The sequence below is a fragment of the Bos javanicus genome, chromosome 4, assembly GCF_032452875.1.
Source record: "Bos javanicus breed banteng chromosome 4, ARS-OSU_banteng_1.0, whole genome shotgun sequence".
NCBI classification, from domain to species: domain Eukaryota; kingdom Metazoa; phylum Chordata; class Mammalia; order Artiodactyla; family Bovidae; genus Bos; species Bos javanicus.
Window position 1 is genome coordinate 70,183,542 of NC_083871.1, and position 288,358 is coordinate 70,471,899.

At 41.3% G+C, this 288,358-nt stretch overlaps 5 protein-coding genes and 3 long non-coding RNA genes across 24 annotated transcripts; 4 read left to right on the forward strand and 4 right to left on the reverse strand.

Annotated features, from left to right (window-relative positions):
• Positions 1 to 18,443: 18,443 nt before the first annotated feature.
• Positions 18,444 to 39,575, reverse strand: LOC133246231 (uncharacterized). Its single transcript, XR_009735959.1, has 4 exons — positions 38,125 to 39,575; positions 29,951 to 30,094; positions 27,987 to 28,065; positions 18,444 to 22,587 (listed from the first exon to the last, which is right to left on the reverse strand). It is a non-coding gene; the product is annotated as an uncharacterized LOC133246231 (long non-coding RNA).
• A 29,199-nt stretch (positions 39,576 to 68,774) lies between these two features.
• Positions 68,775 to 136,636, reverse strand: SNX10 (sorting nexin 10). 6 transcript variants are annotated; one of them, XM_061414308.1, is made up of 8 exons: positions 136,546 to 136,634; positions 130,248 to 130,399; positions 98,765 to 98,811; positions 83,332 to 83,418; positions 79,807 to 79,907; positions 79,147 to 79,245; positions 71,070 to 71,279; positions 68,775 to 70,616 (listed from the first exon to the last, which is right to left on the reverse strand). In XM_061414308.1, exons 3-8 carry the CDS (start codon positions 98,786 to 98,788, stop codon positions 70,535 to 70,537), a joined length of 603 nt encoding a protein of 200 aa, XP_061270292.1. In that variant the 5' UTR covers positions 98,789 to 98,811; positions 130,248 to 130,399; positions 136,546 to 136,634; the 3' UTR covers positions 68,775 to 70,534. The 6 variants fall into 6 exon arrangements, with proteins under 6 accessions (XP_061270292.1, XP_061270291.1, XP_061270287.1 ...); XM_061414307.1 differs by having other exon boundaries at positions 136,500 to 136,586; XM_061414303.1 differs by lacking the exon at positions 130,248 to 130,399 and having other exon boundaries at positions 136,546 to 136,636.
• On the forward strand, positions 119,597 to 120,455 carry LOC133246232 (small ribosomal subunit protein eS6-like). Its single transcript, XM_061414302.1, has one exon. The coding sequence runs from the start codon at positions 119,641 to 119,643 to the stop codon at positions 120,388 to 120,390; it is 750 nt and encodes a 249-aa protein (XP_061270286.1). The 5' UTR covers positions 119,597 to 119,640; the 3' UTR covers positions 120,391 to 120,455.
• LOC133246234 (uncharacterized) lies at positions 135,170 to 148,728 on the forward strand. The gene is made up of 3 exons (XR_009735960.1): positions 135,170 to 135,362; positions 136,356 to 143,900; positions 144,368 to 148,728. It is a non-coding gene; the product is annotated as an uncharacterized LOC133246234 (long non-coding RNA).
• Positions 148,729 to 149,647: 919 nt separating this feature from the next.
• Positions 149,648 to 159,728, forward strand: LOC133246235 (uncharacterized). Its single transcript, XR_009735961.1, has 3 exons — positions 149,648 to 154,185; positions 157,376 to 157,494; positions 158,923 to 159,728. It is a non-coding gene; the product is annotated as an uncharacterized LOC133246235 (long non-coding RNA).
• A 45,328-nt stretch (positions 159,729 to 205,056) lies between these two features.
• CBX3 (chromobox 3) lies at positions 205,057 to 216,223 on the reverse strand. Of its 2 annotated transcripts, none has more exons than XM_061414314.1 (6): positions 216,038 to 216,223; positions 214,832 to 214,883; positions 211,878 to 212,020; positions 209,101 to 209,263; positions 206,949 to 207,043; positions 205,057 to 206,356 (listed from the first exon to the last, which is right to left on the reverse strand). In XM_061414314.1, the coding sequence occupies exons 2-6, from the start codon at positions 214,853 to 214,855 to the stop codon at positions 206,230 to 206,232; spliced, it is 552 nt and encodes a 183-aa protein (XP_061270298.1). In that variant the 5' UTR covers positions 214,856 to 214,883; positions 216,038 to 216,223; the 3' UTR covers positions 205,057 to 206,229. The 2 variants fall into 2 exon arrangements, with proteins under 2 accessions (XP_061270298.1, XP_061270299.1); XM_061414315.1 differs by lacking the exon at positions 216,038 to 216,223 and adding an exon at positions 215,372 to 216,021.
• Positions 216,224 to 217,045: 822 nt separating this feature from the next.
• On the forward strand, positions 217,046 to 226,883 carry HNRNPA2B1 (heterogeneous nuclear ribonucleoprotein A2/B1). Of its 11 annotated transcripts, none has more exons than XR_009735964.1 (13): positions 217,046 to 217,329; positions 220,050 to 220,085; positions 220,183 to 220,293; positions 220,455 to 220,601; positions 220,818 to 221,028; positions 221,167 to 221,268; positions 221,344 to 221,424; positions 221,911 to 221,973; positions 223,113 to 223,232; positions 223,476 to 223,598; positions 224,195 to 224,277; positions 225,122 to 225,787; positions 226,333 to 226,883. XR_009735964.1 is itself a non-coding variant. In XM_061414312.1 (12 exons), exons 1-11 carry the CDS (start codon positions 217,324 to 217,326, stop codon positions 224,254 to 224,256), a joined length of 1,062 nt encoding a protein of 353 aa, XP_061270296.1. In that variant the 5' UTR covers positions 217,047 to 217,323; the 3' UTR covers positions 224,257 to 224,277; positions 226,333 to 226,883. The 11 variants fall into 11 exon arrangements, 2 of the variants coding, with proteins under 2 accessions (XP_061270296.1, XP_061270297.1); XR_009735963.1 differs by having other exon boundaries at positions 217,047 to 217,329; positions 225,652 to 225,787; XR_009735962.1 differs by having other exon boundaries at positions 217,060 to 217,329; positions 224,435 to 225,787.
• Positions 226,884 to 229,832: 2,949 nt separating this feature from the next.
• NFE2L3 (NFE2 like bZIP transcription factor 3) lies at positions 229,833 to 264,909 on the reverse strand. Its single transcript, XM_061414310.1, has 4 exons — positions 264,319 to 264,909; positions 242,814 to 242,981; positions 232,683 to 232,766; positions 229,833 to 232,052 (listed from the first exon to the last, which is right to left on the reverse strand). Exons 1-4 carry the CDS (start codon positions 264,907 to 264,909, stop codon positions 230,808 to 230,810), a joined length of 2,088 nt encoding a protein of 695 aa, XP_061270294.1. The 3' UTR covers positions 229,833 to 230,807.
• Positions 264,910 to 288,358: the final 23,449 nt, after the last annotated feature.

Below are 288,358 nucleotides of genomic sequence, written 5' to 3' on the forward strand. Positions count from 1 at the left end.
TCTAAAATTGAGAGGGGTTCGAAGCTGTCAATATGAGACACTGTTTATCTACTGACTAAACCCTGTGATAATCAGCACAAAGGAAGTTGCTTTATGCCGAGAAAAATGGAGAAAATCAAAGCAGCATGCTCTGGTCTGTTTCATTCCTGGTTCCCTTATAATAATTTGCCTGAAACATAGCCAAGACAGAGCTAACCCCTGGACATACACAGAAAATAGCAAATGACTATTATGTATCTGACATTTGAAATAACATGTTTCTGGAGGGTTGGCATTACAAGACTCATTTCACTTCAAAATGTTATTCCTAATGTAATTTTTTAAAATTCATAAGAGGCACTTGCTAGAATTCAGTGTAGCACTAAAGTCACTCAAAAGACAGAGGTCAAATTCATTTCATTTCTTTTATGTTTTCTTCTCTCTGCTAGATGAAATAAATGATTAAGCCTAGAACACTTGGCAGTTCAGCGAATGTGCTCCATGGCACCATTACAAGATCGATTTTCTCAATACAGGAGTCTTTCTAGGGTGCACATTGCTTAGCTGACATCTGTCGCCGTTGTCATGGCAGCGCTCTCTCCAGCATAGTGAGAGGTCAGGCCTGACAGGAAAGGCCTCGCCAGCTCTACCCCAGTCACTTCAAGGTTAACAGCCAATGGACCAAAGAAATAGGCAATTATAGTACAGTCAATTCCGGTTAAGGAAATATCTGAGAAGTAAATATGGCTGATAAGTGAATGGAAATGAAACAGCCAATGCTATTGATGCAATCCCATAATATCAATATCATTTTGTGGTGCAGTTTGGTTGTTTCTTGTAAAATTTCCATGATCAAACAAATCTAGCATGAGAAAGGATAAGCAAAACTTCATCATGCTGCCATTAATCTCTGTACTTGAAGAACAGAATTCCCACAAATGGAGAGATGAAGAGCAGAAGAGCAAAGGTTCTTCCAGGAAAGAGTGCAAAGAAGATTCCCAGGGTCTCCATCCCCTGTTGGTTTAGTCCCTAATTTTTCCAGCTGCGTGTGTGCCTAAAAAAGATTCTCAGCATCTTGAAGGAAATTGCATAAAATAATGTTAATACTTCTCATTGCAACCTCATGAAGTTATCAGGATAAAAATTCTTCCTACAGTTTCAACAACCCTGAAAAATATCAAGCTTTCCAAATTACCTACATGTTGGAATTAATAATTTCCCATAATATACATTTCTACTAAAGCATAACTTTTGATAGACATTCTTTGAATAGAATTAGAAAAATGACAGTGGAACTAAACTGTAAAGATTTTCAATTACAAGTTGCATACCCCAGGAATTCAGTTACTGACAACCGCTGCAGGTTGCAGTATTTGAAATTCATTACAATACATGCAGTCATATTACCCACTCCTGATTAAATCCTGCAGTTAGTATGAAGAGATCTTTAGATTTCATCAGACACTTGAAAGAATGACAATGACTCTTCTTCAGCTGTGAGATTTTGTTACAAGAATGGAAAATTAAGTGTAAAAAATAAACGTATGTCACCATGGTAACTTGTCTCAGATTTTTGTCAAAACGTTCTTGTCTCTGGTCAGTGTAGACCATAGTGACTGCTGAGGTCTTTGGTCCATCCTTGGCCACATAAGAGGTGGAAGCTCACCAAGCAGTGGTCAAGTTGCACTTGTCAATTTGCTACCCAGAGTTTCCACTAATAAACCGAAGCCATCCATGTCTTTCACCACCTTCATGGGTGGAAGCTGGCTTAGCACCTAAACTGGCGAGCTGACAATATTCCCTTCAGCCTCACCATCTCTTAAAAACCAAAGACTTCATTTGAAAATCCAGCATTATTTTAGAAAGGTTCTGTGTGGATGAAAGTGTAACCCACTCCAATTAGCTTAAGCACAGAGGATTTTATTGTAAAGACACAACAATCTTGAAAAGGGTTAACAGCATAAACAGGAAACACACTACCTGCAAGCCAAGTAAAATAAAAACTGGAATTGGAAAACCAGAATCCAGGTTTATTCTCTCTACATACATTTCATCTCTACCATGTTTTTCTTCTTCTTTTTTTTTTTCCTTGTTTCTTTTTTTTTTTCAATTTATTTATTTTAACTGGTGGCTAATTACTTTACAATATTGTATTGGTTTTGCGATACATCAACATGAATCCGCCACAGGTGTACATGTGTTCCCCATCCTGAACCCCCCTCCCACCTCCCTCCCTGTACCATCGCTCTGGGTCATCCCAGTGCACCAGCCCCAAGCTTCCTGTATCCTGCATCAAACCTGGACTGGTGATTTATTTCTTATATGATATTACACATGTTTCAATGTCATTCTCCCAAATCACCCCACCCTCTCCCTCTCCCACAAAGTCCAAAAGACTGTTCTATACATTTGTGTCTTTTTTGCTGTCTTGCATACAGGGTTATCGTTAGCATCTTTCTAAATTCCATATATATGCATTAGTATAGAAGTAAGCCAGAAAGAAAAACACCAATACAGTATACTAACGCATATATATGGAATTTAGAAAGATGGTAACAATAACTATGTTTTTCTTCTTTATCTCTCTCTTTTGGCAAGCTTCCCCTGCTTTCAACGTCACTTAACCTGGCACAACCTTTCAGTCTGGCGCCATCCTCATCTTACTAATTCAGCTTCTCAATGTCTGAATTTCAAATCCACATAAGACAGAGCCTGATGAGCTCGGCCCAGACAATAGATTGGCTCTCCCACAGTCAGGTGCCCAGGTGGATTTAACCAGCCAGAGTGGGCATAAGAGCAGGCATGGTTATGCAATTTAAGTATGACAGACCAAGTCCACCACTTCAGTAAGGCAACACACTCAAAACGTGTCTTCTGTGTCTTCTACACTGATCAGAGATGACACATAAATTGAAAATCCTCCACATGCCCAAAAATTTCACCAGTGAGCAAGGCTTCTAAAAAATAATAATAAAATAAATCTTAAAAAGGATGCTGAGATGGTTATTGAACAATACAACCACGAACTTGTATTAGTTTCAATATTATCAGAGTCATCCCCATCAACGTATAAAAAACAACCTTGCCTAGCCACAGAAAAAGTACACACTCTTAAGCCTTGACCTTTACAACAGGCTTGAGCCAGCACTGTGCCCTAGAGAGTGGCCTGCATTTGCCCTGCATTTCGGTCAACATGAACCGTTCTGCTCCCTGTTCAAGCTCCACCTTCTCCCTTTCTCTGTGTCTCCTTCCAGTGCTTCCAGTCCATATTCACCCTGGACCACACTATAATTAAGCATAACTAACGCACAGTAGCTCTCAAAGAATAACCAGCAAGTAATGAATGGCCTCTGGAAGTAGGGTATTTGCTCAAGCAGATAGTTTAAATGGATACTTGATGTCATTTGTTAAGAGAAAGCATACGGAGCCTGTCCTTGAGGGCCAACTCAGATGCCAATGCCTCATAAAACCTTCCCTTGACTACACAGATGAAAAATCAATAATCTCGCCTCAGAGGAAGCATTTATTGTCTCTATCACTGTTTTCCAAATGTAAGAACTTGTGGATCCTTGAAACTGTAAGCGCACAGACCTCAGTCTGAGAAATAGTCCACTTGCAGTTAAACCCTGTCACCTAACAAGCCCCTTGAGCCACAGTCATAAAAGCAGGACCTGAAATTAATATATGGCATGCCTAAGTTATTAGACTGACCCTCCAATGATCCAGAATATTCTTTTACCAATGTTTAGATAATCACTAAAATAAAAACACAAATCATCATCATCACTAAATTTCAATTTTAAATATCTAATTGTTCTATGCAGGGCCTGTGCAGTCTGACATACCCAGAAGGCTAGAATTCCAAATCACTGGTCCCACATGGAATTAACCAGATACCACCTCTGCCATTTTCAATGTGGCTATGTAACTCTAGCTATTGAAAATAAACACCCTCTGTAGTTTGGTAAATTACATCTTCAAGTTACACTTGGTCAAAGCCATAAATTCAAGGCTTGTTTTGGGCGGTGATAGATTTCTAACTTATTCACCTATAAACCTAGTCAAAACACTGATCCTGGCTTTTAACAGACCCCATGATTCTAGACACACCATCTGAGCAGGAACACCTATCATTCGCTAAACAAGAGCACAGAGAACTGCTTTATATGCTCACAAGTTATGAAAATACAGTATTGACTCCATCTGAGGATTTTTCTGCTTATTTACCATCTCTGGTCAAAACTGAGGATTTCTGTATTAGACATAAAGATGACTTCTTTTATCTTTTGTCCTATTCTTTGAGTGTTTTTTTTTTTTTTTCCAAATTTGGGCTGTGGCTATTTTTCAGTGCTTTATTCAATATATAAGATACCAAGAATTGTGCTGGGCATCTGAGAATACAAATATCTCACAGCCTAATGCAGGAGACAGATATGTAAATAAACAGTGCAATGGAATAATTTCTGCAAACAAGATATATATTAAAGGCTATGAAAAAGAAGAAAATTGTTAACACTCCGGCATTTCAGGAGAGTATCAAAAAAAAGAATCTTTCCAGTCACATATTGTTATTAGTTATAGATAGGTGCATAACAAAGACCCCAAAACATAGCAGCTTAAAACAGATTTCTTTTCATCCAGTTTCTGTGCAATTTGAGTTAGTTCACGGTTTCTCATGAGGTTGCAATCAGGATCACTCACGTGGCTATTGGGAGGCAACCTCACTTAGTTCTCTCAGTGGGCTTCTCCATGTGCGGCTGCTTGAGTGTGCTCATGAAATCTCCGGTGAATTTCCCAAGAATGAGTGAGCTGAGAAAAGATGGAGACAGAAAGACAGGTCCTAATCTTGGGTATCATCACTTTCTACATATTCTCTTCCTTAAACATTATCAAGTACAGTTCACACCTAAAGGGATAGCGACCAGACCCCATCTTTGGAACAGAAAACTATCAAAGAACTCATGGATATATTTTTCAATCACCATGAGTACTGAGGAATGAATAGGAGCTCTCTACAGAGAAGCTTAGAAAAAAGAGAGAAAGAAAGAGAATCTAGAGCAGTCTAGGTGGAGGAAACAGCATGGACAGGTGTGAAAAACCTTGAGTTCCCAGAAAAGTAAAGCATTCACTGGAGATGTTCAAACTTATCTGAGCCTTTTAATTAGATAAAATCTTACAAAGAAGCCCAGTATGCAAATCAAATAAAATGAGCTCTACCACAGCTGAAGCTAGGTAAAGGAGGGAGAGGGGGAACTCCCTCACCCAGGCAGCCTTTATGAAAACTCTTGGAGGCCCTAGAATATCAGAGTTGTTTGAAAACCACTGCTATATACAGTGGCTGTTATTGGTTATCTGTAGAAGCAAGGCATCGGAGAAGGCAATGGCACCCCACTCCAGTACTTTTGCCTAGAAAATCCCATGGACAGAGGAGCCTGGTAGGCTGAAGTCCATGGGGTCGCTAGAGTCGGACACGACTAAGCGACTTCACTTTCACTTTTCACTTTCATGCATTGGAGATGGAAATGACAACCCACTCCGGTGTTCTTGCCTGGAGAATCCCAGGGATGGGGAAGCCTGGTGGGCTGCCGTCTATGAGGTTGCACAGAGTCGGACACGACTGAAGTGACTTAGCAGCAGTAGCAGAAGCAAGGCATGCCCTCGGTTAATCTTTGTCTCATCAGGTAAGAAATTGTGCTCTTGTTCTGTCACTGGGCTACAACTAAATAAAAACAGATAAAATTATCATTTAAAGGAGAACAATGATCTTACTGCAATGCAGAAAAACCCCAATTTTCCTAATGAGTTATATTTCAAGAATTCACTTGTAAGATGGCTTTAAAAAAAAAACAAAAAACAAAAAAAAACCTCTGTATAAGTTGCTGCTGCTGCTGCTGCTAAGTCGCTTCAGTCGTGTCCGACTTAGCGACCCCATGGACTGCAGCCTACCAGGCTCCTCCATCCAGGGGGTTTTCCAGGCAAGAGTACTGGAGTGGGGTGCCATTGCCTTCTCTGTCCATATAAGTTAGCTACTGCCAAAAACATGTTGTGTAACAAACCATCTCAGAACTCACTGACCTAAAAAAAATTATCATTTATTCTCACATATCTACAGGCCAGCTGGAGGTCAGCTAAATTACATTGATTATGCTTCAAGTTGCAGGTCAGCTAAAGGGGTAAGCAGTTATCTACAGAAAGTTCATCTCACAGAGACCAGAAGTGCAGAAAGGCACAAGGAGGTAAGCAGGAAAAGACAAAGCCTCTTAAGTCCTAGGGTTAGATCTGGCATACTTCTGCCTACATGGCTGGAGAAAACAAGTTTTATAGGTAAGCCCAAAGTCAAGGAGTAGGAAAGTCCACTCTGCCTACAAGAGGCTAAAACAAGAGGGTGAAGCACTAGAGCCAGTCATTCAATCCACTACATTCTGAACACATTTTCCCATAAAAACAAAACTTTAGTTGTAGCCTAACATCTTAGCTCACCAAAACTGATTTAATGCCAAGAGGAATAACAACAGTAGCTAGAAGCAAGTATGTACAAGATGCAGGCACACTTTTTAAGTAAACTGAGTGTGTCTTTCCAGCTCACCTTCTTCACCCACTTTCGACAATGTACATGCTCTGCATCTTCATGGTTGCCTAAACCCCTCACCTCTGTGCCTCACTCATGCCTTGTTTCCCTGCTCCCAATCATGTCGGTCCCCAGATTTAGAACTTGGAACACCTGCATGTAGAACCTCTCAGCTGGCTGCCAAAAGGAAGACCATCTGATCAATTCAATTCGCATTCACATACGAATAGCCCACCGCTTCTTCACACTCAAGACATCTGCTTTATTAAGGGGTTTGTCCCATAGCCTAGTGATCCTCCCACCAGTGAGATTCAAGATAGTAAACTGAGAAGAGTCAGAAAGCCTGGAATATTTTCAGAGAAGGGGAATGTGTCCTAGAGATGCCTGCCAGTTACTCTCATTATGTGAAGAAAGTGTCATTCATACACGAGGAGCCTGCTGTATTCATTTTATTACTCTCAGTTCCAATATTTTCTTTTCCTCTCTATGCTGCTACAGGGAATTGAACTCACCAAGAGAAGATAAATGTCAGTGTTGTGATTTACATCTCATTACAGGACTAGTGTTGTTTCCCATTTTGAAATTTACTCTATAGGCCAAATCTTTGAAGACATTCTTTTTTTTTTTCCTTTTGACATTAAAATGACATATTTCAAAATTTCCTTTCACCATTAAAATGACATATTTCAATGTGAAATATACCTACTCTAACTTAGGAAGAGCTTAATGATTTGGACCTTGCATTGGGTTTTCACGTGAACATCCCTATTTTAAACAAATAAACAAAAGAAGAAATTACTGTCTTGAGAACATTGCAATTAATCATCTTTGAAAAATGTGTTTACTATTAAAGACATCATAAAGAAAGATACCATGGATTACATTTTAGAAACACCACTTTTCTACCCTGTACAAATGTCTGTGTACAGACAATGGGCAGTAGAAAGTTGAGGATTAAAGATACCATGTAAAAGACTAACCTGAATAATTTGGACCAAAAAATATAGCTTATTGATTTTGAGGTATGAATTTATGTATGGTTCTTCATTTCTGCTGATGTTTTCATAACAAAAATTAGCAATGCCTCGTGACAGTATGATTATGTCATATTTTAGCCATTTTGATCAGTCTTTGAAATAGTCAATATCCCCCACCATTGCTTTGCCACACAAATTATGGTACCCAGCATTAAGGTCCCTGAGGGTGGGCCGGGAGGAACAGTTATTTCTCTTCTTGTCTAGTCAAATGCCAATAACCACAGAATCAACTTCAAGGAGGCTGTGTTAGGTCAAGATTTGGGGTGTTTTAGCTTAAGAACTCCTTCTCACATTTTTTATTACATATTTGGCCAGAAATCATACAAATTCCATGCTACCCAAGTGGGGGGAAATGCTTTTCTCTTGCTTCTTAACTGTGAAAGGGGGTGTGTGATAGTATGGTTGGAAAGGTAAGTCCCACACTTTACCAATGGCAGGGTAGCCAACCAATCATGAGCTTGCCCTTCTTATTGTCTCATTTAGCATGAACTCACAGGTTAACCGGAGAAGGCAATGGCACCCCACTCCAGTACTCTTGCTTGGAAAATCCCATGGATGGAGGAGCCTGGTAGGCTGCAGTCCATGGGGTCGCTAAGAGTCAGACACGACTGAGCGACTTCACTTTCACTTTTCACTTTCATGCATTGGAGAAGGAAATGGCAACCCACTCCAGTGTTCTTGCCTGGAGAATCCCAGGGACGAGGGAGCCTGGTGGGCTGCCATCTGTGGGGTCGCACAGAGTCAGACACGACTGATGTGACTTAGCAGCAGCACAGGTTAACAGTTGAAATGAGGCATGGGGTTCAGAGCAACATCTCAAATTCCAGGTCCCACATTTACCAACCATAATGATGTGGGCAAGTTACTCACCTCTCTCTGCCTCAGATTCTTTACCTACAGGTGAGGATAACCATATATACCTCTCAGAGTAATCATAAAGATGGAACGAGTCCATGTGTTTGAAGTGTTCAGAACAGTGCCTGGCACATAATAAGCACTATATTTGGGTTTGTTGTCCTCGTCATGTCATCATCATCGCCATCATCTGTGGATTCCTTTTAGCTATGCAGTCTCCCTTTCTCTTAACTCCAGATACTTGAGAGTAGCTAAATCAGCTCATAGCTGATTCGAATTCTTGGATTCCTTCTTAAACATTATTTTTGGGAGTATAGCTTGGACAACCACCAAGATCTTGACATGATCTAATACAGCTGAAGATGCTCATTCTCTATGAGCCAGCAAAGCTACTCTCAGGCATATACAATGAGGAAATTCTTAGATCTGTGCACCAAGAGACTAGATTGGATTAGAATATTCACAGCCACATGGTTTGTAATAACAAAAAAAAAAGGAGACATTCAGATGGCCATCAACAAGAGGATGGATAAATAAGCCTAGAGTATTCCTATAACAGAATAACAAACAGTTGTGAGTATGAATAAATTATGCTACATGTATTAACTTGAACAAATCTCACAAATATAATATTGAGTGAAAAAAGTTAGTCATAGAAGAATATATCTGTATGATTCCATTTACAGAGGGTTCAAACATTGGAAAATTTGTCTTTAAAGAGCAGCAGAATGATATGCATGAAATCATGATAGTGGTTTACCTTTGATAGCAAAAGGGTTGCTCTTGGAGTCTCCATGGTAGTAATAATGTATTTTAATTTGGGTAAAAGGTATGTAGACATTTTATTGCAAAGTTTTATAACTCACATAGGTTATAAAATTTGTAAGTATTTTAACATTTTATTCAAAAGCTCTTCCACGAAGAAAAAATAAAACCACCACCTTGCTAGTGCCCCGCCCTGTTTCCCTCCTGTGGGGCTCCACACACACTTGTGTGCGTGTGCTAAGTTGCTCCAGTCATGTCTGACTCTTTGTGACCCTATGGACTGCAACCCCCCAGGCTCCTCTGTTGATGGGATTTTCTAGGCAAGAATACTGTAATCCATTGCCATTTCCTTCTCCAGGAGATCTTCCCAATCCAGGGATCGAACCAGAGTCTCTTACATCCCTTGCGTTGGCAGGCAGGTCCTTTACCACTAGTGCCACCTGGGAAGCCCCACAGACTCACGGCAGCACAAATTTAAGCCAGCCCCAGTTTCTCCTCTTCAGTGCACTGGGGAACTCTGCTGCAGGTATTTTTCTGTTGTTGTTCAATCTCTAAGTCAAGTCCAATTCCTTGTGCAACCCCAAGAACTGTAGCATGCCAGGCTTCCCTGTCCTTGACTATCTCCCTGAGTTTGCTCAAGCTCATGTCCATTGAGTCAGTGATGCCATCCAACCATCTCATCCTCTGTCACCTGCTTCTATTCTTGCCCACAATCTTTCAGAGAACCAGGGTAGGGATGTGCAGTAGGGTCTGGTTAGGAAGGTACTCTGCCTCTATTGACATTTTTATTTTCTTAATAGAAGAATGCAATATTATCCCAAAATGACATGGACACCTCATCTTACAAACACTGCTCTGCCCATCGCCTCACAGGCAGAGTTGGGTTTGCTTTCCCTGTTTGGTAAAGAGGAAATGGAGGCACAAACCACCACACTCCTACCACCTAACTGTGCCAGTCACTCTGCTTCCTTTAGGGGGCTTCTGTTCTGTTGATCCCCAAAGGTGCCTTCAGACACTACCTCTATAAACCATCTGCAAGTTCTTTTGGAGGTAGGAGAGTTGTAAATCTTAAATTTAAAAAACAATGAGGGGAACGGCACCTTTGGGATTAAAGCCCAACTCTCCTGATTACAAGTTCCATAACTGAACGTCTTCTAAGTGGGATTTAAATCCATCTGCGGTGTTTGCTAGGCACCACGTGCAAGCTCAGAGCTGGGGAGAGAGGAGGGAACGCTGGAAGCTGGGGCCAGTGGCACACCTGCAGTAAGGGCACAAGTCACGGATGAGAGCCACCAACCCCCACCATAAGCCCCTCCCCGAAGCCACCCAGGGCTCCTCTTTGCATCACGTATTTGTTTCTAAGACTCGGGGATGGGAGACGAAAGAAAGGAAGGAAAGGAAGCAATTTTTCTTCTTAATAGGTTTGCTCTTCTTGCTCTGGGTGGAATCAATGCAAGTGGGGTTGAACACACTCCCTAACTTTCCCTCCCCTCAACTGCTTCCTTCCATTGTAAATAATTCAGACAGAATAAAATAATCATGTGCTGGTAATTACCACCACCCCCTACCCCTAAAGAGTGATGACTGCAGTGTGGTCTTCCTGGATGTTATGGTGCCCGGGCTGCTAGCAAGTTAAAGCTGGGATGTGTGTGGCATCTGAAGTTGAGGGCAGGAGGGCTGTTGGTTGTTCTCCCCGAGCAGAAGGACAATGAAATGATGCCGCTGTGCTTCCGGGGAAATGGTTGGCATTCTGCTAAGGGGCCTGGAAGCAGCACAATGTAAACCAGCTGCTCTAAAGCAAATTCTCCTTGTTTTTCACCCTAATTTCTAGCTTCATGCATCAGAATAAAGCTTCTATGAGAGGCTCCAAGGCACCCCTACCCTCATCAAGAAAACGTATGCCTTTTCTCCCAGCTTCACCGCTTCACAGAATTTTTATTTAGTGGGCTTATTTCTTCATGCCAACACCTTGCCACCTGTGTGGGCCTCATTAGCAGGAACCTTTAGGAGAGGAGTAAGCAGTTGTTCTGCTTCAGAATATCAGTAAAGTTCAGGCAGCAATGGCACTAGTTACAATAAAAGAGTGAGCATGTCTCGACCCCGTAGAACAAAGTGGTGGCAACTCACCAAAAAGGGAGGGAGGGGGTCTCCCAAGAAAACTGTGTGTGTGAGCAGTAGTGGGTAAGGGCTGTGTGGTGGAAAGGATGTCATTTGGATAACAGTCATTTACAGGGACTCTCTGCTTAATAATAGTTCCTTCAAAAAAGACGCTCTGCAGACTCATCACCTTCACGGAGAATTAAAGAAGCTGTAAACAATAACTTTAAAAACAGCATAGATGGGGCTGTTATGATCTCAGCTTGTTACTGACACTCAGCGTGCACGCATGCAAAGTTGCCTCAGTCGTGTCCGACTCTTTTGCGACTCTAAGGACTATAGCTTACCAGGTTCCTCTTCCACGGGATTTCCCAGGCAAGAATACTGGAGTGAGTTGACATGCCCTCCTTCAGGGGATCCTCCCGACCCAGGGTTCTAGCTCACATCTCTCAAGTCTCCTGCATAGGCAGGCAGGTTATTTACCACTAGCACCACCTGGTAAGCCCAATAGTCTTTAAATAAAAAGTTGGACTAAAGAGACTAAATGCATAAACAGGTAGATCAAACCCTGGCTCTTCCTTCTTGCTCTTACCCAGTCCTCTGAGCTGGTGGGGCAGCCTCAAGCAGTGGAGGGAAGTAGCCTTCAAAGCTCGAGGATTCCCCAGGCTGCCTGATACGACGGGAGTAGAAGCTGACCCCTTCTCTCTGGCTGTTTCTCAGGCCAAGGGTGACAGAGGCCACGCGGCTCTCAATCTGACCTGTCCTATGCTGTAGTTACTAGGCACATATGGCTATGCACACATTAATTAATTTTAAATAAGATTTAAAATTCAGTTCCTCATCTCAAGAACACAGCGGCCACACATGGCCAGTGGCCACCCTAGTGGTCAGAGCAGACACAGAACACTTCCATCATCTTAGAGAGTTGTACTGGACAAAGCTGCTTTAATACCGGCACACTGTAGAAGAAATGCAGGTGTGCTGACCACTGGGGGGAAGTCTTTCACAAGAGAAGGAACAGGATTCCCAGGGTGATATCATTTCCACATTTGGTGCAACTACTGAAATCAGGAAGTATCCACGGGAAACTGCGCAACACCCAGTGTCTTTAAAATCCTATTTCTACATTAGTGAGTCTTAAGATATGATTACAGGACCTTTTCAAGTACTTAATAAGTATAACCCTCAATTTGGTTAATTTTCCTCTTCCATTGGATGTTCTTACTTACTAGCATAGGGAAGTTTTTGGACAGAGGAAAAAGCATAATCTGGGTGAAATTATTTTCCATATTGTAAGAGAAGAGTAGTGACTGCAACGATAATATGAATTTTTGCATTAAAATATTACAAAATACATGAGGTGGAATAAATTCCAAGATATTAGCATTTGGAGTCGCAAAGAGCTGGACACAACTCAACAACTGCACAACAGCCCACAACCCCCCTGTTCTACCTGAGAGAGAACCAGGGTCAACCCTCAGGTGCTTTGTCTCCCAGCTTCAATCAGGAATCAGGCACTGTGCCTGGCTCTGGAGGGTAAAAATGACCCAGAGAGCAGATGCCAACCTCACTATCAACCCAGGGAATGGGAAGTACAACAATAGGCTGCCCTAGAAAGGCGTCCAGCAGGGAAGGGGCATGAGCCTGGATGAAGTCTTAACACCATGTGCAAAACTCATTTTTAAATGCCATATTTAAATAACACAAATATTATGGGGCTAGAAGATTTCAGTATGTTTTACTCTAAAAACAGCCCAGACTGTGGAATATTGGTGTACTGCACTTAGCATTACCATCACTGGGGGGAAAGTGGCATTCACATTTCTTGTTCCTATACTTTGAATAAGATCAGAAATTTCAAGAGATTTCTTCTGACATCTAGAGCATCACACATTTGTTTCAAATATTATTCATCTTTTTTAAGGAACTCTGATATTTGACTTGACGTGTGTTCCTCTTGATCTTCCACCTCAGTATCCAGACATTTACTCAATCACTTATTTATTCATCTATTATTTTTTCCTTTGTTCATTTACACAAATGTTTTCCTTTCAACAAAAACATAGCAAGCATCTGCTGTATGTAAGGCACTAAGTACAGAGCTGTGGTGGATTCAAAGATGCATCAAAAGCCTCTCCAACTAGCAGGCTAGGAAAGACTAGACCTTCTGTTCATCTGGTCATCTTCCCAAGCCCTGTTTACAGGGAGAATCGCCATGTGCTGAGATCTATGTTAGGATCTGATCAACTTTCTTGTAAGATTTTGCAATCATAAAGGAGAAACAAACAATTAATCTTATAAAGGCGGTGCATGACTACACAATGATTGCTAAGGGAAGTATAGGCAAAGAAAGTGCTTGGGGGTTTAGAAACAGGGGTGCCCACTTCCCACCAGGAGAACAGTGTCACTTCCTGAAAGAGGTGCCTTTTGAACTGGATCTTAGAGCTGGAGGCGCACAGGCTTAAAAGGCAGGTCACGGGGGTTAACGGGGAACCTAAATGTTGACTGGTCTAGAAACTTACTACCCGAATACCATCCCAACTAACAGTGGAATGCAGACTCCAGCACCTGCCTTTATTAATGAAGGGCAGTCACTTTATCCATACTTGTAAATACCTAAGAACTTCTGTCTATTACATCTACTCCGTGATTGGTGCTCCACGTCCCAGGAAATAATTATATCATCAGTTATAATGCCAGGCAGCCACCAACACCAGAATTCACTTACATTCCAACTTGGTTCTTCTCCTTTCCTTAAATGTTTACCTGATAGTTCAATTCATCTTCAGAGTGATAGATCTTTTACAAAAGCCCCAGGAAGTGAAGGAAAGGATTCGTTCTCAACAGGTAGAAATTTGTAATGCAGGTGGTAAGAAGAACCCTGGACTTGAAGCCAGAAGACAACTTATGCCTGCTCTGTCATTTAGCAGCTGGTGACGCTGGGCAAAGCATACACATGCTCTAACCCTCGCTTTCTTATCCTTCCATAAAATGGAAGAAGACAAATCATGTGTGCCTTCACTCATCTATAAAATACTGGGGAAATAGCAGCTATTACTACATTTAGATAAGAGTTTGGAACAGTTACTGTTAATTCATCATCTGCCAAAAATAAATCTAGAATAACTTTTTCTTTGTGAATAATGCATTTTTCCTCAACAAAATACTAATTTTCTTTCTAATTTAAAGCTACTCATTCTTAAAAAAAAAAAAAATTTTATAATCCACATTGATGTGAGTTCTTCCTGCTCTTTTTTATTTTCTTTCTAAGCTTTTGTTTGTTGTTTAATTTAGGAAAAGCACAAAAGACTTATTTTCTGATTTAAATTTTGAAACTTATCTTTTTATTTCCTACTGTGTGCTTAAATTCATATTTCTTGTCAGGGAGGATATACACGCAGTACCAGGCATGGGCTCAGACCTCAAAGATATTACAATCTGACTAGTTACTTAAGGTCCTTATGATTGATTAGATTTTTCATCAGAAATATGCACTTTATCCCCCCAACCTCCATGGGAAGAGTGTGCTTCCCTACCCCTCAACTTTGGGTGGGCCAAGTAAACATCTTTATCCAAAAGGAGACACAGGCTGGAGCTTAAAATGTGCTTGTGCGGTGGGGCTTGCCTCCTTGTACTCCTGCCATCATCTGGAGAAAACACTGTCCCAGTTAGCCCCTTGGTCCAAGTCAGGCCAGACCCAGATTCGCAGGACGAAGCAGAGCCAATCCAGTCAGCCTGCAGATCCAGGAGAATAAGTGACATAATATAATTCACACAAACTGGTAACCCAAGGCACACAAATTGCAGAATCCAGCATTCCACACACTGGGATTGTCCCTGCCTCCCTTGGTAACTGTACCTGTTGATAACACCATAATCTTACTGTATTATTCATGAGAAGAAGTGTAAAGAAGGGCCCTACCTGAAGAATGTTGTTTTACTTTTCTGTCATTGAAAGCAATGATTTACTCCAGCTTTGGCCAAAATAAAGCACAACTATGAACAAAAGCTAAAACTGGCCCAGACTACAAGTTGTGCTCTGCAGTGGAAGTTTCTGGAACTCAAGCAATTATTTTTCCTTTCAGTGCATCCTTCCTTTTCTTTAAATATAATTTGTTACTTTGGAATAACTTTAGACTTACAAAAAGCTGCAAAAATAGTATAAATGATTCCTATAATCCCTTCTCACAGCTTCCTCTAATGCTATCATTTATTTGGATTTCACCAGTTTTTCTCCTAATGGCCTTTCTCTGTTCCAGAATCCAACAAAGACTCCCACAATCCTTTGTCTCCTTAGTCCCTTCAAATTCATGATAGTTCTTTAGTCTTCCTTGGCATTCATGTCCTTGACACTCTTAAAGATTACTGGGCAGTTATTTTTCAGAATGGGTTTGTTTGTCTGATGTTTTTTCATCACTGGAGTGAGGTTATGCATTTTTAGTAAGAATACGGTGATGGTGTTTCATTCTCAGTGTAGCATGGGGGGCCGGGCAGGGGAGGAACTGTCTTATTACTAGTGATAGTAACCTTAACCTTGATCACTTGGTTAAGAGTGTATCTGATGGGTTTCACCACTGTAAAGTTACTATTTCTCCTTTACAGTTAATAAATATATACAAAGCTACTTTGAAGTTGTACAAATATCTGTTTCTCTTCAAACCTTCAGTGCTGATTTCAGCGTCCATTGGTAGATCTTGTTGCAACAACTGCTGTGGCACGTGCTGAACAGCAGATCACACCTGGAATTAGAGGGAAGCAGCTAATGAACCACCCCTTCACTTTCAAATCTCTATTTAACCAGTAATGAGATTTGAACTAAGTGTGCAAAGGGGTAAAAAAGGTCCAGTTCCTGAAACGAAGGTGCCTCCGGCATAATTTCTGGGCTGCTTTGCAGAGTCAACTAAACAGCAGCTGACAGATCTTGCTTAGAAGGCAAAGAGAACAACTGGGACTGCACCCAAGTCCCATGCTAACCAAGGGGAACAAAGCCATGACACAGACGAGAAAACTGCAGTACTATGTTCAACACAACCAGGGGCTCAACTTGTTCAGCTGGCTACCTTGTTTTCCATTTGTAATTATAGTCACAAAGAGACAGCCTCCTCGCGTGCGACCCTACAGCAGAGCCCCAGACAACATCCTCATTTTCAATAACTCTTCCCCTTTATCTCACTCTGCCTGATGCCTAATAAGCTGATTGCTATTTACTTTGGACCAACAGCTAATCTGTTAATGATTGATTTTAAATTTTTACGGTCATTTGTCTCTGGCAGGACCTGAGACTGCAAAAGGCAGTCCTTTCCTACCTGATGAATTGGCTTTTTCTTTAAGGAAAAAAAAAGAAAGAAAAAAGAGGAAAAAGATTTAAGTCAAAAGTCTTCATAGTTGCGTTCTGCTGACAAACAACTGACATTCAGTGAGAAATTTCAATGCAAAAAAAGAAAAGAAAAGAAAAGAAATGTTAACTCTTCCTCTAAAATTCATCTGCTTTTGAAATAGTCAGCAAATAATAAAAGTGGACATTTTGCTAATGGTGGCATGGGGTAAAGACCCTCTTCCATACGAAGTAAATTGTAATTGTACCATAAATTTGCAGAGCCTGAGATTCTTAATTAACCAAATTGATGCTCATTGTCCAACTGGGATGGGATATCTAAACTAATGTCTTTACTGTCCTTTAAAACGATCTAAATTGCATACCATAGGATATGCATATTTTTTGCAGAAAAGTAAATTTTACTTTCAGTGGAAAAAAGAAAAGTCTATTGAATAGACAATGGTTAAACTTGTATCACACAGCAGTGCTCTGCAATTTAATCACTGCTTCTAAAAATGAAACCATAGATAACTACAGTGTTCTAAAAAGTAGAGGGAACACCAGGCATGAAAACACTGAGTGCATTTATAAACATCGCTTCTTCCACAAAGTCAAGCTTGCCTCAGAGATGCCATCTCTAATTTTGTAAATGAACACAACCCCATGGCTAGTATTCCCATCAAATATTTATTAAAACGCACCCCAAGACCTCTCATCTCAAAATGGAATTAAACTCATCCAAGTGTCTCTGAAAGATGTGAGTGATTTCAAATGTGAACCAGCATTTCCAAGAAGTGAAAAGGAAGGACACTGGTTCGAAATGATGTTTGGGTACCTGTAAGTGGTAGCACGTCTTCCTGGAGGGCCAGTGTTATAAATTAGCAGATTCGACATTTTGCAGAGCCTCTAAACGGAAAGGCTCAACTGTGTGAAGGATAAAAGCCCTGATCTTATTAATATTTTAGATCCTGCAAGACAGTGAGGCTCCATCTGCTGTCAGCACTACGTGAGAAAGAACGGAGGCAGAAGGGGGACAGAAACCGCGGCCTCCCAAATGGTCTACTGACCTTCCTGAGAGGCAGATATCATGTGACAGCGATTGCCTATCTCAGCAGACATGCTGGAAAACAGGAGAAAGTGTTAAATATAACCAGGTGGACAGTGATGAATTGACATACTGAAAAAATCGAACGCTTCAGTAATCAGCCTAAGGATCTGATATCAACAACATTTTTCAGTTTTGTCCAAATTCATTGAAAGGTGTACTTTAGCAAGTTCACTTCTCATTGGTAAGACCTTTCATCTTTATGCTGCTTTTCTGATTGGATTCTGTGTCATCATCAGTTTGGGTGGCTCTGCACACAGGAAGCAGACAGACTGTTCACTTGTGAGAGAAGGAGGCCTGGGATAAGCACAGATATAAATGGGTTTTACTCCAACATTAATTAAAGAACTATTAAATATCTATCACAGTGGTTATTTAGAAAGAATTATTAGAGCCATGGTATATGAAAATGCATCAGGTACTGTGTTCTAACAGCACAGTAGACCTGAAACATTAACATATTGCCTTCTATTTTGCAGTAGGAAGCTTCTATAATTCTAATTATAGAACTCTAATTAATGTCTACATGGCTTCAGATAACTCCATTAAATCATTGGAATATTTATATTATCCAAAGACAATCTCTATCCATTAGAATAAACAAATCCTTTAAAATAACTTTTAAAAATGCTACTGATAAGCTTTTCTTTTTATGAGACACATAAGTCATATCATTTACTTTAAGGTTTATTCATCTCTGTAGCAGTATTCCAAAAAATTCTTTACCTCTAAAACACTTTTTATCCCTGGTACAGATGGATGTAACAAGACTGTCAGCTGAGGTCCTTCCCTCCTTTGAGTGTGAGTGATAGTTGCTCAGTCATGCCTGACTCTTTGCAACCCCATGGACTATAGCCTGCCAGGCTCCTCTGTTTATGGAATTCTCCAGGCAAGATTACTGGAGTGGGTTGCCATTTCCTTCTCCAGGGGATCTTCCCGACCCAGGGATCCTGCATTGCAGGAGAGTCTTTACCATCTGAGCCACCAGGGAAGCCTACTATTAATCTCCTTTGAGACTGAAATAAAAACTTACTCAAGTCTCCAACCCTAATCTTGTGGCAAGTTCAATATTCTTCCCTAGATTTCTGAGAATTCCCAAGAGTTTGTGTTCTCATAGTCACTTCTCTCTCCCCAGTGACTTCTTTGGGGTGAGTTCTTGATCTCACTGTCTCTCATCTTTTATAGCTGCCCATACCAACCAAGATTTTGAAGGTAGTCCCTTTTACTTAATTTGGGCCAAAACACCACTCCAGTAAAGTATCTATGTGGAGGAGACTTTGTTTCCTTAAAAGTCTCTCATCAGGTCCCATCATTTGCCGCCACCTCGCGTTCTGCCTTACTTCATCTGTCTCTTCTCTTCTTTCTCCTTTGCTTGCCCCCATTCCCAAATTCCTGTAAACTTATTCCACAGAGCAATTTGCTATCTCTTAGCCTAGCTCCAGACTGTTCAGACTATCTCCTGGGGACCTTATCTTCATAGCCAAATACTTCTATTAAGGTGGCAGACAGTCTCCTCCCTAAAAGGAATTCCTGGCTGGCTCTTAAAATAACAGCATTTTCCTCCAAGCTGCTCATATATTACAAGAGATATGTGACTCATTCCTGCAAACATTCAGGAAAAGAAACACAAAGGACAACTAACTTTGTGATAAGCGCCATAGGAAAGCATCTACAACAGAAGGCCTACAGCAGACAGCAAGATAAGATCAGAACCTGGAGGCAGCTATAACTTGGGAGGCAGGATTCTGAGGCCATCCTGGTTTCAAATTCACCCTGGAAAGGACCAATAAAAGGGTTGATTCATAGATAGCCAGAGGGTGAGGGCCGTGTTGAGCTGGAAATGAGCTTCTAGCCCAATGTCTTCCTAAGACTCTGAGCTCCTGGCTTTTCCCAGATATTTCAGTGTTGGAACACCACAAATAGTGTTGTATGTGACTAACTTCCTATTGCAGACTAAGCCCGAACTTAAGATGAGACAATTCCCTGCTGCATGGATGGGTAGAAAGAATTCCAGGAACTGACCAGAAGTCAAATTCTTTCCCTTTACCAGCTTGAATACACAAGATAAAGCATCTTTCCACTACCTGTAAGTGTCAAGCCGATCAGAACTATATGGAGATCATTCAACCTGTGACTCACACACCCACATTAGATCAACAGCCTTAACAGGGTGTTGAAATACCAGATCCAAGAACTCAAATTGAGAGGATGACTTGATTCATTAGCAAATTCAGACACATCCTAACCCCTTTAAGACAATTTAAGCAGAGGAATTTTACCTTAAAATGTTCAAACAGGTTTCTATTCAATGCATTTTTTACTTGCTCTCATAACAAAGAAATTATGACTTCTAAACAGATAATAAAAGTAAGTCAACTAGGTTCAAACCTAAACAAAATTTTCATTAGTTCAGTGCTGTAAGTGTATATTCAATGTCTACTGTGTTTAACTCAGTAGACTTGCCTCAGTGGGAGGCAAGTGTGAATGCCCATCAGTATACACTGGCATAAAATCATTGCAGATTGCTTGTAGGTGGTGGGGAGGGAATTGAGTAATTTTATCAAAATTTGTTTCAACTCATAGAAACATTTACCCATATTATAATATGCTGGACAAAATTTGCCCATGCACTGAGAAGTTGCATCTCAAGGTCCGTGAAAGAAAATGTCTTGTAATTCATCCAACATTGTCCTTTACATCGTAATAATATTATTCACCCCATGCTTATTGAATTAATATATTTGATATGTGAAAATAAATAGCAAGGGCTTCCCAGGTAGCTCAGTGGTAAAGAATCTGTCTGCCTATGCAGGAGACGCAGGAGACATGGATTCAATCCCTGAGTTGGGAAGCAAGCCTGCAGAAGGAAACAGCAACCCACTCCAGTATTCATGTCTGAAAAAAACCCCACAGACAGAGGAGCCTGTTGGGTTACAATTCACTGGATCTCAAAGAGTCAGACACGACTGAGCAACTGAGCACACACACAATAAATTCCAAACATTTTCATTCCTACTGAAAGCCAGGCACCATTATAAAGCTTTATATATGCTAACTCAAATCTACATTACAACAACATTATAGGATAAGGACTATCATTTTTCCCTCTTTACAACAGGGGAAACTGAGGCATGGAGAGACAGTATAATCATCCAAAATCCCACAGATAACAAGTCACCAAACTAGGATTTGAACACAGGCAATCTGGCTGCCCAGGCTTTCTACACTTGACTTGTAGCCCTCTCCAGCTTCCACCGAATGTGGGTCCATAACTGATCCTCAGCAACTCCACAGTAGCAGCACCAGAAGCAAGAGCTGACTTCTTGTGATCTGATTACCAGTAAATACTTGAGGGCGGAGGACCCAAGAAAACCCCAATAATCCAACCTAACTGCAGGGATGGCAATAGCCGAATTAAGGGAATTTGCATTACAGAATATTTTAGAATGTATTGGTTTGATTAATTCCAAATGCATATAGTGCTCTTAACCACAAGCCATTAAATGATTCACGTCTAGGTTCCAGTTCAGTTGCTCAGTCCTGTCCGACTCTTCGCAACCCCAAGGACTGCAGCACGCCAGGCCTCGCTGTCCATCACCAACTCATGAAGTTTACCCAAACTCACATCCATTGAGTTGGTGATGCCATCCAACCATCTCATCCTCTGTCGTCCCCTTCTCCTTCTGCCTTCAATCTTTCCCAGCATCAGGGTCTCTTCAAATGAGTCAGCTCTTCAAATCAGGTAGCCAAAGTATTGGAGTTTCAGCTTTAGCATCAGTCCTACCAATGAACACTCAGAACTGGTCTCCTTTAGGATGGACTGGTTGGATCTCCTTGCAGTCCAAGGGACTCTCAAGAGGCTTCTCCAACACCACAGTTCAAAAGCATCAATTCTTCGGCTCTAGAGCTTTCTTCAGAGTCCAACTCTCACATCCATACATGACCACTGGAAAAACCATAGCCTTGACTAGATGGACCTTCATTGGCAAAGTAATATCTCTGCTTTTTAATATGCTGTCTAGTTTGGTCATAACTTTCCTTCCAAGGAGGAAGCATCTTTTAATTTCATGGCTGTGGTCACCATCTGCAGGGATTTTGGAGCCCCCCCAAAAAATAAAGTCTGACACTGTTTCCACTGCTTCCCCATCTATTTCCCATGAAGTGATGGAACCAGATGCCATGATCTTCGTTTTCTGAATGTTCAGTTTTAAGCCAACTTTTTCACTCTCCTCTTTTACTTTCATCAAGAGGCTCTTCAGTTCTTCTTCACTTTCTGCCATAAGGGTGGTGTCATCTGCATATCTGAGGTTACTGATATTCCTCCCAGCAATCTTGATTCCAGCTTGTGCTTCCTCCAGCCCAACGTTTCTCATGGTGTACTCTGCATATTAGTTAAATAAGCAGGGTGACAATATACAGCCTTGACGAACTCCTTTCCCCATCTGGAACCAGTCTGTTGTTCCATGTCCAGTTCTAACGGTTGCTTCCTGACCTGCATACAGGTTTCTCAAGAGGCAGGTCAGGTGGTCTGGTATTCCCATCTCTTTCAGAATTTTCCACAGTTTATTGTGATCCACACAGTCAAAGGCTTTGGCATAGCCAATAAAGCAGAAATAGATGTTTTTCTGGAACACTCTTGCTTTTTCCATGATCCAGCGAATGTTGGCAATTTGATCTCTGGTTCCTCTGCCTTTTCTAAAACCAGCTTGAACATCTGGAAGGCCACGGTTCACATATTGCTGAAGCCTGGCTTGGAGAATTTTGAGCATTACTTTGCTAGAGTGTGAGATGAGTACAATTGTGCGGTAGTTTGAGCATTCTTTAGCATTGCCATTCTTTGGGATTGGAATGTTCCAAGGACCTGCTTAAATAAGCAAATAAATACTATTTGTATATGAGGTTTTATATGCCAAAGTACTAAAAATAATTTTTTAAGATTTTTTTTCTTTTGATGTGGACCATTTTTAAAGTCTTTATTGAATTTGTTACAATATTGCTTTTATTGCTTATGTTCTGGTTTTTTGGCTGTGAGGCATGTGGGATCTTAGCTTTCCAACTAGGTATCAAAACTTTGTATTGGAAGGCAAAGTCTTAACCATTAGACCCCCAAGGAAGTCCCCTAAAAATAATTTGTTAACACATTCCAAGGAGTATATTACTTGGACTATTTGATTTCTTTGTGAACCATTTCTCCCATGAAAATACCAGAGTAAATACTAGCCTTAGCTAGTGCACACTTTGAATTAATGGAGGATGCATTAGTGAGGACATACTGCCACAGTTACAGCAGGTCTGTATGTCTAACATAGTCTGTGAGACATTGCAACACTGTGAAATGTATCTTGCTCTACTTCATCTTACATTGAGCACCCCCTTTGTCACAGCCACTTGGCAATCCTGAATATATCTGTATTTGAATCAGGCAGCTGGGTGGGCTACACTCCTCCAACTCTCAACATGCAATTCTCTCTTCAATTCTTAGTGCCAACCCTTAATTTGCATATGACATTAAACACTTAGTTGGTCATGCACTTGTTTGATTAATTTTTGCTTAATCATTCTTTTTTTCCTAAGACTCCAAGGAGGAGGTAAATCCAACACAGCTGACTGCCCGCTGTTCTTCCTTTTTTGGGAAAGGCAAGAATCTGTTCAGTTACCTACCCCTCCCACATACTCTGTTGTTGTTGTTGTTGTTGTTCAGTGGCTTCAGTCGTATCCGACTCTTTGCAACCCCACGGATGGTAGCCTGCCAGGCTCCTCTGTCCATGCGGTGTTCCACGCATGAATACTGAGTGGGTTGCCACTTCCTTCTCCAGGGGATCTTCCCTGACCAGGCAGCGAACTCCTGCATTGGCAGGTGAGTTCTTTCACTGAGCCACCAGGGAAGCCCCGAGATAACTCAGGACAAATCCTAACTGAGCCCTGTGTGCTAGTGTGTGTCAGTGAGCAAATGTCAGCTGAAGGGTTTTCAGCAAAAGTCAGCTGGAGGGTTTCTGAGTTTCTGAATGCAAACTTATACAAGGATCAGAGAGGCTCTCCCCATTTCTATTGGATGTTACTTTGTCTAGATGTAATGTCTGGCACCATGGCAGCCATTTATGACCATGAGATAAGCTAGGGTGAAAATGATAGAGCAGAAGAATGAGAAGGACCTGGGCCAGGCACGTGTTAGTGAGCAATTAAATTAACCAGCCACAGAACTTCTCTCCTTATAAACCTCTAGTTGTAGGAAATAACAGATATCCTCACCAGTTTAGTGAACACTTTCTGTTGCCCAGAGCTGAAAGCATCCTAAAAGAGATAGCAGGAAATGTGACTGTATAATTCACTTTAATTAATTTGTTCAACACATATTAATTGAACATTCACTATCCCTAGGCATTGTTCTAGAACTTGGGCATGAGCAATAAATAAAACAGATAAATCCCTGCCCTTATGAACACACATTCTAATGAGGAATTCACTTTGTGAAATGCCTTATATGCTCATCACAGCCCAAAGTGAGAAGAGAAAAGGTATCCAATCCTGGAAGGATGAGAGGAAAGTTGCATTTATTGTGCATCAGGACACTTAATCAAAGGCTATTCCATTCAGTCACTATGGCTGCATGGTAAGCTTGGTGCTATGGCCCCATTTTACAGAAGAAGGTGTTGGGGCTCAGAGATCATATGTGGAAGAGCCAGGATAAGAATCCAGATCTTCAACACCAACTCTGACACTTTTTCAGCCCTCCTGCTACATCAAGGCTGAAGGATGTCCAGTGGTTCAAGAACTAGAGATCAACCAGATCCTGGTGTCCAAACAGATGGACACATCATGGAGACATATCTCTACCTGGTACCAACACAGGGCTATTGTGTGCCCCGTAAGGACTGTAAACAGGACAAGGCAGTAAAATTCAGAACAATCCCAAACATGGATGTCTGGCAACTGTGAGATAAACATTCAGAGTTTTTGATGAGTTGGTGACAGTGCAGGAAGGAATAGAGACGAGCTCTCTGAAGGGTCTGTGATTTCCTGGCCTGTCAGCTCTGATCCAGACTGCCCTGCAAGGGATGTGGCACCACCCTCTGTAGATGATAAACACAAAGAGCTCGGTGATCACAGATAAGCTGACAAAAAGAGGGCAGTCAGAGGATGGGTGCTGTTTCACTTGACAGCTGCCTGTTTTGCTATAATTATGCATAAAGGAATCCTTCCATAAATTTCTGTCCGGGATGCTATTTAATGACAAAATGATGGAGGCTTTCATTTATTGAGCATCTGATACATGCCAGGCAGTGTGCTAAGTCCTTTCTCTGTAGGATCATATTATGAAGTTAATTCTACCAATAATTTTGTTTTTACAGATGAGGAAACCAGGGCACAAAGCATTTTCATCATTTATCAAACATCTCAGAAAATAAGGGGCAGAGATGAGATGTGAACCCAGTCTGTCTTTTAACTACTGGTCCATACTCCCTGTGTTGAGGATTTATAGAACTTCAAGGCCCTGTGTGCTTACATCCTCCACTCCGACTTAGGATAGCTTACCCAAAGTGAAAGACTAGGTTGCTTGATTACTTTGTTTTGTCCAATCTACCATGGGCTGATAGAGAGTTCTACCATGTCTATATAGAACAGTTCCACCACATATGACTTATAACCCAACCTGCTCTATGTCCTATAAGACCATCCTCTGACTACTTGGATGGTGTGGCAATGTCAAATCACTATGAAGGTTTTCATTCTGAACATTTCCTGTCAGTCTCCATACTGTCTCATTGTGGACCAGCAGCAAATAGTTCAAGACAGGCACTGGTCCACAGACCATGCTTTGCCCAGCACTGACCCAGGACACTTAACAGGCAGCCCCTAATCCTGAAAAGGCAAGAGGGTCAGTTGACAACGATGAGTGTTTATATGTACAGGAACATCTTAGAGAAGGAAAGTCCAACATTTAAAGATCCAAATGAAAAAGGGGGGGAAAGAAGCAAAGACATTTATAAAAAGGTAGTTCACAGACCTAAAAGCATCCTTCATTATTATAAACTGCTAAGATGTATTTTGGAGAAGGCGATGGCACCCCACTCCAGTACTCTTGCCTGGAAAATCCCATGGATGGAGGAGCCTGGTGGGCTGCAGTCCATGGGGTCGCTAAGAGTCGGACACGACTGAGCAACTTCACTTTCACTTTTTCCTTTCATGCATTGGAGAAGGAAATGGCAACCCACTCCAGTGTTCTTGCCTGGAGAATCCCAGGGACGGGAGAGCCTGGTGGGCTGCCGTCTATGGGGTCGCACAGAGTCGGACACGACTGAAGCGACACAGCAGCAGCAGCAGCAACATGTATTTGTTGAACAGTAGAACAGAAAAATAATTCTGATAAAGCCATTCATTGGAAAAGCACACAGTCATTGGAGGGGTAGATCTAATATTAAATAGAAAACAAGATTAACATTCAAAATTACCTACCTAATGTGATCCCATCTCCAACACATTCAAATCTGCTATCAAGAAAGGAGTGTGTAAAATATCCTGTCCTTAATTGTAATTTGGTAAATATTTTAGCTACTGACAAGTATCACTTTTTTCATTAGCATACATATTCATATCTCCTAATTTTAAGAAAGTTGTTATAGGGGAGTTCCCTGGTCACCTAGTGGTTAAAATTCTGGGCTTTCACTGCCGTAGCCCGGGGAACTGGTAGGGGAACTGAGATCGCACAGCAACAAGGCAGGGCCAAGAAAACAAAACAGAAAGCTGTTACAAATTCATACTCAACTAAGGTATAAATGACTGATAACTCCTAATATTTCCCAGGGAGCATTTGCCTTTTAATGGGAGATTGATTCACAAAGAGTCAGACACGACTGAGCGACTGATCTGATCTCATAGTTAGCTGAAACGAATTAATGCAGTAGGTAAGTTGCAATCAGGTAACAGATGAGGTTGGCTGGAACCCCTGATATCACATGGCCCATGCCTCACAAGCTTGTCCCAGCTCTTCTTCCAAATGAAAAGAATAAGGGCGCTGGCTGACACCAACAAACCATGAGGCCAAAAATACAGTTGGCTGCCTGGTTCACTCACTTAGGAGGCACATATGTGGAGGCTTTTGAATTATTTAGGATTTAAAACTCACCTACTTCCGGAAAGAACTTGAAAACACTGATGAAAGTTAAAAACAGATTACAAACAGTTTACGATATCCAAAAGACAGATAGAAAGATATTAGTAGAGTGGAGCAACAAATTCATTTACATTTTCCTCCCAGGACACAGCATTATTTTTTTACTCAACAAAAATTTGCTGATTGTATCTTCCATAGCACCTTCCCCAGCAGGTGTTCCAAATGAACAGATTTAATCAAAGCACATCAACTTCAAGGCTTAGCTATTTCTTCCTAAGGAAACATGTCTAAATCGATATATAAATTAAGAGTATTTGTTAAATTTCAAGCAAACAGCATATTCTGTTCACTGTTTTATTTTCCCACTAAACCATCGAGAGCATCTCAGGCCTGAAGCACAATTATGCACATCATGTGTTATCACTTTATAATGGATTTAGAACCCAACAGACTCTCTTTTCCCTCACCTCACCACCAGATGATATCCACATAGGTCGAATCTGGTGTCAAGCAAATTAAAAGTGTTATTTTATTATCCAAAGTAATTGTTTAAGTATTAAAAGGCCATTATGCTGAATTGGCTATGTTGGTGATTATGCCATTAAGAATGTGGGGCTAACTATCGGTTGAGCTGAATGCCCATGTTCGTGAAAGCTTTCTTTAGGCTCTCCTATATGTGGCAAATCATTCTTAACTGGGTACTCCAAATGGTCTTTGTACCTCAGATGTATTTTTCTAAGCCATTAACACATTGAAGCCCATCCCCAAACTCCCCAAGCAACCATTAATTAACAGTGTAAGACGAAAGAGCCAGGCCTCCCATTGTGATGTAGCTGGAACTAAACCTTTCAGCAGTGATGGTGTTCAGAACCAGTCACTGGATGAGGTCTCTTATTCACAGCAAATATTTCTATCATGAGAAGAAGGAGACTGGGGAGGAAGGCTATTAAAACAGTGCTTTTATTCAGAGCACTTTTTAAACATCTGGGGGGGGGTACAAATATGTTTTTGAAAGATTCAAGGAATCTCAACCTTGTGAGGAATTTCGAAATGAACTCCTTAGCCTGACCCTCAAACAGCTCCCATATCTGAGGACCCAGTAGGTGCTAAGCCCTACATTAGGTGTTTCAAGTATTATCACTGATGCTTACCAATTCCTGCAAGGTTTCTGTTTTATAGATGAGGAAAAGAAGCTCAGAGAAGAGACTCTTTCCAAAGTGTCATGGCAATCTAGAAGATAAAACAAAGATCCATACAGGTCAGTCTCCAAAACATAGGCTTCTATTGCACACTGACCCCCTAAAACAGCAATCTAGCTCCAAGCTTATATCCTATGCCAGGGGGTAGCTTGTTCAAGCAAATATCTAAGAACCATATGGTTAATCATAAAACCAACAAAACCCTGTAAAGTATCCAGAAATAAACTTTACAGGAAACAGGCAAAATCTGTTTGAGATACACACACACACACATACACACAGAGGGACATGCAAACAAAGGCTTGAACAATTGGGAAATCATGTCTCATTCATTCTCTTCTAAGACTCAGAATTGTGAAGAAGCCAATTCTCCCCCCACCCCCAATTAATTTATAAATTAAATGTGATTTTAATGAAAATCCCAACAGGATCTTTCTTGAAACTTTGAAAAATAATTGTAAAGTTCATCTGGAAGAATAAACATTCAAGAATAGCCAGGGAAATTCTAGAAATGAATATTGAGACATTAAAAAGTATGGTCCTGGCACAAAGATGCAGAGTGATCAAACGAAATGACCATGATAGAGCCCAGAAAGTATATGGGCATTTAGTACATAATAAAAGTGGCATTTTCTATCAGTGGTAATAAAATCAATTATTCAAGAATAATCTCAAAAAACTAGCTAGCCATTTGGAAAAAATAAAAAACAGAGCTGGATCCTAGCCTCTTTATACTGAGTTGAATTCCAGAGGGATCAACAATTTAAATGTAAAAATTAATACTATAAAGCCATAGAGGGAAAAAGAAGATTCTTATTATCTGGGGAAAATGGCAGTCTTTCTTATCATGAGTCAGAGGCCAGAAATGAAAAGGAGAAAACCTGATAAATTTTATTTTGTAAAAAAAAAATGTAAAATCTCTATAATTTACAAAAAGGCAAATAACAAAACTATTTGCAACAAATACAGTTTTTAGAGTTAATATCACTTATCTAAAAAGTATATAAAATACTCTTTTCTGGAACTTCCCTGTGGTCCAGTGGTTAAGACACTGTGCTTTCAATGCAGGTTTGATCCCTGGTTGGGGAATTAAAATCCCACATACTGAGCTGTGCAGCAATAAAAAATGTCTTTAATTTAAAAATAAATACTAATTTCCTTATATTTTCCACATTGCTTGATATTTTTACAATTAGCATACACCATTTTTCTTTTTTTTTTTTTACTTTTAATTTTATTTTATTTAACTTTACAATATTGTATTGGTTTTGCCATATATCAAAATGAATCTGCCACAGGTATACATGTGTTCCCCATCCTGAACCCACCTCCCTCCTCCCTCCCCATACCATCCCTCTGGGTCGTCCCAGTGCACCAGCCCCAAGCGTCCAGTATCGTGCATCGAAGAAAATAATAAAGGTATTTTTATTTTTAAAAGAAGTATTTGCTTAACCATGCCTATTTCCTCCAGCATATAGCTTCCAATATTTAAAGGAACCAAAAACTTGAGTAACCAGTGAACTTTAGATCATACCATTGCAACCCTAACCACAGAGGGTCTCAAAGCTGAATGCCCTGAAGAATCACTCGGGATAGTTTTATTACTGATATCAGGGTTAGAGGACTTTGCTTTTAAAGTTTAACAAGAATTTTGATGTGTCACATCTGCTAACCTCACTATGAAAACTACAGCAGCATATACAATCACAGAACATTTTATCCTGCAAAAAAGTACACTGAGACTATCTCCACATTACCAGGAGATGCAGAAATATCTAGTGCTTCTTCAAGCAGCTACATTGCCCACTGAAGAACTGCTTTCTGTCTTGTAGCTTTGGTGGCCTCTTAAGACCTGACATTAGAATCTTGGTGCCAGAAGAAATTTACTATCTAGGTTTATCCTCAAGATGGCTTACATTTTAGGCCAGGAAAAAATTCTCTGCAGCTCTGTGATGTGAAGTAATGGGAGGTCTGTCTTCCCCAGTTAAATGACTCCTACAGGAATTCAATCTTCTGCACGCAATCTGAATTTCATTTGCTGGAGATGTCACATATGTTTCCTTAAAAACAAACAAACAAACAAACACTTCTGCTTCTTTATCGGAACTTTCCTGCTTCATCCTGATGATCTGATTTTTTCATAAACTTGGAAATGAACTTTCTAAGTCTCTATTGGCTCCTGTTTTCCTCTCCGGTTTTCACTTCAATATCAGGATCTTCACAGGCTTTAAGTATTGAGACACTAGTACAGTTCACCAGGTATGTGTGATATATTCAAAGCTATCTTGTTTGACTGAGGCTTCCCAGGTTGTGCTAGTGGTAAAGAACTCGCCTGCTAATGTAAGAGGCAGAAGAGATGCAAGCTGGGTCCCTGGGTTGAGAAAATCCCCTGGTGGAGAAAAGGGCACCCCGGTTCTATATTCTTGCCTGGAAAATCCCATGGACAGAGGAGCCTGGCGGGTTACAGTTCATGGGGTTGCAAAGAGTCAGACACAACCGAAAGTCATGCACCTTGTTAGATTAGAAACTTAACACTTTAAGTCAATTGATAGCATGTCTAGACTTAAATGAAATCTACTTTGTGAGATCTTCCTATAATTGGGTTTTTCAAAAGGACTTGAAGGCCTTAGAAATTGATCGTTTTTTCCTAATTGTCTTTTCTCTTCTTTCAACTTTTAGGGACAGTAGTTAGGTCCTATAACCCACATGTTTAAATTAAGCTTGCAGTCATTTCTCTCCTCATACACAGGTATTATGGTACTAGATAAAAACAATTGTTAACTCTTTATTGTTTATCCAACAGTTCATTCCTCTGTTCTTCAATCATTATTTGATTGATTCTTACTGAGTACCAAGATAAAATTTGATTACTTTGCTAGATCACAAGCATATAAGAATTTTGGAAACTAATTCTGAGTTATATAATTTTTTTCATCCCCATGCTTCCCCCAAAAGGACCCAAACTCCATAATCACAACGTAGCTTCAGGAAAATCAACTCTACAACTCCTATGAAGGAAGTCTCAATAATCTTGGTAAATGGCCATGAAAAATTTTGGAGTAATGTCTACCAATGGGGCACTAACAACTAGCATTATTTTCCTCTGGTGCTCATGGCCCCTAGATGGGTGCTTTCTGATCTCCTAGTCTTCACTGGTGTAGAAATACTCAGGCGTCCTGCCACCCGCTGATACATACGACACTGCTCTACCAGCTGCTCTACATCATACTGGTTGAGGGACACACTCACAATGACCATTCTTCCAAAATAAAATTTACTCTCCTTCAATCTGGGAGTGGATCACTTGAAGACTTTTTAAGTTAATTAATTAGCTTGTTTGCCTGTGTTTGGGTCCTAGTTGCAGCTCGCAGGATCTTCACTGTGTCATGCAGGAACTCTAGCTGCATCACATGGACTCTCTAGTTGTGATGTGCCAACATGGTAATTCCATGGAATGTGGGATCTTAGTTCCCCTACCAGGGATTGAAGCCACGTCCCCTACACAATAAGGCAGATTCTTAACCACTGGACCGCCAGAGAAGTCCCTGAGAGTGGACTGATAAAAGACTGCTGTCTGAACAAGAACTGCTTGTCTCCAAAGTTCTGATACGCCAAAGCCTTTGACTGTGTGGATCACAACAAAAACTGTGGAAAATTCTTAAAGAGATGGGAATACTAGACCACCTCACCTGCCTCTTGAGAAATCTGTATGCAGGTCAAGAAGCAACAGTTAGAACTGGACATGGAACAACAGACTGGTTCTAAATCGGGAGAGAAGTATGTCAAGCCTGTATATTGTCACCCTGCTTATTTAACTTCTATGTAGAGTACATCATGAGAAACACTGGGCTGGAGGAAGCACAAGCGGGAATCAAGATTGCTGGGAGAAATATCAATAACCTCAGATATGCAGATGACACCACTCTTATGGCAGAAAGCGAAGAGGAACTAAAAAGCCTCTTGATGAAAGTGAAAGAGGAGAGTGAAAAAGTTGGCTTAAAGTTCAACATTCAGAAAACGAAGATCATGGCATCTGGTCCCATCACTTCATGGGAAATAGATGGGGAAACAGTGGAAACAGTGGCTGACTTTATTTTTGGGGGGGCTCCAAAATCACTACAGATGGTGACTGCAGCCATGAAATTAAAAGATGCTTTCTCCTTGGAAGGAAAGTTATGACCAACCTAGACAGCATATTAAAAAGCAGAGACATTACCTTACCAACAAAGGTCCATCTAGTCAAAGCTATGGTTTTTCCAGTAGTCATGTATGGATGTGAGAGTTGGACTATAAAGAAAGCTCTAGCGCCAAAGAATTGATGCTTTTGAACTGTGGTGTTGGAAACGACTCTTGAGAGTCCCTTGGACAGCAAGGAGATCCAACCAGTCCATCCTAAAGGAGATCAGTCCTGAATATTAATTGGAAGGACTAATGTTGAAGCTGAAACTCCAATACTTTGGCCACCTGATTTGAAGAGCTGACTCATTTGAAAAGACCCTGATGCTGGGAAAAATTGAAGGCAGGAGAAGACGGGGATGACAGAGGATGAGATGGTTGGATGGCATCACCGATCTCCATCAATGGACATGAGTTTCAGTAAACTCCAGGAGTTGGTGATGGACAGGGAGACCTGGTATGCTGCAGTCCATGGGGTCACAAAGAGTTGGACATGACTGAGTGACTGAACTGAACTGAACTGAAAGTCCGGATAATGATTTGGGATTGGCACCTGCTCACCCAGGCAGTAATAAAATCTCTCTTCATCTCTCAACAACCTTGTGCTGCTGCTTGATTTCTGAGAAAATTGAAAATTTTCTCTCAGTGTCCAGACTTTGCTCCAGGCCCCCTCCCAAAATAATATCAAGCTGGGATCTGTCAGGGGTCTTCTTTGGAAGTCATTACCATGGATTTCACATACAAGATGATCTCATAGGAAGCTATTTTGGAAATCCCCAGTATCAACGTGTGGGGTAGATGGCTTAATTCTGTGAGGTTTCAGCAAATCCCCTCGGATCTCCCATTTGCATTAGTGTAATTCAAGACTCTGAGCTGTGACCAATAGGAATGGCAAAGCATCCTTCTTCAATAATTCAATAATTTCACCAACTTCCCATATCTTAGATGACTCATTAGTCATAAGAGTTGTTATCATGACATGTGTTTTGTTTGGTCCCAAGCAGTCTGCTTGTGTTTATTTTGCTTCTAGATAGCCTCCAATACAACTTGGAAAACCCTGAGCCTAAAAATTGGGGGAATTACATAAAGTTCATCAGGAAGTCATCACAGACTTTAAGCAAGTCTCTCATGCTTTGGGACAAGATGGGCTGGGTAATAATTCTCAAGTTGTCAGCTTGAAGGAAGGTCTCTAATCAATAGGCCACAGGGTTCTCTCTGTCCTTAGACATGGTCTCAATCAAAACGCTTCCCTCTGCCCCAGACAAGGCCATGGATGGCATGCTTATCAAACCCAGTGAAATTCATTCAGCATATGTATCCCAAGAAACAGGACACTTGACATCCAACTCTGCAATATTTCTCAGGAAAACCACTCAAGTTGTGTCTATTCAACTTTCAGTGAAGATAGGGTTTAGTTGCTTATGAAGAGCAAATTATCAAAAGATTTACACTTTTGTAAATCTTTTTTTTGTTGCCTGGCATTGTTTTGGTTTTTTTTCTTCATTCTCATTAGCATCGCTTTGTTGGAATGGGGGTAAAACATGTATGCAGACTTTGGAATTATGGTAAGTGTCCATGGTAGTTAGTTCCAGCAGATTATAGCCAGCATTTACTACCATCTTAAAGGAATACCCCAAGATATCACACAGTGCTCCTTGACACACAAAACAGAAAATAAAAGTCCTTGCAGGCAAGTTCAAGTCCTATAGCTCAAAGGCCATTGAATTTCAGAGGTGATAAAAATATTAGAAATTATCTAGGCTGTATGTTCCATCTTACAAATGAGGCACTTAAAAGCTCCAGGATTCTCAGAACTTTCAAATACCCCACAACAATCAGAGAGACAGCCTGAAAGAGAAGCCCACTCCTTCCTTATATGTCACTCCCTTAATGTTCCAGCATGGGAACTCAGTGCCTCCTTTTAAGTAGGTGGTGCCTCCCCTTCAAGTCCCCATCCTTCCAACACATTCCCCGTGAGCCCGTCACACCAGCATTCCTCCAAAATTCCATCCCTTTATTGTGACTTCCTCTGTCTGGAAGTCCTTCTTTGTCAGGTTGGAAACCATTCCCAAACCATCTTCCAGCTCAAATATCAGACTTCAGGGAAACTATTTACTCCATCACAGTTAGTTGCTTATGTTCACTTTGCCCATATTATGGAATTTTCAGACTGGTTTCCATCCCCCTGTCTCTCCCACTGTGAGCTGAGGAACAATGACTGTCAGCCATCTTGAAAATCCAGCTTCAGGCAGAGCCAGGTATATGGTGAAAAATAACTGGACATATTAAAACAATCAAATCAACAATGACAATTAAAAGAAAAAACGTTAGGTCAAGCCCCATTCCATAATTCCATTCAAGCCACAGAGATGAAAAAGACAAAGGTTTTCCTCTCAAAGGGCTTACAATCCAATGGAGAATTCATTTATAACTTAACAAATATCTGCTGAATGATGAATTAATGTGATCTAATTCCAATTCTCCCGTGTTGACAAGCTATTACCAAAATTCAACCGATCTCAGGGTGTTTTGTGGAGCCATCGTTTTTTATCTTGATTAACGAGACTTCCTACTTTGTAGTCTAACTTCCTTCATTTCATTGCATTTATCACAGCCTCCAGTGCTGGACTCTTACCATAAAGCTGTGCAGAGAACATAGTGGAAAAATTCACCCACACACAAGTGTCCCCATGAAAAAGCTATACATTGGCCTGGAGTGGGGAAATAGGCACACACATATTGCTAGTTGGAGTATAAAGCAGGACAATCAATCTGGTTATCAACTTGGTGATATGCATCAACATTTTAAATGTACACCTCTTAGTCCCAGCATTTCCACTGTTGAAAATTTACCCTGTGAACAGATTTGCACAAATCTGCAAATATATATTCACTGTAGTAGGATGGTTGAAATAGCATAAATTTTAAAATTAAATCCATATCCTGGATCCATATCCATGTAATCATTACAAAGGATGCAACAGATCTAAATGCCCTGAGGAGAGATGTTCAATATATTATTAGTTTAAAATACAGGGCATTGGAGAGTAAGGTTTGGTGTTATCCCACTTGTGTAAACAAAGAATTGATACACGTGTTTTTATATGTATAAAAATTACTAAAATATACAAAAAATAGTAACATTGTAATGGTTGATGGTAGAAAAGAAAGGAATAGGAGAGTTACTTATTTCATACACTTCTGTAATGTTTGAATTATTTTCCTATTGAATATATTCTATGATGTCTAAAAGTGTCTTCCACCTTCTTATCATCTCCTTGTTTCATCAATTTCAGTTTAACCAACTTGGTTTTCTCAAGACTAAGGTTATAGATTCTGTACTAACTCTCTCAAACTCATACGCATTTCCCAAACTTATTCTCTCCAAACCACTTTTTCTGTTGTAAATATGACCTTCCCAAGGTTTTTAGCTTATGATTAACCAGATGAAGCCATCAGTACATAGACCTCCAATCTAGGTTTTGAATTACAAAAGGTACTTTGGCGGGGAAAAAATGCTAACTCAATTGCATCAGTTAAAACATCAGCGTTAGCAACACCACGGTGTCATGATGCAGGAGGTCAAAGATCCATGGGCTCAGGGAGTCACAGCAGGGCTTAACTGGGGCAGTTCTGGTTCTGCCATTAGAACCACGAGCACTCCAATCTCAATGAAAGTGCATAAGACACCACAATTATCTCCGGATCATCGACTCGGTAGACCCAAACAGCTCCAGTCTATTGTGTCAACGTGTATTCTGGGAGTCTTTAATGCACGGATCATTGGCAAGCTGCGCCATAAAAGCCCTGTAAGAGTTGTGGCCGTGTGTGCAGTCAATGCACACTCAGGGACTCCCCCAGGTCCGCATCATTGGCAGCACATCGTGTCAATGCATACTTCAGGAGCCCTGTGCATGCTAAGGAACCATGTACACCAAAAATACTTCTGAAATAGTTGTTACAGGACATACACAGCATTCACTCCTCTAAACGGCATGTCAGCAAGTTTAGTGTGCAACAAATAACTCCTAAAAGGCACTAAACACTCCTAGAGGCCCAACTTCACACACAGATGGTTAGTCCAGGGGACTGTGGCATGACTGTGGTGGGAGCATGGGTCTCTCCTTACAGTGAACAAAGGGATAGGAACAGCCAGTTTATGCAATCGAAGCCACTGCTTCTACTCAGTGCTGTCAAGGTTTTCAGTATAACACTGACTACTTCCTAATTATCTGCCTGGGTATTTGATGCTTAAGAACTAAGAACATTCTCTCTCTCCCTTGTCTTGTTCCAAAGCACCTGCAGTGTAAGGTGAGAGGGTTAGAGGAAAGCACCTTGGGTCTTAAGCCTCTAGACTAGTACCTGCCCAATAGAAATATAACGTGATCCACATGTGTCATTTTAAATGTTCTTTGTGGTCACATTTTTAAAAGGTAAAAAGAAACAGCCTTAATAGATTTTAACAATATATCTTATTTCACCCAATATATCCAAAACATTATCATTTCAATGTCCCATCAATATTTTAAATGATTGAGACAGTTTATTTTATTTTATTTATTTTTTGGCTTCACAATCTAGTCTGTATTTCACACTTACAGCACATCTTCATTTGGACCAGCCACACTTCAAGTGCTCAACAGCCCCACGTGTCCAGCGGCTGCCCCAGGGACCGCACAGCTACACAGGCCTAGGAAAAAATACCCATCCCAAGAGTTTAAATGTTCACTGCGCCCCGTCGACTACCTGTCTCAAAGCAGGGGTCTGTCTAGCCTGCGCCTCCTCTCCTGGCAGCGCTGAACCTGCCGAGCCGCCTTTTCTCAGCCGCTTCTACTGGTGAATCTGTCTGAGGCTTTGAAATCCTAAAAAGGACCACAAATAAGCTTTCAGAAACGGGACAGAGCGACTTTAGGCCAAAGTGATACTGTCAAGGTCCGGTCCTCTTTCTTAGAGGTGGAGATGAAGAGAGCGAGGGGCTGCTGGGTGCGCGGAAGGGGAGCGGGGACAGCGCCCAATGCGAGGATGGCAGCCTCCCTGCTATACTACACCGCCCCCAACACTTGCGGATCAGCAGGGCTTGTGGGTCACGGGGAGTCGGCCCCAGCGGCGTGGTTGGGGTCTGAGGCTGAGTCGGACACAAAAGGCAAAGATGCGAGGAGAGGGAGACAGAGACAAAGATGCGGGGTAGGGAAGAGAGGAGAAGAGCCAGGGCGCTGGTACGGGTGCGGGCGGCAGACAAAGCCGGCGGCTATCAGGGGACAGTGAGCGCCGCGCTCATCCGGGGACTCGCGGGACGTGGGAGGCGGGGGGCAGCCGGCGCCCGGCGCCCGGCAGGCCTATTTGAATATCAGGCTCTGCCACACTCTGGGCGCCGCTGACAACTTCATTACCTCCGCGGATAAAAATGACTGCGGGCGAATGCAAATGGCGCGCCCGTCTCGCTGCCTGCCTCCGCTCGGCCGCCGGCTGCGGGCGGGGCCCAGCGCCCCGCGCCCGACCCACCTCCCCCCCTGCCCCAGGCCCCGCGCGGCGCCGCCCCCTCCCCACGCCGGAGCCACCTCCCCCCTCTGCCCCCGGCCCCGCGCAGCTCTGCCGGAACCCCGCCGGCCCGTGGGTCTAGGAACGGAACGCGGTGGCGGGGGCCGGGAATTGCTAATCTACTTTGATTTGCTCGTGAATGTTAAGAAAATGCCCTGCTTCTTAACTGTCGTTGAATTAACGTGTGAAAATGCCAGAAAAAAAGACTACCCTGTGCATGGGATTCCTAAGCTTGAACCCTGGTAAGAGGAGGCTGGACCTCATTGGTTTCCAACCACCACGCCCGAGGTGAGTAAGTTGGACGAAAGCATCCCCAGCGCCCATCTTTGCCCACTTAGCAAGCAGGAGAGAGGGTTTGCGACGCCCTATTCCCAACCTTTCGGGTCCTCCTGCCACCAAGGCGTTGCTCAGTCACCGTGCAGATCCCCCTCCCAAATTCCTGGCCCAGCTGAGCAGTCCACATGCGAATGGACGCAAGTCTTGCGCAGAAGGGAAAGCAGTGTTTCCAGAGCCTCTCTCTTTCCTTTGCATAGAGAAGGAGGGGAGGGCTCACTCCCTGGCAAGAAGTCACCTCCTGCCTTGGACAGCTGCGGTTATTGCGTGTGGACTCCTTGCGAACTTCCTGAGGTCGTTTTTATTAATAACACCAGTAACAGCAATAACAATAATAGTAAACATCTACTGGAGGCTTATTATGCACAAAACATTATGCCGACTGCTTTACCGAGATTATTTTATTTTTGCCACAACAACCCTATTGCTCTCCTGGAAACCAGGGCTTAGCCAAGCCTTGCAAGGAGCCCAGGGTAAGCCAGCTAGGAAGCGGTGGATCATGGGTGAGAAAGAAAGCCTCCCTCCCTCCAGAGCCTGTGCTCTCAACCATTCTGCAGTTTTCTCGGCCTCTCTTTCAGCTCAAGTTGCTATACCATGCCCCCTTCCTTCTTCCCTATCTCCCCCAGCCCCCGAGGCCATTCCTCCCTTGTGGCTCAAGGGTAAACGCTAAACAGTATAAATCAATCAGATCAGTCCCTTCTTTTGTCCAGGGCTTGGCTCAGAAAAAAGCACATGACCCGTCCTGGCCTACGCGGAAGTTGGGGGAACGTCTGCGGGGTAGGGGCGGGTCTGAGAAATGCTTCCCTGCGGGATATCTGAGCGCTGTGTATAGTTTCAGGGTGTCTACCACCTGGTGGCGCTAGTGGCAAAGAACCAGCCTGCCAATGTAAGAGACAGAAGAGATGCGGGTTGGATCCCTAGGTTGGGAAGATTCCCTGGAGGAGGACATGGCAACCCACTCCAGTATTCTTGCCTGGAGAATCCCATGAACAGAGGAGCCTGGCTGGGGGTTGGGGGGGGCGGTGCGGGGGGCGGGGGGAGACAGCCCATAGGGTCGCACAGAGTCGGACACGACTGAAGAGATTTAGCACGCACGCACCACCTGGTAACCAGCAACAGAGCTACGCTCAACAGAGACAGATTTGCAAGATTTAGCGCAATTAATGCCAGGGCTGAAGTTTAGGAAAGTGGCGTCCTAGTCCTTTCTCTATCAACAGTGAAATCATGCTGCTGCTGCTAAATCGCTTCAGTCTTGTCCGACTCTGTGCGACCCCACAGACGGCAGCCCACCAGGCTCCCCTGTCCCTGGGATTGTCCAGGCAAGAACACTGGAGTGGGTTGCCATTTCCTTCTCCAATGCATGAAAGTGAAAAGTGAGAGTGAAGTTGCTCAGTTGTGTCCGACTCTTCGAGACCCCGTGGACTGCAGCCTACCAGGCTCCTCTGCCCATGGGATTTTCCAGGCAAGAGTACTGGAGTGGGTTGCCATTGCCTTCTGCTTCATGTTTATTCAGGATTTTATTTAAGGTTAATTCCTTTTTGGAACAAGAGATAATATAAAGAAGTTAACAAATGAAAATTCGAGAAATTTGGCTGTGTCTATTCCCCACTCTGTTTCTGTTTCTTTATCTGTAAAATGACGCAAGAACTTCTGCTCCTGGGCTCTTCAAATGGAACCTCACAATCCCAACTTCTCCTCCTGGGCACGCACATCCAACCTCATTCAGTCTCAAGGCTCTCAACAGCTTTTCCCCAGCTCCCTTTTCTATCAGGACTTCTCTTTGCCTACAAAGGCAAGTCATCCCTTCCCTCCCAGGGTATCAGACCCTCCATCTAACTGTGCTGCAAGCACACATCCAGGTGTCTGAGCTTGACTGCCTTTAAAATGTTGTTTTCTAGCCTTCAAGTCGGAGAAGGCGATGGCATCCCACTCCAGTACTCTTGCCTGGAAAATCCCATGGACCAAGGAGCCTGAAAGGCTGCAGTCCATGGGGTCGCAAAGAGTCGGACTCGACTGAGTGATTTCACTTTCACTTATCACTTTCGTGCATTGGAGAAGGAAATGGCAACCCACTCCAGTGTTCTTGCCTGGAGAATCCCAGGGACAGGGGAGCCTGATGAGCTGCTGTCTATGGGGTTGCACAGAGTCTGACACAACTGAAGCGACTTAGCAGCAGCAGCAGCAGCAGCCTTCAAGTAGTCTCTCTGGGGCACTTGCATCTGGTTTTAAGCATTTTGGAAAACAATGGCTACTTAACCAGTCACTTGCTTGGTTCCCTTGGCAATTGCTTTAAAATACAGAATCAAATTAGAGTGGAAATTTTCTTTGATTGTTTCATTAAAGTCATGCACACTTTCTATTAAAATATGTAAAATATAGTATAGTATACTATATATATGCTATAATATATACTGTAAACTTTAATAATTCATCCAGAATCAATAAGTGGTGACCAGCTCAAATACCCTCTAATGTTTCCCACCACCAAGTAAAGGAAGCCCAAACTCCTTAACAAGACATTCAAGACAATTCACAGTCCACACCTAACCAGCTCCAGCCTTATCTATCTACCATTCAGTTCAGTTCAGTTGCTCAGTCATGTCCAACTGTTTGTGACCCCATGAATCGCAACAGCTGAAGCCTGGCTTGGAGAATTTTGAGCATTACTAGTGTGTGAGATGAGTGCAATTGTGTGGTAGTTTGAGAGTTCTTTGGCATTGCCTTTCTTTGGGATTGGAATGAAAACTGACCTTTTCCAGTCCTGTGGCCACTGCTGAGATACCCCTAAGTCATTCTAGTGCATTTCTTCTCCCACGACATAGTACTTCAGTAGGTTGGGTGCCCACATTCTCTAGAATGCCCTTGAACCTCATCTCCAACTTTTCCAAGTCCAGATTAAATACCACTTTTTTGCAAGAAGCCTTTCCCTTTCCTCACATTTAACGACACAAAATACTCAGTTGTCTAGTATTTGTTTTCAGTAAATTTAACATGTTTTGTGTTTATTGATACCCAGTATTCTAGAAATAATTCCCATGTCCAAGTAGCAAAGGACATAAACATTATTATGCAAACAAGTGGGTTGTAAATATTATAGCAGACTGTATAATAAAGCTCATTCCCAGTTTAAGGATGAGCTGTTCTCATAAAGGGATTAAAGCTTCTTTCACCTTGTTTGTGTTAGAAAAACTTTGATGCAGGTAATAAAAAACCTGTCTCTACTAGCTTAAACAGCAAACAAAATGTAGTATTTCCTGTAGGAAGGCTCAAGATAGCAGGTGCTGAGGTTAATTAATTCATGTTTAATATTGTCAAGGACCCAGATTGTTCTCATCTTTCCACCACTCCATCTTCAGCTTACTGACATTGTCCTTAGGTAGTTCTTCTCAGGGTTCCAAAATGGCTGCCATAGTTCCAGGCATCACTTGAAGATATGTAAAGTCCAGCCTCCAAAATGAGACTCAATTCAGTTCAGTTCAGTCGCTCAGTCGTGTCCGACTCTTTGCGACCCCATGAATCGCAGCACCCCAGGCCTCCCTGTCCATCACCAACTCCCGGAGTCCATCGAGTTGGTGATGCCATCCAGCCATCTCATCTTCTGTTGTCCCCTTCTCCTCCTGCCCCCAATCTCTCCCAGCATCAGAGTCTTTTCCAATGAGTCAGCTCTTCACATGAGGTGGCCAAAGTACTAGAGTTTCAGCTTTAGCATTATTCCTTCCAAAGAACACCCAGGGCTAATCTCCTTCAGAATGGACTGGTTGGATCTCCTTGCAGTAGTCTTCCTTTAAATTTCTTCTTACGAATGAGTCAGTTATACCAGCAGACCCCTCAGAAGATCTTTCTTCCTATTTATTTGGCCAGAACAGGACCACATGCCTCTCTGCACAATTTCACTAGCAAAGGAGATGAGATAATCATCACTGATAACAAATCAGGATTTACCTTTGAGTTATATTGGTGAGGAGGGAGTACGGGAAAGGCAAGAATTAAGACAGGCAATATCAAAACAAAAGCTGAATTTTAGTCAGTATCTCAGTCATCTATTCCTGCATACAAACTATCACAAAGCTTACTGGCTTTTAAAAAAAAAGTCTATTTTCCTGAAGAATCTGGGCTGGGGAGAAAGGAGTGATTCCCAGGGAAGAAGGGAAGATTATTAGGTAGGTATTTAAAAGTATTTCTCTGCAATTTATTATGGTATATGATTTGAAAATCAAATATCCTCATATTTAAATTATTCTTGTGAATATGTATGTGTGTCTATGCTCAATTGTGCCTGACTCTTTGCAACCCCATGAACTGTAGTGCACCAGGCTCCTCTGTCCACAAGATTTCCCAGGCAAGAGTACTGGAGTGAGTTGCCATTTCCTTCTCCAGGGATCTTCCCGACCCAGGGATTTAACTCACATCTCCTGCATCTTCCTGCAGATTCTTTACCACTGAGCCACCTGGGAAGCCCCCAAATTATTCTTATATTGGTCCTTTCCACAAAATATGGTATACATTTTGTATATTTGGAAAATATACACACAAAAATTGTGTATATTGATTTAGTCAATAGTAAGTTGGCTAAACTCAACCGGCAATTTTCTTAGAGGGTGGTAAAATCATTTTTACTCTTTTCCTTTGTTTTTTCCCTAAAAACTAGCTACATAATGGACTCCACATCTTAAGTTTTCCTTTCAATAATAATGCTTAAATGAAGGAAGTAATTTTTGCCCCAAAATCTTTAGCTTGCAGATATCTAAGAATTAAGATCAGGAGGATAGCAAGTAATTTTTTTGATTTAGCAAATAATTTGTTAATGCAATTACTAACCATGGGAATATTACCCTTTTGAAAATCAGTAAATCACAGAAGCTTTTGAAGACATAATAATTAAGTAATCATTCCCCTCTTTTACAGGGCTGGTAGGAAAATTGCAACATACAGTCTTTGTTTTGTAATGTCATGTTATCGTAAATGGACCTTCTAGTTCTCTTGTAACTTTATATACCTGAGGCAGAAAAAAAAAAAAGTTCTTAAGTGGTTACTATAGTTAGATTCATATCATTTACTAAAATAATATATGGTATTCCTTTTGTGACTATATCTTCCATCTTCTTATAAATGTATAACTGCCGCTATAACAATACCCAGTCAGATGATGAATGTTCATATATTAATGCTACCTCGCTCCCTTTTTTTTTGCCCAAGAAACTCATGGCAGCACTGGAACAAAATTGAATGTATTTCAACATCATCTTTGTGAATCATAGACCATTAAAGCCGAAATCAGCCCCAGAATCAGCTCTCTCATTTGATAAGTGAAGAAAGAACTTAAAGAATTTTCTGGAAGTTTCCAGGCTAATTAGTGGTAGTGTGAGATCTCATTATGTTGTTTTCTGGTTGACTGGTCTTTACACCGCATAATACTATTAATGATTAACATTAGTTAGTTAGTTAGTGTTAGTCGCTCAGTCGTGCCGACTCTTTGCGACCCCATGGACTGCAGCCCATCAGGCTCCTCTGTCCATGAGATTTTCCAAGCAAGGATACTGGAGTGGGTTGCCATTTCCTTCTCCAGGGGATCTTCCCAACCCAGGGTCTCCTGCACTGCAGGCAGATTCTTTACTGACTGAGCTACAAGGGAAGCCCCCTTAACATTAAGGACAGAGCTAAGTTTAACCAGGTTATCAAGTCAGATTCTTTAATGTGGAGTTGGTGGTGCCCACTCAGTCATGTTCCTGCAGGGGGCAGGGTTTCCATTCTATCCTCAGGGGCAGAGAGCTTATCCTGTAACCTCCAGCCCATCATACCCAGAGAGCCCACCTAGCACTATGTATACCGTCAAGCCCCACTCACAGATACCTAAGATCTCCTCAGACCCCTGTTTTGTTACATGTCCTAGCAGCCCAGGAAAAACCAGGGTACGAGGAACGTGCTTGATAAGGTGCTTCTCTCTTCCATGCTTGTTTTTTAGTTAGTGAGGAGAAGGGGGAAAGGAAGAATGCAATTGATAGTGTATTTCTTGCCATCTCCTCGCCATCACACTGAATTTAGAGCCAAATTTTAAGATTAGAATCTGACAGCTCAATCATATAAGTAGGTTTTTTGTTCTCAAATGCTAGTTGAATTTTCCCCCTTAAATAATTATCTGGATTTAGAAATCCCAGGGTCTGTATTTTTTCAATATGAAATTATTCCATTTGCTTCATTTATTTAAATCCACAACTCATCTGTTCAATTCATACACTTAAAAACAGGAGGAAGGAAAATGTACTCTAACTCTCTAATGTTTTTTTAACTAAAGCACAACTAAGAAAATGAAGCCTCTTCATTCCCCTCTTCCTCCACCTTCTCTTCCTCCTCTTCTTCCTCTTTGACCAACAACTGCTATAATCCACACTAATGAGGTAGACTGTGCTAAGAATTTTCTTCACTTAACATTTCTCATTATTAATAAATTTTACACTGACAACTATAAAGTGAACACTTAGGATTTATGCACCTAACCTAATTACATATGCTGCATGTATGCATTTCATTATTTACTTGACAGATTCATTCCTTGATATCATAAATAATTAAACAAGAATCAAATATTAACAATCAGATACATATTAATTCTCCTCAGATCTGTAGAAACAAACTATATTTTTATCTTCAGTTCAACAAGCACTGATTAAAATGTCTTCATTAGGCAAATTTCATAAGCAAAGTTCTTGGTCTACATTTCTAACCTTCTCTAAAAATTAAACCTGGGCCAAATTATTCCAGAATTACTTCATGGAAAAAATAAATACAGCAGTATTTCTAACAAGTCATTGTATTCATAATCTTTCTCAAGCACTGTTGCATCTTATATGTGGAACATTAATCTTTGTGTTTGTTGGGAATTTTCAAATATAGTTTTTATTATAAACTAGGAACCAGCACCATCTTGGTTCTTAGTAGCATATTACCAGAGCTGCTTGTCTTATGAGTTGATGGGTTTAACCAAACAATAATTATATAACTTGTTTAAAGAATAATTTCTAGGCATTGTGGATAATGGTAAGAACTACATTTATTGGGGCTGAAATTTTACCCTGAGATTAAAATGTGTGGCTGTTACTTTTTCTGCTTTTAATGAGCTAGGTTTAAAATTTTTTATTCGTGTATATCAACATCTTCATTGATCAATCTTTTCTCACATATTATCAAATTTGCTTTGGTAGAGCATACCATACAATTTCATCATTTAAAAAATGTTAAAGATTCATGGATAGCCACATTATTCATAATAGAAGATTAATGCCAGGCTGACAGGTTTTTGTAAAGATTTAACTCTTTTTTTCTAAGTGCATATACCATATCTATGTGAAACGTACCTCTGATGTTGCATATTGATTACTCTCTTCTCTTCTCTTCTAAAGCTAAAGAGAGAATATTATGGAATGATTGTCAGGGTTAGTGTGTCTCTGACCTACACATGTACTATTAATAATTTATGAGCTGACTTGAAATACAGCATCAAGAAACCAACTGAGGACCACTGCCACTGCCTGGAATGACATATACTGGGGGTTGACAGCATGTGCACCCAGATTTTGAGGTCCTGTTGTTAAAATATGTAGAGAGACACAAACGTTCTAAGTGCCAGAGCTAACTGAATGGAAAGAAGCCACGCTTCTTTGTTACAAATCTCTAGTAGCTATATTTATGTCTTTTCATCCTATCCTTTCCATGCCATGAAATTTTCTTATTAAATTATTTAATCAGCTTGCCAAGTGAACTCATGGTGTCTATAAACATTAGAGAGTCTCCACTCAAGAAATATGGAGGTATAGTAAGCAGAAGCTCGGGTCTTCTTATTTCCCACATTCCTTCACACTCAGAGGTTGTCTGAGTGGATCCTTCCAGACTGTGTTCTGTGCTCACACAAAGATGGTGGGGGTGGGGAGAGAGAGTCCCCCCTACCCTCAAAAATGGTATCACACTCTACACACTGTGCTGCAATTTGTTTTTTTCACACAACATATCGAATACATTTCCCAGATCAGCACATATGTTTGTAGTTCTTTTTTTTTTTCCACTTTTTTTCTCATTTGTTTTTTAATTGGAGGAAAATTGCTTTACAATGTTGTATTGGTTTCTGCTGAACAATAATGCAAATCAGCTATAATTATACATATATCCCCTCCCTCTTGAGCCTCCCTGCCCTCCCCAGATCCCACTCCTCTTGGTCATCACAGAGCACCAGCCTGGGCTCCCTGTGTTATATAGCAACATCTCACCAGCTGTAGTTCATTTTTTAAACAACAACATAGTGTTCCATTTTATAGAATACCATGGCTCATTTATCCATCCCCTTATTAATAGATTGTTAAGCTTCAGATTTTTCACAATTGAAAAACAATGCCACATACACTGAACATATATACTATGTACTTGCTTAACTATTTCGCTAAGACAGAGTTCCAGAAGTGAAATTGTTAGGTCAGTAACTAATCTTTTAAATCTCCTTAACCCATCAATTAGGTAAGAATCAATAAGTATTACTATTTAGGATTTAAATATTATAACATTTCATTAATAGATTCGCTTATAATATGTAAGTGTATTTTTTTTAAAAACATACTTTTACAACTTTAAGAGTATGGAGTAATTTTGGGAAAAGATTATGTTTTAGCTACATTAATTTCATATGTGAGTAGCTTTCTGCAAAAGCAGAGTAAAGTCAATATTGTTTCCAATGTTTTAGCAATATGTCATCAAGTCACATGTCTGTATATATTATTTTTAACATCAATGTCCAAAGCAGCCAGTCTTCATTTAAGCAATGCTACCCATAACTAAGGATGTTTATGGAGATTGACAACTGTTAAACCACTGAATGCTTCTCAAAATGTATTCAAAAAATTATATGTGTGAAAACATTTCATCTACGAAATCTAATTAAAAGCAAGGTTATATTTATTTGAAACCATAAACTTATAAAATTTCCTGCTTTTCACCTAAACTGTTTGAAGCCTTCTACAAACAGTGTGATGGTTACCTAGTGTGTCAGGTTCTATTATGTGAACTAGAATATGTTTTCAGAGAAGAAGCTTGCATCCGATGACAGACACTTCCTATCTGCTAGGATTCATATATAAAAATTGGAACATTGATCATTTCATGTAGAGATTTTCCATAGCAAGAAGATAAAGGGAAATCTTGTTATGCTAACTGATTTACTAGTCAAAAGTAGCCAGGACATTGAAACCTAGAAACTAGTTAATGGTTTGTAACAAGTCAGAAATAAAGATGTTCAACCAAGAAAATGACATTAAGCAGCACTGGCTACAAGAGAAAAGAGCAGCCTGTCAGAATCACACGAGGACTGTGGTGACAGGTAGACAATAAAACGGGATGACACTGGGTCCTCTCCCCAGGGGTGTTTTCAACAGCTTTCTCTTGGGAGTTTCCATGCACTTCCTTTGTAGGAAACCTTCCCTTTAAAAATGGCAGCAGACCCCTTGGAGGTCTTATTAAAATTCTCCTTCCGTGTTATGAAGTGTGTTGTTTAAGGCAGATGGCAGTGCCCGAACAGTTCATTCTTCATTGTATAAAGGAAAGTGAGGACAACAGTCATACCAAGAAGGTAGCTTGTGGCTGACATATCCCAGTAATATTGCACGGTGGCCATCGTCAGAGAGGAGATGAATCAAAGGGGAAAATCAGTCCGCAATCCCACCTAAGATGGCAGAAAGCATGAATCTAAACAAAAGCAATATGGTACGTAATGAATATTTCATATTCAGATTGATACCCATTATATCTGCAAACAAATTTCATATACCAGTTAAACCTCCATAGCACCACTAGGATAAACAGTGTTTTTGTTTTAAGAGAAATTTCCTTTCACTCATTCTCCACTAGAAAACTGCAGCTAAAACAGTGTAACTCTTCCCACCTCATTACGGACTACAAAGGCTATGCCACGCAAGAACTGAAAGAAAGCCAAGAGCCTAACTATTGCCCCATGACTTCTTTAATACAAGTAATTTCAAGGAATCAATCTACTTTATCTGAAATAATGCTATCACTTTTTTACTTAACCCTGTTCTAATGTAAAGTTAAATAATTTCCTGTATGTCTAAAATAGTGTAATACCACTAAACTATTTCCAATAGAGTAATAGCTTTGAGAAAACTCTTCTAAACCATTTCTCTCTTTTTTTATTCTATCCCAACATATTTTAAGTTATATGACAAAATAAACATTTCATAACCTTTTTCAGCTGAATTTTTTTTCTACTAATGTCATTTCAACCAGTGGGAGATCTATATTTTCCATGCTGCAGTTCAACATCTAAAATTATTTCTAATATAGATTAGCTGTCCCTTCGTGAACCATGAAAGACAAAATCTAAGCCTCTTTAAGCCCGTCTTGTTTGACAGCATGCACGTATTTACACGAAATATAAAGCAAATATTTGTTCTTTTCATACAAGCTGTCAGCACAAACTTGCATTGTTTAGAAACCTGTTTAGACAAACAGAATTGGCATTTACCACATAACATATGGTAAAAGGTCAACAATAGGTAAAATCAAAGATTATCAAAAAAGAAATAAAGCGTTGACATGCATTTGTGGAACCAAAGTTGATCACATTATGCCATAACTCATACAGTACATTGACAATTAAAATTGCATTGTTTATTCATTGTTTGTTTAAGAAAATGTGAGGCTTAATTTTAGTTGCTTACTTATCAGAATATTAACTTTTGGTTCACTGCATGGATAGGTGTAAGAAAACTGTTACCTGAAAAGTTCCCAATTAAAATTGCTTTTCACCTTTTTCTCCACAGAACTTTCTAACTGGTAATACTCTGGACATTTCTTGATATTACTGCCACCTAATCGGGTCACTGAGCTACCAACTCCAACTGCCCAGGACAGTCAGGCTCTTGCTTTAAGGAACTAGTGATTCCTGAGTGTGCAGGAGCAGTGATTTACCAAAAGATCAAATTTGCTTTCCTCCTGCCTTTAGGATTTGCACTATCATGGCTTTCCTGGCAAATGCCTCCATCCTGGGGGCACATTTCATCTACCCCTAGACCTGCTCTGTTCTGAAGCCACAAGGACAGAACTTCTTCTGCTTCCTGTGGACAGCGTCCCATCTGCTGAACACACATTTTAATAAGTGAACTCTATTTCAAGGGAAATACCTATTGGTATTAACAAGAAAATAGCATCTCTACAAGATTCTCTGAAAAGAAATGCTGTCAGTGCCACTCATTCTACCTTCAAAGACAAGTCCCTGTAATTACTTTCTCCCCTTCATTTCCTTGTCTGGATAAAGCAACGAGATCAAGAGAACCTATCCATTTTCCCCAGATACCTTCCAAACTGTGCGTCCGCTTTTGCAGGCTGGGATCAGAAATTTCATTATCTGTATTTGTATTAGTAATTCACTGCACAGAGAGAACAGGGGGCAGAGGAGGAGAGCAAGCATGAAAGCAAACAGCAGACAGACAATTGTATATATGCAAATGCTTGCAAATTTCTGCCAGCATCTCCCTATCTATAACCAAGCCTATTCATTCCTCAGTCTCTTCACTGCCAAACATGGTTGTGGATTTGAGGGGAATATTCAGGAAACACTGAACTTTCAGCCACTGAGACTAAATCTAACTCAAAAACTATTACATAAAAGGCTAATGCATAAATATAATCAATGATTTTCTAGAAAGACATGAGATATGCAACCTCCTGGCCACAGAGAGCAGAAAAACAAAGATGCCCTGGGAGGGGGTGGAAGAAGGGATCTGTTGCAAGTGACTGTCCAGCCCAATTGTCAGAAGACTGAAGGGTTGCCTCCAGGCTTAATGTTGTGTGTGTGCATAAGCTTCCTGGGCAAGAAGGGGTATGGGAAACCAAAAAGAGACACGATGAAGAAAATGCCCCCAAATTCATAAATACAAAGTGTTCACTGTCAAATGAATACACATGGTGTTTGAAAATGACAGCAAAAATCATCATGTATTTTGTTTCGCCTTGAAATCAATTATTCTCAAACTGTTGGTAATAGAAAATTTCATGACTTCATTCTTATATGTATACTCTCCTCACTGCAAATCCCTTTCACATATAGTGATTCCATTCATCCTCAAAATTATGTTTCAAGGTAAGGTCAGCATTATACCCAATTTACAAGTAAAGAAACCTGGACATGGAGGTTGAACCAGCTCCACTGTGAACAGAGAGCTAAAGGGGGTGGGCCTGAAGAAAATCAAGAGACTTGTGAGAAGAGAAGGGACAGTTTTGTAGGTGAAACAATAGATGTTTACTACGTCTAATAGCTGTCCTTCAGCTACGGCCCCTGATTCATTCTGTCTGGTATTATGGTTAGATGTTTTCATGTGTATCTGCTCTGGGATGGACAGCCTGAGAACTATGTATCTGTTATCATTGTATCTCCTGAAGGACTCAGGACAATCCTTAGAATATAGGATATGCTCAATAAATGTATTTTTGACATTACTGTTTCATTAAACTAGTTTAAAGAAAGTGAAAATAAAGTCGCTCAGCTGTATCCGACTCTTTGCGATCCCATGGACTGTGGCCTACCATACTCCTCCGTCCATTGGATTTTCCAAACTGGTCTTTTAAACTAAAAGACCATTTCAGGTTTTTTAAGTTCTGTGGTGTCTCGTTCCTTTTATTTCATGGATATACATAAAATCTCAAACACTGTTAAATACCTTCTAACACTGTCACAAGAGAAGACTCTACACATGGACATCACCAGATGGTCAACACCGAAATCAGACTGATTATATTCTTTGCAGCCAAAGATGGAGAAGCTCTATATAGTCAGCAAAAAACAAGACCAAGAGCTGACTGTGGCTCAGATCATGAACTCCTTATTGCCAAATTCAGACTTAAACTGAATAAAGTAGGGAAAACCACTAGACCATTCAGGTATGACCTAAATCAAATTCCTTATGATTATACAGTGGAAATGAGAAATAGATTTAAGGGACTAGATCTGATAGAGCGCCTGATGAACTATGGAATGAGGTTCATGACATTGGACAGTAGGCAGGGATCAAGACCATCCCCATGGAAAAGAAGTGCAAAAAAGCAAAATGGCTGTCTGGGGAGACCTTACAAATAGCTGTGAAATAAGAGAAACAAAAAGCAAAGGAGAAAAGGAAAGATATAAGCATCTGAATGCAGAGTTCCAAAGAATAGCAAGGAGAGATAAGAAAGCCTTCCTCAGTGATCAATGCAAAGAAATAGAGGAAAACAACAGAATGGGGAAGACTAGAGACCTCTTCAAGAAAATTAGAGATACCAAGGGAACATTTCATGCAAAGATGGGCTTGATAAAGGACAGAAATGGTATGGACCTAACAGAAGAAGAAGATATTAAGAAGAAATGGCAAGAATACACAGAAGAACTGTACAAAAAAGATCTTCACGACCCAGATAATCACGATGGTGTGATCACTCACCTAGAGCCAGACATCCTGGAATGTGAAGTCAAGTGGGCCTTAGGAAGCATCACTATAAACAAAGCTAGCAGAGGTGATGGAATTCCAGTTGAGCTATTTCAAATCCTGAAAGATGACGCTGTGAAAGTCCTGCACTCAATATGCCAGCAAATTTGGAAAACTCAGCAGTGGCCACGGGACTGGAAAAGGTCAGTTTTCATTCCAATCCCAAAGAAAGGCAATGCCAAAGAATGCTCAAACTACCGCACAATTGCATTCATCTCACACACTAGTAAAGTTATGCTCAAAATTCTCCAAGCCAGGCTTCAGCAATATGTGAACCATGAACTTCCAGATGTTCAAGCTGGTTTTAGAAAAGGCAGAGGAACCAGAGATCAAATTGCCAACATCCACTGGATCATGGGAAAAGCAAGAGAGTTCCAGAAAAACATCTATTTCTGCTTTATTGACTATGCCAAAGCCTTTGACTGTGTGGATCACAATAAACTGTGGAAAATTCTGAAAGAGATGGGAATACCAGACCACCTGATCTGCCTCTTGAGAAATTTGTATGCAGGTCAGGAAGCAACAGTTAGAACTGGACATGGAACAACAGACTGGTTCCAAATCGGAAAAGGAGTACGTCAGGGCTGTATATTGTCACCCTGCTTATTTAACTTATATGCAGAGTACATCATGAGAAACGCTGGGGTGGAAGGAACACAAGCTGGAATCAAGATTTCTGGGAGAAATATCAATAACCTCAGATATGCAGAAGACACCACCCTTATGGCAGAAAGTGAAGAGGAACTCAAAGCCTCTTGATGAAAGTGAAAGAGGAGAGTGAAAAAGTTGGCTTAAAGCTCAACATTCAGAAAACGAAGATCATGGCATCCGGTCCCACCACTTCATGGGAAATAGATGGGGAAACAGTGGAAACAGTGTCAGACTTTATTTTTGGGGGCTCCAAAATCACTGTAGATGGTGACTGCAGCCGTGAAATTAAAAGACGTTTACTCCTTGGAAGGAAAGTTATGACCAACCTAGATAGCATATTCAAAAGCAGAGACATTACTTTGCTAACAAAGTCCATCTAATTAAGGCTATGGTTTTTCCAGTGGTCATGTATGGATGTGAGAGTTGGACTGTGAAGAAGGCTGAGAGTCAAAGAATTGATGCTTTTGAACTGTGGTGTTGGAGAAGACTCTTGAGAGTCCCTTGGACTGCAAGGAGATCCAACCAGTCCATTCTGAAGATCAGCCCTGGGATTTCTTTGGAAGGAATGATGTTTAAGCTGAAACTCCAGTACTTTGGCCACCTCATGCAAAGAGTTGACTCATTGGAAAAGACTCTGATGCTGGGAGGGATCGGGGGCAAGAGGAGAAGGGGATGACAGAGGATGAGATGGCTGGATGGCATCACCGACTCGCTGGACGTGAGTCTCAGTGAACTCTGGGAGTTGGTGATAGACAGGGAGGCCTGGCATGCTGCAATTCATGGGGTCGCAAAGAGTCGGACATGACTGAGCGACTGATCTGATCTGATCTGATACATATCTACAGCAAAACTTAGGATGAAGTAGTAATGTTGAGAACATCTCAATCAGATAATAAAAGGTTAAGAAAAACTTTAATTTTCTTTACACAAAATATGTTTGTATTCTAAACCAGTATTCTTGCCTGGAAAATCCCATGGACAGAAGAGCCTGGCAGGCTACCGTCCATGGGGTCACAAAGAGTCGGACACACTGAACATGCGTGCACACACACATTCTAAACCACTGTGTAGCTGCATCTGACTTACCAGTGTTTGTCTCTCACCTCCCCAGTCCAGCACAATCCAACACGGTGCTTTCAGGACTTTTGAATTTCAGTGTGTGTACAAGGCAAATGCTCCTCAGTCCAGAAGTTTCTGTCCTTCCCTGTGGCCTCACACCAGCCTTTTCCACACAGACCCTGGCCATAGATTGGGCTTAACATGTATAGCATGACGTGCGTGGGTTAAAATAATTTTCTAAAAGGAGTTGTTAATTCTTGTGATGAACTGCCAAAGAAGGTCACAGACTCTTTCTCCAAAGCTCCTTAGAAATAAAGCAGATTTTCACAGAATGACTTTTAGAGGAGGTCCCATGAAGGTCAGAGGATGAACTTAGGTAAACCAACAAAGAGAGAAGCAAAAACAGGATGCAAGCTAATGTTTGTTATTCGTTGAAACTAAACAAAAGGAGGAGTTTGGACAAGTTCTCTTTTCAGGGTTAGACTGCAGGTTTCACTCTACTCACTTTTGCTCACAGGGAAAAGATAATCAGCTCTAAGTATAGCCGACTGTTTCCACCCTCGGCCCCCCGGGACTGTTCACACTCCACACTCCTCTCCCAGTCCTCCTGTCCACATCCTTCAGGAGAATTCTGTCTTTGCCAGACTAGTTCCTGAGCTACGGCTGCCCAGGTTGAACTAAGTGTGGGCAGGAATCGAGAGAATTAGGTTTACATTAAGAAGAGTAAATAAGGTTAGAGAACAAGGAAAAGACAAGAGCCAGTATGGGGTGGGATCTGGAAGTTTGGAAAGAGACTAAAGTTTCACAAGTTCAAAAAAAGGTGACAAGATTTGTGAGATGTAAATATCTATATCTATCTATGTATATCTATCTAGAGACAGACAGAGAAGAGGACTGAGGCTTTTAAGAAAGTTTTGGAGGTGAGTATCAGAATCCTTTGGTATTTTTAAAAGAGAATTCAGTAAGGATTTAAATTATTTTTCAATTGCTTTTTAAAAGTCAGCCTGGGCTTCAGCTTTAAATGGGATTATATGACATAGCAGACTACATTTGGAAAAAATACTAGTCTGTCCATCAAGTCAAATATTCCAACTTAATCATCCACTATTTATTGAATATCAATTACTCTATTATGTACAAACTGAGCTAGGCACAGTGTCTCAGAAACAAATTAACCAAAAGAAATATTTCACCAAAATATTTAATTGAATGGTTTCTTTGATAACTGAAAAGAGGAATCTGAAGAAAAGCTTTGATTGACTGCCATGTAGACCTCATGAATGGACAACTACATTACCATGTCTCTTCTGCCACAGAGAAACGGGACATGAGGCACTGTAACAGCAGCTTCTTCTACACCCTCCGGACAACCAACGCTTTCCAGTTCCAGGAGGCAGATCTCTCTGAATCACCTACCACCATTCCTGAAGTTGATCTACTGCTACTTTTGCTAGTTCTACCACAGGAAAGGGGCTTTAAGAAGGGTCTGTATACCTTTTGCCTACATAGGAGTGTAACTCATCTCTGACTCTGGAACTCTCTCTGTATTAAACTGCGGCCGGTGCTGGGAGGCTACAGCGGGCCAGAGATAAAATGCATTCTTCATCCTCCAGGGGCTTCTGCCTGAAGGGAAGATGGGTGACCAACCGTGCAGCACAGGGGTGTGGGTGCTGCCAGGAAGGCAGTGCCAATGTGAAGTAGGTCCTGAGTGGAAACAGCAAAAGCGTTCCCGCCCTGCAGGGGATGTGGCCACAGTGGGCATCTGCACCAGGAGACATTTCATTAGAGTCCTGAACAACTAGGTGACATGAACCAGGCAAGAAGGCATGAGTGAGTTCAGTTCAGTTCACTTCAGTTCAGTCGCTCGGTCATGTCCAACTCTTTGTGACTCCATGAATCGCAGCATGCCAGGCCTCCCTGTCCATCACCAACTCCCGGAGTTCACTCAGACTCATGTCCATCAAGTCCATGATGCCATCCAGCCATCTCATCCTCTGTCGTCCCCTTCTCCTCCTGCCCCCAACCCTCCCAGCATCAGAGTCTTTTCCAATGAGTCAACTCTTTGCATGAGGTGGCCAAAGTACTGGAGTTTCAGCTTAAACATCATTCCTTCCAAAGAAATCCCAGGGCTGATCTCCTTCAGAATGGACTGGTTGGATCTCCTTGCAGTCCAAGGGACTCTCAAGAGTCTTCTCCAACACCACAGTTCAAAAGCATCAATTCTTCGACGCTCAGCTTTCTTCACAGTCCAACTCTCACATCCACACATGACCATTGGAAAAACCATAGCCTTGACTAGACGGACCTTTGTTGGCAAAGTAATATCTCTGCTTTTGAATATGCTATCTAGCTTGGTCATAATTTTTCTTCCAAGGAGAAAGCATCTTTTCATTTCATGGCTGCAGTCATCATCTGCAGTGATTTTGGAGCCCCCAAAAATAAAGTCTGACACTGTTGCCGCTGTTTCCCCATCTATTTCCCATGAAGTGATGGGACCAGATGCCATGATCTTCATTTTCTGAATGTAGAGCTTTAAGCCAACTTTTTCACTCTCCACTTTCACTTTCATCAAGAGGCTTTTGAGTCCCTCTTCACTTTCTGCCATAAGGGTGGTGTCTTCTGCATATCTGAGGTTATTGATATTTCTCCCAGAAATCTTGATTCCAGCTTGTGCTTCCTCCTGTCCAGTGTTTCTCATGATGCATTCTTCATAGAAGTTAAATAAGCAGGGTGACAATGTACAGCCTTGACGTACTCCTTTTCCGATTTGGAACCAGTCTGTTGTTCCATGTCCAGTTCTGACTGTTGCTTCCTGACATGCATATAGGTTTCTCAAGAGGCGGGTCAGGTGGTCTGGTATTCCCATCTCTTTCAGAATTTTCCACAGTTTATTGTGATCCACACAGTCAAAGGCTTTGGCATAGTCAATAAAGCAGAAATAGATGTTTTTCTGGAACTCTCTTGCTTTTTCCATGATCCAGCGAATGTTGGCAATTTGATCTCTGGTTCCTCTGCCTTTTCTAAAACCAGCTTGAACATCTGGAAGTTCATGGTTCACATATTGCTGAAGCCTGGCTTGGAGAATTTTGAGCATTACTTTACTAGCATGTGAGATGAGTGCAATTGTGCGGTAGTTTGAGCATTCTTTGGCATTGCCTTTCTTAGGGATTGGAATGAAAACTGACCTTTTCCAGTCCCGTGGCCACTGCTGAGTTTTCCAAATTTGCTGGCATATTGAGTGCAGCACTTTCACAGCATCATCTTTCAGGATTTGGAATAGCTCCACTGGAATTCCATCACCTCCACTAGCTTTGTTCGTAGTGATGCTTTCTAAGGCCCACTTGACTTCACATTCCAGGATGTCTGGCTCTAGGTGAGTGATCACACCATCGTGATTATCTGGGTCGTGAAGATCTTTTTTGTACAGTTCTTCTGTGTATTCTTGCCATCTCTTCTTAATATCTTCTGCTTCTGTTAGGTCCATACCATTTCTGTCCTTTATGGAGCCCATCTTTGCATGAAATGTTCCCTTGGTATCTCTAATTTTCTTGAAGAGAAAAACTCTCTCTCTTGAAGAGAAAAAAGAAAATCTCTAGTCTTTCCCATTCTGTTGTTTTCCTCTATTTCTTTGCATTGATTGCTGAAGAAGGCTTTCTTATCTCTTTTTGCTATTTTTTGGAACTCTGCATTCAGATGCTTATATCTCTCCTTTTCTCCTTTGTTTTTCACTTCTCTTCTCTTCACAGCTATTTGTAAGGCCTCCCCAGACAGCCATTTTGCTTTTTTGCACTTCTTTTCCATGGGGATGGTCTTGATCCCTGCCTACTGTCCAATGTCACGAACCTCATTCCATAGTTCATCAGGCACTCTGTCTATCAGATCTAGGCCCTTAAATCTATTTCTCACTTCCACTGTAGAATCATAAGGAATTTGATTTAGGTCATACCTGAATGGTCTAGTGGTTTTCCCTACTTTCTTCAATTTAAGTCTGAATTTGGCAATAAGGAGTTCATGATCTGAGCCACAGTCAGCTCCCGATCTTGTTTTTGCTGACTGTATAGAGCTTCTTCATCTTTGGCTGCAAAGAATATAATCAATCTGATTTTGGTGTTGACCATCTGCTGATGTCCATGTGTAAAGTCTTCTCTTGTGTTGTTGGAAGAGGGTGTTTGTTATGACCAGTGCATTTTCTTGGCAAAACTCTATTAGTCTTTGCCCTGCTTCATTCTGTATTCCAAGGCCAAATTTGCCTGTTACTCCAGGTGTTTCTTGACTTCCTACTTTTGCATTCCAGTCCCCAGGGATGGAGCCAAAGCAAAAACAATACCCAGCTGTGGATGTGACTGGTGATAGAAGCAAGGTCCGATGCTGTAAAGAGCAATATTGCATAGGAATCTGGAACATCAGGTCCATGAATCAAGGCAAATTGGAAATGGTCAAACAAGAGATGGCAAGAGTGAATGTTGACATTCTAGGAATCAGCGAACTGAAATGGACTGGAATGGGTGAATTTAACTCAGATGACCATTATATTTACTACTGTGGGCAGGAATCCCTCAGAAGAAATGGAGTGGCCATCATGGTCAACAAAAGAGTCTGAAATGCAGTACTTGGATGCAATCTCAAAAATGACAGAATGATCTCTATTCGTTTCCAAGGCAAACCATTCAATATCACAGTAATCCAAGTCTATGCCCTAACCAGTAACGCTGAAGAAGCTGAAGTTGAAAGGTTCTATGAAGACCTACAAGACCTTTTAGAACTAACACCCAAAAAAGATGTCCTTTTCATTATAGGGGACTGGAATGCAAAAGTAGGAAGTCAAGAAACACCTGGAGTAACAGGCAAATTTGGCCTTGGAATACAGAATGAAACAGACCAAAGACTAATAGAGTTTTGCCAAGAAAATGCACTGGTCATAACAAACACCCTCTTCCAACAACACAAGAGAAGACTCTATACATGGACATCACCAGATGGTCAACACCGAAATCAGATTGATTATATTCTTTGCAGCCAAAGATGGAGAAGCTCTATACAGTCAGCAAAAACAAGACCAGGAGCTGACTGTGGCTCAGACCATGAACTCTTTATTGCCAAATTCAGACTTAAATTGAAGAAAGTAGGGAAAACCACTAGACCATTCAGGTATGACCTAAATCAAATTCTTTATGATTCTACAGTGGAAGTGAGAAATAGATTTAAGGGCCTAGATCTGATAGATAGAGTGCCTGATGAACTATGGAATGAGGTTCGTGACATTGTACAGGAAGACAGGGATCAAGACCATCCCCATGGAAAAGAAACGCAAAAAAGCAAAATGGCTGTCTGGGGAGGCCTTACAAATAGGTATGAAAAGAAGAGAAGCAAAAAGCAAAGGAGAAAAGGAAAGATATACCCATTTGAATGCAGAGTTCCAAAGAATAGCAAGAAGAGATAAGAAAGCCTTCTTCAGCAATCAATGCAAAGAAATAGAGGAAAACAACAGAATGGGAAAGACTAGAGACCTCTTCAAGAAAATCAGAGCTACCAAAGGAACATTTCATGCAAAAATGAGCTCGATAAAGGACAAAAATGGTATGGACCTAACAGAAGCAGAAGATATTAAGAAGAGATGGCAAGAATACACAGAAGAACTGTACAAAAAAGATCTTCACGACCCAGATAATCACGATGGTGTGATCACTCACCTAGAGCCAGACATCCTGGAATGTGAAGTCAAGTGGGCCTTAGAAAGCATCACTACGAACAAAGCTAGTGGAGGTGATGGAATTCCAGTGGAGCTATTCCAAATCCTGAAAGATGATGCTGTGAAAGTGCTGCACTCAATATGCCAGCAAATTTGGAAAACTCAGCAGTGGCCACGGGACTGGAAAAGGTCAGTTTTCATTCCAATCCCTAAGAAAGGCAATGCCAAAGAATGCTCAAACTACCGCACAATTGCACTCATCTCACATGCTAGTAAAGTAATGCTCAAAATTCTCCAAGCCAGGCTTCAGTAATATGTGAACCATGAACTTCCAGATGTTCAAGCTGGTTTTAGAAAAGGCAGAGGAACCAGAGATCAAATTGCCAACATTCGCTGGATCATAGAAAAAGCAAGAGAGTTCCAGAAAAACATCTATTTCTGCTTTATTGACTATGCCAAAGCCTTTGACTGTGTGGATCACAATAAACTGTGGAAAATTCTGAAAGAGATGGGAATACCAGACCACCTGAACTGCCTCTTGAGAAACCTAAATGCATGTCAGGAAGCAACAGTTAGAACTGGACATGGAACAACAGACTGGTTCCAAATAGGAAAAGGAGTTCGTCAAGGCTGTATATTGTCACCCTGTTTATTTAACTTATATGCAGAGTACATCATGAGAAACGCTGGACTGGAAGAAGTACAAGCTGGAATCAAGATTGCTGGGAGAAATATCAATAACCTCAGATATGCAGAAGACACCACCCTTATGGCAGAAAGTGAAGAGGAACTCAAAAGCCTCTTGATGAAAGTGAAAGTGGAGAGTGAAAAAGTTGGCTTAAAGCTCTACATTCAGAAAACGAAGATCATGGCATCTGGTCCCATCACTTCATGGGAAATAGGGAAACAGTGGAAACAGTGTCAGACTTTGTTTTTGCGGGCTCCAAAATCACTGCAAATGGTGACTGCAGCCATGAAATGAAAAGATGCTTACTCCTTGGAAGGAAAGTTATGACCAACCTAGATAGCATATTAAAAAGCAGAGACATTACTTTGCCAACAAAGGTTTGTCTAGTCAATGCTATGGTTTTTCCTGTGGTCATGTATGGATGTGAGAGTTGGACTGTGAAGAAGGCTGAGCGCCAAAGAATTGATGCTTTGAACTGTGGTGTTGGAGAAGACTCTTGAGAGTCCCTTGGACTGCAAGGAGATCCAACCAGTCCATGCTGAAGGAGATCAGCCCTGGGATTTCTTTGGAAGGAATGATACTAAAGCTGAAACTCCAGTACTTTGGCCACCTCTCGCGAAGAGTTGACTCATTGGAAAAGACTCTGATGCTGGGAAGGATTGGGGGCAGGAGAAGGGGACGACAGAGGATGAGATGGCTGGATGGCATCACTGACTCGATGGACGTGAGTCTGGGTGAACTCCGGGAGTTGGTGATGGACAGGGAGGCCTGGCGTGCTGTGATTCATGGGGTCACAAAGAGTTGGACACGACTGAGTGACTGATCTGATCTGATCTGATCTGAAAATGAAAAGGACATCTTTTTTGGGTGTTAGTTCTAAAAGGTCTTGTAGGTCTTCATAGAACCTTTCAACTTCAGCTTCTTCAGCATTACTGGTTAGGGCATAGACTTGGATTACTGTGATATTGAATGGTTTGCCTTAGAAACGAACAGAGATCATTCTGTCATTTTTGAGATTGCATCCAAGTACTGCATTTCGGACTCTTTTGTTGACCATGATGGTTACTCCATTTCTTTTAAGGGATTCCTGCCCGCAGTAGTAGATGTAATGGTTATCTGAGTTAAATTCATCCATTCCAGTCCATTTCAGTTCGTTGACTCCTAGAATGTCAACATTCACTCTTGCCATCTCTTGTTTGACCACTTCCAATTTGCCTTGATTCATGGACCTGACATTCCAGGTTCCTATGCAATATTGGCCTTTACAGCATTGAACCTTGCTTCTATCACCAGTCACATTCACAACTGGGTATTGTTTTTGCTTTGGCTCCATCCCTTCATTCTTTCTAGAGTTATTTCTCCACTGATCTCCAGTAGCATATTGGGCACCTACTGACCTGAGGAGTTCCTCTTTCAGTATCCTATCATTTTGCATACTGTTCGTGGGGTTCTCAAGGCAAGAATACTGAAGTGGTTTGCCATTCCCTTCTCCAGTGGACCACATTCTGTCAGACCTCTCCACCATGACCCGCCCATCTTGGGTGGCCCCACGGGATGGCTTAGTTTCATTGAGTTAGACAAGGCTGTGGTCCTAGTGTGATTAGATTGACTAGTTTTCTGTGAGTATGGTTTCAGTGTGTCTGCCTTCTGATGCCCTCTTGCAACACCTACTGTCTTACTTGGGTTTCTCTTACCTTGGACTTCGGGTATCTCCTCACAGCTGCTCCAGCAAAGCGCAGCCATTGCTCCTTACCTTGGACGAGGGGTATCTCCTCAGCGCTGCCCCTCCTGACCTTGAATGTGGAATAGCTCCTCTAGGCCGTCCTGCGCCCACGCGGCCACCGCCCCCAAATTCGTCTGCACTCCCCAAGGAAGCGGACGGGCACAAGGGGCTGCTGCTGGTACCAAAGTTCTGGTTCCTGGTGGAGTCCAATCGAAGAAAGGAAGTGCATTCTGGATCCCTTCGTGGTCGCTATAACTGTCGACTAAAAAAAGATGCACAACTTGAGAGCTGTGAGTTAAGTTTTATTTGGGGCAAAATGAGGACTGCGGCCAGAGAGGCAACATCTCAGATAACTCTGAGAGACTGCTCTGAAGGCATGAATAAGGAAAGTTAAAGAGCCTTCCAAGAAGAGGAAACTCGCTCTGATTTCATCAGCACCTCACAACTTGCCCTCAGAGTGTATTATTATCTTCATGTTGTATATAAAGAAACAAATTCCAAAAGGTTGAGGGACCTACCCCAAGCCACTCATCTTTAGGCAGTGAACCTAAGATTTAAACTTAGCACCATACTCCCTACCTCTTTACAGAACCTAGTCACTGAAAGGGAATCCTTCTCATTTACTGATATCCACATTGACTTCCCTGGTGGCTCAGTGGTAAAGGGGACGTGGATTCAAGCCCTGGGGTGGGAAGATATCTTGGAGAAGGAAATGGCAACCCATCCAAGTATTATTGCCTGGAAATCCCATGGACTGAGGAGCCTAGGGAGCTACAGTCCATAGTGTCACAAAGAGTCAGACATGACTTAGTGACTGAGCATGCATGCACCCATCTCTCACACCATATCCTCAAGAACACTTAGGATGAACATGTGCGTGCTCAGTTGCTCAGTCATGCCTGACTCTTTGCAACCCTATGGACTGTAGCTGCCCAGGCTCCTCTATCCATGGGATTCTTCAGGCAAGAATATTGAAATGAGTTGCCATTTCCTCCTCCAGGGGATGTTCCCAACCCAAGGATGGAACCCTCATCTCCTGCATCTCTCTACATTGGCAGGCAGATTCTTACCACTGAGCTACCTGGGCAACCCAAGGATGAACACAAGTGTCCCTTAATCATTCTGGGGAAAATATCCAAAGTATTATAGACTCAAAAGATCATGAAATTTTTATTGTTTTTTTGGATACAGTTTTGTAAAACAGTATCCCCCTACACACACACACACAGTATATCAACATATGAAAGGCACTGGGAAGTCCTGCAAAAATAATAGGCCATGAAAACTTCCACCCTACCTCCTTTTTCCTCTTTCTTTCTTTTTTTAAAATAACATTTATTAACACCTTTAAAGACATTCTATATTTAGTCTTTTTATTGTACTGATGAGAATACTGCAGTCTACAGAGGGTGGGAGCTGCCTTTGGGTATGTGTTAATGGCAGAGTCAGAACCCAATTCAACAGACTTCCCTCCTGTCAACACTCTCTTGGGTAAATCACACTTCAAAGTGTCCATTCCATACCTCCAATATATAAACAGTACACACAGCACAAGAGCTGATAACCTTGTAATTGTCAACTTACAAATTACTCTTCTAAAAAAATACAAAGAAATCCCTAGGTGAGAGCTGAGATAGTGTATACAAATTTGAAGTGTGTTTATACACACTATTAATCGCCCTTGTCATGGTTTATACTAGTTATCCAAGTCTTGCTGATATCAATTGTTTATCTTCACAGACTTCCCACTGAAATAATAATACTAATAACAACTACTAGCTCTTTTTTTGCTCTCAATGTGAAGGATAACATTAATATATTGATGCAAATTTCCAGTGTTTATCTTCATGCATGCACTTAAATGGAACCAAAGCTGAAGAAATCACTTCTTAACAAGATAATCACAAAACAAATCTTTGTACCAAGTACTTCATTACTAGATCAAATTCCATTATCACTAACTAAAAAAAAAAAAAAAATACTTTGGAATCTGGTTGGAATCAAGACAGCGAAAAAAAAAAAAAAAAGTGGGAGAGGAGATTGGAAATCTTTTTGTTTTTGCAAAGATTCACATTATAGCACTATTTCTTATATTAAAATTAAAGTTGTTTGACTGGAAATTCTTTAAAGTAACGTACAAATTTAAAAACATATTTCTAGAGCAGTCAGTACTCAACTTCGAAGAGTATTTATGAATAATAACATACTAGAAAAGGTCAATTGGGCTTTCTGTCTAAAAAGTTAAATATTCAGTGCCTGTATTCTGCATTTGTTACCAAAGTCCCCTTTATCAGCAGAAGGAGCCAAACGATACCCTGAAAATGTTTTAAACGTGCAACTTTGCTTATCTTCCTGTATTAATGATCCTTATGGCAGTTGTTACATTAACCTTATCACATTGCACAGCAATAGGGGAAACCAATTGTGAAAAGAAGAAAAAGAAAAAGCATTTAGTTTAATCTTGGAACCTTTTTTTTCCTAACCGAGCATTTTTCTGATTGTCAAGGAGGGTGAAAATGAAAGTTAGATTTTTACTGGGCTTTCTTAAAATCTCAAAGAAGAAACTAGACATTTCCAAATGGGTGACTTATTAACCATCATATACTGTGAAAAGGACACAAATTAGACTATCGACGAATGGCTCATTATATGAATTCTGGGTTTCCTGAGATCCACAAAGAGGCTCTGACTAGGACAGAGTCAATGGCTCCTGAGAAAGCCAGTTTCTCTTTCAAGGCTCCGAATCTCTTATTTGTGGATACCTTATTCAAAACTTGCCATTTGCCTCTAAGACGTCTATGTCCTTCTTCATACATTTGTGTGCACGTAGAGGAAATTCAAAGGCTCCATCTTTTAATCCCTTTTACCTTTGACAATAGTAAACCTGACCCTGAGACCATTCTATCTTCTTATTCTCTCAAGGTGCTTGAGAAACCACCTAACTTTATGACTAAAATTAATGTTTTTATTCAACTGCAGATGCTTGAGCTCAACACCCATACCAGCAGGGCGAGAATCAGCCCCTTTCGTTCCTTCAGCCAGGTAATATGCTTTTTCCTTTTTTTTTTCTTTTTTTCATTTTCCTTTTAATGCAGAACAGGGCTACTGATTACAAAGAGGCAGTTTGACTCCAGCAATAGGTCTTCTTCACTAATCCTCACTGTCATGGAAATTCCAGCTGCTACAAGAATAAGAGGCTCAATCCATATTTGCCAGCTCTAATATGAAATCTGTCAGAGCCCAAATTAATGAGTTCCAAATTCCTTACATCACGATAACAGGTTAAGACTGGTCAATTAATTACATAAATCCTTCCCGATTCATTGTGCGTTTGCAGCCCAGATTGTGTCTTACATTACTCCATGACACAGGCCTTTTGGCTCCTGTTGTTCTGCAGAAAGGCCCCATTTAAGTGGAGGCTGCCTGCCACGGCAAAATGTTAAATGTCACCCGTTAAATTTGCACTTTTCTGTAATTGCTTTTGTTAAAAAAAAAAAAAATTAAATTACAGCACAGGGCTCCCAGTACACCACTACGCAGAGGGCTGGGGTTGTACTGAATGGATCCCAGGGCAAGCAAGTGATCGTTTAAGGTTTACACAGGTGTGATAGTTTACAGTCTTTTTAGCTGGTGCCCGGTAGGCAGCAGAGCCCAGAACATGCACGTTTATGAAAAATATACCAAATTTCCCTAAGATCGATGGCAACAGAAACATGTATTCAGAGGATTCTTTTATGAAAATATTAAAATAGGATTCTTTAGCCAGTTTCCTTTTTGTTTACCAGTGCAAGTATTAGATATATAAAACACTTGATCTAATCACCTTTTCAGGACTATATATTGTATAGATGTGAGTTATACTTATTCAGGTCTTTGTGTTGAATGTGGCTGATGGTTTTGCTATTTGTAACTGGCACACACCTACAGAGGGCGAATAATTGAGGATTAAGATCTCAAAAGACTTAAAAAATTACCCAGACTTTAATCCTTATTAAAACATCAAAATGCACCTGGAATTACAACTGGTTAGATTTAGACCTAGAACTATAAGGGGTCCAAGTTCCAAATTCCGAGTGCCATCTCTCTTCACTGCACTACACTTCTGGTGGAGTGGACTCTTTATGCACCAAGTTACTCTGTATCCAATGGAACCAGTGCCGGTTGTATTTCCTGCGTCATCCTTTTGACAACTGGCTGTTCTGAGAGTAAGTAAATGAACAGATGACGCTCCGAAGTACCGACGGAAACCTGGGTAGGGCGTGGGTTCTTTCCACTTGGAAGCCCCACCACCACACCACCACGCAGAGGCTAGCCAGACCCCAAGCGGCGCGTTCTCCCACGGATCGCCGGGCCATCACGCTGGCCTGGCAGCGCCCCCTTCTGTCCTCCTGCAGCCTTGCACCGGGTCTGCCAGCGGCCGCGCCCTTTTTTCTTGGGTAAAGGAAGCTCGGCCTCTGGGCTCCCGGCCCTAGTGGGGTGAGGAACTTGTCTTTCCCTATACATTCCTTCCACACTCCCTCCACACACAGGCACACATCAAACGTTGACCCAGGGCTGTTTCAGGACCCAGAAGCACGCGCTTCCTGGGCGACCCAGTCCCGCAACCAAGCGCACCTGTCCCTTCCCTACCCACAAGGGAGGGGGCACATTAACGCGAAGGCGCCTCCACCGCAGGGTTTATTTAGGGCTCTGGGGAGACTACAGGGGAGAGGGGACAACCAACGTGTGCGGTGCGGGCGCAGATAAAACATTTGGAACGCGTGGGCTTCGCCCCAGCTCCATCGCGACCCCGGAGCGCTCCCGGGCCCCTACAGGCCGCAACCACACCCTAGCCGGCGGCGCGTCTTCGCCCTCTCTTGGGCCCAGCGGCGGGGTCGAGGGCGCCGCGCCGCGCGAGCTTCTGCAGAACAAAGACGGGTCCAGCCCTAGAGTGAGAACTGCCGCCGCCGCCTCCCCAGCTCCGGCCCGGCCGCCCTGACCCAGCTAAGCCCGAAACCCACCCGAGCGACTAGCGGCAGCCGGCTCCACGCCCGCTCCCAAACCAGCAGGGCCCCGGAAACGACTGAAACTGCAGTCCCCGGGGGTCATCGATATTCAAACCTCCCTCCTGCACCAAACCCGTCACCTCAAGCCCTTCTGCTTTTTTTTTTTTTTTTTTTCAAGCCGCCAAGCTGTCATTCTAAAGTTAGGAAGGGGGCCTCGCGGTGCCCACGTTCGAGGCAGGTGGGCAGGGGAGGGGGCACTGCAGGTCGGAGCTGTAAATCCTGTCTCTTTGCGGTTGTTGTTCCCACTCACCACCCGCCGCCCCCCTCCACCCGGGTTGGTTTTTTTTTTTTCTTTCTTTCCGCCTAGCAGTTGCTATGGGTTACCAGGACGGTTGCCATGGGTTACTGGACTGAGGCCGGCTGGCTCGCTACCTGCCACCCAGTCGCCGCGGCCGGCGGAGCGGCCCGGGTGGGAGGCAGCGGGAGCGCGCGTGTGCGGGCAGCGGCGCGGGGAGTGTGCGCGAGCCGGCCGGGCGCCGCAGCCAACAGGCGGCCTGGGTGCCGCAGCGGGAGCGCCGCCGCCGGTGGGGTGGGGGGCAGAGCTATAAAGAAGGCCCGGAGGTAAGAAACAAGCAAAAACACAACCACAACTTATGCCCGTGCTGTGCCTCTAGCAGCAAAGACAAGCGGTGTGGGGTTTTGGATGCATCTACACTTCTCGTCGGGGGAGAAAGGGTATTTTCCTGTTTAGCATAAACCATCTGCGTAGTGTCTTTAGAGTTTAAATTCCGCAGAAAAATTGTAGCTTAATTTTTTTTCCTCGTTTCCTATTATTTTGAAAGGAAATCTTTGGAATTTTGGAGAAAAGGGGTCAACTACCAGTTTGCACAGCTAAAATAAATTCGCGTCCAGTGCACTGTTCCTAACAATGATCTAGAAAAGTTTCCATCAAGAGAGAAGAGCAATTGTGTTTGACTTAAAGGAACAATGGTGACTCGTTTGTGAGCTGCATATGGCAAAGAAGAAAGCCAGAATCCTTTGTAAATATTTCAAATTTAAAGAAATTGTTGCTTATGTACATCCTAAAATTTTTGAATTCCATTCTACTAAAATGTATTAATTTCATATGACCTTTATGTGCAAAGGAAAATTGTACCTATGCTTTGAATGTCTAATTACAATAACTAATTTCAGACAGCTTTTTGTATTTGAAAATGTGTATATACATGTTATATATATAATAAAGGTCTATATTCCAAACAAAAGCAGAAAATAGTATTGAAATAAATTGTCCCTCTGTTGAAAAGATGCTGCATTGTATTCACAAAGTGACTTAAATTATTAAGAAGAAAACTTAACTTAGAAATAGAATAAGCTTTTGCTATTTTTGTCTTAAAATTTTAGAAGCCTTTCATGGAAAAGGGTCTTCCTTTATGGCTGAAATATTGAAAACCTTATCTGTACCACAGCTGCTCAATAATGATGAATCCTCAAGGCACCAAAAAACGTTTTGAGTTCAAAACAGCATTCAATTTAATGTTGGGATATAATGGTAATTGTGGCTAAGAGAAATGAATTTGTGTAAATTCTTAAGAGCCATAAAAGAATTTTTTTTAATCTTACTATAGTAAGGTTATTGCATATCACTTGTTTGTATTTAATTATTTAGTAAAATGTGAACTAGAGTTAAAAAGCTCCTGCAAGATATTTAATATCTTAAGGTACATAACTCAAGAGTAGCATTTCTGTTTTTCCTTAGTAATTTTTAAAACTTGAAATTTTAACTCAATTTCTTTAATCACTTTCTTCCAAGTGAGACTTTAAAAGAAGCCCTAAGTAACAGGTTGTTGACTTTCATTGTTGAAACTTTCGAATTATACATAAAATCAGTTCTGAAACAGAACACATAAATTAGCTTAATAGGTGAATAGCATACCCTTTCAGAATTAGCCAGAGAAATATAGATTTGCTGTATATAAATCATAAAGCATCCAGGATAAGAATTCTTTAAATTTGTTACATTTTAAATAGTTTTAAATAAACATCTATTTTGTTTAGTTATGTAAGTAATTGTTTTCTTTCTCTAAAGAAAGTTTTATAAAAATATGCCAGAGAAAAATAAGAGACTTGAACAAAGCAAGAAAGCCACTAGGGGCTGAAGTTCATTTAAATCTCTCAGCTGCTGGGAAATCAGTTTTAGGAAGCCAGTACTTAGATATCAAAACAACCAAACCAAGGCTATGCCTTAAATGTATACAACTACAGTGAATATGAAATCAAATTTTAACAAAATTATCCATTAAAAATTACTGATGATTCAGAAATATACTGAATTTAGATCTAAGTCAGAAGAAATATATTGTATAAAATAAGCAACAAACAAGTTATTTTTTTCATGTTTAATGTGAAAATGATGATCTCATGAAGTTTACATACCACAGTATTACACATTACTTAATATCAATTTTGACGGCTATAGTTTCATCATCTAAGAATTACAATTGGTGGCATGATATATGCTTTTCAAAACTACTGTAAAACAGAACATGAATACAAATACATATTGCCAAGGAGCTGGTGACCACACTGAAATGACTGGCAAACTTCACATGTCAGCAAAATAAAAAGAAACTGCTAAATCTTTTTTCCTCCAGTATTACAATAATGAGTCTTAGATGATAAAGTAGTAAGATCCAAGATACATTAAATCAAAATATTTACAAAAAGTTCAATAACATTTTAGACCAAACAGAAAACAAAAAGGCAAAATTAAGGAAATCATTCATATTCTAAATTTAATTTTTTCTGTTGAGTCTCAGTTACAAGCATTTCAAAGACTTTTAAAAATAATACAGTAACTTTTAATAAACTCCTAGTTAAAATGAGGGTGAGGTAACATTTAATTAAAGCAACAAGTTATCCCCCTTATATAAAGATATCTTCTTGTTAATTTCAGAGATATTTCATACCATTCAACAAGGAAGAAATATGAACAGTTATCTCAAGAAAATGCTGTCTTATCTGAAACTTGAAGTTCAATGTAGTTTATCTAAGATATTTTATCTTTGACCACTATAAAAAGAGACATTTTGTTAAATTATACCAATCCTTAGGCAGATGCCTTAAAAGAAAGGACTTTTTAAAAATGAATAATTAATTCTGAAATTAGCAAGTTCATATCCTTTTCTATATTATGGGAATATTTACTGGCAAATTTTATTAATTTTTATAAGATCCTACTTTTAACTTAAAGTAACAAGCAACCGTCACAGATACTGAAAGTTATCTAGTGCTAAGAAATTGCACATTAAGTCAGAAAATAAATCATGAACCTGTAATTCTAATTACACACAGATAATGAAAACAAATGGTTTGTTCCCAGAAACCATGTGTTAAAGCTGATTTTGAACAATGAAAATGTATTTCTGAATCTATATATTGCAGATTCTTACTGCTAAGCCACCAGGGAAGCCCTCTATATATTGCAAATATAAGCAAAATGACTAGCGCTATTTCTGGGCTTTTTATTTTTAAAGATGTAAACATTATTTTAACATGTCTCTATTCATAAGATACGTTTTCCATCTAAGTGTGAAATAGAATAATGGAAAGGTTAAACACTCTTAAAATATTTCAATCAACCATTCCAAAGCTCAGTGTTTTTCCAGTGCAGAGGAGGTACCCACAAAATTCCAGCTGCCTGTCTGAGAGAGGCATTCTGGTCTGTGCCGTAAGTCATACACATACCTGCTGTGTTTATGCTAACACTGCCCCAGTAATACAAGAAGAAATGCTCCATCTGGATTTGAAGTGCTACCTATTTACCTATCTTTTAAAATGCAATAAAGCCAACTAGATTTTGTTTAAACATATAAATCATTTCATCTGAGGGCAGGATCTCATTTTACCAATAGCGTGCGCTGATCAAGGAGAGTGCTGCATTCACAGGCTTTTAGCTTTTCACAGAAGCTTAGCCAAAATCAGACAACATAAAAATACCACTAATAAACAACACAACATCTTTACGAATTCAAATACTTAATATGACAGTGAGCTTTAGGTAAGAATATATTATTTGCAAGCTTTATTCTCTATGACTGGACACAATTTGCTATTCCTAAAATGGTAACATTAGAATTATTTTTCAGGATTCCTGCGGAGCTGTGCTCATTTTACATCCGTGCGAACTGCTGTCATCACTACTATGTCCAAACCCAGAGGATGAACTGGAAAAGAAGAGAGGGGGGAAAATAATAAAAAGAGGAAATTGGTTTTCACAACACACTCAAAGCCTGAGTAACAGAGGAGAACTTTAATTATCTCCAGTCACAAAGAGAGACAGGAAATTTGGACTTTTAATTAGCCATTTGGAGTGCAGTTGGATATTTTTTTAGCTAGATAATTTAAACGCGAATAATTCAAGTCTGACTAAATGAAAGTCACATAATCAGAATGCAGATAATTGAATTTCTACTGCATTCATTAATTCAGTGTGGAGGTGTGTGTGAAGACTACTATGATGAGCTGTCACAGCTCAATAAAATCTCAGTCAATTAATTTTTTCATTATCTTAGTATTACATCAACAAAAAGTGGAGTGTATATATGTCTATACACACGCATATGTGTACGATGTGTTATATAAATACATATACGTTAAATCAAAATGCAAGGAAATACCTTTCTGAATCATAATCTATATCGTTTTCTTTTTTTCCTTCCTCTTCTTCAGGGAAACGTCTGTTCATCAAGGCAAACTTGTGAATTGCTTCTTCTACAGAGTACTTAGTCTGCCCAGAAACACATGCCTCGATGTCTTCTGAATTTAGATGACTTTGCAGGAAGAGGTGAAGGCTGCTATCTGAAAGCAGAAGTGCATTCTGTAGAACCCTATGTAAAAGAAAAAAGAAGACATGATCAGTGCACAGGGAGGGACAATTATAGGACGGGAGAGAGAAAAACATTAGAAATGTGCCACTGAAGTGATTTCTCTACTATGGCAAACTTGGCATCAATTACAGACTCTCCCTATTAAAAGGATGAAAGCATATGTTAACTTTTATTCGATTATTTGGAAATTTAGGTGAGTAAAAACATGAAGCTAATAGTTAAGAACATCTGTTAAAAGAATAACTTCAAGGACATTTCTTCAATTTAACCATCTGTTATGACCATGTGGATTAATTATGGAAATATTTTGCTTAGATAGTCAGAGAAATTTATTCTGCCTTTAAAAAATTTACTGCCTACCAGCATGTCAGTTCTGTGATCTTTATTGGTTAGGCTGTCATGAAACATCAAAACTTTCAACAACTATTAAAAACTATATTAAAAAGTTAGTACATTTCTCAGCATGTCTTACATTTTCAAACTTTACAAAGATGCTTATATACAGGTTCACAAGGGCTCAATTGAGAGGGAGCATTTTTTGAATACTTAAGGTTGACCTGAAATTTCTCCAGAATCTTCAGCATATTTTAAAATGAGTCACTAAATAAAATTGCTCCCAGTCAGTTTTACCATATATGTAATTAAAGTATGATAAGTCAGTAACAAGTACATACTAGCCTTCCCACATTCCAAGATCAAAATTTACAAAGGGAATACAGATTTCAGCTAGTACATCATGGAGAATGAAAAAGTGCCCTGTAGCCAAAGGTACACATCCTCAAATTCGTTTTATCAGTTAATGTGTCTTTTCTGAAATGCATATCAAAGAACACCCTTATGTTTAAATAAAAATTGGTTTTCTCTTTTTAGCAACGATTTTGACATATGATAATTTAGTCTCTGTTAATAGTTCAATAATGGCAACCCACTCCAGTATTCTTGCCTGGAAAACCCCTTGGACTGAGGAGCCTGGTAGGCTACAGTCCATGGGGTCGCAAATAGTCGGACACGACTGAGCGACTTCACTCACTCACTCAATAGTTCAATAATGATGTAACACAAGACTCTAAGACCGGATGCTGGGGACAAACCTGAAACACTGAAACGCAAGTATAATTCTGTTCAACAGGATTTTCCATGTGGAGATCTATGAGACATAGAGTATTTCAGACCAACAAAACTTACCTTATATTCTGCATTTTTAGATGCAGAAAACAAGTTAATTAGAAAAGTAAATCTCTTTTGATCATTCATATCAATTTACTTAAAAACCAAGGTCACTGGAATATTTCCTTCTCTTTCAAATAAGACAGTTATTTCTTAAGGAAGGCAAGCATCTAAAAATACACAATATCAAAACCAAAATCGGGCTGTCCTCTTTGCTTCAGATAGGTTTACAAATGGTTTTTGAGAAAACTTTCTTTACTGACCTACTAAAATGAAAAGTAAAACCTTTGTGCGTTTTTAAAAGGCAAAGCCTCAAGCCAAATAGCTAAATACTTCCACTCTTCCATGTCCTCTGCCCTGAATTCCCTCAGTAAATGACCATATCACATGATAAAGATTAATTTACCAAGTACAAGGAGTAAAGTAGTAAATCCTTTTTACTACTCTTTGAGATTTATTTTCTACATTTATAAATGTTTACCACTCTTGTTTTAAATGCTTCAAATCAAGAGAAGATTTATATAGCAACGACCCATTAATATTAACTTGCCTTCGCTGTGAAGTTTGAACTGAGTGTTTCCTGTGTCCCTTTTTCAGTGGTTTCCTGCCCACGATGTTACAAGTAACTGTTCATGGGATTATACTTACTGCTTTGTTTCTGTTGGAAATGTGTTTTATTTTCTTTATAAAATAATGGGTAATCTTTAAAATTGATTTTGGATGCTTCGAGGCATTACACCACAAAAGTAATGAGCACTAATGCCAATGCTATTGGACACAAATTCATTTTAGCTTTATTTCATGTCTAAAGCAATTCTATTGAGCCTTGAACTGGTCACACACTGTTATTAACTTGCTAGTAACCTAACACATGGGTACAGCAAACAAAAGTGATCAGAGTCCAGGTTGATCAGGACCTCGAGGCTACTGTCTTTTTTCTTGAACTATAATTCAATTTCCAATTTTACTGTACATTAGACTCATTATTTCCCGGTCTTGTCTTTTCTGCTTCATACTGCCATCTGGAGGACACACAAGTGAACAGCCAGAGGGAGCTTGGCACACCTAGTTCAAAATTCTGAAAGGGGAGAAGGATGTGGCTGGGAACATCTGAAGACCCGTACAGGCTCTTGAGTGCAAAAACATCTGCCCAGTTTAGGTTTTGTGAATTTCCTCTGTCTGGTTAGCTAAATTTATGCCACTGTACTCCATTAATAGGTTTTAAATAAGCAAAAATAATTTTTTATTGTATTTATGATTTTTATTTTCAGTCAAGTGTTTCATTCCAAAATTAAAAATACAAAATTTTCACAGTGTTTTCCCATCTGGTTCAGTAAACATAATTAGTTCATTTTAAGTAATATCTGATTTACTATATATCAGAGTATTGTGACTGCCATCATAATATTAAATCCTATTTTTACCCTAGTCATACTTGCACCACATTTTCCCCAAATTTAATAGCAGAAAATCAACTTCAAACTTGACATCAACTTCAAACTTAAAATAAAGAGTACTTTGTAAAACAGTCAGTAAAATGTCACCTTTATAAGTCTCCATAAAAATAAACGTATATAATTTTCAAGCCCTCATAAAAGGAACAAAAAATAGCCTCTAGAATTTTAAAGGAATTTTAAGCACAAGGTATTTATAACATGAGTCAAAAGTTATTCCTTTCTCCATAATAACTTTAAACAAAGCAAAACCTGTTTTTCCTTGAATTAAACACATTTGAAAATCTGGTTTTCCTCAACATGAGTTTATTAGGTGTATTCTATATTGCTTCAGCTGAGAATATATATAGCTATGCAAACCATGTAACCCTAACTAAGGATGCCCTGAGTCTACAGAACCCAACATAATGATATATATACACATCTGTATAGCAGCTGGAAGGTTAGCAGTTTGATGTAGAAAAAAAAATTTATTCAGCCTGTTTACCTCTTACCATGAGAAAAAAATAAAACCTACAAATCTTCATTGAAGACATTCATGATCTGTGCTGTGGTGCCCTCTATTGAACATAAAGACTTATAAAAATTGTGTGTGTGTGTGTGTGTGTGTGTGTAACACTAGCTGTAGTGTTTCCATGATATCCTTTCATAAAAAATTTTTATATAAATTCATTAAATTTTTAAGACATACATTACTGTAATATGAAAGTCTACCTTGTAAGGTACATGTAGTTATATTAATGGGATGAATTCAGTGAAAGCTGGCACCCACTTGTGATAGCAAAGTGCAAAAAAATAGTAGGAATGCCAGTTTCATAGCTGGAGACTTACCAACAGAGCTTATAATTTAGTCTATAACTTCTTTGTTCATAACTATTAGTAAAAGTGACTTACAATTTAAAATTAGCCAGGGAGGAAATCCCAAAGGGAGATTATACCCAAGACTGAGGAAAAATGAATATATTTGAAAAATTTCACAATCATACCAACTTTAGCTAGCATTTAAGAGTTCTAATTATAAAGCTGCCAGTTCCTGGGATTAATATAGTGCCTCCACCTTTCTTATAATTTCCTTATCTATAAAATTGAGATGAAACTTGACTCCTAATATTGTCATAGGTATTGAGATAAAACATGTAAAAAGCTAAATGTAGCCAATAAAATGGTATAAATTCCTCTTCTTTGGTACCTCAGCAAAGGAACAACTTTCTAATTTCTCTATGAAGACTGCCTGGCTATGTACTTTGCTATCAAATATGTATTAACTTCACAGATGACCTTAAAATGGAAAAAATACATATTTATATTATAGATACACACCTATGCACAGAAACAGCAGTATTTTGGTTTCAAAGAGGTTGAACATATACAACACTCTTTAACTTCAAAATTTATATAAAAACCAAGTTTTCTAAGAATTCAAAAAGCAGCATGTTTATTTGGGGCATTTATTGGGGAGCCCCCTAATTTCATTCCCCTTCATCATCACCAGTTTAAAAACCAAGTCTTAAAAATACACGCTAAAAAGAGAATTCCCTGGTGGTCCAGTGGTTGGGACTCTGTGCGTCCACTGCAGGGAGTGCAGGTTCAATCCCTGGTCAGGGAACTAGGATCCTGCATGCTGTGTGGTGCAGCCAACAATAATTAAAAATACATGCTAAAAATCTACAATACACAGGCATATTTCGTACTTTAATATTGTGGTGTTTTCTTCTTAAATTCCCAAAGTGCCCTACAAACAAGGAACAGGCTACCGATAGTAGCCTCACTTAACAGGTAACCAACAGAGCCTCAGGGGACCTCAGGTGGGGTCAGGACACAGATGGCTGAGTTGCACGTTGCATCCAGTTTCCCAAAGTGGGCTTAGGCCGGGGGGACAGAGGGGTCCACGAGAGGCAGAGACATGCAAGGTTGCTATTTCTACACACACTGGACAAAGAACAGGACTATGTATCAGATTTGAGGGGCACAGAAAAGACGGTGGGGAGGACAGCAGGGGCCACAGCATTCAAGGCCTTTAAGTGAGGACTAAACCCAAAGTGTGGTATTAAGACTCCTTGTTTCCTTCAGGAGCAGACTACATAGAAGCACCAGCTTTCACTTTTTATGTGAAATTCATCTCTTGGAGACTAATGTTCACAGACCATAACGGGACAAATAACATCACAATGGTGTCTGCTCCATGATTTGACTTCTGGATGACATCAAGATTCAACTTTAATGAATCAAGACATCCCTGATAAGTATGCAGTTGCCTCCCTGCTAGAATGGAAGCTTCAAGAGGACAAGGATATGTGTCTGTCTTATGCAGTCCTATATCTTCAGTACCCAGCCTGGTCAAAAGCAGTCACTTCATATATTGGCTCACTGAGTCCTTTCCCAACCTTCCTTTGAATGACACAACTACCCGTGAGGCCGGTGGTGCGTGTATTACATTATCGCACTTTCCAGCAAACCAAGGCTCACAGGAATGAATGACTTTTCTGAGGTTTCAGAGCCAGAAAACAACCAGGAGCCAAGATTCACAGGAGACCTGGAACCCAATCCCTCCAGCTCCTGACCCAAGACACTTTCCATTATGACCTCTGCGTGAAATTCAACCAGCAAACTGCCAAACACAGCATGCAAGAGTAACCTAGAGTAGCTACGCACAGCCCCTCAACAGCCTGCTGACTCTCACACTGGCAGGAATTTGGTTGCCCAATTGTGCAAGGAAAGGTCATGTTCAAAACAATGAAGTAATTCCTGGTCAAAAAAACACAGTCCTTGAGCTTAACAAGCAACATAAGCAGAGAGACACATGGTGTCCTTTGATCTCAAATAAGGACACTTTTCTACAGAAAACACGCAGCTCCCCAAATGCTTACGGAGACTGCAGGATATGACTAGCCCTGTCTGGGACTCACTGGTGATGGCCGGTCTGCAGTTTCCCCCAGCAGCATCTGGAGTGACAGGCCACTCTGCAAACTTGTCTGTGGGGATCAGGTCTTTAGGGAGGGGCCATCAGCCACCTGGGTCTCATATAGACAATTAAAATTGGAGCTATCCCCAAAAGGAAAGGGCAGGAAAAACTTGAGCAGGTCTTTGTTCTGTCATGCCTAGGAAACGCCACAGAACACCACTGTGAGGATTTCTGAGGACTTGGCTCAGTTAGATTCTTCTGTTCTCTTGACATTTTTATTCCTCCATTTCCCGCCTCCACCTTTTTCTTTTCCAGCCCTCCCTCAATTTATAACCTTGGCTGTTTCTGTATGTCTCTATGACCCCTTCAAAGGAAAAGCATGATACCAATCTAGTAGAAATAAATATTAATATTCATGTGGATACTTAATACCCAAGCCTTTGATGAGTGAGCCATAGAGAGAGAGAGAGCCAGAGGGCAGTATATTATTTCAGGCTAGCTCGAAGGTGCCGAGTAGAACATTCAAGATGGTTTCAGATCCTGAAGCTAGTAGAAAAAGAGTTCAAGAGACTGGGCCCTGCACTAACTAGTAGTCATAGGACTCAGCTTATTCCCTTATCTATAAATAGGAAGATAGAAAAATTAGCTCAAAGCTATTTCATGTCTAAGTGCATTAAAATAGTGGCTGATACTTGGCTATCACACATTACACTTCAGTCTGTTGTGAGTGCTTTACATTTATTAACTGATTTAATCCTCTTGACAGCCTTATGAAGTAGATACTATTATTACCCCATTTTACAGGTGGGCAAACACAAGCGCAGAGGAGGTAAAAGGCTTGCCTAAATTCCCAGCTAAAGTAGCAGAAGCAGGATTTGAACCCAGGCAGTCTGGCCTCAGAGTCTGTGTGCAGATTAGTGTGTTATCCCATGGGATGAATATTCCAGTATTACAGAGTAGAAATTAAAAAAAGAGGAATCATAGCAGTGTGAATTCAAGTCACTTTCACTGCAGCACCAACCATAACCAAGTGTTCCAGAGTTAATAACCCTCTGTGTCCATGTGTGCTAAGACAATCAGTTGTGTCCAACTCTTTACAGCGCCATGGATTGTACCTGCCAGGCTTTTCTGTCCATGGGCTTCTCCAGGCAAGAATACTGGAGTGGGTAGCCATTCCCTTGTCCAGCAGATCTTCCTGACACAGGAATTAAACCCATGTCTCTTACATCTCCTGCATTGGAAGGCAGGTTCTTTATCACTAGCGCCACCTGGGAAGCCCTAATAACCCACTAAGACTATTCAAACACCAATAAATACTCCCTTATAAACATTCCCTCCAAAGAGTAGCAACAAGTTATTCACTTAGAGGAGCTCAGAACACTGTTAGCAGCCCACTGTAGAGCTGATGTTGGTATGTCGATCCTAAACGTTGTAAATACAGAGTTTCTAAGAAGTGCTTTTAATAAGGAACATTTGTTTCCTGGCAAATTTTACTCTTGTCAGCTAAACTCCCAAGCAATTTGGCTCTGCTTTATAGCTTAAGGGAGTATATATTTATTATCTGATTCAATTAGTTCATTGTTTTCTTTCTGGAAGGTTTGGTCCTGAATATGCACTGTGTGAGGTGAGCCACAAGATGGTGCTCTAATATAGGAAATGACTGAGCACAGTGCAGCACAAATGGATTTATAGTTCTGAGGAGGATTAGTATTGGCTTCTATTGGCCAATACCTGAAAGTTACTGTAGAGAACTGAATTGTGTCTCCTTGAGAGAGATGTTCTTCTTAAATCCCAGTAACCTATGATCATGACCTTTGGAAATAAGATTTTAGCAGGTGTAATTAAATTAAGGATCTCAAGACAGATGATCCTGGATTTAGGGTGGGCTCTAAATCCAATGATTGATGTTCTTTTGAGAGAAAGGAAAGTAAATCTGAGACACAGAGAAAAGAAAGACATGTAAGGATGGAGGCAGGGGTTAAACTAGCTTCCCTGGTGGTTCAGACTCTGCCTACAATCTGCCTACAATGCAGGAGACCCAGGTTCAATCCGTAGGTTGAGAAGATACCCTGGAGAAGAGAATGGCAATCCACTTCAGTATTCTTGCCTGGAGAATCCCTTGGACAGAGAAGACTGGTGGCTAAAGTCCATGGGATCGCAAAGAGTCAGACACGACTGAATGGCTAACAATATAGGAAATGAATTACTGAGCATCCCTCCAAAGCAGATTATCAGCATTTTAGAAACAGGAACATTCTCTCCGGCTTGATCACAGGACCCTCAATTCTTACAGAGTGCTGTGCTCGCATCTCCCATCTGGCCACCAGAGGTTCTGCACACTTACTTTCTGAGGAAATCCTCCAAACCCTGACGGCGCTGATCTACATGCTGGCGATTGTTCATGTTGAAAAATAGGTTTTTAGATGGAAGTTCTGGCAGTTGTCTTATGAGAAAGAAAAAAAAAATTTTTTTTAATCATCAAATCAAGGCAATTTAGTTACAGAAATCCCTCAAAATGAAAGCAAATCATGCATGATAATTATCACACAACTATTATATAATTATACACATATTTTATAGTTACATTATACAATAAGGGTATGAAAAAATCAGTTAACTTAAAGAAAAAATATTTTTAAACATTTTTGAGGACTTTCATGATCAATACTCATATAAATTAGTATAATTCAAGTGGTAAATTTTGAATTCAGAGGCAACAGTCAAAAAAATAAAGCTATATATTGCAATTGAGAAGAAAGCCTACAAAAGCCTTCATATATATCAATACATGTCAATTTTTTAATTCATGTATATTGTTTACAATATTAAATTAATTTCAGGTGTTTTCCATTGTTTTTCAGATTGTTACCCATAAGTTATTACAAGATATTGAATACAGTTTCCTGTGCTATTCATTGTTGCTTATTTTATATATAGTGGTAGGTCAAATTTTTAAATATTGAATATAATAATAAAGTCTCAATACACTCTTTAAATCACTTACACCAGTAATGCATTACTTTGGAGTCTCTGCCTCAGCCACACAAATTCTCTGTACCTTCTTCTCACACAGGATGTTTTCATTGTAAAACACATGCTATTGGTCTGTTTAAAGAAAACAAAAAACATAAGCCTCACTTGAGGAAAATGTGCTTTTCTTGTATCCTTAACACTCTACATGCCCCAATATTCACTTAAAGTAGGATTTTAAAAATCAAAAATAGATTTGCATTTATGCCAGACTCAAATCTTGCATATAACCCACCAACATAGCATCTATGAAGACAGCTGGGGTGACATTAATGAGCAGTGACATCCTGGGGCAAGGCATGAACCTGCCTTTCCCTGAGTCCTGATGTAGCTTCCTGCTCATCTATAGCACTCCTTTCAGAGACAAATCGTAAACATTAGACAAAATCCTGAAGCATAAATGATGAGTAAAAGCTCAGGGTCATCCACTGCATTTACCCCATCCATCCACCCACGGAGAAGTCTTTGGGGATTAGAGACACCTTCTCATGGTCCTCAACATGACATTGCAGAAGGCCAAGTCCTTGATACGGCCATCGCCACAGACCACACAAATCACCTGGGATCCTGAAATCACCTTTAAACAAGAGATCAGCATTCCCCTTCTCTACTAGGCGTGTAAGAGAGTGTGATTGAGTGAAAGAGGCGTGTGGTGCACAGGACAAGTATGTGTGTGGAGAACCCAAAGTCCAGTACTGGCTCTGCTACAAGGCAAGTGACTTGAACTCCAGTTCCTCGGATGGGAAAATGGGGTTGAAATAGCACATCCCTGTTTCCCAGGGCCATTGTCAGGATTGACAATATGCAATGGCAAATGTTATCTCTTAATATCATCATTAGTTACTAGGTGTAACTGGTACTTTCTGTTACCTTAAGGCAGATTTAGGAAAAGCCACCCTCAGAGTCCCTACCTGAAGCAAAACCTCGATGCTTCTCCTATGGGTTTTATCCAAGGCCGTTTCTCCTTTGTGAAAAACAAGAGACTGGCTTATGTCTATTGGTTTTGTAAGAAGATCTCTATTCTGCCTATTAATTTCAACATTCTATTTCATAATCTTTATACTGCCAAATGAGAAATTTTTTTTGCCCCAGAGATTGGTATTATTTCAAAAACCGTCATCAACCTGCTTAATATGCACCCAAAGGCTGTTTTCTCTGGGAAGTGTCAGTCATAGCAGGCATTAGTTCCTAACTGTCCCCATGAGATGTATAGCACATATTCCTGAACTTTATAAAATTCAAAGAATCTCAGGATGCAGAGAGGTTAAGAAATTTGTCCAAAAAGTAGTTATTGGCCTAAATCTCATTGTGGACAATCTGGCAGCAAAATGCGCTAGATAAGAGTTTGTGGCACAATAATAACATTGTGTGTGTGGATTTCAAAGCACACCAGGGCCTCCCTCTAATGTGACCCTTGGGGGCTCAGTTGGCAGGCCGTTTACATCAGAGTTTGTGCCCCAGCAAGGCCTGGGTGGGCGCCCTGTCAGTGTTCTCTCCCCAGAGAGGACCAGGTCACTGCAGAGCCTCCTGAGCCTCGCGCATAGACGGAGTCCAGGTCAGCTCCCTTCATTTCTCTGCTTAGAACCACTGTGGATGGAATAACTGGAGATCCATGTGGTGCCCACACCAGACAAGGGTCTATCAATAAGACCTTCATTTGCAGGACAAGCTCAGGAGAGAATACATGAAGGGCTACTCACCTCGACCATCCATTAGTTTAAAATTCCAGGTAAATGCTACGACTTCAGAGTTGTCTGGTATTATTTCCCTTGAGGCTAATTTAAATGGGTTAAACACCAGCTCCTCTACCCGCAAAGCTCTATGGGTCTGTGGGTGCAGTGTCTAAGCGAGGCCAACTACAACTATCCAGGATCCCCACCCATTCCTAATCGTACAACAGGTGGAAGCCTCTTCAGGATCAGGCTACACTGAGATCACTAATTTATTAAGTTCCTCTAAATCTAGTTGCTGGTTTCTGCTATCTACCAAGCCAAGAACATGTATTTACTGTCAATTTATTAGCATCTCAGAGAAACACCAACCACTACCACCACAGAAAAATGCTGAGCACCACCAAATAGTACTTGTGGAACCCATTACTTCTGGATGGAAATATTTTTTAACGCACATTTCTGAACTCACATCAAGCTATTTATGTAGAAAAGAAGGATCTATACTTTCATTAACTCCCTGAGGATAATTACATTTCATACCTACTATAAAGTGTGTCAATAAATATGTCAAAATTTGACCCACAAATTTTTTAGAGGAAGTCAGAAGGCAACTAAAGAATTTCATTTCATTTTCAAATGCTCAGTCTTATATATTCGTGTTATAATTTTCCACACAGAATGAATATCTAGTGTGACCTTATGAGTAAAACCAAAACAAAATCAAAACAGGCATATCCTGATAAACACCTTCAACACCATCATCAAAAAAAAAGTATTCTGAGTTTTTACTTTATTTTCTAAGTTGAGGAAGTTTGAAAGAAAAAGGGAAGAAAGGAGAAAAAAGAGAAGTTTAGTGGCATTGAGGTGCCCAATATAATAATTTAGCTATTAACAGTGGGAAGAGTAAAGAGTGGCTAAATTTTATCTCACTTGTATAATACTACACAGTCACAGATAAAATCTGAGCACATTGCTATGCTCTCAAGAGAAGTCTGGACTAAATCAGACAAAAGAAGTGACTATCTTCATGGTCAAGGGCCAATAAACCATATACACCTGTGGGCCAAATCCAGACGCCACTTGTCTTCACAAATAAATTTTTATTGGAACACAATTACACTCATTCATTTATGTATTGTTTATGGCTGCTTTCAGTGATTCTGAGAGTCTGTACGGCCCACAAAGCCAGAGATTTTTACTACCTGGCCCTTTACAGAAAAAGATAGCTGACCCTTATTCAAGATAATTATAGGAGGCCACACAACACACAATACTCCTCAAAAGATTATGCTACAGTATTGTTTCCAAATAAAATAAGTCATTTCTAGTTAATTACTTCTCTTAATTACTCAGAATTGAGACCAAGGCAAAAATAATTGCACATATTCATTTCCCACTTTTCTGTTCTACATATAAAACACTGTACATCTCTTTTCCAGAGAACTCTACATCCTCTCAGAACTTAAGATTTATCAGGTAATATAGTCTGCAGAAACATGCCATAACAGATCATAAAGAAATACCATTAATGAGCTATAAAAACTCTTTGTGAATTTTAGATGTTTCACATCTTCAACATGAAGGCAATAAACATTAAAATATTAATATTAACAAAGGTACAACGAGGAATTCAAATAAGTCCATTTTTCAACTTTAGGAACCATCATATTACTTCATTTAAGAGACAAGCGTTAGTTGCAATCATTCAAATTCAGTTCTTTGAATTAGAAACATTTTTATAAATTTCACTTATATCGTAGTACCCATCAAATGTATGCTACCTAAAAATTACTATGATTTCTATGTACTATTGATGGCATACTTACATGAATACATATCTCATAGTCGATATAAGAGTGCCAGAAGTCCTCCTTCTGAATCCTAGGATCTCGAACCCAGACACTTACAAATTCCTGTAAGGGCATCACAAAGAAATATGTTTCAGAATTGCAAGTAGGGCTCGGAAGGGCTGAGAGAAATGACTGTACTAGAACAAAACTGAAAGGAGCTTTAACCGATGTGGTTATAGTCCCTTAAAAAAACAAGAAGTTAATGAATCAAGCACCACAGGAAGTCCAAAAAACACTATTGCCACAAATGGAATTTCTACAATAACGCAAAACAGAGCTGGGCATGATTTGGTTTTACAGGTTATATGAAGACAATAAGAACAGAGTATTCTGAAACTGATTTTCAATTTTTAATCATGAAAAATAGGTTCACATTTTTATCAAGTTTTAAAAAATGTCATTTCATACTTCCTTCATTTCTCTGCATTAAAACTACAGGCCCTGCCTGATAAGTTACTTGCTAGAACACTAATAAGAAAGAGTGACAAAGGTCATGTGAAAAGCAAGCAAGGAGAGTTGGAAATGACTTCTGTGCACCCCGATGCCCTGAGAATAAGCAATACTGACTTAGTAATATGAATAGAAAGATGGGTGCTTTTGACATATGTTTCTATTTTTAAAATATACTTTCCCATGTGGTAAACTACTTCTTCATAACAACCTCATGTTATAGGTAAAAGAGAAGTTAAAAAATACAGAGTAGATAATTTTATTCCTTTTTAAAGATAATAAGAACAAGAAACACAGGGTAAAATTTAAAATACTTTTTTAAAAAGTGCTCTTCACTACATCAGCTTAATTTTAAAATATGAAAACATGTACAACAAAAAATTGTTATGTCTGGCATGATAATCTTTGAAATTATCATTTATTCATTTGGTGATTATAAATTTGCTAACTGAATTTCACTTTAAATATTTTAACCTTTTGTTTTGAAGGAAAAAAAAAAAGACTTCAGGACTGAAATTGTAGGCATTTCTACTGCTTTGCTTTGGCACATCTGAGAAGCAGGCTGTCAATCCTCCAAAGCAGAAGGAGAAGAAATATTATGGAGTTTTCTGGACAAAGAACCTCCATTCTGTTATGCAGATAATAAAATGAGAGTTTGCAAGACAGAAAATTAACAGAAAAGGAGAAAGGCAGTCCACATTCCCTTAAATAGCTTTTGCTACCTATAAGTCTCACCTTCTAAAGTAATACTTTGTTCTTGCATTGGAGATTTCTACCCTACTGCTTGTCCTCAATATGCATACAGAGGTGATGAATTAATGCTCCAAAAAGACTTATTTTGAAATCTTTTCATTATGTATTTTTAAAGTCGTTTAGAAGACAGACAATAAAAACAAGGCAACAATACAGCAATGTTCTAAACATTTTGGCCATTATTTCTTAAACACACATTCTTAATTATAAGAAGGATTATAAAAACATTTGTTGATAAGAGCCCCTCTTACATAAAGTGTGGCTGGTTCAGTGTAAAGCAGATCCTGCCCAGGGGCAGAAATGAAACAGAACCCAGGCACCGTGCCCTCAGGACACACTTCACCTCCATCTCCTAACCCAGTGTGTGTACATAACTCATTTTCCCGCAGTGCTTTTTACACACCCATAGTTCTTAGAAGGAATGAATCAATCATCAGTGAATCAATAAAGACAGAGACAAATAGGTTAAGAATAGGAGAGAAGACCAGAGTCCAGGGTAGACCACATCTAACCCTCTAAAGTGTCCCCACACACTCAGGGCAAGACAGAATGTTGACAAGGGCTAACAAGGTTATCCTGCCCCCGTTCAGCCGGACTAAGGGAGGAGGCTCCTAGTCACCCAGTCACATGTAAGCCACACTCCCTCACAGGGTGCTGGCAGCTCCACTTTTCCACTGGAGAAGCAGAAGTTCTTGAAAATTCCACAGGGGAAATTTAATATTTCCAACAGTTCAGTGTTCCATATTAACAGCAGAAGACATGCACCCATTACTGAAATAGTGAGCCTTTACCCAGGTTAAACAAAAACGAAAAGACAAACAAATGCATTTGTCAATTTTCTACAAACCTGTCAGTCAAAAAAGGGTTTCTGAACTAAAATTATAGAATACACAGTTACTACAGCATCACAGACTCCTTGACCACTCAACATATTATTAATTGAAGATGGTAGTAATGACAAATATTTCTCAAAAAAATCAGGACTTTTCCCCTCTATCTGTTTGCTATTGCCCAACTACTAACATCTAAACTTTGAGTAATAGGTCCCTTTTCATGGAAAGAACACTGAAATTATGGTCACAATACCAGGGGTAAGTTCTTGTTCACTTACTTCCTAAATTATGTGCTTATTCACTGAGCCTCTGTTTCTACATCAGGAAAATAGGAATGATGCCTATCCAACCTATCTCAGCTGTTCATTAAGAGGATCAAATTATAAAATACCTGTGAAAGCACCAGGAAAATTTTATTGTGCTACATGAAATCAAATATTATATAGAAAGGAAAGTGCTTATAAACCCAAAGCATGAAAGTCTTCCCATAGGCCTTGCTGCTGCTGCTGCTGCTAAGTCGCTTCCGTCGTGTCCGACTCCTAGAGACCCCATGGACTGCAGCCTACCAGGCTCCTCCATCCATGAGATTTGCCAGGCAAGGGTACTGGAGTGGGGTGCACTGCCTTCTCCGCCCATAGACCTTGGTAATAAGCAATTCAGAAAAGCTAACCCAATTATCTTTTTAAAGTACAAATTTATTAATTTAAGAACCTAGTAGCAAATACTTTAATACTGTAATTTTTCAGTAAAAGGCAGAGAGACCTAAAGATTTCACAGGACTCGCTCGGAGCAGGCCCCTCATAATATCTGTAGAAGGAATGAATATCATAATGACAAATTACAGTAAGGAACCTAGTTTCCTCATCTTAATGGGTTAGAATTCTCAGATTCTACCTTTATTAATACTCATTACATCTAATCTTTATGCAGGGAAGGATATGTTGAAAACAGATTCTAAAACTATGCTGGGAAAAAAAAAATCTCCTAAGAACACAGCAATGCACTTTAAATGTACACTCAAAATTAACTATGATGCTAAGTCTCCAAATACTTTCTCAGTCCTGAAAATCTTTAACTTGGTTGAAGTGCTAAATGGTAAGCTTCCTTCCTTCTCATTCCCTTCCACGTCTCTGTGGCCCTGAGAGCCATCCCAAGCTGCTGTTCTTCACATCCTGTTACCATTCCAGGGTGACCTCATCCAAACATATGGTTTCAAGCACTCAGCACGAACTGATGATTCTCTCTCCATCTCCATTCAGGCATCCCCCCATATATCCAGCCTCCTGCCTAGAAGGTTCACTTGAAAATCCCACTAGCGCACAGAGTCCACACCCTTCCCACATCCTCCTCCTCATCTCATCCCCAGCAACCCCAGCCAAAAATCCAGAGTCCCCAGACTTCTGTCTTTGACTCACTGACCAAGTCCTGCAGTTTCACCCTCCTTTGATACACCCACCACTCTATTCCCTCTGTGAGTGCTCTGACCCAAGGACGGATAGCATGCCCAATGTTAATGCAAGTGCTACTAATTGATCTCTGGGCCTGTATCCAATTCATCCCCCATACTAAAACAAGAACAGTTCCAAAGCACACATCTGATGATGTCATTTTCCTGCTGAAAATCCTACAAAACCTGTCCCATGACCTTCAAGATCAAGTTCAAACTCTGTAGCTAGCACAATACAGCCTTTCATGATTCTCACTCTACTTATCTCCAAAGGCGAAGCTTGGGTCACATAACAGGCCATTTCACGCCTGCGCGCCTCTGAACACGCTGTTCTCTTGCCTGGACTGCTGTCCTCATCCCGCTTTCTGCTTTTTCCTTTATTGTCATCATCTGGTTCTTTTATTTTTTGCTAACTCAAATCCATTTTCAAAACGTAACTCAGTCTCTAGAAATCCTTCTGGAATTCCTCTGGAAATCCTCAGATTTCTCCAGTCTGATTAATTTGAACTCTTCAAGCCCCTACTGCCTCCCGGCAGACCTTGGGAATCCTTTTTCTCGGTGCTTTGTTGCACTGTACTTACCTGCAGCCCTCCTTCACTAGATGCTAAGCTCCTTTAGGGTAGCTTAGGCTTTGCAGTATAACTTGAGTGCCTGGCACATCCAAAGCAGTCCATTAATATCACTTAATGAATAAATGAATGCCTGTAGGAATCAATGAATTGTCTTCAGGTGGGAAAATAAAGATGAGATCAAACTTCAACTGAAATAAAAACCTCATCCACTTGAGTTCTTGGACTCCATGAATTAATGATAAGTTATTTAGCAGCTGGTCTAAAGTTTATCTTAATTTAACAAACCCCTTCCTCTAAGGGCGTGCCAATTAACAGCACATGGCTACAAGAGCAATGTTTAAGATCTATGAGAATCAACTGTTTTTTGAGCACCCTAAACAACTCCAGAAGCACCTATTTACATAGAAATAATTGAAAATCATCCTGAGAGCTCCAATAACCGGAGTCCCCTAAGACTTCTACCAGATGACAATTTGTTTGCCTAGTTGGAGTTAAAATACGTACTTGAAAGTAATAAAAGTACATTTATTTTAAAATATTCCATAATTCAGATGGGCCTCCCCTCCCCCACTCCACAATTAGTAGGAATTAGTGAAGTTTCTCGATACTTCCAGCTATGAACAGCACACCCAGGAAGCCAAGGCTCACCTATAATCCCTTAATTAGATGCATCCCTCATGATCCTGCCCACCATCCTTCAAGGGAATGTTGACAGCCTGTCAGCCACAAAGGACAGCTCCAAGTTCCATACATAGAATCATATGGATTTCCTATGAAAATTGCTTCTGCAGCAGCAGTTAGTCAATTTAATAACCTTATTAAACACTTTAATGACTTCTTGGGCCTAATGATTATTTCTAGTATGAAGGAAGAAGTCAGGCAGAGTAGAATTAAAAATTTAAGCTTACTGATCCCTACTGTTCTCCATGTGAAAACAGGCTTCTGAAGAAAGACTGCTGCACTCTTTGAAAATCTAATTCCTATGTTGTCTTATAATAATCACACCTTGGTTTCAGTGTACCCCCTTCCCTCTCCCAGCCCCATTCCACGTTCAACCTTTATCCATGTATCCATCTACCTTGTTTTTTTTCCCTTAGTCCTTATATGAGATGAAATCAACAGTAAAAATCATTGTACTGAACAAAGCATGCATATGGGTCATGCACTGTGGTGTTTTACACACGTTTTCCTTTAATCTTTACAACAATCCTAAGAGGTCAGTAATATTATTATCCCATTTTACAGACAAAAAAAAAAAAAAAATTGGCTTCTAAAGCTTGAACAACTGGCTCAAAGTCAAATGGCCAATAGGCTCAGCCAGGTTTCAAACTCTGGTCTGCCTTGCTCCAAAGCCTGTGCCTTAAACACATTCTCTCTGGTGGTTCTTAAGCAATAAATAATAAATCTCCAATTTCACTGTATTTTCAATTTCACATAAGTCCATTATTCTGGAGTAGAAAAAAATTATTTTCTTTGCTATTAGCTACAGCATCAGTCCAACCAGCATGCTCTCCTGAAATTCTGTCCCACTAGCCAGTACTCTTGCCTGGAAAATCCCATGGACGGAGGAGTCTGGTAGGCTGCAGTCCGTGGGGTCACTAAGAGTCAGACACGACTGAGCGACTTCACGTTCACTTTTCACTTTCATGCATTGGAGAAGGAAATGGCAGCCCACTCCAGTGTTCTTACCTGGAGAATCCCAGGGATGGCGGAGCCTGGTGGGCTGCCATCTATGGGGTCGCACAGAGTCAGATACGACTGAAGCGACTTAGCAGCAGCAGCAGCAGCAGCCTCTCAAAGGCCTTATATTTTATTTTCATATTTCTAGCACCAAGCAAAGTACTGGCACCCATTAGTAAGTGCTCATGAAATGCTTGAAAATTAATTAACCAATTGATTTCCTAGAAGATTCAAAAACAAAGGATGTATAGGTTCTGTATGCTGAAAATTATAAGATGCTGTTGAAAAAAAATGAAGAAGTATATACTTCTTTGTATATATTTATGGATTGGCTGGCAACACCGACTCAATGGACATGAGTTTGAGCAAGCTCTGGGAGTTGGTGATGGACAGGGAAGCCTGCAGTCCATGGGGTCGCAAAGAATCAGACATGACTGAGCAACTGAACTGAACTGAACTGATGCTGAAGCTGAAACTCCAATACTTTGGCCACCTGATGCGAAGAGCTGACTCACTGGAAAAGACCCTGATGCTGGGAAAGATTGAGGGCAAGAGGAGAAGGGGGCAACAGAGAATGAGATGGTTGGATGGCATCACTGACTTAATGGACATGAGCTTGAGCAAACTCAGGGAGAGAGTGATGGACAGAGAAGCCTGGCATGCTGCAGTTGATGGGGTCACAAAGAGTGGGACATGAGTTAGTGACTGAATGAACAATAAAACTTTTAGAAAAGAAATATAGGAGAAAATTTTTGCAACCTAAAGTTAGACAAAAAGCTCTTAGATTTGACACCAAGAGTATAATTCATACAAGGTAAGAGAGCTAAGGACTTCCCTGGTGGCCCAGTGGTTAAGATTCAACACTCCCAATGAAGGAGGGCACAGGTTTGATCCCTGGTCAGGGAACTAAGATCTTGCATGTCACACACTTCAGACAAAAAAATAAAATACAATAAATAAATCCTTTAAAATGTTTTAAAAAAAAAAAAAGGAAAGAGAGCTAAATTCACCTCACCAAAATTAAAAGGCTTTGCTCTGTTACCTCCTGCAAAGAGGCTGCAAAGACAAATTACAGACTGGAAGAACATATCTGCAAATCACTAGTTCCTCAAAGGACTTGTAGTTAGAATATATAAAGAATTCTCAAAACCCAACATTTAAAAAAAAAAACAAAGAATTCAACTAGAAAATGGGCAAAACACATGAAGAGACATTTCACTAAGGAGGACACACAGCCAGTGAAGAAGCACATGAAGAGACATTTCACTAAGGAGGACACCCAGACAGTGAGGAAGCACATGAAAAGACGTGCAGCGTCGTTAGCCATTGTGCATGTGTGTCAGTCGCTCGGTTGTGTCCAACCCTTTGCGACCCCATGGACTGTAGCCCACCAGGCTCCTCTGTCCATGGAATTCTCCAGGCAAGAATTTTGGAGTGGGCTGCCATGCCCTTCTCCAGGGGATCTTCCCGACCCAGGGATCAAACCCAGGTCTCCCGCATTGCAGGCAGAATCTTTATCATTTGAGCTACCCAGGAAGCCATTAGGGAAATGAAAATTAATACCACGATGATATGTCACTACATACCTATCACAGTTTCTAACGGTATTATCGCTATTTTTTTATTTTAGCCATCTTGACAGGTATACTTTTTAAATCTTCACTGCAGTCTAGCTTTAATCTTTATAATACAGTAAACATAACTGTGTTAACTGAAAAAACATTTATTCGGATTACAAAAAGATGAATACAGACAAAAGCTAAGACCCAAAGCAGAAGGTGTTAGGTGCTAGTGAGTTTCAGTTTTTTATAGCCTTGATGAGAATTTTCTATCACAAAAATGAAAACTTGTTTCATTTTGTACTCCCTTTCTCAGAACATTTTTTTCCTATTCCAAAGTATATACTATTTTATATGTTCACGTATTTGAACTGGAAGACTCATTCATTCAGTTAAAATCTGTTGAGCCCTGGCTCAGTGCCAGCAGAGAACAGAATTTAACCCAACACCTTATTCACCAGGGTTCTAGCTGGGACTCCCACATAATAATCTCAAAACTAAAATTTAGCCCGTTTCACACAAACTACATTCTTTTACAAATAACATGCTTGAAAGGCAGAAGAAATGTACCAAGTAACCTTCCTTTATTTCCTGATAACAATTATAATAAATAACCTAAAAGACATACTACAAGGGATGTTACTTGTCACTTTATAGCTTGAAGTAGGTTTAAATGCCACGCTCTGGCAGTTTTGAATGATGACTTTTAAGAAAGCTTTTATTACTTCAGAATAAATAACTGTGGGTGAGCTTTGCCTTTTACATGAATTATAATAATTTGTGATGTTACAAGTTTCTCTACATGAGCAGCGTCCATAATTAAGTACAGTTACCTTTCTGCATCTCATAATACATTAGGAAAAGTGAGTGGAAAAAGACTCACCTTTTACAACAAGAAATAATTGCCAACCTGTGTTAAACTACAGCACAAGAACACGAAAAATCAGCAAAATCCAGAATATGAAAATGTCTACAGGTCAAAAGATGCAGTTTCTTCAACAAATAAATTGCACAAGGGGGAAAAAGGGCAGAATAAGAGGTTTTAAGCAATACATTAACCAAATGCCATGTGTATTCCTTATCTGCATCAGAATTAGGATAACCAAATATACAAAATTTTTTTCAACATCATCAGGGAGACTTGAACACTGAATATTTGATGGTATAAAGGAGTTAATGTTAGTTATTTAAGGTGTGATAATGTGGTGTGTTTCTAAGAAGGGTCAGTTGTTAGAAATGCATACTGAAATATTTACAGATGAAATTACACTATGCCTAAAATTCATTTCAGATCATTCACCAAGTGGTAGCGGAAGGAAATGGGTGGGGGTGGGGCTTGGTCTTGAATTAATAATGTGTTAATTGTTGAACCCTTAAGCATATAAGGGTTCATTATATTTTTCTACTTTGTATATGTTTAAATTTTATAATGAAAAGTTAAAACCAGTAAAAGAAGAGAAGCAAGAGAGGAAGAGAAAAAGGGATGGAACTCATCTCAAGAGGAGTGCTCTACGAAGAGACACATATGGCGCCTGAAAGTGAAAATAAGTCAGAAATGTGGATCTAGAAGAGCTACCCATGAGTTCAGCCGGTACTAACACCACTAACACAATGACATCCTAATACTTATCTACCTTTGGAAAATAAATTTTTTTCATTATTATAAAAATAAAATATTATGTTACTAGAGAGAGAAGATACAATCGCAAATTCAGATAACACCATGAAAATGAAGTCCCCCTCCATTTGTACTCCTAGTTTCTTGTCTACCTATCTAGGACTTTTATCTATTTTTAATATTATATATATATATATATATATATAACTGGCATATATATGGATATAGCATATATATATATGTGCACATACATATAATATTATATACATAAATAGCATATATATGTCTATATATCGGAGAAGGCAATGGCACCCCACTCCAGTACTCTTGCCTGGAAAATCCCATGGATGAGGACCCTGGTAGGCTGAAGTCCATGGGGTCACTAAGAGTCGGACACGACTGAGCGATTTCACTTTCACTTTTCACTTTCATGCTTTGGAGAAGGAAATGGCAACCCACTCCAGTGTTCTTGCCTGGAGAATCCCAGGGACGGGGGACCCGTCTATGGGGTCACACAGAGTCGGACACGACTAAAGCGACTTAGCAGCAGCAGCAGCAGCAGCAGTGTCTATATATGGATGTGCTCACTTGTGTCCAACTCTTTGCAACCCCATGGACTGTAGAGCTCCAGGCTGCTGTGTCTATAGAATTCTCCAGGCAAGAATACTGGAGTGGGTTGCCATTTCCTTCTCCAAGGGATCTTCCCAACCCAGAATTGAATCTGAGTCTCTTACATCTCCTGCACTGGCAGGCAGGTTTTTTACTACCAGAGCCACCCGGGAAGCCACCTGTATATATATATACATGAAATATATAATTTTTAATGCAAATGGAAGCACACTGTAAATACTGCTTCATACCTTGGTTTATTCATTGTACAATCTTTTAGAAATCTTCATGTGTGAGCACATAAAATTCAATGTTATTTGTTTTAAAATGAATTGTTTACTTTAGTACAGTTTTAAACATACAGGAAAACTGTTCAAAGATAACAGAGAATTCCCATATATCCTATATGGGATATGTGGAAACTATATACCCAGTTTCCCCGATTATTATACCATATCACATATGTAAGGAGGAAAGGAGGAAGGGAAAACAAATTGATTTCTGGCAATTGGGAAAGGGTCATGACTTGTCTTGTCGCTTCCCTTCAAAAGTCCCCAGCATCACAGGACACCAGGTAGAGGTCTTGCTTATGGATATTCCTTAATATTATTTGTGGATTCCAGCTTAGTCAGTTTCCAATCAGAAATCAACATTAAAAAATGCTTTCCTAGAGCAAGCCCAAAATGTTACCATCAGTCTAAGTGTATCTTGGACATCCAAGTGTCAAGCTCAGAGCCAACGCATCCAAAATAGCAGCACCTCCCTCCTAACTCTCCCTGCAGGGGCCTGAGTGGCTGGGTCCTCACAGGGCCTGGGACTTTCCCAGACCCACTTTGGTTCTGCTCTGCTCTGCTCAGCGTACCTCCTGCCACAGAGCTAATGGATTTATTGTCACTCAAGTGTCAATGAATGGTGAAGTGAAGTGCAATGTGTTAGTCGCTCAGCTGTGTCCGACTCTTTGTGATGGCACGCACTGTAGCCCGAGGCTCCTCTGTCCATGGAATTCTCCAGGCAAGAATACTGGAGTGGTAGCCATTCCCTTCTCCAGGGGATCTTCTCAACTAGGGAACGAACCTGCACTGCAGGCAGATTCTTTACCATCTGAGCCACCAGTGAAGCCCTAATAAATGGTAACTGACCTTATATCCAATAATGTACATTTTGAAGGAATAAAAACTCTTATCCAAAAGGCATCAATCTCTAGAAGTTGAACTCAGCGATCATGATTCAGGAGAGCTGGGGAGACACACACATACACACACACACACACACACACACAAAACAGGTCTCAGCACACCCTTCCTGTCACGTCACACACACACGTCACACACACTGTCTCACTTAAACCAAGAAAGCCCTGAGCAGAGGAACAAACCCAGTTTCTTGGAGGGGCTAGAATGTCAGACTCCATGAAAGACTGTAAACTGCTTATTTACATATCACATAAAATGAGCTCCATGTAGCTGGAGCCAAAGGGCCTTAGTAATGTAGAAAACTCAAACTGTTCATTCTGGACATTAAAATATACAGAGAACAAAAATGCCTGACTCCACAAAAGACACTGTCTGAAACGTGTTTCCTGTCACAGCCACCTGCCTTTTCATAAGGGTTCTGGGTTCTGTCTCATTAAACAGAAGAGTTGATTCAGTTGGGTCCATCTAATTATTCTTATTAAAATATGTAACCATAATATTTTAATTGTAAATTAAAGCTGCATGCATGAATGAATCTGAATTCATTTTAATTTTACAATGGCCCAGTGCCAAGGCCTTTTTATGGGGAAGATCCATCAGCACGGATACTGCTCTCATGGGAATTCAAACCAATGTGCAAATGGAACATGTGTAACTAACAAGGGAGCCTCTCCCTCCCTGCTCTCCTCTCTCTAGATTTATTGCAGTAATAAAGCTATTTTAACGAGAGAGTGCAATTGACTCCCCACTACCCCCCCATCTTTAAAAGAAAAATTTACCAAACTTCTAGGCTGGCACTACCAGTTAGGTGGAACCAAGATGTCAGCCCGGGGCCATCTGCATCTTAAACTTTCTTTTTTTTGCCACACTGCATGGCTTGTGGGATCTTAGTTCCCCAACCAGGGATTGAACCCAGGCCCTAGCAGTGAAAGCATGGAATTCAAACCACTGGACTGCCAGGGAGTTTCCCGGTGTGCATCTTGAACAAGAATGGTAACTAGGTCTCAATTCATGTGCCAACCTCATGATTAATTAGCAACGTCTCCTGTGGGCACTGAGTGCCAAGTGCTTATACACACACTGCCCCCTGGGTCCGGATTCAAGAATAATTAGGGATACTGCATTCAGCCCTTACACACCCAGTTGTGGGGGAATTGAATTCTTTTCCACTAAACAGCCACCAGCCACTAGAATATTTAAAGTCTCCACCAAAACCTCCTCCACTGCTAACTGGCACTGACTCCAGGGTGCTGCTGGGTAGGTGCTGAGATAAAAATACCTTGATAATTGAGGCTTGAGGAAAGCCTCTTCTTGACTTATAAGCCTGAGGCCTGAAAAATAAGGAGGAGTCAGCCAGCCAAAGAGGTGTGAAATCAGTGGGAAAAACATCTGTGAAAGCGTAGGAACCCAGGGCTGCTGCTGCTGCTAAGCCGCTTCAGTCGTGTCCAACTCTGTGCGACCCCATAGACGGCAGCCCACCAGGCTCTGCTGTCCCTGGGATTCTCCAGGCAAGAACAAAGTCCCTGAAATAAGGAGTGAGATGGGCGCTGGGTGGAGGAAGCGTGGGAGACGAGCCTGGGGAAAGAACCAGGGTAAGATCATCTGGGGCCTTAGAAACCACATTGAGGAATTTGTACTTTGTTCTAAGAGCAATGTGTTAGAAGCCAGGAAGTCACTCTGACCACATGCAGAAAATGAACTGATATGTGATGAACATGAATGTGCTATGGCACATTGAGAATCTCGCTTTGCTGTGCTGGTTTCTTGCTAACAGAGGCCAAAGTAAATTTCTAGGCATTATACCTCTTTCTCCTTATGGGTATTTTCCTTTTCAGTTGCAGGACTTTCCAGTTTAAAATTCTTTAATGTTATGCAGCTGCATTAACACTCTGTGTGTGCTATGTGCTCAGTCATGTCCAACCCTTTGTAACCCCATGGACTGTAGCTCACCAGGCTTCTCCGTCCATGGGATTCTCCAGGCAAGAATACTGAAGTGGGTTGCATTTCCTTCTCCAGGGAATCTTCCCGACTCAGGGATTGAACCCACATCTCCTGCATTACAAGTGGTCTCTTTACTGACTGAGCCACCAGAGAAATATTAATGTTATAATAACATTAAGGTTATAATGTTATATAACCTTAATGTCATAATATTTCATAATTATTTATAATAAAGGACTTTCACAAGGTCAATAAAATGCTTTCTTTATGTAGTCGGTTAAAATTTGTGTCTAGTTTCTATGAACTGAAATGAACTAAAAATTAACATCAAGCGATTAAACCAGCCAAGTCAAAAAGAAAAAGAAACGCTTCTTCTAACTGGAAAAAAAGTCTCTGTTGCTTTCATGGGTAGCTTTTCCCCCAAGAGAACAATTTTTAAAATGTGCCTTTGGAATAATGCTGGCTGTCAGCACAGCCCTGCTCCCTTGGCATAGCCTGCCCAGAGCTCAGGCCAATACAGGTGTGTAATGAAGCATTCAGCTTACCTGAAGGGAGGTCTGGCCTCTGCCTCTGAATACTGGGAGGTGATCTCTAGGCCCCCAGAATGTCCTGACTGACAAGAGTATCTTTGTTTGCCTGGGCTTTGACCACAGGACAGTCTAACAATGTGACTATGTTGGAGGCTTAAGGTCACACTGTATGAGCTATGACCTCTGGAGGAACTGGAGACTAAAGACCTGATCCCAGGAGGAGTGGACACTAAAGATTGGCCATGCAGGCAGGATGTGTTGTTGTTGTTCAGTCGCTAAGTCGTGTCTGACTCTGGGACCCCATGGGCTGTAGCACGCCAGCCCTTCCTGTCCTCCACTATCTCTCAGAGTTTGTGCAAGTTCATGTCCATTAAGTCAGTGATACTATCCAACCATCTCAGCCTCTGCCGCCCTCTTCTTCTCCTGCCTTCAATCTTTCCCAGCATCAGGGTCTTTTCCAATGAGTTGGCTCTTCAAATCAGGTGGCCAAAGTATTGGAGCTTCAGCATCAGTCCTTCCAAGGAATATTCAGGGTTGCTCTCCTTTAGGATTGAGATCAATATCTGAATATCCTGGTTTGATCTCCTTGCAGTCCAAGGGACTCTCGAGAGTCTTCTCCAGCAGGCAGGATGAGCCTCAGAGAAATCTCTGGACACCAAAGGCCCCGGGGAGCTTCTCTTAGGCATTACCATACAGCGGAGAGCCACCATCACACCCGTAGCTCTGCATTTGGACCCTGCCCCAGGCTGACCCTCCGCACCTCTCCCTTCAGCTGATCCTAACTGGCATCCTTGCTCTGTAATAAACTATAACCACAAATGTAACTGCTCTCAGTGAATTCTGTGAGTTTTTCTTGTGGAATAATCAAAACTGAAGCTGGTCTGGGGAACCCCTGAACTTGAAATCACTACTGGAAGTGATGGCAGTGTGAGGACTTGCAGTTTGGCCAGCTTTACAGAGAAGGTGTTTCCTGAGGCAAGCAGCTTGGTCCCAGTACTGTTTAATACGAGGACAAGGAAAAAACATCCCTGGTCATGGTATTGTGTGGAGCTCACTCTGTGAGGATGTTAGGGAGACTGACTGGAAAGGGATACAAGGTACCTTCTGGGGTTCTGGAAGCATCCATACCTTGATCTGAGTGGTGGTTACACAGCTGTACACATAAGTGAAAGCCTACTGAGCTGCATACATAAGATAAGGGCATTTTATGCATTTACTGCAATTTACACGTGTTATACCAATTTTTAAAAGCTAAAAAACAAAAACACTTTGAAAATGGGGTAGGGGGCAGCCTGGACTACAAGTGTGGAAGTGGGCTGGACTACTGAAGAGACCCTAAACTCAAACACGGGGCTGAAAGAAAGAAGGAGAGATCTAGCAAAGAAGTTTTCTGGAAGGATTCTCTGAAATGGATTGTTTAGGGTTTTACATTTGGGCAAAGCAAACTATAAGGACCATGCAGCCATGTTTGACTGTGTCGGCGACCATGTGTGTATACACGGAACTGTTGTGTGTACACATGTGATTGAACCTGGAAAGGGCCAATGAAACTACTGAGTTTCATTCAGCTCACCTAATAATGACATAAGTACTACAATCAGCAGGGCAGACAAACAGGTTCTTCCGAAGGAGACCGCTCAACCCAGGGCTGGTGTGCTGGTCATCCTACCCATCTCTCAGCCAGAGAGCAACTCAGGAAGCTGGGGTCGGAAGCCTGGGAGGCCAGGCTGGGATGGGGAAGGGACAGCCTTCCCCAGATTATGTGAAACCAATCCCAGAGATCTAAGAGGCAACAAGCAGGACAAAACTGAAACTAGTGGCAGACAGTCACCCCGGGTTGTTACCAAAGGTGGGGGAATTCAGAATTAAGTAACAGAGCAGAAAACCCGAGACAGTAGGCCAAAGGGAGACTGTTCAAAGCAAAGCAGGGAGCAGAGCCGGGGAGAATTCTGAGTCATGGACAACGATACTTTCAGAAACAGTGGATGGGAGTGAGCAGAGAGAAAGTGCAGCCACTGGAACCAAAGAATAAGGGCCAAGATGGCTGCAGCGATGCTGGGGAGAGGGGGTGTGGATGCAGGAAGACAAATGCTTTGTTCTCATTAGCCCCCTTCTATGATGCCCTATGGTATCTTGACTTTCCTCTACAGATTTATGGTTAGAGAACGAAGATCCAACCTGCAGTGAGTCAAAGCAGGTTATTTTCTGATTTCTTAAGACATACCTCTTTCTGCTGTTCTGGAAACATCTTCAACACAGAACACGATCAATCTGAAAAATAAGATACAACACTTGGTGATTTGGAACCTCCATACAGAAGTAGATAGGCCCCTCAGGGCCTCCCGCCCAAACTCTCACTGAGAACCTGCCCTCTGGGTCGCTGAAAAGTGTACCTGTGCTCCTCCCAGACCCCAGCCCCTGCAGACTACACCAGAATGAAGATCGGTCCACCTTCATTCGGTCCACCCAAACAATTGGGCGTTTGGGACATGGCGAGACCAAGGCAGCTGGATGACGACAGGCCTTCGAACTGAAGATCAGGCAGAGTCAGGCCAGAGTCGAAATCTTGGGAAAATCAGAAGGCGCTGGAGATGTCAGGGAGCAGAGGGGCCATGAGGCACAGCAGGGCATGCTGGTTAGCACTGAGATGGAGAGGATGAAAAGATACCCAGAGATCCACCACTGAGAGCGGCCCTGATGGTTTCACTATCAACCCAGTATCACTATCACCAGCCCATTCCTTTGACATCTAAACTACTCCAGAATTCAGATAAGAGATGGTGTGGCCTCAAGAAGGACAAAGGTTGGAACCTTGACTCTGACCCACAGTCGATGCAGGCAGCCTATCGGCTGATTCCAGACCCTCTGTCCCTAGGATTGTCTATTGGTCCTCAAACCCTCATTTATTACAACAGCTCATTGGAGTGAACACCTATTCCCTGCCCCTTCCCGCACCCCCCAAAAATATTAAATCCCCTGACTACAGACAGGCACCTGACAATGGAAAGGTGGCTATGACTGCAAGGTCAGAATCTGCCTTTATTTGGACAAAGTACGTCTGACCTCATTTTTCCAGATGATTATCATCCACAAGTATTTCCTGAATCTCTAACAACGTCCCTGGAACCCTAGGGAATATGAGGAAGCAAGAACACCAGCTCTGGCCTCCAGTCCCACGTGGTGTTGGGGAGGAGAGAACCCAAAGCAGGCAGAGGAAAGAGGTCCTGCAGGAGGTGAGCAAACCTAAATAGGGAGGTGCACGAATGTCACCTGGGAAAGTGTTACTGAGAAAGTACTTAAGCTGAGGCCTAAACAGTGGCATGATTTAGCCCAGAAGGCAACAGGAAAAAGGCATTTTAGGCAGAGGGACTGGGATGAGCAAAGGGGCAGAGGGTGGAAGGAGGAGCAGCTCAAAGAGTCCTGGTTATTGAAGGAATCTCTGCATCACCGGAGAAGTAGGCCATGGGTTGCATCCATCTGGGGATTTGGCTGAAACAATGATTGGGTGGGTTCTTGACCCCTTCCAGATCCTCCTGCCAAGTCCCACTCCTCTTCCACGATGCTGCCCAGAAATCACCTATCAGCTCTTGCCCCAGCTCTTGGCCCCCATTACTCAGTGAGTTACGCGATTCCCTGCTGGCATTAACCTCACTTGCATCACAACCTTTGTATATTCTCTGTATCCCCAACTGGCTGAATTTCTCCAACAAAGCATTCTGTGTTTCCTTGTGTAAACTTCACAACCATCCTGTGAAAGAGATTTAAATGTCCTTACTTTACAGGGCTTCCCTGGTGGCTCAGACAGTAAAGAATCTGCCTGCAATGAAGGAGACCTGGGTTGGGAAGATTCCCCTGGAGAGGGAAATCGCAATCCACTTCAAAATTCTTGCCTGGAGAATTCCATGGACAGAGGAGTCTGGTGGGCTACAGTCCATGGGGTCACATAGAGTTGCACTTGGATGAGTGACTAAGCACACACTTCACAGGTTAAGAAAACAGAGGGAGGGATTAAGTTGCCCCAGGTCACAAAGGAAGGGAGAGACGGCAAGTCCACTTCCCAACCCTTGTCTTCTCATTGCCCAAGACTGCCTTCATAACTGTGTGATGTAGACAAATGGTTTGGGTCTTAATTTAATTCTCTCCAAAGGGCTTGAGTTTTCCAACCTCTCCCAGCCAAGGCAGAGGGACTCTGCAATTCCCATGGGGCACTGGCTACCCTGAGATGCTAAAGACCAAGTCAAACTGTAAAAATAGGAAGGCAATGGCAACCCACTCCAGCACTCTTGCCTGGAAAATCCCATGGACAGAGGAGCCTGGTAGGCTGCAGTCCATGGGGTCGCTAAGAGTCGGACACGACTGAGCAACTTCATTTTCACTTTTCACTTTCATGCATTGGAGAAGGAAATGGCAACCCACTCCAGTGTTCTTGCCTGGAGAATCCCAGGGACGGGGGAGCCTGGTGGGCTGCCGTCTATGGGGTCCCACAGAGTCGGACACGACTGAAGCGACTTTGTAGTAGTAGTAGTAGTAAGAAGTTTAAACCTGCTCCAAAACATCACAGAGAACACATGGTCAAGCTTTAATATTTTAAACCTGGATAGTGGGATAGGGGTGGGGTTAGGGGGCAAAGAGCTTTATTTTCCACTGATACACTTCCATATTGTTTGAATTTTTCCATAATTTTACACTTTATGAAGTAATAGTCATTTAAAAATAAACACCATAATTCTTTTTTTTAATGCATGTATTTTTATTTGAAAGAATCCTAGATAAATCCTTTTTATGAATTAAACAAACTTGTAATACTAAATCAAAAGATTAATTTCTGGTTTTAGGTTAACATCTTTTGTTATTTTCTTGTACAAGAGTACATCTTTAATTGCTATTTTACTTATAGAATTTTGATTTAAATTTCTAAAAACTAACTTGCTGAGCAGTTGTAGAATGATTCTAAATTTGTAGCTAATGCAAACATTTAAAAATTCTATAATTTTATCAGAAGTGTTAAAAAAAAGAGATGACAGGCCCAACATGGAGTTACTTGTGCTCAAACCAAGACTTAATTCGTAACTAGTCTGCCATTACAAGGCTGCCCAGGTGGTGCTAGTGGTAAAAAACCCGCCTGCCAATGCAGGAGACACAGAAGACTCAGGTTTGATCCCTGGGTCGGGAAGATCCCCTGAAGGAGTAAATGGCAACTCACTTCAGTATTCTTGCCTGGAGAATCCCATGGACAAAGGAGCCTGGTGGGGTACAGTCCATGGCGTTGAAAAGAGTCTGACACGACTGAAGAGACTCAGCATGCACTGCCATTACAACCTTTCCCAAGACTGCAATCCTAATCAGTGTGTAATTTTCTAGTCAGCCCAATGAGGTCACTCTTTTGATCCCCCAAAGGAAGATGAGGTAATCCCCTTCTGTCCCCCCAGGGAGGTTACCTAAACTAGAAATAATCCTTTTGTTTGTTTATGGCTTCTTTGTCTTGCTTTGAAAACCTCTCCCTCTCTGCAGGCCTCTGGAGCTCCTCTCTGCTTACTAGATGGAATGCTGACAGATTCATGAATCGTTCAACATGCAAATTAGATCTGTAAAATCTATCAATACTTGGTTGCAATTTTGTTATTCTACAGAAGAAATGATGACTCAAACACAAACTATAGAAGTTTTTACTTCATGTTAAATAAATAGCAGATTCAAATGTAGGAAGAGATGCTACCTTCATAACACAATTCACATCAATAAAGTGGGGGGATAAAAGGACATTATACACTTTTAAAAAGAAAATAAAACAATGTATTCAATGACTTTTATTATTCCCCCTTTGGGGTGGGGCAGCTCAGTTAATTTCACTTTCTGTGTTTGTTTCATTTCCTCCTACAACGTTCAACAAGCTTTCTATTCAAATTTTTTTTTTTAAATCACTAACTTCTTATTTTCATCTATTTAAGGATATACCATCAGTGGGATTATTTAAAATTCAAGGTTTAATTTAGTGCCAGTTTTTCCCAGAGCAACTCTCGTTGAAACCTATGTCCTTTGCAAGTCTGTGGTGGGGACTGCAGGGTGGAGGGCACAGTTCTCCCTTCCTCTGGGGGAAGTTCTTGGCCAAGGTCTTGCTGTAGGGGGCGGCTCTACAGGTACCCTGTTTTCTATCACCTGGGGGGCCCTCCTCAGACACAGAAAACAGCATCAGGGATGGGCATCAGACTCCGGAGAAGCCCATCCCTAGGTTAGCCAGGTGCCAGAGGCGTGGCCTGGAGTGGAAAGCAGAGAGGGCTGGCACCAGCTTCCTCTCAGCATCTGGAGTAGGAAACACCAAGACTTGGCAGCTCTCTGGGTCCTGAAGCTAGGAAATGATGGTGAGAAAATGGAGAGATAACAGTGCTTTAACTGGAGTTCTGCAGACCAGAGCTTATACTTAAACAGAAGTCATGATGTAGATAAAAGATCTCTTGAGATATTAAAGAAACTGGTCACCAGAAAAGCTGGGTTGCAGAAGCCAACTTCAGCTGCTGATGTGCACACGGCTGCCTGCGCCGGCACCATAACTCAGAGGTCTTACTTCCCCAGGGGCTTAAGTGCCCAGGGTCTCCGGTTCCCACGCACAGCATCCTTACTATAAACAACCTCTTGCTCGAGCTTGAGGGAGATACCAATTCATGCAACCAAAAGAGCTCAACAAAAAAGAAAAAAGAGCTGCACCAAAACATGAAAATGGACAGAAGTGGGGCGTCCATGCACTTTTGAGGAGGGCCAGCAAGGTGTGCAGAACCATCCGTAAACCAGACGCACATTGCTCTTGCTCAGTCTGATCTTAGAGCTTTATAAAGGCAAAACTCAAATGGAAAAATAAGATGAAATATGAAATTCAGTTAAAGACAAAAATTATCATTTTTTTTGTCTGGAAAGACAAAATTACCATTAAATTTTCCCAGCATTTATCACGCAAATACTCACAAATATATTAAAGACGGTTGCTGTAGTTCAGTCGCTAAGTCATGTCCAACTCTTTGAAACCCCATGAACTGCACCACGCTAGGCTTCCCTGTCCTTCACCATCTCCCAGAGCTTACTCAAACTCATGCCCATTGAATTGGTGATGCCATCCAACCATCTCATCCTCTGTCACCCTCTTCTCCTTCTGCCCTCAATCTTTCCCAGCATCAGAGTCTTTTCTAATGAGTCTAAAGAGAATGAGCAGTCTAAAAAAAATTACTGGTTCGTAATACATAAAATAATGAAATACTAAATTGCTAATCTCTAAGACATAATCTCTACAATGGGTTCCATTTATGGTCATAAGTATGACGCTAGGCTAAATTTATGGTCTGAAATCCAGAAACAAGAAAAAATATATATACATAAAACATTTTAGCCTCACAACTATTTTGCAGACCTTTAGGGTAAGTGCTACCTTCGACTTACGGATGTTCCAAACACAAGCATGTGCATGACCTCTCCTTCCCTTCATACACATGCTAAGGAGAGTCACTGGGGGATAGCAAAATACAATCAGGATAAACAGAGTTCAAGGGGGAAAGTCGTAAAAAGCAGATGAAGGAGAGAGGAGGTGACCACTAGAGCAGACAAGTAGGTAAGACTGGACTTCTAAACTTGTGCTGTGACATCCTCTCTCCTCAAAACAACCCTAACTTTCGAGATCAAATCTGAAAATATTTTTCACACTTCCCGAACAGTCTCCTTCCTCTTTAATGCTACTAAGTTTCTCCTAATTAGTGATTCATCTGGGCTATTCATTTTCCCCTTGTAGAAAAAGCTGATAAATCTGAGAAGTTGGGGGAGGGATATTAGTAATTTAAATATTTAATGTGAGTTAGTCCAATTGGATTGCATTTCTAGTAACCAAGAGCAATCAATCTTCACCTACTCATTCCCATCCCCCACAGCACAAAACCACGTGCTCTTGGTTATATGGAGTTCTTTCCAGGCTGATGTATCCCTCAGCGCCCTGCCACAAGACCACGAAAGACCTAAGCACACAGCCTCCTGAAGAACCACAGAAAATGCCCTGCTCTTTTCTCCTGTCAACAATTGGAGAGGCATTTTTTCAACTCTCCACTCACTCTACCCCTTCACTTGATATGAGGACTTCCCATCAAAATACTACCTGATGGGGAGCATCAAAAGAAAAAATATCTGGTAGTCCAGTGGCTAAGACTCTGCACTCCCCAACGCAGAGGACCTGGGATCCTTTGTGCTGCAACTAAGACCTAGCACAGGCAAATAAATAAATAAATACGTTTTTTTAAAAAAGAATAAAATGCCTAGGATTAAATGCATCAAAAGTGCAAAACACAGTCTGAAAACTCAACACACTATTCAAAGAAATTAAAGATCTAAATAAATGGAAAAACATCCCATGTTCATGGATTGGAAAACTTTGTATTATTAATATGTCAACTCTCCCCCAAACTATTTGACAAATTTAGTACAATCTATATCAGAATCCCAGATGAATTCTTGGTTAAAAACTGACAAAGCAATTCTAAAATTCCTATCTAGTTGCAAGGAACCCAGAACAGTCAAAACAACCCTGAAAAAGAAGAAAAAAGTAGGAGGACTCTTATTTCCTGATTTCAAAACTGTTACAAAGTAATAGTACTCAAGCAGTGTGGGACTGGCACAAGGATTAACAAATAGATCTACGGAATAGAGCTGAGAGTCCAGAAATAAACCCATACCTCTATGATCAACTGATTACATCAAGGGTGCCAAAATCATTCAATGGGGAAAAAACAGCCTTTTTCATAAATACTCCTGGAACAAGAGGCTAGCCAAGAATTAAGTTGTACCCCTGCTGCTGCTGCTAAGTCGCTTCAGTCGTGTCCGACTCTGTGTGACCCCATAGACGGCAGCCCACCAGGCTCCCCCATCCCTAGGATTCTCCAGGCAAGAACACTGGAGTGGGTTGCCATTTCCTTCTTCAATGCATGAAAGTGAAAAGTGAAAGTGAAGTCGCTCAGTCGTGTCCAACTCTTAGCGACCCCATGGACTGCAGCCCACCAGGCTCCTCTGTCCATGGATTTTCCAGGCAAGAGTACTGGAGTGGGGTGCCACTGCCTTCTCCGAGTTGGACCCCTACATTATACTATATATAAAAGCTAACTCAAAATGGACCAGAGACCTAAATGTCAAGAGCAAAAACTATGAACTCTTGGGACAAAAAACAGGTAAATATTCATGGCCTCAGATTTAGCAAAGGATTCTTAGATATAATACCAAAAGTATGAGCAACAAAAGAAAAAAACAGACTTCATGAAAATTAAAGTTTTGTGCTTCAAAGGATACCATCAAGAAAGTGAAAGTCAAAGCACAGAATGAAAAAATATCTGCACATCATTTATCTGATAAGGAACTTGTATTCAGAATATATAAAGAACTCTTACAACTCAGTAATAAAAAGACTTAAGGATCTAAAGTAAAACAGGCATTGTATAAATGAAATTTTCTAAGAGAATAGAATTTATATGTTCTCACCAAAAAATAAAAGGTAAATAAGTGAGATGATGGGTGTGTTAATTAACTCAATGGGGAAGTCCTTTCACAATGTATACATATATCACCGTATTGTACATTTTAAAAATTTGTCAACCTCAACAAAACTGTAAAAAAAAAACTAAAAAGACTTACTTCAAAAATGGGCAAAGGATCCTGAATAGATATTCCTCCAAGGAAGAGATACAAATGGACAACAAATACATGAAAAGATGCTATATGTCATTAATCACTGGGGAAAGGAAATCAAAACCACAGTGAGATACCACTTCATTTCCATTAGTCTGGCTAGAATAAAAAAGTCAGATAATAACAAATGTTGGCAAGAATGTGGAGAAATTGGAACTGTCATATATTGCTGGTGGAAATAGAAAGTGGTACAGCTCCTTAGGAAAACACTCGTATTTCCTCACACAATTAAACAGAGTTACCATTTGACCCAGCAATTGCATTTTAGGTATATACTTAAGAAAATGACACAAATGTCCACAGAGAAACTGGTATATAAATATCAGCATTATTCATAATAGCAAAGAAGGGTAAACAACCCAAATGTCCAGTAATGGGCAAACGGGTAAACAAAGTGTGGTGTATCTATACAATGGAATACTATCTGACAATAAAAAAGAATGAAATACTGACACAAGCTACAACAGAGATAAACCTTGGAAACATCATGGTAAGTGAAAAGAAGCCAGGCACAAAAGTCCACATATTATGCAACTTCCTTTCACATGAAAATCCAGAATAGAGAACTTAATAAAGACAGAAAAGAGATTTGGGGTTGCTTAAGGCTTGGGGTGGGGGACAGTGGGTGAAAGACGGGAGATTGGAGTTACAGAGGGTGATAGCTAAAGGACAATGAAATGAGGTAATGAAAATATTCTAAAATTGACTGTGGTGATGGCTGCACCTATCTATGAAGACACTAAAACCACTGAATTGTATATTTTAATTGGGAACTTGTACAGTATGCAGATATCACAGTAAAGCCATTAAAAAAAAGCAGAGTACTATCTAAAACCCTTCATTCATACCCCTAGTGTCAATCATCCTGCGAACCACATCTGCCAAGAGAAAGACCCTCCAGGCATCATCTCTCCCAGCCCTTGTGGTTTCCTCATCCCTACCTGGTTCTGACCCCCTCCCACCTTTGTCATCTCTTCCTCTAACCCTGTCTTCCACCATGCCCCAGGAACCCTCAGTCTCAAGCCAGCAAATGTCTCACACTTGCATTATCTCAGCAGCTTTAGCTTAGCTTAGTCCTGGATTCTCCACTCTCTTCCCTGTAACCCTCCCAGGTTGAGGCTGCTCATTTCCTCAGCACTCCCATTTCTCAAGATGAGGAGAAACGAAACTTCCCTGGTCATTGTCATCTCCAGACAATAACTGCCAAGAAGCACCCAGAACCTAGGCATGGGATCCAACTCCCTTCTCCTCACCTCCCAGCATCATTTCCTTCTCCCTAGACTCCTGCTCCTCATCTCTACATTTTTAGAGGCCTCCTCTGTGTGTTCCCTGCCACTGTTTCCTGATGCCTCCAAGGAGGACCTCATTCAAAGTATGACCTAACGGGCCCTGGTCTCACCTTATTAGCCTGTTCCTCTTCATTCCTGTAACCTAATCCTTTGTTTATCAATAATTTGTCAATCATGTGGCCACATCCCAACCAGGAACTGTTCTTTGAAATAGAACACCAAAAGTCTCTCTGATCACCACAGCCAACCCTTCCTTTTCTCACTTTCTCATTGTCATACAATTTGCTCTTCCACTTGAATGGAAAGCCACCAGAAGTTTTGATCCTACCCTCTTATTCCTGCTCTGGACTTCACTTTCTTACCATTCAAGTTTTCTCCCCTCCGGCATCCTTATTTTCCTGTTCCATTGACACACAGCCCCTTTTATCTGCCAGTCCCCCAAACACGGATCAGCATAGCCTCTGTCTCCTCCACTTCTCTCTTGTCCTGTTCACTATAGAAGAAAAATCCAGTCATTTCTGTGACAGGCTTCATCTCCAGGTTCTGAGTTCCAGCCTAGGTGGGATCCTCCAGGGTTCAGGAGTCCCTCCACTCATCCAGCAGCTTCAGATCATTATATCTCATCCAGCAGCCTCCTCCTCCTCCTGGTCTACTTCTCTGTCATCTGATAACTGTACCTCCCACTTCATCAAACAGTAAGACCATCAGGTTTATACTCTTCATCTTGGTCTTCTGCTACCTTGAAATCTACCCATAAATTCACCCACTTCCCTTAGTCTCAAAAAAAAAAACAAAACATAAAACTCTTCCCTGTCTTCATGATCTTATCTTCCCTATCTTGTTCAATACGTCAGTCCCTCAATTATCCCATGTCCTTAATAACTCCAGCTTCTTTCTTTTCACTAGTCCCTTCTCCTTCCCCAATAAGCAAGCTCAGGTTCCTCTCACCCCAGTGTAGAGGGGAAGGCCTGGCTAGTCCATCAATCTAGGAAAGACCCGGTACTGCAGTGGTCATCAGAGATGGGACAATGACCACGTCCTGGGTTCACTTACATCAGAGTGGGAGAAGAAGGAGAGTTATCCAATAAATGGACAGCTCATCCATAAAAAAGAATGAAAGTTTGCCATTTGCAAAACATGGATGGATTCAGAGGATATTATGTTAGTGAAATAAGCTAGACAGAGAAAGACAAATACTGTATGATATCACTTATACACAGAATCTAAAAAATACAAAACCAGTGAATATAACAGACTTCCCAGGTGGCGCTAGCGGCAAAGAACCTGCCTGCCAACGCAGAAGACATAAGACATGGGTTCAACCCGTGGGTCAGGAAGATCCCCTGGAGAAGGAAATGGCAACTCACTCCAGTATTCTTGCCTAGTGAATCCCACGGACAGAGGAGCCTGGCGGGCTACGGTCCACAGAGTCGCAGAGTCAGAGTCAACTGAAGTGACTTAGCACAGCATGGTGAAAATAACAAAAAAGAAACAGAATCAAAGATATAGAGAACAAATTAATGGTTACCACTAGAGAGAGGAAAGGGAGAAGGTCAGGACAGGAGTAGAGGATTCAGAGGTACAAACTATTAGGTACAAAATAAATAAGCCACAAGGACATATTGTACAACATAGGCAATATAATCAATGTTTTATAATAACTATAAATGGAGCATAACTTTTAAAAATTGTGAATCTACATTGTATACTTTTAACATATAATATTGTACATCAACTGTACTTCAATTTTTAAACACTCCAGGAGCAGCAATCGTCTTGTGCCGAAGTCCCAAGGCAGAACAAGCCTGGCTTACCTGGAGCCAAGGAAGCCATGGGGATGGAGTTGGTGGAAGACAGAAACGGGCTCAGAAAGGAAGGCAGGTGCCCTGTGGACCTTAGTGAAGAATCTGGATACCCTGCGGGCATTTCTAGCAGGTGCGAGACATAATCTGACTTACAGACTATCAGGGGCCAGAGCAGAAGCAGGGAGGTCTGTTGGGAGGCTACTGACGTGGTACAGCCCACAGGTGGAGGTGGCCCAGGCACAGAGCAGCAGCAGAAGGGGGTATGAGAGGAAGTGGTTGTTGGTGTGCTTCCTCCGTTGTGCATATCCAACTGGACAAGAGAGCAAGCATTGACCCACGGCTGCTAGGAGAAAAGGACCACAGCATCTATCTATTCAAGAAAGGTTCAAGACTTCTTGGTGGTCTGCGCTCCCAATGCAGGGTGCACATATTTAATCCCTAATCAAGGAATTAAGATCCCACATGCTGCAGAGTATAGCCAAAATAAATAAATGCATTTTAAAAAATAAATAAAGGTGTTTTTTTTTGTTTTTTTTTTTTAAAGAGAAGGGTTCTGTAAGACATGCTGCAGGGGCAGAAGACAGAAACTCATGGTAGCTCAGGCCCAGCAGGTGATGAGTGAGGTCCTGGTGGGGAAGAGGGTGTTCTTCTCCCCACCTCCACACTGACACCAGAGGCTGGTCTTAACTTGCAGATGGCGAATGGCCTGTGCTTGGTGGGGCATCTGAGCAATTTTCGTGGTGAGGCACTACGCTTGGTTTCCCAGCAGAAGCCACAGACTCACACTCACCTTCCGCTTTAATCAGCACAATTCCCAAAGGGTTACCACGGCCTCATCTCTGCTGCCCCACACTCGTTCTCTGTCTCAGCCACCACCCCCATCTCACACCCAAAGGAGGCCACAGTCAGAGCCTCCTTGTGCACACCCCCATCCAGACATCTTTCAGGCACCTCAAACTGACCGTGTCCCATCCAGGCTGGCTGTCGCATGCCACCTCTTCCTGCCCGCCCCCAGAATACAGCCGGTTCTCCCTCCTCCTATGCCATCCAGCTTAGTTAATGGTGTCAGTATCCACACACTGACTCAAGCAAGAATCCCAGAGACCATCTTTGATTGCTTCCTTTCCCTTACTTTACAAATCCAGCTGGTCAACAAGCCCTGACCATCCTCTCTCTCTAAATGCCACCTAAGCCCATTCCCTGCTCGCAGCCTCCAATGTCTCCAGCCTGATTCAGGCTCTCGACACTTCTCTCCTGGACTCGAGCTGGAACAATGGTAGATTCCCGGGCCGGTCACCCTTAGCAAGTGCTTATAAATGATTTTTGAACAAATGAAAGAGAATGCATAAATAAAGAAAATGACTGAGTGAACAGATGAGTAAGGAAATCAAATAAAAGAATCAATTAATGCTGTGTAGAAACAAACAAAACTTAAAAAGATATAATCTAGTGGAAGAAATGCAACCAAGCAGGTACAAGGTATCAGGTGACATAGTGCTATAGCGGGGGAGGGATGGAAAATATAGAGATTGTCTTCCAGGTGTCAAGGATGAAACCGGGCACTTCGTACATGCTTCACACATGACTCACCCAGAAACCATGTGACATACTGTGCTCCAGATGGGGAAATCGACATTCAAAGAAGTTACTGAAAGATAATCACCCAAGGCCATCCAACACACAGGGGCAGGGCTCAGACTCAAACCTAGGTCTGCATCCCTAAATCCCATGTTGGTTAATGGGCATAGGCTTAAAGGAAGGGCCAGACTTCAAAAGATAATGATAATAATCAACACCCAGAGAGTCCTTCTGCCAACAGTTACTGTACTAAGCACTTTACATGTATCCTCATAAAAAATTCTATGAGGTAGATGTGAATATTAGCGCCATTTTAGACTTAAGAAAACTAAGTACCAAGAAGGTAGCAAGTAATTTGTCAAAGGTCATACAGCTACTAAGCAAAAGAATTGAGATTTGAGCCCAGGGGGTCTTGCTGCCATGTCCATGTTGCCCTAATGATGGAGGTGAGATGCCAGAGGCGGGTTCCTGGTGAGAGGAATGGTCTGATTACCCAGGGAAGCAAGAAGTTACAAATCACTTTGAGGAACAGGAAGTGGCTCATTGTGGCTGGGATCAAGAGGTGGTAGAAAGTGGGACTCCAGGGAAAGGTGGGACCAGACAGGCGGCTTCCTATCACCTGGTCCAGGGCGTTGGCCTGTCTTGTCTGATCAAGTTCTTCCCTCCTCCACAAGATAGTGAACAGTTGGAGGAGCACATTCACCATTTTCTTAACCAAGGTATTTTGTTTTCTTGCATCTGAACGTGGAAAAGGCAAAGGAATAACTGATTCGTTCAAGGTTTTACCATTAACTAGACAGTACAACCTCCCCCATATTCCATGGAGATACATATCAGTGCCATGATCCCTTGGCATTGATTCTTTTTAATTATTTAAAATAATTTTATTTATTTATTTCTGGCTGTGCTGAGTCTTCACTGCTGCATGGGCTTTTCTCTAGTTGCAGAGAGTAGGGGCTACTCTCTAGTTGAACTGTGTGGGCTTCTCACTGTGGTGGCTTTTCTTGTTGTGGAGCACGGGCTCCAGGGCATGCAGGCTTCAGTAGCTGCAGTTCCCAGGCTCTAGAGCACAGTCTCAAGAGCTGTGGAGCACAGGCTTAGCTGTTCCATGGCATGTGGAATCTTCCTGGATCAGGAATCAAACCCATGTTTCCTATATTAGCAGGCAGATTCTTTACCACTGAGCCACCAGGGAAGCTGTGGCACTGATTCTAATATATATTTAGTTTGAAAAGATTACCCTATTTTAAAAAATCCCTCTCTGATTTTTTTTCCTGGTACTGTAAGTGTCCAATACATTGTCATCCTTTACCACATTGTGCTGTGCTGTGCTTAGTCACTCAGTTGTGTCCAATTATTTTCGACCCCATGGACTGTAGCCCACCAGGCTCCTCTGTCCATGGGATTCTCCAGGCAAGAATACCAGAGTGAGTTGCCATACCTTCCTCCAGGGGATCTTCTTGACCTAGGAATTGAACCGGGGTCTCCTGCATTGCAGACACATTCTTTACCAGCTGAGCTACCAGGGAAGCCCTTACACCTCACTACTATGAGGTTATACACAAATCAGTCAAATACAAATTTCTATTAGGAACACTTTAGTAGAAAAAACTAAAAGGCAGATCCCCCAAACTAACTTCTAATTTGAAAACTGTTTGGGGAAATTAAAAAAAAAAAAAAAAAGAAGACCAGGTCTGCCAAATAATCCAAACAAGTCCTAGGGTCATTTTTGAGCCTACTGGGGTCATAATCCATCAATCACAGGAAAAGGTCATCTTGGAATCTGCAAGTGCTATTATAGTTCCTTCTTTTCTGAAAATCTCAGGGGGAAAAATGATCACAGCATCAAAGCCTCCCAGCTTGAAAGAGACCAAGATGGTCCTTCCCCATGGTCAGGAGGACAGACTAAGTAAGAGAGACCAAAGAAATGCTCTCTGACCTCTGAAAGTAAATATTCTAAAGCAAAAGAACTATTTTTCATTTTTTAGTTCAAATTAAATTTAAAGTGGTATAATTCAGGAAATTTGAAAAACAGAGAAGTAAAATTACCATCCATACTTAGGATGACCATATGGCCTGGGTTAGTCAAATCAGTACTGGCTTATATGGGTCACTCTAATTATTAATAGCACACACACACATACACACACATTTTAAGAGTGCTCAAAAGCGTTGTGGTTTAAATGGTAAGTTATTTCTGGTCACCCTAGCATAATCCACTGTTCGAAAGAATCATCACAGTTTTGGTATATTTCTTTGCTGACTTTTTCTTACGTGCACTTTTTTTATCATCAAAATCAAGTGTTTTCACAAACCTACATCTTTTCTTCAAGTTTCATTACAACAAAAATATCATTCTATGTTCCTAGATCGGAGAAGGCAATGGCACCCCACTCCAGTACTCTTGCATGGAAAATCCCATGGACGGAGGAGCCTGGTAGGCTGCAGTCCATGGGGTTACTGAGGGTCGGACACGACTGAGCAACTTCACTTTCACTTTTCACTTTCATGCATTGGAGAAGGAAATGGCAACCCACTCCAATGTTCTTGCCTGGAGAATCCCAGGGATGGGGGAGCCTGGTGGGCTGCCGTCCATGGGGTCGCACAGAGTTGGACACGACTGAAGAGACTTAGCAGAAGCAGCAGCATGCTCCTAGATAGTAAGTCAAGCATTCCACTGAGTAAATGTTACCTTTCTTCTACTGTTGAACATTTAGGTGGCTGCAAGATAGCTTTAAAGGAAATGAATTTGTGGGGTACTTAGAAGACCAATGTATAAATCTCAAGAGAAATTTCAGCCTAAGTGAGGAAGAGTCAAAAAAAAATAGTAATTAGGAGGAATTTCACTAACTCCATTTTTATGAACAGGGGAGTCCCCTATTTCCCTCTAGACCAAGCAATTTCTTCATTCGTCCCTGATTAAGGGCTGCCAGATTCAATTCCAGCATGCCTGTGTGACTTTTCCATTTGTGCCCATACAACCCATGCTCCACACATGCAGAACGAACCTCTCAATACAAAATTTAGATCAAATGCCTCTTCTGCCTCAAGTCCATCCACACTGGCCACTGCAGTGAGAATAAACTCCAAATCTCTGACCATGACTTACAAGCCTCCCCTCTCCCCACCGACTTACACACCCCGTGGTCTGATCCCAGCCTACATTCCTACTTTACCTGCTTCTACTCTCTCCTTTACTCTCTGCCCTTCTCTCCATCTCTTATATGTACCAACTTCATTCCATCCCAGGACTTCTATACCTACTAGTCCCTCTTTCTAGAACATTTTTCTCTAGATCTTTTCTGATTATGTCCTCAGCTCAAATGTCACCAGAGTCATCTTTGCTGCAACACCTTAACTAAAAGTTTCCTCCCAAAGTCATTCTCTTTTCACTACTTTATTTTCTTTACACTACTTTCTTACACTACTTTACACTACTTTCTTACACTACTTTACACTACTTTCTTTACACTACTTTATTTTCCTTATGGCACTCAACACAACCTGAATCTATGTTATTTGTTTATAGGTGTATCTGTCCCTGTGATGTGGGCTCCAAGAGGGCAGAGACTCTGGCTAGTTCACTGCTACACCCCAGAGCCAGCCCATAATAGCAGATGAATAGCATATAACTAGAAAGAATGAATGACAGTAGACAGAGAGTCACCATGAGAACAGGTACCTATTCAATGTGCAAAGTACTAAAATTCTGAAAGAGATGGGAATACTAGACCACCTGACCTGCCTCTTGAGAAACCTATATGCAGGTCAGGAAGCAACAGTTAGAACTGGACATGGAACAACAGACTGGTTCCAAATAGGAAAAGGAGTACATCAAGGCTGTATATTGTCACCCTGCTTATTCAACTTCTATGCAGAGTACATCATGAGAAACGCTGGGCTGGAAGAAGCACAAGCTGGAATCAAGATTGCCGGGAGAAATATCAATAACCTCAGATATGCAGATGACACCACCCTTATGACAGAAAGTGAAGAGGAACTAAAAAGCCTCTTGATGAAAGTGAAAGAGGAGAGTGAAAAAGTTGGCTTAAAGCTCAACATTCAGAAAACTAAGATCATGGCATCTGGTCCCATCACTTCATGGGAAATAGATGGGGAAACAGTGGAAACAGTGTCAGACTTTATTTTTTGGGCTCCAAAATCACTGCAGATGGTGATTGCAGCCATGAAATTAAAAGACGCTTATTCCTTGGAAGGAAAGTTATGACCAACCTAGATAGCATATTCAAAAGCAGAGATATTACTTTGCCAACAAAGGTCCTCAACTCAAGGCTATGGTTTTTCCAGTGGTCATGTATGGATGTGAGAGTTGGATTGTGAAGAAAGCTGAGCGCTGAAGAATTGATGCTTTTGAACTGTGGTGTTGGAGAAGACTCTTGAGAGTCCCTTGGACTGCAAGGAGATCCAACCAGTCCATCCTAAAGGAGACCAGTGCTGGGTGTTCATTGGAAGGACTGATGCTGAGGCTGAGACTCCAATACTTTGGCCAGCTCATGTGAAGAGTTGACTCATTGGAAAAGACCCTAATACTGGGAGGGATTGGGGGCAGGAGGAGAAGGGGACGACAGAGGATGAGATGGCTGGATGGCATCACCGACTCGATGGACATGAGTTTGAGTGAACTTTGGGAGTTGGTGATGGACAGAGAGGCCTGGAGTGCTGCGATTCATGGGGCCGCAAAGAGTCGGACACGACTGAGCAACTGAACTGAACTGATTAACCCCTTTGTGTTATTCTGCAAAATGATCAACCAGTACTATCATGCAGAAATAATGAAATTAATGAAATAAAATGTTCATCCTAGAACACATCAACACCAATATACAATATTACCTGGATTAAAGGAATTAAATTTTTGCTTTGTAGTACTTTCCACCAAAACATAAAAAAAGAAAATTTCAGACTCTAGCAGTCTGAAATAAATAACAGGGGTCTCTAAATGGCATTTAGGTCCATGACCAAGTTTTTAATGGTCCACAGTAAAATGGGAAAAAGAAAACAGTGCACTGAATTTCTAGACAGCTAAAATCTACCTATGTAAAGTACTCTGCTTTATTTTTAGATTATGTCTTTTCTACTTCTGGGGTATCAAAATAAGCCTCTCTTTTGTAAGAAAACAGTAACTGTATCTTATATGTTTTGAGGAGGTTTTTGTGCCCTTTATGTAAAAAGCAAAAGGATGGCAATCCTGTGCTAGGCCTTAACTTTCTTCTATCATTTTAGAAACCCAAGAACTCCACAGAACTGGGTATCATTCATCTCTGCATTCCCTGTACTCCTTCTCAACTGTGGCCCTTGGAGGTTTTACTAAGCCCACAGCTGTACTGGCTCTAATTCTGCAGCACCGGGGGCCCCTGGCTCTACAGTAAAAGGGCAGGATCAATCAATCAATCATTCAATCAGTGAGTGACATCTATCATGGTAGGGAGAAGGGTGGGCAGGAGATGGGAGATGGAGTTGAGGGAGACTGGCATGCGCAATGCATCCAGAAAAATAACCCCTCCCTAATATTCAAACCAGGCTTCCCTGGTGGCCCAGTGGTAAAGAACCCACCTGCAATGCAGGAGATGGGGGTTCAATCCCTGGGTCAGGAAAATCCCCTGGAGAAAGAAATGGCAACCCATTCTAGTATTCTTACCTGGGAAATCCCATGGACAGAGGAGCCTGGCGGGCTACAGTAAAAAGAGTTGCAAAGCATCAGACACAACTGAGCAACTAAACAACAAACAAACAATATAAAAACTACCTGGAAAATTTTTAGTGAAAAATTTAAGTGACTTGTCTAGCCCCTTAACAGAAATCGTTGTTGACCCAGAGAAGTGAGGACAATGAAGTCACAAGGATGCCCAGTGGTCAGCCAGCCTTCTTCACTGCTTCCCGGTATGTGACCAAAATCTCGGGAAGCTGTCAGTGCGGCAGCCGTGAATTTATAGGCTGTGGTGAATTCATGACCAAGGTAGTCTGGCCAGGAAAGAGCTTGAGACAAGGCGTCACAGAACTGACCAAATTAAACTAAGCCAGTGGGAATCAAAGAAGGCTTATCTTGTGATCTTGTCAGCAATTTTTAGAAGTCCAAAGGTTAACAAAACACTAAGAAGGAAAACAAATGCAGGCAGCTGGTGAGTGGGAAAGAAAACCATGACTGGCCTTGTTCTCGGGGCAGACTGGGCATCCTGGAGTAAGGCAGAAGTCAAGATTTGAAAACTGTTAGCAGCATAAAGTTTGGAAAGGGTGAAACAGCAGGGAGAAGCATCATGCTCATTAACTAGCTCTGTCCAAGCTCGGGGGCTCCGGGTGCCGCTGCTTTGCCCGCCTTGGTGGAAACCAAGACGGGATTCTATCCGAGTCAGGCCAGAGCTCACACTCCACCTGGACCAGAACACAGGATTACTGGCTCCAAAGCCTGGAGCTCACACACCCTTCGACCTGGCATCCCTACATCTGGGAAGGGATCCTCAAGAAGGACCAGCACCCAGGCGCAAAGCCACACATCTGAGTCTGCTCACTATGGCCATGTTTATTGGTAAAAAAGTTGAGACCACCCGAATGCCCATTCCTAAGGGAGCGATTAAACAAAGTGAACCCCATTCGCAAAAATTTTGTCGTTCAAAACACAGGGTAACCTGGAAGTACTGAGGGGAGGGGGCGTGTCCATGACACACTAAGGGGAAACGACAAAGGGGAAACTGCAGAACAGCAGGCAGGGTGATTCCACTGTTTAAGTATGGACATAAATGTGTATACACACACTGATATGCACGGGGATGCACAGAAAAGGATTCCAGAAGGATACACGCCACAGTGTATTCATGTATATATACACATGCATATGGGGCAGGGGAGAAGGACCCATTTTTCTTATTTTTTACTTTATACGCTCCTGGACTGTTAACAACTTTTTTTTTTTAATATATTGCCTTTGTGATTTGAAACTAGATCAAATAAATCCGTAAGGACATAAAGCATATATAAAATAAACAAGAGCCCCCCACCGCAGTCATCGTTATTCCTCTTGCTCAGTCAGGAAAAACCAGTCACTAGGACGGAAAGCAAAGCTGGGGAAGGGACCGCTCGGGCTTGCTCCCCTTCTCCACCAGCTGCTGGATATTTCTCCCTCCCTTACTGACACATCAGGTTGTATTTTTATTTAGTTCTGATCAAGAACAACGCATACTTTTTGAAGCAGGATTTGCACTAGCAGAGAACAAAATAAGAAATGCAAACCAAATCGGTTCAGAAGTGAGCTCTGCCCAGTCTGCGGCAGTATCAGGCGCTGACAGCCAGCAGCTTTTCGGCCGAATGTCTCCTTGATACGCCTTTCTGACTCCACCCACAGAGTCTACACCCATCTCTGAATTTTTTTGGGGGGGGGGGCCCACATCATGCAGTTTGTGGGATCTTAGTTCCTTGACCAGAAATTGAATCCAGGCCCTTGGTAGTGTAAACTCAGTGTCCTAATCACTGGACTACTGGGGAATTCCCTATATTTTTTATTTATAATGCATCCTCCCTTTGCTTCCAAATGAATGTGAAGTAGTTCTCCAATAGATTTAAGGCAGCAAACAATAATTGATCTAATTATTGTAAAGTTATTAACAAAGGAACTGAGGTAAGAATGAGGGGAAAACAAAAATGTTATTTGAAGTATAAAGTCCTACCACTCATAAGCATATTTAATTTTTGGTTGCTATACACTAATGCTCCTTAAAGCCTGTACTGCAAAAGCAAAGTTTACAACTATCATGAAAATAACCGAGAAAGACATTACTACAATATCCACTTCTGATTCACTGAATAAATCTAAATTCAGCAAGCTTCCTCAATGCTCTTCAGAGGCCATTAACATTTTTCATAAGTCTTCCTCAGAACTATATAATGTATAATAAATCGTCTGATACACACCTACCTTGCTGACACAGTAGTTAGATCATCTCCAAAAATTTAGCTTGAAAGGCAGCAACGAAGTGTTTAGAGTTCAGGTTTGGAGCCACTCATATCTGGGTTCAAATCCCAACTATGCCACTGATGCCTGTGTGACCTTGGACAAGTTACCCAACCTCTTTGAGCCTACATGTTCTTATAGAAGAGGGGGAAAGCATTCTTAATAGTGCCTATTTTATAAGGGTACTGGGAGAACTATTTAAGTAATTTAAGCACTGAGAAAATGTGCAATAAAAATTAAGTTTGATCACTGGCTAAATCCTTGGTACCTTTTTTTTTTTTTCCAAAATATTTGTAAAAACAATGGAAAGTTCAAAAAATTGCATTACTTGAGTAAAAAGCTAGATTGGATACATGTACATACATGTGGGTCTCCAAAGATCAGAGAAAAAGTAAGACTTGCCTCTCTCAACAGACCCTTGCACATTTAGCTATAAGAAATACCCATAAATAACCTCAAACACCATGGCAAAAATTACCGGACAAATAGAATACAGTATCAGAACAGAAAACATACATTAGCCTAGCTATTCATGGTTGACTGTCACGAGAAATGAAAGAGATGTGATCTAATAATTCATGTACCTTAAAATCCTAGTATATTCAACGGTTTCCAAAGTAGCCCCATCCTGAATGTAACTTCACACCAATGACTCTATAAGAAGCCTTTCCCATATCTTCAAAGCTGAGGACACTTGGCCTATTTGAAAACCATCATTGCTCTTTTTCGTGGCGCCTCGGAGGCTGTCGGCCGCTTCAGAATGAAGCTGAACATCTCTTTCCCGGCCACTGGCTGCCAGAAGCTCATTGAAGTGGACGATGAACGAAAACTTCGTACCTTCTACGAGAAGCGTATGGCCACAGAAGTTGCTGCTGACGCTCTGGGTGAAGAATGGAAGGGTTATGTGGTCCGAATCAGTGGCGGGAACGATAAGCAGGGTTTCCCCATGAAGCAGGGTGTCTTGACCCATGGCAGAGTTCGCCTGCTACTGAGTAAGGGGCATTCCTGTTACAGACCAAGGAGGACTGGAGAGAGAAAGCGCAAATCTGTACGGGGTTGCATTGTGGATGCCAATCTGAGTGTTCTCAATTTGGTCATCGTGAAAAAAGGGGAAAAGGATATTCCTGGACTCACTGATACTACAGTGCCTCGTCACCTGGGTCCCAAAAGAGCCAGCAGAATCCGCAAACTTTTCAATCTCTCTAAAGAAGATGATGTCCGCCAATATGTTGTGCGAAAGCCCCTAAACAAAGACGGTAAGAAACCTAGGACTAAAGCACCCAAGATTCAGCGTCTCGTGACTCCACGAGTTCTGCAGCACAAACGCCGGCGTATTGCTCTGAAGAAACAGCGTACTAAGAAAAATAAAGAAGAGGCTGCAGAATATGCTAAACTTTTGGCCAAGAGAATGAAGGAGGCCAAAGAAAAACGGCAGGAACAGATTGCCAAGAGACGGAGGCTGTCCTCTCTGAGAGCTTCTACTTCTAAGTCTGAGTCCAGTCAAAAATGAGATGTTCTAAGAGTAACAAATAAATAAGATCAGACATCAAAAAAAAAAAAAAAAAGAAAACCATCATTAAATCTCCCTTAGCTTCCATTTTTCCAAGTTAACTATTCTGGAGGTATTTAGTAGCTCCTGCTAACCAGAACAAGGAAAGATTTAAGTGTCTTTTCAAAGTTTCCAGGAAAATGAACAGAAAGCACAGAGAGAAATAAAACAGCTATCATTATGAGTGTCAACTGCATGCTGGCAGCATGCTGAGTATATTCTGTGCACTGTCTCATTTAATTCTCACAACCGTCCAATTCACAGATGAAGGTGCTAAGCCTTAGAAAGAGGAAGTAACTTGCTCAAAGTAACCACCACAAGGTCACCCACTTGCTCAGGGACAGTGCTGGAATTCAAACCCATCTGTCACTAGATGACTGCTACTCCCTTTTCAGATCTCTGTTCCCGTCTTACTAACTCTGGGGAGCTTCCCCTAACTCCCTCCAGCAGAGTCAAATCCCCCTCGTTATACTTCCCCTGCACCAAGCTCTTCCTCTATGGTTCTGATCTCAGCGAGATTCTTACCCTTATTCATTTAGGCATTGAGTTAATGTCTATCTCCCCACCAAACTGTAGGCTCAGGGACAACACAGCTCGCAGTGTTTTTTATTTAGGATCTCTGGCCTAAAGGGAGATCTCTGCCTTAAGGGACCAGGCACTTAACGGGTTCTCTACATACATTTATACTGACTGAACAAATAAATGGGAGAAAACCGTGCTCAGAAATCACTCAGCTACTCGGGCACCGCACTAAGGAAGCACAGGCAGTCCAGTGTTCATTGACGTACGGGCATCGTAACACTTGAGACCAAGGTCTTCTTCAGAACTGAAGAGGATCTCAGGTACAAAGCCTCGCAGAGGTGAGATGGACACGGCAGCATCCTCACAGCTGAAGGAGGGCAGTGTGAGGTACGGACTCTTCATCAACCCGGTTAATACATTATTAATAATAAACTGCTTTTCTGATTCTTCTGGTTGATTTTTTTTACTACATACAGCTTCTGTTTTATTTTTCCTGCTAGTTTAATTAGCTTGCCAATCCCCTCCTTGAATATTTTTTTTCTTAAAATACTTTAAGCAGAATCACATGTCATTCACAGGTTAGGTTCTTAACACTCAATTGTGAAACTGAAAACAACTGAAATAAAGGAAACTATATATATACACATACACACACAAAGTTACCAAATCTCTGTACTTCTCCACAAGTCACTGTCACAAGGAAAAGCCCAAGTGTTTCAGAATATCGTATTTTTAAGCAAGTCATACAGCACCATCCCAGATTACACTCACTCCCAATGTAAAAATACTAAACCAGTAGAAACATTAAGTTCTTTATGAGAAAGGAAAATATTCACAGGCAAGCTATTTTAGTCTAAAAAGATTTTAAAAAGAAAAAAGAAAATTATATTTGTTACTTGTCAAATAGTGAGGTTCTCAGGGTTTCAGGATTTTGATTATCACTTAACGATAGGCTTGATTTCACAATGTTTTTATTTTTTTTGCCATGAGTGAACAACAAACTTTAAGAGGTGAGAAAAAGTGGAGAAAAGCAGGAGATGGAGTTTTGCTATGTGAATGTTCAGGAAAAAAAGGAAAACTACGAACTTAGCCACATTGGTTTGGCAGAGCCTAAATTCACATAAGGCCTAAACTATCTGCCCCTTTTCAGTAAGCATGTAATTCCTCTCCACATTTTTTTCAGAGATTTAGAGATGTAGCGGGTCCCACCAGACAGGCCAAGCAATCTTGAAAAGTCCAGTTAAGCAACCTCCCAACCAAGAAAAGTGCCTCAGGTGAGTGACACTATAGCCTTGGGGAGGAAAGAATTCATTTACAGGATCTAACAAGATCACGTACCTCTTAGATGAATGGGGCTTCCCTGGGAGCTCAGCTGGTAAAGAAACCACCCGCCAGTGCAGGAGACCCCAGGTTGAATCCTGGGTCGGGAAGGTCCCCTGGAGAAGGGATAGGCTACCCACCTCAGTATTCTTAGGCTTCCCTGGTAGCTCAGCTGGTAAAGAATCCGCCTGCAATGTGGGAGACCTGGGTTTGATCCCTGGGTTGGGAAGATTCCCTGGAGAAGGAAATGGCTATCCATTCCAGTATTCTGACCTGAAGAATTCCATGGACTGTATAGTCTATGGGGGTCTCAAAGAGTCGGACACAACTGAGCAGCTGAACAACAGCAACATCTCCACTTACTCCTCCTGGTGACTCTAATAAGAAGTCAACAGTGCCCAAAGTCTCTGCTATTTGCTGCAAAGCTGAGCCCCTCTGCCTGGGAAGCAGTCCCACATCCAGGGAGCACACCTGGGCATCAGGCTCACCGTCAGCCCTGGCGGAGGAAGAGAACCCTCATAGACTGTCTCCTAGTTGTCAAGTACTAGGCAACCCATTCCAGGCACTTCACGCATAGTACACGCATGACTCAGGCAGAAACCATGTGCATCGTGTGCTCCCGATGGGGAAACAGCTGAGGGAAAGGAAAAGACAGGGCTCTCAGCTGCCCATTCACCACCACCCAGGACCAAGGAGACCACAGCCCAGGCTGCTGCTTCACAGGGAGCCCTCGGTCCTGGTCAACCAAAGACCGCCATTTCAAATCACAACTCAGCCCTGTCACCGACATTACCTGTGAGTGTACCTGTGAGTCAAAATCACATATGCTTTTATTTCCTGTTTGCTATCTGTCTCCACAAGATAGCCTGTGACTCTTCTGCTCAAGAAGCCATTCTACATACTGCGAGGCCACAGCCCCCAAATGGCCAAGGCCGGAAGGGAGTCGGCTTCTGAAAGACAACAGGGCAGGGCCATCAGCCCCTGGGGACCTGCCAAAGCCACACAGTTGGAGCTTCTGCTCCTCTCTCTGCAGGGACCCAGGAGAGCCACTCTAGGCACCAGAGTGTTCTCTCTCCAGACACTGAGTCCTGGGATTTAGTACCAGGTACCAGGGCTTCCCCAGTGGCTCAGTGGTAAAGAATCTGTATGTAGTGCACAAGATGTGAATTCAATCCCTGGTTCAGGAAGATGCCCTGGAGAAGGGAATGGCTACCCACTCCAGTATTCTTGCCTGGGAAATCCCACAGACAGGCTCCAGTCCATGGGGCTGCAAGAGTTGACCATGACTGAGTGCCTAACCACCACCACCAGCCCAGGTACTAGGTAATGCCCCCTGATCCAGATATACCTCCAGGGTTTCCCAGTGGTCAGAGTCGGGAATGAGGTGTGATCATCAAGGTTAGAAGTCAGGCTGCTCAGGGTAAGGAGACAGAGACAACGAGGGAGAGGGGGAAGAAGATTCTGAAGTCAGGGCTCAGAAACGAAGCCTGCCTCCCCTCTTAAAGAAACTTGACCAGCGCCCTAACTGCACCCACTGTCATCCTACCTACTGAAACCCTGAAGCACTAGGTGGCCGCCTCAGCCCAGCTTCCAAGGCCACTGACTTCCGGCTTCACCTCCTCAACACTTCATTTTCTGCTCCCTCCTCACCAGTGCACCCACCACTGAGGTGAGAGCCCCCTCCTCGTCTCCCCAGCAAGAGGCCTGCTGTCCCCAGATGCTCCCCCACCTCTCTCTGCCTGGCCCCACCTTACTCTCCCCTCATCAGGACAAAACATCACCTGCAAACAGTCCCACAGCCCTTGGAAAGGCCAGGAACTACTCCAAGCACTTTATACACATCCACTCCTTTCCTCAGCACGAGAGCCCCTTCAGGAGGCATTGTTAGTATCCCCACTTTACAGATTAGAAAACTGAGGGACACAGAGATGATGTGACTGTCTCAAGGCCCCATAGGCAGCAGCCAAGTCCCTGCTCCCAAGGAGGGAGCTGCAGTGCCTTTTACAACACAGCTACAACTGCCACCTCCTCCCCAGGTCTCCCCTGGTCTCAGCAGAGCCCCTGGCAAATCTCCAGACCACCTACATGGGCTGGAGTGAGGACTGGCTAGGTTCTTGTCTTCTCTCCCCTCTTAGACTAAAAAGCCCTGACTAAGGCCTTGGGGTATTTCTACATCATCTTTGTATTAGTTTCCTGTTGCTACTGAAACAAACTGCCATCGACTTAGTGGCTTAAAACCACACAAATTTATGACCTTAGTTTCGTAGGTCAGACGTCCAACACAGATATCTTCAGGTTAAAATCAAGGGCTCAGGCTGTGTTCCTCCTGGAAGCTCTAGGGGAGGATCTGTTTCCTGCCCTTCTCCCAGTTCCCAAGGCTTGGCTCACGGTACCTTCCTCCATCTTCAAAGCCCACAACATATCATCTCTCTGACCCTTCTTCTGCAGTCATTCTCCCTCTGAACACTGTCGGGAAAGGTTCTCTGCTTTTAAGGACGCACGTGACTGTATCAGGCTCACTTGGATGACCCAGGATAATCTCCTCATTGATCAAGGCCCTTAACTTAATTATACCTGCAAAGTCCCTTTTGGCATGCAAGGAAAAATGTTCACTGGCTCCAAGGGTTAGAATGTAGACCAATGTGGAAGCTGTTATTCTACCTACCACACTCTTTGTACATAAACCTCGAACACAATGGCCCACACTGAACTTCAGGAGCTGCACCAATCCCCAAAGGCTGGATTATATGGCCCTTCCATGGCCTCCGATTGAGGTGGACATTAGTTCTGTACCTCCCAAATCCACCAAGAATTCTTTGAAGGAGGACCCCCAAACAGAGATAGTGATACTACATGGTGGACACATAAAGATGTCTGATAATCTGGGGAGCAAACACACTGCTAAGGACTTTACTGCATTCAGCTCATCAATCCCTACCTCAACCACTATTTTCTATTTTTTGCTCTGTATTTTACTTTTATCATTTTTTAAAGCTTAACACTTGTTTCAAAATGTAAATAATGCCAAAAGGTCAAGAATAAACATTCTCTTTCTCTCTTTTCTGCCTCTTAGTCATTTTTTGGTATCCTTCCAGGGACATTTTATGCATCTGCAAGCAGGATATATTCCTATTTATTTCCTACCCCCTACTCCCTTTTCTGTAAATGCTAACATCACTTACAGTCCTTCCCATGCCTCACTCTTCACAACACAGACTACTCCACAGCTGTCCACAGAGCATCCTGGTTCTCTTTTTGGGTACTTATTCCACTGTGCAGCCAGAGCACAATTCAGTTCACCACCCCCCACACTGACAGATACTCTTTAGCTGTTAGAAACGGTGCTCAGCAAGTTTGTGTGAATTTGTCTGAAGGATAAATTTCTCTAAGTGGACTGAATCAAGCAAGGCGATGTGAATGATTAACTCTGACAGGTTCTGGCAGATGCCCTCTGCAGGGGACTAATACACATTCACAAAGTGTGTACGTATGAGTTCTGTTTTCCCACATCCTCCCTAACATGGATGGTTATCAGAATTTTTTACTTTTGCCAACCCCAGGTAGGTGAAGTGTAACATGTTTCAATGCACTTCAATTGGTATTTTTAAAATTATGTGTGAGCTCAAGCATTCTTCATGTGTTTAGGAGTCATTAAATTACTTTATATGGACTTTTTGTTCATATCCTTTGACATTTTCCTACACCGTTCTGTTCTTTTCCTTATTAATTTGTAATTATTTATGTATTAGGGAAATTAACCCGTAACGTATAACATGAAACACATATATTTTTCCATTTTGTAATCTGTCTTTAGTTTTGCTTACAGGGGTTTTGCTATGCTGTTTTTAAGTAATGAATTGTATCAATTTTTTCCTTATGGCTTCTAAGTTTTGCAGCACACTTAGAAAGCCCATTCCTACTGAAAAGTTATAAAAATATTCTCCTTTGGATTATTCTAGAGATCAGTCACCTATAAGCAGTGAAAAGTTCTTTTCTATGGTCATGGATTTACATCCTGGCTATAATGTGTTTCTGGCCATACCATATGCAAACAAATTTTAACTTTATAAAGTAACTTTTATTTTCTGATACTCTGCTGTTTATAAAGCACTGTCCCATGACAGTCAGTGAGACAGGCAGTGCAAGACTTATCTGTCTTATTTTATAGAGGACAGCTTCCCAAGCCAACACCTACAGAGGTTCATCTCCCATCCACGTCCACACAGTACGGTCCAGACTCACACTGAGGACTCCGGAAGCTCTTCTCTCCTCTCCCCTCCACTGCCTCTCTTCACAAAAGGACATTTATACTCATTAAAATCTTAAAGGACATTGCCAAAGGCATTTCTAAATATCTTCAAAAGAAAGTGAATAACTTTTCTATTGAAAAGACAGTACTGGACTTCCCCAGCAGCACAGTGGGTAAGAATCTGTCTGCCAACTCAAGGGATACAGGTTCGACATGCCAAGGAGCAACCAAGCTCATGAGCCACAACTATGGAGCCTGTGCTCTGGAGCCCGTGAGCTACAACTACCGAGCCCAGGTGCTGCAAGTACTGAAGCCCACACACCTAAAGCCTGTGTACTGCGACAAAGAGGAGCCCCAGCTCGCCACAACTAGAGAAAGCCCACACAAAACAAAGAGGACCCCGCACAGCCAAAAAATAAAATATATTTCTTAAAAAGGCCTTGAATGCCATGCCAAGGATTAAAAAAAAAAAAACAAACCACACAGTATTATTTAAATAGGCCACACAGTGATCCAATTCAACAGTGACTCATCTTCAAATGCCTGTGCCAGTGTTCTCAACAACAGGCAGGATTCCGTGTTCCTACAGTGTGCCTATATAACCCTGCAACATTTAATGAAAATTAAGAGATGCAAATGTCCCCAGATCCCAAGGCTTCTGAGTGGATCATCAAGAGTAGCGCTTCTCATTTTGTGGTGAGTTATATTCAAGCTATGGAGGGCTCTTTTCAAATGACTTATATCCCAGCCTTCTCATCACCCACCCCCCCAAGGGAGTCCCCCCAGGAGCATATCACTTGTCCCCTCAAGTGTACAGATGGTGGAAAACCACTGACCAGAGCCCAGAGTCTGTATCTGCACAATTCCTGTATACCGCACGGCCTTGGTTCTCCCACCTACCCGGACTCTTCTGCCATAGTGTCCAGTTGCCCTAATCAGGTCAGTTCTGAAATTCCCCCCTCAGGTCCTTTGTGCCTTTTGCTTCCTCTGACATCCCCAGCACCCCCTTCCCTCCCCAACCCACCAAGAGGGCTCCTTCCCACACTGCAGGTATTGGTTTAAATGCCACCTCTTCAGGAGCCTTTCCTGACCACCCACTAAAGCAAATTCCCCCCAGTAACACTCCATCCTTTTATTTTCTCCTTCGAATGTCTCAGTCTGTATGATTTGTATCTATTAATTTACTTCCTTGTTTATTGTCTGTCCTCTCAAAAATCCCACGAGGGCAAGGACCTTGTTCATGTCATTCACACTTTATAACCCTAGAACGGAGCAACGTTCCTGGCATATAATAAGTGCCCATTAAAAAATGGGTCAGTTACACTTGATTGAATTAGTCCTAGCTAATTCTCTCCATTTTTGCATCACCATCAAGTTTTTAAGTAGCCCCAACCACATGGGCTGGGAGGATGGACAGTGGACAACTTGCCTGGCCCCTCCTGTTGGCCATCTCTGCTCATGGTTACTCAATCATTTTGCAAAAAGAGAAAGCAATTTAGCCAGCAACAGTCCAGGGTGGCATGTCTTGAAGACCACGCGCCTTCCTCTATTGTTTTCTCTTTTTTCCTTCTGGTCTAATTCCACTGGACTGTGGAGGATGAGACTGGAGAATGATGTTAAAGTCATAACATTCATCATCAAAAACAGCAACTCAACTAAAAATTACAGAATGTTAATGATGGGGCCAGACACTGTGTGAAGAGTGCAACATGAATCATCTCATCTAACCCTCAAGAGAGCCCCTCAGGCAAGTCTCACTACCTCAGTTTTACAAATGAGGAAAAAGTATGCAAGGTCATAGAGCTACTAAGTGATGGAACCAGGACCCAAACCCAGCTAGCCAGACCCAGGCAAGCCCTCATCCTCCCCACACATCTAACACAGCATCCAAGTCACATGCTTAGAAATAAATGCTAAAAAGAGAGCAATGAGAGGAGAATACTAACCAATAAACAGAATTATTTAAGTCTCAAATGTTTCAGGGATGTGGAGATTTGAGGCAGAGTTCTGTCTGTACATGAACTGGGAAAGTTCACAGCCATACTTCCAGAAATGATTTTTTCATTCTCAGAAAGGAGGTAATATTGAGACAAATGTAGTGTCTTCCTCTGAAAGACCTCTTTCAGGGTCATTAGCTATAAAGGAGGACCCCTAAGAATAACTAGAGGGCAACAACAATCCAATTCAATGAGCAATTACTGAGAGCCCATTATGTGAGAGTTCTAGGTTTGGTCCTGACAAGGGCTATTTTTAATGGTTAAGGCACACGCCCTGAGTTCCAAGATGTAAAGATCTCCAGATACAGACATGAAACAGCCTACTTGTAATGCAAACTTCACTCTATGTGCCAGAAGAAATAGCACTGGTAACAGGGTTACAGGAAGGAGGAGAGTGCAAAGGGAGAAGCCTCATGAAGGAAAGTAGGACCTGACGAGGCCTTGATGCTTGCATCAGGCAGGGAAAACAGGACCAGCCTGGGCTGATTAAGAAGTAGCACCACTGGGGAATTCCCTGGTGGTCCAGTAGTTAGGACTCCATGCTTCCATTGCAGGGAGCACAGGTTCAATCCCTGGTCGGGGAACTACAATCCTGCCAACTGTGATGTGTGGCCAAAAAAAAATAGAAGGAACAGCATCACTTTCAGTAGACCTAAGTGTTCAGCCCCCCAGCAGTGGAGGGCCTGCGTTGACAGAATGTCATGAGGAGGTAAGCTGGGAAGAGCTCTAATGGGCATCCTAGGATGGGGAAGTCTTGAATGATGAGAGGAGGAATGCTGACTTCTCCCAGAAGGCAGGGATGTAGTACTCAGAAGCCTGCCATGATGGTGATGATTCATCTGGGGATGGGGTGGAGGATGGACTGATAGGCTGTGAGCTTCATCAGAGAGCTGCTGGAATGCATCAACCAACAGAAGAGATCATGGACTCAAGGTGGGCGGGAGATGGCCAAACACATTTGAAAATAACAAGAAGCAGAACCCTGAGGATTTGGTGGGGAGGGGTGAAATCATTTTTTGTGATACAATGGTGTCTTGGTGTTTTGTGTGATACATTTTGTGTCTACAATGGTGGACACATCATATATTTGTCAAAACCTGGAGTGTACAACACTAGGAATTAAGTGAACCTCAATGGAAAGTACAGACTTTGGGTGACAGTGTGTCAATACAGGTTCATTGACTATAATGACATACATACCACTCTGATGCCAAGGCTGATAACAGGAGAGGGGAGGCAGGTTATACATAGGATCTCTCTGTACTTTCCATCAGTTTTGCTGTGAACCTAAAACTGCTCTTAAATATCAAATCTATTAGGACTTCCCTGGCAGTTCAGTAGTTAGGACTCCATGCTTCCACTTTAGGGGGTCCCAGTTCAATTCCCAGTCAGGGAAATAACACTCTACAAGCTGCACAGCCCCGCCCCGCCCCTACCCCCGCAAAAAACATCAGGTTTATTAAAAAAGATGTATGGGGACTTCCCTGGTGGCCCAGTGGCTAAGACTCTGAGCTCCCAAAGCAGGGAGCCCAGATTCGATCCATAGTCAGGGAACTAGATTCCATACGCCGAACTAAAGATTCTGCATGCTGCAACAAAGACACAGCACAGTGAAATAATTAAAAAAAAAAAAAAAAGACATATATACATTAAAAAAAAAAAAAAAGACGTATATAACAAGAATAACTTGGAGACAGCATGATGGAAGAAGGGCGTCAAGAGTGACTCACCAGCAGCGGACTGGAAGAAGACTGGGGTCACAGGCGGAATGGGGAAGCTGGAAAGGAGGTCTGTTTTTAGAGGTGAGAGAGAACAAAGATGAGTTCAGCTGGGAACAAGCCAGGATGATGGTGGACATCCACACAGAACAGCCTTCAGGCACCTGAAGAACAGTTTGGGGCTCAGATAAGAAAAGGGCAGAGGCATGCAAACTGGAAACAAAAGTAAGCACTACATGTTCCTCTTTTAAAGTGATAAATTGTCTTTCAAAAAGGAAAATCATTGCAACACACCGGAAATAGCCTTCCCAGTCTGTCGAAAGAACTCTTGCTGGGGAGGCAAGTTTATTTACAAAGGAAAACAGCAGCACCAGGGGTTGCGATATACTAGTCACTTTCAACTCTGCCCAAAGTGACATCAGTCCAGATAGGAAGAACTGGCAAGTTATCTGAGGGACAGCAAGAGGGAGATTTCACTTAAGCAAACAGTTTCCCCTAACAAGGTTTTCCAGGTGGCACCAGTGGTAAAGTACCCACCTGCCAATGCAGATAGACCTAAGAGACCTGGGTTTGATCCCTGGGTTGGGAAGACCCCTTGGAGAAGGAAATGGCAACCCACTCCAGTATTCTTGCCTGGGAAATCCCATGGACAGAGGAGCCTGGTGGGCTGCAGTCCATATCATCACACAAAGTATCAGACATGACTGAAGCAACTTAGCACGCATGACTGCCTAACAAGAGTAGGAAGGACAACGTGAATGCCAAATAGCCTGACTCCCAATCCTTATTCTGCCCCTTGCCCGGGGAGATTGTTTCACATCTCTGTGCCTCAGTTTCATCATCTGCAAAATGGGGATAATGGCCTGCTTCATGGATCAGCTGTAAAGATCACATGAGTACATGTGGAGCTCAGCTACTGTCACTGATCATTACTTTCTAGAGTTTTCCAAGACTCCTGAGGGAGAAAACGCTGAGGTCTCTTCCTGATTATCACAAAGCAACTGTGCCTTTTTAAAAATATCCCCTTCAAGTATCTGATTTGTCAGATGGGACAGGAATATTTACAGAAGCAGAACATTTTAAGTCTATATGCTCTGAAACAGCCCACACAAGAAGTGCACACCTTGGCCTTTCCCTGTGGCACAAACTTACCCACAGTTTCTTGGCATTGGCCTTGACCCAAGAAGAACGAGATAACACATAAAGTTATTATGTGTTAATAACTGTTAATAGTGGGTAAAATGCCAAACACAATATTCCTTACACTAGCTGCCCAAAGCACTGACTGCAATCCAAAGCATCTGACTCATATCTGTCCACAGATCCAGTCTGGCAAAGGTCTCACCTCAAACAGAGGTCACATTTTTTTCAAGGTTTCCCAACCATCAGGGAAAAGTGCTAGTTACAAAAAGCCAGCATCAGGTCTGCACTCCCCCATAAAAGGTGAAGCTGATCTCCCAGGGTAGGAATTTTCAGGTGTACCTGGGCAGAAGCAGTCCCAATTCTCAGGGTCTGATCACCCAGAGAGAGCTGACAAAAAGGCTCCACATCCCCTGCTTTGAGACACTAGAATCTAGAATCTAGGGCTGTGGGAACACCTGCCTCCTCCTCAGTGGTCCCAAATGCCACTCTCCAATAAACAGGGCTGATGTGTCAGTGAGGCAGGGGAGGATAACGATCAGTAATAGAAACCTCCTCCCTGTGTCTTGTGTTCGTAATTTCTAAGGAGTGGTGGTTCCCTACATATAATGCCCCTTGTTCTGTTCTGCACTTTGAACTGTTAGGGTCTGTAAGTCTGAGGTGAACTGGAGAGCATCCATAGTCATAAAGATAAAGAGAAAAGACCCTGCAGCTCATGGGTAAGGGAGGAGGGTGAGGGGCAGGGCTGAGAGACCAAGAGAAGGACCCGGGAGATGATGGAAGATCAGGAGGCCCACAAGGTAACTGCTCAACTCATCTAGTAAACTCTTCTGAATCAGCAGAGCACGTGGTGGGGTAGATTTCTCAATCAGTGAAAGATTTCCCCATCGGTATGGAGAAATGGTCTTGGACTTCTCTGGGGGTCCAGTGGATAAGACTCTGAGCTCCCAAAGCAGGAGCCCTGGGTTCGATCCCTGGTCAGGGGACTAGAGCCCACATGCCACAACTAAGAGTTCCCAATGAACAACTAATGATTCCCATGTGTCACGATTAGAAGATCCAATGTGCTGCAATGAAAACCCAGTGCAAACAAATTTTTTTTTAAATCTCACATATGTGTATATATATTTTAATATCTATAATTTTGGTTTTGACATTCAATCTTTAGTCTAAGTGGCATTTACTTTTGTGAATGGTGTGAAGCTTGGATCTCATTTTTTTCCTAACTGGATCTCATTTTTTCCTAATTGGACCGATAACAGTCCCGATAAACTTTACTACCGTAAATTTAATCACATGATGAATTTCTATCTTGACAAGGGAACTAGGTCTGGACTTGCTATTTCTGGTCTGAAGTAACGTATTTTGACGTCCAGTTGAACGATACATTTCAAAATATATTGCCTATTAGTATAATGCATTGATATTTTCCCAGGAAAACTTCTATCAATTTGTAAAAATTAAGTGACTTTAAAGTGCTGGCCTAAACTAACAGCAGGTTCATGACCTATTAGTCTTATTTAGTCACTGGAGCACCAAGCTTTGGCCTGACTTCCCAGTGATTCACACCCTACATGGAAATCTCAGACTTCGTGGAATTTCACTTGAATTTACAAATCCCTTAGCAATAACTTTCCAACACTACAATTCGACCAATAGGCCTGAACAGCATCCTTGTGCCTTAACCAATATATGTTCTGACTCCTTCCTTGCTTTCTCTCAAAACAAGTTTTATCCTCCTGGCTCTTATCACACAGTGTTGTAGATTCCCATCTTAAATCACTGCAGAGTGGTTCAGCTAACAAGATGACATGCCAAAAGATGATGTATTTTAATAGTGCTTCCAAGAAACTTTGTTGGCCTCTCCCACACTGGGGAAGAGGGTGGGAAAGCTGGGAGTCTTTGGCTTTTTGTAATTCATTCACCTGGCACCACTCGTTCCAAAGGGAAATATTGGGGTGTGATGGAAAGAGTATGAGACTGGAAGTTAGGAAACCTGAGTTTTATAGTCCCATTTCTATTTCTAAGTAGCTTCATAGCTCAGATTAAGCTATTTGTAAAATTAGATTATAGGAACAGAACAGTCATCACCAAATTTTCTTTCTACCATGAATGACCCTTTAAGAATCTAAAGGAAGGACCTCCCTGGTGGCCCAGTGGTTAAGACTCTGCACTTCCACTGTAGGGGGCACAGGTTAGATCCCTGGTCAGGGAACTAGGATCCCGAATCCCATGCAGACAAAAAGAGAATAAATAAATGAAAAAGTATTTTCAAAAAAAGAGAATCTAAAGTAAGCTGTGGATTCTCACCTCTAGAATAATATACTCTTGTACAAGAGTATGAAATCATATGTTTTCAGGGAGTTCACAGACTCCCTAAAGCCTATCTCTGTATTCCCAGGGTCAAGATCACTGAGACCTACCACAAACTTCTAAAAAATAACACAGAAGACAACAGAAATGTATGTAGAATCACAAAACCTTAAGCAAAGTTGAATCATTTCCAGAACTAAAAGCATCTTCTTCTCCTCAGAGACTGAGAAAGGGAAGAGGTTTCTTAGGGTAAAATAAATGGAAATGCCAATTAAGGGCTGCCCTTGATTGAGGTCTGGCTAAGCCCTTTACCTACATTCACAGAGGAGTGCCTGAGGGACAGTACCCATTCCAGAGCCAGGCTGCCTCGTTCAAATCTCGGCTCCATCATTTATTAATTGACTTAGGCTTTGTGCCTGTTTCTTCTTCTGTTATTGAAAAGGGGAGAAGGGAAGGGAAAAAAAAAAAAAACTAGGGCAGAATAAAAACAATACATATCTCAAGGACTGTTAATATACATATGGTACTTGAAATCAAGCCTTGCAGACACTAAGCCCTAAATAACAATTCCACGTTATAGAAATCCAGGACACATTTGCTGGAAGGTTAAGCTCTTGAGCTGAAGAGTTTAGGGAAGCCATAGATATCTTGATAACTCATTTTCCCTCAGATGTAAACAGAATCTGCTTCAGAGGTTTGTTTTAAGGATTAATGAGCCTGCCATGTTAAAAACTCTTTTCACAATCCCTAGCACATCATCAGTGCTCAGTAAATGTCAGCTATTGTTATGAACAATTCTGGGAGGCAAGGATTATCAGTACCTTTTTTAGTTCTGAAGAAAGGATAAATCAGAAAGTTAAGTGTTCTGCTAACAGTACCTCAGTTAGTAAATGATTATCCCCAGATTTCAACTCCAATGAATCTGAAACCAGAAGTTGTAACCACTATTACACACAACCCCTTAATTAGAACAGGGCTTAGAGAACAGAAAAGCTGATTCATACCTACTAATTTTAAGTGAGAGAGAGAGAGAGAGAAAAAAAAAAGACTGTTGGTGATAAGAGTCTTTTATCCAAAATGCAGGGTATTTATTCTCCAGGGAGGTCAGTCATGACTGGCCAAAAGCCCTCATTTGCTACTCTTAGAAATGGAAGACTGAAAAGGCTGGACCATGGTCTCATCGATTTCAAACCCCTGGCAAGTGGTTGTTAAACCACAGCCGTCACATCAAAAGAGGAAAAAGAAGCCATTTCCTATAATAGCTGAACAAACAGAGTTCTCTACAAAGCAAGTAGAGACCCTAAGGCTGAGAAAAGTAATATTAAGAGTGCTCCAAAATCACATAGAAATGCCATAGTAGAACACAACATTAGTCTTTAAACATCAAAGTTTTATGTGGGAAGTAATGAAGGTGTTTATGTCTGTTTCCAATACCAAGCTCCAGGAGGCCTTCCCTGGAGGAAGTAAAATAAGAGGAAGTTCCTACCACAGCCCACTGTTGCAGGAGGAGAAGCAGACAGTCAGTCAGTCAAGAGACCCCTGGTGAAGGGCGGTGTCACCTGAGAGCCACACCCCACTCCTCCAACACCAGTTTCCTCCCTAGTGAAATAGTCACCTCAGAAATGAGAATGAAATAGACCAGCAGGAGAAACAGGGTGGTCCACTGAAATACAGGTCAGTGCTAATCACCTTTCTTCACATCTTCTATATATTTACTTCTGGGTATATGGTATTTTTTGTCTTTTTTCAAAACAGTCCCATTAGTCAATCTTAAATCTACCATGCCTTTAAAAAGGGGGGTACGGTGCTTAGCACTAGGCATCACTGATCATTGGAAGGGATGGTAGAAACAGCGGAAGCATCTCATTCAACTGCATCCTTGGAGTTTGGTCCATTAGACGGAGTAGCCAGTTCCCCGCTGTGGCTGCACTCATCCCTGCCACCCAGCCCACTCCCAGGGGCGAAGAGGGACTTTATGCATTCCCAGCTTACCCCCACCCCTACGCCCCTAGAGGTGTGGAGAAGGCTGCGGACGGAGGGAGTCAGAAGCCCATCACAATCTAGGCCTGTTTCTGCTCTCACTGGCTGGATGACTCTGCTCCCTGGGGCCTTAGTTTCCCAGCCTTAAAATGAGAGGTTTGAAGGAGATCACATGAAAGCCTCCTGCCTGCTCTAAATTTCTAAACCCATTATTCTGATACATAAACGTGTCCTGCAGAAATAGAAGCCCTTACTGGCAAGCAGGACTTGTGGTTCTACGTCCCCCTGACCATTCCCCTCAATCCCCCGCGGACCATCTTACCGAAGTATGATACATCAGAACTGAAAAACAGGCTGTTGCTTTCCCGTGGTACCAGACCTAGTAATCAGTCAAACGTGGATTTTCTCTCGGGCCTTTTCCCTCAATCCCACAATCCCAAGAAAACCCCCTGCCTACCCCTCCCAATTTCTAAACTCAAAGCTACCCTTTCGTGGATTAAAAATACCCACCCAAACCCGGCCTGGTGTAAGGTGTCTCAGCACATTTCCCGCGCCCCGCCCCCCCTCCGCCGGAGTCCGGGATTCCACCTCTGCCCCACCTTCTCCCTGGGGTGTCTTTTTAGCCGGATCGATCCGATCCGTGCCCTCCCCTGGCAAACCAGCCGACCGATTCCTCTTCCCCGGCAGGAATGGAGGCAACGCCCGGCTCCAACCCCAGGAGACCCAAGCATCTTCCCAGCCCGCAGGGAGAGGCACCTGGGCGCAGAGGAAAGGGCCCCAAGCCTCCGCGAAGGAAAGGGCGGCCGGCTAGTCCCTGGTAGCGGTCCTCACCCGGCGGCGCGAGGGAGGCCTTCCCGGCAGATCGCCTGTCACTTACGGGCGGCACCTCCAGGCAGAGCCGGGCAGAGCAGGGCCAGCGGGCCAGCGGGTGGCGGAGTTTGCTGACTCAAAGGCGCGGCGGCGGCGGCGAGCGCCGAGGAGCGCACACGAGCACAGCCCCGCGCTCCCCGTGCACGTAGCGGCCCCGCGCCCGCGCTCCGCGCTCCGCGCCCGCTATCGTGGCCACCGCACCGCCCAACCCAGGTACGGCCCCGCGGGGGCCTGCCCCGCCCCTGCTGCGGACCTGGAAGCTGCCCTCGGCCCCCGGGGCTGGGGAGAGCTGTGCGGCCGCTGGGGGGCGCCACTTAAAAGCCACCAGGAGCTTGCTAACCCCGTCCCGCCCCCTTAGTTACTTACGGAGAGGATGGTTGAATGGGAAGAGTGATGGATAGATAATGGTACAGTGTCAATGGTGGAACCTAGGTGGTGGGCATATGGGTGTTTACTGAAAAATTCTTTCAACTTTTCTGTATGTTTGAATTTTTTCACAAACCATCCTGGGGGGAAAGAAATGAGGTCTGTCAAGGTGGCTGAATCAGTAAACCGTTTTCCAAGTGGCATCTTGGGTTGCATCTGACCCACTTGTTCGCGTGGAAAGCCGCAATAATCACTTAGACCGCTAATGGGTGACTACATGACAGAATAATAAAGGCAGTGTTTTAAAAAATCCACTGAGTAAATGTTAAAGATTTTACTGGTTTTATTCAATGATTCATGATTAGTCAGCATCCAATTCAGCAGATAGGAAGAAGCGCTAAGGAGCTGTACAAAATAAAAGGCTCTTACAGACATAAGGCGGGGAGACAAGGAAATTATCCTAGCAAAAATCGGATTGGTCATGGCAAGATCTCTTTTTTCTAGGAGAAGACAGGGGTCTATCAGGGAGATAGTCACACTGCTGACAGGTTGATATTAAGTTCCCATTTTGTGATGTCTCAGCAGATGGCCATAATGGTAAAGAACCCACCTGCCAATCCAGAAGACATAAAAGAGCAGGTTAGATCCCTGGGTTGGAAAGGTCCCCTGGAGGAGGGCCTGGCAACCCACTCCAGTATTCTTGCCTGGAGAATCCCATGAGCAGAGGAGCCTGGCAGGCAACAGTCCATTGGGTCCCAAAGAGTCAGACGTGACTGAAGCAAATTAGTACACAGTGTAAGTGCTCACCGTAAGTGACTCCTTTCTGGGCCTATTCTCTCTCTTTAATAGGAGTCTAACATTTCATAATTTAAACACGAATTTTCCCACTAGACACAGCCAACTCCATTGATCATTCAGGCCATTCCAGGCTTACCTGAAAATATCCAAGTCTATATTCCACACTCAAATTGGCTTAACTTAAGAAAACTTCTAAATCTACAATGTTGTGTCTTAACATCTGGGATCCTAATAATTCATTGCTGAATCTTGGATCACTTGTATTTAATTTCCTAAAATTGCAACCCAGCTATAACACACAAGTAAATGTAAATATGATCTCTTCTGAGAATCAAGTTAAATTGTCTTTTTCAAATTCTTTTCCCTATGCTGCACAAAGCATTGACTAGAAAACAAAATGCAGTATGTGTCTAAGATCCTAAGAGATTCTGCAAAATTAAAATCTTTCTAAGTATATTATCAACAAGAGCACGATTTTACAATGTGGGCAGAGCATTAAAAAATAAAATAAAAAACCTTTGGAGAGTATATAGAAGTCATTTAGATATCTGACTTCCACAGAAAGGAAGAATATGAAAAAAATTCAGAATAGAATAAAGCAATAATGGATTTTAATCCACTCTATCAGGGTAGCTACTAGGTGGTGTTTCTAGTTTAAGAATTGTAATGTACAACCTAAATCCAGGGGACTGAGCTAAGTGACCACCACATTTTTAGACTGTGACTTTTTGTTATACTATCAGGTAAAAGACTGGACTCTCTGGTTCTTAAGAAATCCTAGGATGCTAATAAAATCACCAAAAAATTGCTATTAAGAAGAAATCCTCTTGCCAGTCCCAATACTACCTCAACTCTGGCTTCTAGGGTCAAGTTAACTGATTCAAACCCCAACTTTATCACCTCTCACTATGTGATACTGGGATAATGACACTCTCTGGGCCTCGTTTTACCATCTGAAAAAAAAGAGAGATGATAATAATAGCACCAGCCTCATAGGGTTGTTGTGGGGGTTAAGTGAAACATTTCAGGTAAAGCTCCTGAACTATGCTAGAACATTGTAAGTGCTCAATAAATTTTTATTATTATAACTGTTATTACAACATGATTCTTTTCTCTAATTTCTTTCATCTCCAAATACCCTTAGTTAGACATATTAAGGAAAGCCAACTGTATTCCCTACCTCTAACTCAAGAATCAATAAGAAGATAGAGTCCATCTGTCTCCTGGGAAAATTGCAAAATGCACAGACAGTAAAAATAGAATTTGCCTGGACTTGATCTTCAGCAGTTATAATTAACTGATACAATACAGTTATTCTATACTATCCAAAATTTACATGAATTGTCCTGCCTTCTTGAGAAACACTGTCATGGTACATATTCATTCTGCAAAAAGATGGTCTTATCATTCATCAAACAACTAATAATGAGATGTGAGCAAAAAAATTTAAACAAATAATTTGGATTTTGATTTCTCATTTTACATCATCTTTTTGCAATAATATGAAGACATACGGATTGATGTGAATAAAAATAATTTCTCTTGACTATTTTGATGGGAAATTAATCAGTCAATCTAAGAAAGAAATGGAAAATTTTATTAGTGCCAAATTAAGGATTATAACCTGGGAACAGCCTCTCAGGAAACTCAGAGAACTGTTCCACCCATTAGAGGTCAATGCATAGTTACATAGGTTTTTGAGATAGAGGCTGCTGCTGCTAAGTTGCTTCAGTCGTGTCCGACTCTGTGTGACTCCATAGACAGCAGCCCACCAGGCTCCCCCGTCCCTGGGATTCTCCAGGCAAGAACACTGGAGTGGGTTGCCATTTCCTTCTCCATGAGATAGAGGGCTGTACCTTAAATGACCTATTAATAGTTTGCACAATCTGGATCTGCAAGTACCAAGTAGTAGGTCATCATGGTGCCTTACAAGATTAAGAAGGAATGTTATCTTTAAGGAGTTGTCTTCTTGGTGCTAGGAGAATGTTGTTCTTTATGACTGAGTAGGCATTTTTGCTGCTGGGGAGGTCTGGTCAATGTATAACACAAATACACAATGCACAGTAGAGTGGGAAAAGAAGGCCAAAGCCCAGAGGAATTTTTTTATGTTTAAATTTTCCTTAACTTGCCTTAGAATATGAGCTTTTATTTCATCATGATCAATCTAATGTGTTTTTTCAAAATACCTCTTTTATGCATCTGTCCCCCCAAAAAAAGCTAGAAAAAAGTTTTGAGACTGCTTACTTACTTGTAAGGTAAAGAGCTTTAGACTTCATCTACTCACTCCTCCATCTTCCTTATGTGTTTATTGACTACTGTTCTGTCAGTTAACACCCCAAACCTATTAACTTTGGCATTACCTTTGACCAACTCCCATCCCCTGATTCACTCAGGTCCAAGTGCTATATATTTCTTCTGAGTTAGATCTTGGTGTTACCTTCTACTTTCCATTCTCGTGTCTAAACTCTCAGCTCAAAATCATACAATAGCCTCTTTATGAAACTAAGCAGGACCCTGTGGGACTCTTTCCTGTAGCCCCTGTTTTTCTTGTTTGCAAGGAATAGACTCCAGCCTCCAACACCTTCCCTGAGTTCCAAAGGGTAGATTGGAACAGTTGCTAATCAGGGAAAAGAGGCTATGCAGAGACACAAAAAAAGATGACCTGAGGCCAGATTGAAGGAGGGCAGGCCCTGCAAATACCATGATCCTTCTTTGCAACTCCACCCTTGAACCTTTGCTATAAAACTCCTCACCAAATCCTCCCAGTTTGGGACACACGGGTTTTTGAGGCACAAACCATTTGTGTTCCCATTTGCCTGGCAAATCAATAAAGCTATTCTTTTCTACTTCACCCAAAGCTCTGTCTCTGAGATTCGATTTGGCACTGGTGCAGAGGCTGAGTTTTTGGCATCATTTACAATGGTCTGATTAAGTAGTTTTCAAATATTTTTAGCAACAGGATATTTTCTTCACAAGAACCTCATTTATAAACTAGTGAAACCAGTATTTCATTACTATACATTTATTAGAAGAATTCAATTTTATAACATTCAGTTCAGTTCAGTCACTCAGTCATGTCCGACTCTTTGCGACCCCATGAATCGCAGCACGCCAGGCCTCCCTGTCCATCACCAACTCCCGGAGTTCACTCAGACTCATGTCCATCGAGTCAGTGATGCCATCCAGCCATCTCATCCTCTGTCGTCCCCTTCTCCTCCTGCCCCCAATCCCTCCCAGCATCAGAGTCTTTTCCAATGAGTCAACTCTTCGCATGAGGTGGCCAAAGTACTGGAGCTTCAGCTTTAGCATCATTCCTTCCAAAGAACACCCAGGACTGATCTCCTTTAGGATGGACTGGTTGGATCTCCTTGCAGTCCAAGGGACTCTCAAGAGTCTTCTCCAACACCACAGTTCAAAAGCGTCAGTTCTTCAGTGCTCAGCTTTCTTCACAGTCCAATGCTCACATCCATACATGACTACTGGAAAAACCATAGCCTTGACTAGATGGACCTTTGTTGGCAAAGTAATGTCTTTGCTTTTGAACATGCTATCTAGGTTGGTCATAACTTTCCTTCCAAGGAGTAAGCGTCTTTTAATTTCATGGCTGCAGTCACCATCTGCAGTGATTTTGGAGCCAAAAAAATAAAGTCTGACACTGTTTCCCCATCTATTTGCCATGAAGTGATGGGACCAGATGCCATGATCTTAGTTTTCTGAATGTTGAGCTTTAAGCCAACTGTTTCACTCTCCTCATTCACTTTCATCAAGAGGCTTTTTAGTTCCTCTTCACTTTCTGTCATAAGGATGGTGTCATCTGCATATCTGAGGTTATTGGTATTTCTCCCGGCAATCTTGATTCCAGCTTGTGCTTCTTCCAGCCCAGCGTTTCTCATGATGTACTCTGCAGAGAAGTTAAATAAGCAGGGTGACAATATACAGCCTTGACGTACTCCTTTTCTTATTTGGAACCAGTTTGTTGTTCCATGTCCAGTTCCAACTGTTGCTTCCTAACCTGCATATAGGATTCTCAAGAGACAGGTCAGGTGGTCTGGTATTCCCATCTCTTTCAGAATTTTCCACAGTTTATTGTGATCCAAAATCAAAAGTTTGTGAATGATTCTTGGAGTCTCCTATCAGGGTCAACATCCAATTTATTTCTCTATTCGATTGCTCAATACTGAGAAAATTCTACTCTATGCTGAGAAGTATTTGTAAATAATAAGAGCTTGGAGAGGAGTCTTGAGAGTCCCTTGGACTGCCAGGAGATAAAACCAGTCAATCCTGAAGGAAATCAACCCTGAATATTCATTGGAAAGACTGATGCTGCAGCTGAGGCTCCAATACTTTGGCCACCTGATGCAAAGAGCTGACTCATTGGAAAAGACCCTGATGCTGGGAAAGATTGAGGGCAGGAGGAGAAGGGGACGACAGAGGAAAAGATAGTTGGGTGGCATCACCAACTCAATGGGCATGAGTCTGAGCAAGCTCCAGGAAATGGTGATTGACAAGGAAGCCTGGTATGCTGCAATCCATGGGGTCACAAAGAGTCAGACACCTGAGCGACTGAACAACAATGAGTGGTTGCCCTATGGTTATAGTTTATACCAGAATGACTGGTCCTGCTACTCATTCATCACTTGCAAGTGAGCTGTTTCACCACCAGACTTCCTCTTACGGGAATGCACAGTCTTGGGGCAACTGTCAATCAAGGGTGGTAGGGGAGGCAGGATCTGAGACCCAAGTGAGCCAATCAGACTCTTCTGGAAATTTGAATTATGAGGGAAATAGCATCAGATCAGGAAATTAATTCAAGTTCCCAGTGCTGTGAGCCTGGGTTCAATCCCCAGTTGGGGAACTAGATACCCCATGCCATAACTGAGAATTTGCATGCCACAATTAAAGATCCCACAGCTAAGACCCAACGCAGCCAAATAAATACATAAAAGCATTGGTTTTAATGCCAGATTTTACTTCACTATTACAGACTAAAAATAACAAATTTGTTGGTTAAAACTGACCAAAAACAAAGTGTAGCATTACTGAGCATATCCTGAACATAAATCCAGGCCCAAGTCATGTAACTTCTACGCCTTTGATACAAATTGCAGTACAGTATAATTACCACCAACCTCAACCAAAGAGCCAGTGGAGAAGCCCATCATCTTGGATAAAGCAGTTAGAGGTTCCTGCTCTGCATTTATGGTAGCCTTTATTTTACATCTATGGCACTACTTCTGGATCATGGGTGCGTAACAGCCAATAGCCATGTTGAGATAGTAGAGTGCAGTAGTTAGGGCTCCAGAGTCAAAGGTTCAGTTCTAATTCCAAAACTTTTACTTGGTAGCCAATTGACCTCAGGCAAATCATTTCATCTCTCCCAACCTCAATTTTCCTATCTGTGAAATAAGATCCACCCTACAAGGTTAGAATTAGGAGATAAAGTATATAAATAACTTAGCCCAGTTTTGCAACAGAATTTTTTAAAAACTTCATAAATATTACTTAGTGTGCAGTAAAATTCATATTTTATAGCAAGACAAAAAGACAGTTAAACGTAGAAAATTATCTCTGCCCTTTGGCTTCTTCTCTCTCCCTTTTGTGCACTGTGTGTCTGCATTATGCATAGACCAATCTGCCCCATTTGGGGACATTCTCCTACATCAACAAGATAACTCCTTAAAAGATAACATTCCTTCCAGATCTTGTTAGGGGCTTAGATCAAGATGTGTAAACCATCCGTAATATGCATCATTTAATGTACAGCCCTTTGTCTCAAAATATTTGTATAACTGTGCCCTGACATGTATATATATGCTGCTGTGGTACACAGGCTTCTCTAGCTGAGGAGCATGGTCTTCGTTGGCCCGCAGCATGTGACATATAGTTTCCAGACTAAGGATCGAATCCACACCCCTTGCACTGGAAAGCAGATTCTTTACCACTGGACCGCCAGGAAAGTCCCACGTGCCCTGACTTAGGGGAATAGTTCCCAGAGCTTTCTGAGATGTTCTTCCAGGGTTCTAGTCCTCAGATTTGGCTTGAATAAAAATTTCCCACTTCTTTCTTAGATTAACTGTTTAATTTTATATATAAATATAGGTATTGATATATGGTCTAGAAGGGCAGCCTCAAACTTTGAACAGATGCTACTCCTGAGAAGAATGACCCAACACTGCTGCTGGTCCATGTAACATCTTTGTGAGAATTTTTTTTTTTAAAGCTTCTTTTCTTCCAGACAATTTACTGCCATCTGCTGGAAAACTATCATTTTAAAATGTTAAAACTGACTACCCTGTGCCTAGAGATACCTAGCATTGTTCAGGACACAACCTGCACAACTATGCTCCATGACCCTAGAGGCCATGCCCTTTATGGGTAATGATTGAACTTCTTATAATGATACTGAGATCCAGCTACATTCTGAGGTTTATTCAAAGCAAGTTAAGTTGGCCACATGAATAAACATTAGTTTTCAATGTGTTAAAATTTAGCACATAACACATTTCAGTGTACAAAAGTGGCTGGGTGCCAAAGCAATGAGATTTGTGGGTTGTCATTGCCAGCATCACAGACTCAAAGCTTACAAGTGCTGGGAGGGCTTAAGTAGTAGCAAGCTTGGGTATCAGATAAGACACATTTATTACCTCTCAAATCCTTCCTTTTAGATGGCTGCTGCTGCTGCTGCTAAATCGCTTCAGTCAGGTCTGATTCTGTGAGACCCCAGAGATGGCAGCCCGCCAGGCTTCCCCATCCCTGGGATTCTCCAAGCAAGAACACTGGAGTGGGTTGCCATTTCCTTCTCCAATGCATGAACGTGAAAAGTGAAAGTGAAGTCACTCAGTCATGTCCGACTCCTAGAGATCCCATGGACTGCAGCCTACCAGGCTCCTCCATCCATGGGATTTTCCAAGCAAGAGTACTGGAGTGGGTTGCCATTGCCTTCTCTGTTTTAGATGGCAGGAATGCAATAAATTCTTGCATAACAAAGTATCATTTCTCAGTAGTCCCAGGCATCCATTTTCTTGCTTTTCTTTATGTTTCAAATATCGTTTTGAAGCACCAGGAATTGGTAAGCTACTTGCAGCCATTTGCTCATAACAGCTTAAAATATTTTTGCAATATTGATTTAAATTAAGTATTAAATTAATTAAGTTACATTTCTATCTATGTGGATTTAGACCTACATGGTCGAAATGTGATGCTAATTAGCAGTGAATGTTAGAACTGTGAAGAATATTGTTCGTATGAAAGTATTAAATAATATTCCATTCAGTTCAGTTCAGTCGCTCAGTTGTGTCCAACTCTTTGTGACCCCGTGGACTGCAGCATGTCGGGCCTCCTTGTCCATCGCCAACTCCCGGAGTTTACTCAAATTCATGTCCATTGAGTCAATGATGTCATCCAACCATCTCAACCTCTGGCATCCCATTCTGCTCCCACCTTCAATCTTTCCCAGCATTAGGGTCCGTTAATTCACCCAAAAAGAAATCAAATTTAGAATTGCCAGTTTATTGAAATAAATTAACAAATTTTATGTTTATTAAACAGAGTTTTGGGTTTTTTAAACTTTAATAAGTGATACTGAATGTTTAAGAAGAATTAGCTTTTAAAAAACACTGGAAACATTCAATAAAAATATGTTCAAAATTTGTTCATTTTGACTAAGGCTACATATAACTTTTAATTCTTTGATCATTACTGTCAATAGAGGAAAAATTATGTAAAAAGATTCATTATGATAATAAAATTAGTGATTTAGTTAAAATAAAGTTTTAAAAAATCTTTATGAACAAAGTGAAGTGAAGGAAAAGTCACTCAGTCGTGTCCGACTCTTTGCGCCCTCATGGACTATACAGTCCATGGAATTCTTTAGGCCAGAATACTGGAGTCGGTAGCCTTTCCCTTCTCCAGGGGATCTTCTCAACCCAGGGGTCAAACCCAGGTCTCCCACATTGCAGCCAGATTCTTTACCAGTTGAGCCACAAGGCAGGGAGGGATCTTTATGAACAAAATACAATAATTTATAAATTATAAATGTATTACTTTATTGCTCATACAAACATCACCAACCCAACAGAACATCCAGATATGCTCAATAATTGAATTTAGTTATCTTTGGTATTTCACTAAACGTCAATCACATAAAAACATGACTATGAATATATTTTTCAATTTTGACATTAGGAAGTTTGATCTGTCAAAGTAGAAGAATAGATTATATTTCATTTAACAGTTTGTCAGGTTGATTTATAACTGGTAAATATTTAGACATATGATATGCCTGTCTTCATTTTACTCTTGGCCAAGAACCCATAAACACATTTATGGAGCTATAAATGAATAAAATAAAATTAATATCACACTACATAGACGTATCATTTCAAGATGCATCATAGACCTAAATGTAAAAGGTAAAATTATTAAGTTCTAGTGAATATTCAGAATGCTATTTGTTGAGTTTAAGGCATTAAAAGCATTAATCATCAAGAAAAACTTGATAAGTTGGACAACATTATAATTAAGAAGTTCTGTTCATCAAAGGATACCATTAAAAGAGTAAAAAAAAATTAACCAGAGTTGGAGAAGATGCTTGCAATATATGAAATCTGACACAGGACTTATATTCAGAGTATACAAACAACTCCTAAAAATCAATTTTTGAATAGTCGGACAACTCAAAAGAAAAATAGGCAAAATCTTGAACTCCCTAAATGATGATATTCAAATGAATGATAAACATATAACAAAGTATTCAGCCTTATTAATTATCAGAGAAATACACATTAAAAATGTCAACTAGAATACGACTAACAATACTAAATTCTGCCAATGATGTGGCGCAACTAGAACTCTCATAATCCACTTGGGAAAATCCTTTGATGTCATCTATATAAGCTGAACATACACATACGATGTGGCCTAGTAAGTACATTCCTGGATAGATGCCCAACATAAATGCACATACATATTTCTGAATACATGTAAGGATATACAGGAAGGTTCTTAGCAACACTATTCATAATATCCCAGCTGTCAATGACCATGAGCATCAGGAGAGAAAAATAAATTGTCGTGTATTTGAAATGGAACAGGACCCCATGGTCCTTCCCACCATGCCCTCCACCTGCCTTTTGCTGTGGAAAAAGTTAGCCAAAAAATAAGTTTAATCAGAGAAGTGAGAAAACACAGAAACAAAGAAAAACAGTCCAACAAGACTAAATAATAACAGTTTAGTCACTAAGCATATTAAAAAATCTTTAGTTCCTCTTCAAGGGCCGTAGATAATAATCTGAGCCATATCCTGTGAACTGTCTTGTGGATGCTGAAACCCCCCACCAGGTGGAAGAAGTTAACTACATAATGACCAGACTATAGCCGTGACATAAGCTGCCAGAATTCTGGGAACTAGCCTCAAGAAAATGGGAATAAACAAACCCTAGAACTGAAGATTAACTGTACTTAAAACAATCAAGATGACACGTCCTGTTTCAAGATGACTGTCAGAGCTGGCTGTGCTGTTTCCACACGTAGCCACCTTCTTCCGTTTATAAAAGCTCTTGCCCAGTGGTTGTCAGTGGTGGGGCAGGGATGGGGAGAGTAGGCCTTTGGACAGGAGTCCACCCTTCCTCACCCTACACCCTTGGTTCCCAGAATCCAAAATAAAGCAAACTTTCCTTTCCACCAACCTTGCCTTTTATCTGTTTTTGAGCAGCGAGCAGCCAGACCCCACTTTCAGTTCCATAGTTATACAACACTGAGAGTGAATGCACCCACTGCTATGCACGATGTGAAAGACTCTTATCCCATATTGTTCCGTGAAAGAAGCTAAACTCCGATACAAAACAGGCAAAGTCATCTGCAGCATTAGTAGTCATGGCAGCGGGAGGTTGTGACTGGAAGGGGAGTGAGGTAATATTCTATTTCTTGACCTGGCTGGTGTCTACACAGGTGCATATGGAGAATGGAAGCACAGAGAGAGATAAAGATCTGATCAGATTCCCCTCACACATCTCACAGCTCAGCCTTTGCCAGCCAAGAGACCACTGTATCTAATCTCCCTCCTATAAACTCTTTACGTACTTGGTGCTCAGTCGTGTCCGACTCTGTGAGACCCCATGAACTATAGCCTGCTAGGCTCCTTTGTCCATGGGATTCTCCAGGCAAGAATACTGGAGCCATGCCCTTCTCCATGGGATCGTCCCGATCCAGGGATCAAACCCGCATCTCTTACATCTCTTGCATTGGCAGGAAGAGTCATTACAGTTTGAGCCATCAGAGAAGCCAATGTAAACTCTTAATATACTCCCTCTAAAGGTTCTTCTCAGAATTTCCTCTTGGGAATGGGAAACTGTTGACTCCTAGCTGAAACGCTTGGTAATTCTCCAGGACGAGGTCCTCAGGGAGGGTCAGCAGTGCTCCTCTGTGTGAGATACCTTCCCCTGACACTGGCACCCTCGAATAACCAGTGAAGTCAAGTCTGTGGTTTTGCTGGTCCTAACAGTGGTCCTGGCCTCCCCTTCATGAGAGTATTTTTTCATTGCTTCAGTACTTGGCAGTTTTCACTGCCTTTGAGGATCCTGATAAGCATCATTGGAAAATTTAGATACAGCTTTAAGAATTTCCCTGCTCAGCGTTTGGATGTTAAAGAAATGAAGTGAATGGATACTTTTTTTAAAAAAGGAAAGAAAATAATTCCCCCGCTCAATATTTACATAAGCAAGAAGAGCAGCATTAAGAATTTGAGCAATATGACTTCCATGAAGGTCTTCATTCCGCTCAGGTAAAATCTTCCCTGGGCCAATATCATCTGTTTTCAGCCCTGTGAAGCTTGCTTGAGCCAGTAATGAATGATTTTATTTGGTTGAACCTTTGTTTTTTTTTAGTGTGGGCCCTTTTAAACGTTTTTTTTTGAATTTGTTACAATAATGCTTCTGTTTTTCATGTTATAGTTTTCTGGCCTTGAGGCGGGTGGAATCTCAGTTCCCTGACCAAGAATCAAACCTGCATCCCTTGCAATGGAAGGTGAAGTCCTAACCACTGGACCTCCAGGGAAGTCCCTGTTTGGTTGAATCTTATCAAAGTGGAATAAATGGCTTTTGTGAGCAAATTTTTTTTGCAATCTCAACTAGATGTGACTATCACATTAATTCCTGCACAGTGAGGCATTTTCTTATTTCACACACCTTGTATACAGTTTTGTGCATGCTGCCCTGCCTCCATGGCCTCCCGATCCAGAGACACAATTGATAACCTACTGTCCATCACGGTGACATCATTATCGTTGTTGCTGGAGGCAGCAGCAGGAGCAGCCTCCTGGAGATGATCAAAAGGAAAAAAAAATACAGGATGAAGTGAGGCTCAGGGATGCAGTGGGATGGAGCAGGGTGTTCCTTAGTGTTTATGACTCAGCCCCTTTTTAAAAAAAGAAAACTCAAATTTAATGGTTTATTTTGTCTGCATGAAAGTATGTTATGGCAAAACATCAACATCAGCTTCAACTAGCTGGCAGCAAGATAATTGTTAATAAGGTCACATACTGTAATAAACAGCTTGACTCCTGTTTTTTTTTTTAGTGTTCTCTGACAGATTTTAAGTCTCACATCATGAGTCTGGTGCTCCCCACTTTGCTACCAGCAGGAAGTTCAAACACATACAGAATCCTCACCTTGGCCTTACTTCCAAACATTAGAGTACCCTCACGCCAGTCTCTTTTCCCTGCTCTCTCAGCTATTCAGACCTGCTCAAGAGCCACCCTATTCTCCTCAGTGAGTAATAAACCTATTCATGCTCCCTTTTAAAAATTTGTATGTGTTTATTTGGCTGCACTGGATCTTCCTTGCAACACGTGATGTGGCATGTGGGATCTAGTTCCTTGACCAGGGATTGAACCCAGGTCCCTTGTGTTGGGTGTGCAGAGTCTTTGTCACTAGACCACCAGGGAAGTGCTTTCATGCCTTTCTGATCTGTATGTGGTATCATCAGTTTCAACATGCCAACCAAATTTGGGTTTGGGATCCATTCTATTTTTTTCTCAGTGGCCATAACATATTCCCTTAGCAAGTGTCCCTTGTATCATATTCTTAGGTAAAATTTGTACAGATGTGCTACAGATTCACTAGGGTTTAAAATAACCCCAGGTGAAGGCTCCCAAATGAACTCCATGTATAAGTATAAAAAATGGCACATCTACGTTAATGGCCAAATCATAACGCTTTGAACTATCACCTGCTTGAGAGCACAATCTCAGCTTCCCTTTCCTCAGACCCCTCCTCCAGGTATCTTTGGAAGCCCCCAAAGCGGTCCTCATGTGTTGATAAATCTGTCAGCATCAGTCACCATCTGGAATCATCATATTCTTCGTCTATTGCTCCAACAATCCCACGTTACTGTTCACTGCCAGTAAAGCTACTTCAAGGAAGTTCGCCTTGGTTTGTTGTGATGGAGCCAAATTGGGAGAGAAAATTTGTCTTTTTCCTCTTGTATGAGCTTCCTTACTGACCCGGCCCAGACATTCTTCCACATTGCTCTCTAGTGAGTAAGACAAAGCCCCAAGCTTTTCCACTTGTTTCGTCACTGCACAGGAGAAGACAGTCAGCCCTTTCCTGAATGCAAGCCAGCTTTGAGGAGCATTCAAGGAACTCAGATTGTCAGACAATCTGACAGCTTTAGAATTGTTTCTTGCAAGCCATAGTTTCCTCTGCCACCCTGGCTGTCACTGGCTCTACTTGACAACCCCCCCAGCATCTCCTGGTTTCTGTCTCCTTGGCAACAGACAGGCCTGAAGGAGCACACTTTCCATCTTTTCTCCACAGGACAAAATTAGGGTGCCCACAAGTAGTTCATGAAACAAAGACAATTGGATAAAAAGAAAATGGAGAAATAAAGGAGCAACTGATCTGAACAATGAAATAAAAGAATAAAATTAACATGTGGACCTAGAGATTATCATACTAGGTGAAGTAAGTCAGACAGAGAAAGACAAATACCATATGATGTCACGTATATGTGGAATTTAAAAAATGATACAAATGAACTTATTTACAAAACAGTAACAGACTCATAGGAAACAAATTTATGGTTAACAAACGAGAAAGAAAGAGTGGGGAGGGATAAATTGGGAGTTTTGGATTGGCATATACAGACTGCTATACATAAAATAGATAACAAGGATTTAGTATAGCTATACAGTTTATTCAATATACTATATTCAATATCTTGCAACAAACTATAATAGGAAAGAATCTGAAAAATATATATATATATGGGCTTCCCCGGTGGCTCAGTGGTAAAGGATCTGCCTGCCAATGCAAGAGATATGGGTTCAATCCCTGGGTCAGGAAGATCACCTGGAGAAGGAAATGACAACCCACTCCAATATTCTTGCCTGGAAAATCACATGGACAGAGGAGCCTGGTGGGCTACACTTCATAGGGTCACGAAGAGTCGGACATGACTGAAGCAACTGAGTATATGTATAGGCTTTCCTGGTGGCTCAGGTGGTATAAAGAATCCACCAATTAACACAACATTGTAAATTAACTATATTTTAATTTTTAAAAGTTAACAAAAGCAAAAGAAAATATGTAAGGATGGAAAGAAGTAGTGAAAATGGCAGGTTATAAAAGGTATGTAAATTACCCTTTCTTTTTTGTTTTCTTAGAGAAGGCACATAGAGCAGGTGCAAAGTGACAACCATAATTTCATTTTCTCAAGATATAATCCATTTCTCTATTTTGTTTATGAAAAGAAATCTGACTGTAAACCCTGCTCCACTGGATTAGTGGGAAAGTCAGTCTCAGGCATTACTAAATGCCTGTTAATGCCTTCCCCCACAGTCTGATTCCTGCCTCCATGCCAGGCTAAAAAAGGAACCAGAGATTTTACTCAGAGCTAAATACTTGAGGAAGCTTCAGATTTCTAGTCTCCGCTGGTTCTCACTGAGATGCCCATTGAGCAAACTCTCACAGTCCTTTCATGTTATTTCCGTGCCATGGCATTTGATGAAGGTGCACACACACAAAACACTGCGTGTTCTAAGCATGTTAAAAAAGACAAATAAGTAATTCCATAAGAGAAAAGAAATCATAAGTACAAAATAGGCAGAAGAAAAGCAAGAATAATTGGGTATTTAAAAATTGCCAATAAAAATTCTGGGGAAAATTATAGTCAATGAAATTTAAATCTCATTACACGAGATAAACTCTAGGCTGGACATAGGTGAAGAGAGAATTATTAAACTGGAAAACATAATTGCAGCGTTTGCCCAGGATGTATCAGAGACAGTTGAGAGATGTAGCTAATAGCATTGAGAGAGTCCAAAATACACACAAGTGGTACTCCAAAAAGAGACACTGGATTGAAAGGTTGTAAAGTGATGTTTCAGTTCAGTTTAGTCGCAGTCATGTCCAACTCTTTGCGACCTCATGAACCGCAGCACACCAGGCCTCCCTGTCCATCACCAACTCCTGGAGTCCACCCAAACCCATGTCCATTGAGTCGGTGATACCATCCAACCATCTCATCCTCTGTTGTCCCCTTCTCCTCCTGCCCTCAATCTTTCCCACCATCAGGGTCTTTTCAAATGAATCAGCTCTTCACAGCAGGTGGCCAAAGTATTGGCGTTTCAGCTTTAGCATCAGTCCTTCCAATGAATATTCAGAACTGATTTCCTTTAGGATGGACTGGTTGGATCTCCTTGCAGTCCAAGGGACTCTCAAGAGTCTTCTCCAACACCACAGTTCAAAAGCATCAATTCTTCGGCACTCATCTTTCTTCACAGTCCAACTCTCACATCCATACATGACCACTGGAAAAACCATAGCCTTGACTAGACGGACCTTTGTTGGCAAAGTAATGTCTCTGCTTTTTAATATGCTGTCTAGGTTGGTCATAACTTTCCTTCCAAGGAGTAAGCGTCTTTTAATTTCATGGCTGCAATCACCATCTTCAGTGATGTTTAACAACCCAGAATTGTTAAAAGTCATGATTCTTCACATAGAGAGTTCACTCTAAAATCCAGGAAGAAAAATAAAACTAAACCTACACTCAGAGTTGTAAATGATATTCTAGAACATCAGAGATATAAGAAAATCTATGAAGCTACCAGAGAGAAAAAGTAGATTACAGGAATTATTTACACTGACCATAACCTTCGGTAAAGAATCCGCCTGCAATGCAGGAGACCTGGGTTCAATCCCTGGGTTGGAGAGATCCCCTGGAGAAGGGAAAAGCTACCCACTCCAGTATTCTGGCCTGGAGAATTCCATGGACTGTATAGTCCATGGGGTCACAAAGAGTCAGACACGACTGAGCAACTTTCACTTTACTAACCTTCTCACCAGCAGCAACAGATACCGGAAATGCTTAGCAAAAACAAATGACAACCTGGAATTTTTTTTTTTTTTAATCCAGCTAATTGATCATTCAAGAGTGAAATAAAATTTAAGATACACTTAGATGAAGGGAATTTCCTATCCACAAACAAACAAAATCAGGCTCTTGAGGTAGCTACAGCTCTGGCCCACAGGGAGGTCAAGGGTTGTCGAGAAAATGTACTGGCTCTGAAAACAGTTGCCACGAATTCGTGTCCCTCGTGCCAGGCACCATCTTATTTTATTCTTCAATGCCCCTACCATGGGAGTAGTCAAAGTACATAAATGTCAAACGGGGGATATGTAGGTATTCCCTGTTACACGTTACTTTGCCTCTGCAATAACTCATTTGCTTGACATATTTAGAGGATAGAATGTTATATATTTTTCAGATGAGATGAAATAGAAAAGAGTAACACCCCCTCACTAGAAAATTCTGGCCAGCACAATTGCTTGCAACAAACTCCACAATTATTATGAAGAATGTACAACCCCATTATGAAAGCCCAACACCTCACAGATTAGAGCCCCTTAAAATTCATCCAGACCTCTTCTCCTTTTATTTACTGCAATTCTTCACTATGTGGTAGCCCAGAAAGCAAAAGGGGACAGGAAATGTTAGAGATAGATATGACCACATCAGCAAAGAGAGAGGAAAACTTTTTGAAAGCAAGTCTGAAAAGATCCGTGCAGTTCCAGCCTCACCACAAGGCTGATGCCCACCCTCCCCACTAGACTGTGAGCTTCCTGAGGACAGGACCTGTGCCTGAAGACATCTGTAGCTCCAGACACAGTGCCTGACACACAGAGAGTAGGGCCTCGTTACTCACTAGGATGGAAGGGGGAGAAGATGAGGGAAGGAAAGGAAAGAAAAAAGGAAGTAAGCTGAAAGGAACACTCTGAAAAAAAAAAAAGCAAAAACCCAAAACCTGCTGAGAAAGCCCCAGTCAGTTGATCCTAAGGTGTATTGACCTATTTTCTCTCTCTCCCTCTTTTTTTTTTTTTTTTTGCCCGAGCTGTGTGGCATATGGGATCTTAGTTCTCTAATCCAGGATCAAACCCACACCTCCTCCAATGGAAGCACGGAGTTTTAACCACTGGAGGACCACCAGGTAAGTCCCTATTTTCCCTATTCTTTATGCTACTGTGGTCTCGATCCTGGAGAGACTGTCCCTCCCCACCTCCCCAACCTGGGCCAGCTAATTCCTAGAAAAAGCAAATGACTCCCCTGCAAGTGCACCTTTATTATACAAATGAACCAACCAATCCAGAGCTCAAGCCTTAACCCTCTGATTTATCAAACTCTCACACACCAAGCCAGTATTCTCCCTGCCCTAAATTGCCCCCAGGGGTCCCTCATAGCTCAGATGGAAGCCTGTATTCTCCCTGCCCTAAATTGCCCCCAGGCTTCCCTCATAGCTCAGCTGGTAAAGAATCTGCCTGCAATGTGGGAGATCTGTGTTCGACCCCTGGGTTGGGAAGATCCCCTGGAGAAGGGAAAGGCTACCAACTCCAGTATCCTGACCTAGAGAATCTATACAGTCTATGGGGTCACAAAGAGTCGGAGGTGACTGAGCGACTTTCACTTTCACTTTAAATTGCCCCAGCGTCAGGTGCTGAAAATTAGGGACCACCCAAATAGCCCAGTGTGTGGGTGTGCTCAGTCTAGTGTCTGACTCTTTGTAGCTCACCAGGCTCCTCTGTCCCTTGGACTGCAAGGAGATCCAACCAGTCCATCCTAAAGGAAATCAGTCCTGAATGTTCATTGGAAAGACTGATGCTGAAGCTGAAACTCCAATACTTTAGCCAACTGATGTGAAGAGCTGACTCATTTGAAAAGACCCTGATGCTGGGAAAGATTGAAGGGGGAGGAGAAGGGGACGACAGAGGATGAGATGGTTGGATGGTATCACCGATTCATGAGTTGGAGTAAACTCCGGGAGTTGGTGATGGACAGGGAGGCTGGGCGTGCTGCAGTCCATGGGGTCGCAAAGAGTCGGACACGACTGAGCGACTGAACTGAACTGAACTGAGGCTCCTCTTGTCTATGGAATTTTCCAGGCAAGAATACTGGAGTGGGTTGTCATTTCCTATTCCAGGGGATCTTCCCAACCCAGGGATCAAACTCCCCTCTCTTGCATTTGCAGGCAAATTTTTTATCACTGTGCCATCTGGGAAGCTGTAAATAGCCCAGAGCCTGCAGACACTTTACCCTCTGAGCCACCAGGGAAGCCTATCCTAAATCTATTCAGTGTACCTACTCTGCCTGGCGCATTCCTTCCCAAGAGAATCTCAATAAGGCTCTGGGCCAGGCTCTGCCCTCTCCCACTCTCCTGCTACCTGGCTGTCCCTGGTCCTTCCCCATGTGGCCTTGTGTGGAGGGCGTACTGGGCTTCCTGTATCTACAGATCAGCGCGGATAAACGTCTTCATGACAATCACGTCCATATCTGTGGGTCTTAACTATATCTGATTAAAACAAATTCTAAGTACATTTTAAATACACAAAGTGACCTTTCTTTCCACAGAAATATCTTTCCAACTAAATAACAGAATTGTGTAGAGAATAGAGAGAGCGTTTGTGGATTTTTCCCGTAATGTCTATTTCACTGAGCAAAGGGAAATGAAGAAAACTCCACAAATTTTTATAAAAAGAAAACAAGCAGCCCATATCTTTGCATCAAGCCAAAGATATGAGTCCTTTAAAGAGAAGGTCTCTTCTTTTCTCCCTCAGGTACACCTTGGTCAAGCCCTAAAGAGATAATAGTTTGGTTCTGGAATTTTTTTAAGTATTATTATCTAGAGAGCCCAGTTCAATTTCCAGTTGAGAGAAGATGAAATTAACAATACAAGTAGCATTGAGTTGTGTGAAGCAAAACTGAGACAGAGCTAATCACAGTCTGTTCTGTTCCACTGCCTCATTTGGAATATTTCTCTTTTTTCAGTTTCACTGTGATTCACTTTTCCTAGAAATTAGTGTGAACAAGACGAACCCAGTTCAGGCTGTTCTGGAGTTCTTTTCCTATACAGAAATGAATACACTTCAGCTGTGTATCAATACCCTAATTAGAAAACATCACCTCCGTACTTATTTTTTCTAAATATTGAAATATCTTTCTTTGTTTTCCACAATTCCCTCTGTGTAAGTACGGCCATCAGAGTAAACCCACAACCATAGATCATTGCAACCCTTTTCTTTTCCCCTGCTTTGGTTTATATGTATCTTCTTTGGTTATATTTATCTATCTTTGGTTTATATTAATCTTCAGCAAGTGTATTAATTCAATCAATATGTATTTATTGAGCACCTACTAGCTGTCAGTCTACTACTTAGTTCACTAGATATTGTTCATTTCCTCATGGAGCTAATAATCTAATTAGAGACACAAATGTTAATTTAATAATCACAAGTTAATGATTAAATATTATCTATATTAAGGCTGAGATTAATTTCTACCAGTCACTGAAGGAGCAACTTTTAAAAGGGAAATTTCAGGCACTGAGTGCAGGCAACCATAGGGTTAATCCTGACAGAGAAATACAAGAAGCCAAGAGAGCTAAGGAAGAAACAAGAGTAGGCTGTGTAATTTCGCCCCAGAAAGTATCGCTCTTTCCTTGTGTCTCTAAGTCGTCTTTTTCTGCACTCCTATCCAATCAGCTTTTTCTCCACAGCAGTTTAAACACACAACATGTATGGTCAGGGAAACAAATTATATCCTTAGATTGTTCTCAGACTTTTTCAGAATTGTTTTGAAACAGTTCTAGTCGGTTCTCAGGTCTCTATCAGAGAGCTGGACGGAGACCTGAGAGCAAGAGGACTACACCCTGAGGCGACAGCTGGGCCTGGGGACTTACCCTGGATGCAGGCCTCGCTTCCACACGCTAAGTTCTAGCCATCAGGAACCACCGCCGCAGGATGTTTTAAAGATATTAGCTCATATTCTTCCTTCTTCTCTCCCCACCCCTTGCTCATCCACAGATGCTTTCCTTTGGTTTCCAAAACCCTAACCCCACTGAGATTAACCTAAGCATTCCTGAGTAACACGCCAAGAAAAAGCATTAAGAAGGCATTTGATCCAACAAACAGTGCCTAATAAAGAGGAGTTTCTTTTTTCTTTCAATCAATAGATAGTCCTGAGGTAGGGCTTTGTTATTTGGGTTCAGAAACTCTTTGATACCAAGGCTCTGGGGCCACATCTCTTGAGTTCAATCTGCCTTCCCATCGTGGTTGTAAGACAGAGCGAGGACATTGTGTGTAGCAGATGTAGTCACCCCGTATCTCTGTGGCATACTCCATTTTCAGGGATGCCGGCCCAGATTCCAACTTCCAGCACCCTTCCACCACCCCACTCCCTGCTGAGATCTCTCTCTGGTCACCAAAACCTCCTACAACTGCACTCAAGTAATAGTTGATGAGAGTTGGTGAGTAAATCCTGCTGCCTTGACCCTGAAAGGGGTGATCACATTAAAGTTAAGGTTCTACATTGCTCCCCCAGGGGAAATATGTCTCAATTACCCACACTGGGTGACTTGCTTTGAGAACTCATCTTTTATTGACTTCTTGTCCTTCCTGGTCTCGCTTCCCCACTTTTCTACCAATGTTTCCTGGAAACACCTTCCAAAGAAACCACTGATGCTCACATCCTTATTTCAGAGTTTACTCCTAGGGTAACCCAAGCTAGGACAGGAGGTGATGACAGCAGAACCAGAAGCTCTATTGTCCTCCTGCTTTTGCCTCTGAGGAGAGGGGGAATTTCCCAGAAACCGTCTGGAGATTCCTCTTACAGCCTATTGATCCAAGTGGCTCACGTGGACTCCCTCAGCTGTTGGGAGGCTGGAAAAGCGGCTGTAGTGGAGGATGGACAAAAGACTAGGGCTTGGTAATGTTGCTTGAGTTGGCCGGTGTATTTGTCAGGATAAAGCTCAGGAATAGGGAAGGAAAATCCCAAACAAGAGTGACTTAGACAAGGTAAAAGGGTATTTCATTTTCTCACATAAGAACTGAGAGCCCACTACACATTGGTCAGGGAACTATGTTTTTACTTTGTTGCTCCTTTGCTCCACAAGGCCCAACTTCCACCCCAAGTTCACCATGTTGTCTGAAAGATTTCCTATGTGGCCGGTATTGTTCTAAAGTCGCATGTGCGTTGTTTTGTGTAATCCTCTTAACCTTGTGACTTCAGTGCTATTATTACGGAAATACTAAGGAGTTAAGTAACTTGCCTGCTGCAGAGTGGCTGAGTCAAGGGCAATCTGGATCCAGAGTTTATGCTCTTAAGCTGTGCTTTTAGGATAGTATCTCCCTGCCCAGAAACATGGATGTATCTGCATTTATTTAAGCGTTCTTTAATGTCTTGTGCATTTCTACTATACTTATTACTGTTAGAGACCTGAGTTCTTAGACTTTTGTATCAATAGAAATTGAAAAGAGGCCAGATGAGGAATTCAGGCAAGGCTTTTTGGGACTCGTGGAGCTGAGGGAGCGGGAGCAAGAAAAAGGAACAGGTGCCCTTGCTCCTGTGTGTGTGTATGCACGTGTGCGCGTGTACTCTTACTCCTTCGTGTGTGTGTGTACATGTGTGTACTCTTACTCCTTCGGGTGTGTGTGTGTGTGTGTGTTGGTCGGGGGAAGGGGGAGGCAAGCTGGTCGACTTGGTCCTTTAAATGCTGAGATGATGGAGGCGGGTGTTTTGTGGGGTGGGTGAGAGGGGTGGCTTAGGCGGTCTGCCCACCCCCTTGGTGGTGCTGTGTGCAGAGATTATGAATAATACCCTGCATCATGCTCCCTGTGCCTTAGAAGTGGCAATTGGGTCTTAGCCCTTTTGTTCACAATATGCCTCTCTTGTGCAGTTATTTTTAGTCTCTTTAGCGGTGGCTGCACAGGCACAGGAGAGCCAAGAAGAGCTACTACATGTTCAAGGTCAGGAGGGGTGGCCTTGAGGAGATACCCCTCATCCAAGGTAAGGAGCAGCGGCTGAGCTTTGCTGGAGCAGCCGTGCAGAGATACCCCACATCCAAGGTAAGAGAAACCCATGTAAGACAGTAGGTGTTATGAGAGAGCATCAGAGGGCAGACACACTGAAGCTGTAATCACAGAAAACTAGCCAATCTGATCACATGGACCACAGCTTTGTCTAACTCACTGAAACTAAGCCATGCCGTGTGGGGCCACCCAAGATGGACGGGTCATGGTGGAGAGGTCTGACAGAATGTGGTCCACTGGAGAAGGGAATGGCAAACCACTTCAGTATTCTTGCCTTGAGAACCCCATGAACAGTATGAAAAGGCAAAATGATAGGATACTGAAAGGGGAACTCCCCAGGTCAGTAGGTGCCCAATATGCTACTGGAGATCAGTGGAGAAATAACTCCAGAAAGAATGAAGTATGGAGCCAAAGCAAAAACAATACCCAGCTGTGGATGTGACTGGTGATAGAAGCAAGGTCCGATGCTGTAAAGAGTAATATTGCATAGGAACCTGGAATGTCAGGTCCATGAATCAAGGCAAATTGGAAGTGGCCAAACAAGAGATGGCAAGAGTGAACATCGACATTCTAGGAATCAACAAACTAAAATGGACTGGAATGGGTGAATTTAACTCAGATGACCATTATATCTACTACTGTGGGCAGGAATCCCTTAGAAGAAATGGAGTAGTCATCATGGTCAACAAAAGAGTCCGAAATGCAGTACTTGGATGCAATCTCAAAAATGACAGAATGATCTCTGTCCGTTTCCAAGGCAAACCATTCAATATCACAGTAATCCAAGTCTATGCCCCAACCAGTAACGCTGAAGAAGCTGAAGGTGAATGGTTCTATGAAGACCTACAAGACCTTTTAGAACTAACACCCAAAAAAGATGTCCTTTTCATTATAGGGGACTGGAATGCAAAAGTAGGAAGTCAAGAAACACCTGGAGTAACAGGCAAATTTGGCCTTGGAATACGGAAAGAAGCAGGGCAAAGACTAATAGAGTTTTGCCAAGAAAATGTACTGATCATAGCAAACACCCTCTTCCAACAACACAAGAGAAGACTCTACACATGGACATCACCAGATGGCCAACACCGAAATCAGATTGATTATATTCTTTGCAGCCAAAGATGGAGAAGCTCTATACAGTCAGCAAAAACAAGACCGGGAGCTGACTGTGCCTCAGATCATGAACTCCTTATTGCCAAACTCAGACTTAAATTGAAAAAAGTAGGGAAAATCACTGGACCATTCAAGTATGACCCTTATGATTATACAGTGGAAGTGAGAAATAGATTTAAAGGACTAGATCTGATAGACAGAGTGCCTGAAGAACTAGGGACAGAGGTTCACGACATTGTACAGGAGAGAGGGATCAAGACCATCCCCATGGAAAAGAAATGCAAAAAGCAAAATGGCTGTCTGAGGAGGCCTTACAAATAGCTGTGAAAAGAAGAGAAGCGAAAAGCAAAGGAGAAAAGGAAAGATATAAGCATCTAAATGCAGAGTTCCAAAGAACAGCAAGGAGAGATTAGAAAGCCTTCCTCAGTGATCAATACAAAGAAATAGAGGAAAACAACAGAATGGGAAAGACTAGAGATCTCTTCAAGAAAATCAGAGATACCAAGGGAACATTTCATGCAAAGATGGGCTCGATAAAGGACAGAAATGGTATGGACCTAACAGAAGCAGAAGATATTAAGAAGAGGTGACAAGAATACGCAGAAGAACTGTCCAAAAAAGATCTTCATGACCAAGATAATCATGATGGTGTGATCACTGACCTAGAGCCAGACATCCTGGAATGTGAAGTCAAGTGGGCCTTAGAGAGCATCACTACGAACAAAGCTAGTGGAGGTGATGGAATTCCAGTGGAGCTATTTCAATTCCTGAAAGATGATGCTGTGAAAGTGCTGCACTCAATATGCCAGCAAATTTGAAAAACTCAGCAGTGGCCACAGGACTGGAAAAGGTCAGTTTTCATTCCAATTCCAAAGAAAGGCAGTGCCAAACAATGCTCAAAGTACCGCACAATTGCACTCATCTCACACGCTAGTAAGGTAATGCTCAAAATTCTCTAAGCCAGGCTTCAGCAATATGTGAACCATGAACTTCCAGATGTTCAAGCTGCTTTTAGAAAAGGCAGAGGAACCAGAGATCAAATTGCCAGCATCCACCGGATCATAGAAAAAGCAAGAGAGTTCCAGAAAAACATGTATTTCTGCTTTATTGGCTATGCCAAAGCCTTTGACTGTGGGGATCACAATAAACTGTGGAAAATTCTTAAAGAGATGAGAATACCTGACCATCTGATCTGTCTCTTGAGAAACCTGTATGCGGGTCAGGAAGCAACAGTTAGAACTGGACATGGAACAACAGACTGGTTCCAAATAGGAAAAGGAGTACATCAAGGCTGTATATTGTCACCTGCTTATTTAACTTCTATGCAGAATACATCATGAGAAACGCTAGACTGGAAGAAGTACAAGCTGGAATCAAGATTGCTGGGAGAAATAGCAATAACCTCGTATATGCAGACGACACCACCCTTATGGCAGAAAGTGAAGAGGAACTAAAAAGCCTCTTGATGAAAGTGAAAAAGGAGAGTGAAACAGTTGGCTTAAAGCTCAACATTCAGAAAACGAAGATCATGGCATCTGGTCCCATCACTTCATGGGAAATAGATGGGGAAACAGTGGAAACAGTGTCAGACTTTGTTTTTTGGGGATCCAAAATCACTGCAGATGGTGATTGCAGCCATGAAATTAAAAGACGCTTACTCCCTGGAAGGAAAGTTATGACCAACCTAGATAGCATATTCAAAAGCAGAGATATTACTTTGCCAACAAAGGTCCATCTAATCAAGGCTATGGTTTTTCCAGTAGTCATGTATGGATGTGAGAGTTGGACTGTGAAGAATGCTGAGCGCCGAAGAATTGATGCTTTTGAACTGTGGTGTTGGAAAAGACTCTTGAGAGTCCCTTGGACTGCAAGAATATCCAACCAGTCTATCCTAAAGGAGATCAGTCCTGATGTTCATTGGAAGGACTGATGTTGAAGCTGAAACTCCAATACTTTGGCTACCTCATGAGAAGAGTTGACTCATTGGAAAAGACCCTAATACTGGGAGGGATTGAGGGCAAGAGGAGAAGTGGACAACAGAGGATAAGATGGCTGGATGGCATCACTGACTCGATGCAAATGAGTTTGGGTGAACTCTGGGAGTTGGTGATGGACAGGGAGGCCTGGCGTGCTGTGGTTCATGGGGTCGCAAAGAGTCAGACACGACTGAGCGACTGAACTGAACTGAACTATGGTTGGTTTGTATTCTGTTGATGGAGGAGATCTTTGTTCAGATGCAAGCACTGAGGTAAATGGCCTCAGGTCTCAGCCTATCTCATTGATAGGGTCTTTATCTTTCTTTTGTTAATGGCATTTTGGAAACTGTTTTCTTTATGGCTGTGGTATCTACATATAATGAATTTTTTTTATATTGGCTCTGTATCTCTTCATCTTACTAAATTTATTAATTTGTCTGAATAATCTTGGGTTTTCTATGTAGACATTTATCATTTGTGAATAAAACCAATTTTGTTTATTCATTTCTAACCCTAATACTTGCCTGCTTTTCGTCCTTCCTTCCTTCCTACATTCCCTTCCTCCCTCTTCTCCCCTCTTCTTCCCTCTTCCCCCTCCTTCCTTAAATCAATGGCTAAAACTCTAGTACAGTGTAAAATAGAATAGTGTAGATAATAAATAGTGAGCATCTTTTTCTTGTTCTTGATTTTTTTTTTTTTTGTGACCCCTTGGACTGTAGCCCACCAGGCTCCTCTGTCTATGGGATTTCCCAGGCAAGAATACTGGAGTGGATTGCCATTTCCTTCTCCTTGTTCTTGATTTTTAAGGAGACCGTTTCTCATGTTTTATTAATAGGATTATTTTGACTGTTGTTTTTTTGTAGATATTCTTTATCTGGCTAAAGAAAGTTCACTCTGTTTCCTGGTTTGCTAAGGTTCTTTTTCCACAAGTGCTTTCTCTACAACTATTGAGAATATAGTAATTTTCTTCTTTAATCTATTAAGGTTATGAATTACATTTATAAAACGTTAAAAAAATAATATTTATTTTTATTAATTTATTTGACTGTTCTGGGTCTTGGCTGCATCATGTGAGATCTAGTTCCCTGACAAGGGATTGAACCCCAGCCCCTGCTTTGGGAGCATGGAGTCTTAGCTGCTGAACCACCAGGGAAGTCCCGTACATTTATAAAACTTTTCATGCTAGATTGGACTTGTATTCCAGGGATAAACTGAATTTAGTTTAGGTGTATTATCTTTTATACACATGGCTGTGTTCAGTTTACTATGGCACCCCACTCTGGTACTCTTGCCTGGAAAATCCCATGGACGGAGGAGTCTGGTGGGCTGCAGTCCATGGGGTCTCGAACAGTCGGATACGACTGAACGACTTCCCTTTCACTTTTCCCTTTCATGCATTGGAGAAGGAAATGGCAACCCACTCCAGTGTTCTTGCCTGGAGAATCCCAGGGACGGGGGTGCCTGTTGCCGTCTATGGGGTCGCACAGAGTCAGACACGACTGAAGTGACTTAGCAGCACCTATGTTCATGCATGAGATTGGGCTGTAATTTCCCCTTTTTCTACTATCATATTTTGTTTAGGTATCAAGGTTGAGGACTGTTTCTTCCTTCTGTATTCTTTGGAAGTCTTTTATTAAACTGGAAATGATCTATTTCTTGAAAGCTTAGTAAAATTTTCTTATTGTCATGGTGATTTGTATTATTTTTTGAACATTGTCTTAACTTTTTATTTTGAAATAATTTCAGTTTACTGAAAAGTTGCACATACACTAGAAAGAATTCCTATATATCATTTACTTGGATTCCCCCAATTGATAAGATTTTATCTTATTTGCCTGTTATTATCTTTGTATTGCATACATATTTTTCTGAACTATTTGACAGTAAGTTGCAAACATGAAATTTCATTATCTCTTAATTCTTCAGGTTATGTTTCCTAAAAACAAAAATGCTCTTCTACATAACTACAAACAAATTTTGTTGTACAACCAACAAAATTAACGTAGATATTGTATTTCCATGAATCCACAGACCTCATTCAGATTTCACTGTTAATCCAAATAATGTCCTTTAAAGTCTGAGATCCAATCCAAGGTTAAAATTGCACTTACTGTTATGGTTCTGAATCTTTATTCTGGAACAGTTTGTCTTTCATGACCTTGACATACTTTAAAAGAACAGTTCTGTTACTTAGAAAATTGTGCTGAAATTTGGATTTGCCTAATTCCTCATACTTATGTTCAAGGTATGCACTGCTGACAAAGAAAATATACAAGTGATGATGTGTTCTTAGTGTAACATATCAGAAGGTGCATAATGTCTGTTTGTTCCATTCCTGGTGATGTTAACTCTTAGCACTTGGTTAATGTGCTAAGTTAATGTCTCCCATGCTTTCCCACTATAAAGTTAATTAGTAAGTATTCTGCCCTATTAATTAATAAGTAATCAATTACTATTTTTTGAAAAGAGATTATTTAAATATCCTGTTCCTCATTTAACTTTCAGCCATATACTTTAGGATTTACTGATGATTCTTATCTGAATCATTTATTACTATTACAGTGGTGGTCAACTGATTTTTTTCTAATTCTAACATTCCTTCTATATTTATTTGTTGGCATATACTAAAAGGTAGAGCTTACTTTCTCCATTTATCTATCTATTTTTTTTTTATCACAATAGACTCAAAGATTCCTTATTCACTATGTTAAAATCTGATTTAATTATTCATAAAAAACAAAATTATCTTTATAGCATAAATTATTACATATTATACAGTGGGAATCCCTCAATACTGGTTTTATGTCCGTTTGATATGCTCCCCATAATTCTTTGAGGATTTCCTTACTTTTCAGTGCAATAAGAAGTTCAGGGTAATTTCTCCACCCTGGACCTCTGTTTCAGTCATTTCTCAAGGAGCCTTGATTCCTTTTCCAAGAGAATGATATTTAGTTAACTTAGAAATGAAGACCTGAGTAAAAGGCACATTCATTGTGTCTGGTGTGTCTTGCTTCTAGTTCTAGGCTTGTTACTGTAGATTGAGTTAAGCTGCCTTTTAAATTCTCTGTACCAGGCTTTGGCTTCCCTGGTAGCTCAGACAGTAAAGTGTCTGCCTGCAATGCAGGAGACCTGGGTTCAATCCCTGGTTTGGGAAGATCCCCTGGAGAAGGAAATGGCAACCCACTCCAATACTCTTGCCTGGAAAATTCCATGGATGCCTGGTAGGCTACAGTCCATGGGGTTGCAGAGTCGGACACGACTGAGCAACTTCACTGGTTGACTGGGGAGTGCAGTTTCCCAGATATCCAGCAAGGAACCAGCTACTGATTAACTCGAGCAATATCTACCACATACCTCCACTATGCTGCTGCTGCTGCTGCTAAGTCGCTTCAGTCATGTTCGACTCTGTGCGACCCCATGGACTGCAGCCTACCAGGCTCCTCCGTCCATGGGATTTTCCAGGCAAGAGTACTGGAGTGGGGTGCCATTGCCTTCTTCGATCTACCACTATACCAGGCTTTAAATGACTTGAAGCCAGACCTGAGCTACCAGCCTAGTGAGTTCCCACCACCTCTTTTCATCAAGCCAGAAATCTGCATTTTGGATATAATAAGAATTATAATGGCTTAAATAGAGGATAATAATAACAACAAACATTACCTACTAGACATTATTTTTTAGTATTTTGTGTGTATTAACTTACTTAATTTTTAGAAAATTTTATGAAGTGGTACCATTATTTCCCCCATTTTATTAATGAAAATTTTGAATCATGGGATGTTTAAGTAACTTGCTTAAGGGACTCAACTAGATCTTGTATAAACAGAATTAATCAAACAAAATAAAACGACTTTCTGCTGTGATGCAATCAGAAATATAATATGCAGTGTTCTCGCTAAAAGATTATGAACAAAGTATTGCATTTCTTTCTCTAAATCTAATTATTATCGAATCTTCATTTTACCAGGCTGGTGAGAAATTCAACCTCAGTCAGTCCTGGGGCTCCCTTACCTTCCACACAAGAGTCTGGAGAGCTCCAGAGCATCTAGAAAACAACAGAAGACCTCAGACTTCTAGCTCATATCCATTCCATCAGTCACCACTCATATCCTCATTTCCAAGGCACAAGGTCCCTGTTTAGTCTGGCCACCCTGCAAAGTTAGTCAGAAATCCCCGCAGAGGCTATGATCTCTGTGTCTGGGTCTAGCTTGCCTGCCCACCGGGAACACTACCAAGTTTGAGGCCTGTTGCCTACCTCTCCCAGGATCTATTTCGGATCCGTCGTCCTCCCTGCCTACTCCTGGATTCCTAGCATAATCTCTAGACAAAAGGCAGGAATAGCCATTGTCAAGAAGTTTCTTTCTTTAAGTCCTGTAAAAAAAAAGACACAAGAAGATAAGGACACTTAAAGAGCCTAACTACCTTCTTGGCGTGCAGAAGAGAGGAGATCAACGAAAACAAAGCATAGAAATTATCCAGCCCCAAATCTAAGTGGTCCAACTGATAACTCAAGACCAAATCCTTGCTGGTCCTAACAGAATAGTGGTGAAATTCCCTGTAAGGTGATCCATGGTCTTCACCTTCTTATGTGGGGCAGATCCAGCCACAGCCATGCCATAAAACCTAAGCACAAAATCTAAAAGATGATACCACACATAAAATCTTGATTGATTTATTTTCTGGCTTGAAAGAACAACCAAGTGGAAGGCTTAAAAATGTGCCATCAATAACCAGGTTCTCACAAAACCCCTTTGGAGGATCAGTGAGAAGAAGATTTTTTCCCCTTAAAGATCCTCCTCTGATGGCAGGCCTTCAAATCCACAGAGTAAAAGCCAAAGTCCTTTCAGTGATTTTCAAGACTCTACATGTTCTGTTCCCATCTGCCCCCACTCAATGTTCACTTTAAGACTTATCACTGGAAGCATAAGGTCCCATCTGTGTTGACCAGTGCCTTGATGTGGTCACAGCATTTTGCAGTCTCGTGCACAGATTCGTGGCTCTGGAAATTTGCTTTTGTTCATAAGCCAGAATTAAGCAAACAGATTTAGGTTAACCATACCATTTCTGTTCATTAATTTTACAGTGAAGAGGACGTAACTATCCCGTGGAAGGAATAGATGTGTATCACTGTATTCCTCTTCTGCCCGGGGGGCAGAATTATTGACCAAAAGGCTTCCTGGAAGCACAGAATCAGGGTATGGATTTCTGGAGGTGAGGGGGCAGGGTCAGACAGAAGGTATAGTTACAGCTGACCCGTGAACAACACCGGTTTGAACTGTGCTATCTACTTATACAAGATTTTTTTTTCACTAAATACGTACATGATCTGCAGTTCATTGAATCCCAGGATTCAGAACCATTTATATGGAGGGCTGACTATAAAGTTATAGGTGGATTTTGACTGTGGAAGTTGGCACCCATAACCTCTGAATTGTTCAAGGGTCAACTATATTTAATCCACGAAGTGGATGCTCTCATACACTTTGATGGTAATGGCAAATTGGTATACCTTGGGGAGCAATTAAGTACAATCTATTAAATTTTAAAATGCATATACCCTTTGATATAATAATTTCACAAGTAAGAATATAGTGTGTTCCTCAGTGTGTATGCCCAGCAGTGGGATTGCTGGATCATAAGGCAGGTCTTATGGACTCTGTGGGAGAGGGAGAGGGTGGGGAGATTTGGGAGAATGGCATTGAAACATGTATAATATCATGTATGAAACGAGTCGCCAGTCCTGGTTCGATGCACGATACTGGATGCTTGGGGCTGGTGCACTGGGACGACCCAGAGGAAGGGTATGGGGAGGGAGGAGGGAGGAGGGTTCAGGATGGGGAACACAGGTATACCTGTGGCGGATTCATTTCGATATTTGGCAAAACTAATACAATATTGTAAAGTTTAAAAATAAAATTAAAAATAAAAATAAAAAATAAATACCCAGTCTAAAAAAAAAAAAAAAGAATATAGTGTGGCCTTCACTTATGCAAAGGACATATATGCAAAGATTTTCATTGGAGCATTGTTTAGAAACAGTCTAAATATCTATTACCAGGGAACTGGTTAAATAAAGAAATAGAATATCAGCTGATAAAAAAAGAATGAGTTAGTTATGAATTGAAAAATAATAATGTCCAAGGTGAATTTTTAACCACTTTGTTAAAAGTTATATAGAAACACTATGCATATACTTCTATAACCCATGAAAGTTACATAAGAAATGGTAATAATGGGTAGCTATGGACAGACCACTGGGGTCCACCTGTACCAGTCAGGGAGCCTCACCATCTCTGAGGTCTGGTAGATGAAATCTGCTTAGCATCCCTATGATAGGGAATAAGGTAAAGCCCTTTTAGTGACCTTTGTCTCTTTGTGTCCAGAAATGTCCCTCTACCTTGAAAGTACTTTGGGCAGTGTGATTAGATTAAGTAAATAGGCTGGGAAGCCAGTTCATCTGGGTTTGAATCCCAAATCCACTGCTCATAAATCCTGCAACATTGTTCAAGTTACTGAACTCTGTGATACAGTGTTCTCATCTAAAAAATGAGATCATAAACTGAAAATATTCTGAGAGCTGTGTGTGTGGTGGGGGTAGGGGTTGAATGAGTTAACATATGTAGGAAGTTTAGTTTTGGGCACACAGCAACCACTAACAATATGTGACCTATTGTCATTATTATACCCAGAGAGGGAAGGAAAGCAGTCTCTAATTCTGGCCATCTTAAGACAAGAATGCTTGTTTTCCCTGTATAAACATTAGTAATGTTTGATCTTTTCTTCTTAATGATGAACATGATTTCCTCCAGGGGGAAAAAATTATTCTGATGAATTGAAAAAAAAAATCCAGGTCATGGTAGATTTGAATGAACTATCTAGTTCTCCACCAAGGTACACTGAGGCAGGTCATTCATTCATTCTTTTTTTTCATTCATTCATTCTTGAGAGAGCATCCCCGCCCTCTCTCCACAGAACTGGCTAAATGTACCCAAATTTATCATGCATATCATCCTCACTTTATTAATTCTTTCTTGAAGGACAATATAAAGGACAAAAAATATATATTTATATAAATATAAAGTTTGATTTTTCTTAGTTATAACCACATCAGACCACCCTGTCATGATATTTCATCCAGATGATTTTAATTGACTTTCACTGCCCTGAAGTCAATCTCATCTTCACAGGCTGCTTCATACCTCAGTACTTCTCATCAGGTCTCCCCATTCCCAGGTCTCCTCCTGAAATTCCAACCCTTAAATTGATGAGCAGAGTCCTTCCCTGCTCAGAAGTTTCATTGGCTCTCTCAACTCCATAGAGAAATAAATACTAGTTAAAAAGTTTTAATTCCAATCCCAAAGAAAGGCAATGCCAAAGAATATTCAAACTACCTCACAATTGCACTCATATCACATGCTACCAAAGTAATGCTCAAAATTCTCCAAGCTAGGCTTCAACAGTACATGAACCAAGAACTTCCAGATGTTCAAGCTGGATTTAGAAAAGGCAGAGGAAACAGAGATCAAACTGCCAACATCCATTGGATCATCGAAAAAGCAAGCGAATTCCAGAAAAGCATCTACTTCTGTTTCATTGACTATGCTAAAGCCTTTGACTGTTGATCACAATGAACAGTAGAAAATTCCTAAAGAGATGAGAATACCAGACCACCTTACCTGCCTCCTGAGAAACCTGTATGCAGGTCAAGAAGCAACAGTTAGAACTAGACATGGAACAACAAACTGGTTCCAAATTGGGAAAGGAGTACGTCAAAGCTGCGTATTGTCACCCTGCTTATTTAATTTATATGTAGAATACATCACGAGAAACGTTCGGCTGGATGAAGCACAGGCTGGAATCAAAATTGCCGGGAGAAATATCAGTAACCTCAGATATGCAGATGACACCACCCTTATGGCAGAAAGCTAAGAGGAACTAAAGAGCCTCTTGATGAAAGTGAAAGAGGAGAGTGAAAAAGCTGGCTTAAAACTCACCATTCAAAAAACTAAGATCATGGCATCTGGTCCCATCACTTCATGGCAGATAGATGGGGAAACAATGGAAACAGTGAGGCACTTTATTTTCTTGGGCTCCAAAATCACTGTGGACGGTGACTGCAGTCATGAAGTTAAAAGATGCTTGCTCCTTGGAAGAAAACCTATGACCAAACTAGGTAGCATATTAAAAAGCAGAGACATTACTTTGCTGACAAAGGACCGTATAGTCAAAGGTATAGTTTTTCCAGTAATCGTGTTTGGATGTGAGAGTTGGACCGTAAAGAAAGCTGAGTGCTGAAGAATTGATGCTTTTGAACTGTAGTGTTGGAGAAGACTCTGGAGAGTCTCTTAGACTGCAAAGAGACCAAACCAGTCAATCCTAAGGGAAATCAGTCATTGGTAGAACTGATGCTAAATCTGAAGCTCCAATACTTTGGCCACCTGATGTGAAGAACTGACTCATTGAAAAAGACCCTGTTGCTGGGAAAGATTGAAGGCAGGAGAAGGGGATGACAGAGGATGAGATGGTTGGATGGCATCATTGATGGACATGAGTTTGAGCAAGCTTCAGGAGTTGGTGATGGACAGAGAAGCCTAGCATGCTGCAGTCCATGGGGTCACAAAGAGTTGGACATGACTGAGCGACTGAACTGAACTAATTAAAACCAAAATAGAATAGCAAGTTGGGGGGTTTTATTTTGTTTGTTTGACTATCTTGTTGGCAAAAATTTAAAAAGTAAAGAGTGCATATATTGGTAAAGATGTTGAGAAACAAGAATTCTCATACACTACTGGTGTGATTAACCATCTCTCTGGGGATACATCTGAGAATATGTATTTACATTTTTAATGTGCATGTCCTTTGCCTCAGCATTTTCCCTCTGGAAATTTAATTTAAGAAAATAATCCAAATATACAAAGATGGTTGCATAAGAATTAAATATAGCTGTAAATGATAATAATAGAGAATTTGTTTTCCACTTGTTGTGTATTATGGAATACACATGTATTATATAGCATGGAATTAGTATTAATATTAGTATTAAATAGTATTAATGGCATGGAATACTATGTACCCATTAAAATGATTATACAGATTTATATTTATTGACATAGAAAAATATCTAGTATATAAAATAATGTTTGGCACATGGTAGATATTTAATAATATTTATTGGATGAATCAATTTATAATAGTAGTTATAAAACAATATACATGTTTCTATTTTTGTTTTTAAAAAATATATATATATATCTGTGTTACATTATATTATATATACATGTCTCTGCCTCTCTCTGCCCCACCCCCTTTCTCTATCTATCATATACCTATGTCTACCTTACTATGTGAAAAAAATCCTAGACAGGTATTGATTTAAAAGTGGAGAGTAGAGTTCGGAGAAGCAGGATTTCACTTTCTGCTAATTGGTCTTCAGCATTGCTTAATTTTTTAAATTTGCATATATCAATTTTATGATTTATTTCAATTCTGAAAGATCAAAATCATATTGTGTGCAATTTGTATGGAAATACAAAAAACCTCGAATAGCCAAAGCTATCTTGAGAAAGAAGAATGGAACTGGAGGAATCAACCTGCTTGACTTCAGGCTCTACTACAAAGCCACAGTCATCAAGACAGTATGGTACTAGCACAAACACAGAAATATAGATCAATGGAACAAAATAGAAAGCCCAGAGATAAATCCATGCACATATGGACACTTTATCTTTGACAAAGGTGGCAAGAATATACAATGGATTAAAGACAATCTCTTTAACAAGTGGTGCTGGGAAAACTGGTCAACCACTTGTAAAAGAATGAAACTAGAGCACTTTCTAACACCATACACAAAAATAAACTCAAAATGGATTAAAGATCTAAATGTAAGACCAGAAACTATAAAACTCCTAGAGGAGAACATAGGCAAAACACTCTCCGACATACATCACAGCAGGATCCTCTATGACCCATCTCCCAGAATATTGGAAATAAAAGCAAAAATAAACAAATGGGATCTAATTAAACTTAAAAGCTTCTGCACAACAAAGGAAACTATAAGCAAAGTGAAAAGACAGCCTTCAGAATGGGAGAAAATACTAGCAAATGAAGCAACTGACAAAGGACTAATCTCAAAAATATGCAAGCAACTCCTACAGCTCAATTCCAGAAAAATAAGTGACCTAACCAAAAAATGGACCAAAGAACTAAATAGACATTTCTCCAAAGAAGACATACAGATGGCTAACCAACACATGAAAAGATGCTCAACATCACTCATTATCAGAGAAATGCAAATCAAAACCACTATGAGGTACCATTTCACGCCAGTCAGAATGGCTGCGATCCAAAAGTCTACAAACAATAAATGCTGGAGAGATGTGGAGAAAAGGGAACCCTCTTCCACTGTTGGTGGGAATGCAAACTAGTACAGCCACTATGGAGAACAGTGTGGAGATTCCTTAAAAAACTGGAAATAGAACTGCCTTATGATCCAGCAATCCCACTGCTGGGCATACACACTGAGGAAACCAGAATTGAAAGAGACACATGTACCCCAATGTTCATCACAGCACTGTTTATAACAGCCAGGACATGGAAGCAACCTAGATGTCCATCAGCAGATGAATGGATAAGAAAGCTGAGGTACATATACACAATGGAGTATTACTCAGCCATTAAAAAGAATACATTTGAATCAGTTCTAATGAGGTGGATGAAACTGGAGCCTATTATACAGAGTGAAGTAAGCCAGAAAGAAAAACACCAATACAGTATACTAATGCATATATATGGAATTTAGAAAGATGGTAACAATAAACCCTGTATACAAGACAGCAAAAGAGACACTGATGTATAGAACAGTCTTTTGGACTCTGTGGGAGAGGGAGAGGGTGGGAGGATTTGGGAGAATGGCATTGAAATATGTATAATATCATATATGAAATGAGTCACCAGTCCAGGTTCGATGCACGATACTGGATGCTTGGGGCTGGTGCAATGGGACGACCCAGAGGGATGGTATGGGGAGGGAGGAGGGAGGAAGGTTCAGGATGGGGAACACATGTATACCTGTGGCAGATTCATTTCGATATATGGCAAAACCAATACAATATTGTAAAGTTTAAAGTTTAAAAATAAAATAAAATTAAAAAAAATCATATTGTGTGGAATGTACAAATAAATAGAAATTCATACGTATGATGGAAGGGTAAATTCCTACAATCCTTACAAGAATAATTTGGCATTTTGTTTCCAAATCCTTTAACATTAGCATAGCACATGATGCAGCAATCTCACTTGAAGGAATTTGTACTAAGGAAGCAAAGAAAAATTCCCACTAAAATGCCTAATAAGAGAAGGTAGTTAAGTAAATTATAATATCCATATGAGAGAATAATGTCAGCCAAACAATATGTAATCACATTTTTGGGATGTTAAGAAGGGTCCCCCACATTTCCTTGAATCACTTACTCTCTTCCCATTCAGTATGTGTAGTCGTCATCTCAGTGGGACAGTGAAAGATTTTTAAGGTTCAAAAGGTGAAGAGGCCAATGTAGATAGATGAAAATGAGCTCAGACCAGATACTAATCTCTTCCCTTCCCCCAACCTTGGGCAGAGAAAGGGAAAGGATATTTAATCTACAGAGAGTCAGGTTCTACTCCTAGATGGAAGGGGGCTTAAAAAAATATTAAGTTCACTTATATAGAAGAGTTCAAAGAGTTATGATTCTTGCACAGCTGGGTTTATATCTAATAGAATTCTAAGATTTTTTAAAGTGTGCATGAAGAAGATTGAAGAATATATATCAAAATATTCACATAATGAATTTTTCTCAATTTTGGCTCTTTTTTTAGAATGAATAGGAATTACCTTTGGAATTGAAAAATGAAAGAGTGTTAATAGAAATGCTCCTAAGCACAACTTTCCTTGCCTTTCCTTTTAATAATATACTGTAAACACTCAGTCGCTGCTTTGCTCTCACTATCAAGGTGCTATATTAATAGCTATTGCCTTTGCCAAGCTTACCTTTTTTACTCTGTATTAAATCCAGTTTTCTGGGAATTTTTCTCTCAATCATGTTTGTTTTTGCCATGTTTCCATGGTGAAGCCAGAAGTAGGCACTGGCAGCTGTTGTCATGGATATAGATGACACTAAGTTGGCTTAGGAGTATGTGATGACAAGATAACAAAAAGTAATTTGTAGTCTCTGAGACAAAATTGTCATGTTTTTTAAAAAAATTGTCAGTGAAAGATTTGACAGTGATTTCCATAGAGCATTTTCTGCTTTCACTGTTCTTTTACAATTATATGGCTATGAAGAGAGATGCCTGGTGGTGTAAAGGTCAAACCTGGACATGACACAAAGCTGATCTTAATTCCGTGACTAATCCACTGTGTTCAAGGTCCTCTGAGCCCATTTCCAAAAGGGTTTAAACAGTGACCTGGAAAAGCGTCCCAGTGTTCAGAATAGTGCCCTAGCTCCAGCTTTCAAAACCTTTTTGCCTGCAGGTTTCTTTGCACATTATGTATTCTGAAAACAATAAGGTATTTAATTCACAGACAATGAAATTGAGAAAGAGATAGGTTAAAAGTTGGCCTAGGTTGAGGCTTCTCTGGTGGCTCAGTGGGAAAGAATAGCCTGCCAATACTGGAGACTCGGGTTCAATCCCTGATTCGGGAAGATTACACATGCTGTGAAGCAGCTGAGCCCGTGGGCCGTAACTATTGAGCCTGTGCTTAGAGCCCAAGAACCACAGCTACTGAGCCCACATCCTGTAACTACTGAAGCCTTCATGCCCTGAAGTCTGCGCTCCGCAACAAGAGAAACTACAATAAAAAGCCTCCACACTGCAATGAAGAGTAGCCCCTGCTCTCTGCACAGCTAAATAAATAACACAAGTATTTTTTTTAAAAGTTGACCAAGGTTGCTCAGCTGGGTTGGGAGGCAACAGAGATCCAAACCCAGGACTTCAGCTGGAACACTAATCACTACAGGAAGAATACACAAGCAACGATGTTTGTGAAGTACCTCCTATGAGCAGGAATACAGCAGGACTTATTCATGGTGCTTTAAATTTCCCCACAGCCATGAATGCTGAGGGAGAATTATCATTCAGGTTAAACAGATGAGGAATGGGAGGAACTAAAAGCATTTGTGACTTCCGCATAGGAAAGGGCATCTCAGGCATGAATCCAGGAATTCAGGTTCTACGTCAAATGACCTTGAATGAGTTTTGAACATCCTTTTCTGCAAGGCTTGTGGGACCCTACTTCCCTAACCAGGGATTGAACCCAGGCCCTCGGCAGTAAGAGCAGAGTCCTAACCACTGGACCTCCAGGGAACTCCTGAACAACTTATAACTTTAACATTATGGTTAAAATGAAGGTCAGATTACCTCTGGGGAGGGGTGAGGATCGATTGGAAATGCCCATGAATGAACTCCGTGGGAAGAAGGGAACGTTCTCTACCTTGATCTGGGTGATGGTCTGATAGTTGTATCCCTATGAAAGCAGTCATTGAGCTGTAACTGTAAACTTAAGATTTAGGCATTTGATTGTAAGTACATTTTATCTCAATAAAGTACCGCAAAAATATTGCTCACTGTTCTACCCCAACACCTGTTTTACATCAGTGTCATCAGCTATGAAAAACCTAGACAGCATATTAAAATGCAGGGACATTACTTTGCCAACAAAGGTCTGTATAGTCAAAGCTATGGTTTTTCCAGTAGTCGTGTATGGATTTGAGAGTTGGACCATAGAGAAGGCTGAGCACTGAAGAATTGATGCTTTTGAACTGTGGTGTTGGAGAAGACTCTTGAGAGTTCCTTGGACTGCAAGGAGATCCAACCAGCCTAAGGAAGTCAGTCCTGAATATTCATTGGAAAGACTGATGCTGAAGCTGAAGCTCCAATACTTTGGCCACCTGATGTGGAGAGCTGACTTGTTAGAAAAGACCTTGATGCTGGGAAAGATTGAAGGCAGGAGGAGAAGAAGACAGAGGATGAGATGGTTGGATAGCATCGGTGACTCAATGGACATGAGTTTGAGCAAGCTCTGGAAGGTGGTGAAACACAGAGAAGCCTGGTGTGCTGCTGTCCATGGGGTCGCAAAGAGGTGGACATGACTGAGAGACTGAACAAGATCAGCATGTTTGTGCAAGGATGTGATATCTTCTATTTCACTTATTTTGATAAGAAAACATTTCCCCACATTGTATCATAATGTGCATATTTGTCATCTTGAAATGATGATGTTGACATGTTTAGAAATATTTTCCTATCCTTTCACTTGATTCTCAAAGCCACTCTGCCAGATGGGAAAAACAGACATTATGTTCTCATTTAGTAAATAAAGAGAAATAAGACTCAGGGAAGTAAATAACTGATTTTATTTATAATGATTTATTTTCAATCTGCTTTCAAAAAATATTAGAGGTATCAGTTAAGAGACTTGTCCAAAGCCCTGAGGAAGCAGGGGTAGAACAAAGACTAACTCTGGGATTGTTGCTCATTCCTCTGGGCCACAGGTTCTCATAGCCGCTCCCATCTGTGCATCACGTACTAGGGCTCGACACAACGGTTCACGTGCCACCTGGACATCAAACTGGTCTCTGATTCTTTCAGGCAAGAAGATAAGAAAGAATATGCAGCACAGTTACATACCTGAAGTTCTCCCCCTTTGTAAAATTACATAAACTACACATTTTAATTGTAGAAGAATTGGAAATCCAGATTTGGAAAAATTCAAATAATCACTGAAACAGCAATGCTCAGACGTAATCACTGCTAGTATTTTGGCCTGCATCCTTTCAGACTATTCTTTGTATTGGTATATGCATAGCTGTATTTTCCTTAGGTTAATACCATATCACAACATTTATCTGTATTTATAAACACAAAACTGCATTATCTCAATAATTATACAGGTCTCATAATATAAACACACAGTTCTCTTGATGTAACTAACCCTATTTTGGCATCATATGTTACTTCTAATATTTCTGTATTGCAAATAATGCTTCTTTTGAATAATCTTAAATGTATATATATTTTATATTTAAATATATATTGTATTTGTTTTATTTTCTTAGAATACATTTCTAGAAATAGAATTGTTGAGTCAAATTTCTGGGTTTTAAAAACATGAATATATTTTAAAATTACTTACACAATCTTATTTTATCAATAATTGACAATTCATGAAAAAAATCATTTCATTTTTACCACCCAAACAAACTTTTCTGATATTTTTGTTTTTCTTTTTAAACCTTGTCCATAAACATAAGTAATTTATACAGCTATAGTTTACTAACCTTTCTGTCTTCTTTTTTATTGTAACTTATTAGCACCTTTCTAATTTTCATTGTAATGACTGTATACTAGTTTATTAACTGGAAACACCATCTCTATTTAACTGGCCCTTATTTTTGGACGTTCGGATTGCTTTCAAACTTTCAATTTTATGCTGTTTTCATTGCTGTAGATGCAGGCCTAATAATATTTTGGCTAGTTTGAGAAGTCCAGTATTGGCCTAAAAGGCATGGTTCTTAGGTTAGTCCAGTGACCAACCACAGCTTCATAATGATGGGCACAACAGAAAACCTTGCAGAGCAGGGCTCTTAGCACCTAGAACTATGGCTGCTCAGTATCAGCACAATCAGGAAAGGCTATCAAGGGCCTAGGCTGGGCTTACCTAGTCCCGTTTCTCTTGATTTACCTCTGCCTCAAGAACTGGTTTTAAAACCCGCTGCTTCTAAGACTTTCTCTAAAGACTCCTCATCATGTAGAGATGCCTGTAAATACCACCAATCCCATCCCTACCCCACCATGCTTGGTTATATAGATACTGCTCTGCACAACCCTGGGGCTTGCAACCCAATGGGATACTCCCATTCTTACCTCAAATCCAACCCCAAACTAAAATACACAGTTAGGAACTCAACTGGTAAGTTGACTCTGTGGCACCTACTTTGCAAGGAAATTAAAATCATTTAGAAATTAAAAAAAAAAAAAAGTCACGAGTATGAGTTATATAATAGATATTATGTATTTGTTAATACAGATGGTCCCTGACCTAATGATAGTTTGACTTACACTTTTTCAACTTCAGGATGGTCCAAAACCAGTACAAGTGATACAATTCAGTAGGAACTATACTTTCTTTATTGAAGTAGTTGATTTATAGTGTTGTATTAATTACTGCTGTACAGAAAAGTGATTCAGTTATACATACATACACACACATATATGTATTCTTTTTTTAAGTCATTGAGCTTTTCATCCATGGGCTTTTTTTCAGTGGCCTATAAACGTACCAGTTACATTTTATTATGGGAGTATATTTGATTTACAATGTTGAGCCAAACTGCTGTACAGCAAAGTGACTCAGTTATATACATATATAAATTCTTTTAAAAAAATATCCTTTTTCCATTATGGTTGATCCTAGGAGATTGGATACAGTTCCCTATGCTATACAGTAGGACCTTGTTGTTCATACCTTGAATTTTGAATTGTGATCTTTTCCAGCCTAGAGATTCATAGTATGACACTCTCTCCTAATGGGCAAGGCAGCAAGCCACAGCTCCCAGTTGGTCATACAATCATCTAGTTAACAACCATACATTTACAGCCCTTCAGTATCCAAAACACCGTTTTGCTTTCCACTTTCAGAACAGTATTCAATAAATTACATGAGATATTCAACACTTTATTACAAAATAGGCTTTGTGTTAGATGATTTTGCCCAGCTGTAGGCTATTGTATCCCATGGACGGAGGAGACTGGTGGGCTACAGTCCATGGGGTCACTGGGAGTCAGACACGACTGAGTAACTGCATTTTCACTTTTCACTTTCATGCATTGGAGAAGGAAATAGCAACCCTCTCCAGTATTCTTGCCTGGAGAATCCCAGGGACGGGGGAGCCTGGTGGGCTGCCGCCTACGGGGTCGTACAGAGTCGGACATGACTGAAGCGACTTAGCAGCAGCAGCAGGCTATTTTAAGTGTCCTGAGAATGTTAAAGGTAGGCGAAGCTAGGCTATGATGTTAGGTAGATTAGGTGTATTAAATGAATTTTTGACTTAAGTTATTTTCAATTTATGACAGATTTCCTAGTTGGGACATAACCCCATTGTAAATTGAAGATCTGTACTTTATTTACATAATTTCTTTGGTCTGTCATAGACATATTTCTGTCTGTAAGCGCTGACATTATTAACATTATCCCCATTTCCCAGATAAAGAAACTATAACATAGAGAGATAAAAATCAACTAACTGGCCAAAAGTTATATAGTTTTTAAGTGACATACTTAGAGTTTTTAACTCCAAACCTATTGACTATGCTATCCTATGAGAAAACACTTTCTGCTCTACCTGCCCCACCAAAAAATTCTCCCATAATCTCACCTTTCAGTGACAGGCACAGGTAAAATTTCATGCATACCTTTTTCCTTTCAGTTCAGTTCAGTTCAGTTGCTCAGTCGTGTCTGACTCTTTGCAACCCCATGAACCGCAGCACACCAGGCTTCCCTGTCCATTACCATCTCCTGGAGTTTGCTCAAACTCATGTCCATTGAGTCGGTGATGCTATCCAACCATCTCATCCTCTGTCATCCCCTTCTCCACTGGCCTTCAACCTTTCCCAGCATCAGGGTCTTTTCAAATGAGTCAGCTCTTCGCATCAGGTGGCCAAAGTATTGGAGTTTCAGCTTCAACATCAGTCCTTCCAATGAATATTCAGGACTGATTTCCTTTAGGATTGACTGGTTTGATCTCCTTGCAGTCCAAGGGAGTCTCAAGAGTCTCTCCAACACCACGGTTCAAAAGCATCAATTCTTCGGTGCTCAGCTTTCTTTATAGTCCAACTCTCACATCCATACATGACTACTGGAAAAACCATAGCGCTGACTAGATGGACCTTCGTTGACAAAGTAATGTCCCTGCTTTCTAATATGCTGTTTAGGTTGATCATAACTTTTCTTCAAGGAGTAAGTATCTTTTTATTTCATGGATGCAGTCACCATCTGCAATGATTTTGGAGCCCAGAAAAATAAAGTTTGACACTGTTTCCACTGTTTCTCCAACTATTTCCCATGACGTGATAGGACTGGATGCCATGATCTTAGTTTTCTGAATGTTGAGCTTTAAGCCAACTTTTTCACTCTCCTCTTTCACTTTCATCAAGAGGCTCTTTAGTTCTTCTTCACTTTCTGCCATAAGGGTGATGTCATCTGCATATCTGAGGTTATTGATATTTCTCCCATCAATCTTGATCCACCTTGTGTTTCTTCCAGTCCGCGTTTCTCATGATGTACTCTGCATAGAAGTTAAATAAGCAGGGTGACAATATATAGCCTTGACGAACTCCTTTTCCTATTTGGAACCAGTCTGTTGTTCCATGTCCAGTTCTAACTGTTGCTTCCTGACCTGCATACAGGTTTCTCAAGAGGCAGGTGAGGTGGTCTGGTATTCCCATCTCTTTCAGAATTTTCCACAATTTATTGTGATCCACACAGTCAAAGGCTTTGGCATAGTCAATAAAGCAGAAATAGATGTTTTCCTGGAAATCTCTTGCTTTTTCTATGATCCAGTGGATATTGGCAATTTGATCTCTGGTTCCTCTGCCTTTTCTAAAAGCAGCTTGAACATCTGGAAGTGCATGGTTCACATATTGCTGAAGCCTGGCTTGGAGAATTTTGAGCATTACTTTACTAGCGTGTGAGATGAGTACAATTGTGTGGTAGTTTGAGCACTCTTTGCCACTGCCTTTCTTTGGGATTGGCATGAAAACTGACCTTTTCCAGTCCTGTGGCCACTGCTGAGTTTTCCAAATTTGCTGGCATATTGAGTGCAGCACTTTCATGGCATCATCTTTCAGGATTTGAAATAGCTCCACTGGAATTCCATCACCTCCACTAGCTTTGTTCATAGTGATGCTTCCTAAGGCCCACTTGACTTCACATTCCAGGATGTCTGGCTCTAGGTGAGTGATCACACCATCATGATTATCTGGGTCATGAAGATCTTTTTTGTACAGTTCTTCTGTGTATTCTTGTCACTTCTTCTTAATATCTTCCGCTTCTTTTTCCTTTAATGCATATTATTAGTGTTACATGTTCTATGTATAAATAGTGTACTATTCTATATAGTTCTATATTAGCTGTGTACCCATTCAGTTCAGTTCAGTCACTCAGTCATGTCCAACTCTTTGCGACCCCATGAATCACAGCACGCCAGGCCTCCCTGTCCATCACCAACTCCCAGAGTTCACTCAGACTCATGTCCATCGAGTCGGTGATGCCACCCAGCCATCTCATCCTCTGTTGTCCCCTTCTCCTCCTGCCCCCAATTCCTCCCAGAATCAGAGTCTTTTCCAATGAGTCAACTCTTCATATGAGGTGGCCAAAGTACTGGACTTTCAGCTTTAGCATCATTCCTTCCTAAGAAATCCCAGGGCTGATCTCCTTCAGAATGGACTGGTTGGATCTCCTTGCAGTCCAAGGAACTCTCAAGAGTCTTCTCCAACACCACAGTTCAAAAGCATCAATTCTTCGGCACTCAGCCTTCTTCACAGTCCAACTCTCACATCCATACATGACAGCAGGAAAAACCATAGCCTTGACTAGATGGACCTTTGTTGGCAAAGTAATATCTCTGCTTTTGAATATGCGATCTAGGTTGGTCATAACTTTCCTTCCAAGGAGTAAGCATCTTTTAATTTCATGGCTGCAGTCACCAACTGCTGTGATTTTGAAGCCCAGAAAAATAAAGTCAGCTACTGTTTCCACTGTTACCCCATCTATTTCCCATGAAGTGATGGGACCAGATGCCATGACCTTAGTTTTCTGAATGTTGAGCTTTAAGCCAACTTTTTCACTCTCCTTTTTCACTTTCATCAAGAGGCTCTTTAGTTCCTCTTCACTTTCTGCCATAAGGGTGGTGTCATCTGCATATCTGAGGTTATTGATATTTCTCCCCACAATCTTGATTCCAGCTTGTGCTTCTTCCAGACCAGCGTTTCTCATGATGTACTCTGCATATAAGTTAAATAAGCAGGGTGACAAAATACAGACTTGATGTACTCCTTTTCCTATTTGGAACCAGTCTGTTGTTCCATGTCCAGTTCTAACTGTTGCTTCCTGACCTGCATACAGGTTTCTCAAGAGGCAGGTGAGGTGGTCTGGTATTCCCATCTCTTTCAGAATTTTCCACAGTTTATTGTGATCCCCACAGTCAAAGGCTTTGGCATAGTCAATAAAGCAGAAATAGATGTTTTTCTGGAGCTCTCTTGCTTTTTCCATGATCCAGTGGATGTTGGCAATTTGATCTCTGGTTCCTCTGCCTTTTCTAAAACTAGCTTGAACATCTGGAAGTTCACGGTTCATGTATTGCTGAAGCCTGGCTTGGAGAATTTTGTGTGTTACTTTACTAGCATGTGAGATGAGTGCAATTGTGTGGTAGTTTAAGCATTCTTTGTCATTGCCTTTCTTTGGGACTGGCATGAAAACTGACCTTTTCCAGTCCTGTGGCCACTGCTGAGTTTTCCAAATTTGCTGGCATATTGAGTGCAGCACTTTCACGGCATCGTCTTTCAGGATTTGAAATAGCTCCACTGGAATTCCATCACCTCCACTAGCTTTGTTCGTAGTGATGCTTCCTAAGGCCCACTTGACTTCACATTCCAGGATGTCTGGCTCTAGGTGAGTGATCACACCATCGTGATTATCTGGGTCATGAAGATCTTTTTTGTACAGTTCTGTGTATTCTTGCCATCTCTTCTTAATATCTTCTGCTTCTGTTAGGTCCATACCATTTCTGTCCTTTATCGAGCCCATCGTTGCATGCAATATTCCCTTGGTATCTCTGATTTTCTTGAAGAGATCTCTAGTCTTTCCCATTCTGTTGTTTTCCTCTATTTCTTTGCATTGATTGCTGAGGAAGGCTTTCTTATCTCTTCTTGCTGTTCTTTGGAACACTGCATTCAGATGCTTATATCTTTCCTTTTTTCCTTTGCTTTTCACTTCTCTTCTTTTCACAGCTATTTGTAAGGCCTCCCCAGACAGCCATTTTGCTTTTTTTGTATTTCTTTTCCATGGGGATGGTCTTGATCCCTGTCTCCTGTACAATGTCACGAACCTCATTCCATAGTTCATCAGGCACTCTATCAGATCTAGTCCCTTAAATCTATTTCTCACTTCCACTGTATAATCATAAGGGATTTGATTTAGGTCATACCTGAATGGTCTAGTGGTTTTCCCTACTTTCTTCAATTTCAGTCTGAATTTGGCAATAAGGAGTTCATGATCTGAGGCACAGTCAGCTCCCGGTCTTGTTTTTGTTGACTGTATAGAGCTTCTCCATCTTTGGCTGCAAAGAATATAATCAATCTGATTTCAGTGTTGACCATCTGGTGATGTCCATGTGTAGGGTCTTCTCTTGTGTTGTTGGAAGAGGGTGTTTGCTATGACCAGTGCATTTTCTTGGCAAAACTCTATTAGCCTTTGCCCTGCTTCATTCCGTATTCCAAGGCCAAATTTGCCTGTTACTCCAGGTGTTTCTTGACTTTCTACTTTTGCATTCCAGTCCCCTATAATGAAAGGACATCTTTTTTGGGTGTTAGTTCTAAAAGGTCTTGTAGGTCTTCATAGAACCATTCAACTTCTTCAGCGTTACTGGTTGGGGCATAGACTTGGATTACTGTGATATTGAATGGATTGCCTTGGAAACGAACAAAGATCATTCTGTCGTTCTTGAGGTTGCATCCAAGTACTCCATTTCAGACTCTTTTGTTGACCATGATGGCCACTCCATTTCTTCTGAGGGATTCCTGCCCACTGAGTAGATATAATGGTCATCTGAGTTAAATTCACCCATTCCAGTCCATTTTAGTTCACTGATTCCTAGAATGTCGACATTCACTCTTGCCATCTCCTGTTTGACCACTCCCAATTTGTCTTGATTCATGGACCTGACATTCCAGGTTCCTATGCAATATTACTCTTTACAGCATCGGACCTTGCTTCTATCACCAGTCACATCCACAGCTGGGTATTGTTTTTGCTTTGGCTCCATACTTCATTCTTTCTGGAGTTATTTCTCCACTGATCTCCAGTAGCATATTGGGCACCTACCGACCTGGGGAGTTCCCCTTTCAGTATCCTATCATTTTGCCTTTTCATACTGTTCATGGGGTTCTCAAGGCAAGAATACTGAAGTGGTTTGCCATTCCCTTCTCCAGTGGACCACATTCTGTCAGATCTCTCCACCATGACCCACCCGTCTTAGGTTGCCCCACGGGCATGGCTTAGTTTCATTGAGTTAGACAAGGCTGTGGTCCTAGTGTGATTAGACTGACTAGTTTTCTGTGAGTATCGTTTCAGTGTGTCTGCACTCTGATGCCCTCTTGCAACACCTACCATCTTACTTGGGTTTCTCTTACCTTGGGCGTGGGGTATCTCTTCACGGCTGCTCCAGCAAATTTCTCAATTTCAGTGTTCATCATCAAAATTCTTTCAAATGGCTCCATTAAGATTTCATAATATATCTGTGTCATAATTTACTATTCCTTTAGTGATTGATGTTTTATTAGTCATGTGGCATTGGAATTTCATTTTTATACATCATTTTATAGTTTTACAGGAAAAAGATTTCAATATGCAATTATTGAGTCACCTACCCCCTGAAGACAGGTGAGGGGAAGTTCATAAATGTTTTATCTTTCTTCTTTGTCTCAGTGGACATGTTCAACCTAGCATAGTTGCATGGGTGTAGTGAAATTTTTTAAAAAATGATATGCATGTGAATACTTCATTAATAAAGAATAAACACTATAGGAACAATCTAATGAGGTACTACTACTACTTCTAAGTCGCCTCAGTCGTGTCCGACTCTGTGCGACCCCATAGACAGCAGCCAAATAGGCTCCTCCGTCCCTGGGATTCTCCAGGCAAGAATACTAGAGTGGGTTGCCATTTCCTTCTCCAATGAGGTACTAGTCCTCCTTAAAGGATCCTTCACTTGCTTGATTTTCTGTCCTGGGTTTATTTATTTTTCCTCATGCTGGTGTTCTGCCAGATTAACAAAATTAGATTCATCCAGTTTTCTTAGAGTTCTCTGTGTGAAAGACAAGGAAGTCATGTTTATTAGTTAAATTTTGCTGCATAACAAATTAGCAGCTTAAAGCAGAAAACATTTATTAGCTCACACTGTTTTCTGAGAGTCAAGGATCTGGGAGTGGTTTAGCATAATGTTCTCACCATATAATGTTCCTCGGACTCCAAACTCAGTTTGGCCCTGTCGTAATGGCATAGCTGACACACCGTTCATGCCTATCTTTCTGCCACCACAGTGCTCATGTCCTCATTTACTCTGATGGAAACACAGCTTGATGCTATGTTTCCTATATGTCCTCTCCCATAAATGAAACCAGTCTCTTCAAAGCAAGACGCATTAGGGAATAACGGTGGCCAGGGAATGTGGCAGATGCTTTATATGACACCAGTGATCCCAAACCAGGGGTCGTTACCCTCCAGGGGAGAATTGCCAACATCTGGAGACATTTTTGGCTGTCACAGCAGGAATGGGTGTTACTGGCATCTAGGGGCCAGAGGCAAAGGATGTTATTTAACATGCTACAATACATGGAGCATTCAACATATCAGCAAATCTGGAAGACCCAGCAGTGGCCACAGGACTGGAAAAGGTCAATTCTCATCCCAATTCCCAAGAAAGATGGTACTAAAGAATGTTCTAACCATCGGACAATTGCACTCATCTCTCATGTTAGTAAGGTCATCTTTAAAATCTTGCATGCTAGACTTCAGCATTATGTGAATCAAAAACTTTCAGATGTCCAAGATGGGTTTAGAAAAGGCAGAGGAAACAGAGATCAAATTGCCAACATTTGCTGGATCATAGAGAAGGCAAGGGAATTCCAGAAAAACATCTACCTCTATTTCATCAACTACACTAAAGTCTTTGACTGTGTGGATCATAACAAAGTGGAAAGCTCTTAAAGAGATGAGAATACCAGGCCATCTTAACCGTCTCCTGAGAAGCCTGCATGTAGATCAAGAAGCAACAATTAGAACCCTATATGGAACAACTGATTAGTTCAAGATTGAGAAAGGAGTATGACAGGGTTGTCTGCTGTTACCCTGTTGGTTTAATCTATATGCTGAGCACATCATGAGAAATGCTGGGCTGGATGAGTTACAAGCTGGGATCAAGATAGGCGGGAGAAATATCAGCAACCTCAGATAAGTGGATGATACCAGTCTAATGGCAGAAAGCAAAGAGGAACTAAAGAGCCTCTTGATGAGGGTGAAGGAGGAGAGTGAAAGAACCGACTTAAAAATAATATTTAAAAAAACTAAGACCATGGCATCTGGCCCCATTACTTCATGGCAAATAGAGGGGAAAAGGTGGAAGTAGTGACCAGTTTCCTCTTTTTGGCTTCTAAAATCACTTCAGATGGAGACTGCAGCCATGAAATCAGAAGACAATTACTTCTTTACAGAAAAGCAATGACAAGCCTAGACAGTTGTGTTGAAAAGCAGAGGCATTATTCTGCTGACAAGTCTGTATAGTCAAAGCTATGGTCTTCCCAGTGGCTGGTCACATATGGTTGTGCGAGTTGGACCTTTAAGAAGGCAGAGTGCCAAAGAATTGATGCCTTTGAACTGTGGTGCTGAAGACTCCTGAAAGTCCTTTGGACAGCAGGAAGATCAGATCAGTCAGTCTTAAGGGAAATCAACCCCGAATAGTGGAAGGACTGATGCTGAAGCTGAAGCTCCAGTATTTTGGTCATCTGATGTGAACAGCCGACTCATTGGAAAAGTCCCTGATGCTGGGGAAGATTGAGGACAAAATGAGAAGAAGGCATCAGAGGATGAGATGACTGGATGGTATCACCGATGCAATGGACATGAACTTGGACAAACTTCGGGAGATGGTGAGGGACAGGGAGGCCAGGTGTGCTGCAGTCCATGGGGTCGCAAAGAGTCAGACACAGCTGGGCAACTAAACAACAACAACAATACATGGAACAGCCCCCACAACAGTAATTATCCAGCTCCAAATGTCAGTAGTGGCAAGGTTGAGAAACCGTGCTATACACTGTCTCATTTAGTCTTCACAGAAGCCCCACAAGGATGTTATCCCCTTTTTTTCAGATAAGGAGGCTTTTCCTTTCCTCGGTTTCCTTTTCCAAGAAACTGAGGCTGAGAAGTTTTTGCAGTTCCACCCTGTGGTGGTAGGAGAATTTGCACTCATGTTTCAGTGAAGAAAAGCTATGGTCTATGCAGTAAGATTAGATCTCAATTACAGGAGAAAAACTATTAAAAATTCCAACATATGGAGGCTGAACAACACGCTGCTGAGTAACCAACAAATCACAGAAGAAATCAAAAAAGAAATCAAAATATGCATAGAAACGAATGAAAATGAAAACATAACAACCCAAAACCTGTGGGACACTGTAAAAGCAGTGCTAAGGGGAAGGTTCATAGCAATACAGGCATACCTCAAGAAATAAGAAAAAAGTCAAATAAATAACCTAACTCTACACCTAAAGCAACTAGAAAAGGAAGAAATGAAGAACCCCAGGGTTAGTAGAAGGAAAGAAATCTTAAAAATTAGGGCAGAAATAAATACAAAAGAAACAAAAGAGACCATAGCAAAAATCAACAAAGCCAAAAGCTGGTTCTTTGAAAAGATAAATAAAATTGACAAACCATTAGCCAGACTCATCAAGAAACAAAGGGAGAAAAATCAAATCAATAAAAGTAGAAATGAAAATGGAGAGATCACAACAGACAACACAGAAATACAAAGGATCATAAGAGACTACTATTAGCAATTATATGCCAATAAAATGGGCAACTTGGAAGAAATGGACAAATTCTTAGAAAAGTACAACTTTCCAAAACTGGACCAGGAAGAAATAGAAAATCTTAACAGACCCATCACAAGCACAGAAATTGAAACTGTAATCAGAAATCTTCCAGCAAACAAAAGCCCAGGTCCAGATGGCTTCACAGCTGAATTCTACCAAAAATTTACAGAACAGCTAACACTGATCCTACTCAAACTCTTCCAGAAAATTGAAGAGGAAGGTAAACTTCCAAAGTCATTATATGAGGCCACCATCACTCTAATACAAAAACCTGACAAAGATGCCACAAAAAAATAAAACTACAGGCCAATATCACTGATGAACATTGATGCAAAAATCCTTAACAAAATTCTAGCAATCAGAATCCAACAACACATTAAAAAGATCATACCCCATGACTAAATGGGCTTTATCCCAGGGATGCAAGGATTCTTCAATATCCGCAAATCAATCAGTGTAATACACCATATTAACAAATTGAAAAATTAAAGCCATATGATTATCTCAATAGATGCAGAGAAAGCCTTTGACAAAATTCAACATCCATTTATGATAAAAACTCTCCAGAAAGCAGGAATAGAAGGAACATTCCTCAACATAATAAAAGCTATATATGACAAACCCACAGCAAACATTATCCTCAATGGTGAAAAATTGAAAGCATTTCCCCTAAAGTCAGGAACAAGACAAGGGTGCCCACTCTCACCACTACTATTCAACATAGTTTTGGAAGTTTTGGCCACAGCAATCAGAGCAGATAAAGAAATAAAAGGAATCCAGATTGGAAAAGAAGTAAAACCCTCACTGTTTATAGATAACATGATCTTCTACATAGAAAACCTTAAGACACCACCAGAAAATTACTAGAGCTAATTAATAAATATAGTAAAGTGGCAGGATATAAAATTAATACACAGAAATCCCTTGCATTCCTATACACTAACAATGAGAAAACAGAGAAATTAAGGAAACAATCCCATTCACTATTGCAACAAAAAGAATAAAATACTTAGGAATATATCTACCTAAAGAAACTAAAGACCTATACATAGAAAACTATAAAACACTGGTGAAAGAAATCAAAGAGGACACTAATAGATGGAGAAATATACCATGTTCATGGATCAGAAGAATCAATATAGTGAAAATGAGTATACTACTCAAAGCAATCTATAGATTCAATGCAATCCCTATCAAGCTACCAACGGTATTTTTCACAGAGCTAGAACAAATAATTTCACAATTTGTATGGAAATACAAAAAAATCTCAAATAGCCAAAGCTATCTTGAGAAAGAAGAATGGAACTGGAGGAATCAACCTGCCTGATTTCAGGCTCTACTACAAAGCCACAGTCATCAAGACAGTATGGTACTGGCACAAAGACAGAAATATAGACCAATGGAAAAAAATAGAAAGCCCAGAGATAAATCCACACACATATGGATACCTTATCTTTGATAAAGGAGGCAAGAATATACAATGGAGAAAAGACAATCTCTTTAACAAGTGGTGCTGGGGAAACTGGTCAACCACTTGTAAAAGAATGAAACTAGAACACTTTCTAACACCATACACAAAAATAAACTCAAAATGTATTCAAGATCTAAACATAAGACCAGAAACTATAAAACTCCTAGCGGAGAACATAGGCAAAACACTCTCTGACATACATCACAGCACGATCCTCTATGACCCATCTCCCAGAATATTGGAAATAAAAGCAAAAATAAACAAATGGGACCTAATTAAAATTAAAAGCTTCTGCATAACAAAGGAAACTATAAGCAAGGTGAAAAGATAGTCTTCAGAATGGGAGAAAATAATAGCAAATGAAGCAACTGACAAAGGACTAATCTCAAAAATATGCAAGCAACTCCTACAGCTCAATTCCAGAAAAATAAACGACTCAATCAAAAAATGGGCCAAAGAACTAAACAGACATTTCTCCAAAGAATACATACAGATGGCTAACCAACACATGAAAAGATGCTCAACATCACTCATTATCAGAGAAATGCAAATCAAAACCACAATGAGGTACCATTTCATGCTAGTCAGAATGGCTGCTATCCAAAAGTCTACAAGCAATAAATGCTGGAGAGGGTGTGGAGAAAAGGGAACCCTCTTACACTGTTGGTGGGAATGCAAACTAGTACAGCCACTGTGGAGAAGAGTGTGGATATTCCTTAAAAAACTGGAACTAGAACTGCCTTATGACCCAGCAATCCCACTACTGGGCATATACACTGAGGAAACCAGAATTGAAAGAGACACATGTACCCCAATGTTCATTGCAGCACTGTTTATAATAGCCAGGACATGGAAGCAACCTAGATGTCCATCAGCAGATGAATGGATAAGAAAGCTGAGGTACATATACACAATGGAGTATTACTCAGCCATAAAAAAGAATACATTTGAATCAGTTCTAATGAGGTGGATGAAACTGGAGCCTATTATACAGAGTGAAGTAAGCCAGAAAGAAAAACACCAATACAGTATACCAACACATATATATGAAATTTAGAAAAATGGTAACGATAACCCTGTATGTGAGACAGCAAAAGAGACACAGATGTATAGAACAGTCTTTTGGACTCTGTGGGAGAGGGAGAGGGTGGGATGATTTGGGAGAATTGCATTGAAACATGTATAATATCATATATGAAACGAATCACCAGTCCAGGTTCGATGCAGGATACAGGATGCTTGGGGCTGGTGCACTGGAATGACCCAGAGGGATGGTACAGGGAGGGAGGTGGGAGGGGGTTTAGGATGGGGAACACATGTATACCCGTGGTGGATTCATGTTGATGTATGGCAAAACCAATACAATATTGTAAAGTAATTAACCTCCAATTAAAATAAATAAATTTATATTAAAAAAAAAAAAAAGAAAATCTATGGTCTGTTTTTCTGTTACTTCCTGCAAGGAGCAGAGCTCTCCTGACTGCCATTCAGGAATAGCTGGGCAGGACGGAGCATGCTCTGTGCCAGTGTTGTTTAAACTACAGTTTCCCATCTGTTAAGAGGTTGTACATAAAATTAGTGGTGGTCTGGGATCAGCAAAATAATAATCATAATAATAAAAGAAAAATATTAGAAAACATGTAGTATTGTTTTGTGAAGCTTTAATTTCAGATATGTGGGTGGGTGGGTATATACACTTCTGTTTATGTGAAATTTATATCTTTTTAAGATTCACCATCAAAATGTTTGAGAAGCCTTCTTCACATAGTTGCTGAGTTGTGGGTGTAACCCATTAAGAAATCCTTAGCCATGATCCCTGAGGATAATGAAGCCAATTTGATCTAATTCATGGATGATAAGAAAGAAAAGGTAAAATTGGGTTGATTATATACTGGAGACACTATCGCTGCAGTAATCACCCATTCATCAAATATTTACTAAGCATCTGCTCCACCTGGACCTGTTCTAGGTGGTAAAGGTACTGCTGCTGCTGCTGCTGCTGCATTACTTCAGTAGTCTCCGACTCTGTGTGACCCCATAGATGGCAGCCCACCAGGCTCCCCCATCCCTGGGATTCTCCAGGCAAGAATACTGGAATGGGTTGCCATTTCCTCCTCCAATGCATGAAAGTAAAAAGGGAAAGTGAAGTCGCTCAGTCGTGTCCGACTTGTAGTGACCCCATGGACTGCAGCCCACCAGGCTCCTCTGTCCATGGGATTTTCCAGGCAAGAGTACCAGAGTGGGGTGCCATTGCCTTCTCCAAAAGGTACAGTGGAGAACAAAACAATTATGTTCTAATGAAGCTTACATTCTGGTGGAGGAAGGCAGGCAACAGTCATACAAAGAGTAGAAATGACCCACCTGATACAGACTGCAGTCACTTTCAGAGCTGCTGTCTTTCTGGGAACTTCCTTCCCCTCAACATCCCAGTCAGTCATTCCATTCACAGTGATACCCTGGTATCTGGTGATTCTAGTTCCTATCTCCCTTAAGAATCAGTGCAGTGATCAGCCTCAGCACACACAGAATTCAGAGACAGGAAAAATTAAAGAGGGCTGAAGATCAGTGAGAAATCGGATAACACAATCCCCAAACCTTATAATTTACTATCCCTTTTAAAATACAATGTTAGGATGCTTCAGAATTGTCATCAAGAGATGGCAATAAATTGTAGAGTTTTTAGCCCTTTAGTTAAAAATATTATAAATTCAAGAAACTTGTCTTCCCAATTTGTTTTTTGAAGAGCTGTTTTCTTTATCTTTCAGGGGCATCTATCTCATGCTTATAGATGATGAACAATGGCATCTGTACATAGGAGTAATGAATGAGCTGTGAATTATTGATATGGAATTAATACATAATCAGACTAGTGCTTCCTTTGTTGCTGTAATACAGTAACACTGTTTAATATAGATATACTGCTAGGATATGTTACACATACTTGGAATTTTACAAGATGTATACATATATGAACTGCATCTGACTAGGGCTGGAAGTGTCTGGTTTGTGAAGTGAGTTGAAAGTTTTTGGTCAAAGGCAGGTAAGGACATTACAAAGGATAAACCTATAAGTTTAGATGGAAATAGTCTTTAGGCTCTGGGAGCATGTGGATGTGTGTGGTGCTTATAAAGGTTAACTAGTTGAGCTTTTATTTACATCATTGTCAAATGGTTAATCAGAACCAGTTGTGTGTGTGCTAGACACAGAAGCTCAAACGGTGACCAAGACATAATCCCTGCCACCTAGGGGCTTGTCATAGGAAGACAGGCAAATGAACCAGCAATTATAATATCATGAAGGTAAGAGGTACTATGGGGCAGAAGCAGGAAGCTCACGGTAGGAAGTCTAACTTACAAAGTTCTTTTTAGAGGGGGAAATGTAAAGTAGAACATAACAGAAGGCAGAAAGATTTGGTTAGAAATGGAGGAGATAAGTAAAAGAAGGGAGATCACAGAAGGGCAGGGCATGTCTAAGTCTATGTGAGCATTGTAAGGGGTACTTTAAGACCTCTAGCCTACCAGTAATTCCAATTTGGGTTTAAGTAAGTGTTACTCAGGAACTAAAAAGCCTCTTGATGAAAGTGAAAGAGGAGAGTGAAAAAGTTGGCTTAAAGCTCAACATTCAGAAAACTAAGATCATGGCATCTGATCCCATCACTTCATGACAAATAGATGGGAAACAGTGGAAACAGTGTCAGACTTTATTTTGGGGGGCTCCAAAATCACTGCAGATGGTGATTGCAGCCATGAGATTAAAAGATGCTTACTCCTTGGAAGGAAAGTTATGACCAACCTAGATAGCATATTCAAAAGCAGAGACATTACTTTGCCAACAAAGGTACATCTAGTCAAGGCTATGGTTTTTCCAGTGGTCATGTTTGGATGTGAGAGTTGGACTGTGAAGAAAGCTGAGCACCGAAGAATTGATGCTTTTGAACTGTGGTGTTGGAGAAGACTTTTGAGAGTCCCTTGGACTGCAAGGAGATCCAACCAGTCCATCCTAAAGGAGACCAGTCCTGGTGTTCTTTGGAAGGAATGATGCTAAAGCTGAAACTCCAATACTTTGGCCACTTCATGCAAAGATTTGACTCATTGGAAAAGACTCTGATGCTGGGAGGGATTGGGGGCAGGAGGAGAAGGGGACAACAGAGGATGAGATGGCTGGATGGTATCACCAACTCGATGGACATGAGTTTGAGTAAACTCCAGAGTTGGTGATGGACAGGGAGACCTGGTGTGCTGTGATTCATGGGGTCGTGAAGAGTCAGACATGACTGAGTGACTGAACTGACTGACTGAGTCACTCTGTTGTGTCCAACTTTTTGCAGCCCCATGGACTGTAAACTCCTCTGCCATGGGACTCTCCAGGCAAGAATATGGGAGTATGTTGTCATTTCCTACTCCAGGGGATCTTCCTGACCCAGGAATCGAACCTGTGTCTCTTGCATTGGCAGGCAGGTTCTTTACCTCTAGTGCCACTTGGGAAACTTTGGGTCTGGGTATTGTTTCTATGACACTGTTAAAGTACACACATATTAAAAGGATGGAGAAGGAGGGTTAAACTATTTCTTTAGTTAGCCTATTTTACTGTGAAAAAATAATATTTTTGGAATGGGTAATGGGACTCTTTTTAACATAGTAATTAAATTCCACCACAGAAGACACTGCAAGATTCTTTCCCCTTTTCCATTTAACAAATACAATTGAATAAAAATACTTTCTTTTGCAAGCAATCTGCCTTTCTTCCCTCTACAGATTTCATGGGAGCCTCCTGTGGCCACTCTTATGTAGCTACAACACTCACATTCGAGCTCCAGCTGTGTCCATGTCCCCTCACACAAACCTCTTTTCCCCTCAATGAAGATGGCTACCTCTCATTTAACGTGCCTGCAAATATTACTTAGATATGGTTCTGAAAGATAGAAACAGGACATGTGGCTTTGAAAAATGCTGCAGAAAAGAACTAAAATAGTAGTCTTAAACCAACTTTTAGTTATAGAATTACTTGAGAATGTGTTCCAATTATAGGCCATTCTCCCTGATACACACACACACACACACACACCACCATTCTCCCAAGAAACACACACACACACATACACTCTCTCTCTCTTTCTGTTTTGCATTGGGCCTCTGGCATCAGGTTAGGAATGTCTGGTTTAAAGCACAGATATGGGTAGTCCTCCGTAGAGGAGACCCAGGGCAGCTGTTTAGGAACCAATGAAGGAAAGGAGAGTCTCAGGAAGTGAGGACGAGGGACTAGAAATCTCATGATTTTTCCAGATATTGGCCCTAGAAGGTAGTAGTGTACAATGAATAAAAAGAAAACTATGCCTCACTGATTATGTAGGGTAAAGATTCTTAACCATTCTTTTACAGAGAAGGTTTATTCACACACTTAATGCTATAGAACAGGCATTGGCAAACTACTGCCTTTAGGCCAAATCTGCCTGTGCTTATTTGATCAACTACCTGTTTTTCAGTGATCCAAAAGCAAAGAATGGGTTTTACATTTTTAAATGGCTGAAAAAATATTGACAGATATTTAATGACTTGAAAATACATGAAATTCAAATTTCAGTATCAATAAAGAGGTTTTTTGGAATATAGCCACACTCATTCATCTATGGCTGCTTCCCTGCTACAGTGGCAGGGTTGGTAGTTACCATAAAAATCATATGGTCCACAAAAGCCAAAACTATATATTATGTGGTCCTTTATAGGCAAAGTTTGCCATCCTCTGCTTTAAATAACGGCATAAGGCATGGGACTTCCCTGGTTGTACAGCAGCTAAGACACTGTGCTCTCAATGCAGGGGTCCCAGGTTCAATCCCTGGTCAGGGAACTAGATCCCACATGGCACAACTAAAGATCCCACTTGCCGCAATTAAGACCCACGGGTGCGGTAAAATAAATAAACAAATATTTTTAAAAATAAGCATCAGAAGATTTAAGTGATGAGGTGAATTATTTTGGGCTAATATCAATGAAATAATCATTCTCATAAAAACAGACTTCTGAATTTCTTATATACCAGTTGGATTAGAAAGATATTTTACAAAGATCTTTCTTATGTACTCACTTGCATATTAATTCTTAGGGAACATATCATTAGAGCTAAGACAGCTTAAAAAATGCAATAAATGTACATATGAACTATTAATCTAGGGTGATTCCTTACTTAAAATACAGGGGAAAATCAAGAGATATAACCATCAAGGTTTAATTTTAGAGTTGACTCACTCTACTTTCCATCCCCTTAACAAACAGAATTGCTTGTTCACTGATTAGTATGTATTAGTATGTATGTATTCTGCAAACTTCAGTGCTGTCATATTTATTTTAGCATCTCTAACATCTTTCTATGCTACAAATCAGAGTACTGTGACAATCACACAACTTTAAAAAAAAATTCTTCTAAAATTTAGTTGACCAATTTGGTACAAGAATCCTTTCAATGAGCATTAAGTATGATGCCTCTCAGGAAAATTTCAGTTAAGATCTAAGGATTCTTTTATGATTCATAACCTAGTGAAAGTGTTAGTCTCTTAGTCGTGTTTGACTGTTTGCAATCCCATGGACTATAGTCCACCAGGCTCCTCTGTCCATGGAATTCTCCAGGCAAGAATACTGGAGTGGATTGCCTTATCCTTCTCCAGATCTTTCCAAACTAGGGATCAAACCCTGGTGTCTTGCAGTACAGGCACATTCTTTATCATCTGAACCATCAGGAAAGCCTGTTATCCTAAAGATATTTGTTTCCTGTGTTTGAGAATTAAACTGCTGGCTTGTTGTTGCATAGGAACAAGTTGGTAATAATAATTTGACACATTAGGAGAAATTATTCTAAAAATTTGCCAACTTAAAAAAAATACTTTATTGTAGGATTTGTCTTTGGGTTAGAGATTGCTTTGCATGTTCGTTTTGAAATTTGGTGGGTCGGGGGAAGGGTCAAGGAGAAATCAGTAAAAATCAATTCGTAAATGAATGATAAAAAAAAAAAAAGTGGGTTATTTTTTAACTTTCTATTGAAAACCTGAAAGTCTGCCAAAGTTAAAAAATTGTTGAGCCTTCTCATATCCCAGCCTTTTCTTTAAAAACTATTGATAGAACTTGCTAAGTTGCTTCAGTCGTGTCCGACTCCGTGCGACCCCATAGACGGCAGCCCACCAGGCTCCTCTGTCCATGGGATTCTCCAGGCAAGAACACTGGAGTGGGTTGCCAGTTCCTCCCCCAATGCATGAAAGTGAAAAGTCAAAGTGAAGTCGCTCAGTCGTGTCTGACTCTTAGCGACCCCATGGACTGCAGCCCACCAGGCTCCTCAGTCCATGGGATTTTCCAGGCAAGAGTACTGGAGTGGGGTGCCATCGCCTTCTCCTGATATAACTTACATACCATAAAATTCACCAGCTTAAAGTGTACGATTCAATGACTTTCAATATATTCAACCAGAGGCATGATTCTTAAATGTGGCATATTCTTTTTTCTGGTTGACTGAACATGGTTTCACAACTGAATGTCTGTTTTATTCAATGCTTTATTTTTAGGTCAACCTGATTGGGTATTCTCACTAGTGTCCATCTTAAAATGTAAATGCCACCAGGAAAAGAAGTATGTCTAAAATAGACCTGCATCCACCACCTAGGACCGTACCAAACAAGAACAGAGCAAATGGACACTTATTTCATAATAATTGTACCATTTTAAATTGGAACCTGTTTGTTGGAAGGGATGATTGTGATTTCCACCATAGATTTAATTCATCCGCGAAAATGAATATGTAATCACAATCTCTAAGTTCTTACTTTTCCTCCTTCCTCTTATTTCTTTCAGCTCAAAACAGCAAAATAAGACCCTTTGAGTCCACTTTTCTTGGAATATATATGCTGAATGGGGAATGTGCATTTGCTACTGAAGACAAATACTTATGCTCTGGTTAGACAAATGAGAAGTAATAGAAATTATCAGAAGTTTAAAAAACATTGATGAGCACAAGGGAGACCATTGCAAATTATGTGGGGGTAAATGAAAGTAGGCTTCATGATTTTGAAATAAAAAAAAAAAAAGAGTGAATATTCCCAGATGTATTTTTATTAATTCAGGCACTTGACTTTCCCAAACTACAGCACTTTAAATTTTAAAATATATAACTTTGCCCTTTTCAGCCTTAATATGAGGTCCATATACAGAGCTTGTTTGATTTAGGGGTTTACTATTTTTTGCCTTTTAAAAATTAAGCTAAAATTTTTTGTTGAAGTATAGTTGATTTATAATGTTGTGCTACTTTCTGCTGCACAGAGTTGGACACGACTGAAGCGACTTAGCAGCAGCAGCAGCAGCTATTTTCTGCTATACAGCATAATGACTCACTTATGCACATATATACATTATTTTATTATATTCTTTTCCATTATGGTTTATCCCAGAAAACTGGATACAGTTCCTTGTACTATGCAGAACCTTGTTTCTCCTTTCTAAATGCAATAATTTGCATCTATTCCAACCTCAAATTCCCAGTCCCTCCTCCTCTTGCTTGATAACCACAAGTCTGTTCTTTATGTGTATCTGTTTCTGCTTTGTAGGTAGTTTCATTTGTGCCTTATTTTAGATTCCACATATAAGTGATATCATATAGTATTTCTTTCTTACTTACTTCACTCTGAACGATAATCTCTAGTTGCATCCATGCTGTTGCAACTGGCATTATTTCACTCTTCTTTATGGCTGAGTAATATTCCATTGTATATATGTACACCTTCTTTATCGATCCACCTGTCAGTGGATTTTTCCACATCTTGGCTTTTGTGACTAGTGCTGCTGTGAACATAGGTGTGCATGTATCTTTTTAAATTCTAGTTTTGTGTGGGTATATGTCCAGGAGTGGGATTGCTGGATCATATGGTAGTTCTATTTTTAGTTTTCTGAGGAACTTTCATAGTGTTTTCCATAGTAACTGTATCAACTTACATTCCCACCAACAGTGTAGGAGAGTTCCCTTTTCCCCATACCTATTTTAGTTTACTCTTTTGAAAGATCCTTTTGGAATTTTTGAATGGTAGCAACACTATATTTATTACAAGCCCAAATTTAAATCCAGTCTCCCCCCACCCCCTCGCTCTCTATCACTCCCTTCCTCAAACTGATGCCAGGCCCTCTTATAGGGGCTAGACACACTATAGTGAAAAGACAAGTACTTGCTCCCATGACACTTATATTCTAGAAGAGAAAACGACAGTTCAGAGTTGTTTTCTGCCTTCATTTGGTAACATCCACCTGTAGTGAGATCAATATTCTATTTATCCATGCTAGTATAAGAAAATATAATTTAAGAAGCCTCTCCTATTAGGGCTCTGGTGCTAGAAAGTTGCTGAGGATGGCTTTCTCTGGAGAAAAATTGGATTTCAGAGTAAAACTGAGTTTTCCTTTGTATTGCCACTCTGTACAGCAAAATGCAAGAAAGCTACAGTATTCCCTCTGCAAAATTTACAGATTCTTATCCCTTTCAGCACATCAGAGATACATTTCCAGAACTCTGAAATTCCTGGTGCAGAGGAATTAGATGTCCATGAAAGCTAAATAAAGAGACCAGAGGAGTGAGGTGTGGTAGGAACCTTATGGTGACACTATTTGCTAGAAAGATGAATTCACTTAAAAGTGAGTCCACCCTGGGATCTATCCAGATAGAGTTACTGAAATACCAAAAAGGCCTTGTGAATGCTGGGAGGGATTGGGGGCAGGAGGAGAAGGGGACGACAGAGGATGAGATGGCTGGATGGCATCAGCGACTTGATGGACCTGAGTTTTGAGTGAACTCCGGGAGTTAGTGATGGACAGGGAGGCCTGGCGTGCTGCAATTCATGGGGTCGCAAAGAGTCAGACGTGACTGAGTGACTTAAGTGCAGGCCTGAATCCTGAATGAAATATGTATCTTTTTTTGGCTTATTAATCACATTCTCAAATTTTTTAGTGCCCATTCTCATTTAGATTCTGCCCCTACCCAGACATCTACCTCTTGTTTCTCATTCCACTTGATTCTCTCCTACTGCTCATCAATGGCTAAGAGCTTTGAGATACTAAAAAGTGAACTTGGAGAAAAATATAAGCTATAACATAACATATCACAACAACCACTTCAGGACATTGTATTACGGTGCTATCAGTATCCAGTAAAGGCATCAGGGGAAGAGGAAGGAGATGGTGGATACTAATGAGCCTGATATATATAGTCACATTGGAGTATCATGGTAACGAAAAAGGTTGCTATGAAAGGTCACTTTAGTTTCAGTGTCATTATTTTCTCCTTTAAGAAGCTAAAATGCAGGATTTATGAATAATGATAAAAGATTGAATGTATGGTTTTAAGAAGTGAGGAATGACATCACCAAGATGGCAGAATAGTCCATTCCCGACTTTGGTCCCGCTGACAAGAACTTAGAACCATTCAAGAATAAGACATCACTGAGAGAATCCTAGATCATGAGAGTGAGATCCCTGCACCACATGGCCATGCTGAGAGCTCTCCTTTGAACTTCCAGTTCCTGTAGCAGTCAAAGAGCTAAAAGCAGTTTTAAATATCAATGTTCTTGTCTTACTCTCGCAGGTCAATTTTCCCCCAATACTTATACATTTTGTTCATAAAAAATATCTACCATTTTTTTGGAAAGCACTCTTCCAGTGATTGATCTAACTGTATTTCTCCACACCTCTGGTTATAGTTGATAGTTCCAGGGAGGGCATCTAACCCAAGCAGATCTCTTACAGGATTTTGAATTGGCCATCAGAGAAATAAAAATTGTTTCTGTAGAAGCAGACTTGGAGATCTGGGAGCTGTCAGCACTTGTTTTTGATTTGCAGAAATCAGTTCCAAAGAAGAGAGCCAATAACCAGAGATGGTGAGTCTTGGGGTTGTGCCAGTCCAGGGTTGCAGTCATCCTGAGGTTTAGAGTGGAGAACAGTAATATTTATCTGGTTCTTATTAAGTATTGGAGATTCAGCTCTAGGTATTTTTCACTGAACACTGAAAAATCCTATGAGGTAAAAACTGTCATGATCATCCTCCTAATTTTATGGATGAGAATATTGAAAAACAGGTTAGGCTTCAGAACACATGCTCTGAACCACTGTTCTTTTGTCTCCAGGCCAGCAAGTAACTTCCCTTATTAAAGTTTGAGTTGGTTATCTCCCACTTTTGGCCAAATTATGTAATATGTGTACTAATACACTAACCAAAGGAATATCTCAATATATGTCCAAAGCCACTTTTAATCTTCTCCCCAAGCTTTTTCCTAACTTCCCTTTCTCACTAAATGACATTGTCATCCATTACAGAAAAAATGGCATCTTAGGAATCGTTCTGGATCCTTCTTCCTAACTTCCACATCACCTCATTTTATATGCAAAACCACTTTATTATACAAGCACACACTGGGCAGTTACTACGGACAAAACTCTTACCTTCAAGCCAATCCCCTTCTCTTTATTCCCATAGTTAATGCTCTGGCTCATACAATTTACCTTGACCTTCCTTCAGCCTTTTTGTGCCCTTTTTCCTTACCTGTAATCTGGGGTCAATCACACCTATTCCAGAAGGCTATTTTGAGAATTAAATGTGATAAAGTATAAAAACCAGTAGTCATTCAACTATCAGAGTATTTCTTCTAAGAATGAAACCATTCTTATGTGTGATCAGGGAGATTTTCATACTGCTTGCTTTTACAGTAAAAACATGGGTTGTAATGGTAAAGATTCCATGAACACAATTTCTTATTTTTGTACTTTTCCAGTTAACATGATTGCCTACAGAAATCTTTTAACATAAATTCTTAGAACACACACATAAAACCCCAACATAAAACCCAACAACCCTAAATCCCCCCTCCTTATACTCTACTAGTAGATATGCTAAAGATTGTTATGTACCTGAATAGTGCAGCACGTTTACAGGAAATACATTCACGAGGAGAACTGAGCTATGAAGTATTATTAACAGGATAGATAGGCACCTACTACAACCTCCTTGCTGCTGCTGCTGCTGCTAAGTCACTTCAGTCATGTCCGACTCTGTTCGACCCCATAGACGGCAGCCCACCAGGCTCCCCCGTCCCTGGGATTCTCCAGGCAAGAACATTGGAGTGGGTTGCCATTTCCTTCTCCAATGCATGAAAGTGAAAAGTGAAAGTGCAGTTACTCAGTCGTGTCTGACTCTTCGAGACCCCATGGACCGCAGCCTACCAGGCTCCTCTGTCCATGGGATTTTCCAGGCAAGAGTACTGGAGTGGGGTGCCATTGCCTTCTCCAACCTCCTTAGTTATACCAAATTACCTACTGGTGCTTTAAGTTGTTAAAATTGCTCCGCTTGTTTAGCAAATGCTCAAAGGTACAAATTCATTTATTTAACAGAAGAAAAGGGTCAATGTATCATATATGGTTGGGCTTTCCTGGTAGCTCAGCCAGTAAAGAATCTGCCTGCAATGCAGAAGACCCCGGTTTGTTCCCTGGGTTGGGAAGATCCCCTGGAGGGCAGGGTAACCTACTCCGGTATTCTTGCCTGAAGAATCCCCACAGAGGAACCTGGCAGACTTACACAGAGTCCATGGAGTTGCAAATTTGTTGGACACAACTGAGCAGCTAAGTACATCATACAGTGTACATATGTACACACACACATATTCACATTCAACTTATAGAGATTTTTATCTTTTCCTTGATGCCAATCTGTTCAGGTATTTGAACACTTTTCAGGCCTTTTATGAAAAACTTCAGTTTTATATATGCGGCAAGTTTTTTTTTTTTTTGTAGTGGCATTACTTTTTTTGATCTATGAGATCAGGGAAACTGCTATCTACACATCTGACTTCTTCAAAGGAATTGATGTCCATCTTGGAAAACAAAAACCAGAAATGTTCACAATATGGAACAAAACCTTTGACTAAACATCTGACTATAAAAATGCAAGGAAGAAAATGAAAATAGATGAAATTTTAAAAGACTATCCATGTAACTTCAACTTCAGAATGGGAGAGGTATTTTCAAACATGACATGAAATCCTTAAGACAAAGACTGACAAGAGTTTCCCTGCTGGTCTAGTGGATAAGATCCAGTGCTCCTAATGCAGGGAGCCCAGAGTTTGAACCCTGACCAGGGAACTATATCCTGCATGCCACAACTAAAGAACCCATGTCACAACAAAGATGGAAGATCTTCGTGCTGTGACTAAGACCTGGTGCAGTCAAATACTTTTTTAAAAGGTTGACCACATAACATTTGTTACAACAAAAGGATCTCATAAATCGTGTCCAAAAAATTGGCAGGAAAATTATTTGCAACACAAAAAATATTACATAAGTAATATACAGAATGAAGTAAGCCAGAAAGAAAAACACCAATACAGTATACTAACGCATATATATGGAATTTAGAAAGATGATAACAATAACCCTGTGTACGAGACAGCAAAATAGACAGTGATGTATAGAACAGTCTTAGGGACTCTGTTGGAGAGGGAGAGGGTGGAAGATTTGGGAGAATGGCACTGAAACATGTATAATATCACATATGAAACGAGTTGCCAGTCCAGGTTCGATGCACGATACTGGATATTTGGGGCTGGTGCACTGGGACAACCCAGAGGGATGGTATGGGGAGGGGGGGAGGGAGGGTTCAGGATGGGGAACACATGTATACCTGTGGCGGATCCATTTCAATATTTGGCAAAACTAATACAATACTGTAAAGTTTAAAAATAAAATTTAAAAAAAATAAAAATAAAAATTCTAAAAAAAAAAATTTGTAAAACTAGCAATTTATTGATAAGGAAATGCACAGTATGAAAAGGATGCTCAACAAAAATTAGACATGCAGATTAAAACAAGATGCCACTGCACTGGCAACAAGATCAGACTCTATTAATTTGCAGTACAAATGAAGATGTGGGATAATGACTACTGATAGAAGAGTACACCAGTACAAGCTTGACTTCAAAAATTTCTGGGAATCCCATCTCTATCTACTCAAGTCTTACTATACATTATGTAAAAGACTGTTCACAATCATCTAAAAGCAGAAAACTACAAACAACCTAAGTGTTCATACTCAGTAACTGATTCAGTTGGGGAACCTCCATACAACAGCTTACAGTGTCCCTATTAAAATCAGATAAAAAAATTCTTATTACCACTTACAAGACACTAAGTGTCTCACACAATTATTATTTCATCGTGAATCATGTTTCACACATGAGGAAACTGAAGTACAGAGAGGTCAAGTAATTTGAGACACTACACTACACTGCTAGTTTTGAAGAAGAAAGGGGCCAGGAACCAAGGAAGAGATGGTCTCTAGGAACAGAGACAAGCAGATTTTGCCATCAGAGCCTCCAGAAGGAACCAGCCCTCACACTGTATTTCGGAATTCTGGCCTCCAGAACTAGAACAAATGTGTTGTTTTAAGCCATTCAAGTTTGTGACTTTTAAAAGCACCCACAAGAAAGATACAACATAAGGAATATTAAAATACATGGACAACAGTTTGCAGAAATCTCTAACGCTTAATGCAGGGTCATCAATTTCTGATCAAAACAAAAGGTTCTGTATTGCTTACAAACCCACTGTTCAGAGCAAACAGTAGGTCTACAAAAAGGTTAATAAACAGTTTAGTATAATTTTTCCTTTTCTCTGTATAAACTTTCAAAATTAGTAGAAATGTGTCTGTCACAACAGTCCTCAGAATACCTATGATTCAAGATGGCAGTTTCAACAGCCTAGAATCTAAGTATCAAAATTTCACTTTGATGAAAAAAGTTCCTCTTAAGCATCACTGGAAACTAATTTTAGTAGAAAATCTTTTCATGTTAATGCATATTCCATTTGAAACTACTAAACTCAAAAGGGTCTAAAACAGGTACTCTTAATGCCTTAGTGGTGAGTCAATTCCCAGGTAGGTTCATCAGAAGTCCAGGGTTCCTGAGGACAAACAGGTCTGGAGCCCTAGAAAAGGAGAAAGGGGTCTGGGGCTCTCAAGGAGAAAAAGACAATTTCTTTTCTACATTGCTTTGTCTTAGTCAATATAACAATGTTATCTTGCTAGAGGACATGTTTCTCCTTAACAAAAACCTTCTGACTAATCCTGTCATCTTAAAATGTATATTATGGAGTGGGTCTAGTAAAATCTATTGTTCATTCTAATCCTGTTAATTTAAGATGTATGTGGTGGGAGTGGGTCTGAAAAAAGTATATAAGGCCTTGATAAGACTAGCTAGTGGGGCATACCCCATCCCCCTTCTGATGTCTGTGTCAGAAGCTTCCTCTGCCCCTTTTCTTACTTTAATAAAACTCTGCTACACAAAAGCTCTTGAGTGATCAACCCTGGTCCCTGGACCCAAAGCTAAATCTTCAGCGATCACAAATCCGACATTGTTCACAGTAAGCTATCAGTGATACCACTGATCATATTTATAAACATGATGTTATTAATTCAGTGAATATGTCTCTACTCCCACCATAAAGGTCACCAGATAAAGAAAAAAAAAGTCTAATCACATAAAGGAATATAAAACTATTTATTGACCACTGTTCACCAGTATTTACAATAAAGTAAACAATATACAGTTGAATAACATTCTGATTACTACAAAGTTATTGTTTTTCTTGGCTTCTGCTGAACTAGTAACCCAAAATACTGAGAAAATTGAGCCTTCATGTAAGGAATGGATTGGAGTCAAGTCTGAAAAAACATGTAGGTCAAGCGTAGATTAGAAAAGTTTGTTCACTCATTTATTCCTGTAGATCGTAAACTGCCAATATTTAAAAACTATCTGATTAGGTTTCCATGAACAAATCTGAGACATCCCATGTATCACAACCTTTCCTAAATACAGCACAGAGACTTCAATTTCTTGTAAAACAATGGTTCACCAGAAGAAATCATCAAGTGTCCATTTAATTAAGTTTTGCTTTGCTATATTAAAACATACCAGAATTTTTCTACTTTTTTCATTTGATTGGGAAGGTGGTTGATAGTGATAAAAATTTTCCTTCCAGGGTTTCTGCATATAAAACTGCATTTATATGCAGATTCTGATAGGGATGCTTTAAAAAATTACCCAATTTAAATTCCTTAATGTGTCTAATTACAAAATTATTTAATTTGAAAGGTTAAGACTTAAATTTTTAATCTAAGTTGAAGTTATTTCTTATATTGCTCAAAATGATGTAATTCCAGAACATGGGCTTATCCATGGTTATGAAAGGCTGTGATTTAAATATATTTACCAAAACAAAAACCACAACAAAAAAATTAACTTCCAAACCATTTACATATGTCTTTTATGTATACATATAAAAAACTTAGAATGGTCCTCAGGCATATATGAGTTAAATGCAAATTCTAAATTCTGATTGAGTAATGACTATGGAGATTTCCTCCAACATTTAGAAAAACTGTTCTCTAATGCTGAGGAAATAATATACCATGGTATCAAATTATTTCCTACTGAAGGAGGCAACTACAGAAAGCTTTTATTTGTTCAAAGTAACCAGTGCTACAGATGGAAAAAAAAACAAAAAACCCAATGTAACCTTCCCAATATTACTTCAAAACAAACAAATCAAACCTGATTTTCATTAGAATGTAGTTACTTCTTCACACTAATAAATCAAAAAACCAAGACCCATGTTTTATATATATATATAAATATATATAAAAGGCAATGCAAACAATTATTGAGCCTCATCTTCCGGACAAGAATGCCAAGTTAGTCTCTCTTCATAAAAAGCAATTACAATTTGAGGACACTTCATATTTGCCTCTTTTGCCAGTACCAAGTCTGCCTCATCGGAATCTTTCCTGTCATGAGAGAAAAAAGTATTCAGTTAAAAAGCCTAAACATTTTTTTGTCAACTGATAACCATGCATTTAAAAAATTATAATTCAATCAAAACATGTTTAAGTGCTTCAAGAGGGTTATGTGGTTACTTGTGGCTGTGTTCCAATAAAATTGCATTTTGCAAGACAGGTCACAGTTTGCCAATCACTGCTTTAGCTAAGTAACGCGAATCATTCTTTCAACAGATAACTACTTTCCACCTAGAGCTTCCCTGGTGGCTCAGTGCCAAGAATCTGCCTGCCAATGCAGGAGACAAAGGTCTAATCCCTGGGTCAGGAAGATCTCCTGGAGAAGGAAACGGCAACCCACTCTAGTATTCTTGCTTGGAAAACCATGGATAGAGGAGCCTGGTGGGCAATAGTCCTTGGGGTTGCAAAGAGTCAGCCACGACTTAAGTGACTAAAACCAACTTGCTACCTAATGATGGTGAACTATTTATAAAGCCTAGATAGACAGGTTTTTTAAAAAATTCACAAGTTTTTTTGTTTTTGTTTTTTTTAATAAAAAACATATCTATTCTTACTTTAAAATATAATAGCAATTCACACTCACCATTTCATGAGGAACATTAATTCTCCACTGCTGTCTGTGGCACCAATTATTCGTTCTGGATCAAGACCTCTGGCAAAACCTCTCGGTTTATCAGCCTGTTCAGAAGAAGTTAAATGATTATATAAATGTTTCCACACATTTCATCATAGAGCAAACTAATATTAACTTCCAATTTGTCTTCAAGACATACAGCCTTCTGATAGTGAAACAAATGACTAGATCAAGAGTACTAAACACCTTTTAATTTCCATTAAACTTATAAGCAGAAAAAATAAATTTGGATGTCTATAAAAATATTCTGAATCATAAATCAAGAAAACAGAATTTTTTTCAAAGACACCACAAGGCAGGAAAAACCCCAAATCTCTTATTTTTAATTAATGATTATAAATTCTTGAAAGTAGTATTTCAAATTACTTCTAGGAATCAGTCTAAATTACATATTTTTAAAAGCACAAACTATAAATAGCAAAATCGTAAAAAGTTTAAAAAAATTGATAGTAATCAGTGCTGTAATCAATCTGAATGATAACAAACCTTATAAAAATAAACCCGTGGCTCTCAAAAGTGTGGTCTGAGGGACCCCCAGGGATGCTGGAAACCTTCTGGACTATTTATCTTCATGATCTCCTTTTTTCATGTATCTGTGACTCTACATAATCTTCACATACTTCTACCAAGCAACATATCACAGCAAACTGAATACTGAACTAAAGTCTTATTAAGACAAACACTGACAAAATTTGCAAAAATGTAAAATGCCAGGCCTTGTTATTCTTAACTGAAAATACGGTATTTTATAAATTTCTACTTTAATTTCAAATGCAGTTAGTACTGAAAGTTACAATCCATATAAACAAGTTTTTTGGGATCCTTGAGAATTTTCTAGAGTGTAACAAATCCTTTTCCCCCCCACGAGACTTTTACATCATTACCTCAAGCTCTGGAGCCAGACTGCCTAGGTTATAATGATGTGCCTAACCTCTGTGGCTTTGGGCAAGTTAACTTGTGATTAAGGTTCATTTTCCATAAAATACATACTATTAATACTATCTGTTTCATAGACATTTCGAAGTATCTGAAACACAAATTTAGTTATTCAGAACACTGCCTGGCACATTACATGGGCACAATACAGGATAACCATTGTTCCCTGGTGGCTCAGTGGTAAAGAATTCACTGGCAAATGCAGGAGATGGGGGTCTGATTCCTGGGTCAGGAAGATCCCCTGGAGAAGTAAATGGCAACGCACTTCAGTATTCTTCCATGGGAAATCCCATGGACAGAAAAGTCTGGCAGGCTACACAGTCCATGGGGTTCCAAAAGAGTACCATAGGACTTAGCAACTAAACAACTGTTATTAAATGGTGCTCCTGTGGAGCATGTGGTAGACTTTCAATTTACTTATAACTGATTCTTAACATTGCCACCTTTTTGCTTTGGTTGCTAAAGCATTCAGAACCAAATCTATAGCCCACATCTGTTTTCCTTCTATAAAAACAAAGATAATACACCTACGATCTTGACAGAGTTGCCATTATTGGAGTACCTGTAAAGTACTTTTTTAAAGTTGAGGGTAGAAGCAAGAATGAAATTTGCCCAAAGCCACAGAGAAATCAATAAAGCAAAGGTTGGTTCAAAATACACACGCAGTGAATGAACCAGTTTTCTCAATTCATGCCAATAAAAAACTATTATGCAAGATTATATACTTCAAAATCAAAGCATTTTTGGGGAATACTAAGAATCATATGCTAAAGTTTTGGTCACTACCACTCACTAATGATTTATAATCAGAATGTGCGATGTAGATTGTTTTCACTGTATTGTAAGTGATTTTCGATGATCTAACTTGGTATTGTTTTTATTTAACACAGCTGGTTTAGATCAGAGGAAATTATCTCATCTGGCGCCAAATCCATCACTGTACCCGAAATAACAGTAGCACAATGATTTAAAGAAATTTAAGTGCTTACTGGACATTTACACAATGTAGGGTTAAATCATGCCTCTCCTTTCATCCTAAATATTATGTATTTAAAGAGCCTTTTTAATGATATTTTTGAAGTACTAGTGTCTTAAAAAGTATTTTAAAAAATCAAGCCATCCTTTTACAAAGAAGCCAGTCTGCTGGCCAATGTTTTATACTTACAGCATCTCTTTTCTTCTTTGATTTGCTATCATCAGATTCACTGTCAGACAAAGATTTTCTTTTTGTTCCATCTTTTTCTTTACCAGCTTTTTGAGAATTAAGAAATGCTTCAATTAACTCTGGACAATCTAAATTTTCTTCAGGTTCCCAAGTATTGTCTGCACTGTGTTGTTTAAAAGAAAAAAAAAGTTCTTGGTTAATAACCACCATCCAGATCAATTTAATAATACCTGACAAAAAGCCATCTGTACTGCAGATACTTCCCCCACATGAAGAATCTGTACTTCATTTTGTGTCTACTTCCACAGTCCGTGCTAAGTGGGTAATGTGTTGTATTACCTCCTAGGTAACTGAACCTGACTAGCAGAATAAATGCAGCTAATATTTTTCCAAGTTACACAGACAACTCACTTTGGAATTTCTCACTTTCTTTCAGAAAAGTGAATTCTGGATCCCACCCCAAATTACTTTATCAGATAGTGCCCAGGGTTAAGGCCTCCAATACTGTGTTTTAAAAAACGCAGTTCAGAAGCATTCTCAAACACGAGACAGTACAGCAGAAATTGAAAATACTGTCTTGTGTTTGAGAATGCTTCTGAACTACGTTTTTTAAAACACAGTATTGGAGGCCTTAACCCTGGGCACTATCTGATAAAGTAATTTGGGGTGGGATCCAGAATTCACTTTTCTGAAAGAAAGTGAGAAAGAGTTGGACTGTGAAGGCGGCTGAGTGCCCAAGAATTGATGCTTTTGAACTGTGGTGTTGGAGAAGACTCTTGAGAGTCCCTTGGACTGCAAGGAGATCCAACCAGTCCATTCTGAAGGAGATCAGCCCTGGGATTTCTTTGGAAGGAATGATGCTGAAGCTGAAACTGCAGTACTTTGGCCACCTCATGTCAAGAGTTGACTCAATGGAAAAGACTCTAATGCTGGGAGGGATTGGGGGCAAGAGGAGAAGGGGATGACAGAGGATGAGATGGCTGGATGGCATCACTGACTCGATGGACGTGAGTCTGACACCAACTCCAGGAGTTGGTGATGGACAGGGAGGCCTGGCGTGCTGCGATTCATGGGGTCGCAAAGAGTCAGACATGACTGAGCGACTGATCTGATCTGATTTCAATTCTACTCAAAGTGGGAAATGAAGAAAGAATGTTTTTTACATTTTTAATTGGTTGGGAAAAAAACTTCAAAATAAAAATCATGTTTTGGAACCCATAAGCAAAAGAATTATTAGAACACTGTTTACTATATTGCCTATTGTTGCTTTTGTACTATAGTCACAAAGCAGCTGGGACAGAAAGCCAAAGCCCCAAAAGCTCAGATTATCTTCTAGTATGGGCTCTTTAGGGAAAAAGCTTGCCAATCCCTGATATAAGGCCAAGATGACCATTTTCATGTTTTTCAGAAGGGCTGGAAATAAAATGAATATCAATTACCAAATGTGAAAGATCAGCCTACAACATTTGTGACAAGATTGCCAACTTTGTGTGCTTTGATTCAAAAAACTTTTACAGAACTACACACAATGAAATGAATTATTTTAGAGATGCTAGGAAAGATGCTTTAAACCTCTGGTTACAACAAGGTCTGTTGATGTCCTGAGACTCTAAAATTGGCAGACTTAAGAGTAGAGGAGGACAAAAGAGCTAAAGTGGAGCCTCCATTCTGTAGTGTTATTTCAATCAAATATTACCTAATACATTATACAGCAGATAGCAGGTCCTTAGTCACACTAGTGGCCTCAACCATGGAGAGAAAGAGGGAGGAGTTAATTTTCTAATGTTTTGATGGGTAAGATACAAACAGCTTTTAATGTCTCATAGGATAAAATAAACAAAACCCACAAAACTGTCTGCCATATGAAGGTAATCACTTCTTTAGCAAATTGGTTAAGTCTTACTTAAAACACTGCAGACTTGGTTCTAATTGTAAGAAATTTTTTTCTAGTGCCTAAATCACAAACTTACATATATATATTTAAGCTCAACTAAGGGTACTGCAAAAATAAAACAGAGAAACATAAATCTTCCACTCAAATCATAATTCCCAAATTGCTGTGGAGGTGATTTTAAATGTGAATGGTAAAAGCAGCAGTAGATAAGAGAACCATCATACTCCCCATCTCAACCAAGCTCAGAAAACTGTTGTCCACCTCCACCTATCCATTTTCAATAGTCACTGCTCAGTCTTGCTGTTTTTGTGGTGTAAGATTAGAATTCAAGTAAACTGTACATGATAAAGTTTGAATATAATTTTTGCATGTAAGTTATTCACAAAACAGTAACATTATAAAGACTGGTTTTGATAGCAATTAGTAACAGGGAATATGAAGAACCAGGTTGCTTAAAAAATACCCAGGCTCTACTTAGAGATTAGGAGAACAGTAAGCCTAGGGTAGGATCGGAATTATGATGAGCACTTCTGTTTAAGACCCACTAGTATATCTTATATAGCGTCAATATTTTTTAATGTCCACTGTAGGGAAACAATATAATTAATTAGCACAGTATCCAACTACATTAAAAAAAGCAACCTGTACTCTATATATTTATATAAATTTGACTCTCCAAGGTAATCAAGTAGTCTCAAATCTACTTGTTTACAATTGTAGGCTAAAGACTTGACTCTTTAAAACAAGGTACCCTGGATTAAAGATGCCTTTAAATTCAAAGAAACCTATGAGAAAATGGATAAAAAGATTTTAGGCTAAAAATAAACATTAAACACTACTTAAGTACAGTTAAACATATAATAAAAGCACTGAGATTTCTTACTCTGTAAATCCCTTCCACTTCAGGAAATACTCCACTTTCCCGTTCACTACACGACGGTCCAGCACTTTTTCTACTACAAATTCTTCAGGTTCTGCCTCTTCAACTTTTTTACTCTTTCCATTTTGCTTCTTTCCCATTTTTTGCTAAAACAAGAGAGAGAGATTTAAGAGATGTCTTTTTCTTGTTTGATTTTTGAGTACATTTTAAAGCCTAAAATTGCTGATATTATCATTACATTTAACACCTAAACTTTCACTTTTATATCCCAAGGCAAACACTTTCTGAAAAAGTTAACAGATAATCCGCAAAATCAAGGAATGGTTGATTCTGTGCGTTTAGCTCAAACCTATCCCCCTCTACCCTTCACTAAAATAACTTAATCAAAGACATTTCTCTTGAAAATTGTTTTATCTTTTCCTAGTTTTATTTCTACATAATCTTCAAGACCAAGTATAGTAGTTTTCACTCATTGTAACTATAGGACAGCAAAAAACGACTATTAGAAACTACTAGAGACTAATACAAAGGAGAATAACAGCGACAGGTCTTATTAGGTGAACCATACACCCATTAAAAATACAGCTACCAAACTCTAAGTAAGAACCCCCCTTTTCAATTCAAACACCAACGTTAAAATCTGAACAAAAAAGAGAAAAGATAGCTGCAGAACGAAAATGTGGTTCAGAACCCTGATATCAATTGCAGGGTCAACCAAGGAGACCATAAGTAGGTTTAAGAAGGACAAAATCGTTTCCCCACAATTTCGGTAAATATTACTGACCACTTGGAACAAATCTATAACACTGTTACTTCAAGAGGCCAAAATGCTAGATCACTTTAATTCTCTAATGAGAAAAAAAATCCTTTTCTTCTTGGCTTCTCAAGAGAAACACTCTAAACTGGTCAATGAAATTCACTTAAAACAAGGTTTTAAGTGTGTGTGTAACACTATTTGAGAGAAGCAGGACACCAATATCCCAATCTACTTTCCAGTAACTCAAAATGGAGACTAAGGGGGGAAACCCCACATTATGCTCCTCTTGGAATCATTTCACCTTAAAACAGGTGTTATTTAAGAAAAATCGTAATTGTCCAATTACTAAAGTCATCCCGCACATTGCATGAAAGCAGGGAAAATTAACACCAATGCCTCAAGATTACAAAGGACATTAAAAAATACGTTATCATTTACAAGTGTATACACACACTTCGAAATAAATATCCTATGAAAGAAATAAAAATCCTGTGAAATTTAAATAATGCAGCAAGCATCTGATTTTGTTGGATATCATTCTCCATGTTAGGCCATACAACTTTCATTAGTCAAGATACTTGGATATTGTACTTAGTTCAATAACTTTCTGCCTCTGTACAGTACAAAAAAGGTAGTGGTAGTGGGAAGAAGAAAAATTAACATAGACATAAAGCTTACTAGATACTGATCTTAAATGAAAAAACTATGTCCACGAAAGCTAAGAGGCTAACGGAGTAAAGAGACAAAAATAAACACAGAAAATTAAAAGATAAAAAAATTTAGCAGAGGAAACAAAATATTTACTACTATAGCACTCATAAGCTGGTTTCAAACGTTCATCTTTTTCAACAGAAAATCCACTCACTTTCCCACTTAAAGCACACATTACCTCACAACACTAACAAAATTATTTTAAAATGAAAGGTAGATACTGAAGACTATCAAACTGTAAGCAGGAGCAATTTAACTTTAACAGAAGCCATCTACTTCTGTATCTATATATCCAGCCCCACAGTCTCAGGGACAGGTAGCTCCTTTCCCATCCAATACTTTAGATACTGGTGATTGTAAAGCCAATTTAATTACCTACATTTTAGTTTACTGATTATGAAATTTGAAAGAGAGTTCATTCCTGAGAAGTGTTCGAAGATGCTTTGGGCTTTCCCCATGGATGACCGGGAATAAATAATGCCACCAGACAGGCTTTATATTTCATATTTAAACATTTCTCAGGATGTTTGACTTCAAAGTGCAATCTAATGATGAAACAAACAAAAAACCCCACCAACTTGTCCTTTTGTTGTGAAACCCAAGGGGAGAATTCACAAACCAAAATGAAATGTTTTGCTCATTTAGATGTTAAAACACTAACCTTCATATACTTGCAATTATTAACACAATGTATTAGAATTACATATTGTGGGAACCATAACTTTGAATTTTGTGATTTTTATGTGAATATTTCAGTGCTTATGTTAAAATTTGTAACTTAACATGGCTGAATACACATATGTCAACATATCTATAGAACTTTTAATGAAACTTAAGAATGCAAACTGTGGGTTTAAGAAACTGCTGGAGAGAAAAAAAATTGCTCAGAAGATCTAGTCTTCTCTCTTTTCTGGACATGTGTGATGTTTTTCATGCTGAGTATTTTAAAAAACTGCACCGCAATGATTTAAAGTCCCTCTGTAGTTCAGAATAAGCACGTTTGAAATATGACAGTGACCAAAACAATTCGAAAGACACAACGACTTTTGTCTCAATCTAAGTGTACAAGATATCTATTCTTTAAACAGGGCAATACTGAAAATACCTGCTTTCTCTAGAATTCAGTATAGAGTAACTTAGAGAACAGTATACCAATCAACAAGGCTTTATTGCTTTGTCTGTCTATGCTTGTAACCGTACTCCATGTCACATAAATTTGTGTATCTTTCTTCCAAGACAAAAATACTTGGTAAAATTCACATTGTGGTACCCTCCGCAAATTAGGTTTCTTTAAATGAATCAAAACACCATGAAGTCAAGTGAATATAATTTCCTTTTTTGCTCCTAACTTCCCATATCAGTTGTGGGGGAGAAGGGACTTGGAAATATATATGGGTGTAATTTCCCAACCACAGAGATGCAGTTATAATTTTGGGAGGAAAAAAGTTTGAATTAGATCCTTAAATATTTTAGGTTTTCATTAACTTACCAATGTAGTTTTATTGGAGGCCATCTTTTATTGCAGACTTGAAGAGCTATTACTAGAAAAATGCATGACAGTTAAGAAGTTTGTAAGACATAAAAAGATACCTACATACAAGTTTTTGTTTGGATTCCAACCCCCACCTAGGTAAGCTCATGTCATCAAACATATATACAAGTCCATAGAGAAGCAGTTTTAAGATTCTGCGTAAACTAGTGATACGTGCCTGAGAGTATTATAAGTGCTGTAACTTATCTATACAACCTTACTGAGAACCTAGTATCCGCGAAAGCTTTACAGGGTAAAAGTTTGACCAATTTTTTTTTTTTCCCCCAATCCAAATCCCATTTAAACCATAGTCAGCATTTTTAAAAACCGGCAAAATAACTTGGTTCAAAATCAGACAAGTGCCCAATCGATTACAATAATTAGTGTGAATTTTTCCTCTAAACATTAACAATCTGAAGAGTCGTCTATGTAATTTAATTCTAACTTGATTTCTTCTTAGAGACCTTTCCAATCACTAGTTGAAAAACTAAAACATACCGAGATGCTCCAGTTACATTTCGTGCCACTTCTGAAAACAAATCAGCTATTTCTGCACTTTCATCCGCTCCCCTTAAACCCCTACCCCACCCGGCTTAAAGAGGCCTTAGCGCCCGGCCCCTAACCCCGCCAAAGGAGAGCGCGGGCCTCGTGGTCAGCGCATCCGAGGGGAGAAACAAAAGGCCGCGGCGCGGGGGCTCAAGGGCACTGCGCCACGGGGCCCGTGCCTCTCCCCACCCGCGGCGGCCACGTAACGGAGCGCCCGCCGCAGTCTGCGGACACTCGGCTGCGCGGATGCGGGAGAATGCACCGCCCTCCCTGGAGGCCCAAGTCGCCGACCAAGCACGGGACGGGAAGGAAGGCCCCCTCAACCTCGTCCGGGATGGGGGAGGGGAGGGGAAAATGCGCTTTGTCTAGAAATAAGGCGGTTGCCGCCACAGTTTTCAACCTTGTGAAGAGTCTCATCCCCTAAACCAACTACAGACGCCGGCCCGGAGCCAGGCCCGCCACGGGGTCTCTGTTCTCTTCTCCTTTCCTTCCCGCCAGGTCCTGACTCGGGGTCCGGCGAGGAAGGATAGGAAGCGGGGAAATGGGGGTCTCTGGGGCTTATGTGGCATCTTAAGCAACACCACCGAGTGAAAGCTAGAGAAAAAAAAAGACACCGACTTCACCGCCTCTGAGCTGCTCCGGGTCCCGGGTCTGCGACGTCTCCGGCCCTGCGCGCCTCAAGCTCCAGTCACATCCGAGGGGGAGGGGGGCTGGGGAGCAGCGCTGCGCGCGGGGCCGCCACTGGGGGGAGGGGAAGGTGGCACCGCCCACGCCAGGCAGCCGCGAGGGGCGGGGTGGGCGCGCGCCCCGGGGGGGTGGGGCCGCGCGCCGCGCAGTGCCCGCCGGGAGCCCGAGCCCGGGCCCGAGGGAGGGGGGAAGGGAGGGGGCAAAGGAGGGGGGCGGTGACGGCGGCTCTTAAAGAGTTCGCGGCGTGGCGTCTGGTGGTCCCCCGAGGGGAGGGCGAGCAGGGGGCTGAGGGCTTCGACCTAAGTGTACTCGGCGGGGGTGTTTCCTGCTTTGCTGCCGCCTTAGCGACTGGCGCCAAAACAGGACTCCGCCCACTTCCTCGCCCCTGGGGTTGGGTGCCTCCAAAAGCTGGGGGTGGGTGGGAGGAATCGGGAACTAAGAACGAGCACCACTTTCGACTACCTGAAATGTGGACCCCAAAAACATTGGCCAGGGTTAGGGTGGTGGATCGTTAAGTGTAATTCGTTGACTAGAAGTCGCTTCGGGTATTTCCGGAAGGGGCCAGTCGGTTCTCCGCGCAGACGGGGTAGGATAGGAGAAGGTGGGGGAGGGAAAACACAGTGGAAGAGGCTACAAAGATTTTTTTAAAACTGGAGGCCGGGGAAAAGCTTTCGAAGCGTTGTTGTAAGGACCACCTCCTGGGTTGAGGGGGCTGGACCTTTGGGTTGAGGATTAAGCTCCTCCCAACAGCGTTAATTTCAAACTGCGCGACCGTTTCTCACCTGCCCTGCGGGGGCAGGCCCCAATTCCGAGAGACAGAAATACGCAGGACTCGAGCCTTCCGCAATTTACAGAGCCCTTTTACGCAACTGACGTCCAGCACCAGTGCTGGCCTTAAAAGGGGAGGGGCACGTACTTGGCGCTAGGAGGTCGTAGAGCGTTCCCGCCATTGGCGGCGGTTAGGACGTTTACGCAACGGCCTGACGTAGGGGAAGACGCGTTAGTCGGGGGGAAGGTTCTAGAAAAGCGGCGGCAGCGGCTCTAGCGGCAGTAGCAGCAGCGCCGGGTCTGGAGTGGAGGTGCTCCAGCGGTGTTGTTTCTTGAGCAGCGGCAGTTCTCACTACAGCGCCAGGACGAGTCCGGTTCGTGTTCGTCCGCGGAGATCTCTCTCATCTCGCTCGGCTGCGGGAAATCGGGCTGAAGCGACTGAGTCCGCGATGGAGGTAACGGGTTTGAAATCAATGAGTTGTTGGAAAGGGCATGGCGAGGCCGTTGGCGCCTTATTGGAAGTCGGCCATCCGCCTCCGTGGGAGAGCGGCAGCGAAATTGGGCCACTTCATAAGCGGTTGGTCTCAGGGTATTTTTGGAGAGGGGTCGTTAGCAGAGGCCTAATTGTACAGCACCTTCCCCACCCTCAGCCTCACGGCGCCATTTCCCTTTGCTGTGGGTGGGGGATGGGGAGCTTCCACATGGCGGACGCAGCCCCTCTTTACTGAAAGTGGGGCGCGGAGGCAGGAATTCCTACATCGTTTTTAAGGAAGGGTGGTTTGGGGGTCCCGGCGTCCCCGCGTTGGAGCGTTTTGGCGGGTTTTGGGTCCTAGCGAACCGGGCTGCGGAGCTTCCCCTCCCCCCTCCCGGGAACCGGATTTGGCGGCCGCCATTTTCATTTCTCTCCTTCCTCGCAGCGATTTCTTTTTAACTCTCTAAATTTGACTAGCTTGACTTTTTCAGTAAGGACTAGAAGTGGGTAACTATTTATTTCTCTTTTCGGACTGTTTTCATGCTATTTTGAGGTGGATTCCGAGTGTTTACGGAGCTTGGCGCTTTAAAGTCCTGCGCACCTCATTAGAGGCTCGCTCCCTTCCCCTCGATGAAATGGCGCCATTGCGTTCAGGAGCCGCACCGAAGGGCGGGGGGAGGGGCGGCGTTCTCCTGGGCGGTTTCGCTCGGCCTAGGAGGTGAAACCCTCTAGGGTGTTGGGCCCGGTTTCACGCGAGCCATGGTATAAAGACCTCACATTTTGTTTTTCAGTCCTTGTTTGAGTAACAGTTTTACCTGCGTTTCCGGTGATTGAAAAGGCAGTTGAATCGTAGGAAAATAAGATGAAAATTTTAGAGAAGATTATCGTTTTTGCGGGAGGCCGTGGGGAAGGTGGTCTTTGGGGGTGGGCGGTGTTCGGTACAGAATCCTTTATTTTCCTGACGGATTCTTTTTTAATCGTATAATTTGTTTGTATTTTAAGTAGTATTTTTATCGGGGAATTTAGTCTTTACTGGGTAAAACTACGGGTGTTTTTTTAGTGATAAACTTGAAATTATGAGTTTAGTTGTACTCTAATTAAAACATGGCTCGGTCCCTCAATGCGTGTTCTGCTGTATACAAAACTTTTATTAGGCTGAGCCACTATGTTTTTGAACTTTGTCACTTGCTTTTCTCGTTTATGTTTGCAATCATGGTTGATGATTACATTGATAAGCATAAGGTCTCAAGCGAAGGGGGTCTGCCTGGGTATTTTCATTGACCCTAAGCACGCTTATAAAATAACTTTGTTTGTAATCGATAGTGGACAGCGGGTAAGTTTGGAAAATGAGGTAAGTAATGAGTTTTTGCCTTTTGTTAGTGATTTGTAATGTTGTAGATGTATTTTAGTCTCTCTATTTGGGTTTTAAAAGGCCAGTTAACTGACAAGTATTTGGAATAAATAAAATATGCTTGAGTGTACAAATACCAGTATGCCAAGTTACCGTTTTAATAGATCTTTTAAGTGTTTCATAAGCTACTTTGAGAATTTATTTGTCTTTTCAAAAATGTCAGAGTCTTAAAAGTAGCTATACAGGCAAAGAAATCTCTGAATTATCACTGTTTTCTGAACTGTTGGGATAATATCATGCATGGAGAGAAACTTCATGGAACTATGGGTTGAGTGTTGTAGTTCTATTTAATAAATTTAACTACATGCACTTGGTGGCTAATTTTCTGTGTTTCTATGTTATTTAACCTAGTCAACTGAAAACCAAATACAGTGGTCCAGGTTTCCTTAACTGATAGCGCAAAATACAGAGCTATTAATGTAGCTTATATGCGTGCTGGTTTGTAAGGATTGAGATTTCACCTCAGGCTCTCTTTTCACGTGAAAGTTGTTTTATGCTGTGTAATTTGCCAGAAGACCACTGAGTTCTACATGGTGAAGTGTAAATCGTAGTAGTGATATTTTGTAACTAGAGGGGATAGTCACAGTGGTCATTTAAATATTTTTATGGTTTTTGAAAAAAGTGATTAGTGTCTTTTACTGTATTTGTCTTTTGGTTCAGTAATAGTTGATTGTGCCGTCAACAAAACCAGCTATGTTAAAGTATGTGCTTTAGACACCGTTAATCATAAAAGTCATTTTACCTTGGTCAGAAAACATAAATTTTGAGGCTATTTTGCCACATATATTGAACATTTAAGATTTTCTCTGGAGAGTTGGTATATGAGAAAGAAAGTCAATACTAAGTTTTCCAGGGTTTTGAAAATTGAGTTACATTATAGTCACCACCAGAGGGAGCAATGACGGGAAACTCATTTTTTAAATGCTAAATCCAGAAATAAATGGGAACTGTGGGTTATAAAGCAAAAGTTGTTATATTTTAAGAATTTGTATTTGAATATGTAAAAGTGAACTTCTCTGTTCTGAGTTATAGGATCGAATGCAGATGTTGATAAGACTCTTTACAGTCACCAGGGAATAGATTTGCTCTTCTTTCTTCAGATTTTTTTTAAAACTAAGTGATGCTATATTTGTTTAAACTCATTTAATGTCAAGTAAATTTATATCAAGCATAATGGTTTTGAAACGTGTAGTTTGGTTGAGGCAATTTTTTTTTTTTTTTTGGTGTAACACAACTAATATGCAGTTTAACATATGGTTTAAATTTGATGTAAGTTTTTTTTTTCCCCCCAGAAAACTTTAGAAACTGTTCCTTTGGAGAGGAAAAAGGTACTCTGCCAGCAGGTCACCTCATATTTAAGAATTTTATTTCCAGCATACAAAAAGAAAATGTAAATAAAAATTGAAATGCTGTTTTCCTTTGCAGAGAGAAAAGGAACAATTCCGTAAACTCTTTATTGGTGGCTTGAGCTTTGAAACTACAGAAGAAAGTTTGAGGAACTACTACGAGCAATGGGGAAAACTTACAGATTGTGTGGTACGTTAATTGTGGAAGTGCTTAGGGGTACTAATCTTTCAACTGTTGGATTTTTCTGAAAGATGTTAAGTGACTTAGAGAAACTCACTTAAATTTATGTTGATTATTTTTAAATGCTGTAAGTAATAACAAATGGTAACATCACTGCTTTGTATTTCAAGGTAATGAGGGATCCTGCAAGCAAAAGATCAAGAGGATTTGGTTTTGTGACTTTTTCTTCCATGGCTGAAGTTGATGCTGCCATGGCTGCAAGACCTCATTCAATTGATGGGAGAGTGGTTGAGCCAAAACGTGCTGTTGCAAGAGAGGTGAGCAAATAGGCAACTTGTTTGTTCAGTAAACAATTTGGGCCTAAATTCTGTTTCACAGTTAGTGGCTTTTCAAAGAACAAGGTTCTTTATCATAAAGGTGCCTTACTTAGTATTTGGCCATAAGATAGAAGCCATGCTTATTACCCAGATAGTGTGCTCTTACTCCTGTTTGTGGTTTCTTCTGTCAGGATGACTTTTTTCCTCTTATTTCAGGAATCTGGAAAGCCGGGGGCTCATGTAACTGTGAAGAAGCTGTTTGTTGGTGGAATTAAGGAAGATACTGAGGAACATCATCTTAGAGATTACTTTGAGGAATATGGAAAAATTGATACCATTGAGATTATTACTGACAGGCAGTCTGGAAAGAAAAGAGGCTTTGGATTTGTTACTTTTGATGACCATGATCCTGTGGATAAGATTGTGTGTAAGTGTTTATAAGTGCTAGGATTGTAGTTCTTGAACATTTTGGGTATATTGACACCTACAACTTTGTTAAAAAGTGAGCTTGAAACTTAGCTATTACAGGATGCTGACTTAATGGACTCTGAACTTTTCATTCCAGTGCAAAAATACCATACTATCAATGGTCATAATGCAGAAGTAAGAAAGGCTTTGTCTAGACAAGAAATGCAGGAAGTCCAAAGTTCTAGAAGTGGAAGAGGAGGTAACTTTTAATTCCATATTTTTCTTAGGATTTATTTGTATAAATATTCATTACTAACCAGGGTGTTTATTGTAGGCAACTTTGGTTTTGGAGATTCTCGTGGTGGCGGTGGAAATTTTGGACCAGGACCAGGAAGTAACTTTAGAGGAGGATCTGGTAAGTCCACCTTCTAAGCTTAGGAGGGTGAATGTGCTTGAAAAACAGTTTTGATTGGAATCAGGGAAGTCCAACCTACTTTGTTATCTGTAAGACTTAAAGTGAGATCTGTCCTAATGGGATATTCTAATTTGGTTGGCAAGAGGTAACATTTAAAATCAGATTTGTGTACCTCTAATCATGGACAGATAATGGCAGAGATTGTTTCATGGTCTTCACTTTCTGGAAGAGTTAAAAGGACATTGTAGCCATTTTAAATTTAGGAGACATTTTATGAATAGTGAGGTTTGAAGAGATCTAAAAGTTTCTTTGTTTTAGGCTTTATGTATGGGTTAATCTCAGTTAACTATGTAGTAAGTAGAAAAACTGCCACTGTCCATTGTTAACTGCTTTTTAAAAGTGGACAACCTGGAGGAAGTAGAAGCTAAAAAATTGAGTGACATAAACCAGAATGAAATAATCCTCCTTTTCTTCTGCCCTTAACAGATGGATATGGAAGTGGCCGTGGATTTGGGGATGGCTATAATGGGTATGGAGGAGGACCTGGAGGTCAGTTTTTTCTACTTTTTGATAATACCTGTCTAAAATCTTAAGCATAAACATGAAATGTCTCTTCTAAATTTTCATCTTAGCTGTTGAAAATTACCAAAAAAAATTACTTGGAGGTGGTGTTATACTTTTGCAACATTAATTGGATAGATTTTAAATAAGAATTTAAAAGATGCCCAATTGTTTCTCAAGCAAAAGAATTGGAGATAGTGATATTTTGTATAGTGTTTTCCTTAAAAGTATTAAAAAGTGGTTATTGGCAAGATGAACATTATGACAGGGGAGTGTTTGTAGGAGCACTGTGTTGTCTCATCTCTTACCAAGATGAATCTACCAGGACAATGTCCCAAAAGTCCCCAAGAGAATTTTTCCAGAACATACCTAGTGTGCTGCTTCTGTGTCTAGCTAAGGTTTTAAGCCACTGTTAAGTTTTAGTTCATGTCTTTTATTGAAGTACAGAAAAGATAGGTACTTAATGACAAATGTCGAAAGAAGAGGTTTGAAACTGAGCTCAGGATAGACCTCATTCTGGTTTTGCACTGATGAGGCATGATTTAAGTTACGCTCCTACATGTCACTATTTCCAGCTTTGCTTTGAAATCCAAATATTGATTTGGTTTTATGAGAAAGATGAGTTTTTACAGTTAACTGCAAGCAATCTGAAACTACCGATTGAAGTTTTAAGTCAGTGTGAGTTTGCTAATTTCTGGTTCTTCCCCCCTCCCCCCATTTCTACTGAAGAAAAAGGTATAGTGGGCATTTTATTTAAGAGAAATGGTAGGTAATTCGCATTAGCCCACACGTCTTGTCTGCCCCAACTTACCCCACAAACTTACACAAATATAATTATTTCAAGATACCATCAAGGGAATCCATAATATATTTATTTAGTTTTTGGGGGAGACCAGTGGCATTACAGATATTTATAAAGGTTTTACCCAGTTGGTTTGTGGGTAGGCCATCTTCACTGGCAACTGTTCACCAAGGTGGATATTCAGAATCTGCCCTTGAGGCTATTAGAGAAGATGTTATGGAAAGAATCTTACAAAATTGAGTTTTGGAAAGCTGGAAATGGATATAATAAGACAGTTCAAATGGCGTTGAAAATACTAATTACTTAAAGGCTTATTTTATAATAGGTGGCAATTTTGGAGGTAGCCCTGGTTATGGAGGAGGAAGAGGAGGATATGGTGGTGGAGGACCTGGATATGGCAACCAGGGTGGGGGCTACGGAGGTGGTTATGACAACTATGGAGGAGGTAATAAATTCACCTGCAACCTTTATGTGGGAATTTGGATTGGAATTAATGGATTTAACACGTAAGATTTTTCATTTCATTGTTGTCAATAGTTGTCTTTAAAAATGTAGAACTGTAGATAGGTGTTTTGCATTCTGCTTTTTTTTTGTGGGAAATTTGTCTAAAATACCTAGCATGTATCATCGGTTTAATACTTGATTGTATGAGGTTCATTGTGCAAAAATTTCCAAATTTTTTTTACAGGAAATTACGGGAGTGGGAATTACAATGATTTTGGAAATTATAACCAACAACCTTCTAACTATGGTCCAATGAAGAGTGGAAATTTTGGTGGTAGCAGGAACATGGGGGGACCATATGGTGGAGGTAATTAGATTTTTCAGATTAGTGATGAAATGTTACTAACTTTTCATGACTTGAAGATGACAATTGCTCATTATTTATGTTTGGGTAACACGTCCCACCAAATACAAAGTGTTGCGGAGATTAAAGTTGTGGGAAATTAAGAATGCAACATCACTTTGGGAAATTGTAGAGGTTGGGATATCTAGTACTGTAAAATAAATGAACTACATGTTTTCAGTGGGATTTTTCCTTTTGGCTGACTAAGAAAAAGCCAAATTTGCTGAGAGCACTTTGCAAGTGGTATAAATTTTGTATGACTTGTATCTTTGAAAGCTAGCTTAGTAAATCTGAATTTTTAGTTCAAATTGTTATTCTTGAGATAGATTTCTTACATTTTCTTAAGCTGGTTATACTTTAAAATCTCTTAACTTGTATGATTATGGGAAAGAGCCCTCTAAAAGAATAGCAGTGATAATCTATGAATCTGGATAATTTGTCTCTTGAGTAAAGAGGTTAACTAGAAACAAGTTAATGGTCTGTGATCTGCTTGTTTTAAAGACTGGTTATAAAATAATTTGGGAAATTAAGTGTGTTTTCTCTTATTCCATTAACTTTAGGAAACTATGGTCCAGGAGGCAGTGGAGGAAGTGGGGGTTATGGAGGGAGAAGCAGATACTGAGCTTCTTCCTATTTGCCATGGGTAAGTAGCTTTTAAGTTTTACATTGTTAATGTCTTGGGAGACCTAGCTGCCAGGAGTTAAAAGCTTTTTAGGATCATGTTATCTTTCCTTAAAATCTGGTTAGATGGATAATTTCATAACCTATTTTTTTTTTACTCTTTACTTCTGTTGAAACAGGCTTCACTGTATAAATAGGAGAGGATGAGAGCCCAGAGGTAACAGAACAGCTTCAGGTTATCGAAATAACAATGTTAAGGAAAATCTTATCTCAGTCATGCATAAATATGCAGTGATATGGCAGAAGACACCAGAGCAGATGCAGAGAGCCATTTTGTGAATGGATTGGATTATTTAATAACATTACCTTACTGTGGAGGAAGGATTGTAAAAAAAATGCCTTTGAGACAGTTTCTTAGCTTTTTAATTGTTGTTTCTTTCTAGTGGTCTTTGTAAGAGTGTAGAAGCATTCCTTCTTTGATAATGTTAAATTTGTAAGTTTCAGGTGACATGTGAAACCTTTTTTAAGATTTTTCTCAAAGTTTTGAAAAGCTATTAGCCAGGATCATGGTGTAATAAGACATAACGTTTTTCCTTTAAAAAAATTTAAGTGCGTGTGTAGAGTTAAGAAGCTGTTGTACATTTATGATTTAATAAAATAATTCTAAAGGAAATTGTGTAATTATAGACTTTTTATTTTAAATAAGTTAAGGAGTGGGTAGTATAATTAAGGTCTATTGCAAAGCTGTTGTTATATTTGTGTAAGATAAATGCTGGTCAGATGTAAGTGTGTTGTCTGCAATTCATGAGGATTAAATTATCTAGATAACTTAAGGGATATCTCTGCAAGGAGAAACACCTTTTTAGATCTTTTAGATGCTGCTGCTTCAATGCAAGGAAAGGAAAATAACCCCAGCGAGGTACTCTTCAGGGATACAGGTCTAGTACAAGAGAACTCTTTGACGGCTACTAAGGTCAGCCAGTCTTAAAAAACTGTGCTGTTTCTACAAAGCTTTAACTACAGTAGTTTTTAAGGATGCCAACGAAAGCTGAGGGTGTAGAGCAAAATAGTTCTAAGCTTCAGTTAAACTTCTTTAGGTAAGATCTCATTTACTTTTCCTTTCTTAATTTTCCTCCCCCAAAGATAAACTAATACTCTTCAATGGTCTTTCAGTATAGTTGGTTCTTATGTAGTATAACATAGCTATAAATTGAGTTTAACAATTTTATAAACTCAAGAGAATAATTTTATAAACCCTGTTTTCCAATCTGTCATTTTACTTATATTATTTTGGTTGTTTTTTTTTTCCCCTTTTTTTTCCTTCTTTCCCACCCCCTCCCCCTCTATGAAGATTCAGGTGCTTAACATATCATTTTTTTCCCTGCTGGAATTTTAGCATTGATATGAACCATGGACAAGTATATTCTGCTGCCACAAAGACTGTAAAGTGCTTCATTTCAACAGCTGAGGCAAGCCAAGTGATCATTAATAAAGCTTTTCTTGGTTCCTTCAGTGGTGTTGGTAGTAAAATGGTAGGTAAAAGTTAGGCTGCAAGTTAAATCATGAAATTTCCCATCGTTAACACCCTTCTGTATTCACGTTTCTTGGATCAAGCATTTTGAGTGAACTAGGGCTTTTTTTTGTTTGTTTTTAAAATAAAGACTTTTTTTTTTATTTCGATACTGTTCTAGCTTTACATGCATATCAGGATCAGGCTAAGGAAAAGGTAGGGCAAGATGGTTGGATCTACTTTCAGATAATATGTATTTATGAATAAAGTGTCTGCATTATAAATCTGTACATATCCAATTCTAAATACTTGGGTTTAAATGCAGTAATTCTTTCCCAATCCCTACCCTATAGGAGAGAGATAGCTTGGCTGCTGAAATTTCATTTCTTAGATGTCATCAGAGATTGATTGCCTGGCTTTATTGCCTTTTCAGGAATGTGATAATCAGGGCATATTCTACTGTATGCACCTGAGTCTTCTTTGATCCTAAGACCACCACTGAAGTTATTTAGGTTCTTTGGACAAACATGATAAACTTCTTCAGATACTTTTTTTTTCCTTTGGCAGGAAGGTGTCTTGCTGCAGGTAACTAATGAAGAAGTGGTCAACCACAGAGTCTTCAAGAAATAAGAAATTCTGTACCATCTGAAAGTAGTTCTTGTTGGTGCCTTCATTTTAAAAAAGCACTCTTTTAAGATTAAAGGGAAATGTTTTCTGATAAAACAGACTTCATTTAGTTATAGGGTCTTAATATAAAACAATTACAAATTGAGTATTGTTTGTAAAAGAGTAAACATCAAGTCAGCTAGAGAGATAAATGTTATCATGTTTTGAATTAGGTTTTGTGAGTAGACAGATTAAAATTCTATTTTAAATATAAAGTTATAAAATAAATACTTTTGTATTCAAATACTTGGTGTAATGTTTACACATAAAATGTGAATCTTGTTCTATGAACATTAAGTTGTCTAAAGGATTGCCATCCCCTAGATTTTTAAAGCAGTTTCACAAAGCAAGTGCATATTGCCATTTTCCTTTCAATATTGATAGACAAATGAGAAAAGCATTGTGGACATTACTGGCTGTCCCTAATAAAATGCCATTCTTTATACACTGTATATTCAGCGTTTGAATAATGCTATAGATTTCTGGCTTTGCCTTGTATGTTTAACGTTGCTGGTGGTGGTTTTAAAATAATTACAGATTTTAACCAGCTAAAGTGGTCCAAAAGAGGTGGCTGTGCAAATGCATGGAGACATAAAATCTCTGAATTAGGTTTGTTTTGTTGTATTACACTAGTATCGTGGTTGTCTTGAGGGTTAAACATGATGGTATACCTGGATGTTAACTTGAAACAATGAAAAACCAAAGGGGACGAAGTAAAGTTGACGTTTTTACTATTTTGGTTCTTAATGAGGTATCTCACAGGTAAGTCAAAATGATGGCTAACAGAAGATGAGCTTTGTTTAACATCCATCCATTATTAGCTATGAACTTGTTAACATCTGGCTGTGGATTTATTAGGAAAAATAAGATGTTAAAAATGTCCAGCTCTGCGAAGAAGTTAAACTTTGAAGATAAATCAAGTTGGTATAAGATGATCTTGGAACACCCAGCACTTAACACCAGCACAAATAGGGGAAGATATTTTAATATGAATGAACAGGCTGAAATGAACTAACATTTTGAAATAGGTGATGTGGAATGTTGGTGTGTCCTAAGTGTCGAGCTGCTAATTTTCTTTTAGAAATGAGGTTTAAGGAAGTTTCCTGAAAGAGGGGAGTGAGTTCTGAGTTCTGTTAAATATATTCACCTCACTGTATTTATACATAAAGTGTTTGGAAACAGCTGTGGTTCTAGCTGAAGCTCAGGGTTGTATAACCTGAGCTTGAAAACATAATTGGGGCTTGAAAATTTGAATCCAAAATGGCCTAATGATACGAGTTGAAGATAGCTGCTGGCTCTTTACTTCACCTGTAGTGAAGCAACAGACTTAACAAAATGCAACACATGTTTGAAAGTTGTCTTGTGATCATGTCGGGGGGTGGGAGGAGTTGCTCACATGGTAAACAAAAAGCACGCATTACTGGGAGCCATCTTGGGGGGGTTGCTCCCACCCCTGGTGTGTGTGTGTCTGGTGAAATGTTTCGAAACTGGATATTCTTTGGTTTTCACTATCCCAAGTAAGTGTGTGAGTACAAGTTAAAGTTGGTCTCAAATTCTTTTAATTATATTCAGTTACTGTTCAAGTGTGGGGTATATGGTGCCTTTGCAGGAGGTAGAAAATATCACTGATTTCAGTATACCTGAAGTGCATGTATACAGTTTGGTCTTGGTTTCACTTATGTGTCTTCAAAATTTGAAACATGTTCTCAGGTAGTATGTACCCGATTTTAATGCTGCTCTGCTGTTACTGCAAGTAATAAACATTCAGATCTTTGAAGATGATGGGTGAAGGGAGACTAAGGTATTTTAACATTTAAGTGAAATGTTTAAATTGTCAAACACTGATACATATTCCATAGGATGACTTTTTCTGGAGTAGGAATTTTGGCATTTAGGCTTTCAATGGCTTCTGTATCCTAAGGGTCAGTGCTGAGCTGGAGCCAGCCTTGAAATGGACCCCAAATATCCAGATCTTGTTGAGCACCCATTGTTTCAACTGCCTGGTGGCTCAGACAGGAAAGAATCCTCCAAAGAAATTTGGGTTTGATCCCTGGGTAGAGAAGGGGATGGCTACCCACTATTCTTGCCCAGAGAATTCCATAGGATCCCAGCAAATCCAGGGGGTCAAAAAGAGAAGACTGACTTAACATCTGCATTGCTTGAATTACATACAGTAGTTTAATTTCACCTGGGGATTTCATCATGGCCTGTTAGGTGCCAAAAGGGATGTAAGCTTTTCATAGGAAGAAAAAAAGATTGAACCAGATTTCACCTGATTTTCAACTAATGTAATTTTATCACAAAGGGATGATTTCAGGACCAACAATGTCCTATAGGAAAGGAAAAGGGACTACTTTAACGTTGGAAGCAATTCAAAATGAAATGTTTGGGTCAATGTGTGAACTCAAGATGATCTCGGAACTAGAACAGTCTGATTAGTCTCGGGGTATGAATTGATAAGTAGGGAACTTCAACTAAAATGCTGGGATGACGCTTTGACTGCTAACCCCTGGGGAGTAAGCAGCTTCAGTACTGTACCACCAGAGTCCAGTGTGTGTCTTGTACAAAGTGACTGTCCAGACAAGCCCATGGCAAGTGAGATTGAACTGGCTGGTGATTGCTTCATTCATATATCTTTGGGGACAATGCACCAAATACATCTTGCAATGTTTAAATTTTACTGTGAATGTTTTGAATTCCAGCTCTTAAATTGTACCCCTTTCTTCCTCGTTTGATGTTCTATAGTTCTTTGTGATTTTGACATTTTCAGGGATTGGGGAAGATGCTGAGCCTGAAAAGGACATTCAATTGAGCAAACCAGGATAGTTGCATAAACTTTCACAAGTAAATTGGTTTTGTGGACATTGTTACAAACTTGAAATAACTTGTGCCTCTTAAGCCAGAACACATGAGTTGTGTTGCCTTCCAAAAAGCAGGCGGGTCAGCACTGAAGTGGGCATTGTTCAGAACTGGTCAGAAGAGCTGAACTTTGATCAGGAATCATTTTGCTTTGAAACAGATTCTTAGGTTCAGTTTAAAATGGAAGTTTTCTGTAACTTGCTCCACACTTCAGTAACCTAAAATAACTGACTTGTGATACTGGGTAGTGAAGATTCTAATATCTAACCTTAGGTTTTTCTAATCAGATACTGTGTGTGTAGGAGTTCAGTTGTGCCTGACCTGAGTGAAGTGGGCAGCTACTTGTTCCAGGGATCAAAGTTGGCATCTCTTGAATTGGCAGGTGAAATTCTTTACCACTAGCACCATTCAGGGAGCCCTGTCAGAGTGGACGGCATTTGTGCTACTGTTCTCAAACCATGATAGTTCGGACAGCTGTCCTCATGTTAACTCTTTTCGAGTGCTGTCATTTCTAAGATGACCAAGTTTTCAAGTCTCCTTTGTTTTTATAAAATCATTTCATTTTGCTTTTATTTGTTCAGTCTACTCATTTACTGATTTATCCCTTAGTGTAAGTCTTGAGTTCTTGTATGATCCATAATGTTTTCACATTTAAGCAATTTGGTGGGGTGTTTTTTTTTTTTTTTTTTTTTGGTGTGAACTTGACAATTTCCTAGATAAGGGAGCCAATCCCTACAGGCTGGCTTTACTGCCAGGGAGTTCCAGTTCCCCGTATGCATGTAGTTATGTGGGGGAGGCTCTTTGTCCTCAGACATTAATGTACAGTATTTTGAAAGCTCCTGGATAATTTGGCGGGGGGTGCATCCTAGAGTAGAACCTGGTCTGTTCCATGTCATGTGTTAATTTTGGAGGGGTGGGGGAGGCCAATATTGTCAGTTCAGTATACTGACTTCAGTTTGGCTAGAGTCTGATCAATTTGTAATTTAATACTATTGCTGTCCTATTTGCTGGATATTCACCTGTATTTTTGTGGGTGTTTTGGAGGAGAACTATAAGGTAAATTTGCTTAGCATCTATAAAAGGCAAAAGTGAGCACTTTATAAAGTCAAATATAAAGTTTATTTCCACAGAAAAAGCTATATAAGTTAAGGATTCATAAAAATTAAAAAGGCTCTTGAAAAAACACCAGACTTCAGTGCTAAGTGAAAAAACCTTAAGGTTAAATTGCATTTTAAGTCAAAAAACATTTTGAAATAATTTCATCCAGTGTTTGCTTTTTAAAAGACCATCTTAAGAAATGGCTACCAAAGTAATGCTGTTTTCATGTCACATTGTATGTACTGTTACGACTTCATGAAGTTGTGGCTTCTGCCCCAGGTCTGATACTGATGCCTAAACTTGTCCACATAAGCTTGAAGTTGTAGTACTTAAAAGCTAACATGAGCTAAACTTGGAAGCAGATGTGTGAGCCTTTATCAGTTTCTGACTGCTTTTACGTGTATTGGTGTAATCCATCTTCAATTTTTTCTCTCATTTTTTCGTTTTCCCTTTTGGTTTTCCTTTTTCTGGCCTGGAATCATTAATTCCTTGGGTACGATCACAACACTTCCATCGTGGGTGCACTGAAGAGCATACTGGTTTGGACTGACTGGTCTACCTTGATCATCTCTTAACCTACTAAAGACATCACGATAGAGGTGGTGCAGTTTCTGTTTCATTATGTTTATAGCTTTGTGACACTGGGATTGCTCTCTTTTAAGGGTTTCCTTCTTTGCTTGCAAGCTACATACATCATCTTCCAGATTCAAAATTACATCCAGTTTACGCTTTCGGCAGTTCTGAGCAGCAACTTTATTTTTCCCTCTTCGTCTAATGTCACGGATGAGCGACACTTGTAAATCTGTTAGATAATGCCTGCTTAACATGCTGTTGAAAGAATCTACAGGCATGCGGATAATTTCATCCACAGAAAAAGGGATATGCAAAGCTTTAGCACGTCGTTCATCACGGCTTAAGTTTCTGTCTGTGTCATTCAGGTATCTACTTATTTTCTGTGACTTCCCAGGCATTGAGAAAGATTCTGAAGTGGATTCTAGTGCACTTGGCTCTAAGTGGTAAGTGTGGTTATGTGATACATGTTGAAATACAAGGTCTCCGTGAAAATGAGAATCACTTTTGTCATTCATGTAACAAAGCTTACTGGGCTCTGGATAGTATCCTCCTACAGCCCCTTCTAGGTCATGGTGGGAAAGGTCACTGCTAGAACCTGTAGCACCTTCACATATAGAGTGAGAAGAATTAGACTTGATAACAGAGGTGCTATTGTTACTTGAGTCTAAGGAAAGCCCAGAATCATAACCTGGTTCTTCAAGCAGCCAAGAAACTTCCATGGGATCAAAACCTGTGGCCAAAGACATTAAGTTTGTCTCATCAAGTATGTTTATATCAAGATCATACAGATGGTCTTGGCTTAGATTCCTCATCTGATTGTGAACAAATGGAAGAAATCCTGTCAAATTAGTTCCAGGAAGGGTCTGTTCAGTATTGGTAATAGAACTTAACTGTAGAATTTGTTCTTGTGGCTGTGAAGTCCTTGCTACTGGATCCCTTCTAAATGTATTGTCAGAACACCGTAACATGGCCTCGTGGAGACTTACATCATGACTTACAGCTTCGCTAAAATTTACATTATAATGTGTGGGGGAATTCATGCCATCATTGATACTTCTGGGGAGAGGAGCAATATCTCCCAGTGAGACTCCCTGAAAAAGGAGAGGAAAAATGCTGTAAATACATAAAACTATTTCAACACCAGTTCTAATGCATAAAGCAGTACTTATAGTTCTCTTTGTTAACGCCTCTATACAAATAAGGATATGCTGTTGGCTGTGAACAATTTCCCTTAAATGTAGGCAACCAACTACACAATGTGAGCTCAAATGAGACTATGGTATAGTGGGGGAAAGACTGTCTTTGAACATCACATTTGATTTTTAAATAGATTGTCAATATAAAAGCTGGTCTTACATCTAATATTATCTTCCTGTTATTTTTATTACTTATCCTAGCTGTTTATAAGCTAAGCTAAATCCACCCTGTGGACTGTCATGTAAGTACAGTGCTACCAGAAAGACTAAGGTGTGCCTTAATTTGTCAAGTATGTACTGTCTATTGATCCAACATGGATTTTATGAATCCGATTATACCTTTGTGATTATTTGGAAGGGGGGAACAATGTACAGTGGAGCCTGGTTACAACCCACGGGGTTGTAGTGCACTAGGAACCATTACGTATTAAAGCTGTATATCCCAGGTAAAAATGTTAACGTTTACTCACAAAGAGGTCAGTGCAGATATTTTCCCGCTAGGATAAAAGCCAAGTTTCTAATTACCTCCAGTAGATTTTCAGGCTGCGATGAAAGCAATTGAAATAAGTCTTCCAGAGAGAAAAATGCATCTGTTCCATTTTGATATCTCTGTAGAAAAAGTCATTTAAAAGGTTAAAGTGGTTGCCTGGGACTTTTAGACTTAATCTAGAAAGGATAACCAAGTCATATCTAAGCTGAATTTTTTATCTTTATTTTAGAATTTTTATATTCCCTTTTTTAGTACTCAGTATTTTAATATCCTGCTTTCAACATTTAACTCAACTTTTCCTCCATTCCTGCCCTAATAATCTTCCATCAATTTTTTTGGCTTGTTAGTTCCACATTATTTTGTCCCTCCCCAGCCAACCTTCCAGATTGATTGAGAGGATATTGTAATTTTCAGTCAAACATGTATTTAGAGTTACCAAGATTTATCAACCTCTTTATTTGCTATTGCTTCATCTCCTGCCTTCCTAAAGGGTTTAAGTTTCTTGTTGAAATGATTTCATAGTTTTCTAGAGTGGCTTAATGAACTCTTTAGTCTCTGTAATTTGGAACTATTTTGCCTTCATGCTTAGGTCAGGCTTAATATTTTCCCTCAGCACGGTCTTGTGGCATTTAGTTATAAAATGACAGACCTATAGTAAACTAGTCTTCCCCCACCCCCTTCAGTTCAATTGTTGAGTCGTGTCCAACTCTTTGTGACCCCATGGACTGCAGCACACCAGGCCTCCCAGCCCATCGCCAACTCCTGGAGTTTACTCAAAATCATGTCCATTGAGCCGGGGAGGCCATCCAGCCATCTCATCCTCTTGTCATCCTCTTCTGCCTTCAATCTTTCCCAGCATCAGGGTCTTTTCCAGTGAGTCAGTTTTTCGCATCAGGTAGCTAAAGTATTGGAGCTTCAGCTTAAACATCAGTCCTTCCAATGAATATTCGTGATTGATTTCCTTTAGGATGGACTGATTGGATCTCCTTGCAGTCCAAGGGACTCATAGGAGTCTTCTCCAACACCACAGTTCAAAAGCATCAATTCTTTGGCGCTCAGCCTTCCTCATAGTCCAACTCAGATCCATACATGACATGGAGAAATCATAGCTTTGACTAGACGGACACCTTGTTGGCAAAGTAATGTCTCTGCTTTTTAATATGCTGTCTAGGTTGGTCATAACTTTTTTCCAAGCAGCAGGCATCTTTTAATTTCATGGCTGCGGTCACTATCTGTAGTGATTTTGGAGCCCCCCAAAATAAAGTCTTGACACTGTTTCCACTGTTCCCCCATCTATTTCCCATGAAGTGATGGGACCAGATGCCATGATCTTCCTTTTCTGAATGTAGAGCTTTAAGCCAACTTTTTCACTCTCCACTTTCATCAAGAGGCTTTTGAGTTCCTCTTCCCTTTCTGCCATAAGGGTGGTGTCATCTGTGTATCTGAGGTTATTGATATTTCTCCCAGCAATCTTGATTCCAGCTTGTGTTTCTTCCAGCCCAGCGTTTCTCATGATGTACTCTGCATATAAGTTAAATAAACAGGGTGACAATATACAGCCTTGGTGTACTCCTTTCCCTATTTGGAACCAGTCTGCTGTTCCATGTCCCAGTCTAACTTGCTTCCTGGTTCAGGATGGGGAACGCGGGTATACCTGTGGTGGATTCATTTCAATATTTGGCAAAATGAATACAATATTGTAAAGTTTAAAAATAAAATTAAAAAAATAATAATAACTTGCTTCCTGACCTGCATACAGATTTCTCAAGAGGCAGGTCAGGTGATCTGGTATTCCCATTGCTTTCAGAATCTTCCACAGTTTCTTGTGATCCACACAGTTAAAGGCTTTGATGCAATCAATAAAGCAGTAGTAGATGTTTTTCTGAAATTCTCTTGCTTTTTTGATGACCTAAGGAATGTAGGCAATTTGATCTCTGGTTCCTCTGCTTTTTCTAAAAGCAGCTTGAACATCTGGAAGTTCATGGTTCACATATTGCTGAAGCCTGGCTTGGAGAATTTTGAGCATGACTTTGCTAGTGTGTGAGATGAGTGCAATTGTGTGGTAGTTTGAGCATTCTTTGGCATTGCCTTTCTTTGGGATTGGCGTGAAAACTGACCTTTTCCAGTCCCGTGGCCACTGCTGAGGTTTCCAAATTTGCTGGCATATTGAGGGCAGCACTTTCACGGCATCATCTTTTAGGGTTTGAAATAGCTCAGCTGGAATTACATCACCTCCACTAACTTTGTTCATAGTGATGCTTCCTAAGGTCTGCTTGACTTTATACTCCAGGATGTCTGGCCTTAGATGAGTGATAACACCATCATGGTTATCTAGGTCATGACAGTCTTTTTTGTATGGTTCTTCTGTGTATTATTGCCATCTTAATATCTTCTGCTTCTGTTAGGTCCATGCCATTTCTGTCCTTTATCGAGCCCATCTTTGCATGAAATGTTCCCTTGGTATCTGATTTTCTTGAAGAGATATCTAGTCTTTCCCATTCTATTGTTTCCCTCTATTTCTTTGCATTGATCAGAAGGTTTTTTAATCTCTCCTTGCTATTCTTTGCAACTCTGCATTCAAATGGGTATATCCTTCCTTTTATCCTTTGCCTTTCTCGTCTCTTCTTAGCTATTTGTAAGGCCTCCTCAGACAACCATTTTGCCTTTTTGCTTCTCTTGGGGATAGTCTTGATCACTGCCTCCTACACAATGTCATGAACCTCCATCCGTAGTTCTTCAGGTACTCTTATCAGATCTAATCCCTTGAATCTATTTGTCACTTCCACTGTATAATTGGATTTGATTTAGGTCATACCTGAATGGTCTAGTGGTTTTCCTTACTTTCTTCAATTTAAGTCTGAAGTTGGCAATAAGGAGCCTTGATCTGAGCCGCAGTCAGCTCCCAGTCTTGTTTTTGCTTACTGTATAGAGCTTCTCCATCTTTGACTGCAAAGAATATAATCAGTTTGATTTCGGTGTTGGCCATCTGGTGATGTCCACGTGTAGAGTCTTCTCTTGTGTTGTTGGAAGAGGGTGTTTGCTATGACCAGTGCATTCTCTTGGCAAAACTCTATTAGTGTTTGCCCTGCTTCATTCTGTATTCCAAGGCCAAATTTGCCTGCTACTCCAGGTGTTTCCTGACTTCCTACTTTTGCATTCCAGTCCCCGGTAATGAAAAGGACATCTTTTTGGTGTTAGTTCTAGAAGGTCTTGTAGGTCTTCACAGAACCATTCAACTTCAGCTTCTTCAGCGTTACTGGTTGGGGCATAGACTTGGATCACTGTTATATTGAATGGTTTGCGTTGGAAATGAACAGAGATCATTCTGTCATTTTGGAGCTTGCATCCATGTACTGCATTTCATACTCTTGTTGACTATGATGGCTACCTCATTTCTTCGAAGGTATTCTTGCCCACAGTAGTAGATATAATGGTCATCTGAGTTAAATTCACCCATTTCCCCCCTTGGGTAGTTTTATTTCCTTAGTTTTTGTTGCCCTGTCATTTCACTGTGATAGATCTGGGACTTAATTTTTTTTATTTAGTCTGCTTGGGATTCTGTGTATCCCTTTAATCTGAGTCATAACATCATTTTAATTTTGGAAATATTTTGGCATAAACTTTGAATACTGCTGCTTCATACTTCCCAGTCTGTCCTAGGACTTAAAAATGGGCCAAAGAACTAAATAGACATTTCTCCAAAGAAGACATACAGATGGCTAACCAACACATGAAAAGATGCTCAACATCACTCATTATCAGAGAAATGCAATTCAAAACCACTATGAGGTACCATTTCACACCAGTCAGAATGGCTGCGATCCAAAAGTCTACAAATAATAAATGCTGGAGAGGGTGTGGAGAAAAGGGAACCCTCTTCCACTGTTGGTGGGAATGCAAAGTAGTACAGCCACTATGGAGAACATTGTGGAGATTCCTTAAAAAACTGGAAATAGAACTGCCTTATGATCCAGCAATCCCACTGCTGGGCATACACACTGAGGAAACCAGAAGGGAAAGAGACACATGTACCCCAATGTTCATTGCAGCACTGTTTATGATAGCCAGGACATGGAAGCAACCTAGATGTCCATCAGCAGATGAATGGATAAAGAAAGCTGTGGTACATATACACAATGGAGTATTACTCAGCCATTAAAAAGAATACATTTGAATCAGTTCTAATGAGGTGGATGAAACTGGAGCCTATTATACAGAGTGAAGTAAGCCAGAAGGAAAAACACCAATATAGTATACTAACGCATATATATGGAATTTAGAAAGATGGTAAAATAACCCTGTGTACGAGATAGCAAGAGAGACACAGATGTATAGAACAGTCTTTTGGACTCTGTGGGAGAGGGAGAGGGTGGGATGATTTAGGAGAATGGCATTGAAACATGAAAAATATGTATGAAACGAGATGCCAGTCCAGGTTCGATGCACGATACTGGATGCTTGGGGCTAGTGCACTGGGACGACCCAGAGGGATGGTATGGGGAGGGAGGAGGGAGGAGGGTTCAGGATGGGGAACACATGTATACCTGTGGTGGATTCATTTTGATATTTGGCAAAACTAATACAATTATGTAAAGTTTAAAAATAAAATTTAAAAAAAAAGTAATTTTCTTATTCTATCATTGTCTTTTCTTTTTAATGCAAAAGTTCATATTTGAGAGCTGTTTTCTATAGGAATGCCACATACAAAGTGTTTACCAACTCAGTTTTATATTTTTCTCTTCAAGGACCAGTTTTTCTATCACTTTCTACACCTTTTCTTGACTCAGGATTCCTGACTGTGATGGTAGTCTGAATCCACAACACTTGGTGGTCTGATTTCTAAAAGTTGGATGGACCGCTTCCTTGCTCTGCCTCCTAGCTCATGGCCAGAAGTGTCCTAGCTGTCATTTCCTAAACTAGAAGAGCCTTTAAACATTGAGCTTTAAAGCGGGGAACTCAGGTACCCACAGGCATGGACTTGTGATCTACTCAACCCCAGCCTCCGTCATGGCATCTGATATCTTCAGCTTTTGTGCCTGATTTGAAGATAGTATCCATTATGCCTCATCCAGGAATTCTGTATCTGGTGTGTCTTTACATGTTAGTAAATTCACATTCATGACTTGTGCTGTGTATAACTCCCACCCATAACTTTTTACTCAAGGGTTTTCCTTTTTGAAGATTCAGATCAGCTGGACTGATTTTGTGGTGGTGGTGTTCAGTCACTCAGTCGTGTCCGACCCGTTGCAACCGCCTCCCAGCCCGTCGCCAACTCCCAGAGTTTACTCAAACTCATATCCATTGAATCAATGATGTCATCCAACCAATTCATCCTCTGTTGTCTCCTCCCCCCGCCTTCACTCTTTCCCAGCATCAGGGTCTTTTTCCAATGAGTCAGTTCTTCGCATCAGGTGGCCAAAGTATTGGAGCTTCAGCATCAGTCCTTCCAATGAATATTCAGGATTGATTTCCTTTAGGATGGACTGGTTGGATCTCCTTGCAGTCCAAGGGACTCTCAAGACTCTTCTCCAACACCACAGTTCAAAAGCATCAACTTTTCAGCACTCAGCCTTCTTTATGGTCCAACTCGCACATCCATACATGACTACTGCAAAAAACCATAGCTTTGACTAGACCTTTGCTAGCAAAGTAATGTCTCTGCTTTAATACGTTGTCTAGGTTTGTTGTAGCTTTTCTTCCAAGGAGCAAGTGTCTTTTAATTTCATGATTTTGTGTATGTGGTACAAATGGGTTTGCCATGTTTTCAAGGTTTCTGTGTGTCTTTCTTTGGATGTTGTAAGACATATTTAAGATAAGCTGGTGGATAGTGTTTCTTGTTCTTTAATTGGAAATTATGCATCCTTAGTGGGCAGCAAACTTCTTCACCAATTGGTGAAGATTTTAAATGATATTTTAAATGATACTAAGAAAGATATTAAGAAATTTCAGAAACTTGATTCATTCGTCCTGGCCAACCATTGACCAAAATTTGCCTGATGGTCACAAGTGTGAGAACGGGTAACATCAGCACAAATCTATATTCATTCCCCCAAAAAACCCCTTAATTATGGGTAAATAACATTGTTTGCAGAAAAGAAAGCCTTAATATTTAGAACATGGAAATATGGGTATGAAGATCATTCTGTTTAAAGTGAATTATGGACTGACCCTTCAGGCTATTCAAAGATATATCTGTCTCATTAGATCTTTTTTACCTGTTTGTTCCTCTTCAGTGCCCATCGATGGAGGCTTGAGAAGCTAACCCCTTACAACCAGCATTCTGGTTGATTCCGCAGGAGATGGGAAGATGGAAGGAAGAAGTGACGGGGTCCCTTAAACACCCATTATCTCACTATTACCACATTACCACCTCTTATGTCCACTCTCACTGAGCTGTATTTTTCCCCAGGTTCCTTTCTGCTCTGAGGGCAGTTTTGGGTTCAGGTAGTTGCTAGTCTATGGGGGTCTCCCTATTTCTTGGTATTGCCCTTAAGCCTGCCCTTAACTTCCATTACAAAGAAAATCCCCTCACTTCTCTTCAGAATCCCATGAGCCTGTACCTTTTACTTGAGGGCCTAAACTGTGGACTACATGACTGCAGTCCTACATCTTCACATAAAAGTCCTCCTTCCTAATCAGTTCTGTTTTTGGCCAAGAATTCACTGCATTTTGAACAGAGATCACTAGGAATGTAAAAAAAAAATATGGACACATTTTCTACCTTTACATATACACAATGGAGTATTACTCAGCCATTAAAAAGAATACACTTGAATAAGTTCTAATGAGGTGGATGAAACTGGAGCCTATTATACAGAGTGAAGTAAGCCAGAAAGAAAAACACCAAAACAGTATACTAATGCATATATTTGGAATTTAGAAAGATGGTAACAATAACCCTGTATATGAGACAGCAAAAAAGACACTGATGTATAGAACAGTCTTTTGGACTCTGTGGGAGAGGGAGAGGGTGGGATGATTTGGGAGAATGGCACTGAAACATGTATAATATCGTATATGAAACGAGTCGCCAGTCCAGGTTTGATGCACGATACTGGATGCTTGGGGCTGGTGCACTGGGATGACCCAGAGGGATGGTATGGGGAGGGAGGAGGGAGGGGGTTCAGGATGGGGAACACGTGTATACCCATGGCGGATGCATGTTGATGTATGACAAAACCAATACAATATTGTAAAGTTAAAAAATAATGTATTGTTGCATTTTTTTTTTTTTACTTTTTAAATTCAACTTGTCTTTAGTGAGAAAAATGTGTCTTCAGACCAATTAACCTGTATATATTTGTGTATTTTTCATTAATAGCAGTCTAGGCTTGCACTGCAGCTAGAAGGAAGTCACTGTTAATGAGTAAATTATGTCAGTCATCCTAAATATTCTCAAATGCCAGTGATTCCCTGTGGTCAGAGTAACTCCTTTCTGCTTTATCATTAGAAGTTCCTACAAGAAGTGTAATTTAAACACTGACACAAAACAGAAACATGGACCTACAAAAAAGGAGCTGAGTCTGATAATTAAGAACCAAGGCACAAATGCCACACTCTTAAGTGATTGTGTTTCTAGACAGTTTTGTCCAAACTGATGTCTGTCTGCAGTGAAATATTTCAAATTCTCCACGGAAGCTCTCTACTTTATCTATCACTTCATTGTTATTTAATGAGTGCCTATTACCTAGCAGTGAGTGAGTTACTATAGGCAGTTCAAAAAAGGAGAAAATAAGGTCCTACTTTTCTGGGAAGCCTTGTGAAGGGGTATAATTGCAAAGACATACCCAGGAAAAAAATGAATCAACAGCATAAATCTATACACAAGGAAGTGGCAGTAAGACCAGTTTAAGGACATCTTTCACCTCAGAAAAGATGGTCTGTGAGGCACTCAGTAAAGTGGCCTGAAATGTCTCCTCCAAAACAGACATGGTTATTTCAGTACTCACTGGCACCGATGTGGCAATTCTCTGGCATTTGTGTGTGTGTGCGTGCGTGTTCACATAAGGAGCTGGTAAAGCCACATAGCAAGGTACACGAATTACAAAGGAACACAAGGCCTGGGGAAAATACCAGTGGGTAAAAGCAGAGGCAGCTGGGCATACCTCTGCAGGTTACAGTGAAATGCCAGGCTGCAGTGGGGTCTCATTTAACTAGCTCATAAAAGGGTTGAATAGCCTGAGGTAAAGTGAAAATGGAAAGGGGTTCCTTGGGGTGAACTCCACATCTTCTTTTTTTTTTTTTCTGTGTTGATTTTCTTTTTTTTTTATATATATATTTATTTTTTTTTTTAAATTAAAAAAATTTCAGGTATACACGTGCTCCCCATTCCTGAACCCTCCTCCCTCCCCCTCCCCATACCATCCCCCTGGGCCGTCCCAGCGCACCAGCCCCAAGCATCCAGCATCGTGCACTGAACCTGGACTGGCATCTCGTTTCATACATGACATTTCACATGTTTCAATGCCATTCTCCCAAATCTTCCCACCCTCTCCCTCTCCCACATCTTCTAAAGACTAGCAAAAAAGGATTCAAAGAGACCACTTAGAAACATGGTGTGTTTAGGGAACAGAACAGATGAGCATCCAGAGCTTGCCTGAAAAATAATCCAAGAGGCATATTTCTAGATGCAAGCATGGGTTGCAGCTAGAGAAATGATTGACAAAGGAGGTGAGGTGCAGGTTTCCAGGACCAGCAGGTGCTTGAGAGGCCACTTGGAGGTGGAGGTGCATGTGTCCTTGAGAAGGACAGTGAGAGACTCCTAGCTGGAGGGGACTCGGAGGGGTCTCCAAAGAACCTGCAAAATGAAAGTGCCTAACCAACAGAAGTGGTTTTAAATACATTCTGCAGTCCAGGGAAACCAGTTTCAGACTGGCAACAGTAAAGGAACACCTTTTCTGAGCTCTTACCACCCATCACACCCTCAGCTTCAGAGAAGATGGCTGAACAAACAAGGGAGGAAGAACTGGGGAAAGCCAAGAAGCTGGCCACACACCCTTTTCCTCCCCGCCAGGCTTTGAGGTTGCAGCAGGGAGAGGAGTGGGAAAACTACAGACTTGCTGAGAATTTACACTGGTTCTGTCTACCAACTGTTGCACTGGGATGAGCAGAGAGGTTTTGGGTCTGATTATTTAGCATAGGGCCTGTCCTAGATTTCACCCAGCATGCAGGGAAGAACTAGTTCCCTAAAACAGGTTAGAACAGGCTGGAGGGGCGGGGGAGTGGTGAGTGAGCAGAGGGAGCAGAACTGCTTTCAGGCTTCATTCTGTCAATCATGTTATGTTCAGGGTGATGTTAGAAAGTCAAGGCTACAGTGATGATGGGCTGCCTGAGAAGGGCCAAGGCATAGTACTCTACCCTCCATGGGTGTTCAAGGCACAGCCCCAAATTCCACCTGGGGCAGTGCAGGGCTGGGAGCCCTGTCAGGCAAGACCTGCAAGGGTGCCACCTGCCAGGGGAAGTACTAAGTGGTTAAATGTCTGTGGAATGCTCACCTGTCTGGACCACTGCTGAGTAGAACCCAGATTAGGTCCCATGTTAAAGAAGGAAGGAGTTCAGCCTGGCTCCTGGAGTTCACCTTTCTCCACTCTCTCCACTACTCATGAGTGTGGTTATTAGTTGCAAGGAGTCAATGAGGCTATCTGACTCCACCTAGGCCAAAGATGCAAAGTGGGCTCATGGATGCCCAGTGAGCATGGGGCACCAGGAGACTGAGCGAGGGTGTGAGCCCAAGTTCCAACCGGATTGAGAGTGATATCCCTGTAGGGTCCTCTCCTTTCCCAGACCTAGCCAACCTGTCTACTACTTCTGAAAGTGGCTGGTTTTGATTGAGGATTCCTGGGTTCAGGATGCCAGCCATCTCTGGCTGAGATGCCAGAGATGCCGGCATCCTGAACCCAGGAATCCTCAATCAAAACCACAACAAAACCTGCTAGCAGGTTTCTGGACGGGTGTGTGGGTTTAACCAGATATAATGGTCTATGGCTAATTCCTTTGTAAATAAAATAACCATATCCACAATTTTAAAAAATATGTATTTTCATATATCAAATTTACTTCTAGTAAGGCACACATATATAAAATCCATTCTCAACACAAATTGTCAAAAGACATAAAATCTACCTTAAAGCCAAAATAGTATGGTTGGAATATTCTGACATGCTTACCTCACTTCTAGATTCAGTGGTTTTTTCTGCCTCCCAGGCAGGCTTATCTGCTACTTTATTTTCATCTTCATTCTTCTGCTGTAGTGATTTTTCCTTCTGGGTTGATGATCTTTGCTCATTTTCTTCATGCTGGGGACTGTGACTCACACCTCTTAATACCTCATTCTCCTATAAAAAGGACCGACCCCAAAATGTGCTAAGTACAAATCCACATTTCATCAAATAAGTAAAATCTTTAAAACTGTTTTGTACTTACTGCTCAGTGATCAGGAAAACCCACAAGTCGGAAGCTAAGACTGACATTTCATTATTTTGGTATCAAAGAAACATTTTAATTCTGAAACAAAGGTCACTTTTGTGTCCTGTCCTTTTCAAAAACTCACTGTGAGACAGGCTGTTCTGATCTGGATAATGTAAATTATTTGCATTTATAAACCCCCTGACTTCAGGGAGCGTAAAGAGAGTTGACTTCATTTTATACATTTCTGTACTGTTTGAATGTTTTACCATAAACATGCATTTTTTTACAATCAGAAAAAATGTAAATAAATTTTTATTTTGAAAAAAATTTAATGTAAAAGCTTAAACTAACATCTCCATTGATATTTTCAACTATGCTTATTTATACAGATGAGTCCTTCACCTTTAACTTAGGAGACAGATAATTAAAAGGAGACAGATAATTAAAAGGCTAGAGAATTCTTCTGAACATTCAAACAGTTGCCATTTAGCATATAATATATATTCTGATACTTCCAATTATATTAAAAATTCTCTGTATACCGTTTCCCCACTAAGCTCAATTGTGTCCAACTCTGAGTTGTGTTCCACTCCATGAACTGTCGCCTGAGGGAATGTCGCCTACCAGGCTCCGGCAAGAATACTGGAGTGGGTTGCCATTTCCTTCTCCAGGGCATCTTCCAGACCCAGGGATCGAACCTGGGTCTCCCGCATTGCAAGCAGACACTTTACCATCTGAGCCACAGGGAAGCCCAACATAACATCAAGGCCTCTTAAATTCTTTCCAAGGATCTGTTTTTAATTTCTCTCTTCCAGCAACAAAACATACTGGACTAACTCAAGGACAGCATTACTGCCCCCTACTCTAAACCACAGGAGTGTTAATCTTTAAAAAGAAAATAAAAGTCAAAGAAATGTAAATACACAGATGCTAAAACAAGGAGAGAAATCAAAGCAAGAGCAAAAGGAAAAGGAGGCTAATGTGCTGATGGCCCACTTGGTTTTACTTGCTTCTCTGTTCTCTGTACCAAATTCTTGACACTGTAGATGTTGGTCTTCTTACCTCAATGATCTCTTGTTCACATCCTCCATCACAAGTAGCTCATGTGCTCGAAGACATTGCTTCTGCTACCCTATCCTCTTTTCTGTGTCAACAATACTTCCTTGTCTATTGGATAATTCCCATCAGCCTTCCAATACACAGTAACTAACACCTATATCCGTTGAATCATTGAAAAAGAGAGTTCCAGAAAAAAAATCTACTTCTGCTTTATTGACTGTGCCAAAGCCTTTCACTGCGTGGATCACAACAAACTTTGGAAAATTCTGAAAGAGATGGGAATACCAGACCACCTGACCTGCCTCTTGAGAAATCTGTATGCAGGTCAGGAAGCAACAGTTAGAATGGGACATGGAACAGCAGACTGGTTCCAAATAGGGAAAGGAGTACATCAAGGCTATATATTGTTACCCTGTTTATTTAACTTATATGCAGAGTACATCATGAGAAATGCTGGGCTGAAAAAAGCACAAGCTGGAATCAAGATTGCCAGGAGAAATATCAATAACCTCAGATACACAGATGACACCACCCTTATGGCAGAAAGTGAAAAAGAACTAAAGAGCCTCTTGATGAAAGTGAAAGAGGAGAGTGAAAAAGCTGGTTTAAAACTCAACATTCAGAAAACTAAGATCATGGCATCTGGTCCCATCACTTCATGGCAAATAGATAGGGAAACAGTGGTAACAGTGGCTGGCTTTACTTTTTGGGGCTCCAAAATCACGGCATATGGTGACTATAGCCATGAAATTAAGGCTCTTGCTCCTTGGAAGAAAAGTTATGACCAACTTAGATAGCATATTAAACAGCAGAGACATTACTTTGCCAACAAAGGTCCATCTAGTCAAAGCTATGGTTTTTCCAGTAGTCATGTATGGATGTGAGAGTTGGACTATGAGGAAGGCTGAGCGCCAAAGAATTGATGCTTTTGAACTGTGGTGTTGGAGAACACTTGAGAGTCCCTTGGACTCCAAGGAGATCCAACCAGTCCATCCTAAAGGAAATCAGTCCTGAATATTCATTGGAGGGACTGATGCTGAAACTCCAATACTTTGGTCACCTGATGTGAAGAACTGACTCATTTGAAAAGACCCTGATGCTGGGAAAGACTGAAGGCAGGAGGAGAAGGGGACAACAGAGGATAAGATGGTTGGATGGCATCACTGACTCAATGGACATGAGTTTGAGTAAACGCTGGGAGTTGGCGATGGGCTGGGAGGCCTGGCGTGCTGCAGTCCATGGGCTTACAAAGAGTTGGACACGACTGAGCGACTGAATTGAACATGTTATTTTATTTGTTTATTGTCTAATCTGTCCCACTAGAATGCAAGTTTCCTGAGGGCAGGGACTCTGCTTGATTCCTGCTGTATACCCTCTGCCTATACCACAGCCTGGCACACAGCAGACCCTTAATAATAGTTGCTGAAGAGATGAACTCCTAGATACAACATCCTAAGAGTTTGTATGCAATTTCTGATGAGTGAGATTCCATAGTCTTGCTCTTTTCTGCAACTGAAACTCTGATTCCCATCTAAATTCAGGGAAGAAGGGAAAAGATAAGACTCGTCATCACTCTTTTAACCTCAATCTTTTGCCAAGAGAAGGTTTCTTTTGTTAAGCCTTCAGTTCAGTTCAGTTGCTCAGTCGTGTCCGACTCTTTGTGACCCCATGAATCGCAGCATGCCAGGCCTCCCTGTCCATCACCAACTCCTGGAGTTTACCCAAACCCACGTCCATTGAGTCGGTGATGCCATCCAGCCATCTCATCCTCTGTCATCCTCTTCTCCTCCTGCCCCCAATCCCTCCCAGCATCAGAGTCTTTTCCAATGAGTCAACTCTTCACATGAGGTGGCCAAAGTACTGGAGTTTCAGCTTTAGCATCAGTCCTTCCAAAGAACACCCAGGACTGATCTCCTTTAGAATGGACTGGTTGGATCTCCTTGCAGTCCAAGGGACTCTCAAGAGTCTTCTCCAACACCACAGTTCAAAAGCATCAATTCTTCGGTGCTCAGCTTTCTTCACAGTCCAACTCTCACATCCATACATGACTACTGGAAAAACCATAGCGTTGGCTAGACGGACCTTTGTTGGCAAAGTAATGTCTCTGCTTTTTAATATACTCTCTAGGTTGGTCATAACTTTAAGAGAATCTAATTCAAAATTCTAAATTCCTGAGGCAGTTAACTTTGTTTACAAATAAATTTGCTGCTGGTGGGCATAGAAGCTTCTAACCTCTAAATCACAAGATCTATTTTAGAACCATGAAGCAAGGTCTCCTTAGTCTGTAATATCAGAATTAATACAACACATGTAGAGAGACACATAAACTTGCAAACATGAGAATGTTATCTATAACAATACATAAATAAACAATAACAGAGGAAACCAGTGGCTAACACCTAACTAGATCAAGCCCATAAGGAAACTTTCAAAGTGTTTAAGAGTTTGATAACAAAAGTCTGTAAGATGGCCTGCCTTAAAACTCGGGAGAAGAATGGAAGATAGAGAAATTCTGTATGACCACAAATCACATGGCAAGAAGCAGAAAATAGGTTAAAAATCCTATTATATCATATAATAATGGATCATAACTCAATAAATGTGTTAAATAAAAGGACCAACGAGTTCATTTCAGTATAAACAAGTAAATGAGGAAAAAGGGAAATATCTCCCTTACAGTAGAATGGAACTAATAAATATAGAAGAATGATGGAGTTAGAAAATCATGAATGAATACTGAAACTAGGGAATAAAAACTTGATGAAAAATAAAAATATTTAAGTAGCCTCAAAGTATCACCCCAGATTACTTTTTAATTACAAAGAGAAAACTAATAACCCTTCAGGAGAAACCTGGCAAACACCATCTAAACCAAGTGGTCAAGTGTTACCCAGCAGCCCGGATGGGGTCACGGGGGTTGGGGGAAGAATGTGTACGTGTATGGCTGAGTGCCTTTGCTGTTCATCTGAAACTATCACAACATTGTTAACTGGCTGCACCCCAACACAAAATAAGTTCAAAAGAAAAATAAACTAGCGATCAAATCTATCATCACAATATGGCAATAAAGCAAGATGCCTCCTCACACAATATGAAGGATACAATACCATTTCTGTGGTGTTCATAATCTCAGTGTAATGAGGAAACATCAGACAAATCAAAATTGGGAGCCACTTTACAAAATAAAGATATTCTTCCAAAATCTAAAGGTCAGGAACTGAAAGAACTTTTCCATATTAAAGGTGATTTAAGAGATTTGACAAGTAAATGCAACATGTGCTCCTGGGTTAGATGCAGACCCAGGAGAAAAAGTAGTTACATAGGATATTACTGGGGCAATAGATAAAATTTGAGTATGGACAATAGATTATAGTCTTAGATTCATGTTAAATTTTCCTGATTCTGTTTAACTGGTTATAGATCATACTAGGAAGTACTATACGTAATGGCTGCAATTCATTCTTAGGTGTTTCAGAATGAAAGAACTGTATGTGTATATAGATATAATTATAAACAGGTAACTCAAATGGGGCCAAATGTAAACAACAGGCAAATCTGAGTAAAGGATATATACTATTCTCACAACTTTTTTTAAAGTTTAAAATTATATCTAACTAAAGTTATCCCCTAAAATTCCTACATGGCAAACTCATTTTGTCCAAGGCAACTACAGAAGGTAGTCTCAAAAAACTATTCTTCCATTATAATTCCTGTTAATTTCTATTTTTTCCCCCAAAGTATATACAGTCATGTCCATTGCTTTACTAATTATTTTTCACCTCTTCCTTCTCACGATTTAAATTTATTTCATTTTCTTGTCTAATTGCTTTGCTCATGCTTTCAGAATACTGCTCAATAATAATGATGACATCTGATGTAAAAGAAAACACTGTGTCGTCCCTCCATTCTCAATGGTCTGCTACTTCACTTCTGGCAACAGATGTGTGGGCTGTTCATACACCTAGCAGTTCTGGGACACCACCTGCATGTTCTATAACTTAATTCAGTTCTGACACTATCTACCTAGAGGCAGCATCAGATCCCACAGGTTAAAGGCTCAGTCTCAAAACTGCTCTCTCTCCCTCCAGAGGTCAGTTCCAAATCCAGGTGGTTACCTTGCTTCCCGCCAAGTGCCTATAAATTAAAGGTCCCCATAACCCTCCTCCTCCTCTGGTGTGATTAGTTTGATAGAGTGGCTCACAGATCTCAGGAAAACATTTTACTCACTAGATTACTATTTTATTACAAAAGGACACAACTCAGAAACAAACAGATGCCTAAAAGCAAGGACTGTGGAAAGGTCACAAGCTGCCATGCTCTGCACCACTCTCCCAGTACCTCCATGTGATCACCAACCTGGAAGATCTCCAAAGTCCTCCTTCTGGCTTTTTATGGAGGTATCACTACACAAGCATGGTTGAGCGATCATTGGCTGTTAGTGACTAAACTCAATCTACAGCACCCTCCCTTCCCCAGAGGTGCGGGTGGGTGGGTGGAAGGGTTTAAAGTTCTAATCCTCTCATCATGTGGTTGGTTCCCCTGGCAATCAGTTCCCATCTTTAGGGGGCTCTCCCAAAGCTACCTCATCAACAGAATGAAGGGACTTCCCTGGTGGTCCAGTGGCTAATACTCCACAATCCCAATGCAAGGGGCTCAAGTTCAATCTATGGTCAGGGAACTAGATCCCACATGCTGCAATTAAGACATGACACAGCCAAATAAATATTAAAAAACAAAAAACAACCCCGTAAGTCAGGTGTGGTTAGAAGGGGCATGTTATAAATAAGAAAAACTTCCTTTCACCTTCAGGGCTTTGGAACTATTTCAGGAACTGAGGACTGAGAGACCAAATATTATAACAAAAGATGCTCCCATCGCTCTCATGCTTAGGAAATTCCAAGGTCTTTGGGAGCTCTGCCACATAGGGGTGGGGGTGGGGGCAGATGAGGACTAAACACGTATTACATCACATTATCACACCTGCCATTCTTATTTTTTACTCATAATGTTCCATCAATAAGGATATCATGCAGCTTTCCTTATTCATTCACTCATTCAATCAATACATATTAAATCCCAAATAGTATATTGGATGCTGGGGATACAATAGTGAAAAAAAGTCTAGACTGCCTCTTCACAGCTTAGATTTGAAGGGAGAGGAAGCCCAAAATACAAGTGAACTAAGAAAATTACTGCAAGTTATGGCAAGTGAAAGAGAAGAAGGGGGGACCCACCTTTAGAAAGACTGGTTAGGGAAGACCTCTCAAGGGAGTGATATTTTAGCAAAGATCTAAAAACAGAAAGAGCTGTGTACAGAGGAGAGCAACCAATACATTCCTGTCACCACAATGGATTTGATTAGTTTCTTAATGATGGATATTTGTCTCCAATCATTTCTTAAAAAAGAATTAAAATGTCCTTATGCATACTTCTTTGCACACATGTGTTAAGTAAAATAAATTCCTAGAATGTATGCTCAGTTCAGTTCAGTCACTCAGTCGTGTCTGACTCTTTGCGACCCCATGAATCGCAGCACGCCAGGCCTCCCTGTCCATCACCAACTCCCGGAGTTCACCCAGACTCACGTCCATTGAGTCACTGATGCCATCCAGCCATCTCATCCTCTGTCGTCCCCTTTTCCTCCTGCCCCCAATCCCTCCCAGCATCAGAGTCTTTTCCAATGAGTCAACTCTTCGCATGAGGTGGCCAAAGTACTGGAGTTTCAGCTTTAGCATCAGTCCTTCCAAAGAACACCCAGGACTGATCTCCTTTAGAATGGACTGGTTGGATCTCCTTGCAGTCCAAGGGACTCTCAAGAGTCTTCTCCAACACCACAGTTCAAAAGCATCAATTCTTCGGTGCTCAGCTTTCTTCACAGTCCAACTCTCACATCCATACATGACTACTGGAAAAACTGTAGCCCTGACTAGACAGACCTTTGTTGGCAAAGTAATGTCTCTGCTTTTGAATATGGTATCTAGGTTGGTCATAACTTTCCTTCCAAGGAGTAAGTGTCTTTAATTTCTTGGCTGCAATCACCATCTGCAGTGATTTTGGAGCCCCAAAAATAAAGTCTGACACTGTTTCCACTGTTTCCCCATCTATTTCCCTAGGTCAACACATACATGCATTTTTTTATTTGATGGATTCTACCCAATGGCCTCTGAAAATGTTTGTGGTAATTAACTTACACTCCTACCAGTAAACGTGCCAATGTGATAGATGAAAACTGGCATCTCGCTGTAGTTTTAATTTCTACTTCTCTTATTATGAGTGAAGTTGAACATCTTTCACAAGTTTAAAAGCATTTGTATTTCCTTTTCTGTGAACTCTGTGTGGTCTCTGTCCATTTTTCTTCTGGGGTCTTTTCTACTGGGTTTTCTACTGGGGTCTACTACAGTAGTAGCATTTTTACTCACCTTCTCCCATTCAGTCTCCGATCAATGTATGTATGAAACAAGTGGCGACTATGAAGACAGTAAGGGAAGAGTCCTAGCCAGGAGTAGGGGAGAGACTAGAGACATGACAGAAAGCCTGAGTTCTCCTAAGGATGGAAGCATGCGCAGCAAAAGGGCCAAGACAGGAAAAGTTACAGTTAGAGTAGGAATCTGAGCTACAGTTATTTCTTCTTCCTCTGCAACTACAGAGAAAATCCAAGCATGGAAGTGGGGAGACCAGTTAGGAGGTTACTACAGTAATTAATTGACAGTAGGTAACAGTCTTCCCAGATGGCCTAGTGGTAAAGAATCTGCTGACCAGTGCAGGAGACATAAGTGACCAGGGTTCGATCCCTGGGTTGGGAAGATTCCCTGGAGGAAGGCATGGCAACCCACTCCGGTATTCTTGCCTGGACAATCCCATGGTCAGAGGAGCCTGGCGGGCTATAGTCCATGGGGTTGCACAGAGTCGGACATGACTGAAGTGACTTTAGTGCGCACGCGTGCACACACACATGCACACAGAAATAAGAGTCTGGAAAAAGGTGGTGGTGACAGAGAAGCGGAAGAATCCATGATACGCTGTGTAAAATGAGACAGGGCTTGTTGATGGACTGGAAATGGGAGATCAAGGAAAGGGAAGAAAATTTAGAATGACTCCTAGATTTCTGGCTTGAATAAAGATGGTGGATAGTTACAAACAGAACCATTAAAAAGGGAAACTGAGGGGTCTTCCATTTTGGAAATGTCAAGTTTGAGACGTAAAAAGTCAAGCAGAAATATCTATTACATTACTGAGATGAGAATTTGGAATTTAGAGCAAAGGTCTGAACTGAAAGTAAAAACTGGGAACACATCAACATAAACACACACACAGGAACTAACGAGATTCCAACAAGCGAGCACAAAGCTAGAAGGGGCTCAGGACAGGGTCCTGCAGAACTGAAACATTCAGAGGTCAAGCAGAAAAGCTGGTGAGAAAAGACTGAAGACAAGAAATGAGTTGCAGGGGAAGACAGAATAGCAGCGTCTCAGAATCCAAAACTGTTTCAATAAGAATGGAGTGGTTGATTGTGTTGAATGCTGCTTGGAGGTTGCGCACAGTAAGGACAGAAAAGTATCCAATGGATTTGGCAATAAGAAAGCAGTGTGTGGGTGGCCTTCGAAAAACTTAGGGTAGAAGCCCAGTGATACGGTGTTGAAGAGTAAATGGGAGATAACAAATTGGGAACAGTATACAGACCATTCTTTCAAGAATTTTGGCTATGAAGTGACTGGGGAAGTGGGTCAGAGCAATATTTTAAAGATGAGATGCTGGAATATGTTTGTAAGGCAATGACTGAGGAGAAAGGACAACATTCAGAAAGCTATAGATAAAGACTCCAAAGGACAAATGGCAGGACTGAGTTTGAAAGAAAGAAAAATAAAGCCTTCATTTCAGGATAAGGAGTAGAAAGTGGATACAAGACTGTATCTGAGGATTTGGTAGTATGAAGCTCTATCCTTATTTTTGAAGGGCATTTTTAAAAGTAGAAATGGATATTGAATACTTAGGTGTTTCAAAAATATCCACAAATTATATATAACACTCTTTTCTTCTTCTTCAAGAAGATTAACCCCCCTACTGAGTTGGGGCCAAACTTAATGAGTTGTTTTTAACAAAAGGAGTATTATTATGTGGGCGTAATGGTTCAGCCCCGTGGCTTCCTCTTTGCTCTCCCTCCGATCACTCGTACTGGTGAAAGCGAGCACTCACGTTGCAAGGACATTCAAGCTTTCTACAGAGAGGCCTTGGCCTTTCCAACTCTACGTGGAGTAGAGTTGCGGCCTCCTGACCACAGCTGTCAGTGGTCCACCTTGGAACTGGATCTCTCAGCTCCAGTTCAGCCTTCGGATAAATGCACTCCAATCACCATCTTCACTACAACCTCTTGAAACCAGGAAGGAGAACCACCCAGCTAAGCCACTCCAGAATTTCTAGCTCACATAATAAATGGGATAATAAATGTGGTATTAAGTCATTAAGTTTTGGAATAATCTCCTCTGCAGCAATAGATAACTAATACATCCATTTTAAAAAATGCTTTATGCACCTATATTTCTGTATGACTTGCTAACATTTTATTTAATGTTTTGCAGGAATATGCATAAAAGTAATTCCTGGATTCTTTCTCTTTTTTTTTTTTTATATCACTGTCATGCTAGTTTTGAAGAAAAAAGAATTGGGAAGCTTTATGGAACATCAGAACTCCTCACTGAAAGTTTGAAAGAATTCTCCTTGACCTGGGAGCAAAGAGCCTCCAGCTGGGCCTTTACAGAATGCCTCGCCTACCTAGGGCCCCCTCACCTAAGGTGACACTGTTCCTGGGGCACCTACATCTTAGGACTGAACAGAGAGAGCACAAAGGCCTGGCCACCTCACCCATCGTGGGACAACTGTGAAGGGTCACTTAAGCCCCAGAGCTCCTGGCACTGCCCTGCTCCAGTTTGACTCCTGCTTTTGTCCAAATTTGCTTTCTTGTATTCCCTTCCACAGCTGTAAATTGGAAATGTACTCCCTTAGAAACATCCTGCCCACTCAACTTGGGCTCAGAGAGAGTCCTCTTCCCAGGGACCGATTTGTGACAGTTAAGCAATTCTATCTTGGGGTGGGGTGGGGTGGAGACACCAGGAACACAAGACGAGGAGAGGAAGGTCCAATATTATTTCTATTTAGAAAGTGAAAAAGGGCTATTGCACTTGTATACTCTGCACAGTCTACAAGGTCCCATAAAAGCCTCCTGGCTAGGAAGACTCATGTCCAAAAACAGCTGAGTAAAAGAGGCCACTCCTAATCCTACCAGCTGTGACCTTGGGCCACTCTGACTCTCAGTCTCCTTGTCTGTGACATGAAGGGTAATAGTTCTAATTCATATTTTAAGGAAGTGGTTGAGGAAAAGCACTTTATACATTTTAAGATCCTATGCAAACATTAATCAGTACTTTCTACTGCTTTTTGATTCTGAAGAGTTGTAATTAATGACTAACTTCTGACAACTCAATTAGAACCCCAAGAGAAAGCGACCCCAGCCCCTAGTAGCCAGTAATTACTATCTCTTTGCTTTCTTCTTTTCCTGTTTTCCTCAACTCAATGACAAGGAGCTGAAAGAGACAGTACAAGTGTTTTACAAGCACTGTTGTATATACTGGTGATTCATGGTCCATGCTCTTAAAGAATGGGTAAGCAAAACCCATCATTAAGTTACTTTTTATTTGTGTGTAGGTAGGTGATTTTTACTCTCAGGCTGGGACTCAATTTAAAAAAAAAAAAAAGAAGAAAGTTTCCATGCTCACCACAGGAAGCCATCGTAAACTTGTGAGCTGGGGTGCTCACCACCACCCAGGGACTTGCACTGAACTGGCAGCTGGTGAAAAGGCAGGCCCTCCCGCCACAGCCCTGACTGCTGGGAGCCTAGCCACCCCATCCTCGGCATGGATCCAGACCTTCTCAGTTTGGGCCCCTTAGTTAAAACTGGGTTCTTCTGTCTCAAAAATCCCATGGCCTGTAGGTTTCTCCTATGACATGCCTTCTATTCTATGTAAAATTACAATTATATGGGTCTTTTCTTTCCTACTGGGCTGTAAATAATTTTTTTAAATGTTTATTTTATACTCGAGTTTAGTTGATTAACAATGTTGTCTTAGTTTCAGGTGGCAGCAAGACATATACATGTATCTCCCTGGGTCGGGAAGATGCCCTGGAGAAGGGCATGACAACCCACTCCAGTATTCTTGCCTCAAGAATCCGATGGACAGAAAGCCTGGAGGGCTACACAGTCTGGAGGGTTGCAGAGGGTTAGACATGACTGAGCAACTAACACTTTCCCTTTTTCTATACATGTATCTATTCATTCTCAGATTCTTTTCCCATTTAGGTTATTACAGAATATTGAGCAACTAAACAACGTCCTTGTGCTATATACGGTAGGTCCTTGTTGGTTATCTGTTTCAACTACAGCAGTGTGAACGTATCAATCACCATTCCTAACCACCCCTCTCCCACATCCTTCCCTGCTGGTACCGAGGGCTGTATCCTTCTGACACCTGTCCTCCAGCTGTTAACTCATTTTTGCCACCACAGATGAGTTAGGGAGCAGAGCTGAGCCTCAAAGGAAGGTTTTCAGAGACAACGAAGGATAGTGGAGAGGGGAGAAAGAAGCAAAGCTGGACTCTTCTCTTTGCTGAGTCTTAGAAGTTCTGGTATCTGGCAGCATGATTTCTGACTCGGTACTTACTATCCTGTGCTGAGACCGGAAGAGGACGATGGAGAGTTTGACACTGAAAACACTCTTTGTGAACAGTTCCGGCTGGCTTCACTGGCTAGGCCTTTCATTTAGTGATCTGGGGGAGGAGAGACTAAGACCTGGTGTGACCTTCAGGGTTGGAAGAACCTTCAAAGACAAAGAACAGTGTGGGGCCTACGAGAAGGATGATATCAGAGGGAGAGGGATGAAGGCCAAAGAATTCTGAGGCCCTGGCTCTAGGCTGGAGGCAAGCTGGAGTCATCAGGTCTAGAGAGAAACGAGGAGCCAGATAAAGAGAGACTGTGTCCTGTCTAGCCTGGGTGGTTTGCTGCAGCAGTTTATAATAATTATAGCTCACACTGATTGAGCACTCACTCTGGGCCAGGCACCACAATCATGATCTCACTGAAGTTGCCTGGCATCCCAGGTACTGCTCTTTTCTCCTCTTACAAAGGGGGAAACTGAGGCACAGGGAGGTTAAGCAACTTGCTGTTGAGTCACAGACCTGGTAAGTGACTAAACAGGGTGGGGCTGCAGGCGTTTTTACTTGACAGCCTGCTCATGGACACTGTCCTGGTTCTTATTTGCCCCCCCAGGTCCCCATGTGTTCCCCCAGAAACTGAGCCCTGCACACTCTGGGGCTCCCAGCAGGATTCACTGGTGGGAGGGTACAGGAGGAGGCTGGAGAGGGTGATGAGGGAAACAGGAGAGGCCTGGACATTTCTCCCCCTACCCGGGGCTCCGCCTTTCACTGGTAGTCATTGGGTGTCCCAACACCCCTGTCTGCTGCTGTGAGAAGTCATTCGCTGAAGGCTCTTCATTTCCTCTTCTGTAGGACGAAGGGTGCCTTCTTCCTACAGGAAAGCCAACTGCACCACCACCCACGATGGCTCCCACTTGTTTCACACAGATAAGAACTGCAGACATGGGAAGAGTTCGCTCCGTACGAATAAAGCAAGTCCGTCTCTGAATATCAAGCAGAACAGCTGGCTACAGTGCATGGTACTGATCTTATTTGGATTGCAAGTCCAACAAACCAACTGTGAAAAAATTTATCATGACATAACTGGGGTTGAATACGAACTAGACCTTCAGTGGTAACAAATTTTTGCTGATTTTTTTTAGGTGTGGTCTTGGCATTGTGTTGATGTTTAGAAGGGTCCTTTAGGGATATATACCCTAAAATATTTATAGAAGATTTTCTGAGTTGATGAACATAGTGGGAAGAACAGGAAAGGAACAAATCCAGGCTTTTTTCTCCTCTTGACTAAGTCTCTGCAAAGAGCTGGCACAAGAATCACAAGAAATGATGTCTGGAATTTGTTTCAAACTAATGGGGGGAGGGACATGGGGAGTGACAGATGAGCCAAGACTGGCCCTGCGCTGGTGATTGTTATGCTGGTGACAGGGATGGGGGACAGGACTCCATTATCCAATCTCCATTCTCTCCATTTGCTATTATGTGCTGGAAACTGCTCACCCTAAAATGTGCTATAGACTAAACTCACTTCTGAAGGCTCCTAGAGGAAGCAGCTAAAAAAATTGGCAAGCATCCTCCATGAGGCTGAAACTAAGCCATTCAGTGTGACAGCCCACCAGGAGAAGCTGGGTATGAAAACAGCCAGTGTTTCCAAACAGGAGACCCAACACCTGGGACACAAGGGCAGGCTGAACTCCAACCTGCAGGCTTTGATTTTAAAAGGAGCTGCTTCTCCCACAAGTAATCCCCAGGTGTAGGCTGAGAGCCTGGGAGAGGGGAGGGCAGAGGGGAGTGGGAGAGGGGGAGCAGAGGGACCAGGAGAGGGCAGGGCAGAGCAGAGGGGAGGGGGGGAGGGGGAGCAGGACAGATTCATGTAATGCTACATTACTCCAGCAGGCAGGACAGGCCAAGTGGCCTTCAACTTGCATGATGTTTTTGTATTTTCTTCACACTGGAAAATTTCAAACACACAAAATAAACAGAATACAATATAGCAAGCCCTCCATGAACCCATCATCCAGTTTCAAAAATTATCAACAATCTTCTGCTATTCCTTTTTGGTTTTGTTTTTTGGCTACACCCTGAGGTATGGGATCTTAATTCCCAACCAGGGATTGAGACCACGAAGAGACTGAGGATCGAACCCAAGCCCCCTGCATTGGAAGCGCGGTCTTAACCACTGGGCCACCAGGCAAGTCCCTTACCTGTTGTTCTTACATCACTAATCCCACCACCCTTCCCCTCCACACTACTCAATCACTCTCTCATAGTTTTTAGGTAGGGTATACCTGGCCAGAACTGTATAAACCTTAACTGCACAATTCTGACAAATGCAGGCACTCATTTAACTTGTACCTCAACTGTGAAAGAGAATATTTAAAGTTCTCAGACACTCCCAGAAAGTTCTCATATTTGTACCCTAGCTTCACCTATTCTAGAACTTAAGCATGAGTTAATTTTGAACTGTATTTATTTGCAAGTTAGTTCTGCATTCATTATTAGTTATTTTTGCAAGTTAGTTCCTCATCCCCAGCAAGGAACTAGACAGGTCAGGCTTTAACTTTAAAACAACATCTGGCAAACCAGGGCTCTAGCCCAGGTCCTGCTGCTCAAGCAGGTAACTTTGGCTCAGTCTACGAGCTCTTTTGGGCTTTAAATTCAGAAGGATAGTTTTCAACCAGGCACCGTCCCCCGCCCACCCGCCTCTGCCCTCCATTTCTACATTGCTGGGCATCAAAAAGTCCTGAGGCAGTAACACCATGGCTAAGATCAACATGGGGTGGCAGAAGAATCATGTGGAAGTCTGAGAAACTGCAGACCCATCCCAAGCCCCATCTGAGAGGCTCTGATTCAGCCAGTCTCAGGTGGGCCCTGAAATTTACATTGTATCAAACAACCGGGTAATTTGACACAGTCACTGGGATGAGAAACCCAGCTCTAAAGTAAGGCTAAGCAGCTCTTTTTCCAGATGAGCCTTAAGGGTTCTGCCTCCTCAACAAGCCCAAGGCCTCCTGCAAGACCTCGTAGTCATCTGCCATTTCCTCCATATGTCAGGGGTTTCCTGGGAGTTCGACATTCCCCAGCTCTGGAGCAATGACAGCAAATCACTCGCTGAATATCTATTACTATGCCAAAACCTGCACTAGCCCTTTAACATACAGTATGATTTAATGCTGAAGGAACTTTCCCAGAAAGAAGTTAATATTCACCTTTTACAATTTGGACACCAAGCCTCATGGAGGTTGCCCAGGAAGAGATGGAGCTGGGATGGGGTGATGACTGGTTTTACATGTCAGTGTGGCCAGGCTACAGGACTCAGAATTCCATCAGATGCTAACCTAGTGTTGCTGTGAAGGTACTGAGGTACTGTGCAGATGTGGGTAACAGTGGCCCCCAACCAGGTGACTGAGTAAAAGAGAGTGTCTTTGATAATCCAAGTGGGCCTCATCCCATCAACTGAAAGTCTTTCAGGGCAAAATGGAACAAAACTAAGGTCTCCCTGGGGAAGAAATTTTGCCTCCAACCTGCATCAGGAAACATGGGTTTGATCCCTTGGTTGGGAAGATCGCCTGGAGGAGGACATAGTAACCCACTCCAGTATTCTTGCCTGAAGATCCCATGGACAGAGGAGCGTGGTGGGCTACAGTCCATGGGGTCACAAAGAGTTGGTCATGACTGGAGCTACTTAGCACACATGCATGTACACACGCACACACACACACACACGCACATACACACTCTGACTGTTCTCTGGAGAACCCTGGCTAATGCCAGGGAATCCAGTTGCACCCAATCACAGAAGGCCATGCCTTCCTTGCCTCTACAACACTGACCATGATCTGCCAACCACCACCTGCAACTCAACCAAAAACCACCCAGGTATGTACTGGAGCCTCAGCCTGCTTCAGCTGCCCAGAAGTGTATTTGAATATCACTGTACATCTTTAATTAGATTTTGAGAACAAACTATTCATATCGAAAGGCTACCACAAATGTGAGAAGCTTGTTTTTGTTTCAATTTTTTAGTGGGTGGGGGGCGGCATAGTCTACCTCAGCACTTAAGAACAGTAACCTGTCTATTCTGGGCAAGATCATACTTTAAGCAATCCTGAGTTTCACCTCCTGATTAATTATATGCCAACCTGAAAGTCTGCTTTCCACTGCCCCATCCACTCAAATCGGCATTAAGTGATCAGATAGCCCATCAGGATTTCGTATATTTCGTATATTTGCAGTTGGAACTCTGGCCTGGAAGGTCTCAAGACACGTGAGCTCTCAGCACCCGAGAAGCTCTGCAGAGTCAACGTGGAGGATGAATGAGGAGCTCAACACAGGCTGATTGAATGGGCTTCTGCTCCTAATCCTGTCCCTGGGTGCCACTTGCACATTAGAGTGAAGACCCAGTTTCCACACTTAAGGCGCTGCAGTTCAAAGTAGAGAACACAAGTCCCATAGAAGAAATGTCACAAAATGCAGTAGGGCACAAAGGAAAGAACAGGAAATGCTTGAGGTAATAGTGGAGAGGAGTGAGAACTTAACAGTAAAAGACTTGAAAGAAATGAAAGGACACATTCTGGGCAAAGGTAACCGAGTCAAAGGCAGGAAAGAACCGGCTATTTGGGGAAGAGGAAGGGAGAAAGTCAAAGTAGCCAAGTAGGCTACAGGTGTGGGCCAGCTGGAGAGATGAACTCAGAACAGGGAGCTGCATCAGATGGGGAGCCTTGAACAACAAAATAGCAAACTGGTAGGCAATGAGGACCCCCGGGGGGCTTCCCAGATGAAAACGGGAAAGAACAAGGCATGCTCTGGAGACCTGTATGTGGCAACAAAGCACAGAGGGATAAGTTAGGAAGGGGCACTGGAGCGCCTCCTGCCACCGCTGAGTTAACAGCAGCTGCTAACATGGAGGGCTTACCAAGTGCCAATCCCAAAGAACGCGTGTGATCTCTTTAATCCTCCTGAAGGGACTCTTACCAACCCATTTCACAGATAAGGGAACCAAGGCACAGGGAGGTTAACAAGTGTGCTTCGGATCATATAACCAGTCAGCAGTGAAGCTCCAGGGCCAGCACACTGACCACGAGAGCAGCCTGCCTGAGTCTGCCCATAGGGCAGGCCTGGGCCCTGCGCTCCAATTCTGAGTGAAGCCGAGAAGTAGGGCAAGCGAGGGGAGACTCAGACACTGGAGGGATGATGTCTCTGTAACCTACCACTTTAGGTCAAAGGCTGACTGGAAGAAGTCTGGGGTTCCTTGGGGTTGTGGCACAACAAGCCAGCCAAAAACCAGCTTTGCTCAAGAACTTACACCAAGTCCTGCTGCAAATGGTCCCACATGTAGTCCAGCTGCTTCTAAACACCGTGGACTTTCAACAACTGGTACCTAGTTGGTAAGCAAGTGGAACACCCCCAAGAGTTCCCAGAAAGGGGAGATGGTGACAGCATAACGGATTGAACTGAGTCCCTCAAAATTGATGTGTTCAAAGTCATAACCCTCAGTACCCCAGAATGTGGCCTTATTTGGAAACTGAGCCATTGCTGATGTAATTGGTTAGGATGAGAAGGTGGGCCCCTAATCCTATATGACTGGTGTCCTATAAAGAGGGAAATCTGGCTACAGGCATGCGTACAGGGACAGTGCCATGTGAAGAAGGCAGAGACTGGGCTAATGCAGTAAAAAGCAAGGGCCGTCGAAGACTGCCAGCAAATGACCAGAAACCAGGAGCGAGGCCTGGAAACTCCCAGAACCTCTCCCTCACAACTTTCAGCCTCACCATCACAGCCTGGAACCTCAGAACTGCTGAGACCCTCTCTCCACCTTTTTCCCTCCAGAACTGTGAGACAGTACATTTCTGTTAAGTCGCCTGGTTCACGTTACTGTGTCGCAGCAGCCCTAGGACACTAATAGGCTTCCCAGGTGGCTCAGTGGCAAAGAATCCCTCTGCCAATGCAGGAGACACAGGCTCAATCCCTGGGTCAGGAAGATCCCCTGAAGGAGGAAATGGCAACCTACTCCAGTATTCTAGGAAATCCCATGGACATAGGAGCCTGGCGGGCTACAGTCCATAGGGCAGCAAAGAGTCGGACACGACTGAGCAACTAAACAGCAACAACACGAACACAGTGACCCATGCTCTTCTTTCCCATGAGAAGATCATAGGTGCATCTTCACTGCATATTTTAGTAAGTAAAAAGTCTACTGTGAAACGTTGTACTGCAATGCATATCATTACACAAAAGACTATTTCTGTATCATGGTTGTAAGTTGAAAACAGGCAAGTGTTTGAAATTTCATCTATCTCCAACTGCCCAGGCATCAGGGACTATCTTTGATTTTGAAACAAAAACCAACTTTCACTTTAACAATCACTTTAACAACCTGCTTTCTCTTCCCTTTATATACTCTTAGAAGCAAATATTGACTGTATCAGATTCTTCCTGTGACCTCAAGAAACCAACTCCAAAGGTCAGAGGTCCTGCTGGACCCCTCACCCGGCAGAAGGTCCCCATCTGTCCCATGGCATGAAACCACATCAAGATGACCACAAGCCCTCTCAATTGTAAAGTGGCAACAGCTCTCTGAAACACGGCTGCTGGCTGTTAAGTAGGCACCCCATCTTCAAATATGCTCACACATTCAATTCCGCAACTACCGTTGATTTCTTTGTTTAACCAGTACATGACTTTGAAGAACATGTGCCTCATAAGTTGTGAGCGAATGGTTGTGGTCAGGAAGGGAAGCTTGTCTGCCCTGGGGAATTCCACATTCTGTTTGCAACTAATGATTAGCCTCACTAAGAAATGAAACCAAAATTGTACTTCTTTTGATACTTGGAAAATCCCCTACTCCAAAATATCTTTGCACATGTACAAAAATTATGGAAAGTTATACTATAAAACCAGAATCTCCTACAACTCAAATGTAAGCCACCAGAATTATCTGTAACAACCTTAAGATGTTCTTATGTCACAGCACTCCCTCTCTTTGAAGTTAACCTTGAACATTTAAGACGGGACAGGCACAGTTCTAAGCCTATTCCATGGTATGAATCGTTTAACTCTCACAACAACCCCCTGCAGTAGGCACCTATATTATTCCTATTGTGCAGGTGAGAATAAAGCACAGATAGATTCAGAAATGGCCCAAGGTTACAGAGCAATGCATGGTGTAACTGGGATCCCAAACCAGGCAGTCTGGCTCCAACCCACCCCACCTCCTTAACAGACAACCAATCAAGCTAGACACAGAGACAAACAAGACAAAATGTTGAGTGGGGACCGGTTAAGGAGGGTGTGTTGAGGATGGGGGCAAAAGAAGAAAACAATCATATCCCAGGCACTAGGCTGGCACTTCACACATGCTTTTCCCACTTAATAGGCACGGCACCCGAGGGAAGCATTATTCTCCCACTCAACAGATGAGACACTGAGGCCTGGAGGGAGTAAGGTAGTCCACATGAGGGCACATTATTATGTGATGCCCCCACACCCAGGTTTGCGATCGCAAAAACCAGAGCTGTTTTGTTTTTTCTGCCCATTTTCTCCAGAGTCATGGTTTCCAAGTCTAACCTCGGCATTACTGATGGTACAATTTGCTTCTTAAAGTCAATCCAGCAGTGGAGAGCAGTGGTGCTGCGGTCAGGAATGGGGGTAATGCCCATTCCGCTGCACGCTTGCACACAAAAGTGCAGTGGAGATGCTTAATGTGCCAGCCTGGGAGTCAGGGGGGCTCAGAGTCTAGATCCACTTCTAGTACTAATTAACTGTGCTGGTTTAGCCAAGCCCCTCAACCTCACTGGATCTCTATTTTCCAAGTATGAATTGGATATGAGGATGCCTGGCCCGTGGACCTCACAAGGGGCATGTAAAAGGTGTTATCAATACAGGTGAACTGGCTGTGAAAACTGTAAGATGCTCGACAGCTAATTATCACCAGAATGAACAAAACCAGGTCATCCCAGCAGCGACCACAGTCCTGCAGGTCCGCACATGTCAGCTGGAGGAGGTGATACCAGGAGAATGGCCTGGGGTGAACCTCACCCTCTTCCTTAGGAAATCTGGGCTCAGGGCATCCAAGGTCTGGCTCTGCCTAGGTCCCCAGAGCTTTCCCCCATGGCAGCCTTGCTGGTCTAAAGAGATATCTACCAGGAGAGCCTGGGCGGGGGAGTGAAGTCCTTGAAGAGTAGCCTCCTGTGCCTCCAGGTCCTCGCACACTTCGGAGGCCGGTTGGCACTGAGCGGTGATGGGGGCAGGGTGCCATCTGGGACAGCATCCAACACTGGGTTTCATCCCTGGGTGGCACGGAATCGGGAAGGGGAGCGGCACAGAACGCTCCACCCCTGAACTGGGAGAGATTCAGGTGAGACCACCCCCCAGGGTGGAGGCTGGAGCAGCGAGCAGAAAAGACCTACCCACCCCTACCCTCCGTTTGTTCGGAGCCCACCGAGACTCCCCCACCCCCATCCCATTAGTTCCGGCCCCAGGAAGAGGCAGGGATCGGATACGTTTAACACTGAATCACCCGGCACTTGGACACAATGACCCCTCTAGGAGAGGGCGGAGAAGCTCGTCTGGCAACTGCCTACACAAACAGGGCAATTCTGAAGAGCAGCAAACAAACCAGTCTGGCCCCATTTTGCATAAGATTGCACTCCACAAAAAACAACGTCCAGGGAACTCTTGCGGATCAATACCAATTGCTAACACTGAGGTTTGGACCAATTACAGAGATCCCTTTGGAGGAACTTTGGATAAGGCGATTTTTTGGAAATTGCTATCCTGTGTCTGTAGACACCAACTCGCCGTTGGGAGCACCAGACACTTCAGTCAATAGATTCTGGTGAACTTTGTTTTAAAAGGAAGTTAAACTGAAAGGTTTGAACCTACGAACCAAAGGAAACTTGTTAGTCACTAGATGACTGTCAGGGTACCCGTGTTCTTTATGCTAAGGGGTTACACAAGTTCTGGGGGGAGGTGGATTGTTAGGTGTGGAGAATCGTTAGGTAAGAGCAGACCGGTCTGTCTGCGGGCCTCGGAGTGGACACTGACCATAGCCCCTCATTCCAGAGAAGCATCTAAAAACGAACTGCAATGGGTTCATATCCGAAGGAGGTGAGCGCGTTGGGCCGAGAGCGCAGTTAAGAGAAACGTGTATCCTCCGGGAGCCCAAGGCCGCCTTCGGTTCCGGAAAAAGATATGTCATTTTACACGAGGTACTAAACGAAGATAGTGGGCCAGAAAATTTCCAGCATACCGTCCTCCCTCATAAGCTAGCTGATGACTTCACCCACTTGGTTCCCAAAAGCCTAAGAGCCATAGCGACAGCACTAAGCCTTCTTCGGTCGAATTCACAAAAAGGAGAGGCTCACAGTTATCCTCAAACCTGCAAACCCCACCTGCCCGGGGGCGACGGGTGGAGGTGCGCAGGCGTGCCGCCGCACCCGCCCGCCACAACCAGGGCTCCCGGCCAGGTCCCCCAGCACCCGCTCGCGTCCCGCTCTCCTGTTACCTCGCTCGCGTGTCCGTCGGCGTCCGACACTTGAGCCGTCGGTTCCGCGGGTGCCTTCTCCTCCTCCTCCCCGGCGGCCAACGGGCTACTCTGAACCGCTCGCGGACCCCCGCCGCCACCCGGCGCAGCCTGGCTAACGCCTTCCACGCCGGCACCCACTCCCCCGGCAGACGAGGCGGCTGCGGCGCCGAGCAACGCGTGCGCCCCGTCGGCGTCGCCTGCAGCCACGCTGTGCACCAGCCATGCGTCCACTCGGATACTGGGGATAAAGGGGACCCCCAGCGCGCGCACCTCCCGGAGCAGTCGGCCCTCTGGCGGCGCCGCGGGGTCCCGCTCCCAGCACTTGGGGTGCAGCAGTTCGGCGCGCCCCCACCCTCCCGAGGCCGGGAAAGGACTGAGCGCGGAGATGTGGCTCGTCTGGCCGTTCCGGAGCAGCAGCTCATCTCCAAGCAAAGTGCGCGGCGGGAACAGCAGGTAGAGGTCGAGGTCTAGGTCTAGGTCAAGGTCCAGGCGGAGCTCCGCCAAGCTCAGCAGGATGGTGAGGTGAAAAAGGCTGCCGCCGTCCGACCACCACGGCTTCAAGTACTTCATCCCCCGCCGCGCGCCCGAGGACGCTCCAGCGGGCGCCCGCGGATCCCTAGGGGCGCTCAGGCCGCGGCTTTGGCACGTGCTGGCCCCGCGCGCCGCCAGCACCTGTCCGGAAGAGACAGAGCGGCGAAACAATGGACCTGGGCGCGCAGCGGCCGTCGCGGGCCCCCGGAGGAGGGTACAAAGGCGGTTCCACCGCAGCCGGCCGGGTACCTGCGGCTGCGGAGTGGCGGAGGAGGAGCCACCTACGGCCAGAGCTCGCCCTCTCGGGCTGCCTCGCAGCCCGGAGCGGCAGCCAGACTCCGCCCCGGGCCGCGGGCGCCACCGCCCGGGACACGCCCACGGCCGCCCCGGGCCGGCGCCCGTGGGAGGGGCCCGCGCGGGGCGGGGCGGGGCCCCCGCGCTCAAAGGCTCTTTATTCCGGGGGAACGCAAAGCTTCCTGGGAGCAGAAGTAGTTATGGGCGCGAAGTGGCTTTCAACCCTGTGGTGGTCGGCTGGGCGATTGTGGCTGAAACCGCGGGATGGGAGTAGGGGGTCCGGGGTAAAGGTGGGGAGGAAGGGACAGGATGTATAGACTGAGGTGGGGGTGGGGGGCGGGAAGTCGAGGCACTGGGCGGCATGCAGAGGGCTTCCACCCACGTGAGAACACTGAGCTGGCACAGTAGGTTCAGATCCCAGCGCCACTACCAGTCGTGTGACCTTGAAAAGTTACTTCTCTGTGGCTCAGTTTTCTTATCTGTAAAATGGGGATAAAACTACCTGTTAAATAGGATGTGGGGAGATCAGAGGCAATGTATTGTAAAGCCGAGAGTTTGACATATAGATTACAAAGCTGCCATAAGGATCAAACAGAACTGTTATCTGTTCCCTCTCGCTTCCCCCGGCTTGCCCTGCCAAAGGCTAGGCCTTCCCTCACCATCTCCTTTGCTCCTTTAATGAGATAAGAGCGCTAGTGCTCCATCGTTACCCTGTATGCGTCCAAATCCCCCCTCTACTGCTTACTAGCGTGGACCTTGGACAAATCGGTCACTCTCAGTACCTGTTTCCTCACTGTGAAGTGGGACTAATGAGAGCACCCCTTCGGGACACCTGTTGTGACCCCCTAAATGAGGTGTGTATACCACCAACCACAGCACTGGGTAGATAGGAAGTGGCCTCTGAGTGTTACCCATCATTTGTATTACCCATCCTCCAAGGCTTAACCCAAAGATACATCCTTTGAATTTTCACCATTTGGAATTCTCTTCCCCAATCTGTTCTCCCACAGTGATTTCTCCATATGCCAACATTGCAACACTTGGCACATTTCACTTTGCATTATAGTTGAAATTGACCTGATTTGTCCATTATACATTCTTGAGGGCAAAAAAAAACCTGTTTGGCTTACCTTTGTGCTCAGCACTGGGCCTTGCCATTGTAAGTTTTGCTCACTCACTCCCTTCCTGGGGAGGGGGCAGGGAGGGAGAGGGTGGGCATACCCAGCTGAGGGTTGGCAGTTGTGTAAGAAATTGAGCAACACTTGTTTTTAAAGGCCCCTTCCTCTACCTGGTTTTCTCCTCTGTCTTGGGGCTAATGTAATGAGAACTCCACACCAGATGCCAGTTTGCTGTATGAGAACCAGGGGAGCAGAAGCAGACTTCTGAAAAGTCGGCTTCTACTTTAAGCCCTGGAGAGTGTGTTATCAGGTGTGAAGAGGCTGGAAGAGAGATTCTCTGCCAGATTAGTGAGATTGGGGACACTTAGTCCCTGGACAGGGATTCAGGTTCTGGGCTTGTTTAACATTGCTGAATTCAGACATCTAGCTCAGTGTTTTCTGAGGACCCACTGAACTGCCTGATGGCGTGAAGGATGGGAAATGAAGTACTTTTGCTCTGTAAGTTAATGGTCTCATTGGGGAGCGAAAGAATGTTCTCAAATGCCTAAATATTTTGGAGATGTAAATGACCATAAAGTAAGTGCCATAAACCAGGTGATAACAGAGTTGGTACCTTCTTCAAGGTAGTATGTCCCAGAAACTTTCACTCAGTTGGTACTCAAAACATTTTTTTTTTTCAGTTGAATTGAATCTTTTACACTTGAGATGTGTTTTGAAGGATCCCAATAGATGAACAACAGGAAGGACTTTCAAACTTCCTGATATAGTTGGAGAAGGGGCTAACTCCTCACCTTTAAAATGTGAGCTGATAATCATAGTATCTGTCAGACTTGTTGTTCAGTCACTAAGTTGTATCTGAATCTTTGAGACCCCACAGAGTACAGCACATCAGGCTCCTCTGTTCTTCACTCTCTTCCAGAGTTTGCTCAGATTCGTGTCCATTGAGTTGGTGATGCTATTAACCATCTCATCCTTTGCTGCCCCTTCTCCTTTTGCCTTCATCTTTCCCAGCCTTTGGGTCTTTTCCAGTGAGTTGACTCTTTGAATCAGGTAGCCAAAATATTGGAGTTTCAGCTTCAGCATCAGTCCTTCCAATGAATATTCAGGGTTAATTCCTTTAGGATTGACAGGTTTGATCTCCTCACGGTCCAAGGGACACTCAAGAGTCTTCTCTAGTACCACAATTCAAAAGCATTAATTCTTCAGCACTCATCCTTCTTTGTGGTCCAGTTCTCACATCCATACATGATTATCGGAAAAACCATAGCTTTGACTATATGGACCTTTGTTGGCAAAGTGATATCTCTACTTTTTAATACACTGTCTAGATTTGTCATAGCTTTCCTTCCAAGGATCAAGCGTTTTTTAATTTCATGGCTGCAGTCACTGCAGTGATTTTTGAGCCCAAGAAAATAAAATCTGTCACTGCTTCCACTTTTTCCCCTTGTATTTGCTATAAAGTGATGGGACCAGATGCCATGATCTTAGTTTTTTTAATGTTGAGTCAGACCATGCAATTCAAATCTGTGGCTTACAGACTGGTGAGAATGCAGGCACAGAAAGGACCTTGAAGCCAAATGTTAAACAGGGGACTCATAATCAATCCTACATGCCTTTGACCTTCAACATAACAAAAGATCCCATTTTTAGGAAGTCAGAGAGAGTGGGGAATGGGTTTGTTTGTTTGTTTGAGGTTTTTAAAAAATTTTTTCTAGAATCCCTCTTTGCAGGAATAGCCAAGTGAAAAGTATGAATCGCTGACTTGTAAAAGCCTTGAAAAGCCATCTGTGTTTATTCAGATCCTTAAGCCACTGAAAGGATGGTCCATTACTGAGATTAGTCCATAAACTATTTGTTTCTGGTCCAGATGAGGTAAGTAATAGAACTGAATGTTTAGAAATGTTTACAGTCTTTTGACATTGTTGTAACAATGAAGCCATGATCAATGGGTTTGCTTTTATATACTGTAGTTAATTTTTCTAAAAATGAATTTTTTTTTATTGTACAAAAGTACTGACCTATAACAGGGGAAAGAAAGCTGATCTATCGCCAGGATTAGTTTGAGAAGCACTGCTTTAAATGCATTCTTGTAAGGCAGACATGTTCTGAAATGACTTCCTGTCTTCCCCTTTCCTCGGGTGTGGGCTGATCCTGGTTACTTGCTTCTAACAAACAGAGTATGGCCAAAGTGATGCAATGTCATTTCCAAGATTGGGTTATAAAAAGACTGTGTCTTATATCTTGCTTACTATCCTAGTCTGTTTGGGCTGCTATAACAAAATACTATAGAACTGGGTAACTTATAAACAGCAGAAGTTTATTGCTTACAGTTCTGGAAGCTGAAAGTACAAGGTCAAGGTGCCGGCATGGTTAGTCTGGTGAGAGGCCTCGTCTGGGTTGCAGACAGCTGGCTTCTTGTATCCTCACAGAGTGGAAGGGACAAGGGAACTTTCTCAGTGGGTTTTTAAAAATTAATTAATTTATTTATTTTTGGCTGTGCTGGGTCTTCCTTTCTTCGTGGGCTCTTCTCTAGTTGTGGCGATTGGGGGTTCCTTTTCGTTTCTCGTTGCGGTGACTTCTTTTGTTGCAGAGCATGGGCCCGAGTGCTCTCGGGCTTCAGTAGCTGTGGCTTGGGGGCTTAGTAGTTGCGGTTCCCTGGGGCTCGAGCACAGGTTCAGTAGTTATGGTGTGCGGGTTTAGTTGCCCTGTGGCATGTGGGATTTTCCCAGACCGGGGATCTAACTGCATTGGCAGGAGAACTCATTACCACTGAACCACCAAGGAAACCCCTCAACAGCTTTCTTAAGGGGGCTCATCACCTAATCACCTTTCAAAGGCCCCACTTTCAAATACCATCACCTTAGGGGCTAGGTGTCAATACATGGATTTGGGGGCAACACAAGCTTTCAGACCAAAGCACTTACCTTCTCTATGCATCTCTTGCTCTCTCCCTCTTGGAGAGTAGCCCTATATAGAAGCTCATGTGGCTGTGCAAAATTGATTGCTAGTAGGAAGCTGCTATGTAACACAGGGGAGCCCAGCCTGGTGCTCTCTGATGACCTAGACGGGTAGGATGGGAGGGATTAGGGAGGCTCAAGACAGAGGGGTTATATATATAATTATTGCTGATTTGTGTCATTGTGAGGTGGAAACCAACTCAACATTGTAAAACAATTATCCTCCTATTGAGAAATTTAAAAAAAAGAAACAGCTCACATGGAAAGGCACTGATATCTTCAGCCAACAGCCAGTGAGGACCCGAGGCCTGCCACAGCCACTTGAACAAGCTTAAAGCAGGTCCTTCCATGCTTAAGGTTTGAGATGATGATAGCCCTAGCCAACTCCTTGATCACAGCGTTGTAAAAGATCCCCAAGTCTAAAGATGTATGTAAGCTGCACATAGATTCTGACTCAGAAATGACTCTAAGATAATAAATATTGTTTCAAGCCACTAAGTTGTGGGGTAATTTGTTACACAGTCTCATTAACTAACACAATCGGTGTCAGAAGAGAACATCAGACAAGTGGAAGGAAAATCTAAAAATGCAACTGCAGCTGTGTAATATGGTTAGTGAAATATTTCATGAATAATTAATGACTGAATTAATAACATTACAATAGTACATTCTGAGTCCTTCATGCAATAATCTGGCTTATTATTTATATATATTATAAATAAATATAAGATTGCAACTTGACATGAAAGAGATCACTGAAACATTTCTGGTGTGAGGTGAACACAAGTATTTTTTCTCATGACAATTTATCTATTTGAAATTAGTAGGAAAGAGAACTGGTCAAAACCTTGTATCCTTCTTTTAGAAAATTTCTGCTAATATGAGCCACAAGAAATATAAATTCGTGGTAAAAATTCCAGGGTTAAGCAAAACAATTTCCAGGATTAATAGCATATTTAAATCTAGGATATAAATTAAGATATAAATCATATTATCTACGAAGAATTACATAGCTATTCTATTAAGCTATTAGGATAGCTATTAAGCATAGCTAGTTTCGTAACAGGCATAGTCACAGGAATTTAAATGAATCTGCAATTGTTGAGACATTTTGCCAAAGGCTTCTGCAAAATACGTTCATGAATGACCTGATTTGTAGTCTAATATCTACCAGTCTTGATGAATCAATGATACTTCATGAAGAGGAACTTTATTCTTGCTCTCTTGTTAGTCTGTAATCTTCTGAAAGTTGCTTTGGACATTGGGATGGTGATGATCACCATCTGTGAGCCATGGTCACACACGGCTTTCATTAGAAGAGCTGCAATGTACTGAACCCCACTCTTCTGGGACCTTTCCAGGCAGGATCTCATTTACTCCTCACAGCAACTCTATGAAGTAGGTACTACCTCCGTTCTGTATTGTCTAGACAAGGAACCTGAGTTTCAGGGTCGTGACCATGGACATGCCCTCGGTCAATGCCAGAGTCAGAATTCAATCTCTCCACTTTCCACCACAGTCCACACTGCCTCCGTGCTGTTCCTTGTTTACTCCTGACTCATCCTCCTCTTCCTGCAGGAGAGGATGCCCTTTCTCAATCACTGCGTTCTTCCCACGGCTTTTGAAGGTGTAATATCTGCTCACATCTTATCTTCTCTGCAAAGGGAAATGAAGTACTGATTTTGTCTCTTAGTTCATCATTGCTCTGTCCTTCTTGATCTCTTACACAAAAATAACCAGCCCTGTTTTTACAGCAGCCTGTGTGGTGTGGCTCTTTGGTGATCCCTACACTGTTTTGACTCCTATTCGTCCATGTCAGCCTCAATTACTATCAGCAACACAGTAGGCACCCATTGGTGACAGTCACTGGGATACAAAGTAGGGGAGGACAAGAGCTTACAGTCCTATTAGGGAAGCAGGATGTGAACGGGGCAAAATGCTGCCACTGATCTGGGCATCTAAGTCTCCTCCTGTGAGAAGTATGCTTGTGTAAGGCCAGGCTTATGCCGGGAAACTCAACAAGCTGAGTAGCTTTGCTGCCCCCATCCCCACCCCCACACCTTGTCTCTGTATGTGAATTGGAATTCTTAAAAGTCAGGTTAAGGTTTCAGAGTTTGCAGTTGGGTGGGTAGGTGGGTGGGTGGGTGGGTGGGTGTATGTGTCTGTGTGTGGGTGTGTGTGTGTGTGTGTAAGGGAATTGCAGGGACACAAAGGGAATTAAGAAAAGAGGTCCAGGAAACAATGGAGTGAGGCCAGTCAGCAGCGAATGACAAATCTACAACAGTTTGCGATAGAGACACGTGAGAGTAAAGGGAAACAGCTGTAACCAGCCTTGGTCCTGTCTATGAATGGTGGATCCCTAAACTATTGTGGGCCTGTTCTGTCTAACCAGTCACACAAACCTAGTCAGGGTGGCTAACCACTATCATAAACAACCCCCAGACTCAGTGACCTAACCCAGTGAAAGTTTGCTTTTTTATTTCACAGTCCAGAAAGGGGTTTACAATAGAGGAAGTCTGTGCTCTTTGGGGTCATTTGAGGACACAGGCCCTCTTCTCATTGGTAGCCTCCTTTAGGTCCTCAGCCTTCTCTCCATTCAGCTGGCAGATGGAGAGAGTGAAGATCAAGCCCGGTTGGGAGGATTTTATGGGCCAAGCCTGGAAGTGGCCCCCATGACTTTTGCTCACATGTCATTGTCCAGAACTCACCCATGTGGCCTCACCTAAGTGCAAAGGAAGCTGGAAGATGGGGCTGATGGTCTTCCCAAGACCAGGGTGGAGAGGGTGGATATCTGTCTTTGGCACATCAGGTGAGCTGCTGCCCCTTGGTCTGATTTTTGTATTCTACTCATTCAGAAACCATTTATTCAGTACTACTGGGCATCTAGTTCTTTTTGACTAAAAATATTATTTTAGCCACTCATAGTAAATTAACATACAAATGTAAAACCAGAATGGTTTGTTCAAAGTAGAGCAGCACTTCACACTGACAGTCTGAGTATTTAGGAAATGCTGCCTAAACAATATGGATGGACCTAGACATGATCATACTGAGTGAAGTCAGTCAGACTGAGAAAGACAAATATTATATGATATCACTTACATGTGGAATCTAAAATGTGACACAGAAGTAGACTATGAAACAGACTATCTATGAAACAGAAACAGACTCACAGACATGGAGAACAGGCTTGTAGTTGCCAAGGGGAACTTGGCATTGGAAGTTTGGGATTAGTAGATGTAAACTATTGGGAACTTGACATTGGATTGGGACTTTGGAGTTAGCAGATGCAAACTATTATATATAGAATGGATAAACAACAAGATCCTACTGTGCAGCATAGGAAACTATATTCAATATGCTGGGATAAACCATAATGGAAAAGAATATAAAAAAGAATGTACATATATAATTGAATCACTTTGTTGTATAGCAGAAATTAACAAAACATTGTAAATTGACTTTACATCAATAAAATAAAACTAATAAGAAAAAAAGAGCTGCCTGATCAGATTGATCATAGCCTATGGTACATATGTGGGGAGAGCTTGGGATTCTTCAGTTTAATCCTAACTTGCCCCAAGCAAGGAGAAGGCAATGGCAACCCACTCCAGTACTCTTGCCTGGAAAATCCCATGGGCAGAGGAGCCTGGTAGGCTGCAGTCCATGGGGTCAGGAAGAGTCGGACACGACTGAAGTGACTTAGCAGCAGCAGCCCCAAGCAAATCATCTTGGGAAGGGTACCTACATCTCTGGACCCTGTGCCTCTTGCCAGCGCAGTCAGAACTTGAACTGGACAGGTTTCTAAGTTCCCTTCTCACCTTGAGTGTCTCAAAGTCTTGGTGAGCAATGAGGAGTTATATCAGATTACAACCAAATTCATGTTCTTACTTAATTATGAGGCTTTCAGTCCGATGACACCATCACACAGCTTTAGAAAATAATTCTTAATAATCTCCAACTGGAATAAGAATCTGAACAGCATCCTCTCTGACAGCTTTCCATCTTTGTGATGCATCCTCCTTATTTTTTGCACACGCCTCTGCCTGATGACATTTTGAAAGTCTAACACTCACATTGGTTTTCACTCTCCAACTTTACACTATTTGATGAGGGAAGCAGCAGATAAGGTGGATTGTAGGGAAAGTCACTGGTCATCCACAAAGTAGGAAACCCAAGCAACCAGCACTGAGAATTCATATAAGTGCAGTTTGCTGAGGACCGATTTACCGCTCCTTTGTTAATAAGAAGCTCATTTTGAGGCCAACAACCCTGATCGTTATTTAATAAGGTTGATGGTTTTTTTAATTATCTAACAGAGGTTTAGTTTAGCACCTGAATTCTCTCATTTGCTTAATCATCTCTCAAGCATATTTGTATTTTTGATCGCAGCTATACTATTCTCTTTACTAATTCACATCATTAACCAAGTCCTGCCTGTTTCTTTGTCCTTGCTGGTTTTTTCTAATTAGTAGCTTTATCTTCCCAAATTCTGGAATCTCTATCTGATCTTAACTCAGCAGCAGCTTTCTGATTGCCAAACTACAAGAACAGAAAGCAGGCCTTCCTGGGCCATCTAGATCTGCTTCTGAGCCCCCGCCAAACTTTGACTGCCTTCATCTACCTTTTTTAAAATAAAATAATTTTAATATTTATTTATTTGACTGCATCAGGTCTTAGTTGGGACATACAGAATCTTTTCTGTGTCACTTGGGATCTTTCCCTGTGGCACACAGGCTCGGTACCTCCATGGCATGTGGGATCTTAGTTCCCCAAGTTCTCTGCATTGCAAGGCAGATTTTTTTTTTTTTTTTTACTTTACAATATTGTATTGGTTTTGCAAGGCAGATTCTTAACCACTGGACCACCAGCTAAGTCCCTTTACTCACCTTTTTAAAAGATAAATACTAGCCATAGTTTCTGCTTGCTGACCAAATCTTGTTTATGATTTTGTAGTGGGTTGAATGTGCATGCATGCTGAGTCGCTTCAGTTGCGTCCAACTCTTTGTGACCCTTTGGATTGTAGTCCGCCAGGCTCTTCTGTCCATGGGATTCTCTGGGCAAGAGTACTGGAGTGGGTTGCCAATAGACCCTCCTAATTGATGTCACCATACCAGACCTCAAAATGTGACCTTTTTTGGAAATAATGTCTTTGCAGGTCAGGACTGAGGTAAAGCACACTGGATTCAGGGTGGGGCTGAATCCACAAGACAGACAGGGACACACACAGCCCTACAGAGAAGAAGGCAACGTGAATATGGAGGCAGAGGTTGGAGTGACGAGCCACTGGAAGCTGGAGGAAGCTCAGAAGGGTTCTCCCCTTGAGCCTGCAGAGAGCACGGCCCGGCCTGCCCTTTGATGTCAGACTTTCTGGTCCCTGGAACTGTGAGAGAAACACCTTCTGTCGTTTTAAGCCACCAAGTTTTTGTGTGGTAACTTGTTAGGGCATTTCTAGGAAAGTAATAAAGATATTTTTCAATTTTCCTTCTGTTTTTGTTTTGTTCTTGTTATTATGTAAGAACGATATTTTTTCCTGAGTAAAGACTGCGATACTCTGGATGCTGCCAAGTTACTGGCAAACTCAGAGCCAAGGTAAAGGAAGGAGTGTTGTGGAACAGGAGTTACAACAATGATGTCAGCACTCTGGAGGCCTGCTCAGGTAAGGGCAGACAGGTTGGGGGCTTGTCTGGGAAGCCGCCTGAACCCTGTGCCTCATGTCTTACCTTCAAGGCTCCATCTGCACTGACTCTTGTCCTGTCCCCCACCTCTCACCCGCTGGGAGGTCCCAGCCAAACAGTGTTGGGCTTTTGTAAGAGAAGTGGATAAAACTTATCAGTGACTTCCTTTCTACAACTTGAAATACTTTTTAGTTTTTCTCCTGCTGATAAAAGCGATCTATGTTCCTTGTTAAACAACACCAGTAGATAATACAGAAAGGTAATAGGAACTTAAAATCACCTAGAATTTCACCACCCAAGATAAAATTACTTTTTTAATGTAATACCCACACCTGTATTTATGTTGTTTTTATAAAATAATTTTTATAATTTATATAACTTACCATATGTAAGTTATATAACAATTTTTATAAAAATAATTTGTTTTGGTAACAATTTTTTTGGTAACTGCTTTATAAAAACCACTTATAATGCTTACACCACTTATTGATCTTCCATATAAACAAATATAGTTCTATACTGTCATCTTTACAGGGTGCAAAATATCTCAGAATACACATGTACCTTAATTTAAATAGTTTCGACTGATAAATAGGTTGCTTAGTTGTTGTTATATTCTATTATAAACTACTTCATGATAGACTTCTTTTATATATAATTTTGGGCATGCATCAGATTATTTGCATAGCATAAATTCTCCCAAATTTTTGAGTGAAAGATATAAACTTTTGGAGGAATTAGACATATTCTGCCAATTGCCCTCTAGGAAGAACAGTGTATGATGGATTTTCAGTGCTTTTTACCAGTGTATCCTAATTTTGAATTACAGCAAATATCCCCTGATTTTCTGAGTAAAACTATCATAGCCTTGCTGTTACTGACATCTAGATTAGAAAGAATCTTAAAAAAAAAAAAATTTCATACAGTAATTGGAATTTTTTTGGAGAGCATTTTCCTTCAGTTGTCTCCTCTTTCCCTCTCTGTCTTGTTTCTGTTTGAAAGTGCTTTGTGATCAGTGTGTTGCTTACCTGGTGCCTTTTACAAGCATCAATTAACTGTGAACATGACTCTCCCTGATGTATGTCTTTCTTAATTCAGTGGCAAGTGCACTTTCCCAATTCTGCTGCCCTATATCTCTCCAAACCTTCAGGATTGCCAAGATGAGTTAGGAAGAAACAGTATCTGGATCTGTTTCCTACAAAAGTGTCAATATTTGCTAAAACAAAGAGCTGGGAGTACCCCCATGGAATGCCATCTGTCCTTGTCTTTGAAAGCCTGCCAGAAAACCATTTCACAGCCAAGAGATGGTTACTTGGCATAACTGACACTGAAATTCCGCAAGGTGGCTTTCAGAGCTGAAACTGGTTGATGTAAAGAGAGGCTTTGCTATGGGTAAACCGGAAAGTATAGAAATGCGGTTCATGTTTGAAACTCTAAACTAAGGGTTGTTTACCAAAATATTTCCCATAGGAATCTTTGAATCAGCAGGATCACCTAGCTGATTGAAACATTCAGATCATGAACATGTCATTTTCTTGTATAGTTTTTCAGGACACGAGCATCTGGTAAGATGAGACACAGTTTCCTTCTTACAGTCCAATTATTTCACCCATGCTGTTTCCTAAGCAAATAAGCCTCCTACTTTCTTCTATGACATATGGAAGCTCAGTTCTGTTGCAGTTTTAGAGGGGAGGCATAAGACACAGAGCCCTGCTTCTGAAGTACCGTTGGTTGCCTGACTTAGGTTCCATAGGGAACCTGGCTACCTGATTTCCCTTGGGGAAAACCCAGATTCCCATGAGCAGGAACCTGAAGAGTAATTCAAGACATCATCTTGGGTCTGAGTGAAATCCTTCAAAATACATTAGATGGCTTTCAGGGCCCGGTCCTCCTCCTTCTCCAGAGTAGTGCTCAGTGGGATGTTTGCCACTCAGAATGTCAATCCATCTGTGTGTTGTCCAGCTCTCCCCAAGAGAATACATTCATTTGGGAATCTTGAACCATCTGTAGAGCCCGAGTCCACAACATTCTCGTGATCCCCAAACACGCCATTCAGCTCAGAGTCAGACACAACTGAATGACCAGCACTTTCACTTTTCATCCATTGGAAGCAGACAGACAATAAACAAATAGTTTGTCAGGGGTTGATATATGCTAAAGATAAATAAAACAGGGGGGAAAGGCTGCAGGGAGCAAATTGGGTGTTCAGGTGAACATTACATAAGGAGGGAGATATGGAAAGTCTGACCTGCAGGAGGTGAGGGAGTTCAGTTGGGGGAAGGAGAACTTCAGGAAGGCAGAATAGTAAGTTCATAGGCTCTGAGGCAGGAGAGCACCAGCTATGTTCAAGGAATAAGGGGGAGGCTGTGCGGTATGAAGGGAGAGCAGTGTCAGGTACCAACTCATGCTGGACATCACACCATCGTGAAGGTTTTGTATTTTGCTCTGAGTGGGATGGAAAGCCAATAGAAACTGTAACAAGAGATTAATACATGTAAGACACTTAAGGCTTGCCAGGAGGCATTAGTGGTAAAGAACTTGCCTGCCAATGCAGGAGACATTAGAGATGTGGGTTCAATCCCAAGGTCAGTAAGATCCCCTGGAGGAGGGCATGGCAACCCACTCCAGTATTCTGGCCTGGAGAATCCCATGGACAGAGGAGCCTGGCGGACCACAGTCCATGGGGTTGCAGAGTTGGACACAACTGAAGGGACTCAGCATGCACACAAGACACTTAAAACACCGTGCACAGTAAGTATGCAAAATTCTAGATTTTTACTTTCCTTGACTCTAAAGGTAACCTCCATTCTGCTTTATGAGAAATCATTTTTATTCTAAAATATGGCAGAAAGGATAGAAATCCTGATCTTAGAGATCAGATTTGTGGTTGCCAGTGGCAAGGGGTGAGGGGAGTGGGGTTTGGAGGGCGGGGGGTGTCAAAAGACATAAACTTCCAGTTATAAGGCAATGTAAGCACAAGGGATGTAATGTACCGCATGATAAATACAGTTAACACCACTGGGCTTCCCCGGTGGCTCAGTGGTAAAGAATCCACCTGCCGGTGCAGAAGACACAGGAGAGATGGGTTTGATCCCTGGTTCAGGAAGATCTCCTAGAGGAGGAAATGGCAACCCACTCTAGTACTCTTGCCCGAAAAATCCCATGGACCTGGTGGGCTACATTCCATAGGGTTGTAGAGTCAGACACAACTGAGTGAGTATGCACGCTCGTCATGTATGAAAGTTGTTAACAGAATAAATCCTAAGAAGAAAATCACAAGAAGAAAAATTTTTTCTATTTCTTCAGTTCTGTACCCATATGAGATAATGCATGTTTGTTAAATACTTAAATACATGAAGTGATAATCACTTCATGATGTATGTAAGTCAAATCATTATGCTATGTGTTGTAAACTTACCTGTGTAAGTGCTGTATGTCAATTATATCTCAATAAAACTGGAAGAAAAAAACTTCATTAATATTGAAAAAATCCTGATTGTACAACTTTAGGTCCAATTTTAACATCCTCCATCTACAAAGAGGATTGGTGATTAGAAAATTATCCCATATTCAAGACTGGGTTCTTTACCTTTGCTGTTTGACGATTTATTTTCTAAAAAACTTCTTATTATGAGTATTTTCAATCTTAAAATTAAGCTAGAACCACCCAGCTTCAAACAATTATCAATTCATGGCTAATCTTGTTTCTCCTATATTAGTGTCTATATTCTTTCCCCTCCTCACACTGAATTACTTTACAAATCTCAGACACATCTTCATCTGTGAATGGCTCAGTATATATCTCTGAAAATAAAATCTTTCTTTTTTGCTTTACCACATTACCATTATCACACTTACCAGTTTAATGATAATTCCTTGAGAGCATAAAAAAATCCAGTCAGTCATCAAATTTTCCTGGTTGTCTCCTTAATGCTGTTTAAAAATAGTTCATTTGGGGACCTCCCAGGTGGTCCAGTGGTTGAGACTCAGCACTAACGCAGGGGGCAAGGGTTCCATCCCTGGTTAGAATAGAATAGAATGGGATAGAACAAAACGTACAACAGCTGATTTGTTTAAATTGGGATCCAAACATGCACTTTGCATTTGGGTGTTAGGTCTTGTAAATGTTTTAAGATCTGACTATTCACCCCCTGTTGTTGTTTTTTCTTGTCATTTATTTGTGAAGAAACTTGGTCTCCTGTTCCTTAGATGTCCCTCATTTGGGATTTTGCTGGTAGTTAGTTCTAGGGGCGTAACCAAATTGGGTTTTTTGGCCTAGACCTCGTGAGAAGTTTCTGAACTTCCTGTTACACCCCATCAGGAGATATGCCCTGCCTCTCTTTCTCTTTCATTTGTAATACACATAATATGAAATTAGCATTTTAGCCACATTAAAGAATACAACTCAGTAGTATTTAGTACATTCACAATGTTGTACAACCATCACCACTATCTAATTTCAGAAATCTTAGGTCACCTCAAAAAGAAATCCTGTACCCATTAAGTAGTCATGTCCTATCTCCCACCCGCCAGCCCCTGGCAGCCATGAATGTGCGTTTGGTCTCTCTCGATTTTTCATATGAATGGAATCATAGGACACATGTCCTTCTGCGACTTGCTTCTTTCACCTAGTATAATGTTTTCAGGGTTCATGCAAGTTATAGCATGTAGCAGTACTGCATTCTTTTTATGGCTGAATACTACTCTATTGTGGATATTTTATTTACGCCTTTCTCTACTAATGGACGTTTAGGTTGTTTCCACCTTCTGACTTCTGTGAATAATGATGCTGTGAACATTTGTGTACCGTTTTGCTGGCATGCCTGTTTTAGTCCCTAGAAACGCCTCTCTTTTTGTGGTGCTAGGACTCATGAGTGGGTTCAGTTGGCTTCAGCTTGATCCATATAAGATAATGTTCCCTGTGGGCCTTTCATCTATTGATTTCAGCCACCACTGATAACCACTGCCTATTCCAGTAGGGATCCAACAGCACAATTCTCATAGAAGCAGGCATAGAGGTCAAGGTGGCCTAACCACTTTACTTTACATGGAAGCCTCAGTTAACATTAAAGCAGCACTGTTTTGGGCAATGAAGCTCATGCATACCTCCAAGGGGAAGAAAAGGGGGAGAAAAGGGCTGGTGACCAAAAAGTGTGGGAAAAGCTGATATGATAGATGCCCTTGCTGCAGACTGCACTGTCCGCTCATGTGCTAAAGCCCCCAGGAAGTTATGCAGTCAAAAATCCTGTTTCGCTAAACCAGTAGGGCCTAAAAACTCACGTGACCTAGCATCAAGCATCCTCAGACAGGTGGCATTGAGAGGCAGGATAATGGAGTGGTTGAGAGCACAGATGTCAGTGCTAGATTTCTATGGCTCAAATCCTATCTCTGCTGCTCAATAGCTGTGTGACCTTGGGCAAGTTGCTCCACGTCTCTGTGCCTTGATCTCTCCATGGAAGGGATAAAAGCAACACCTATCTCATAGGGTCTTTTACAAGGATTAAAGGAGTTAAGATATGCGAAAGCACTGTGCCTGGCCAAAGGAAGGTGCTGAGAGTTACCTGTTATGATTAAATTGTGGGCCTAGAGGACAGATCAGTGCTTTCAGGCTGCTGGCTCTGAGAGCTGCTGGGGTGCTGGGTAAGGAGGCAGGGCAGGGTCGCTCCAGGGCAGGTGAGCAAAGGAGGGACGGAAGAGACTCTGCACATGGGCAAGTTGGTGAAGGGAGAGCTGGATCCTGGACTCAGCAGACTTCCCTGGTGTTGGAACAGGGAAGGCTTCAGTGCCCCCTCCACTCCAGTGGGCCCAGACCACAGTTCGCTCCTTTTTCCTGAAAAAGGGGGGTCATGGCCACACTCACATCCATGTCCCTAGGTTGCCTGGGGCTGTCCTCCTGGCCTTCTCTCCAGTGGTTCCCATATATCTCTCGTCTCTTCTCTCTAGTATCAGGTTACAATTTTTTCATGATGACTCAGCTTGTTTTCCTCTTTATTTTCTACATGAGAAATGGAGAAGGAAATGGCAACCCACTTCAGTATTTTTGCCTGGAAAAACCCATGGACAGAGGAGTCTGGTGGGCTACAGCTCATGGGGTCGCAAAGAGTTGGACATGACTGAGTGACTAAGCACACACGAGAAGAGAGAAAACCTTCCCTGGCATCATTAACCACAGCTTTCCTTTCTCTTGGTGGTGAAGGTGGGGTGGGGGAACTGCCTGGAAACTGCCAGGTGAGTAGAATCCAGTGTCTGCCCATCACAGTGTCCAGAGGCTTTTGTGTCCCCTTACCCCTGCTGCCTGGCCTGTCGGCTTGGGGGCTCCACGTGCTCAGTGGCCCAGTTTTCACAACCAGCCTCTCACCAGCCAGCCCGGCGGGGTACTCCAGCTCCATCCCTCCGTGGTGACATGGGACCTGTTTCACCTCATTACATAATTAGCTAAAACTAGACCAAGTCACTGCTTTTACCAGGCCTTTTGTGTCCTAAGCCTACCTACTCCCATTTTATTTTGGAAAAATCTAGTCCTTTCCACTTTGGGCTGGAAAAAATATATATTTGGTTTATGTTTAAAAATTGTTTAAGGATGTCAATGCAACTAACTGCCTTCCTCTCCACTCTGCCGGCACCTTCCTGCCTCTTTTTCTCATATTTGCCATGTCCTCTCTAGGCTGTGTCCTCAGCCCTGTGCTTGGGTAGGAAAGCATCCTGGATATTGGGCATCTATGTCTTCCCACCTCTTGCCTGTTCTGTGTCCCTCTGCCCTCTATCAGCACCACCTCTGGACCAATTTGGCGGATCCCAGCCCTGGGTTCATACTTTTCTGTTGTGGGATCATACAGCAGCTTGGTATATTTAGGACAAACTTCACTGGCATATAGGAAGCTTTGATGGTTTCCCATCCACTACTTTCCTGTTCCCACACCAGCAGCAGCCTCAGTCCCTGGGTCAGACTGAGAGCCAACCCCCAATTCATAATCACCATTAACCTTAAAAAGTAAGTCGAGGGACTTTCCTGGTGGCCCAGTGACTGAGACCCGCTGCTGTCAATGCAGGGGGCCCGGGTTGGATCCCTAGTTCAGGGAACTAGATCCCACCTGCTGCAACTAAAGATCCTGCACTCCACAACCATGACCCAGAGCAGCCAAATAAATGTTAAAAAAAACCCCAAAAACGTTAGGTCCGTAATTGACATTGCTCATTCAGAAAGCAGGAGATGCTAAGTCTAAACTATTCAAGGCTAAGCTCTTTGTGAATCTGAGTCAGCTCCTTATTGTCCCTGTTGTGGGGTAAGGGAGTCAGAGAAGGCGAGGTTCGGAAAAAGAATAGGACTGGCACTTTACAGGAACATCTGTAACACCTTTAATGAGTAGAGAAGGGGCAGCAGTCAGATTAGTGAGCTGCTGCACTAACCCAAGAAAAGAGGCATATATGTGGAAATCTACTGTCTTAAGGAGGCCTGTTCTTCTCCAAGATTGTTTGGAGTTGTCATCTCTTAAATGGCTGGGGCAAGGAATTCTGGAGAAGCTGGACCAGCTGGGAGCTGGGCATAATCAACCTTAATGTCCACTTTTTTTTCTTTGGGTGAGAGTGTTTTTTGTTTTGCATAGAATGGTGGGGAGGACCCGGAGGGTAGTTTTAACTCCAGGCTATTTTGAGCCATGTAACTTTCCTTCACCTGTTGTATCTGACTCTTTGCAACCCCATAGACTGCAGCACGCCAGACCTCCCTGTCCTTCACTATCTCTCAGAGTTTGCTCAGGTTCATGTCCATTGAGTCAGTGATGCTATCCAAACATCTCATCCTCTGCCACCCTCTCCTCCTTTTGCCTTCAGTCTTTCCCAGCATCAGGGTCTTTTCACTGTCCCTGAGAAAGTTGCTCAGTCATGTCTGACTCTTTGCGACCGCATGGACTATACAGTCCAAGGGATTCTCCAGGCCAGAATACTGGAGTGGGTAGCTGTTCCCTTCTCTAGAGGATCTTCCCACCCCAGGGATCAAACCCAGGTCTCCCGCACTGCAGGTAGATTCTTTACCAGCTGAGCCACCAGGGAAGCTGTCCCTACCCTGTCTCTAAAGGTGGCCTGTGGTTCTTTTCCCAGATTCACACTCTGGGGTGAGGAGAAAGGTAGTGAGATGCTCCTAAGACGAAAGTCATGACTGCTCCCCTTTCCTGAGGGTCTCCAGCCCTGGGCTCCGGGCATGTCTAGGCAGTGCCCCAAACTGCTGGTGTGTTCTGAGGGGAGAACTGATTCCACAACAGAAAGAAGTTGCCTCACAAGAATGAAAGGACAACTTCGAACATGCTGGCAGAAACGCATCAAACGTCAGCCATGAAGCAACCCTCCAGGTCATGCCAGCAGCCAACCTGTCGCGGGCTGTGGAAACCAATGACCAAAGAAAGAAGGAAGCACACCTGAGCCAGCTTGCTCTCGAGCTGCAATATGCAAATGAAGGCACAGGTAGTTGCTTAATTCCTACACCTGTTCTGACTTAGCACCAAGTGGAAGTGCTGAACTAGGATTTTGACAGGTTGCCAGTGCTGGCAGTGGATGTGGAACATTTCACAGTGATACCACCCACCCGGTGCCAGGGAAGGGACACAGAGCCCATGGAGTCTGCCTTCAGCTGTGTGGAGAAGCCTTCCTCCCGCCCACAGGGAGGACTTGGGCTGCTGCTTGGCTTCCCTGGAGTAGCTTACAAAATAAATTAGCAGGACCTGACATTTAAAATTTTATCAGTTGTAGATTTTTAGAGTGTCAATGGGGTTTGGGTTTCATGGTTGCTGCTAAAATAAATGTGAGCAACTCGCATGACTATATTCAGTTTTCACTGATTTAATTACTGCTTAGAAAAGAAATTGCCAGATGGAAAAGACATCGGCATCATGCCTCACATTCTTCCTGGTGTTCGAGTCAGAGTCAGTATTGATCAAAACCTTTCAGTGGCCTGTAGTTTCCACCCAGTGGTTTTAAAGTGACATGTAATTAGTTGGCTTATTTGTGGCCCCTTCTTCATGGCTGTGCCTTGGACAGTATCAAAAGAGACCTGTCTGGGGCCATTTACTAAATCTTTAAGTTCAGTATCTTGTGAGCTTCCAGAACCTTTGTTGGAAGAATATGGAAGTGTTTTAAAATGCAAGTGGGAGAAAAATCTTGAAAAGATGGTAGACTCATATAAAAAAGTGTATGCATCTGCTTTAAGCGGCTTTTTATTAGTGGAGTGCATGGCCTGCTTAATAGATAGTAAAACCTAAGACCTAGCAGCAGTTTTAACTCTCTGGGGAGCACAGATTATGTTCAAAGGGCTTATGTGGTTCGTGGTAAGATCAGTTTGGGTTATGAGAGAAAACCCAACTCAAATGTCAACGGAGTGGTTCTAGGACTAGAGCATTGTTACTGGCAGGTGGGGTGTCAACCATTTGGTGGATTTGAACTATCATCACAGATTGGGAGAGGACCTTGGCCATTACTGTCTCCAGCTTCCCCAGCCTCCAGTCCTGGAATCTGTGACAAGCTAGATGGTTGACCTTGCTCAGGACTTCACAGGCAGCCTACTTCATGGGTGCCTGCCCAGATCTAAGCTTATACAGTTTCCCTGTGGCCTTTAACCACCCAGCCTGCTCTCTGAATGTCACAGAATGAATGCACTTCTATAAGACAGGTTTTCTAACATCTGAAGTTAGGTCGCATGTGTCTTCTAACTTGCCTTTTCCTTTTTCAGGATCATTCTGTAGATCCAGATCCTTCTGAGGTGGCTTAGTTAATCAAAGAGAATGAACTTGCCAGAGACAAGAGAACAGTGCTGCAGCCAAGCAAAGAACAGTAGCTGTGCTTCTAAACTAGACTCACCAAAGAGCCCATGAACATTTTCTAGACCAGCATCCCATCTCATTCAGCCTTTCCTCCCTCTCAGAGTTTCCAGATGTTTTACCATCCTGAGGTCCAGCATTAGCCAATGGTCTTAAAAGGGACGCCTAGCAAAGAAAGGAATATGGGAGGTATGGTCTGGTAGGGTGCCCCTTTCTGGGCAGTGTACTTCTGGATGGTTGGATGTTGAGACACTCACCTATCTCCTAACTATACTTTAACATTTCCTGAACATCTTTTGAAAATCATTATTTTCATGATGTACATTATGTAAAATAGTACAACCACTTTGGAAAACAATTTGGCATAGTAAAGCTGACCCAGCAATTCCATTTTCAGGTATATTCTCTATAGAATCTCTTGCAAATACACATGTAAAACAATGTACATAGTAACACTGTCTACAAAAGCAACAAAAACAAACAAATGAACAAACAAAACTGGAAATAGGTCAAATGTCCACTGCCGGTTGGATGAGTAGATACATTGTACATTCTTTTTTATTATCGTGGTAAAATGTACATAACACATAATGTACCATTTTAACTATGTTAAAGTGCACAGTTTGTGGAATTAAGTACATTCACATTGTTATGCAACCATCACCACCACCATCAGTAGAAATTTTTCATCTTCCCAAACTGAAACTCAGTACCCATTAAACATTAGCTCCCCATGTCCCATTTCCCTCAGCCTCTGGCAAACTCTATTCTGCTTCCTGTCTCTATGAATTTGACTGTTCTAAGTACCTCATGTAAGTGGAATTGTACAGTGTTTGTCTTTTGTTACTGATTTATTTTACTTAGAATAATGTTTTCAAAGTTCATCCATGTTGTTATCATGTATTGGAATTTTACTCCTTTTTAAAAGCTTAGTAATATTCCACTGTATATTTATACATAGCACATTTTGTTATCCATTCATCCATAGATAGATGCTTGGATTGCTCCGAGCTTTGGCTCTTGTGAATAATGCTGCTATGAACATGGCTCTACAAATATTTGCTCAAGTCCCTGTTTTTACTTCCATGCAGTATATACCTGAAAGTCAAATTGCTGAAAGCCAATTCCATGTTTTGAGGAATTGTTATGCTGTTTTCCACAGGAACTACACCTGATTACTCTTTTTTAACTGCATATATTATAGTATAACTACTTATTAGATATTGCCAAACTTTTTCCTAAGATTTTATCTATATAGATATATCTACATGTATTATATCTACATTTTTATAGAGGTATCTCTATGTATATCTATAGAAATATCTTTATATCTATTTCCATATCTGAAGTATATTTAGAGTTTCTGGTGACCCAAACCTTTCCAACACCATTACCAGATTTCTTAACTTTGGCCAATTTAGTATTTTTAAAATCATTTTATCATGGACTTAATTTTTATTTCCATAATTACCATTGCAGTTACTCATTTTATATATGTGAAAGTTTTGTTTTCACATGGAAGTCTTTAATCCATTAAGAATTAATTTTTTTATGATGTATGATAGAGGTCTAATTTTGTTCCTTTTAACTTGATAACCAAATGTCCTGACTCCATCCTCTTCCCATTACCATTATCTCATATATCAAGTTCCCATATAGTTGATCTGCCTCTGAGCTGTTTGTTCACTTGGTTAATTTGTCCACCTTCATTACTGGCATCTGTTTTATTTATTAGGAGATAACAATGAGGTATTGAGAGAGACTGATGCTGAACACTTGGGTACTTTATTGTCCACTGTTGTAACTGCACCTGGGGATGGACGAAGTGGTTGGAATTGGCCTACTGGTTGATTAAAGTGCATGCACTCATAGAGCTCATATATTTAAATATGAACACATATATTTAAATGCTGATGATGCAATGTGGTAAGTGTGGTAATACAGGAATAGCTGCAGTGATATGAGGAATCACAATGAAGGAAACAAGTAACTCCAGTATTTGGGTATCCAAGAGGGTAACAGAAGCAAATAGCATTCCAAATAGCAAGTGTATGGTGTCATAGTTGAGAGCTGAGGTCTAGGGTTAGACAAATTTAATATTGAATCCAAGTGCCCACACTTATTAGCTGTGTGACTCAGACAGTTCTCAGGGTTGAACTTTAACTTCCTTATCTATTCAACAGAGATAATAATACCTCATAAATTTGTTGGGAAAATTAAACCCAAAAAAAGAAAAACAAAGGAAAAAGAAATGAATAAAGAAGAAATACAAAAACAATTGGAAAACAAGGATTAAAATGGCAATAGTTATATACCTATCTATTATTTTAAATGTCAATGAACTAAATGATCTGATCAGAAGACACAGAGTGGCAGATTGTATTAAAAAACAACCAAGAACCTACAATATGTTGCCCAGAAGAGACTCACTTCAGGGCAAAAGATACAAACAGACTGAAAATAAGGGGATAAAAATATACTTCATGCAAGTAGAAATGGCAAGAAAGAGAGGGTAGCAAAACTCATATCATACAAAATAGAGGTTTTTAAATAAAATTTAAAATGAAGGCCATGAAGAAAGACAAAGAAGGCACTATATAATGATAAAGGGATCAATATCAGAAGAGGAGGCACCCGATATAAGGGCACCTAAATATATGAAACAAATACTGACAGACATAAAGGGAGAAACTGACAATCGTACAATAACAGTAGGAGACTATGACACCCCACTGACATCAACAGACAGACTAACAACAAGGCAGAAAATCAAGAAGGCAACAGAGGTCCTAAATAACAGTCCAATTGGAGTTAATTGATATCTACAAAACACTACATCCAAAAAACCCCGAATACACATTCTCTAGGTTAGACCACATGCTAGGTCATGAAATAAGCCTCAACACTTTTAAGAGGATAGAAATTATTTCAAACATCTTTTCTGACCACAATGGAATGAAACCAGAAGTCAACCACAGAAAGAAAAACAGGAAATAAATGACCATATGAAGATTAAACAACATGCTACTAAGGAAACCAATGGGTCAACAAGGAAATCAAAGAAGTGAGAAAATATCCCAAGACAGATGAAAATGAAAACACCACCTTACAAAATCTATGAGTTGCAGCAAAAGGAATTCTAAGATGGAAGTTCATAGTAATATAGACCTTCCTCAGGAAACAAGAAAAATCACAGAAGACCACAAAAGACCCAGAATTGCCAAAGCAATCCTGAGGAAAAAGAACAAAGCTGAAAGTGCAAATCTTCCAGACTTCAGACAGTACTACAAAATACAGTACTGAAAACATCATGGTATTGGCACAAAAACAGACATGCATCAATGGAGCAGAACAGAGACCCCCAAATAAACCTTGTTTATTATAAATAAACCCCATATACCTAGGATTGATTAATCTATGATGAAGGAGGCAAGAACATACAGTATGAAAGACGATCTCTTCAGCAAGTGGTATAGGGAAAGCTGCATGTAAATCAACGAAATTAGAATATTCCCTCACACTAAATTCAAGACTAAATTCAGAATGGCTTAAAGACCTAAATATAGGACACGACACTATAAAACTCCTAGAAGAGAACATAGGCAAGACAGTCTATGATATAAACCATAGCAAAA

Excerpts from the sequence above, each read along its gene's own strand:
- HNRNPA2B1 (XM_061414312.1), top strand. Across the intron at positions 220,086-220,182 it reads TTCCTTTGGAGAGGAAAAAG|AGAGAAAAGGAACAATTCCG; the intron begins GTACTCTGCCAG and ends TTTCCTTTGCAG. Across the intron at positions 223,599-224,194 it reads GGGGGGACCATATGGTGGAG|GAAACTATGGTCCAGGAGGC; the intron begins GTAATTAGATTT and ends CATTAACTTTAG.
- NFE2L3 (XM_061414310.1), bottom strand. The coding sequence starts at position 264,909 with ATGAAGTACTTGAAGCCGTGGTGGTCGGACGGCGGCAGCCTTTTTCAC. Across the intron at positions 232,767-242,813 it reads CCACTGAATCTAGAAGTGAG|AGATATCAAAATGGAACAGA; the intron begins GTAAGCATGTCA and ends CTTTTTCTACAG. Across the intron at positions 232,053-232,682 it reads AGCCTGAAAATCTACTGGAG|GGAGTCTCACTGGGAGATAT; the intron begins GTAATTAGAAAC and ends CTCCTTTTTCAG.
- SNX10 (XM_061414303.1), bottom strand. The coding sequence starts at position 98,788 with ATGTTTCCAGAACAGCAGAAAGAG. Across the intron at positions 79,908-83,331 it reads ACTATGAGATATGTATTCAT|ACCAATAGCATGTGTTTTAC; the intron begins GTAAGTATGCCA and ends TTCTTTAAACAG. Across the intron at positions 71,280-79,146 it reads TTGGAGGATTTCCTCAGAAA|GGTTCTACAGAATGCACTTC; the intron begins GTAAGTGTGCAG and ends TCTTTTACATAG.
- CBX3 (XM_061414314.1), bottom strand. The coding sequence starts at position 214,855 with ATGGCCTCCAATAAAACTACATTG. Across the intron at positions 212,021-214,831 it reads CCTCCAATAAAACTACATTG|CAAAAAATGGGAAAGAAGCA; the intron begins GTAAGTTAATGA and ends CTCTTGTTTTAG. Across the intron at positions 207,044-209,100 it reads CAAAGAAGAAAAGAGATGCT|GCTGATAAACCGAGAGGTTT; the intron begins GTAAGTATAAAA and ends TCTTCTGAACAG.
- LOC133246232 (XM_061414302.1), top strand. The coding sequence starts at position 119,641 with ATGAAGCTGAACATCTCTTTCCCGGCCACTGGCTGCCAGAAGCTCATT.